Source organism: Schistocerca nitens, chromosome 4, assembly GCF_023898315.1.
Source record: "Schistocerca nitens isolate TAMUIC-IGC-003100 chromosome 4, iqSchNite1.1, whole genome shotgun sequence".
NCBI classification, from domain to species: Eukaryota; Metazoa; Arthropoda; class Insecta; order Orthoptera; family Acrididae; genus Schistocerca; species Schistocerca nitens.
This window is the reverse complement of record NC_064617.1, coordinates 428,575,893-428,864,250: the sequence shown is the minus strand read 5'-3', so window position 1 is coordinate 428,864,250 and position 288,358 is coordinate 428,575,893. Positions and strand designations below refer to the sequence as shown.

The 288,358-nt window shown below is 40.7% G+C and overlaps 1 protein-coding gene and 2 non-coding genes across 4 annotated transcripts; 2 read left to right on the top strand and 1 right to left on the bottom strand.

The window, feature by feature from the left end:
- The first annotated feature begins 51,870 nt into the window (after positions 1–51,870).
- On the top strand, positions 51,871–286,447 carry LOC126253153 (coronin-7). 2 transcript variants are annotated; one of them, XM_049954311.1, is made up of 19 exons: positions 51,871–52,470; positions 52,888–53,036; positions 82,533–82,719; positions 82,936–83,150; positions 83,225–83,307; positions 109,386–109,641; positions 138,555–138,707; positions 145,638–146,147; positions 149,140–149,905; positions 175,986–176,099; positions 182,304–182,474; positions 212,527–212,756; positions 217,588–217,778; positions 217,906–218,044; positions 222,720–222,926; positions 234,540–234,675; positions 249,513–249,652; positions 266,624–266,707; positions 285,820–286,447. In XM_049954311.1, exons 1-19 carry the CDS (start codon positions 52,311–52,313, stop codon positions 285,826–285,828), a joined length of 3,900 nt encoding a protein of 1,299 aa, XP_049810268.1. In that variant the 5' UTR covers positions 51,871–52,310; the 3' UTR covers positions 285,829–286,447. The 2 variants fall into 2 exon arrangements, with proteins under 2 accessions (XP_049810268.1, XP_049810267.1); XM_049954310.1 differs by lacking the exon at positions 285,820–286,447 and adding an exon at positions 267,947–268,011.
- On the bottom strand, positions 270,926–271,000 carry Trnat-ugu (transfer RNA threonine (anticodon UGU)). The gene has a single exon. It is a non-coding gene; the product is annotated as a tRNA-Thr (tRNA).
- Positions 271,185–271,259, top strand: Trnat-ugu (transfer RNA threonine (anticodon UGU)). The gene has a single exon. It is a non-coding gene; the product is annotated as a tRNA-Thr (tRNA).
- Positions 286,448–288,358: the final 1,911 nt, after the last annotated feature.

The window sequence follows — 288,358 nt, the reverse complement described above, 5'->3', positions numbered from 1 at the left end:
CATTCAGAGTCTGGTCCAGTCCCGGAAAGTATCCTGTCACAAGTGGGGCACTTTTGTGGTTCTTCTGTGGGGGATTCGGGGTTTGAGGGGATGAGGAAGTGGCTCTGGTTATTTGCTTCTGTACCAGGCCGGGAGGGTAGTTGCGGGATGCGAAAGCTGTTGTCAGGTTGTTGGTGTAATGTTTCAGGGATTCCGGACTGGAGCAGATTCGTTTGCCACGAAGACCTAGGCTGTAGGGAAGGGACCGTTTGATGTGGAATGGGTGGCAGCTGTCATAATGGAGGTACTGTTGCTTGTTGGTGGGTTTGATGTGGACGGACGTGTGAAGTTGGCCATTGGACAGGTGGAGGTCAACGTCAAGGAAAGTGGCATGGGATTTGGAGTAGGACCAGGTGAATCTGATGGAACCAAAGGAGTTGAGGTTGGAGAGGAAATTCTGGAGTTCTTCTTCACTGTGAGTCCAGATCATGAAGATGTCATCAATAAATCTGTACCAAACTTTGGGTTGGCAGACCTGGGTAACCAAGAAGGCTTCCTCTAAGCGACCCATGAATAGGTTGGCGTACGAGGGGGCCATCCTGGTACCCATGGCTGTTCCCTTTAATTGTTGGTATGTCTGGCCTTCAAAAGTGAAGAAGTTGTGGGTCAGGATGAAGCTGGCTAAGGTAATGAGGAAAGAGGTTTTAGGTAGGGTGGCAGGTGATCGGCGTGAAAGGAAATGCTCCATCGCAGCGAGGCCCTGGACGTGCGGAATATTTGTGTATAAGGAAGTGGCATCAATGGTTACAAGGATGGTTTCCGGGGGTAACAGATTGGGTAAGGATTCCAGGCGTTCAAGGAAGTGGTTGGTGTCTTTGATGAAGGATGGGAGCTGCATGTAATGGGTTGAAGGTGTTGATCTACGTAGGCAGAGATACGTTCTGTGGGGGCTTGGTAGATCATAGTAACGGTCAGATAAAAATTACTATTGGCACAGAGTACATAAATATAATTCCAGAATGAGATTTTCACTCTGCAGCGGAGTGTGCGCTGATATGAAACTTCCTGGCACATTAAAACTGTGTGCCCGACCGAGACTCGAACTCGGGACCTTTGCCTTTCACGGGCAAGTGCTCTACCAACTGAGCTACTGGAGCACGACTCACGCCCGGTCCTCACAGCTTCACTTCTGCCAGTATAACTTTACAGAAGCTCTCCTGCGAACCTTGCAGGAGAGCTTCTGTAAAGTTTGGAAGGTAGGAGACGAGATACTAGCAGAAGTGAAGCTGTAAGGACCGGGCGTGAGTCGTGCTTCGGTAGCTCAGTTGGTAGAGCACTTACCCGCGAAAGGCAAAGGTCCCGAGTTCGAGTCTCGGTCGGGCACACAGTTTTAATCTGCCAGGAAGTTTCATAAATATAATTGTTTAGTATGAAGCTATTCCAGGTATTCTTTTACACTATAATAGCAGTTGGTCATTAAAAATTTGAATACTGCTTCTTTAAATGAAGACAATTTTTTTATTTCTTTTATCTTTACCGGTAGTTTGCTATACAATCTGCTTCCTTGTATGTTTGTTTGTTTCTGCGCCAAAGCCTTGTTAACTCTTTTTATATGAATGTCATTGCACTTTCTTGTGTCGTAAGTATGTAGATCCGAGTTGGATTGGAAATTGTTAATATTTCTTTTTACATTAATTACACTTTTCTGTATATAGAGGCCCGGTAGGGGTAGAATATTCAGCTGTTTAAATAATTGCTTTGAAGGAGTTAGCCTTGAACTGTTGGTAATTATTCTAACAGCTCGTTTCTGTAGAGTGAAGATGGTTTTGAGATTTTTCTTACTATGACCCCAGAAGGTGAGGCCATAGGTAATAGCAGAATGTATATAAGCAAAGTAAACAGCTCTGCTACATTCCCTACTACATACAAAGCAAATAACACGTAAAGCAAAGCAAGCAGCGCTTAACTTATGCGAGAGATACAGGATATGGGATTTCCAGTCTAAATTTTCGTCTATATGTACACCTAAGAATTTTGTGGTAGCAACTCTCACAACTTCTTTATTTTGTATTCTGAGATCTAGATCAGAGTGTGACTTTGCTTTCCTGTAATGGATATAATTAGTTTTAGAGATATTTATGGTTAATTTGTTCACTTCAAACCAATTTTGCAAATATTCTATAACTCTGGTTGCAGATGTTGGCAATACCCGGTTTATGTCAGTTACTACAATGTTTGTGTCATCCGCAAACAGGGTTATATGAGTACCATTTACTGGAATCTTGATATCATTTATGTAAAGAAGAAATAGGAGAGGTCCTAGAACACTCCCCTGCGGTACCCCAATTGGCACAGTCTGAATATCCGATCTGTAAACAATACTTTGGTTTTTACTGTTTGTTGTTGCAATTTCTACTACCTGTTTCCTATTATGGAGATATGACTGAAACCACTTTTTGGCTACTCCTCGTATACCGACATATTCTAATTTGTCTAGCAGGATATCATGTTGGACAGTATCAAATGCCTTTGAGAGGTCCAAATTTATTCCTATTGTACTGTTGTTCTTATCTAGCCTCGTTACAATATTTTCAGTGAATTGGGTGATGGCTGACTCTGTACTCATTCCTTTGCGAAAGCCGTGTTGGTTTACAGACAATAGATTGAATTTCTCGAGGTAATTTGTAATTCTGTTTTTCATGACTGTCTCTATTACTTTTGAAAATACCGATAATAAAGCTATTGGTCTATAGTTTCCCACTTCATGTATATACAATGGTTTTATACAATGGTTTTACTTTTGCAATTTTTAATCGTTGTGGAAAGACACCTTCTGAAAATGATATGTTTATGATGTGTGAGAGTGGGTCTGATATGACACTAGCACATCTCATCATGACTGAGCAAGGTATCTCGTCAATCCCTGAGGACATTTTATTCTTCATTGTTTTTATTATTCGATTAACTTCCAATTTGTTCGTGGGAGGTAGCAATAATGAATTAACACTTTGTTCTTCTGGGATTGATGTTCTACTAATCTTAGAACAATTTTTACTCAGATTGATTGGACTATTTATGAAGTAGTCATTAATGTAATTTGCTAAAGTAAGATTTCTGACTAGCACACCTTGATCATCTTTTAAAACAAAGTCATCTGGATTTCTAACATTTTTGCTTGGGCCTATTTCTTTTTTTACAACATTCCATATAGCTTTCGATTTGTTTGCTGACCCAGCAATTACACTGTCATTGTGCATTGTCTTGGCTTTTTTGATCACCTTCCTGTAAATTTTCTTGTATGTCTTAACATAATCTGTGAAGTGTTCATCTTTGTTATCTTTTTTGAGTTGACTGATATGTTTTAGTGTTTGACTAGATACTCTAATAGCAGGTGTTATCCACTGGCTTGTGTTCCTAGGCATGACATTGATCTTTGTGAGCTTTTTTGGGAAACACATCTCAAATAGGGACATGAATGTACTAGAAAAAGCATTGAAAGATTCCTCGGTTGTTGTTTGTGCAAAGACATCTTCCCAGGTTTCATTAGCTAACAACTGGATGAAAGTATTCACTTTTTTCTGTATAGAAGTGCCTTTTGTATCCCCACTTATATTTTACTGCCTTGGGGATAGAGTAATTTATGTATGTTAATAGTGTATTGTGATCCGAAAGACCTAAGTTTACGTTTAGTGGCTCAGTGATACCATTCTCCATATTTGTTTTGTGAAAATATTGTCTAAAAGAGAAGATGACAGTTCTGTTATTCTGGCGGCACCTGTAAAGAGTGGTTTCATGTGGAAGCTGCTGAGTATACTCAAAAGCTCCCTTTTTTCATCACTTTCAATTAACAGGTTAATATTAAAATCTCCACACAAAAATAATTTCACTTCATTACTATAAAAAGTGTTTAATGCTGTTTCTATTTTTTTGAAGAATATGTTTTTGTCACCCAGTGGAGATCTATATATTGTAATGACAACTAGTTTTTCACTCTCACTGTACATTTCAGTGCTCCGCAATGAACATAGCTTTCATGTACATACCAAATAAGTGTGTCAATAAATCATTCTGACTATCATAAATTCCACTTGTCACTGTCTGGCCTATTTTTCCAAAAAAAGGGACACCTTGAAAACATTACAGTAAAGTCTCACTTTTTCTTTTTCCTTCATACAAATATAGCTTTTTACTAGTTTCCAATTTCAATCCTGATTTTGATTCTGCCTCATGTCCTTACAAATCTAAGTTATCTCCTTCTCTTCTTTAATTCCTGTCATAAACATAATTTTGAAATTTCTTTTACTGTCTCCTCTATTATTCTTACTCTCAACCAACCCCCTCCCCCAAGTGGTAATGTACACAATGGTTTCTTGCCCTAACAGATAATTCCTGAATTTGAAAAATGCCAATTGAATAGCCAATAGTCCCTTTTCCATAACTGTGTAATTTTTTTTATGCTTCTGTAAAGTCCTACTTGTAAAAGCAACTGAGCTGTGCTTTACTTTCCATCTACAGATTTTTCTTGAAATAAATGAGCCTGAATCACACTATAACTGCTATCACACATTCTACAAAAAAGGGTAGAGCAAGCTCAGGTCTGTGTAAGATTGTTCTGTCACAAAGTTGTTTCTTCATCCCGTAAAAGGCTTGCTGACAATTTTCAAACCAAATTGAAATACTGTTTTTAAGAAAATTATTTGAACATGGTGCATTAAGAGCTTGTGTCTTTACATATTTCCTGTAGAAGTTAATTAACTCAAAATATGACTTTTAATTTTCTTTTATTTCTAGGTTTAGTGGATTCTGCTATGACCAATATTTTCTCTTCATCAGGCAAAATTCCCTCCTCTGTTTTGCAGTGTCCCAGAGACTGTAGTTTAGTCACAGTGAACTTACACGTTTCAGATTTTAAGATCATTCCCTCTTTTCTTAATTTCTGTCCTACTTCTCTCGATATATTCAAATGTTCCTTACAACTTCACCCATTTACAAGTATATCATCTATGTATACCGTGAATTTTTTTAACAGTCGCTTCCCTGACACGTAATCCAAAATGAGTTCAGCAACAGACACATTTAACCCAAAGGTACTACACAATATGGGAAACATCTCCCACCAATCTCTGCATTTCCTAGAATCTGGTTCAAGAGAAATTTGATGATAACCAGAAGAAAGGTCAATATTTGACATTACCACATGCTTCCAAATTTATTTAGAAGCTTGTATATATTCTCTAGATGGTCTGTTTATCTCTACAAATATTTATTTAACTGTATGGAATTAAGTTCAATTCTTACCTCCCATCTCTTTTTTCCATGATAAACAAAGGATTATTGTACTCACTACAACACTTTTCTATGATACTGCAGCTCTTCATTTTCTGTAGTTCCGTTTGAAGAGCTCCTCTTTTTGAATTTGGAATACACTAAGATTTTATGAAAAACGGCTCAAGAGGTTTCAAGTTAACTCTTTCAGATCCTCTGGCTGCCATTGTGTACATTAACTTTTACTGCAATAGAAGTATTTTTTCTCAGTGGAAAGCTGAGATATACATTTTTGAATGTTCAACCTTTTCATCATGTGCAAGTGCTGCCAGCTATTGCGCGTCACTATGAAAACATCAGCAATTCAACATAGCAGTGTGCAGCAGCTGGTGACAACCAGAGTACATGGATGAGGCTGATTCACTATATTCCACTGTGTAATTGAATATTGTTATTGTTATTTTGCATGCTAATTACTGAAAGATCATTCTACTATTTATTGCAATAGAGAATATTTCATAATTAGTTATTTTAGTCCATAAAAAGAAGCCATGTGTACAAAATAGTTTTGAAAACGGGTACATAGTTTTGTATGAATCTTGTATCTAAAATCATTAAAAATTATGTAAGAGCATTACCAGGTAAAAAACCTGTTCCTTCTTCCAGAAAAAATTCTGGTCTAGGTTTCTCATTAAACACGTCTTCTTATTTGAATAAAAGTTCTTTCAATACCCTTTTTTGGTCTTGGTTTAGATTACTAGCATCATTAACTTTTGAAGTTACCAATTCATAATACCCATCCTTGTCTTGTTCCTCATGACTACTGTATTCTTCGTCAATTACAAAGCTCCTGTCATAAAAAGCAATCCCTTTTATCTGACTGGCTTCACCACTGCAATTTAACATTGTTTCATTTACCCAGTAATCTCACTCTTTGGTTCTAAAATAACTTTTTCAGTTCCCAATTAAAACACACCTATGCTAACAGTCCGATCAGTCTCCAAAATTAAATCTATATAAAACTAAGGAATGACAAGACAGTAGTGTCAAACGAGTACACCATAACTTTCAAACTCTAGGCTTACTTGAAACTTAACTATTTTACACTGCCTCCTAGTAGCTCCCTTAATCTTGACACCAGCAATAGGTAATTTAATAAAATTCTTACTGTATTTAGTAATGTCTCTCATTTTCTCAGAAATTCGACAGATTGCATTGTCAGCATCTACTAAACAGTTCCCTTCCCAGTTATTAGTTTTAACAAAGATTAAGGACTCCCCTGTAATTCCCCTTCATCTCTACCTTCTTTTTCAAATAAAAATCATTTTTCTACTTTTTCACTGCTAATGCCATCCTCGCCTTGATTATTATCTTATTCATTATAAGGAATGGTTGCAAATCTCCTACAGGCATATTAAGTTCCTCTAAATTACCCTCGTTTTTCTCTTTCCACCAGATTGGATTGGACCCCCTCCCCCCTCTTTTCTCAACAACATTAACATTGTTAACCATATTTTTTTAATGCTCACAATCAACTTTTAAAATTTCATCATCAATGCAAGTTAATCTGACCTCCTCCTTTACTATCAGTGTTTTTCTGATTTCCAACTGCAACATCTGGTCCTCTTGTGCCACACTATCATATACATCACCCCCAGTGAGTCAGCATACATACTTACATCATCATTTCCCTTCAAAACATTATCTTATATCTCCACATAAATCCTCCCATCTGACTCTTCATTAAAAATCATATCACTTCTCAAACAACCATCAATGCCATCTATAATATATTCACTTACAACATCACAAAATATCTCAGTATTACTTTTACAAATCATAGAAAATGTCTCCTCTGCCTCATAAATCATAGAATCATTATCAGCCTCCTCATCCTCACAAATCATAGACTCATTAGCAACCTCCTCAGCTGCAGTGCTACAATTAACACTCTCTGTCTCCCCTTTTTAGCACAAGATTGCCAGACTTACTAGTTTCATCAGAACAAACTGATTCACTCACTCTTTCCATACTTTCATTTCTCATCAGATAATTTATACCATAAAGATCAAAGTTGTCATCATCATTGACACTTTCACCCCCCCCCCTCCCCATGAATTCTTACTATTCTTTGACTATATGGTTTATAAAAGTATCTGCATCTAATCGACATTTTTATCTTTCCTCAGTTTTTAAATCTCTCATATTCTATTCATCAAGCTTCACTGCTCTACAAAATTTTCTATTAGAACATTCTGTGCCCACATGGTAAGTTCTCTTATAACTGAATCTGTGGGATCTCACATTGCGTTCTCTAATCATATAGTGTCTTGCCTAATACCAACAATTTTTCTCTCACCCAAAACTGATAAGAAATTGTTAAGATGACCCCCCTCCCCTCTCAGGAATTTATCTACAGATTCGTTTGGTCTATACACAGGTCCCCTCGCAACTCTGCTTCGAAGTCTCCTTTTCAAGATGCCAATTTGAGTGAGTTCATCATATGGTTTCTTTAAATGAATTAATCTCCTAAGTTGTTTTTCACAAAATGCCTTCCTCTCCTCTTTAACCCGTAACTATTATGGTCATTCACAGGAACACAATTACTATGAAGGTGTTTCACAGACCGCATTTTTCTATTTTATATATCAAACCAGAATTTGGCTGAATATATATAGTTTCTTGACTTCCAGTCATTCATTACACTTCTTAGAGGTGGCTTTTGTAGAAATTTGATTTTTTTTTAAACACTGCGGTATTTTAAACGCTTCGACAATTAAAACAAAGCGAAATCTGGAGTATATTTTTATTTTATGAGTTATGAAAATAATATCAAATAGTTAGCTCTCTACTCACAGATAGATTTTCATCAGAGGGATTATATTACAAATTGACAATATAACTAGTTGGAAAAATCCGACATGACTTACGATAAATTGTGTGCGAAGTCAGCTTTCAGTTTACGACTCACTTTGCAGTGTAGAGCGAATATTTCAGTCCATAAGTCTATGAATGGAGAAACTTTGCCACAATTTTACTTCTAAAATTACAAGTAAAAACTAAATACTTGTTCTCATGTGCCACTGAATCATACTTTAGTCAATTTCCACCTGCAAACACTTCACGCAGACCTTCCTGAAACACTCCAAACAAATCGGAACACCACGCTGTTGACATGGATACTTTCTCTGTCTCGTGATGACTGGATGCTGTGTGATGTCCTTAGGTTAGTTACGTTTAAGTAGTTCTAAGTTCTAGGGGATTGATGACCTTAGATGCTAAGTCCCATAGTGCTCAGAGCCATTTGAACCATTTGACATGGATACCTTGTTTTCCTCTTCAGACGAGAAGGGCAAAAGGTGCACGTTTTTCGATTTTCGAATTCTTCTTTCGGTGTCTGAGGCTCATCTTGCAAGTGAAGACATCTGTCTCACATAACACATGTTGCACAGAAGGCCCAGCTTTCCCCGCCATGGAGAAACAGTAGCATGCAATAAAAACGCGGCACGCAAACACTATGGTATGTCTGTGAGACCTCTCAAGGCTAATAATTACGAAACAAAGAGCAGCAACAATGCAAGAATGCTGGCACGTGTAGCTTGACAGCCAATAGGAAGGTACATGGAAGAGTCCATTTGGCTTTGCAGGGGTGTGAGAAATATCTCGACACAAAAATTAGTAGCGGTCTGAGAGACGGTCAATAGTAGTTAAGGGTTAAATGACCCATTAAAAAATTCACTCTTTTGCTTGCTGTTTCAGACCAAAATTTATTTAAAAACACCTTTCAAATTCATCATAAGATATTTCTGTATTAATATGTTGGTTTTCCCATGATAGCATCTTCCCATCCAAAAACTTCTTTACAAATTTAATTTTTGAATTATCAGTCATACCACTAACAAAGTTGTACCTACATTGGTGTAAAAAATCAACAGCATTAATTTTACTGTCATCTGTAAATTACTTAATTCATATGTTACACCACAAGCAAACACAGTCATTGCTAAAGGTTTTGCCTACAAAATTTTCCTGCAAATCAGTAAATTTCTTGTTCATATTATTCATTTGGCTACTGCATGCATCTTTGTATACTGGTAATTACAAGTTTTTCTACATTAATTATAAGGGGCATTCAAATGAAACCTGGTCACTAGTGTAAAGTAACGTTAATGATTTTGTTAACTCAAAAATGTAGTTACGGTATACACTAAACACATATTCAAAAATAGTCACCAAAAGTGTTGGCACATTTATCCCATTGCGACACTAGCCAGTCGATTCCATCCTTGATGAAGCTAGTAGGTTGCTGTCGGATCCAGGCCTGGACCCAGTCACACACTATGTCATTCACTGCAAATCGATAAGCTTGTTTTAGGGGTTCAGACACATGAAAGTCACATGGTGAAAGATCGGGACTGTACAGTGAATGTTCCAGTATTTCCCACCAAAATTGCTGCAATGTCATCTTCACCACATTGGCCATGTGTGGAGGATAACGTCATTGGACAATTTGCCTCAGCTTTTCAACTTGATGGCTCGTCTAAGGTTCTGTAAAGTGGCTTAATAATGCTGGGCATTGATGGTGGTTTCCCCTTCCAGGAACTAGACAAGCATTGGGCCCTTGTGGTCAAAACAAAAGGACACCATGACCTAACCAGAACTGGTGTCCACAGCCTTTGATTTCTTTGGAGGTGGTGAAACCGCATGTTCCCACTGCTTCCTCTGACGCTTGCTTCCCAGTTCAAAATGGTTGCATCATGTTTCATCACCTGTGACAATACACAACAGAAAGCTGTATTCCTCCTCATGATAATGTTGCAGATGACTCAAAGACAGTGCCATTCGAGTATTGCACAGTTTGGCAGTCAGTTGGAGGTGAACCCACTGCGCACAGATTTGTCATAAGTTCAAGTGTTGATGCAGTATGGTGTGGGCAGTGCCCATGCTAATACCCAGTGGCCGATGGATCTTGTCCACGGTGATTTTGCGGTTGTCCAAGACTAAAACATTCACCTCTGCAACCATTTACAGTGTGATAACACAATGAGCCTGTCCAGGGTGAGCATCATCTTCCAGTGACTCATGCCCCTCAAGGAATCGCTTGCGCCATTCCAAAACACTTGAATGACTCAGACTGTACTCACTGTACACATCCTTCATCCGTCGGTACCTTTCACAGCCTCTAACTCCCTGTGTAGCCAAAAATAGAATCACTCCTCGTTGTTCCTACTTACTCGCCTGCATGTTCGGTAGTGGATGATAACTTGTGTGACCGACCACATTATTTTTGGCATGAAAACACACTGGCGCTATGCAACATGAAATGGTGCACACGCATCAGTCTCTCTACTAATAGATGGCGCCACCATACCCACAGTTACGTGGGCCACCTTATGTGTAAGTCAAAGGAAGATGCACTGACCAAGTTTCATTTGAATGAACCTCATATTTTGGAGTCTAAATCCGATACTCTGTTGTTACAATGGTCTTCTAATTTCTTGCATTTGAATTCTAAGTCTAAGTTGTTGTTATTTATTATGTTTTTCCATACATCACAACTATATCTACATTTTCCTGAATGATCTTCAAACTGTGTTCAGTCCAATCAATTTCCACATTGAGGTCTGTTTTAAGAGTGCCAACTTTGGTTTCCGCAGATCTGACTCAACCATCAATCTGTTATAGATCTGTTTTTACCCGATTTGCAAGCTTTGATATCTCCTCTTTGTTTTTTGTTATTCTTGCATCCTGTTTTCCAATTTTGTTTTAAGGTCATTCAAAATATTGTTTGTTTCATAATTTGAGCACCTAAGGTATGAGTTAAAGTATTGCGTTTTATGGCAATTCTGCTGCCTGTAGTATTAGTTAAAGTATTAAATGTATCATCTAATAAGCTTGACAGTAATTCTACAATTCCACTGTTTGAGCCTGCAGCTTCAGTTTCACCAAAACCAAGGAATGATGAACAAGCACTCAAATTAACACTTACTATTGCTTAACTGTCACAAATCTGGTCTTGTACTATGGCACTGTGTACTTTGATTTTACTTTCATTACTGGTAATGCTCCTGTTTAAACTTGCAACATTATCTACTATGTGATCCTGATTTTCTACAGGTACAATTTCTTGTTACTATTGCTAACCATATTGATAAACAAACAGTTCTAAACTTTTTGAATGAGAATTTCACTCTTCTCAATATTCTACGATTCTAGATTTTCACAGGCAATTTCTACCATGGAGAAAAAAAGGAATAAACAATCCAAGTATGTATCTCAATTTTCCATGACAACATAGTTCTGTGCCACAAACATTACTTTTTTTTCTATTTTGCATCCACTTTCTAGCTATTGTCTATTTACTCTCCTTTTTGTGTCAATATGTAATCCATTTCATATGTCCATGCTAATGCTTTCTTTTAAATTTCCCATAGTATCAACATACATCATTGCAACCTGAAACTCAAAATTCTATTATCAAAACCTATTAGCAGGGCAGCTGTAATCCCACAATTCTCCACCATATTTGAAATGCCGTAGAGTCTAACAGTTAATGGCAGTTGCTCATCTTCATTTCTCGACATTCTCTGATGCTGCAGTGGCTGTAAAAGAATTTGCGAGTATAGGCTCCACCAAAATTTGCTGCAGCTTTCTGAGTTCTTGACAGTATAGCCAATGATTTGGTAGTGCCAAGAGAAATTTCGAAGAAAATAAAGTTGGCATGGTGTTTCTCTTTCAGAATTATTTTTGTATTGCATAATACAAAACTGAGACCTGGAGGCCAATTCACCAATGCTTCTTACATATTGTTTTAACAGTCACTAGTAACATTGTCCATTATTACAAATGGAAAATTTATCAATTAAAATAAAAAACTTGCTGGTGTGTACAGACTGATATGATGGAATAATATATTAATTCATTCCTCTCATATTGCAACATGAAATTTTACACCACTTTTAACTTCCAGTATTGAAATTCCTAAACTCAGTTCATCAACAATGTTGTTTTATATAAAGTTTCTTATACCATGAAGATTATTAGCTGGAAAATATTCCTAACATGAAACTTCCTGGCAGATTAAAACTGTGTGCCGGACCGAGACTCGAACTCGAGACCTTTGCTTTTCTCGGGCAAGTGCTCTACCAACTGAGCTATCCAAGCACGACTCACGCCCCATCCCCACAGCTTTACTTCTGTCAGTACCTTGTCTCCTACCTTCCAAACTTGACAGAATCTCTCCTGCGAAGCTTGCAGAACTAGCACTCCTGAAAGAAAGGATATTGGGGAGACATGGCTTAGCCACAGCCTGCGGGATGTTTCCAGAATGAGGTTTTCACTCTGCAGCGGAGTGGGCGCTGAGACTCGAACTTAAAATTGATTGGGGTGAGATATTACATAAATGGTGAAGTATTCTGGAAGGGTGGGGGGGTGGGGGTGGGTGGGGGGGGGGGGGAGAGAGAGAGAGAGAGAGAGAGAGAGAGAGAGAGAGAGAGAGAGAGAGAGAGAGAGAGGAATGGAGGGAAGGATGGCTTGTAGCTGTGAGAGAGAGGCAGCAAGCATATGCGATGGAGAAGTGGTACTGGTGGTCTTACTCTAGCCAGGCAGAGGGAGTTACATGTGGTTCACAATGATGTGGGGGAGTGGACTGAGAGGGGAGCTAGGAGAGAGTAAAAGGGAGATAGCAGTGTGGAGGGTGTGAGTGTAGAGTGTCTGAAGTGGAGACGGGGGACAATTTCCAGCTGTGTAATACAGAGAATCTGATTTTTGGAGATAGGGAATCCATGTGGCATAGGCTGTGGAGTTGAGCATATTGCACTCAGCTGTTTGATCATCATGTTTACAACAACTGTGCTGCAGCTTCTGCCCAGTCATTTATGTGGGCTTGACCATCAACCATCTGTCCACCAAAAGGAATGGCCACAGCCAAACAGTGACCAACAGCAGAGTTCACTGCTGAAATATGCTCACTATTTTTATATACTTGAATTTAGCATATTTTGTGACAGTACTACTTTTCCGTGGATGTTTATAAGATGATATTTGACTTTTTTGTGTTGGCTTCAGTCGTCTAGTGAAAGTATGATTCCATAATGCTGTTTCGTCGGCTGTGAAAATGTCCTGGTTCAATGCATTTGCCTCATTTTTGGTGCTTCAAATACCATTTTTCCGAATGTGCTTCCTTCTTGATGTTTATATAAAAAAGTAGTAGAATAACTCATTTTTGCTGGTCACTTGCAAATTATTATAACGGGGACCTGTACATTGTTCCACCGTCACACACCGAGTGTTCACTGTCGACTGACTACGGTCAAAGAGAACTCCAGCGTCAAAGACATTTCACACAACACATAAGCTTCCACTTGTTACCAGTCTCTTTGATATTATTTGTCACATCTACTAATATTAATCAATATGCTGACACTCTTGAACATAAAAGCAAATTAGCATAAAATAAGGCAAATTACAATTCACAAAAAATATTCTGACAAAAATATAAGAAAACATTTACAACCTCCCTCATTAGATTTGGTATCGACAAATCTGGTAGAAAATAACACACCTCCCAGATCCATCACACCACCCAGTGGCAGAGCACACAGCCAAGTCAAAACTCCACAACTTCAGTGACTGCTTCACATTCTATGCTATTTGATACCTTCTCTTCCTGCCTCCCATCCTTACCTCCCTCCCCATACACCTCGCAATACCAAACTGTTTCTATGGGAATTGCATTTAACTCACTCTACACTTACACTCATTGCTCTGCAGTCTCCCTATTCCTCAGACTATCTCCCCCTCTCAGTCCACTGTCCACATTGTTGTCAACCACATGAAACTCTCTCTCCTTGTGCCAGAGAGAGCTCACTGGTACCATATTCTTATCTTTGTGTGCTTGGTGCCTCTCCCTCCCAGCTGCCAGCCACTCTCTTCCCCAACTCTCCCTCTGCCTCCCCCTCCTCTCTCCCACTGTTCCCTCCACCCAGTACAGGACCTCATACAAGTCAAGATTTAAGGCTAGGCAATGTGTCTCTATGTGTGTTCTGTACTAGTTTGCTCTGAAGAAGGACATTGGTGAAAGCTTAGCATCATTTCCAGTCAGTAGGTGCCTATTGACTACTCAACACCTCAACTATTCAGTGAATTGCTTCCTTTAGTCCTGCCAAGAATTTTCCATTATCATATTTATTTTTTTATTATCCTGTAATATATGAACAGTGTTGTTTGTCTTACTAATAACAGGAATTTTCAGTTAGTGAATTAAGTTAGCCAGATAATTTCTACTGAGAGCAGCCAGTGAGGTTTCTTGAATTGGTAGGAAGTCCTAATTCCTTGCTTTGCATTGTATGGGAACTTATTGAAGACCTTTATGCCAGAGTACATAACTCCACTCTGAACCCTGGGCAAGGCTGCAGTCTTAAATGTAAATTATTTTTGCACCTTTTATTGTGATTGGACATACAACAGTTCACTTGAAATAGATTTTTAGCAGCTGCAACTAATTCCATTAAGGAATAAGTTTAATGGGAACTGAGTGTAAAAATTTCAAGATCCTTAAAGATCCCACTTTCTGCAAGATTTCTAGTAATCTACTTTACACAATATTCTTACTCTTCACTTATTGATAACTATTTTCTTTACTTTGAGTTAACTGCCATAGAAAATAATTCGATATTACTACAGGGAGAGAAAATATGAAAAATAATCCAACACCCTAGCCTTTATGTCAATACAGAGAGAGATACTTCAGAGTGCAAACATCCCGATCTGATCTTCTTGATTGTTTTGCCTTTATACTGACTCCAGAACAGAATCAGATTATTATCCAAAAGGACTTCAACAAATTTTACACACAATGTTTCAGTTAGAGTATGGCCATTAATGTCCACTCCTAACACTACCATGTTTGTTTTGCTTGTCAGGAATTGCAAAATATGAGGCATTGTGATATTCAGACATATTATAATATTACTGAAATGAAATGAAATGATCGTATGGCATTGTTGTCCGGGAGGCCCCATTCGGGGGAGTTCGGCCGCTATATTGCAAGTCCTTTTTAGTTGACGCCACTTCAGTGACTTGCGAGTCAATGACGATGATGAAAGACACACACAACACCCAGTCCCCTGCCGGGAATCGAACCCGGGCCCCCTGCGTGGCAGGCGGTAACGCTACGACTACGCTATGGAAGCGGACCAATATTACTGTAGGCCTGTCTAACTATCATCTGGGCTGTGTATGGTAAGGCAGAGTTTGGACTCTTGATTAGTATGCTTGCATAATTATTAACACTTTAAAGTCGTTAGAAGATAATTTGTGTAAGATAATAACTAGAGCAGTGTCAATATTGAACTTGGTGGGAGCTGAAATGCTATGCTCTCCCATTCTGAGATTAGTTTTATTCCTGTAACACTGTCTGTCAGTGTTAGCCTCTGCTTTCTGTTGTGGAAAACAAAAGAGTTGGTATTGTTGACAGAGGGGTGTTCAATTTCCTTACCTGTTGGGTCCTATTCAGTTTGTAATTGTATGCATATAGTCACACAATACTTCCTGTGCACTTGAAGAAAATCTCTGCCATCACAAACAGTGCTATGTTAGAGGGGTGTCATTCTTAAGAGCTTTCTTTGTACTACAGTCTTGTGCAAAAAAAAAAGGAGTTCATAACTCCAGTATAACATTGTACAATTCTCTTCAAAAAATTGAAAATGTTTTAGAAGCATTAAGGCCATTACTCTAGAGAAAACTTCACATAAAATTGGAATGCTACATATTCAATGGTAAGTTAGGCTACAGCTTTATTATTGGAAATCCAATGACATTGGGTTGGTTTGAGCAGTCTGTCCCTCATAGTCCTTAAGGGGATACGGAATCACCTATCCCCGCAATGTTAATATATGCCTACTATAGGGAACATTTTCTCACAAACTACTGGAGACAGAGAGGTAAAAATTTTACTGTATGTGCATTCATATGTTACAACAATACTGAAACAACAGTTTATTGTCAAAGTATTTTCTTACAGAGATATTGTACATTTATTTTTAAGTAAATTTTTTCCATCGCTTTTTACTAGACTATCACCCCTAAGTCTTTTGTAAATCAAGTAATTAAAAAATCGTTGTTTCAGTATGTAATAGGGACCTATGTCACTACGTCATAAAAATTTCAGACTTCTAGGTTGACCAGTACCTGAGATAATGTTCCTAGATGAAGTAAAAAGTAAACTTACGGGAAACGGAGAAAGAAGATTAAAACATTCCTGATCCGTAGCTAATACCCCCTTCACAGTCTTCATAATCATCTTCAAGTCTTCTTTTGGCACCCCTCTGCACCTGTCTTGCTTTTTTCACTAATGTCTTGATTATATTATCAGCATGCCTTAGTCTGTGCTGATCTAAAAAGAACATAGCACGTACCGTACGGGAACCAACACACATACCCAACTTTTGAAGGACCTGGCATTTAGTTATATTTCCAAGATTGAAGGTTGCCACAGCATCATACACACCAAAATGTAGTGTATTAATTCCGACAAACACTGTTTTTGGGAGACGATGCCATATCACACTATTCAAGCACTCGTTGGGGTTCTGCGTTTTTCCGTGAAGACATTTCATCAGAAGACTTCTGTCAGCCAGATCTCTGAAAATGGGCTTTATTTCTGCCATGATGGCTGATGGTAGACTGTGGTGGTGAATGTATTTCTCTCCTGTTGTTAGTCCCCTATTGTATTTACACCAGCTGTTTTCACCTTTGGGGCACAAACCATGTTGTGGATGCTCATCCGTGGATGCGGTGTGGAAATATAAAGCCCATATAGCTCTCCTCATTTCTTCAAGATTGCCTGTATTTTGCCTGATTGCAAGGCCATAGCAGTTCTGAATGTGGTCTATTATGGAATCAGTCAATCTTCCTCTGCCATCCAAGGTTTTCCCATCATCTAGTTTTTTCCCTTTCATAACTGATTTTAACCTTCTCAGCCTGGCACCCATTCTCTTCTGCACATGTCCTATACATTCAAGTTTGCTTATATTTACACTGTTCCCATATGGTTTGCTTTCCAAAACTTCTTTGAATGCTTTAGAGTCACCATCTCCCGGATATTTGACATAGCGAACATTATACCACTGTGAAGAGCGATGAAAAATTTTCTTCACCCCAGCAACCTCCATGCCACCACTACTACCATAATAATTAGCAATACAGTCATCACTGTGTTCATTTTTCAGCCTGCCTGTGCACCTACAGTATTTAGACATTATTGCAACATCAATAACCTTGCCAGTATCAACACTAGTTGCTGTTACAACACCATTGTTGGAGGTGTGGCCCCTTTTCTGCCACGTGCCATCAAACGCCACTGTGAGGTCACGACTGCCGTCATTTTCTTCCACTGCTTCTTCCACAGCAACCTGCATTGACTTCTGTGCTACATCTTCAACTGCAGATCCTAGTACATAATTGTAAGCTTCAAACTTTGAAGGTGCACTTGGAAGATTTAGAACACCACATAGCATATCACCAGCTGCTTTGCCCTTACCAATTGCTCGCAATCCATAAACTAACCTAATATTTACACTATAAAGTTCAGTTTTCTTGTATCCATTATTTACAGTTACTGAAACCGAACTTGGAAACTTACAGCTGTATTTACAAACACTGCATATTAAATTAAACTGGGCAGCCAGGCCAACATGGGATTCTACTTTCAGAGAAACGTTTCCATGACATTTTTTGCAGCACAAACTGTTTTCAAGAGCTTCACACAATATATTCGTATCAATGAGTTCAAAAACTTCATTCCCTCTATCAAGTAAATTATATTTCTCTTCCAAATCTCTTAGTTTTTTATGAGAAGCACTGTTTTCATTTGGTGTAAGTTCGTTCGGCAAATCAGTAATAAGTGGATTCACATTTTCCAACAGTGATGATGATGAACTGCTTTGCTTTGCTAATGAATCATTATTTCTTTTCTTTTGCCAGTTCACACGCTTTTTAAATACTTTTGCTTTAGCTCTAGGCATTTTCACTGCGAAAAATGAAGCACTAAATACGAAATAACTCAACAACAACTACTTTCTTATATCACACTGTTTACAAAACAGTCCCGCCACAAAGTCAAAGAGTAACTTGAGGAAACCAGAGAGAAACATTTTCGGGCAACTAGTGTATAAATAGTCGCTGGAAACCGGGATATTTGAATTCATGTCACTTTAAAGGTACTGCCAAAAAGTTCATGGTCAGCCACGAGAGACGTGTATAACTAAAGCGCAATACCCGATCTCACAAATATATAAAAATAAAATAGTTATAATTGTAGTAGAGCTATGTATGATACGTCATTTTAAAGAGGAAACATGGCAGAATATAATACGCCAATAAAAAAAAATTCGATTTTTTAACCCAAAATCCGATTCCGTATCCCCTTAACAATTGGCAATACAGATCTTCCGTAACAGAGTGTAACAATTTAAGATGTTTGCCCTTTCTGAATGCTGTGTTTGCACAATGCTTTAACTTGTCTGAGTTCTTGATTCATTCCATGTATGCATTATAAAGTTTTAGGAACACTACTGTCTGCATACAAGACACATACACAAATTATTGGTATGATTATATTCACTTTTATTACACACAGCCAAAAGTCATGATGCAAACACATTAGCAACCTCCACTAAATTGTGGAGCATGGGGGATGAATGGAAATTTGAACATGATCATGCAGCCAGCTCATGTGTGGATGGTTGGGCATGATGGGCATGTAACTATATAGGTGACACAGCTGGTTCTGGGGAGTGGAGGTCGAAGATGGACTATTGATAGGTGACAGTCGGGGAGGAAAGTGAGTTAGTGGTTCCCTTGGTGTCGGCATGATACCTTTGAAAGTTGATTGTAAAACCCAGATGAGCTTAATCCACTTCATGGAAACTTTAGTGCACTTGGTGTTTTGGATGATGTCAATCATATGTTCCCCTTGCTATAGAACCAGGAAAGGTCCAGAGTATGGAGGTTGAAGCAATGAGCAGATGAGACCCATGCACACTATGATGAAGTGAGAGAATTCTGCTATGGTCTTTGCATGAAAACTGTGTGAGATTTGTGGAACAATGCAGGGAGATGATGCATCCATGTTATGTGGTTCCGCAGTTGTTGTACCACATGAGGAGACTATAACTCATCTAGCGTGGGGGTGAGGAAGTCTGCAGAGATGTGAAGGGGCTTGTCATAGACCAGCTGTGTTGACGAGGAACTGAGGTCCATTTTCAAGGTGTTTACAGTTCTAACAGAACCAGTGGCAATGCTCGAGTCCGAGCATCATTGTGACACATTAGTGCAGCCTTTAAAGTGTGCTGCCATCTCTCAGCCTTCCCATTGTGTGCTGGGTGTAGCTTGTGGTATTATGGCAATGGAAACAATGCAATTCTGATAGTCCATTGAAAAGTTGGACTCAAACTATTTCCCTTTGCCTGCAATGACTTGGAGAGGGCAGCCAAAATGTGCCAACCAGATCTCAATAAGAGTTCTGGTGGTTGTCTCAGTGGATATATGTCCTTAATCAGAATAGCCTCTGCCCAGTGCATGCATATGTCCACCACCATGAATGTATATTTGTAGCCTTCAAATGGGGCTAGATCAATGTGATCATGCCCAAAACTCATTGTTGATGCTGGAAAATGTTCCACATCTGCGTGCACATGATATCCGATCTTGCTGTCACTTTATGCATGTGTGAGCCAGGCGCAGGCCTGACTGAAGGTCATATGAACTAATCTAAGTCATCTATTTGACTGTGGCTTAGAATCGGGGATGTGCCAAGTTTTGGACGCTGTCAAAAGCCGTCTGTCGAGATCGAGGCATGTTGTAAGATATTGGTTTATTTCTAGATATATCACACTATATACTTGCTGTGCCACCAGGTGCATCCAACAGTTGGAGTCATAGTTTGGTGGTGGAGCCATTCAGTAACAGTTGAAGATGCTGATCCAGAGCCTTAACAGTGGCAAGGTCACTGGAGTTCAAAACAGGTGTTGGCCACTAATATGAGAGATGTAGTCAGCTATGATGTTATTGGCAACATTAATGTAGCGGATATCCATTGTAAATTGGCAGATGTATTCAATATGTCTGTATTGGTGTGGACAGCACTTGTTGCTGGTGGTGCCATGAATGTGGCAGACATCTATTGCAAACTAATAGACCTATTTGATGTGTCTGAAAATGGCATTGAGAGCACTTGTCACTGATCTTTTCGAATGCTGACATGATGGACTTCTGGTCAGTGTAAATGGTAACAACTGGAGCCGTGACAAAGAGGAAATTAAAACACTCTCATGGATCATTAAATGCTCCCTGTCATATGCACTCCAACATATCTGGCTGGGTTGCAGTTTTTGGTATTATATTTTGCAGTAAATCTTCTCATTCTCAAAGCATACTTTTGGCTCAGAAATGGGCAGTTCATGCAATAAGTGGCGTAAGTTCTCAAACCTCTTGTCAACTCCTCTTCACTAGTCTGGGTATTCTGACATTGACCTCTCAATATGTATATTCTTTACTGTCATTTCCTGTTAACAATATCAGCTTATTCACAGAATTAGCAGCTTTCATTCAGTTAATACTAGGCAGAAATTCAATCTGCATTAGGATTGTACTTCCTTGACTCTTGTGCAGAAAGTTGTGCATCCATTTACAATAAGCTTCCACAAGAATTCAAAGTTTTAGCAGCAACACACTTTCAAATCGAAGTTGAAGAGTTTTCTTATGGGTCACGCCTACTATTATGTCGAGGACTTCCCTGAGAAATGAAGCTGATTCCTTTGTTATGTTGTTGATTGCATTTACACAAGCTTATGGCTTTTTTTTGTTCATAAACAGTATATTTTATCTGTTATTACTTCTATGTTGTAATTTCGTGTGCTGACACATTTCATGACCTTGGAGATTTGCTCCTCAATTTGGTCCCATGAAACTAAACGAGTAAAATGAAAAAATAAATTCAGAGGCTGCCAAGTCCATTCACTTTTTGGTGTATGGGCTGTACTAACAGTTTATTGGCCAGGGTAAACAATTATAGCTAAGCACACCCCAGGAGCAGGATGGGCAATTGCCATAGCATTTGTCACGCTTTCTTGCAAGTTCTTTAAAGTTCTGGTGTTCATCAGAGGGGGCACTTTCCTGTCAGTGTGTCTATGAGAGGCATTTATGTTGTAGCAGTTCCTGGGAGGCAGTGTAGGTAAAAATTAATAATGCCAAGGAAACATCTCAGTTGTTGATAATTCTGCTGCCACAGAAGGGCACAAAAAGTATATAACTTCCTAGGTAATGGTGTGATGCCATGTGCTGACAATTTATAGCCATGGAGGGTTACTACAGGGTCATTGATGACACACCTGTCGTTCCTGAGCATAATCCTGCAGTCATGTAACCACTGTCACACCACCTTTGCATGATGTTCGTGTAACTGTGCAGCTTTAGAAAATACTATCATATCATCAAGGTAACCAAAGAAAAATGGAAGGCCCTTTGAACTCCGCAAAAAATTCTGCGCCACAATTTTAAGTCTGAGAGGCATAATTAACCCATTAGCGCCGGAATTTATTTTTTAGTGATTCTTTTTAAAAAATTGCGTTATTATGTCTGTAAAAGGCATAAATTACACAACAGAGTTGTTTCGATGAAAGTCATTACCGCCATTAGCGAGATATTTGATGTTGCCTTATGGCAACGCTAGGCGCTTTCACTACCTAAATTTATATGGACTACAACTTCAACTAAAATAAGTAGGTTATTGAAATTTCTTATTACATATACAACTTTTGTGCAGATTTATTATTCAGTCTTCTTCATACAATTGATACTTTTATAACACAGTACAATTAATAATCAAAAATCAAACCTTGAACTCAGCATTATTTTACATGAAATGGAATAAAACAGTCAATACACAATCCCACATTACACTTTGAACATATTGTTCTCACAATAGATTTACAGTCCTTGCGCGCACACCTTTTTTTCTTCTTTCCTTCTGTGTGCTGGACGAGGTGGTCAGTCTTATCAAACCTAAGTGAATCTGATATGCGGCTGTCGGAACATGTCCTTGATGCAGATGGTCTCCCGGCTCCTTTTGGTAAAGCTTGGTGTCTTTGCAAGTACACTGTTGCTACTTCTCTCTTGAAATCAAGCTGAGAAATAGTTTGGTTTCTCGCTTTATTATACAAAACCCAACAGCTTTGTATGGAGACATCTAACATCCATCTAAAGAGACACAAGTACCATTTCTTGTTTCTTATTGCAATGCGATAGCATGCTAGATTCTAATCCATCTGATCGGTACCTCCCATATATGTCTTCTATTTGGCTACCAGTTTTGGTGTTGGAATCATTATATTTTGTACTTTTAGTTGCGAGAATCTCTTGACTTGGCGAACTTCTTGTGCACTACATGAAGAAGAGATCATTGTGACAACTGAGTTGTCCAGCCACGGCACATACAATAATCCATCATTCTTCTCTATTAATATCTGTGGGCTCAACAAACACATCACCTTCAATATCGTCATTATAAAGAATCTCCAGTGCCTTAGCAAGCGAGAAACCTCTTCTAAAAAAGGGAAAATTTGTCCTTTTACTGAGTACAAGTGCCTAGCGTTGCCATATGGCAACACCGACGTTCAAACGGCCTAAATGAACGTAATTTATTTCACAGCAAGCAGTAACCTCCAAAGAATATATATTTGAGTATTTAAAGCACAACCATACTAAAAAACCAAATTATATATCGTAAGTTACTGTGTAAAACATACTTACTCGAACTTATACTACATTTTTCTTCGTCATTCAGCAAACGACGACTTCCAACACTGCTTACGCCAACTTCCAACACTGCTTACGCCACAGAATTTAAATGTATTGTTAAAACTGTTGCATTGTAGTGAGCTTTACAGTCTTTTGAAATGGAATATAGTGCTGCCAACACTCTCGCTTCATTGATGTCGTGGAATCAATGATTTTAGAAAAGTGCTACAAACGTTACCATATGGCAACGCATGGCGCTAATGGGTTAAGAACTGAAACAATCCAAAAGGCAGTATCATTACAGTTTTAAGTATGTCACTGCTTGGCACTGGAATCTGATTATATGATTTTCAGCAACTTAACACTCAAAATAGCTGTACCCGTCAGAGCACTGGTAAAATCCTGGACGTTTGGTACTGGATATCTAATCCAGTATTGTTCAGGTGTTCACCATACAATAATCACTGCAATGACATCATGAACCATCCTTCCTGCACATTAGATGGAATGGTGAGAACCAGTGACTGTCTATGTGACTCTGTCCTGAAGCATCTCATTGAAAATAATTTTGGTCTCATGTAGCGGTTCCAGTGCAATCTAACGGGCATGTAACAAAAGAGGCAGACCAAGGGTGGTATGGATTTTGCACTGCTTTATGTGTGGCCATGCCCTGTGGCTTCATGGTGTGCTTCGTTTCCAAGGCTACCTTTGTAAAAGAGGCAAAGTCGCTCTATGAAGGTGTTTTATGCATCTCAAAAGTTTCTTGGGCTGCTTCTAGTTCACATTCTGTGCCTTCAGAGTATCTTATAATGCACTGTTTTCTCTGGCAGAGTTCTCGAAAATATCTTCAAACTATTTCTTTACCATTTCACTCTCAAACAGTGCACAATAAAAATGAACACTTAAATCTCTCCACGTGAGCTCCAGTTTCTCTTATTTTGTTACAATGATCATGTCTCCCTATGTAGGTGGGTGCCAACAAAATATTTTCACACTTGGAGGGGAAAATTAGTGATTAAAATGCCATGAGAAGATTCTGACGCAATGAAAAATGCCTTTCTTTTAATGAATGACATCCCACTTTGCTTATCATATACAACGCACTCCCTCTTCTTTTTCATGATAATACAAAATAACTGCCATTTTTCTATCTCTTCTGATGTCCTCCATCAGTACTGACACAGATCCCAGACTGCACAGCAGTACTCCAGAAGACAATGGACTAGTGTAGCATATGCAGCCTCTTTATGATCTGCTGCATCTTCTAAGCATTCTGCCACTAAATCACAGTCTTTGGTTTGCTTTCCCCACAACATTATCTATGTGATCATTTCAGTCTTAGTTATTTATAACTGTAATCCCTAAGTATTTAAGGATTCACTGCCTTTAGATTTGTGTGATGTATCATGTACCAGAAATTTAGCTGATTCCTTTTAGTGCTCATGGATGACTTCACACTTTCCCTTATTTAGAGTTAGCTGCCACTTTTCACACCATACAGGATTCTTGTCTAAATAATTCTGCAATTGGTTTTGATCATCTGATGACTTTATGAGATGGTAAATGACAGCATCATCTGCAAACAATCTAAGAACTGGCTCAGTTATCTCCTAAACTTTTTATCTACATTAGGAACAGCAAAGGCCCTATAACACTTCCTTGGGCAATGCCAGATGTCACTTCTGTTTTACTCAATGACTTTCCATCAATTGCTATGAACTTTGACCTTTCTGACTGTAAATAACAAATCTAGTCACACAACAGATGTGGTACTCCATAGGCACACAATTGGATTAGAAGTCACACATGAGGAATGGTGTCAAAAGCCTTCTGGGAAACTAAAAGTATGGGATCAGTTTGAGATCCCCTATTGACAACACTCATTACTTGTGTGAATAAAAAGCTAGTTGCATTTCACAAGAATAATATTTTCTGACTCCATGTAGATTATTTATCAATAAATCATTTTCTTCAAAGTAGCTAATGCATATAATCTGAACACAGTATGTGTTCCAAAATCCTATTGCAAATCAACATTTTGTAATGTAATATGTAATATTAGCAAATTATTCCTGTAATATGTAATATAAGCTAATTATTCCTGTGAACTGTGCCACTGTCCAGTCTTTAGGTACAGACCTTTCGTTGAGTTAGCAGTTATATATGATTGCAAAGTATGACACTCTTGTGCAGTGTACTCTGAAAAGGATGTAACTGCTATACAATTTGAACTTAGCCTTGCCTTCATTAAGTGTTTTAAGCCACTTCACTACACTGTGTATATCTATTTCCATGTTACTCATCTTGGCAGTTGTTCTTGATTCAAATGGAATATTTACTTTGTCTTCTTTGGGTAGCACTATCATCAGAAACGGCCATTGCTCTATCACAGCATGAAGTTACTGATTGTGTTTTGCTTATGGTGTACTTTATATACAACCAGAATCTCTCTGGATTTTCTGCCAGATTTCAAGACAGTTTAATTGTGCAAACTATTAAACATCTCACACTGAAGTTCATACTGAATGTCAAGCTTCTGTAAAACTTCATTTATTTTGGATATTTTGTGCTCTTTTAAATTTGGCATGCTTTTTTTCATTGCTTCTGCAACTCAGTAGCATCTCTTATTAATTTATTTGGTTTATATCTCTCGATTGCCATTGCTATTATTTCTTTGAATGTAAACCACATCTAGTTCACGCTTACATTGTCAGACTGGAAGGAATGGATTCTGTTGCATAGGAATGCGTCAAGCAAATTTTTATCTGCTTTTCTATGAACACATATATGTTATGTTTATTTTTGGTGGATTTGAATGTTATGGTATTCAGTCCTCCAACAACAACCTTGTGGTCACTGAACCCTGTATCCATCAGGATGCTCCCTATTTGTTCAGGATTACTTTTTACTACAGGTATAGTTTTGCATCCATTTACACTTTGATGGGTCTTGAACAAATTGTTCAAAATAAGTTTCTGAGATAGCATTCAGTGCGATTTTGGACAACGTTTTATGCCTATCACAGACTTCAGACATGTATTTCAGAGAACATATTGAGGGTAGATTTAAGTCGCCATAAACTGTAAGATTGGGTACCTATTTGAGATAATACTCATATTTTGTTTGAACTGTTCAGCAACTGTATCATCTGAGTTGGGAGGCCAATAAAAGGAAGCAATTACTAATAACCAAACTAATTCAAAGAACTATCTACTTCAATTTCACCACAAGGTAAAGTACTCCTGACAGCAATAAATACTTCACCACTAGTTGTATTTATTCTATCCTTTCTAAACACCTCTAGGTCCTTTGTAAAACTTTTGACTGAACTTGTCACCGGCTTTGGCCTGCTTTCAGTACCTATGTATAAAGATTTCACCTTCAATGCTTTCCATTAGCACTAGGAGCTGTGGTTCTTTTCCAACTCAGCTATGGCAATTTACATTTACAGTATCAATTGTTGTTAGGCCTAACCTCATCCTGTGTTTACCCTGCACCCTTTTAGACTGATGTCTTTTCTGTTGTTTCCTGAGACCATCTAAGCTAAAAGAACTGCCCAGTCCCCTCCATGCAGCCCCCGTTACCCATGTAGCCATTTCTTGTGTATAGTGTATCCCTGACCTATTAAGCAGAAACAGAGAGAACCTTTCCCCCATCAGAAGTGACAACATTGTTCGTACTGACATGAGACACCACCTACAGAGGGCTGCACCCTTGCTTCTTATGGCATCTGGAAGCACCCATTTCACACATGGGATGACTCCTCCCGATATGCACACGGAGCGCACACTGGATTTCTTCTCCTCCTTGGCTGTCATTTCCTTAGTGGGCCTCATTATACACCTAATGTAGGAGCCTTCAACTACCAGTAAACCCATCCTGTGTGACTGTTTAGATTTTGCAGATTCAGAGTCTTCCTCTGAAACATGGCAAAGTGACTGCATCTGGCTCATCATGCCTATTTAAAACAGACAGTGCCTGAAACCTGTTGGTCAGGCAAACCAGAGATATCTTTCATTTGTGCCCCCCCCCCCCCCCTCTCCACTCCACACCCTCGCAGGAAGTTTTTCACTGACTGCTACACCTTGGAAAGACGTCGCACTGAACCACAGGTGTGGGGTCAACCTCAGTGCGGGCTGTACTTCAATCAGAAGACATGGGACCTTTCAGATGTCCCTTGGATACACACACTTGGCCCCCCACCATGATGCCCAATTGCAAAAGCCTCAAGCCATGTGACAGAGGCCAGCACTGCCTGGAGCTCTGAATGAAGGGTCACCAACAACACAGCATTCGCAGTCCCTATCCATTCTGAAAATGGCGGATATACTTTAGCCGCTTGTTAACTCACGCAATCATGCCAGACAAAAACACAAACATGCAAGAAATTTAAGAGTTTTAATTAAATAGTACACAGGAAACTCTAAATTAGTTATTTCCTATTGGAAGCTGTGTCAATTCCCAAACGAAATGGTGCGCTTCAATGCATTGCTATAGGGACAGAAGCTCAACTGAAGAGAGTAACAACAGTAACTGCCTTTTTTTTAAAAAAAAAAAAAATAAAAAAAAATAAAAAAAAAAAAAAAAAAAGCCTGTCACGATGCAAACAGTGGTACTATGCACTATACAGTCATTAAAGTAGTTTCATGCTAGACTGGTGCACGATCATCTTCACTATTATGGAGCTCAGATACCAAGTTGCAATGGTAGGACTCCCATTGGCCTCTTTCATCATCTGATACAGAAGTAAGATGGTGTCTGGTATAGTAGGACTAATGAATCGCTCCATGAAAATTAATTGTGTAGTGTCTATAAAGTGTGTATTATGTAGTGAAATAGTACGTAAAGGAATAAAAATTTGTTCTACATTGCAAAAGTGGTACCACACAGAATGTTTTGGTGTTATTAACTTAAATAATCCAAGTTGTGAGTGCGGGGTAACAACGTGTAACGGCCGACAGACTGCAGCCAAAATGTTTGCCGACGGACAAGACGAAAGTGTATTATGTTCTCTACAGCGTGATGTGGAAATGTGCGAACAGTATACAAATCTACTTAAGAAAATGATGAGAAGCCTTCTTAGCAACTCGGATAGTATTAACGATGATAACAATTAATATGTTACACCTAATCCAGTGCATCGTAAACAGTGTGAAAACATGCTTCACACAGCAATAAACATACGTATCAGTGCACTTGAGGCAGGTGTGAATACAGGTAAAACCACTTACGGGGAAGAATATGTTATGTCTAGTGCTGTGTGTCGAAAACAGTGTAAAAATATGTTTCATACAGCTGTAAACACAGCGATAAATACGCAGAGTGAAATAACTACAGGCAGGCCTACCGGTACTGTAAACCACACAAAGGAACATGCACAAATTAATACAGTGTTACATTCGCAAATTTCTTAATCAAATGTGTGTATATATTCTGACAGCCACGGACGTGGTCTTGCTGAAATATTACGTGATAATTATCGTGTAAATGCAACTGCCATTGTAAAACCGAGGGCACCTATGTCTGAAATCACAACAAACATAAAAGTCGGAAATCGCCCCAGCACAACTCGGTGTACAATTATAATAGGTGGAGCTAATGATGTCTACAAGAATGAACTTTACAAATCCACTAACAATTTGAAAGAAATTTTGAGCTTTGCTATAACACCTGTAATTGTCGTTGGTATTCCCCATAGACACGATCTTATGACTACTTCTACTGTAAATAAAGAAATCATTAAGGCTAACAGACAGTTCAAGAAGATATGCAAAGCATTCCAGAACTCACATTTCACGAGTCTAGATTCACTGGAGAGAGAACATTATACCCAATATGGCCTGCATTTAAACAACAGGGGAAAGATTCTATTAGAACAAAAAATCCGAGACTTCCTTTGTTCACTAGGTAGATGCAAGAAAAGTGAGCCCATTATTCTTCCACCTCCAGTAACCCAGTCTACAGCATTGTGTGTAGGACAACAATCACCATCTTCAACAGGAGCAGATCAGTCTACACTGCTGGCAGCTTCAACAGCAGTACCTACTAAGGAAAGTGAGCCCTTTATTCTTCTGCCTCCAGTACCCCAGTCTACAGCATCTTCTCCAGTACTACAATCACCGTCTTCAGTAGAAGCAGATCAACTTACATCACTGACAGGTTCAACAACAGTACCAACTAAACCAGCAGAAGCAAACCACCCACCCCTTAAGCAAAAGAAGAGTGTCACCACCAGGCCATCTCAAAGATTTTTTATTGGAGGCAGGCAGCAATCAGCCAATGCGGTGAGCACTGCAACAGATGCTAAGCATTAAAAATTAGTAGTTTTGTATCAAAATGTACAGGGTATAATTAGTAAGATTCCAGAATTAGAAGTACTATTGCTTGATGAACTAAAGGATGTTTCAGTTTTATGTGTATGTGAACATTGGCTAAAAGAAAATCAAGCTTTTACTGCCAGAATAACAGGATATGAAATGGTTAGTAGCTTCTGTAGAGAAACCTTTAAAGGGGGAGGAACATGCATTTATGTCAGACAAGGAATTGAATGTAAAGAAATCAAGTTCAGTAAGATAAAAAACATTGAAAAACTATTTTAATATTGCGTTTGCAAACTTACAGACCTTAAAATAATTATTGTGTGTGTATACCGTTCCCCATCAGGCAGTTTTATGGAATTTTTGGACAGTGTTGAAAGTCTTTTTAGTGAGTTAAGACATTCTACAGAAAGCATTATTGTACTTGAAGATATCAATGTCAACTTTAAAATCAACTGTTTAAATGTTACAAAACTGACCAATGTCTTTTGTTCGCATAATTTAGCACCAACTATCTTTGAATACACTAGACATGGAAAGAACTCTGAAACAATAACAGGCCAAATATTTCTTGACTTACATAAACTAGACAATGTTGTAGAAGTGATTGACACTGGATTCTCTGATCATAAAACACTAAAACTTAGTATAAATAATGTACTCTGTAAAACCTATAGGCCAAGTGAAAAACACATCCACAGGAGATGTATTAATGAGGACAACATTAGGATTTTTAATTCCTTGTTAAAAAATACAAGTTGGGATCTAGATAAACATGATAGTATAGATATGAAGTTTGAGTCATTTCTAGCTGATTACAAACATAACTTTGAAATTGCTTTTCCCCTTAAGAAAATGAAAGTAAAAGGCAAAATTAACACATGGATAACACAGGGCACAAGAAAATCTGGAGAGCAACTCAGAATGTTAAGTAAGTCAGCAAGGCAAAATCCTGCTCTGAAACAACGTGTTAAGTGTTATAGGAAATTATACAAGAAAGTAATTACTGCAGCAAAAAAGTTAAATAATGATTCATATATCAGTAGAAATAATGGCAACAAAAAAATGAAATCAGTTTGGAAAGTGATCAATAGTAACTTAGGAAGAAGCAAAGTAAGAAACAACATTGTTATTAAAACTGAGGACAAAACTATAAATGATCCATTACAAATTGCCAATATATTCAACTGTCATTTTACAAGTGTAGTTCAAAACCTCATACAAACCCAAAGTATTACAGACATCAGTCATAACATCACATTGAATCCCAAAACTATGTTTTTGTATCCTGTAACAGTACATGAGGTAGAGAATGCCATCAGCAACTAAAAAATAAATTATCCTGTGGCACCGATGGCATTCCAGACAAAAGCATTAAACACAGCAGATATATTACTCCTCTTCTTGTAGTTATAATTAATGCATCTTTCAGTACTGGCACTTTCCCTAGAAAGCTGAAACAATCAATTATAAAACCATTATACAAAAACGGGGATCATTATGATGTAAAAAACTACAGGCCTTTATCAATGTTATCTTGTTTTTCAAAAATTATAGAAAGAGTAATGTATGGAAGACTCTCTACGTACCTAAAAATAAGTGGAATATTGGTCAATGAACAAAATGGCTTTCGAAAGAGTAGATCAACTGAAACAGCTACATACAACTTTCTAAAACTTGTCCTAAATTCCATTGATAATAATGAAGTAAATTGTGGGGTCTTTTTAGATTTATCAAAGGCCTTTGACGTTATTGATCATAAACTACTGCTCGAAAAACTTAGTTGCTATGGAGTCCGTGGTACTGCTCATGCATGGTTTAAGTCATATTTATCTGGCAGATGCCAGAAAGTAGAAATAGTTCATGATGGAAAGTCATACTTTTCTGGTTATAAGGAAGTTAGTTATGGGGTGCCCCAAGGTTCGGTGTTGGGACCCCTGTTGTTCTTGATCTTTATAAATGACTTGCCAAACTATTTAACACAAGCTGATTGTGTACTTTTTGCTGATGATACGAGTCGCTTTATTAAAGCTCAGAATGAGACTTACCTTAACAGGAAAATTGAAACAACAACAGTTGAAGCAAGTAAATGGTTCAGGGACAACAGTTTATTTGTGAATGAGAAAAAAACATTATGGATGAATTACAGACATGTTTCAAATAATGTGAAGCCCAATATAACTGTGAAGCTAGGTCAACAGAATATACTACAAACGCCAAATACAAAATTCTTAGGAATTTGGTTAGATGAGCATCTAAAGTGGGACAAGCATATAGATGTGCTCAATAAAAAGTTAAGTAAATGTTGTTATGTATTTAGAATGCTCAAAAATTGCTGCAGTGATCAAACAGTACTGTGTACATATTATGCATACCTAGTCTTTTGCGATATGGTGTCATATTTTGGGGCAATTCAAGTCAGGCAAAATGCTCTTTTATTATTCAAAAACAAGCGATAAGGATCATAAAAGGAGCTGCACCTAGAGATCCATGTAGGGAATTTTTCAAGTAATATAAAATCATGACTCTTCCATCCATTTACATCTATGAAAGTATATGCTTTCTGAAGTCTCACCCCCAGTTTTCTTCTTTAAACGGTGAGTTCCATGACTATACAACAAGACAGAGTAATGAATTTCACAGAGAAGTGCATAAGAAAGCCCAGTACAACAAGAGTGCAATATACCACCCGAAAATTCTCTATAGTGTTCTTCCCTTAAAAATTAAAAGGATTCAGAAGCTGAGCAGTTTTAAAAGTGAACTCAAAAGAATGTTAATTAGTAATAGTTTTTACAGTGTTAGTGAATACATGAATTCTTCAGAAAGATAGCGTGCCTTCACCTATCTTATAAGTCACTCATATACAAACTTGTGTCATGGGGTAGACTCTTTTATGTACACACAAAAATTAATTAATTTGTTAATATAGAGTGTTATAATCATTGTTTCTTGTTGCTGTCCATTATAAACAGAATATATGTAACTTATTTGTGTCCTATATTGTTACAAATTTATATCATGTAAGTTATAATTGTTTTGCCCATATATTTAATTCAGATTGTTCACTGATATTTTTCACATAATATGTTGTTATTCATATTTTTTTTCTGTATGTAACATATGACAAATCCCATATCATTGTACATGATAAAACGGGTGCTCAATAAATCAAATCAAATCAAATCAAATCAAGTAGTCTACCCTGTGAGTGGTGAGGGTTGTCAAATGACTCTTTAGACAGGGAATAGTGTGAGCACTGACAGAATGTATCAGGCACATATTCTGCAAATTCACAGTCAAAGTGGCTTGTGTGAGGAAATCTGCATCCAAAATTGGTTGAGCTATGTCATTTTACTCAAATGTCACCTTTCAGTGATCAGCAAGTCTGACATCAGACTCCAAAGTCTTGCGACCATTTAAGGGATCATACTGGCTTCTTAGGCATCAGAGGAATACATGGCCAGCAGTGGGCAGATGTCCAATCCTATTTCTATTAAAAACACTAAACCTGAAGCAGAGTCAGTGGCAAACAACCTCTGTGATATAGTAGAGTGTATTCGTGCTGGAGATGACTGTGTCAGTGTCACACTGCAGCTGGCAGCCAACTGAGTAGTCCTACATGACTTGTGGATCATAAGAGCATTGACAGTTTCTCTACAGTAGGCACTGTAGATGGAAGTCATGATCTGTTGCACCCAAACAAGATCACATTTGGTGTCTGTGTGCAAATATGGTTTTGTGCACTGGCCAAGGCAACTACAAGACTGGGCACAAAGGCTTGGTGTGTATGCATGCTATCTGCAGCCATGGTTTGTACTTCAGAGATCCTCATGTATGGTCATCAGGTGTAGGCACCATTGCAGTCAAGCATCGACTTGTTGGATGGCCTGGCATGGATTGGCTGTCTTCAGTAGGAATGATGGTTGTCGGCATATCCGCCATGGCAAGTGAGTTGAGCATAGTGTGCTTTCTATCAGCAACTTGGAGCAGCTGTTGTAATGCCTGTCCTTCATGAGCAATTAAGGTTAGCTGAACTTATACCAACAGCTGTTGCCACATGTATAGTAGCAAAGTGTCCAAATTTGAGAGCATTGTAGGCATGTTGGAGAGGGGAGTGTAAGATACTATGAAGGTTGTTCAAACAGAATCTGACATTTTTTATTGTTGAAACCTACAATGGTATCAGGGGGTGTGCACTGTCCATGTTAGTACGTGTATGTATTCTTGAGTTTCTTCATGACTGTGGAAACCAACAGTCACTTCCCAGCTGTTGACAAGAGAACACATGTAAGTGGTAGTCATCAGATTTTGTGTTGTGGGCAAAATGATAGAAAAAGTGGAACAAAATTATTGCATCAAATTTTGTGTTGAGCTTTGCAGTTCTCAAGTTGAAATAACACAAAATATTCAAGTGTATGGGGATGAAGCAATGGGTACCATACAGATAAAGGAGTGGTACAATCACTTCATAGCTGCCTGCTCATCAGTGAAGAGTGAAGCATCATCAGGCAGGCCCTCAATACCCACATATGAGGTTGTTATTGTCACATAAGGACCATGGTAATGCAAGACAGACAAATTATGATCAGAGCACTCAACAAGGTTAAAATTAGCATTGAATCCATTCCCTCCAAGTTAATGGAACATTTGGACCTCAGGAGGATTTTAGCAAAATTTTTGCCAAAGTCTCTAACAACTGAGCAGAAGCAACTTTGGAGATCACACAGGACACACTGGGAACTGGGAACAGTAATCCCAACTTTCTTAACACAGCGATCACTTGTAAAGAGTCCTGGGTTTATGGGTATGACCCAGAAACAAAATTCCAGTCACCACAGTGGGAGAATCCACCATTCCTGAGATCCAAAAAAGTGGGGCAGGTCTGCAGAGATGTGAAAGTCATTCTGACCATCTTTTTTTACTCCAGTGGCATCGGGGGGGTGGCATCATCTATCATGAGTATGCCCTAGAAACTACTGATGTCAATAAGGAGTACTACCAAAAGATCCTGCATCACCTTTGTCAAGCAGTGAGATGCAAACAGCCAGAATTTGGGGGGGGGGGGGGGGGGGGCAGCAAATAGTAAGCACCTTCACTAATTCACCCACTCATTGTTCTCAATTAATTAAGAGTTTTTTGGCTTATCAGCCCCCCTACACCCCTGATGTAGCACCAAGTAACTTCAGGTTTTTCCCTTAACTGAAAAAGACTTCAAAAGGGACCACACTTCAGAACAAGGACGACATTACGGAGAATTTGATGGAGCACCTGTGCACCTCACCAAAAGAGTCTTTCCAGTGTTGCTTCCAGCAGTGGTGGGAGAGATGTGTAGAAGCTGAAGGATACTACTTTGAAAGTGACTAGTGTCAAACAGTTGTATCTGAATAAAGATTGATTATCCACAAGAACACAGTTTCTTTTTCAGGATCATCAATTATATAGGGACACTACTGTGTACATATAAAACACATACACAAATGATCAGTATGGTAATATTTACTCTTATTACACACCCCTAAAAATCCTAATGGGAGGGAACACATTAGAAAGATAATCAGAACAGAAAGATCCAAGAGCATAAAAAGTTAAAGAAACGCAGGACTTTTCACAATCGATTAGTCAATAATGTCACTCCCACAGGGCTGTAGTAGATATCATTCCTATACACACATTTCAGTGTTTCAACCACTTGGTTTGTTACAATTAATTAGAAGAAAGAACCCGCACATCTGCCAGAATGGAAGAAATTAATCCAATTAATGAAGCATGAGAATAATGTCGTTTACCTACTATAAACTTTCTACCTCTTTTATTTTAGCTAAGTTAACTCTTACAGTAATATGATAAAAGAAACACACATTTGAGAGTTTGTTGTTGCAAGCTCTGACAAACAACTACAGTGGAAAGTGCTTAGATTGTGTACGTTTTTCAGATTTATTTCTGAAAGATTGTAATTATCACAAGTACAATATCTTCACATGAAATGTAACATTTAAAGGTATTAGGGATTGCTTTAACAACAGTTTCTCCCATTATTAGAGTACAAGAACAAAATAAAATATCACTCATATTATACTTGGTTTGATATGCAATGTAAGCAGTAACTAAATAGAATACATTACTTAATATCATGCAGATTGTTTCAACAAGTTCAGTGTGAGCTGGAGTACAAAGCATTCATAATTCATGTAACAACTACACTGAGGTAAATTACTGATGTGTTTATTTAGGGATGGGATGGTGAAATTCAGTGACTCGAGTACAATGAAAATTCCTCAAGCTAGATTACTTGATAGTTGACAATTTACAGGTTGTAGCTGGTTTTCTCATTGTCATACCTGAAACACACACACACACACACACACACACACACACACACACACACAGACTTTGTGGTATCAATAGGTAATACCGACCATGATCAACACCATCTCTGGACGCTGATTGCTCTGCCGAGCCTCCATGTTAGTTTTTAGTTCTGTTTTGTATCGCAAGCTGTGTACACATATATGACTTAGTGCAAAATATATCTCTATGTGGAATTTAATGGGGATAGTTATTGCATTCAACCGATAATCATATCCTGTTCCCATACTGGTGACCCTGTAGTTTCTACGTCTTCTGTGACGGATGTTGTAAATCAACAGGTTATGAGCATGACACCATGGCTACCTCACCCAATGCTTTGTTTGAAGATTTGGTAGCACAACAACAATCGCCGGACATCTTGATTCCTTCGCCAATGACCAGTTCTACATTAATTCACAGTGATTCGCGATCTCCAGCCATGTTAACTTCAAACTTTGTCACTTTACAAAGGTCGAGTGCTACGCCGCTAACACAAACAATGGGCTTGGGTTTCGTGTTGCTGGACTGTACTCTCCAAAATGTTAGTGTGAAGTGAATAATATTCAGAAATGTGTACCTATAGCGATCAATTGTATAATGCTCAAATTGATCTTCTTTCGAACTCATACTTTGACTCTCAACAGACCGCAACAACAGTTAGTGTCGTGCCATGTGCAGCACCGCCATTATTGCAAAATGCACCCGGCCACTATCAACTGCGACCTGTTCCAGTTTTGCCTCACTGGCAAACTAATCAAGAACATTTTAGTGCACACAATTCTCCATGCTCACTTAAGAAGAACTTAAACTTTGGTCATATGAGTTACCGACCCCCCCCCCCCCTCCCCCTTGCAGGGGGTCCCGGTTTCGGTCACTCAGCCGCTCACCTCTCCCACAGCACCGCCTGTGTCTGCCGTGCTGGCCTTCCACTTTATGTCCAGGTTGAGTCAATTCAATTCAGTACCTTAATCTCTGGTCCAGTTTATGGGATCCCCGCACGTATTGCACAACCACACATTCCCACAGTACCGACCGTGCCAGCTGCGTCATGTTTTCGGACAATGCAACCCGCCATTGCTACGGACTTGCTTGCCAGTAACACACCTATGCCTACTGTGCCGGTCTGCTATACGGCCTCTCCTACCACGGACCAGCCGGTGTGCCAAGGGACACCGAAGCCACCTTCGTCCCCTCCCCCTGGTCGTCTGCCGAAGCTGCCTCCTTTATGTGAGGACAACCCTGTATCATGGTTTGTGCTTGTTGAGCATCTTTTCGAGTTGCATCATGTGTCCGACGACAACTCTAAATTCCTGTGACTCCACACGCACCTCCATGATCATTCAGACTTTATTTGCGATCTACTCCTGCCTCCACTGAAGTATGAGTTCGCAAAGAAAATGATCATGGACGACTCACCACAAGAACTAATCATCAAGATCTTGTACGAGGAACGCCTGGGGGACCGAACTCCATCACAACTCTGGCACCGCCTTCGGTTGCTCGTGAGTGAGCATACAATGCCGGATGTCACTCTGTGGGCAGTATGGTCCGCAAAATTGCCTACTGACCTACAGATCCACCTCTTACCGCACTCCTTCAAGTCAATCGGCTCTCATCTCCGCATCGCAGACCAGCTGTATGCATTGCAACCAGCTCATCACTCACCGCTGGTCGGCACAACTGCTCCTGTTTACCGGCCGTCTGCTGGCAGAGGCAGAGCTCGCTCCACATCCGCACTTTCTACATCGCCTAGCAGTATCCACTTGCTCTCTCCACTGTCTGAACATTCCAGGATCACCCACGCACCATACATGCCAGAACAATTCGACAAGAACAAGCCTCCTCCGCTGCCACAGTCACCACCACCACCACCACCACAATCAGTCCAGCCAAGCAGTTGTTTATACGTGACTGACATTTTGTCACGGCTCATTTTCCATTTTCCTAGTTGACACTGGTGCTGACGTGTCTATCATACCTACATCAATGGCTCCCCCCCATCTGTCAATACATCAACGTTACAAACCTCAGGCTCTGTCAAAGTTACGGTGCATCTATCTCCTTCTCTGTGTTTTCCGTGGACTTTCTAGATTGCCGACCTTGATGAACCAATTCTCGGTATGGATTTTTTGTCTCATTACAAACTCTCTCCAAACACGGTTCAAGGCTTGGTGCTACACCATCCCACGGAGGCAGAGTGGGAGTGACTGGTGGCAGGTCCACCTCATAGTCGGTTAACCAGCAGGGGCGGATGATGTGTTGACCAACCCAAGAGCAGGCATGTGGAAAAAAAATGGCTCTGAGTACTATGGGACTCAACTGCTGTGGTCATAAGTCCCCTAGAACTTAGAACTACTTAAACCTAACTAACCTAAGGACAGCACACAACACCCAGCCATCACGAGGCAGAGAAAATCCCTGACCCCACCGTGAATCGAACCCGGGCGTGGGAAGCGAGAACGCTACCGCACGACCACGAGATGCGGGCGGGTGTGTGGAACGGCCTGGGGCGTGGTGCAGGCATGTCTGCCCCATATGCAAATCAAGCCGTCTGACGAGATGAACATGCATATTTCTGACAGGTCACACTCGCGGGGGAGGGACAAGCTATGCATCACAGTGACATTTAACTGCTTGTTGGATGGCGAGCCCGCAGTGTCTGTTAGGAGCACAACCAAACGGTCATCGAAGGTGACGATCGACACGTCGTCCACGTGGTGTGGTGGCACACTGCAGCAGAGGTTGAATGTAGGAGAGCGAGTCTCCACAGACCGTGAAGTGGCGGCGAAACCCGCACATGGGGTGGATGGCGACGTGCCTGGAAAACCTGCGAATGGTGACGACAAATCATGGGTTGGAGAAAACAGCATCGTGGGATGAGAGAAAGCATTTTCAGGTTCCGCGGCGGAAGAGAGGGTCCGACAGATGGCAGAGGGGTGTCGCATTCCACGAAAGCAGGTTTGAGCCTGTGCAATGAAACAGTTTGAGGACGATCTTTAACCATATGTCGAACATTGTCTTGCCCTGCCGGAGTACTTTAAAGGGGCCAAGTTAGGGTGATTGCAGGGAATGTCTAATGGAATCATCCCTGAGCATAATATGGGAGCAAGTGTTGAGTGCAGTTGGCACACTTTAAGTGTCCAGTGGGGAATAGCTGATAGGTGGGTGTAGCTGTGCATGTTTGAAGTGAGTGCACATATGACTAATGAAATCTGGGGAGGGGGGAAAATCCTTGGAGGCTTGAGGCAGGATAAGTTCCCCTGGTAGGACTGGGTTCTCCCCGAAAACGAATTCAGAGATGGTTCCATGTAAGTCTGGTTTAAAAGTCAAATGGAGACCGAGTAACACCCATGGAAGCGCCTCAGACCAGAGGCAGTCATGGCACGTGAGGGCAGTTTTGAGGGTGCGGTGTCACTGTTCAACTAACCCGTTGCTTTGCAGGTGATAGGCGGTTGTACGAATATTTTTAATGCCGAAGATGTTACATAAAATGGTGAACAGGGCAGACTCAAACTGCCGACCTTGGGTGGTGGTGGTGGTGGTGGTGGTGGTGGTGGTCGGGCAACCGAACCTGGTAATCCATGAGGAGACAAAACTCTTGGCCACAGTTTCAGCAGTGATGTTGGGTAAAGGAACAGCTTCCACCCAGCGAGACATGTGGTTGATTGTGGAAAGAATATATCTGTGGCCCTCTGACAGTGGTAGTGGACCAATAAGGTCGATATGTACATGACGAAATCTTCCTTGCGGAATTTCGAACTTGCCTAGTGGAGGGGAAGTATGACGGCCGATTTTGTTGTGTTGGCAGGAGACGCAACTGCGTGCTCAGGTCTGACAGTCCCGTTTAATATTTTTCCAAATGAAACACTTGGATACAAGCCGTGTGGTGGCACAGATGCCAGCGTGAGCGAGGTTATGCTAGGCGTCGAAGGCTTGCCAGTGCAATGTAGGCGGGAGCAACGGCCACAGGATGCTGGTAGAAGAATCACACCACACCTCGTCCAAAACGCCGGGGAACTTGGCTTTGGTAAACACAAGAGATGAAACTTCCTGGCAGATTAAAACTGTGTGCCGGACCAAGACACGAACTCGGGACCTTTGCCTTTCATGGGCAACTGCTCTACCAACTGAGCTACCCAAGCACGACTCACAACCCATCCTCACAGCTTTAATTCTGCCAGTACCTTGTCTCCTACCTTCCAAACTTCACAGAAGCTCTCCTGCATACCTTGCAGAAATAGCACTCCTGGAAGACAGGATACTGTGGAGACATGGCTTAGCGACAGCCTGGGGGATGTTTCTCATTCTCAACACAAGAGATGTTTGAGGATCTGTGAGGAGAGCTTGAGATTCCTCGTCAGAGTCATGGAGAGCAGCCAGGTTGGATAAGTTGATGATGTGTGAGACAGTATTGATCCGCAAGAAAAAAATCAGCGGGGATGTTCTCTATGCCTTTGATGTAGCGAATGTCTGTTGGTGAATTGAAAGACTAAATCAAATTGGCCGAAACGCTGAGGGGGTGGGTCCTTGGGACAGTTGCAGAAAGCGTCTGCTAGTGGTTTGTGATCAGTAAGGATGAAGAAAGAACGGCCCTCGACGTCGGGGTGAAAGTGTTTTGACGGCTTCATAGACCGCCAGAAGTTCCCTATCAAAGGCAGAATATTTCTTCTGAGCTGTAGACAGTTTTTTAGAGAAGACATGAAGGGGAGAAACCATGTTGCCTTTGCGTTGCTGTAGTACTGCTCCCACCACGATGTCACTGGCGTCCGTAGTGATGAACAACTCGGCCGATGGGTCAGGCTCACGGCGTGAGCTAAGGAAGTTTTTAGAGCCTTGAAGGCCTCCAGCATAGGTTCAGTCCAGCGAACTGGTTTAAGGCCTGAAGTCTGTTTGCCCGACAGCGAATCTGTCAGCGGGGCCTGCACGGCGGCGGCAGAAGGCAGATGCCAATGGTAGTAATTTATTGTACCCAAGAAACCTCGGAGTTCTTTGTAAGTAGCCGGAGGTGGCAGTAATGCGATGGCCTGCACACGGGATTTGGGAGGCTGTATTCCATCTGTGGAGACAGTGTAACCCAAAAATGTGACAGAAGACTGGCGCAATTGACATTTGTCCTTGTTGACCTCGACGCCGTTGGAGTTCAAGGTCTGGAGGACATTGGATAAATGATTTTGTGTTCCTCAGCCGAGTTGCTGAAAATGAGCACGTCATGCAGATAAGCAAAGCAAACTCGAACTGAGCCGATGAAACACTGCCATGTTTGTGCTGTGTTGATAGGTTGTATCGACTGCGATTAACACCATCTTTGGACTCAGATTGCTCTGCCGAGCATCCATGTTAGTTTTTAGTTCTGTTCTATATCGCAAGCTGTGTACACATATATAACTTACTGCAAAATGTATCTCTACGTGAAATTTAATGGGGATAGTTATTGCATTCAACTGATAATCGTATCCCGTTCCCATAACTTTGATTATAATTCTTTTTCAATTAATTGGTTTAAATGTAACTTTTTAATTTCTAACATTTTGCCGCATCATTTTTATCATTGCATTTTTTTTATTTGCTCTTATTTTTCTTCCTTATCATTCTTTTTTTCATTTTAAATCTGTTTGTGTCACCTATAATCTGCAACCAAGTGCCAACCAGGACTGCTTATTGGTTGTAGTGGAGAATCCTGTGCAGCCAGGGATAGTGAGGATAGATTCACGTCACCAATGAAGGCTAGAAATCACACTTTGCTCTTACCACTAAAACTGAAATTTTGCTGCAGAGTATGGCTATGGAAACTAATATATTATGAAATTTTTCTGTCTTGTGTTTATTCATAGAGGTTAGCCATAAACACCATGAACAAAGAAATGGCAAATTTAGATCAGATGCAGTTTGTTGAGCGCAATTTTCTTGGATACATCATGAGGATGTGGTTAGATTAGTACTCGAGTTTAAAATTCAGGGCTACAAAACCCATCATCTGATGCAGTTCAGTTGTTGGTCACCTAAAATCAGCTGTTAACATAGCATTTCCCATTTCCATCATATCTCGAAGCAGCTGTTTCCAGCAATGCTCCATGTTACACATTAACAGCATTTTTAAAGTGACCTGCCACGTTTGTGTATCATTTATAGCCAAGCAGTATCTGGCAGTGGAAGTGGCAACACTGTTGTGGCAAATGACAGATGTCAACTATCAAGTAATTTTAATAAGGCTATAGTTATCAAGCAATTCTTGTGAAGTTCATGAGAAATGGCGTGGCAGTGTGTGTCACTGCATGCTAGTTGATTGAAAGTTGCGCCGGGGTTGTTATTTGAAGTCTATGCTGACAATACACATTGGCTTGCTGTGTTTGTAACTTTTATATCTCAGGCTTCATTCAAATGAAGTTGTGGTTCATATCAGTATGGATGCATGAAAACAAAAGTCAGGGTCATGGGGCTGGCAATACTTTATGGAGGATGGAGATAACATTTGTTACAAGATTTCAAGGATTTAGTCAAAGACAGGGTGTGGGGATCCAGACTCTCCTATCATCCAAACGCAATTACACAGAACCTGGTTGCCCTATAATTAAATACTAAAATATTTTGATCATGCAGGATATGCAGTATTGATCGTGAACAAGTCCACTGATCAGTTCAGTTCTTACTTACAGCTGAATTTAATGTAAGATGTTCTGGTGTTTATTGTTATTGTGCTGTTATGATAACTGTTAATTATCAATAAATTTGTAACAAACAAGCTGAAGGAAACCAATTTTGATTCATATACCAGCATTACACTAAGTGAAAAATTTGTACATACTACTATAACACACTATTTACCCCTCTGTAGAACTCTGGGGTTGCAATATTTTAGTATTTCACAAGGCAGCAGAATAGTAAACATCAATAGGAATAATATTAAATTAAAATCAGTGTGTCCAAATAGATTTGGACTTGCCTGTGTTGCCCAAAAATTGTGTCAATCAACAAATTATTGCCCAAACAGCAACGATTGCATTTCTATGAAAAAATTGTTCAAAATTCTATTATTAGTAGCTCAAATGGCAAAATATCGCACAATGTGGTCACGTGGGTGGTACTCAATTATTACAACTAGTTACGATTCAGAACGATGGGGAAGAGTTTGTGCAGGGTGAAAGGGGTATGTGATGACAGCACATTGTATATTTCATTTATTTCTCAAAGAGTTTTTCAGCAGGCTGCTTGGATTCATCAGAATCGACTGCATCCTGTATCCCTCCCCTTTGCTCCTTCATCTAAAATCTAATTATGTCATTGTAATACTATAGTAATTGAGTCTAGAATTGTGTGTGCTATTAAACCTTAAAATATGCATGCATTATGTGCAATCAAATGACTTAACATGCACAAGTAAAGGAAAAACATGAAATATCATAATTCCATCTTTTGTTGTGATGCATTTTATTTTATTTTTAAAAAACCTAAAACAACCAGATTTTCCAAATTTTTCCATCCACCAGGGGAGCTCTGCACATTGAGGCACTGAGTTGAGTTGTGAATCTGTGGATTTGAGAGGTGAATTGGTTCAAATCCATATGCTGGCAACCTTGACAATGGTTTTCTGTGGTTTCTTCCCCATTTTCAATTTAGGCTAAAGCTGGGACTGGTCCCTTACTATGGGCTGCTGCCAGTTCCTTCCAAATTCCATTCTCCCCTAACAAGATCCAATTCCCTAGAAGATGTAGCCTCTATGCTTAAATGAAAAGAGGTATGTCAAAGGTGAGCCGAACATTTATTTGGAGACTCCCGACACTAAAAGCCATATGATATTAGGCTTATGCGTTTATCTGTCAGGACATTCTGTAATGCAGAAAATGATCTTTATACATTGCAAGAAATGAAAGATGTACACTTGGGGAAATGAGGAAATTTGGGATAACATAAGGTGGAATAATTCTAGATTCCTTGCATTTTCACAACCAGAAATTGTTCTAGTTCTCTGCCGAACACAACAATATCAGATCTGTTCATCCCAACAGCCCTGTCGATAATAATGACGGTGACCCAAACAATTTGGACTCGCCCATACCTGATCACTTCCTCACTCAAATCCAGACTGAAAGAAGAAGAATGTAAAATGGCCTTAGAGGGCGAAGGGAGTTTAGAGCATGACTGCTTTCTAGTGGTTTGCCAAAAGATGGTATTCCTAAGTAATGAGATTATATCTCAGCTTGGTGAAAACTCCCAGAGCATGGATGAATAAATTGGTTTATCCTTCTTCATGAAAATTCTATATTTTAAGGATCCTCCAGAAACATCTATAGCCTGGAATATCATTGAATGGAGTAGAAATGTCTTCAGTGATGAACCCATCTTCGAAACATGCCCCCATGAACAGAAAAGATGTGTCTGGAGATGCCCTGGATGGCAGTGGAATACCAAACTGACCATCACCTGCCATGTGGCCTGACAACCAGGAGTGATGGTCTGGGTAGCAATTTCCTTTCATAGCAGGACCACTTTGGTTGTCATTCATGACACCCTTACAACACAGCAGTTCATCGATGATATTCTATGCCTCATTTTGTTGCCCTTCACGATAAACCATCCTGGGCTTATATTTCAGCAAGATAATGACCACCTGCACCTATTTGTCTTTGTGCTTGCCAAACTCTACTTGGCCAGCAAGGTCGCCAGATCTCTCCCCAATTGAGAAAGTTTGGAGCATTTGGACAGGGCTCTCCAGCCATCTCAGGATTTTGACATTCTAACATACCAATTGTACAAAAATTAGCATGATATCCTTCAGGAGGATGTCCAACAACTCTGTCAATTAATGCCAAGCCGAACAACTGCTTGCATAAAGGCTATAGAAGGACCAACGCAATACCGACTTGCTCAATTAGTGAAGCTGTTCCTCTTGAATACATTTTCTGAAACTATGATAATTTTTTTGCACATGTACATCACATCTACTGATTTCCGTCTCATTATGATAGTTCCTGCGTAGTGGGCCTTTTCTTCTTAGAGGATGTTTTCAGCTAAATTGGGTAACTACGTTTATAGTTCGCCTGTTGCTGTCACGTCAACCTTTTGATACATGAGACATCCGCATAACGATTTGAGTGACTTAGCTATATACTAACTGTTTTTTAAATATAGTTAAAAATATCCAAATAATTATTTTTATTCAGTCTTTTGTTTAGTAGCTTTTATTGTTTTTCAGGTGATGTATTATTATCTTCAAACTGCAATGGTTCACAGTTGTAGAAACAATGATAAAAAAATATTTTTTGTTACTTTTGTAGTAGTACTTATGTTGATTTCGGGAAAGGTTATTTAATTCTTGGTCAGACTATTTAATTTTAAAGTTGTTTTGTGTAATATTTGGAAAACACATGTAATTCTGAAATAATTACAGAGGAAGACTTCTACAGACCGTCATTTCATACTATGTATCTGTTCTACTGTGAAATGTCTTATTCGTAATATCCTTGGAACAGTGAGTCCAACAGTCACAACTCTAACGTATTGGTAAATAATCATCATATAAACAACAACCTATGTTTCCAGAATGAGATTTTCACTTTGCAGCGGAGTGTGCGCTAATATGAAAGTTCCTGGCAGATTAAAACTGTGTGCTCGACCGAGACTCGAACTCGGGACCTTTGCCTTTCGCGGGCAAGTGCTCTACCAACTGAGCTACGGAAGCACAACCTATGTTGTCTATCTTAGAGGAGCTTATTTGCATTGAAGACGTATTTCAGTTTATTAGATAATAGAGTAAAGTTATCACATTGCCAAATAAAGAAATATTTAAGCACACAGTTGGGTATTTCATACATATACACTGATGAGCCAACACATTATGACCGCATGATTAATAGCTTGTTTGTCCATCTTTGAAACGAAATACTTCACTGATTCTGCATATTGGGGATTCGACAGTTTGTTGGGAGGTATGTGACATTAGATGTCTACACACAGATCAGGTAATTCGCGTAAATAACATACTGCTGATTTGGATACTTGGTATCGGCGTGCAATTGCACCCCAGATGGGTTCCGTAGGATTTACATCAGGCAGACTTGGTCACCAAGACATCAACATGAGTTCACTATAATGCTCCCTCAAACCACTGTAGCATGGTTCTGGCTCAGAGAAGACATTTATACTGCTGAAAGATGACATCAACTTCGGGGAAGACATCAAGCATGAAGGGATGCAGGTGGTTTGCAGCTGTTAGCATGTCTTCCATTACTACCATAGGTCCCATGCAAGTGCAGGAAAACTTTTCCCATAGCATAATACTGTTCCCACCAGCCTACGTACATGGTGCACTGCACATTTTGAGCCGCTATTCACCTTGATGATGGCGTTTGTAGAGATGACCATTGACCTAGTGTAGCAAAAATGTGCTTCACCTGAAGAGCTGACATGTTTCCGTCGATCTACAGTCGATTCCCGACGGTCCTGTTCCTATTGCAGTCATAATTGATGATGTTGTTGGGTCAACATGTGAACATGGAGGGGTGGTCTGCTGTGTTCAACACTGTATGATGAATGGTGTGCTCCGAAACACTTGTGCGTGCACCAGCATTGTCCTCTTTCGACAGAGATGCCACAGATCACCATCTGTTGTACTTTACGGAGCAGACAAGCCTTCAAATCCAAAGTTCTGTGAAAAGTCATGGACCTCCAACCATTTGGTGCCTAGTAATAGATTCACTGTCGTAACTGTTTCCATAGATGCTCATGACGACAGCAAGTGACCATTCAACCAGCTTCGCTGTTTTCGAGACTCTCGTTCACAGGTTCTGTGTAATAAGAGTCTGCCCTTTGCCAAAATCTCTTTTCCCTATTTACAGCCCTTATCACTAAGGTGAACCCCCGTCTGTGCCTGCTCCACTTACATACTTCATACTTTTATTACTGCATCACATGCCCACAACACCGCCAGGCGGCATCCAACTTCGCAGTAGGTAGTGGCCATAATGTTTTGGCTTATCAGTGTGTGTGTGTGTGGGGGGGGGGGGGGCTGATTAGATGTCTTAAATTATGCAATTTCTCAAGCAATGAAACATCGACGCCCGTGGATACAGAGGCTCATTCTTGTAACAATGTGAGTGTGGCAAAACACAGAGTTTGTGTGTTTTCCATTCAGATCGCACAAAAAGGGAATTCCGTGCCCGCAGCAGTCCTCCAAAGTCGGATTTTTAAATCAGTCTCAAATAACATACAATCAAAACTATCCAAGCTTTTGCACGCTACAATATGTGATTTTGTTGGACTAGTTTTCGAGTAACACTTATATCCTTGCAGGAGCACTGATCTAAATCTTATGTTTTGCTTTGTAGAACCAAGTCAACAACGAGAACTAGATGCAGTGCTTGTGGCCATGATCACAGATTTTCAATCACTCCGATTGGAGTAGAGTACACTGGTTTTAGATGTTTTGTTGCACTGTTGGGCCCAAAATATGCGATACCAGATCGATATATATATATATATATATATATATATATATATATATATATATATATATATATATATATATATATATATCAGAGCGAGAGTGTACACGTGGAACTGAAAGACTTCTTTAATAACCGAAATTTGAACCTCGCTAAATTATGAGGCATATATGAAGATATCTGGTCACTTCATTAACAGTAATTGGTGCTTGGAAGCCTCAGCTCTCGAGACATTCCGTTTCTCAGATAAGCACACAGCACGAAATTCGGAACATTGAAAACAATGTTGTGAACATCACAGCTGACAATTCCAATAACATGACCGCAGCCGTACAATTTAACCACATAATTATGCTACAGGTGTGTTGCAATGCACACACTACCAATTCAGTTGTGGAAAATTCTTTGAAAAAGAACGGTGACTTTTGCATTGTGCGGGAAAACGTCAGAAAAAACTGTTAGTTATTTTAAAACACGTTGCAACACTAACGAACAGCTCTATGAGATCCAGGAGATAATGTAGAAACATGAAAATTCAAGAAACACAAACTTGACGGAACTGTACGTTTTATACGCTACAACGCCTACTGGATCAAACAGAATACATTGCATTCCGTTTTATCATCTTTGTGTTCAGATAGTCACAGTTAACGAATGGCGAATTGGCAACACGTGAAATCTCAACTGAAACTATACCTGTTTCGAAAGCTATTCCAATAATCAGCTAATCTTAATCGTATGCGAAAAATTGTGGGCTACCACGACGTGTGGGATTAATACAGAGTATAAGGGGTTGCTACCGTGCTCGGCCCAAGATTCGATACTTTGCCTTTAACAAATCTCATTCATTTAAACAATGTCGCTGCAAGACTAGTTGCAGAATGTACACACGTGATAGGGACCTCAAGATCTATTCATTTGCCCGCCAATTAGCCACGAGTACCATTTCGAACAAAAAGGCTGTACCTTAGGGCTTTGATCAATAAAGAAGCTCCCGACAAAAATATGTCAAACGGCCGTGATAGTGTAGATCCGGAGTTCCAACATTATTTTGAAGAACCGTACATACACGCGTGCAGAATCCTATACAGTTCTGGAAGGAAAAGAAGAACAGTTACCCAGGTCTAGGTGTCGTGGCAGAAAAATATCGCCCGATACATACAACTCTGGTCCCAGTGAGAAAAAAAATTCAAAAACAAGCAGTCTAAAAGCTAAATGGTATAAAATTATATTTCTAAACAAAAATCCATATGTAAATGTACATAAGCAGTTTCTGGATATAATAGATTATAGTATTTCTATTTAATTTAAGTATATATAGGTGCAGAATGCATAAGTTTTTTATAAAAAGTTTTTGTTTCGCGCGTCTTCTGAGACACTACTTCAGTAAAAATTAATGAATTCCTTGCACGTACGGAAGACAACGACTACGACTGCTGCGGCTCTTTGCTTCGCTGTAAAGTAAATTCGCGGTCTCTCAAGAGTGCGCAGCGTTGACGAAAGTTTTCCGGAGACAACTATATCATAAATTCTCGACAATTTGCCTTTACCGTAGCACTTATTCCTCGAGCGGTATCATGATCTACACTCCTGGAAATGGAAAAAAGAACACATTGACACCGGTGTGTCAGACCCACCATACTTGCTCCGGACACTGCGAGAGGGCTGTACAAGCAATGATCACACGCACGGCACAGCGGACACACCAGGAACCGCGGCGTTGGCCGTCGAATGGCGCTAGCTGCGCAGCATTTGTGCACCGCCGCCGTCAGTGTCAGCCAGTTTGCCGTGGCATACGGAGCTCCATCGCAGTCTTTAACACTGGTAGCATGCCGCGACAGCGTGGACGTGAACCGTATGTGCAGTTGACGAACTTCGAGCGAGGGCGTATAGTGGGCATGCGGGAGGCCGGGTGGACGTACCGCCGAATTGCTCAACACGTGGGGCGTGAGGTCTCCACAGTACATCGATGTTGTCGCCAGTGGTCGGCGGAAGGTGCACGTGCCCGTCGACCTGGGACCGGACCGCAGCGACGCACGGATGCACGCCAAGACCGTAGGATCCTACGCAGTGCCGTAGGGGACCGCACCGCCACTTCCCAGCAAATTAGGGACACTGTTGCTCCTGGGGTATCGGCGAGGACCATTCGCAACCGTCTCCATGAAGCTGGGCTACGGTCCAGCACACCGTTAGGCCGTCTTCCGCTCACGCCCCAACATCGTGCAGCCCGCCTCGAGTGGTGTCGCGACAGGCGTGAATGGAGGGACGAATGGAGACGTGTCGCTTCTGCCTTGGTGCCAATGATGGTCGTATGCGTGTTTGGCGCCGTGCAGGTGAGCGCCACAATCAGGACTGCATACGACCGAGGCACACAGGGCCAACACCCGGCATCATGGTGTGGGGAGCGATCTCCTACACTGGCCGTACACCACTGGTGATCGTCGAGGGGACACTGAATAGTGCACGGTACATCCAAACCGTCATCGAACCCATCGTTCTACCATTCCTAGACCGGCAAGGGAACTTGCTGTTCCAACAGGACAATGCACGTCCGCATGTATCCCGTGCCACCCAACGTGCTCTAGAAGGTGTAAGTCAACTACCCTGGCCAGCAAGATCTCCGGATCTGTCCCCCATTGAGCATGTTTGGGACTGGATGAAGTGTCGTCTCACGCGGTCTGCACGTCCAGCACGAACGCTGGTCCAACTGAGGCGCCAGGTGGAAATGGCATGGCAAGCCGTTCCACAGGACTACATCCAGCATCTCTACGATCGTCTCCATGGGAGAATAGCAGCCTGCATTGCTGAGAAAGGTGGATATACACTGTACTAGTGCCGACATTGTGCATGCTCTGTTGCCTGTGTCTATGTGCCTGTGGTTCTGTCAGTGTGATCATGTGATGTATCTGACCCCAGGAATGTGTCAATAAAGTTTCCCCTTCCTGGGACAATGAATTCACGGTGTTCTTATTTCAATTTCCAGGAGTGTATATGTACGTTTATCGCGACCGTTTTTGTTTCCCAACAATGTTCATACTTTGTATTCAAACCCAACCTCTGAATCACATCTATGAAACATTACGAAGACAGGTCATCCATAAGCATAGACTTGCACTTCTCAACATTTTAATTTTATTCACTAGTAGCAATACTTCACGAATGCTGAGTATACACACCAGTTACACCATGAAGTTGTTGGCCACGGGCTGTTCTTGACAGAAGCATGCATACAGTGTATTGCTTGAACCTAAACAAAATAAAAAGAAATCTCTGTACCTCACTGAGGCAATAACTGGCCTGTTTCCGTAGCGTGGTTAAGACAACTGTGCTTAACTCCTCTGCACAGTGACATGTACTATACAAACTGATCCAAAATATGCAGTTCTCTCACTCTACAACAATAACTGAGCGTGATATTGCAGATAGTTGTCAAGTTAATAACAGGAATATATACTTTTATTTATAGTCAATGATATTTCCTAATAAATCTTGCTAATCAGTTATCTTGTTAACAAATTATTATGAGTATTTAGGCTTCGGTACAAACGAATGGAAATTATTAAGCCTTTATGGCGCACTAACTCGGATAATGAGGGACACCAAGTACACTTTTCCATCAGCACTTTATTGCGCCAAAATTGCAATTATTCTTGGATAAAGACAATTTTGCAAGACTATGTCATATTTATGAATTTACACGCCCGGGTTCCCGGGTTCGATTCCCGGCGGGGTCAGGGATTTTCTCTGCCTCGTGATGGCTGGGTGTTGTGTGCTGTCCTTAGGTTAGTTAGGTTTAAGTAGTTCTAAGTTCTAGGGGACTTATGACCACAGCAGTTGAGTCCCATAGTGCTCAGAGCCATTTATGAATTTATATTGTATTTATGAATTTATATCGGAATGTATGAAATTACACCGGAATAAAAATAAAATACTCTCACGGAAGAACACTGTTCAAAACTCCAACTGAATGTGCTGCAGTAATGAAATGAAACGCGAAACAAGAAGTGCAAGCTGTGCGCATACGCGTGGTTTGAAGTTTTGATGAAAATCCTAGAACTCGTTCGGCCAGCAGTCAGCCGTCCGTGACAAATTCTGAATCATTGCTCCAAAACAGGTGTTCAGAAATAGTTGTATTCGAAAGCACTGTTGCATGCCGTCTGCAATTGTTTTGGTCTGCTGCTCGATCAAACCGAATCCTATCGATTCATTTGTTGTCTACATCAGCTATATTCAAGGACAATAGATAAACCAATTTTGTGTTCTGTGCTTCAGGCTGTGGGAAACAATTTTATAGAGCCATTATAATCTCCTAGAAGAGATTTCTGAATGACAAGCTCCTTCTGCTCAATAGATGAATTCTTAGATATGAAGTAGTAATTGAAAAAAAAATGTATATATCGTGTAAAGAAAACTTTCGTTAAACTAACACGCTCCACAACATTACGAAATGTCTTTTTCATTATCTATGAAACAAGTATTAATGCAATGTAATGTCAGAAGATCTATTGACATAATGCTCAAAAAATCTTACTAGTACTTTGCATCATTGTTATTCTTAGTAATTTTCTCTGAGTGAAATTGTTTACTATACATCTTCCACGAAACTTGATCATTCGAACGAAATTTTTAGTCTTCAAACACGTCTAGCCGCCTTTTGACTTCCCCAAGACTCGCTGCTCAACTCAAAGCCTCAAACAAACCCTGTGTCTATGCAACTACGTGATTCGGGAACCCGAAAACTCCAAAGCATTAGAGCGTAAATAGTTACATAGCTGTAATTCACAGACTGAAAATTAATATTTATATTTATAGATGCACTTCGAGTTATAACACGATATGCTGTCATAAATGCTCACGCAATATGGTACACTGACATCTGTCATCAGACGCTATCTGAAAACAAGGTGGCGACGTTCTGTGCGGAGTGGGCGGATATAAACATTCCAGTTGTCTGAGGCCTAGGGTCGACAATATCTCCCAATAATAAATGTAAATAAGGTTGATTGACTGTTAGATTAAATTATCCCAGGAAAAAATGTCAAAATTTGTGTACTGATTGAATAAACCTGTCGTGCGGTTCATGTGTTAACAGCTCCGTAACTTGCTACCAGTGAGTGTGTGAGTCATTGTATGCGCGCAAGTTTAATAAATTTAATAGAGTAAAATGGCTTGGCGTTTTAAGGCTTCCAAATATAAAAATGCGGCGCCCATAGTACCGAAACCTGAGGCATGCATACGTGACATATTTGTGGGTTCATATCAAACGTATGGGAATAATATTACTGCTTCCGCCACTTTTATGGCATTTAACGTCGATCACAATGGTAAGTGTGCAGCTAGTTTGTTCTTTATTTAAAATACAACGTGGTAGAGTGTGAAATTTACTCTTGTTTAAACAACGTCATTAAAACTTCAAAATTAATTACACTGGCTGGTGTTGACAAACCCGTTTATATAAATGAATGTATAGATATATTTGCAACACTAGGAACTTTAAAGAACAGTCAAAACGTCGCAGAAGTTAACTACAAATTCAGAATAATGCATCAGTTCCATATTTTGTTGCATATATTTCCATTTAATCAATTTCAGACTTGCCCATAGTGTTGGCTTTATAAAAACTTCTTTATTTTTGTTTTTTATTCATAATCACCTGTTAAAACTAGAAGCATATGTAAATATGTATTGCATGGTAGGTTACATGCATTTTATTGGTCACTTACTTGTTTTCCTTCTTGCAGGCTCAAGTCTTGCTGTTCTTCCGATTGATGATTGTGGACGTAAGAGCAAGACCATGCCCTTGCTCCATGCACATAGTGACACTGTTACAGACATGGACTTTTCACCATTCCATGACAGTATTTTAGCAACAGGATCGCAAGACTGCCTTGTACGAATTTTCACTCTTGATTTTCAATCTTGATAAGTTGGTAACAGATTTATTTGTTAAGCAAAAACATACTCTCTCTCTCTCTCTCTCTCTCTCTCTCTCTCTCTCTGTGTGTGTGTGTGTGTGTGTGTGTGTGTGTGTGTGTGATAAAGGCCTGATTGGCTGAAAGCTTTGTTTTGACAGACAGTCTTCTTGTTGCCAAAATAATATTGAACATGGCTGTGAATCAACAACTGTATAAATCTAAAGAGATTGTAAAAATCAGCCAACCATTTGCAATAGAAAGGTTTATTAGCCCTTGACCTAAATTTTGATAGTCCTAAAAATAAAAACGCCCTCTCCTTCTGAAGAAGATATTTTTAGAAGTATTGAAACCTATGTCAGGTGCTGATAAAACTGTGTTTTGCAACTGGTTGGCTGATTTTTTTTTTTTCAATCTCATTAGATTTCAACCTCTTCTTTTTGTTGTTCCTTTCTGTGACTAACCATCTCCAGGTGAGTAGCAACTATACTTTTCATGGTACTGTTAGTATTTCATCCTTTGTTTACTTGTAATTAATTATTAAATTATGATTTCCATTGAATAAAATTGGGATATTAAAGTTTCAATGGGTTAGTAGCAATGTAATGTTTTCTCTCTTTAGTGTTGTAACATTACCTTGTAAGACTTGTGTGGTGTTCATTTTATTGACACACACACACACACACACACACACACACACACACACGTGTATCAGAGTTTATTTTTCAATGGAGCATAAAATCAACATATCTGCATACTAGCTGATGGACCATAGAAGAACTTATATAAGCCTTTACGGCTGCCTTTATTCCCCATTTTTAAACAGGGCCATGGGTTCCTTGAGGCAGAGCCTATGTGTATATAATAATAATATAGCCTGTGAGCAATGTAGTAATGCTGCTGACCTTTTCAGAGTATGTAAATAAAAAAGATGTCTAATAGCTATTAAAGAAAGTTAAAATGATGACCAAGTAAATTATTATGTTAGAGCTGTTCATTGGCGTGTAGAAGGTAGTACTTGTACACACAGGCAAAGAAAAGACTATTTTTTTTACTGTGGTTTAGCTGCCAGGAGGATATTATTAATACTGTAATTGTTTTGAAAGTGTTATTATTAGATTTAGTAATAGTAACTGTAGACTATGAGTATAATGAAATTATAGTGCCGCTTTTGTGTCAAGAAATGCTGATTGGTTTTTAGCTGTGATTTTTTGCCTACTATAATGTGATATTGGAGGACCAGTGGATAGAGCACTAAACACTAGCCCTGGAAACCCTGGGCTCAATCGGAGATAGTGGTGAGGATTCATCATCATTCCAGCCCTCCCCCTCCAAGGTTATCCACAGGTCCACTCACACCCAAACCTCCATAAGTCAGATACTCAGATAGGTACTAAACATTTTATGTTGATAGAGTATCAACCAAAACACCGATTTAGTTTGTGCTGTGTGCTGTTGTCCAGTAGAACACACATAAACAGTAATTAAAAGTAACGCTACAACTTCAGAGCACAGAAAACCATATCTGTGAGTAATTGTTTTGTAGATCTCGTGTGGGTAAGTTAGTAGAGCATGTGGTTGTTGTACTAAAGGTCCTGTGTCCAAATGCCACGGATGACAATTATTTTTAAATGTTTATGCATGAAACTGTTATATGGGAGGACATATTCCTGGCATATAAAAGGAGTTCGTAGCAATATTCTTTTGGCAGCCTGCTTTTGCTTGGGTAGTTCAAAGTTGCAACCCTATAGAGTACATTTGTATAGATAGATGTTGCGTTTGTACTCTATAAGCAATAATTTGTAGAAAGTTCTGGTAGAATGCAAGTACTTTACTATGGCCTTACATGGCACTGGCTGGATGCACAATGCAGATCCTATATTTCAGAAAGAAGACTGTGTGGGGGGTGCTACTTTGGGTAGGGCAGGTAGGGTTCGAGAAAGGGGGATGGCAGGGAGAGGGGTTGGGGGTGGGTGGCTAGCAGCTCTGAGGGAGGCAACTGATTTGCCAGCTAGGATTGCAGGAGGGAGAGGTGGCAGGTGCATGGGTGGGGCATGATGCACAGGTATCAGAGCTAGTGGGGAGTGCTGCACACTGACGGTGACGTGGGGAAGTTAATTCAGTGGCAGTGATAGGATGAAGAATGAGGAAACAGTTGGGTGGGGAGTGTGGGGGCAGAGGGTTATTGGAGACTGATCAGGATAGTTACAGGAATGGAGGATGTGTTACAAGAATAACTCCCATCTCTGCAGTTCAGAGAAGATAGTGGTGGAGTGAAGAATTCAGAGGGCCCAAGTTGTGAAGCAGCCATCGAAACTGAGCATGTTATGCATAGCCTCATGTTGTGCCATGGGTGACCAACTTTGTTCTTGGCAACAAAAATGCTGAATGAAGACCAGTTTGGGTTCAGGAGCGATTTGGATTCAGGAACGATTAGGAACAAGAGAGGCATTTCTGTCACTGAATCTTCTCATTGAAAAGCAATTCTTCTTCTTCTTTCTCTTTCTGAAACATTTTTGCTTATGCAGGCCATTCACAGAGCATCTTCCAAGCTTCTCTTTTCTTGTACAGTCTATCATTTAGCATCTCCTCCCACTACAGTCCTCTTTGGCTCACATCATCCTTTACTTGGTCTCTCGATCTTAAGCTGTATTCTGTTCAGATCTTTCGTTATCCAAGTCCTTCATTTTGATTCATAGTTCAAAATTGGTAGATAATATGACTTGCATTTTCTTATCTTTGCGTTGGCTGTTATTTTCCAGTTTGTAATTATGTCCTATACACAACAATAAAATTTTGAACAATTTTCTATTCTCTCCGAAATTTCATCCTTGATGTTTCCTTTATTGATTAACTACTTCCTAGATACTTGAAAGCATCTGCTTCTTTAATAATATTTCCATTGAAACTTACATCCTTAATCTTTTTTACTTTTTTATTGCTGATTTTCATTACTTCACTTTTTGTTGAGCTTACCTCCATGCCTGCTTCTTCAGTTCCTGTACTCTCTGCCATGTATCTAGTTGCTCCCCCAATTTCTGCTCATTTTCTTCCCAAGTCATCACATCTGCTTGTGCTATGATTTTCATGCCATCTGCTGTTGACTTTTGCTTGACTTTCCTTCTGATGTTGTCCATGACTATATTGAAAAACACTGGTGAGAGCACACTTTCGTTCCTCTGTCCCTTATAAACCATTCTGATTTTTTGCCATCTATTATAACACAATTCAGGTACTTTTTTTACATGTTCCTTTTGACAATTCCAGTCTATTCACACCTACCCATATTTCTTACATTCTAACAGTGTAAAAACCCTTTTTTACGTCTTTGAATGCAGCTGTGCTGTCTTTACCAAATTCTATTTCTTTTTGCAATCTGTCTGGCTGCAAATATGGCATCTATAGTTGATCTTCCAGTTCGAAGTCCTTGCCGTTCTTCTCTTAGTTGTAGTTCCCTATTATTCCTGATTTTCTGTTGTAAAATTATCTTTTCATAAATCTTCATGCTGTGGTACAGTAGTACTATTCCTTTGTAATCCTCACAGAGTGATATGTTACCACTCTAAAAGATATTTACAATAATTGCCTTTGTCCAATCATCAGGAATTTTTCCATACACCCATAATATCATCATCATCATCATTTTATACAGCCACTGAATTCCAATAGGTCCTCCAACTTCTAACATTTCCACTGTGATGTCTTCTACTCCAGGAGCTTTGCTATTTTTCATTTCTGATAAAGATTTCTCTATATCCCACATTTGCAGATCTTCTATTTTTGTTTCCTCTGTAATGGTGATATTTATTTCGTCTCTCTATGTCTCGTCACATGTGTTTTTCATCCTGTCCTTCATATAGTTTTTGGAAGTATTCTTTCCATACTTTCAAAACTTAATCATCCCACACAGGTTTACCTTCTTCGCTGATGACTTTTGAAGTATTTCTTTTTTCTTCTTTTTGCCCTCAGGGGCTCAGCATTTGTTTGCTGAATACGGGCTTGGTGAGTGTTCCTGAGCTGGGGACTGGTAAGCACCGTAAATCCTCTTATCACCATAAGCTCTGGGCGTGCTCCAGCGACCACTGTGCAGCATGGCAGTGGAACACTGTGTGTCACAGGGCTTGGGGCTCTTGGCTTGACTGCCCAGATCGAGAGTGGGTAAAAAGTCTATAAAAAAAACCCTCAATGTCAAGGTGTGCTGCGCACTGATGAGATGCGTGGCTTATAAAGTGGAACAGCCATTAGCAGGTAACCTCCGGGGAACCTGCCGCACCTCGCTTACATAAGGTTTACCTAGGTATGTGGGGCTCTGTCTAAGTGGACTTTTATTTCCGTAGCTCCTTGTGTGACTGGCATGGATCCTTCAAAATCATCTCTTCCTCCTCCTAACAGAAATGGTGGGCCGCTGGTAGGTGCCAACAGCCAAGCAAAGAGGAGGGCTCATGTAACCAGTCCTCCAGACTTGGGGATTATGCAGACTCATTCAGTATCAAGTAACAGAATACATGCTGGTGGCCAGAATTTGTTTCTTATGATTAAATGGAAAGAGGGGAAGTTTGAGAGTGTTTCATATTTTTACATTCAGAAAGTTTTAGAGGGAATCACTGTAAGCTTAAAATCTGTCAAGTGCTTGCAAAGCAAGATACTGTTGATAGAAACATCTAATTCCTAACAAGTGAAGAACATCCAGAAAGCTCAATGCCTCAGGGAGTATGCAATAGAAAGCAAACTGCACAACCCCTTCAACTACAGCAAACGTGTTGTGACTTGCATGGATCTGGGTGACATTCCATGAGAAGAACTGAAAGCTGAGTGGTTCCAGGAAGGCATTGTTCAGGTACAGAACATGACAACATGGGTGGATGGCAATATTGTGAAATCAGGCTCATCTGTACTGATTTCCAGCAGCACGAAACTTCCAGAGCACTTTAAGTCTTGTTTCCTTCGCCTTGGCATGTCGCCTTATTTTCCCAACCCAATGCACTGTTTTACATGTCAGCACTTTGGGCATACAACCTTAGGTTGTTAAGGAGGAGCCACTTGCGGCAGATGTGGTAAGGCCACCCATGAAGGTGTTGGTTGTTCACCTCCTCCAAAGTGCGTAACCCGCTCTGGGTATCACCCTTTGTGGAGTAGGGACTGCAGTGTCTTCCTTGAAGAAAGAAAGATACCAGGAGATCAAAACAGCTAACCATATCTTATATGATGAGGCCAAAAACATGTATAAGGCCATGCAGCCCCCAAAGTTTGCTACCTCCCTTGCATCTGTTTCTAAACAGCCAGTACAGAAGACCGATGTTGCCACACAAATGGAGGTTGGTCATGTCACCACTAATGCCTGCATTTGCCAGAGCACTTGTGCAGCTGCAGTTGCTTCAAAGCTTACACTACCACCCAGAACAACAGACAAGGCCATGGTCACTAACACTATGGAGCTCCCTGCTCCTCCAAAGATTCAGTCTGGTCCAGTAACCAGAGCTACCACTACCACTGCCACAGTTGTGGCTTTGAAGCCTACCGAGGCAAAAAATCAAAGGCCAGGTGTCCATCACTGCCAGAGCATGGAAGTAAACAGTCTTAAGAATGCCGACATCATCCTGTCGGACACACCTCTTGACTCTTCGTTAGGGCTAATGGACCTTGATGTTGGATTGTGGCAAACTTCTCTTCCCAAGACTGAACCCCCACCCATTATGGGCTCCCCTCCCTGGTCGAACAATGGGGTGAAAATGCAACCCCACTATACAGTGGAATATTAATAGGTTCAGAACTTATGTGGGGAAACTGAAACTGCTAGCACAGGAAAGCCCCCTGTGCCTGTCTATATAAAAAGTACATTTTAAGGCCGCTGATGCACCTATGCTGAAAGGATGACTTGACTGGCGACAGAGCTAAGGGAGGGGTTGCTGTGTTTGTAAATAACATGCATCACTCTTCTGCTCTCCCCGTGACTACTGACCTGCAAGCATCTACATCTACATGACTACTCTGCAATTCACATTTAAGTGCTTGGCAGAGGGTTCATCGAACCACAATCATACTATCTCTCTACCTTTCTGTTCGAGCTCTGATTTCTCTTATTTTATTTTGATGATCATTCCTACCTATGTAGGTTGGGCTCAACAAAATATTTTCACATTCGGAGGAGAAAGTTGGTGACTGAAATTTCCTAAATAGATCTCGCTGCGCCGAAAAACGTCTTTGCTTTAATGACTCCATCCCAACTCGCGTATAATATCTGCCACACTCTCTCCCATATTACGTGATAATACAAAACGAGCTGCCCTTTTTTGCACCCTTTCGATGTCCTCTGTCAATACCACCCGGTAAGGATCCCACACCGCGCAGCAATATTCTAACAGAGGACGAACGAGTGTAGTGTAAGCTGTCTCTTTAGTGGACTTGTTGCATCTTCTAAGTGTCCTGCCAATGAAACACAACCTTTGGCTCACCTTCCCCACAATATTATCTATTTGGTCTTTCCAACTGAAGTTGTTCGTAATTTTAACACCCAGGTACTTAGTTGAATTGACAGCCTTGAGAATTGTACTATTTATCGAGTAATCAAATTCCAACAGATTTCTTTTGGAACTCATGTGGATCACCTCACACTTTTCGTTATTTAGTGTCAACTGCCACCTGCCACACCATACAGCAATCTTTTCTAAATTGCTTTGCTACTGATACTGGTCTTTGGATGACTTTACTAAACAGTAAATTACAGCATCATCTGCGAACAGCCTAAGAGAACTGCTCAGATTGTCACCCAGCTCATTTATATAGATCAGGAACAGCAGAGGTCCCAGGATGCTTCCCTGGGGAACACCTGATATCACTTCAGGGTTACTCAATGATTTGCCGTCTATTACTATGAACTGCGACCTTCCTGACAGGAAATCGTGAATCCAGTCGCACAACTGAGACGATACCCCATAGGCCTGCAGCTTGGTTAGAAGTCGCTTGTGAGGAACGGTGTCAAAAGCTTTCCGGAAATCTAGAAATACGGAATCAACTTGAGATCTCCTGTCGATAGTGGCCATTACTTCGTGCGAATAAAGAGATAGCTGCGTCACACAAGAACGATGTTTTCTGAAACCATGCTGATTACGTATCAATAGATTGTTCCCTTTGAGGTGATTCATAATGTTTGAATACAGTATATGCTCCAAAACCCTACTGCAAACTGATGTCAATGACATAGGTCTGTAGTTCGATGGATTACTCCTACTACCCTTCTTAAACACTGGTGCGACCTGCGCAATTTTCCAATCTGTAGGTACAGATCTATCGGTGAGCGAGCGGTTGTATATGATTGCTAAGTAGGGAGCTATTGTATCAGCTTAATCTGAAAGGAACCTAATCGGTATACAATCTGTACCTGAAGAGTTGCCCGTATCAAGCGATTTGAGTTGCTTTGCAACCCCTAAGGTATCTACTTCTAAGAAACTCATGCTAGCAGCTGTTCGTGTTTCAAATTCTGGAATATTCCATTCGTCTTCCCTGGTGAAGGAATCTCGGAAAACTGCGTTCAATAACTCCGCTTCAGTGGCACAGTCATCGGTAACAGTACCACCGGCACTGCGCAGCGAAGGTATTGACTGCGTCTTGCCGCTTGTGTACTTTACATACGACCAGAATTTCTTCGGATTTTCTACCAAATTTCGAGACAATGTTTTGTTGTGGAACCTATTAAAGGCATCTCGCATTGAAGTCCGTGCCAAATTTCGCGCGTCTGTAAATTTTAGCCAATCTTCGGGATTTCGCATTCTTATGAACTTTGCATGCTTTTTCCGTTGCCTCTGCAACAGCGTTCGGACCTGTTTTGTGTATCATGGGGGATCAGTTCCATCTCTTACCAATTTATGAGGTATGAATCTCTCACTTGCTGTTGCTACTATATCTTTGAATTTGAGCCACATCTCGTCTACATTTGCATAGTCAGTTCGGAAGGAATGGAGATTGTCACTTAGGAAGGCTTCTAGTGACACTTTATCCGCTTTTTTAAATAAAATTATTTTGCGTTTGTTTCTGGTGGATTTGGAAGAAACTGTATTGAGCCTAACTACAACGACCTTGTGATCACTGATCCCTGTATCAGTCATGATGCTCTCTATTAGCTCTGGGTTGTTTGTGGCTAAGAGGTCAAGTGTGTTTTCTCAACCATTTACAATTCGTGTGGGTTCGTGGACTAACTGCTCGAAATAATTTTTGGAGAAAGCATTTAGGACAATTTCGGAAGATGTTTTCTGCCTACCACCAATTTTGAACAAGTATTTTTGCCAACATATCGAGGGAAGGTTGAAGTCCCCAGCAGTTGCTGTAGAAATTCATGTATGTTGGAGGATCACAGTTTGCTCACTGAATCAATCTCGGGAAGATTCAATAGACTTGGAGACCTCTCATAGATTTTATGGAACAACTCCCATGATCATTTCTCGTGCTAGGAGACTTCAGTGCCCTTTGTGCCATGCGGGGCTTGATCACTACTTGCCCACTGGGTCGGGTTTTGGGAAGCCTTATGACGTCTCACAAGTAGTGCATCCTCAACACAGGTACTCACACTGATTTCTGTACTGCTACTGGGTCATTACCAGCTACTGACCCCTATTTTTGCTCTCCAGCTCCCACATACTGCTCATTGGGAGGTCATTGACGACCTTCATTCTAGTGACTTCCCACTTTGCGTCCACCTACTGGATGGAACATTGTCTGAAGATAAGCCACCAAAATGGATGGTGAGCAGGGCTGGCTGAATGCTGTTCAGCCAGCTAGCTGTATTTGAATGCCGCGACAGTGTCCAGGAATGGGTGGACCACATCACATTAATGATCCATCATGCCGCTGACCTATAAATTCCAAAGTCCTCAGGTCATCTGATGAGGCAACCTGTACCTAGGTGGACAGATGAGTGCCATTCACGCATCTGGGACAGGCTTGTGGCTCTTTGACGGCTAAAATGCACTCGGCAGCAGACAACCTCACAGCCTTTTGAGTCTTGAGAGCCGAGGCTCAACACAATTAAAGAGAGCAAGAACACAATTAAAGAGAGCAAGAAAAGGTAATGGCAAATGTTCCTGGACTCTGTCAATTGTTCTACAAAAGTATGGGAAGCCATCTGGAGAATTTCTGGTAAACACAGTTGTTTACCAATGGCAGCAGTGCTGAAACAGGTGTCTCTAAACAACAACGGAGACATCGCTTAGGCGATGGCAGAGCATTTTGCAGCAACTGCAGCCAGGATCCAATGTATTGCCACCAACATATGACTGCAGAGAGGGGCAAGTTGGACATCAGATCCCACAATTCTGAGTCTTAAACTGCCCTTTCTTCACATTGGAGCTGGATTTGGCACTGTCTAAGACTCGTGATACTGCTTGTGGTCTTGACCAAATCTGGTACTGTATGCTATGACATTTGCCAGCAGCATCAAAGAAAATCCTCCTCAAACATTTTAATCTTATATGGCAGACAGGCAACTTTCCAACTCATGGAGAGAGGCAATTCTGATACCTCTCCTCAAACCCGGTAAGGAGCACACATCTGGTAGTTACCAGAGCGTCACTGTAATGACCTGTGTAGAAAAGACCCTGGAGCACATGGTTAACTGTAGCTTGGTCTCTTTCCTGGACACCAGGCAACTCCTTAGCTGCTCTCAGTGTGGATGCCAGAGATTTCAGTCCACTGTTGACAACCTGCTCCTCCTAAAGGTAGCTATTCAGCAGACTTTCTTATGTAAACATCACTGTCTTGGTATATTCTTCGATATCAGTAAGGCGTGTGACACTACTTGGAGACACAATATTCTGGTGCAACTCCTTCAGTGGGGCTTTCATGATCATCTCCCAATTTTCATATGATCCTTCCTGTCTAATCGCAGTTTTAGGTCTCGATTTGGTAATGTGCTGTCGGATTGTTTTGAGCAGGAGAATAGTGTTCCACAGGACAGTGTTTTAAGTGTCACCCTCTTTGCCATAGCCATAAACAGTATTGTGTCTATGGTAAGGAGTCCTGTACAATGCTCCCTGTTTGTGGATGATTTTGCTGTTTTCTGCTCTTCTTCCAATGTTGCAACAGTGACCCACCAGTTGCAACTTACGGTGCGTGGGTTATAGGAGGGGAGTTCAAAGACGGGTTTTCAGTTTTCTGCAGATAAGTGCTGTGTGTGTGTGTGTGTGTGTGTGTGTGTGTGTGTGTGTGTGTGTGTGTGTATAGTTTTCTGCAGATAAGTGCTGTGTGTGTGTGTGTGTGTGTGTTTTCTCAGATTGTGTTCTCAAGGTCCAACAGCCTCGAAACTTAACTGTCTTCAGTGCAGAATTAAATGCATTTTGCAGGCACTGGAGCTGATGAGATGTCAAATGCAAAATTTCTTCTCTGTTCAGATTCTCTTGAGTGCTCTTCAACTTCTACAATGTTCGTACCCAGCAGATAAAGTAGTCCAGAATTTCCAGATTGCCCTCCTCCAACTACAATGGCTGAGGATGGAGGTGTCTTTTTACTGGGTACCAGGACACATGAGTGTTGTGGTGAATGAAAGGGTGGATCTAGCAGCCAAGGAGGCATGTTGTGATCCTCAGTTATTTCAGTGTGCCATACACTACATGCTGTTACCTTGCTGTTAAGGTACAAAGTCTTGTGTTGATGGGAGGATGAGTGGTTGGAAGTGAGAGACAGTAAGCTCCGTCTCATAAAGCTCACAATGTGGCCATGGTATACCCCCTTCCAACCATGTTGATTGGACAAAGACCTCCTTCCTCATCTTTGCAAAGCCCCAGCCCTATGACACATGGCATCTTGCTCTGTCACAACAACCCTTCAATGTGTGGTGCTAGTCATTCCAATCCCGGGAGCGGAAAGACTTACCTTAGGGGGAAAAAGGGACAGGTATACACTCGCTCGCGCGTGCGCGCGCCCACACACACATATCCATCCGCACATATACAGACACAGGCAGACATATGTCTACCAGCAGTTTCTTGTTTGGTAAGTCACAGCATCTTTGTTAGGGAAACATGCCACGTAGGAAAAATATATCTAAAAACAAAGATGAAGTGACTTACCAAACGAAAGCACTGGCGGGTTGATAGACACACATATGTGTGCTTGTGTCTGTATATGTGCGGATGGGTATGTGTGTGTGTGCAAGTGTATACCTGCCCCTTTTTCCCCCTAAGGTAAGTCTTTCCGCTCCCGGGATTGGAATGGCTCCTTACCCTCTCCCTTAAAACCCACATCCTTTCGTCTTTCCTTCTCCTTCCTTCTTTCCTGATGAAGCAACTGTGGGTTGCGAAAGCTTGAATTTTGTGTGTGTGTGTGTGTGTGTGTGTGTGTGTGTGTGTGTGTGTGTTTGTGTTTGTTAGTTAGTGTCTCTGTCAACATACCAACACTTTCGTTTGGTAAGTTACATCATCTTCGTTTATGAATATAATAGAGGGAAACATTCCACATGATATAAAAACAAAGATGATGTGACTTATCAAACGAAAGCACTGGCACGTCGATAGACACACAAACAAACACAAACATACACACAAAATTCTAGCTTTCGCAACCAACGGTTGCTTCGTCAGGAAAGAGGGAAGGAGAGGGAAAGACGAAAGGATGTGGGTTTTAAGGGAGAGGGTAAGGAGTCATTCCAATCCCGGGAGCGGAAAGACTTACCTTAGGGGGAAAAAAGGATGGGTAGACACTCACGCGCACACACACACACATATCCATCCACACATATACAGACACAAGCAGTGTCTGTATATGTGTGGATGGATATATATGTGTGTGTGTGTGTGTGTGTGTGTGTGTGTGTGTGTGTGTGTGCGCGAGTGTATACCCGTCCTTTTTTCCCCCTAAGGTAAGTCTTTCCGCTCCCGGGATTGGAATGGCTCCTTACCCTCTCCCTTAAAATCCACATCCTTTCGTCTTTCCCTCTCCTTCCCTCTTTCCTGACGAAGCAACCGTTGGTTGCGAAAGCTAGAATTTTGTGTGTAGGTTTGTGTTTTTTTGTGTGTCTATCGACCTGCCAGCACTTTCGTTCGGTAAGTCACATCATCTTTATATATATATATATATATATATATATATATATATATATATATATCATCATCAGCCAATTCAATCATTATATGATGTGACATCTTCGAGCTGTGGATTCAGGTAGGCTTTCAGAAGTCTTCTCCAAGTGGGACGGTCTTGGGCAGTTCTCTGCCAGGTGTTACCTCCGATCTTCTTGATGTCTTTGTCCCATCTGTCTGGTGGTCTTCCTCTAGGCCTCTGGTGCTCTCTCAGACTCCACTCCAGTACTAACTTCGTCCATCTGTTGTCTTTTCTTCTTGCAACGTGGCCAGCCCACTGCCATTTCAAGGAACCTACTCTCTCTAAGATGTCATTAACCTTCGTCACAGACCGGATGTCATCTGCCCTTTTCCTGTCCTTTCTTGTATAGCCCAGCATTGATCTCTCCATGGCTCTCTGTGCTGTCCTAAGTTTCCCTTTTGTGAATGAGTTCAGTGTCCATGTTTCGCAGCCATACGTCATCACAGGAAGAATGCATTGATCAAATACTGCTTTCTTCAGATTTACTGGCATTTTTGATCTGAATACTTTTGAATTCTTCCCAAATGCTTGCCAGCCAAGCTTGATGCGTCGATAGATTTCTGGCCTTATGTCTCCCTTCATATTTATAATCTGGCCAAGGTAGACATATTCACTGGCCTCTTCTAGTAGACTGTCCTTGACTTTCACATCTCCATCTGGGACCCATTTGTTGGATATTACTTTTGTTTTGGAAAGGTTCATGTTCAAGCCAACCAGCTGACATTCCGATGCAAGATCTGTAACTAAGTTTTAGAGCTCTGAGAAGTCTTTGGCCAGTAAGGCAATATCATCAGCAAATCTCAAGTTGGTAAGCCTTCTTCCATTAATTCTAATTCCCTTACCTTCCCAGCTCAGCTTTAACATAGCCATTTCCAATACAGCAGAGAACAGTTTTGGGGAGATGGGATCGCCTTGCTTGACACCCCTCATGATGCGGAATTCTTGAGTTGATTTGCCAATGTTAATATAAGCTGAAGAATTCTCGTAGATTTTCCTGAGCACTTCAATGTATGCTGCTCCCACTCTTTGCTCACTCAAAGCTTGGAGGACAGCTACATGGCTAACGGAGTCAAATGCCTTTTCAAAGTCAACAAAGGCAATGTAGAGAGGCAGTTGGTATTCATTTGCTCTGCTTATCACTTCACTAACAGTCAGAATGTGGTCAATAGTGCTAAAATTGCTTCGGAATCCAGCTTGTTCTATAGGTTGGGGTGAGCTAATTTGGTTTAGCAAGATCTTTGTGAAAATTTTGTACAAAATTGAGAGCAAGCTGATAGGACGGTAGTTTTTAATATTGTGAATACTTCCTTTCTTGTGTATCAAAATAATCTTAGCCTTGTTCCACGATAGTGGGATTGAAGCATAGTGCAGGCAGGAAGTAAATACTTTTGCCAAGTGACTTATTGTTACCTCTCCTGCCAGTTTGAGGATGTCAACGCTGAGCTCATCATCACCCGGCACTGTTCCCTTCTTCATGCTATCTAGAGCACACTTGACTTCCGATGGGAGTATATCTGGAACACTAGGTATATCATTTAAATTAGATACACTCAAATTTTCCTCTGGATTGCTATACAAATTGCTATAAAAGTCTCTGATGAACTTCAAAACCGCCTCCTTTTCAGTGATTCGACTGTCATTTCCATCGAGTGCGATAATCTGCTTTTTACCGATTGTGAGTTTGCGTTTGGCTGATTTTAAACTTGTCTTGTTCTCCAAGCTTGCTCGTAAGGTGTCTTCAGTGAATTTCTGTATGTCAGTTTTCATTTCTCTTCGCACTGCCTTACATAGTTCGTAATAAGCAACCATGTCACAATCGGTTTGGATTTTCATTTCTCTTCTCTGTTGTAAAAGGGTTTCAGTTTGGGCACTGAATTTCTTTGGTTGTTTATTTTTTTGGCATAGGCCACCGACTTCTTGTGCCCTTGAAACAATCATTTCCGCCAAATCACAATCTTTAGTTACGTGGAACTTGCTTTGGAGGACTTCTTGGAATTTCGAGGAATGTTCTTCCAGGTTTTTGAGGTTGATTACCCTTCTCTTCCCTTTCATAAGTTTACTCCTTTCAATTCTTACATTGAGTTCGACCCTTGCTCTCACAAGACGGTGATCACTGCCAGTGTTGAACTGATTTAGCACTGATACGTCTTTTACAATCTGCGGAATATTTGACAGAATAAAGTCTATCTCATTTTTGACACTGAAATTTGGGCTCCTCCAAGTCCATTTTCGGTCAGGGTGCTTCTTAAAGAATGTATTCATGATGGACATACTGGTATACTCAGCGAACTGGACTAATCTCTCACCTCTATCGTTTCGGTCGTCAATCCCATACTTGCCCACCACTGTGTCGCCTTGTTTCTTAGTGCCAACTTTTGCATTGAAATCGCCAATGACCATCTGGAAGTGACAATCACTACTTTTTTTTACAGGTATTATCCAGACTTTCATAAAAGGATTCAATTTCTTCGTCAGGGTGACTTGAGGTGGGAGCGTACACCTGAACAATCTGTATTTTATACCTATTCGACACCTTCAGGACCATTCGAGCTGTCCTGCTGGAAGTTCCTTCTAAGACAGATACTCTATCAGCAAAATTTTTGTTGATTAAGAACCCAACTCCATTGAGTTTTCCTTCTGGGTCGCCACAAAAGTAAAACAAGTTGCCAAAGCGCAAACGGAGACAGTCTTCCCCTTTTCGGCGTACTTCGCTTAAACCAGCAATACTCCAGTTGAATTTTGTAAGCTCTTTCTCGATCTCTTCTAGTCTGTCGTTGCCTATTAGAGAGCGACAGTTATATGTACAGACTTGAAGAGTCTGTATCTTCTTCTCAGCACCACTTAGTGTTTGGGACATCAAAGTTGCTCCCACCTGGAGATCCGAATGTGGGGCTATTACTCCGGAAAATTTAACATTGTCACACAACATAACTCGAAGGTGAGAAGCATAATTGCCACGCTTGCTTCAGAACGGATTGGCGATATAAATTCCAGGCCGCCCCTGACATGGGGTACAAACGCCTTTGGTAGGCCGCTCCACTAGAGTACAGACGCCACCACGCTGCTAGTACCGAGCGAGGTGGCGCTGTGGTTAGACACTGGACTCGCATTCGGGAGGACGACGGTTCAATCCCGTGTCCGGCCATCTTGATTTAGGTTTTCCGTGATTTCCCTAAATCGCTCCAGGCAAATGCCGGGATGGTTCCTTTCAAAGGGCACAGCCGACTTCCTTCCCCGCTCTTCCCTAAACCGATGAGACCGATGACCTCGCTGTCTGTTCTCCTTCCCCAAACCAACCAACCAACCAACCACGCTGCTAGTTTTGGTCCACCCCGGGTATTTCATTTCCCCGGTGCCACCCATATCTGGGAGGCTTTCCCCTATCCGCCACCTGGGGAGGCGCCCGATGGGGGACTAGCAACCCCACACGGGATATATATGTCGATAGAAACACAAACACACACACTAAATTCAAGCTTTCGCAACAAACTGTTGCCTCATCAGGAAAGAGGGAAGGAGAGGGAAAGATGAAAGGATGTGGGTTTTAAGGGAGAGGGTAAGGAGTCATTCCAATCCCGGGAGCGGAAAGACTTACCTTAGGGGGAAAAAAGGACAGGTATACACTTGCGCGCGCGCACACACACACACACACACACACACACACACACACACACACACACACATATCCATGTGCACATACATACTACATACATACTACTCAACAAACAATTTATTTGTGAAGCTGTAATGAAGGTGAAAGAAATGAAAGAAGACACAGATTTGGAACTATCAGATTTTGTGGCGTCTGTTGCTACTCTTCAAGATGTGATTGACATCATTGATGATATGGAGTGTCAGCAAATTAAGGAAAAAATTGAAGAAATACTTCCACTGTTGAGGGCAGAGAGGGATTGGAATGACTCCTTACCCTCTCCCTTAAAACCCACATCCTTTCGTCTTTCCCTCTCCTTCCCTCTTTCCTGACGAAGCAACTGTTGGTTGCGAAAGCTAGAAAGTCACATCATCTGTGTATATATATAAAAGTGGTCAGCCAGTCATATTTCCCTGTGCCCCTCCCCCCCTCCCCCTTTTTTTTACTTCTGCTTTAATTCCTATCTTAAGGCTTGTGAGATGAGTGATTGTGTGAGTGAGGTGGGAGTGAATGAATACTTGTCGTTGTATATACCTGCTCTTTACTGTGTATCAACAGCTTCAGTCATTTTATCCACATTCGTTTCTTTTAATATGTGTAAGGACACGATGACCTCAGTATTGAGCATTCGTAAGCTCCAAACACACACAATGCTTTCTTCTGTTACCTAATATGCAGTGTAATATCTTCTTGTCACCTTTATAATTCTCTTCTATTTCTTTTATGAATTTTATCCAAAAGATTTTCCTAGGCAATAGTATCATTTTCCTTGCTGCTCTGCTTAGTCTTTTCCATTTGTCTGTATTACATTCTGTTCTGTTTTTTAATCTTTACCTCTATGTGTTATTCTTCTTCTTGGCTGCTGCTGCAATTCTCTGATTCCCCCATTGAGTTTCTTTGTGTTTGACTTTTGTTGATTTCCTTCCACAAGTTTCTTCCGTAGCCTTGACTGGGACCTGTTTGAACCTCCTCCATTCTGCTCTCATCTCTACGTAGCTTTGTTTTAATCTTCTCCCTGTCTATCACTTGGGTTTCTCTATCTTTCAGGTTCCAGAATTTGATTTTTACCTGTCTTTTTTTTCCTCGTGTGTATCTTTTCTGAATTTCTTCAGTGTCCTTGCCAGTACTATGTGGTCTCTGTCGAGATTAGTGCTTGGTATCACTTTCACTTCTGTCAGGCATCTTGTGATTTCATCAGTTGTTATTATACAGTATATTATGGATTTCTGTTCTAAGTCACAACTACATTGGTAAACTTGTGACTTGTTTCCTTATACCATCCACCACCAGTTATCCATTTATTTCCCAGGCATTTATCTAGTATTACCTCACCTTCTTCCTCATTTCTGTGATCGTCTCCTTGGCTTCCTATGGCTGTTTATGTCCTTTTCTTTCATTTCCAACTCTAGCATCAAAGTGTCCTGTATCACTGTCTTGTTAGATGTTACAACATTTCCAGTTTAGTTATAAACTCTTCCTTCTCATCTGTTTCTCATCCTGTCTGAGGAGCATAAACCTGGACTACATCAAGAATATTTCCATCTATCATTATCTTAAAATTTGAATTATTCTGTCAGTTACATTTTTCACATTAAGTAATTTGTTCACCGGTTCCTCAGCTACTATTAGTGCGATACTATTTCTTCTTTTGTCTCTTCCTGACCATCACACCTTATATCCTGCTTCCAGCATCTTACTGCCAGTCCCTTTCCTTCATACCTCCCTTAGTCCCATTATCGGTATGTTCCTTTCTGTCATTATCCATTTGATATCCGGTATTCTTGCATCCTTTTCTAAGGGTACAACATTAATTGTCCTAATTGTTATACATTTGTTGGGAAAAATCTGTCTTTCATTGGGACCATGTTGACCATCATATCTAGCAGATCTGTTCAAAGGTTTTGATCCAAGGCTCATTTGACTGTTGAAAGCAAATGGATTACCCACTACTGGTTTGCTGTCCCTATCATAGCTTTGCCAGAGCTCTTGTGGCCAAAACTTTTCGAGGTTTCTGTTGGGCCTTCACAGCTATTGTAGTGGTCTCGGAGGCGCACACAGTTCCCATTATACTTGGCCCCTACTGGTATTCCCATACTTCATGCTGTTGCCCATCTCCCATGACAAGGATGAGGGGTTTGACTTTTGGGAGAGGAAAGGAGTTACAATAAATAAACTTACATTGCCTTTGTAAACCTGGAAAAGGGTTTTGATAACATTAGCTGACTCTGTTCTTAGCACTGAACAAAACAGCTGTAAAATACAAAGACGTGCAGAAGTGCTCAGCTTCTACAAGAACAAAGTAACTGTGATTAGAAATTTTTATGAGAGACAAGAAGCAAAAATTAGAAAAAGACTGTTCCAAATAAAGCTTTTGGCCCATAAGGCCTTCGTCAAAAATGCAAAAATAGATTTCTCTCTCTCTCTCTCTCTCTCTCTCTCTCTCTCTCTCTCTCTCTCATGCACGCATGCACGTTCACGCAAATGCAACTCACACACATGCACGCTCACAAAAACGCAACTCACACACACATGACTGCAGTCTAAGGAAACTGTAGCCACACTGCGAGCAGCAGTTCCAGTGCATGAAGGGAGTGGCGACTGGGTGGGGGTAAGGAGGAGGCTGGGGTGGGGAGGCGGAGGAATAGTAGGGTAGGGGTGGCGGACCGTGCAGTGCTGCTAGGGAGTGCACAAGGATGAGGTGGAGAGGGTAGGGCAGCTATGTGCAGTCGGGAGACAGTGGGGAGGGGAGGGGTGGGGAGAGGGGGTAGCGGAAAAGGAGAGAAGTAAAAAGACTTGATCCGATGGTGGAATGAGGGCTGTATAGAGTTGGAATGGGAACAGGGAGGCTGGATGGGTGAGGATTTCCCACCTGTGCAATTCAAAAAAGCTGGTGTTGGTGGGAATGATCCATATGGCACAGGCTGTGAAGCAGTCATTCAAATGAGGGATGTCATGTTTGGCAGTGTGCTAAGTAACTGGGTGGTCCACTTGTTTCTTGGCCACAGTTTGTCGGTGGCCATTCATGCGGACAGACAGCTTGTTGGTTATCATGCCCACATCGAATGCAGCACATTGGTTGCAGCTTAGCTTGTAAATCAAATGACTGGTCTCACAGGTAGCCCTGCATTTGATGGGACACGTGATATTTGTGATTGAACTGGAGTAGGTGGCTAGGCTGTATGGAACGGGTGGCAGCTGTCAAAATGGGGGTATTGCTGGAGGTCAAGGTACAGCTATGGGCACCTGTTTGATGCCATCCTATGCCAACCTGTTCATGGGCCATCTAGAGGAATCCTTCCTATACACCCAGAATTCTAAACCCTTCACCTGGTTCAGATTCATTGATGACATCTTTGCAATCTGGATTGAGGGTGAGGACACCCTATCCGCTTTCCTCCAGAACCTCAACAACTTCTCCCCCATTTGCATCTCTGGGTGAAGTACAAAAAGCCACCTTCCTAGATGCTGACCTCCACCTCAAAGATGACAACATCAGTACCTCTGTCCAAATCAAACCTATTAACCACCAGCAATACCTCCACTTCGACAGCTGCCACCCATTCCATACCAGGAAGCCCCTTCCCTACAGCCTAGCCCCCATGTTTGTCGCATCTGCAGTGACGAGCGGTCTCTCCCAAAATATACTGAAGGTCTCACTGAAGCCTTCAAAAATTGTAATTATCCTCCCAGCCTTGTACAAAAACAAATCTTCTGTGCCTTATCTTTCCAGTCTCCCACCACCTCTCAAAGTCCCACTGTCCAGCCACAGAGGAGCATTCCCCTCGTAATTCAGTATATCCCAGGACTGAAGCAACTAAATTACATTCTCCACCAGGGTTTAGACTCCATCTCATCGTGCCCTGAAATGGAAAAATGTCCTGCCCACTATCCTTCCCACGCCTCCCACAATGATATTCCGCCGTCTGCTGAACCTACTCAATATACTTCATCTCTACACAACCCACAACCCCTGCTCCCAACCCCTTAGCTCATGGCTCATACCTCTGTAATAGACCTAGATGCAAGACCTGTTCCATACATCCTCCCACCGCCACCTACTCCAGTCTGATCACAAACATCACCTATCCCATCAAAGGCAGGGCTACCTGTGAAACCAGTCACGTGATCTACAAGCTAAGCTGCAACCACTGTGCTGCATTCCACGTGGGCATGATAACCAACAAGCTTTCTGTCCACATGAATGTTCACTGACAAACTGGCCAAGAAACAAGTGGACCACCCAGTTGCTGAGCATGCTGCCAAACAGGACATCCTTCATTTCAATGACTGCTTCATGGCCTGTGCCGTATGGATCGTTCCCACCAACACCAGCTATTTTGAATTGCACAGGTGGGAACTTTCCCTGTAATGTACGAGGTGCATTCAAGTTCTAAGGCCTCCGATTTTTTTCCTAATTAACTACTCACCCAAAATCGATGAAACTGGCGTCACTTCTCGACGTAATCGCCATGCAGACGTACACATTTTTCACAACGCTGACGCCATGATTCCATGGCAGCGGCGAAGGCTTCTTTAGGAGTCTGTTTTGACCACTGGAAAATCGCTGAGGCAATAGCAGCACGGCTGGTGAATGTGCGGCCACGGAGAGTGTCTTTCATTGTTGGAAAAAGCCAAAAGTCACTAGAAGCCAGGTCAGGTGAGTAGGGAGCATGAGGAATCACTTCAAAGTTGTTATCACGAAGAAACTGTTGCGTAACGTTAGCTCGATGTGCTGGTGCATTGTCTTGGTGAAACAGCACACGCGCAGCCCTACCTGGACGTTTTTGTTGCAGTGCAGGAAGGAATTTGTTCTTCAAAACATTTTCGTAGGATGCACCTGTTACCGTAGTGCCCTTTGGAACGCAATGGGTAAGGATTATGCCCTCGCTGTCCCAGAACATGGACACCATCATTTTTTCAGCACGGGCGGTTACCCAAAATTTTTTTGGTGGCGGTGAATCTGTGTGCTTCCATTGAGCTGACTGGCGCGTTGTTTCTGGATTGATAAATGGCATCCACATCTCACCCATTGTCACAACCGACGAAAAGAAAGTCCCATTCATGCTGTCATGCGCGTCAACATTGCTTGGCATCATGCCACACAGGCAGCCATGTGGTCGTCCGTCAGCTTTCGTGGCACCCACCTGGATGACACTTTACACATTTTCAGGTCGTCATGCAGGATTGTGTGCACAGAACCCACAGAAATGCCAACTCTGGAGGTGATCTGTTCAACAGTCATTCGGCGATCCCCCAAAACAATTCTCTCCACTTTCTCGATCATGTCGTCAGATCGGCTTGTGCGAGCCCAAGGTTGTTTCAGTTTGTTGTCACACGATGTTCTGCCTTCATTAAACTGTCGCACCCATGAACACACTTTCGACACAACCATAACTCCATCACCACATGTCTCCTTCAACTGTCGATGAATTTCAATTGGTTTCACACCACGCAAATTCAGAAAACGAATGAGTGCACGCTGTTCAAGTAAGGAAAACGTCGCCATTTTAAGTATTTAAAACAGTTCTCATTCTCGCCGCTGGCGGTAAAATTCCATCTGCCGTACGGTGCTGCCATCTCTGGGACGTATTGACAATGAACGCGGCCTCATTTTAAAACAATGCGCATGTTTCTATCTCTTTCCAGTCTGGAGAAAAAAAATCGGAGGCCTTAGAACTTGAATGCACCTCGTATCCTGTGTTCCTGTAACTCTCCTGGCCTCAACCTTCATTAGTCATTATCCTCACCTATCCAGCCTCCCTGTTCCCATTCCAACTCTATACAGCCCTCATTCCACCATCGCACCCAGTCTTTTTACTTCTCTCCTTTTTCGCTACCCCCTCTCCCCACCTCTCCCCTGCCCTACTATTCCTCTGCCTCCCCCCCCCCCCCCCCCCCAGCATCCTCCTTACCCCCACCAAGCCATGCACTGGTACTGCTGCTCGCAGTGTGGCTACAGTTGCCTTAGACTGCAGTCGTGTGTGTGTGTGTGTGTGTGTGTGTGTGTGTGTGTGTGTGTGTGTGTGTGTTTTTTTTTTTTTTTTTGATGAAAGCCTTATGGGCTGAAAGCTTTTCTTGGAACAGTTTTTGTTGTGCCTATCTGCAACACAGTATCTCCACTAGGTGGTGAGTGGCAACTTTCCTTTTCATAATATTGTTACATTCTATCCTGGATTTTACATTCTTTAAAAATTAGAAAAGACATGACAAAAAATGCACTCTCTTTCCTCTTATATTCATTGCTTACATCCAGGATGCTGTAGACCAAGTTCATGAAATAACTGAGGTTGTGATCAAAATTAATGAACAGAAGATATACACACTGCATTCTGCAGAGGTTATTGCTGTGCTGAGGGAGCCAAAAGGTGATCTAGAGAAGGTTCTTAGTACAATGGAAAGGATTTACTATAATCAGTATCATGTGAGAATAAACAAGAGGAGGAGTGAAGTGATGGTATGCAGTTCTGAGGAAGAATATGAACCTCTGAAGAATGAGAATTGAAAGCTAGGAGTTATAAATGATAGAGAAATTTAAACAACTTAAATAAACATTTTTGGAACAGCGATCAAAAAATTTTTTAAAAATTTTTCCTTTTAAAATTCAGTCTTGATCACACCACATATGCTACAAGAACATAGGTGACCGGTTTCGGTCATATCACATGACCATCATCAGACCTGTAATTTAATTTAGAAAGTAATAGAAACCTTACTAGACTGACAATAAAATATGACAAAATGCTTATAAGGATAAAATTCAATAAGACTTGTTATACCCATGGCATCCTTCGAAGATGGTAGGTGGAGCACTCTTCTCAGCTGCTGTGATGTCAACTGGTGCCAGCAAGTGACAGGCATACGCTTAAATATGAAGATGCTCTGCCTACCTCTTCTCCCTCTACCTCACGTCAACCAATCAGTGTAAAATGGGTTAACATAATCGCCAAAACATAAAAAAATAAGAGTTCAATAATAACATAAAAATAGTTATGTATAAAATATCTCTTTACAACCAAGGTACTACTTAAATATTGTATAAAATATCAATTAAAAGCTTTAAAATAACTGTGGAGACGATGTATACTCAGAGTGCCCTCTATGGGCTAAGGTGGTACTACCACAATGGTTTCAAAGTAAACAATGTCGTGAAGGTCTTTGGCATTGCGGCATCATATCGATATGTGAGTTGTGACTCGGCTGCATTATAGAGATGAACCGTCAGTGCTTCTCAATGAACAGTTGGATTTTCGTGAAAAACATTTTTATGATCTCTTTGACAAAATTCTATGAACACGTATGTACTCTTTTGTTCAGAAAATCATAGGACCCAGTTGTATCCATGGCAGAAATGTACCTTAGAACAGGACGTAAATATTTATATCACAATCTCAAACTTCCAACTAGAAATATTAGGAAATATGACTCCATTTTTAATAAATCAGTTTTATGACATTATAAAAAGTGTAGCACTCTGCAGCTGATTATTCCATTATTACATATATCACCAGTGGCAAATAAAGTTAATATAAGACAGACAAACCGAATCTAACATAGGTGTAGACTTGCAGTTGAGTCACAACTCACATATCGATATGATGCCGCAATGCCAAAGACCTTCACAACATTGTTGACTTTGATGAAACCATTATGGTAGTACCACCTTAGCCCATAGAGGGCACACTGAGTGTACTTCGTCTGTACAGTTATTTTAACTCTTTTAATTGATATTTTATGCAATATTTAAGTAGTACCTTGGTTGTAAAGAGATATTTTATACATAACTATTTTTATGTTATTATTGTACTCTTTTTTACGTTTTGACGATTATGTGAACCTGTTTTTCACTGACTGTTTGACGTGAGATAGAGGGAGAAGAGGTAGGCGGAGCATCTTCATATTTAAGCGTATGCCCGTCACTTGCTGGCACCAGTTGACATCACAGCAGCTGAGAAGAGTGCTCCACCTACCATCTTCGAAGGATGCCATGGGTATAACAAGTCTTATTGAATTTTATCCTTATAAGCATTTTGTCATATTTTATTGTCAATCTAGTAAGGTTTCTATTACTTTCTAAATTAAATTACAGGTCTGATGATGGTCATGTGATATGACTGAAACTGGTCACCTATGTTCTTGTAGCATACGTGGTGCGATCAAAACTGAATTTTAAAAAGAAAAAAAATTTATAGAGAAATTTACCTATTTGGGAAGCAGGATTTCAAGAGATTGTGAAGATAAGAAGATATTGTGAGCAGGACAAAGCAGGCCAAAACTGCACTTAATTTTAGAAAGCACTTTCCAGCAAGAATAACAGTCTGGAAATAAGGAAATGAATCACCGAAGTGGTTTCGTGGAGTGACTGTGTATGAGTGGGAAACTTGGACAGTAAGAACGCAAGAGAGGAGAAAACTAGAAGCCCTAGAGATTTGGTGCTATAGGAGGAGGTGATATGAAAAGTACAGGAAACCAGAGCTCTCTGAAGGCACATCCAGACAAGAAAAGACAAACCTATAAGACACATTTCAAGCTTCAATAACATCATTTTAACAATGGAACATGCTGTTGAGGGAAGAAATTGCCGGGTTTGACCAAGAATTTAATACATGCAACACATTATGAGAGTTATGTGGGATATGCTATATGCTATGTGCGTATGTGGAATTGAAGTGGAAGGCAGAGAGAAGAATGTAATGGCATACTGCAGCAAACCAACCTCAGCATTGCACTGGAGGAGGAGGAGGAGGAGGAGGATGTGCCTAGGTGGTATGTAGATAGTTGTTTTTTTCCTCACTGCATTTGTGAGTGGAACAGAAAAGGAAATGACAAGTAGTGGTACAGGGTACCCTCCACCATGCATCATATGATGGCTTGCAGAGCATGTATGTAGATGTAGGAAATTGGCCACTGTGCCTGAGAAAACGTGTTCATGACCTTATTCTGTTAGAAGAGCTTTGCACCTCAGTGCATATGACAAGAAAATTTGGCACTGCAGAAAGTTCACTCTCTGCCAGTGACCTTTCATTCTCCACTCCTGCTAATGCAGATACTACACAGTGAGAAATGGTCTTTGACTTGTATTCAAATGACATCTGGATTTACCTCTTATACAGAGCTGTTGCCAAAAGGAACCTATCTTGTTCTTGTTGGATGCTCTTCTGAGCATACTGGATGTTATACAGCCAGCTGGCTGTTTTTGTACATGATAATCTTGTTCAGGACTGGGTGGATCACATTACAAGTGTGGTACACTAAGCCAATGACACATCTATCCCTAAATCGACTGCAGTTACACACAAGATAAGATTTCTCCCCCACACGCGAAAGCTGACTTCTTCATTGTTTAGTGCCAAGAGGACTGCATCAGTACAGCATTCAAGGAAACCTTCAAAAGCTTACATTCTTTACAGTCACTAACTTATCACTAAGAATGTAAATGTCAGTGAGAAAGCATAACCAGCAACAATTCTAGTGATATTCAATCATATCTCATCAAAATATTGACATGGTGCAAAGTTTGAAATATGACAATTTCAGACTGCCAATTTATGCTTCCCTCTGATTAGCAATTGCAATTTTCACTCTTAATTCACTGCAGATTTTTTGAACAGCTGGCAATGAGTTACTCATCTTTGAAGTGTCGTAATAAATATGACGAATAATGGGAAGATAACTATCACATCATCAGTCTGTGATGTGAGACAATGTGAAAAAATCAAACATTTCTAACCAGTAGTTTCCTTGTAATCATTTGAGAATGAAACTGTGAATTCAAAATATGTGGTGTTTTATTTTTTATGTCACAACTAAAACATTTTCTGAAAAACTACTTCACTGATTTCAGCATCTTTGCCTTGCTTCCATATACAGGATTGCCACAAGTTCTGGAAATCAGGTAATTTCAAACATGTCAGGGAAATTCGGAAAAAAAGCCACTGGAAAAATCTCATTTTTGTCTCGTCGTGCTCCGTCACTGGCAGGGCGCAGCTGAGTACGTTTGCTGCTTCCCTACTCACTCATTCTTACTACTTCTTCTCTTCCTATCACTCACCTCAGCTTGCAGTCAGTGCTGCCACCACTTCTTGCTGCTAGTCTAGCAGGTGCCAGTGAGAGGCAGGGAGGCATGAGGAGTGGTTTGTTTGCATATGATTCTCAGAGACTGTAGATGCCACAGCCAGATACGGCAGTCATGTGTGCATGAGCTGTGTCTGAGTGATTGTGTGAATGTGTGTGTCCTCTCTTTTTCGGACAAAAACTTGGGCTGAAAATTTTGTTGTGAGTGTGTGATTGTCTTTTCTACCTGCCTGTCTGTGGCTCAGCAATAATCTTTACAGTGAGTTGCTACCTATCCTCATTAGTATTGATTCTCTGAGTATTTGCGCAAGTTATCTGTTGCATGGATGATCACTGGGGTCTTGTTTCATCAACATGGTGTCTGTGACACGTGAATAGCTGGTCACGCAAATGGAATTTCTGTGACAGGGCCAAAACACAGATCGGGCCTGCCGATCTGAAGCACATCATTTCCCACTGATATGGAGGCCCTGCCTGTCAGATTTAGTCTCACCAATCTGTCCGCAGGATGGGTCTGTTTGTGTGTAGCGTAACACAGCAGATTTTCATGGTTTTATCCATGGACCCAGGACAGATGTGCTCCTCGGCAGGCCAGAGGCCGTGGGCGATGGATTTCAGGAATTGTGACCATCTCACTGCAAGTACATTGTATAGTGCCGTGTTTTGTAGATATATTATTTATTGTAGTACATTTTGGCACTTCAAAAGTAATTTATATCTTAGAAAGTGTGGACGATAAGAAGAAGAAAATCGTGGCAGTCGCTGGCAGTTTGTACGCTAGGTACTCATATATTTTTCAGAAGAAAAATCGCACAATATCTGTAAGATAATAGACTTAACACAGTGGATTATAACTGACAATAATGAACATAGTAGAACCAACATTTTATTGATGGTCAGCTGTAGTGATTGTTTACACAACTCTTCCCTGTGTTTTACACTTCTTTCAAGAGGCATTCTTTTGTTCTGTGGCTGTTTCTGAAATCAGTAACGGTTTTTTAAATCTGCCTTGTGACTCCAAGGAAATTTGTATTTTTGTCATCAAATGCATTTCGTTTTATTGAAATAAAAAACAGCAGTGGTCTGAATTAACTTGCATACCATTTGGCTTGCTTCTCCATCTAAAAACAGTTCATTACAAAAGATGTTGATGTTATCCTTAAGATTTTTGCTCACATGGGGGGGGGGGGGGGGAGAAAGAAAGACATTCTTACAATTTTTGTCAACTTATGTCTTTCTTACCTTTGAGATCTCAAAATTTGTCAGGGAAAAATGTCTGAAAATCAGGTAAATATCAGGGAATTTCACTTGGGGAAACTTGATTCCTGTCTTCATTGACTCAAACATAGATGTGGGTAGCATTCTTTGTGTGGCATGATGTAGTAGTCCACCATATAGAGCCCATGTGAAAGAACTGTGGTGATGAGTCTTAACAATGCATGACAGGACATACTAAGCTTCACAAGAGGAGTGTTGTAACAACAGTTAAACTTGAACATCTTGTATGTTATTTCTTATTTTTTCTTTTATTTGTGCCACCTCTGCCAGCCTTCACACACACACACACACACACACACACACACCACACAAACAAAATTTGGATAGGACATTATATTGGTTGTAAACATATTACTTACATCACGGTGTGCTCCCATCATTGCTATAAGATGTCTTTCCAAACACCAATTCATTTCAATGTGGAACACACAATGTTCATGCCTCCACCAATTTTCCAGCTCTCTGAAATTTATTTACTTGTAACTCCACACAGTGACCAGCAAACAAAATACGCCACAAAAGTTGTCCACCTTAGAATATTTAAAGCTGTCCATGCAATGCTGAGCTGGATTTCTATTTCAAGAATAAAAAAGATTGTAAGATTCAGTTAAAAAATGGACACTCCAGGTAGGAATATCAACATTGTAGGAAAGGGTAGATTGCTACTTACTGTAAAGGAAACATGTTAAGTTGCAGACAGGCACAATCAAGACACATACATAGTGTGTGTGGCCACAGTCTTCATCAGAAAAAGAGGAACACATAAGCAAGCACACCTCATGCACTCATGGCCACCAACTCCTCCGGCCCAAGATGCTGGAGTTGGTGGTCATGTGTGCGTGAGGTGTGCTTGTTTGTGTGTGTGTATGAATGGTGTGTGTTTTTTTTTCTTGGTGATAAAGGCTATGGCCAAAAACTTTATGTAAGTGTCTTTTAATTGTGCTTGCCTGCAACTTAATATGTCTCCTTTATGGTAAGTAGAAATCTATCTTTTCCTACATTGTCGATAAGATTCAGTTAAGTGGATAAATAATGGGAAACTGTGGTTTATCTGTAATAGGGATTAGGTGTAAAGTACTCTGTAGCCTGTGTTGCCATTCATTTAAAGTATGTAGATTCCATATCAAGCAACATTAGTAACCACTGCTAGCTTTGCATATAGATCAGGCAATAGAAGGCTGAGAAAGCTTGTAGACTGCTCGAAATGACAGGCAAGGAAACTACCAATGAACTATGAGAGTGAAAGAGGCATCATGATATGTATTTTGGCATTTAGAGAGGGACAGTGTTGTTATTGAGGGACCATGTGGTAAAATCACTAATTTACATTCAGCCTTTAAGAACATGATGTTATTTTGAAAATGACACTAAATGAAAGTTTACAGATGTAGTGACAGGCGTACAAAGCACATGCTTGTTCCTATGTTAACATTGAGGGACACTGACTTTCTGGTCTTATATTTCAAATAATAATACTCCGGTTCTGGAACTGATTTCTGAGCTTACAAATGTTTTTTACTTTACCTAGCTTAGTTTCCATTTTTACACCACAGCAGGGGCAGTTGTCACAAGTTAGTTTATATATATCAAATTTAGTTTGTTTAGTCCTGTGGAATCAACGTAACTGGGAAAAATGAATTATGTGTCCAAAAAAAGTTATTTGTGCACCAAGATTTAAGTTATGGATGCTAATTATATTAGGTGATCTTATGATGTAACGAATCCCTAATATACCAACATGTTCAGTGCTTGGTTGTTGTTTTGTTTTCTTCTGTCTTGCCACTGCTACACAATGAACCTCACAATGCAACAATCAATCATTAAAAGTATGTACAATGTGATGATGAGTCTCTAGGTGACTTGAAACCACTCAAGATATAATAAAAATGAACCACCACAAAAAGTGAGTTATTACCATTCTGTCTGAACACCTTTCAACATAACATCTTCAGTTGCGATCTCCTAAATGTTTGGGGTTGTAATCCCCTTTCATTGAAGCCTTGTAGTAGTTCCTTCATGTTTTGTTTATTGTTGGCTCACATATTTTGGTTTCATAACAGCAGCTAATTTTTATACTATGCTCACTTAATTTTTTCTCTGTGGCTTTGATTCATCTCATTCATTCACAGGGTTGTATAAGCACTGCAAGTAAAAAAAAAAATCTTCTGTGTCATGAATGGCTACACATTTAGTCAGTGCAGCATAATTATCTATTTCATATTATTGATTGTAATTCATCTTTGATTAGTTAAAATAATCTGACATGAAATTTCTAAGTTTTCCACCTGTCATTGTAGTAAGTTGAATTATCTTCTCTTATTGTAACTGTTTATTTTTTCTATTAAAAGTGGTATTGAGTGATTATGACTTTCACCTCTTCCATCAGGTGAAAATATGGCAGATTCCAGAAAATGGGCTGGAAGAGAATCTCACAAACTCGGAGTGCACGTTTTCACACAAACAGCGCCGTGTGGAAACAGTCTGTTTTCATCCAGTAGCAGATTGTCTCTTGACAAGCACATCATTCACCACTCTTACCTTGTGGGATATCCTTGCAGAGAGAGAACTGTTCTGTAAGTATGCTTGCAATATTATCTTGCTTCGTTCTCTTATGAAACTGTAAGGAAAGCTTGTTTGTGTCAACATCTGTACCCTCATAGTTTGCTCTTTATTTTCTTCCTAATGTTTCTATAAAAGTCTTTCATTTCTTGAATTATGAGTCACATTTTATTACTTGTGACAAAGTGTTTAAATATAGTTCAATCTATTCTGTTATTTCTTTTGTACAGCAAATGCAGACCATTGTGATGTAATCCAGTCTGTAAGTTGGAAAAAAGATGGAATACTCTTAGCTACATCCTGCAAGGACAAACAGGTGCGGGTTGTCGACCCACGGGCTTCTGTACCCATCAGTCAGTCAGCCAACAGCCATCAGAGCATCAAAGACTCTAGAATTGTTTGGTTAGGTGATTCTAATAGAATACTTACCACTGGCTTTGATTCGGTAAGCTATTTATTCTACAGTCAGTATTTGCCTTATGCGGTTGACAGTATTTCACATCATTCATTACTTTTTAGGGCCGACAAAGAGAAGTTTACATAAGAGACTTGAGAAATTTTGAAGAAATTGAAAAAAGTTTGGTTCTGGACAGTTCAACAGGGTATGTAGCATTTACTTTTATTGCTATATGAACCTCCCTGCATATTGCATGTTCTTGTTTCCTTTTCATTATATTTGTGTCCAACAATAGTACCTTATATGAATAGAGGGATCATCCAGTTACTATTTTTACAGCGTTCTTCTGATACTATACTATAGTATAGGATATAGTTAGGGGAAATCACATAGCACAAAATTGCACATCTGAAGTGATTTTCTTTAAGATAATATGTCACACATCTCTTTAAAAAATTATTTGCATACTTCTTAAAATCAGGCTCAGAAATGAAACCCATTCTGTCTGATGTTTTGCCCATCACACTTAGACTATCTGTAAACACTGTTCGGCCTCTTACATTGGTATGACTACCACCAAGTTATCAATTAGGATGAATGGACTTAGATAGATGGTGTATACTGCCAACACACAATATTCTGTTGCAGAACATATTCTACAACATTACAGTCATGACCTCAGTGCCTGTTTCACCATACATGCCATCTGGATTCTTCACCCAGACACTAATTTCTCAGAACTCTGCAGATGGGAACTGCCATTACAACATGTCCTTGTTCTCACCACCCACCTGGCCTTAATTTCCATTAATTTCTTCAGTTGAAACATTTCTTCTCAGTAGTTATTTCTTTCTTCATGCCCTTTTACTTTTCCATATCTTTATTTTCTGACCTCTCTCCTCCCACCTCTACCACATACAGTGCACTTATTTTTCTGCTATTGTTAATTCTTGTTTTAAGTTTTGTCACTAATGTGTCTCTTGTATATTACTCTTATCTTCAACCTTTAAGCTCACAGGTTTTCATATCTTGTCTGGGGCACTCCCCAATAACCATTGTTTCCTTCTCGTTCTCAGTCAGTTGGTCCTCGTCGTCGGTAAGTCATCCCTGACTCAGGGTTCTGGGTGACCCTTCTTAAACCTCACCTTTCCGTATCCATCACCCCTGTTCCTTTTCATTCTGTGAGAAGAAGGAGCCACTGGTTCTGAAAATGTGCACATTTCTTTAACCTTCGTATGGGTTTTCTACTGCCACTGCTTGGTGATGTATCCAGTTACATTATATAGATTTTCATTAAGTCAGTGTGATCATTATGGATTTGTAATAATTCTAATTAGTTCTATAGCAATAGTTTTTTGAACTCGGAAATATACTTGGGAATTTTAAAAATAAAGAAAGAAGTCTGTGAGTGTCAGTATTCCAGAACAACAGCTGGAGAAAGTCTTTAGATAAGATATTTTGACATTGTAGTCTTTAGACTTCACCACTACATTTTCCTTTTCTCTCATTCATGTCTCCCATGAAATGAGGTGGTGCAGGGGCTAATATACTGTACATATGTGCACGAGTAATGAGTTTCAGCTCCCAATCCAACCATTCAGATTTAGATGATTTACATCTACATCTACATCTACATCTACATCTATACTCCGCGAGCCACCTTACGGTGTGTGGCGGAGGGTACTTATTGTACCACTATCTGATCCCCCCTTCCCTGTTCCATTCACGAATTGTGCGTGGGAAGAACGACTGCTTGTAAGTCTCCGTATTTGCTCTAATTTTTCGGATCTTTTCGTTGTGATCATTACGCGAGATATATGTGGGCGGTAGTAATATGTTGCCCATCTCTTCCCGGAATGTGCTCTCTCGTAATTTCGATAATAAACCTCTCCGTATTGCGTAACGCCTTTCTTGAAGTGTCCGCCACTGGAGCTTGTTCAGCATCTCCGTAACGCTCTCGCGCTGACTAAATGTCCCCGTGACGAATCGCGCTGCTTTTCGCTGGATCATGCCTATCTCTTCTATCAATCCAACCTGGTAAGGGTCCCATACTGATGAGCAATACTCAAGAATCGGACGAACAAGCGTTTTGTAAGCTACTTCTTTCGTCGATGAGTCACATTTTCTTATAATTCTTCCTATGAATCTCAACCTGGCGCCTGCTTTTCCCACTATTTGTTTTATGTGATCATTCCACTTCAGATCGCTCCGGATAGTAACTCCTAAGTATTTTACGGTCGTTACCGCTTCTAATGATTTACCACCTATGGCATAATCGTACTGGAATGGATTTCTGCCCCTATGTATGCGCATTATATTACATTTATCTACGTTTAGGGAAAGCTGCCAGCTGTCGCACCATTCATTAATCCTCTGCAGGTCTTCCTGGAGTACGTACAAGTCTTCTGATGTTGCTACTTTCTTGTAGACAACCGTGTCATCTGCAAATAGCCTCACGGAGCTACCGATGTTGTCAACTAAGTCATTTATGTATATTGTAAACAATAAAGGTCCTATCACGCTTCCTTGCGGTACTCCCGAAATTACCTCTACATCTGCAGATTTTGAACCGTTAAGAATGACATGTTGTGTTCTTTCTTCTAGGAAATCCTGAATCCAATCACAAACCTGGTCTGATATTCCGTAAGCTCGTATTTTTTTCACTAAACGTAAGTACGGAACCGTATCAAATGCCTTCCTGAAGTCCAGGAATACGGCATCAATCTGCTCGCCAGTGTCTACGGCACTGTGAATTTCTTGGGCAAATAGGGCGAGCTGAGTTTCACATGATCTCTGTTTGCGGAATCCATGTTGGTTATGATGAAGGAGATTTGTATTATCTAAGAATGTCATAATACGAGAACACAAAACATGTTCCATTATTCTACAACAGATTGACGTAAGCGAAATAGGCCTATAATTATTCGCATCTGATTTATGACCCTTCTTGAAAATGGGAACGACCTGGGCTTTCTTCCAGTCGCTAGGTACTTTACGTTCTTCCAGAGATCTACGATAAATTGCTGATAGAAAGGGGGCAAGTTCTTTAGCATAATCACTGTAGAATCTTATGGGTATCTCGTCTGGTCCGGATGCTTTTCCGCTACTAAGTGATAGCAGTTGTTTTTCAATTCCGATATCGTTTATTTCAATATTTTCCATTTTGGCGTCCGTGCGACGGCTGAAGTCAGGGACCGTGTTACGATTTTCCGCAGTGAAACAGTTTCGGAACACTGAATTCAGTATTTCTGCCTTTCTTTGGTCGTCCTCTGTTTCGGTGCCATTGTGGTCAACGAGTGACTGAATAGGGGATTTAGATCCGCTTACCGATTTTACATATGACCAAAACTTTTTAGGGTTCTTGTTTAGATTGTTTGCCAATGTTTTATGTTCGAATTCGTTGAATGCTTCTCTCATTGCTCTCTTTACGCTCTTTTTCGCTTCGTTCAGCTTTTCCTTATCAGCTATGATTCGACTACTCTTAAACCTATGATGAAGCTTTCTTTGTTTCCGTAGTACCTTTCGTACATGATTGTTATACCACGGTGGATCTTTCCCCTCGCTTTGGACCTTAGTCGGTACGAATTTATCTAAGGCGTACTGGACGATGTTTCTGAATTTTTTCCATTTTTGTTCCACATCCTCTTCCTCAGAAATGAACGTTTGATGGTGGTCACTCAGATATTCTGCGATTTGTGCCCTATCACTCTTGTTAAGCAAATATATTTTCCTTCCTTTCTTGGCATTTCTTATTACACTTGTAGTCATTGATGCAACCACTGACTTATGATCACTGATACCCTCTTCTACATTCACGGAGTCGAAAAGTTCCGGTCTATTTGTTGCTATGAGGTCTAAAACGTTAGCTTCACGAGTTGGTTCTCTAACTATCTGCTCGAAGTAATTCTCGGACAAGGCAGTCAGGATAATGTCACAAGAGTCTCTGTCCCTGGCTCCAGTTCTGATTGTGTGACTATCCCATTCTATACCTGGTAGATTGAAGTCTCCCCCTATTACAATAGTATGATCACGAAACTTCTTCACGACGTTCTGCAGGTTCTCTCTGAGGCGCTCAACTACTACGGTTGCTGATGCAGGTGGTCTATAGAAGCATCCAACTATCATATCTGACCCACCTTTGATACTTAACTTAACCCAGATTATTTCACATTCGCATTCGCTAATAACTTCACTGGATATTATTGAATTCTTTACTGCTATAAATACTCCTCCACCATTGGCGTTTATCCTATCCTTGCGGTATATATTCCATTCTGTGTCTAGGATTTCGTTACTGTTCACTTCCGGTTTTAACCAACTTTCCGTTCCTAATACTATATGCGCACTATTTCCTTCAATAAGAGATACTAATTCAGGAACCTTGCCCTGGATACTCCTGCAGTTTACCAATATTACGTTAACTTTTCCTGTTTTTGGTCTCTGAGGACGGACGTTCTTTATCAACGATGATAATGTTCTCTCTGGTAAGCCGTCAGGTATTTTATCGTTTCGCCCAAGGGGGGGTCCCTCTAACCTAAAAAACCCCCGTGTGCACGCCACACGTACTCTGCTACCCTAGTAGCTGCTTCCGGTGTGTAGTGCACGCCTGACCTGTCTAGGGGGGCCCTACAGTTCTCCACCCAATAACGGAGGTCGATGAATTTGCAACCATTATAGTCGCAGAGTCGTCTGAGCCTCTGGTTTAGACCCTCCACATGGCTCCAAACCAGAGGACCGCGATCGACTCTGGGCACTATGCTGCAGATATTAAGCTCGGCTTGCACTCCGCGTGCGATGCTGGTTGTCTTCACCAAATCAGCCAGCCGCCGGAAGGAACCAAGGATGGCCTCAGAACCCAAGCGGCAGGCGTCATTCGTTCCGACATGTGCTACTATCTGCAGCCGGTCACACCCAGTGCGTTCAATAGCTGCCGGAAGGGCCTCCTCCACATTACGGACGAGACCCCCCGGCAAGCACACCGAGTGCACACTGGCATTCTTCCCCGACCTACCCGCTATTTTCCTGAGGGGCTCCATAACCCGCCTAACGTTGGAGCTCCCTATAACTAATAGACCCGCCCTCTGTGACTGTCGGGACCTTGCCGGAGAATCGGCCACTGGCCCAACAGGCGAGGCATCCTGTGGTGGCTCGGAAACGATGTCATCACCACTAGGAAGCACCCCGTACCTATTGGAAAGGGGTAAGGCAGCTGCCACGCGGCCAGATCCCACCTTCGCCTTTCGGCCAGGCACGCGCGAGCCCACCACTGTCCGCCATTCACCCTGGAGTGATGGCTGACCGGTAAGATGCTCACTGCCGGAAGACGCAGCGACATCAGGGGTTCCATGTGATTCCAAGGCCACCGAAGTAGGCATAGGTCTCACCACAGTTGCCCCAACGCCACTACGAGCCGACGCCTGCGCCTCGAGCTCGATGAGCCTAACAGACAAAGCCTCCACCTGCCCCCGAAGAGTGGCCAATTCTCCTTGCGTCCGCTCACAACAACCACAGTCCCTACACATGACTATGTTTACCCTACTCTATACGGTGACAAATTCCCAAGATAATCTTCTGATGAGCTACTCTGATAATCAAGAAACACTCACTGAAATACGAGACGCGAAAACTACGCTAGGTTTTCCCAGAAAAACTATTTAAAGGCTAAGCGCAGCAAATAAGTACAAAAACGCTTTATACAAACAGTACTCGCTGCTGCTGGTGCTCTCGCTCTGGCTGTCACTAGACAACTGCTAAATCACTTTAATATGGGTGTGATTTCTTCAAGCAGTGAGCAGTTAATTTCATCACTCCTGTCAAATTGAGCTAGTCATTGAATTCTATTGACTTTCTTGTGAATGAGACTTTAAATCCTACCTCCCTTTTTCGATAAAGATTGAGAGCTCAAACTTTGATTGGGTTTATCAGATTATAGCCCCAGTCACTGGTTTTTATAGATCATCATTTTCTTTAACTTCATTACACATTTACTGACTGTCACTCTTTCTGCGTAAAATGTGAATTATCACAAATTTCTCACTTCAAAGGTTTTATACATTCATTAAGTAGATGCATTGGCATATACAAGTGCAGGTTGAGCCACTGTAGAATGCTTGTGTACTCCACTTTCACAGAATTTATCACACTGTAGTAATATGAAAATTGCCCTTGTAAGTAATGTGTGTGTTTTTAGTTAGACTACTTCCTGATAGTATTAGAAGCTCTCCATGAAACATTTGTAATTTTGTGCTAAAATATTTCAGGAAAGTTAATAGACACTCTCATTGAGTAGCTTGAAAGTTTTGTGGAATTCCATGTTAGTCACATGTTTTGCAATTTTAGCTTTATCTTCAAATGAAGATTTTTTTTTTCATGCTTATGATTTTCACTAGTCTTTTTGAATGAATATACCTTTTAACTAATTTTGCATATTGATAACAGCCGTATTTTAAAAATCAGAAATTAACATTGTTAGCTACAACAGACAGAAGACGTGCTTTTTTGGTACTGCACAGTTTAGCGATTTTGATCAAGATAAACTCACGCTGCAGTGACTACTTTGGCAAGCCAGTGTAGAAGTATGCACAGAACCAGCTAAGTTAAAAATATGTACAATACACTCATTTATTTATATATAAAAGCCACCTTAGGAATTTTCCTTTGTGTGAGACTGCATGTACAAGATCACGTGCCAGTTTAAAGTTCTAGATTCAAAAATTTTACTGTTTGCATTGTTTCTGCATATCTATCATTGATTGTATTAAAAACCCATTTGTATTGTGATACATTGTGAAATTTTGAACATTGTGAGTGCTACGATTAACTTGTACTCTTATTCTTAATTGTAGGCATAAACTTTATTGTGCTCTTTTAAAATTTCAGAGAACAGTACGCCTATACTTGTTCAGAACAATTGTTCTCTTATATCACTGTATCATGTGATAAATAGGATATTTTGAGAAATTTCAGATGCGTAATTTATTTCATAGCAAATCGGCATTTGTGGTTTACAGTTCTGTGAAAGACTACGTCTTCCATGAACTTTATCGTGCGTTTTTGAAAATTTTATGAAGCTTCCTTTGTTCTTTGCAGAATCTATGAGCATTTTGTTGAGAAGGTCGAGAAGAGTAGCCTTACACTTGGAATTTCAATGAAGCTCACAATTTGTAGTATTGTCCCCAGAACTGATCATGGCCCATTTGTTCTGATTCAGGTTGAAGGACGAAACCAGAGACTTTGAAAGTTCTGTGACAAGCTAGGCTGTGACTTCCAGGACTTGTGCCATAGGGTTGAGAGCTGTAGGTTACTCTTAAATTGGTCAGGTGTGCACTACACATCAGAGGCTGCTACTCAAGTAGCGGACTGTGTGTGAGATGGACAAAAGGGTTTTTTAGATCAGGCAACTCTATCCAATCCAGATAACAATATCTGCAGGAAATCCAGAAGTATCAGGGTAAGATCAAAAGAAACGCCACCAACAGGTGAGAGTATTAAAATCCTAATGGTAAACTGCTGAAGCATTCGCAACAAAGTGCCGGAGTTTGAAGTGCTCATGAAAAGCAGTGAAGCTCGCATAATATTAGATTCAGAAAGAGTTGGTTGAAACCTGAAATTGATAGCAGTGATATTTTTGGGGAAAATTTAAGTGTATATCAAAAGGATGGACAAATGGGAAATGGAGGTGCTGTATGTCGCAGTAGACAAGAAACTCAAATCCACTGAGGTAGAAATTGAAGCTGCATGTGAGATTGATTGGCCAAGATTCAGTTAGTCATAAAATGATAATTGGATCCTTCTATCGCCCACCAGACTCATCTCCTGATGTAACCGAAGACTTTAGGGAAAACCTCATTTCACTTGTACATAAGTTCCCCTAACATATTGTAGTCATAGGTGGAGACTTGAATCATCCAACAGTTAACTGGGAAAATTAGTTTTGTTAGCAGTGGGCATGATAAGACATCCTGTGAAACTTTATTAAATGTCTTCTCTGAAAACTACCTAGAACAGATTGTTAAGAGCTCCACTCATGATGGAAATATATTGGATGTAATGGCAGCAAATAGACCTGATTTCTTTGAGGATGTCCACATCAAAACTTATATCAATGACCATGATGCAGTTATGGGAGCAGTGATTACCAAAGTACAGAAGACTACTAAAACAAGCAGAAAGATATATATGTGGTCAGTAAACTAGATAAAAAATCATTAGTGTCTTATCTCAGTGAGGAACTTGAAACTTTTAGCACAGGGCAGGAGCATGTAGAGGAACTCTGGCTTAAGTTCAAAAGAATAGTTGACCCTGCACTGGATGGATATGTACCCAGTAGAACAGTTCATAATGGGAGGGAACTCCGTGGTACACATTCACTGTAAAGAAACTTCTAAAGAGCAGTAATAACTGTGTAACCGATGTAAAACAAAGCGTATTGCTACAGAGAGAGAGAGAGAGAGAGAGAGAGAGAGAGAGATCCTGAATGAAACATGTTTGACTGTCAAGAGAGCAACGCATTTTGCCTTCAGTGACTACCGTAACAGAAATTGTCAAGTGTGTTTTCACAGAGCCCAAAGAAAGGCTGTTCGTTGCACCAAAGCTAGTGTCCAGTCCCTAGTGAATGAGACAGGAACTGAAATTGAGGCTAGCAAAGCAAAAGCTGAAATACTGAGCCCCATTTTCAAATGTTCCTTTACAAAGAAAAATCCAGGAAAATTGCTCCAATTTAATCCTTGTACCACTGAAAAGATGAGTGAAAGAAGTATTAGTGTCAGTGGTGTTGAGAAACGGTTGAAACTGTTAAAACTGAACGAAGCTCCAGGGCCTGATGGAATCCCTGTCAGATTCTATACTGAATTCGTGGCTGAGGGAGCCCATCTTCTAACTATAAAGTGTCATAGATCCATCAAACAAAAAATTGTGCTCAGTTCTTGGAAGAATGCACAGATCCACCCATCTACAAGAAGGGTGGTAGAAGTGATCCACAAAACTACCGTCCAATATCCGTGACATCAATTTGTTGCAGAATCTTAGAACATATTCTGTGCTCAAACATAACAAAGTATCTTGAACAGACTGACCTCCTCAGTGCCAACCAGCATGAATTTCAAAAACATTGATCATGTGAAACCCAACTCCCAATTTTCTCACATGACATACTGAAAGCTTTGGATCAAGGCTGTCAGGTAGATGCTGTATTCCTTGATTAATGAAAAGCATTTGATGCAGTGCCACACCTATACACCTATGCTTATTGTCACAAGTACAATCACATGGGATATCAAGTGAGATTTGTGACTGGATTGAGGACTTTTTGGTAGGGAGGACACTGCAGGTTATTTTGGATGGAGAGTCATTGTCAAATGTAGAAGTAATTTTGGGTGTGCCCCAAGGAAGTGTGCTGGGACCCTTGCTGTTCATGTTGCTTATTAATGACCTTGCAAACAATATTAATAGTGAAATCAGGCTTTTTGCAGCTGATGCAGTTATCTATACTGCAGTACTCTCTGAGAGAAGCTGCATAAATATTCAGTCAGATCTTGATATGATTTCAAAGTGATCTAAAGATTGACAACTTGCTTTAAACGTTCTGAAATGTAAAATTGTGCACTTCACAAAATGACAAAACATAGTATCCTGTGAGTGTAATATCAGTGAGTCACTGTTTGAATTTGGTAGCTCATGGAATGATCACATAGGTTCAGTCATGGGTAAAGCAGGTTGTAGACTTTGGTTTATTGGTAGAATAATGGGGAAGTGCAACCAATCTACAAAGGAGACCGCTTACAAATCACTGTTGCGACCAGTTCTAGAATATTGCTCAAGTGTGTGGGACCTGTACTAGATAGGACTAACGGGAGATATTGAACATCTACAGAGAAGGGCAGTACGAATAGTCATAGGTTTGTTTAATCTGTGGTAAGAGTGCCACAGAGATAGTGAATGACCTGAACTGGAAGGCTATAGAAGAGAGACGTAAACTACCTGGAAAGTCTGCTACCAAAGTTTCAAGAAATGGCTTTAAATGATTACTCTAAGAATACACTATAATCCCATATGTGTTGCTCACATATGCATCATGAGGATAAGATTAGAATAATTGCTGCATGCACAGAGGTATTCAGTCAATAATTCTTCCCACACTCCGTACTTGAATGGAACAGGAAGACACTGGTACAATGGGACGTATCCTCTACCATGCACCTCACAGTGGTTTGCAGAGTACAGATGTAGACGTAGATGTAGATATTTAATGCTCAAGACATCAAAATAAATACATAAGTTATTTTTCATTTTTCTCCAATGAACAAATCTGAGTCTCAGTGTCTCACTCTCTACCTTGGGTTGCTTTCTTTTATTTAAATTAAATTGTTTGGCACTGAATTATACCAGAGATTGGCTTGGTCATATTGTGGTGACGTGTTCACATGTTGCACATGGCTAATTAATGCAGTTACATTTTTAGTCTTTTGTTTTCTTTATGAACAGTGACAGAAAGCGCAGGCCACAAGCCAAATTTTAAATGAATTGCTGTGTGCTAGATAGACAAACAAAAACTAGTGTTGCTATATTTGGATTATTTTGCAGAGCAAGATGTTTAGGTGCACACATTCTCAAGGATCTCACTGGGCCATAGCATGACAATCACATGAATGAATCTGAAGTGTGAATGAGTGTTCATGTTTCTAACCTTCCTGAACTGAAGAAGAATGATACTCTGAAAGTCTTGTCCAGTAGTTGCTGGTACTTTCTTTTTGCTTTCCATCATTCAAATCTATTTCTTAGTAATTGTTTGTAATTCATATATGGCTTTCCATTATTGCAATAACTTTGTTTTATTTGCGTCATCTTGTACAACACAATTTTGAAACAAAGATGGCTTCCATCTGTGTTTACTCCTGAATTTCTTTTCTGTTAAACTCTTGCCATGCTTGTTGATTTCAGTACATTATGCCTATCCCATTCCATGCATATTATTTGAAATTATCATTGTAAAGTCGCACTGTTTTAACATTAGCATTTGTGTGTGTGCAGTTCTTTTCTTTCCCTCCTGAAACTGGTCAGTGATTTTATTCAATGAATTTGTATGGTTTTGATGTATTTTAGAGTCCTACACCTGAGCAGCATAGCTCCATCACATTATTTTTGTAAAAAAATTGCAGCTTTAATAAATAAGTAAATAAACAATGGAAAATTCGGGATGGAATAATGACAATATTATGAAAAGGATAAATGGCTACCCACCACATAGTGGAGATGCTGATTCGCAGAAAGGCACAACAAAAAGACTGCTAAAAAAAGTAAGCTTATAGTCAAAAGGCCATGTTCAGAATTAGAAATCATACACACATACATTCACGCAAAAGCAACTCACACACATGACCACAGTCTCTGGCTGACAAGGACAGACTTGAGCTACAGTGCATGATAAGAGAAGCAATCTGGCTGGTGGGAGTAAGGAGGAGGCTGGGGCAGGGACAGGGAGGGATAGTAGGGTAGGGGTGAGGGATGGTGAAGTGCTGCTTATGGGAGCACACAGGGATGAGGTGAGGAGAGGGTAGGGCGGCAAGGTGCAATTGAGATTGTAGATGGAGGGTGACGGGGGAGGGGGTTTGAAAAATAGAGAAGGAAGAAGACTGTTGGTGCATTGGAATAGAAGGCTGCATGGGAATAGAGAAGAGCATAGGTGGGTGAGAGACAGTACTAATGCAGGTTGGGGCCAGAAGGATTATGGGAATATAGGATATACTGCAGGTAGAGTTTCCACCTGTGCCATTCAGAAAAGCTGGTGTTGGTAGGAAGGATCCAGATGAGAGAAACTATGAAGCAGTCATTGAAATGAAGTCTGTTGTGTTGGGCAGAATGCTCAGCAGTTGGGTGGTCCAGCTGTTTCTTGGCCATTTGTGCAGATAGACAGCTTGTTGATTGTCATGTCCGCATAGAATGAAGCATAGTGATTGCAGTTTAGCTTGTAGATCACATGACTAGTTTCACAGGCAGCTCTGACTTTGATGGGATAGCCGTGCTCGTTACCTGACTGGATTAGGTGGTGGTGGCAGGATATACAAGACAGGTCTTGCATCTAGGTGTATTACAGGGATATGAACCATGAGGCAAGGGGTTAGGAGCAGGGGGTCATGTAAGGACGGATGAAGATACTGAATAGGTTCAGTAGGTAGCAGAGTACCACTATGGGAGGGGTGGGAAGCATAGTGGATAGGACATTCTCATTTCAGGGCAGACAAGATGTAGTGGAAACCATGGGGGAGATTGTGATTCAATTGCTCCATTCGTGGGTGGTAATGAGTCATGAGGGGAATGCTTCTCTGTGGCTAGACAGTGGGACTTTGAAGAGATAAGACATTGGAGATCTGTTGCTGTAAAAGGTTGGGAGAGTAAATATGGTCTGTGAAAGCCTCAATGAGACCCTTAGTATGTTTTGACAGGATCTGCGCACCCTACAGATGCAACTGCCACGGGTAGGTAGGCTGTGTGGAATGGACTTGTTGGTATGGAATGGATGGCAGCTATTGAAATGGAGGTGTTGCTGGTGGTGGGTAGGTTTGACATGGACAGAGGTACAGATGTAGCCATATTTGAGGTGGTCAACATTTGAGGAGGCATTAGTAGTGACAAGCAGGACATCATGTGGTAAAGGAACAGGAACTGTGGAGAGTCAGTGGAGAAAATGGTTGGTGTTTTATAGTAGAACGTGTTGTGGGTATTAGGCTGAAGGTGTTGGTCTACAGGAGCAGAAATTCTCTCTGCGGAGGCACAGCAACTGGCAACAATGATGTGTACTGGGTGCTTGGATCTACGTATTTTGGGAAGCATGTAGAAGGTAGAAGATTGGGAGTGAAAGAGTTGAGGAGAGAGATGGACTCCAGGTAGAGGAGCTTGGATGGGCCTATGGATTTGAGGAGATACTGCTGGATTTATAGAATTGGGTCATTGTGGCAAAGTTTGTAGGTGAACGAATCTGTCAACTGGCGGAGTCCTTCTGACAGGTAATATTTGTGATTCAAAACAACATTGTAAGGTTAGCTCGCGTGTTGAGGTTTTTGGGGGATGATGGTGAGGCAAGGTTTGATATTAATAAAATTCTGGAAAGTTAACAGGGCCATGATTAAGGAACAGTGGGGGAGGATCATGGTTAAATGGAGGAGTGAACTGAGTCAGGCTCACCAGTCAGACTCAATGAAAGACCAATGTTGAACCTTGCCTGACTCAGTTCTCTCTTCCATCCAACTGTCATCCACCCCTATGACCTCCTAATCTTTCCCAGTTAACTTCTCAGAATTTCTTAACCTTGAACCCTGCCTCACCATCCTTTCCCAAATCCCTCAACATGCAAGCTTACCTTAATCTGCAGAAAGGACTGCAAGCCACCACCTAAAACTGATCCCAGTCTCTCCTCAAATCCTTGGGCCCATCCCAGCACCTCTCCCCTATCTCTCTCCTCACTTCTACCACTCCTCACACTTGTATATTCTACATGCTTCCTAAAGTACATAAACCCAACCACCCAATGCACACAATTATGACCATTTACTGTCCCCCACTGAGAGAATCTCTGCTCTAGTAGATCAGCACCTTCAGCCTATTACCCACAATCCATCCTACTATCTGAAAGATACCAACCGTTTTCTCCACCGACTCTCCACAGTTTCTTTTCCTTTACCACACAATGTTCTGCTTGTCACTATTGATGCCATCTCCCTTTTCACCAGTGTCCCCAGTGCCCATGATCTTGGCGCTATTGAACACAAACTTTGGCCCTGCATTCCAAGTGTACAACCTCCTTCCTGATCACCATCACTGACTACATTCTCACGTACAATTACTTCTCTTTTGATGGTATCGCTTATGAACAAATCCGGGGTATAACACTCAACACCTGTGCGGCACCATCCTGTGCCAACCTATTTGTGGGCCATCTAGAGGAATCATTCCTAACCCCTCAGAATTCCAAACCCCCGCCTGCTTCAGATTCATTGATAACATCTTCATGACCTGGATCAAAGGAGAGGACACTCTATCCACATTCCTCAACACCTTCTCCCTCATTTGCTTCCCCTGATCATACTCGACCCAACAAGCTGCCTTCCTTGATGTTGACCTCGATTTCAAACATAGCTATATATGCACCTATCTCCATATCAAACCTACCAACCACCAGCAATACCTCCACTTCAACAGCCGCCACCCATTCCATACAAAGGAATCCCTTCCATACAACCTAGCCACCCATGGCAGTTGCATCTGCAGCAATGAGCACTCCCTCTTGAAATATACCAAGGGTCTCATTAAGGCATTCATAGACCTTGTACAAAAACAGATCTCCCATGCCTTATCTCTCCAGTTACCCTCTGCCTGCCTGTCCCACTGTCCGGCCACAGAGGAGCATTCTCCTCATGATTCATTACAACTCAGGAATGGAGAACCTGAATCGTATTCTCTGCCAGGGTTTCGACTACATCTCGTCATGCCCTTAAATGAGGAATATTCTATCCACTATGTTTTCCACCACTCTCACAGTGGTATTCTGTAGCCCAGAGAACTTACACAATATCCTCATCCATCCTTACTCAGTCCTTGTTCCAAGCTCTTGCTTAAAGGCTCATATACCTGTAATAAGCGTAGATGCAAGATCTGTCCCGTGCATCCTGCATCCTGCTGCCAATGCCAATGCTGCTGCTGCTGCTGCTGCTGCTGCTGCTACCACCACCACCACCACCACCACCACCACCACCACCACCACCATCACCATACCCTACTCCAGTCCAGTCATGAAGGCATGACAGCCAACAAGCTGTATGTCTGCATGAATGGGCACCAAAAATTTGTGGCCAACAAAGAACTGCACCACCCAGTTGCTGAGCATACTGCCCAACACAACAGTCCTCATTTCAGTGACTGCTTCACAACCTGTGCTATCTGGATCCTTCCTACCAACACTAGCTTTTCTGAATTGCGCAAGTTGGAACTCTACTTGCAATATATCATATGTTTCTGTAACCCTCCTGGCCTCAATGTTCAGCAGTCTCTGTCTTTCACCCATCTGCCCCTTTCCGTATTCCCATCCCAGTGCTACACAGCCTTCCATTCTAATGCACCCACAGCTTTTTTACTTCTTTTCCAGCCCCCCCCCCCCCCCCCCCCCCCAGCTCTGTTCTCCATCTGACCTACCAACTGCACTTAGTTGCCCTACCCTCTCCACACCTTGCCCTGTATTCTCCCATAAGCAGCAACTTACCATCCCCCAGCCCTACCCTACTATCCCTCCCTCTCCCCACTCCAGCATCCTCCTTACCCCCACCATGCAGGTTGATTCTCCCATCATGCGCTGTAGCTTTCAGTCTGGCGCAGTTGCTGACAATCTGGCCTCGGCAGCCAGAGACAGTGGTCAAGTGCATGAATTGTGTGTGTTTGTGTGTGTGTGTGTGTGTGTGTGTGTGTGTTTTGTCTAATTCAGAAGAAGGCCTTTTGACTGAAAGATTACTTGTTTAGCTGTTCTTTTGTTGTGCCTGTCTGTGACTCAGAAATTATTTTTGGTTTTTTCCTCCAGCAATCCTCCATGGATTTATGTTTCTATGACCATCCTGTTACTAAGAAGCACAGCTCAAGACTAGTGCTATGGGATAGTGTCCATAATAGTTACTTTCACCAGCATTACCAACTCACGAAGATTAAACTTTTCATTGTTTCTTGCCATGTAACATTGGAACTGGTGTTTTTAAAAAAAAGACAGAATTTGCTTTTAACATCCTTATTTGCTCATTGTTGTACATTTTAAGCACTATCACCCCAAGTAGTGCCCTCCACTGATTGTATACCATTCTTAATGTTTCTTCCATTTTTGGAAAACCTCCTGCAACACTCGTTCTCAGATGATGCACACATCTCTTGTCACATTGTCCTATATCTCTCCTATGGAGGTGATGTCCTTTCAGAGTGATTTTAAGTTTGGGACACAGCGAAATGTCTGCTGTGGCTGGGTCCAGGGTATAGGGTGGATGGAGCACGACAGGAATCTGATGTTTTGCCAGATAGTGGCAGGCAAGTAATGGGTGTGAGCTGGCATGTCATCGTGATGCAACATCCGAGTGTACTTTTTCCACACTCCAGGTCTCTTCCTGCACATGGCATCCCTTAGACATGCTGATATTCTCTGATAGACTTCCTTGTTTATCATCCCACAGGTGGTACCTTTTTCCTGATGGACAATGCCTTTTCTGCCAAAAAGGATCCTTGAGCTTTGACTGACACATGCATGGTATTTTTCGGATGAGGAGATGCTTTGTCCACCCTTGGCGATGACTGCTCATTTATTTCAACATCACAGCCTTAAACACATCTCATCTTTTGGTATGATGTTCTTCAGGAAGTTTTCTTTGCTATTCACAGTGGCAAGCAGTTTCTGGCTGATTTCAACATGGGGCTGTTTCTGATTGTCAGTCAACAATCACAGCCCAAATTTTACATTGACACAATGTGTCAAAATATAACGACAAAAATAATCAATTTTATAAAACCTATGTTGTTGTTGTTGTTGTTGTTGTTGTGGTCTTCAGTCCTGAGACTGGTTTGATGCAGCTCTCCATGCTACCCTATCCTGTGCAAGCTCCTTCATCTCCCAGTACCTACTGCAACCTACATCCTTCTGAATCTGCTTAGTGTATTCATCTCTTGGTCTCCCTCTACGATTTTTACCCTCCATGCTGCCCTGCAATGCTAAATTTGTGATCCCTTGATGCCTCGGAACATGTCCTACGAACCGATCCCTTCTTCTTGTCAAGTTGTGCCACAAACTCCTCTTCTCCCCAATTCTATTCAATACCTCCTCATTAGTTATGTGATCTACCAATCTAACCTTAAGCACCCTTCTGTAGCACCACATTTCGAAAGCTTCTATTCTCTTTTTGTCTAAACTATTTATCGTCCACGTTTCACTTCCATACATGGCTACACTCCATACAAATACTTTCAGAAAAGACTTTCTGACATTTAATCTATACTCGATGTTAACAAAACCTATAAGGTTTTACATATGAAAGCTTTCGGAGCCAGTGGCTCCTTCTTCTAGCAGAAGGGCTGAAAGGGAAGAAAGAGAGGTGAAGGGAAAGATAGGTTTAAGGGGTAGAGTTCAGGAAAGTTACCCAGAACACTGGGTCAGGGGAGATTTACTGGACAGCATGAGAAGGAAAGATTGATTGTTGGGAAATGCCTAAAACAAATGTATGTTGAGGCATCACACAGCTGCCATAGACCTTCACTAACATAATCCTCTTGGTTAAGTAGCACAGTGGTAGATCCATTGTCTGCTGGAGTCATCACCTTTAGGGAACACAGCCTGGAGTTCAGCAGAGGACAGGTTAGGGTCATGTTATACGGAAATGAGAAAGGATTGTGAAGCAATGCTGGATGTGAGGAATTCTCGGAAGGCTTGTAAGGGATGGTTTTGAGGTAGTGGTGTTTTATCAAGTTGGGATCGTGGTCAGAACTGTTGAAGGCAGGATTCAGTGTCAGCTTTGCTGTTGGAAAGGTTTTGGGATTGGCTTGCAAAGTGATATTTTCAGTTGACATTACATTTGAAAGAAACTAGGTCCTTCACCAAAGCAGTGTGATTAAATGCAGATTTAGAGGTGAAAGTGAGATCCTTGGATAATACAGGTAATTCAGGAGAGGAGAGTGCTTTGAAAGAGAGGTTTAGAACACAGTACTGTTGTGACTGATTCTTGTTTTTTTTTTAGTTGTTATTAGTCTGGGAGGCAGTAGCGAAGGCTGGAGGATGTTAAGGAGGTTAGCCAAGCTCAGTCTGTAGGAGATGGTGTGGCTGTTTAGGGAGTTGCAGAGGGACAGGAAGGGAAACACAACTGTTGAGATATTTTAGGAGAAGGTGGGATAGCTTTTTGAGGTGAAGTATGGCATGTTGCTGAAATCTGAAGTTGGTTTGGTGGATGATACTATCCAAGGAAACATGAGGGGCAGGAAACTGCAGGATTTTGTTGAAAGAGAGAAGTCTGGTGGAGATTGGTGTATTTGAATCTATAAAAGAGCGCAGTGTAGAGTAGCATTACATCCGTAAACAGGGACTTTCAGTGTTAGGCCTTTGGGAGCAACTCCAAGGACAAGCAGGTTTCAAGAAACACAATGTGGAACCATAGTTTTGATAGTGCAAAAGCATATTTTCGAAAAGAACAGATGTAAATATGTGATGGGATACATCATGGCAAGAGGGGCTGATTTGGAGTGTTAAAAATCGTGGTACTGACAAAAAAGAGAAGCAGACGATAGAAGAAGATAGAAAAACAGAAGAAAAGCAAGGAAAAATATGGAAAAATTGTACGAAAATCACGATAACAGACAATGGTTAACAAGTGGTAGTGAGTGGGTGAGAATTTCTCTACAGAGAAGTGGCCTATATGATAGAAAAGAATGAGCGGAAAAGAAAAAATTAGTGGGGAAACTCGTGGAAAGAGACAAAATTTTAAAAATTGGGGAAACAGAAAGGGAAAATCATAGAAGAAAATATAAACTGCTTCGCTTGACAAAGTAATGTAAGAGATGACAATAAAAGTTCATCACAGCAGTTTGTTGGAAACAAACATGTGAAAACATAAAAGAATAACACACAAACAAGGTAAGTGGAGGGTGGGAGAGAAAATAGCTGTCAAATTTGCAAATAAATTGGTGAAAGATGATCAGGAGAACGCACTGTGCTGTAGTGAAGCATAAACAAATTGTCATATGAAATTTTTTAAATAACGATGGACCCATCTACATGCACATAAATCAATACTAGAAAATGTGTAGGAGTGAAGTGTTGATTAATCTGGATGATACAGATAAGTAAATGAACGGAGTGTACAGAAGGTAGGAAACAGATGACAGTGTGATCAAGACAGGTGACAACAATGATTTACAAGAAGGTTATATAAGAAGGGATGATGACCACATGGGCTAATATAACAATGAAGATAACCATTTTTTGACAATCTAATGTAATTGGATAGATAAAAAAATCTACTCACCATGCGGTGGCAGAACACACACACACACACACACACACACACACACACACACACACACAAGTATGTTTGAAGCTAGTGGCTCCTTCTTCTGGCACAGAAAGATTGATGGGGAAGGAAGAGCTTTAGGAAAAGGGGTAGCATTAGGAAAATTCACCCAAATTCTACCCCTTCTCCTAAATCTCTCCTTCCCTCTCCTTCACCGCTTTTCCTTCTTATTCAACACTTCTACCAAAAGGAGCTGCCACTGGCACGAAAGCTTGTGTACATAAAACTTCCACTGCCACTTGGTGAGAAGATATTTCTTCTATCCACTTACAGTGTCAAAAGATTGTTACTCAAAATTTCAAGGCATGATCTTATACTGATGCCTACTTCATCACCAGCTGTATGAAAACGTAAAATGGCAAGTATCATTAAACACAGTGCAAACTCTTGACATGGTCATTATTAATCTTTGTGGAAGGTTGTCAAAGTTTTGGATCCTTACCGACCCAGGTCTCTTCCTGCACATGGCATCCCTTAGACATGCTGATATTCTCTGATAGACTTCCTTGTTTATCATCCCACAGGTCTCTTCCTGCACATGGCATCCCTTAGACATGCTGATTTTCTCTGATAGACTTCCTTGTTTATCATCCCACAGGTGGTACCTTTTTCCAGATGGACCCAGGAAAAAGGTACCACCTGTGGGATGATAAACAGGGAAGTCTATCAGAGAATATCAGCATGTCTAAGGGATGCCATGTGCAGGCTCCTTCTTCTGGCACAGAAAGATTGATGGGGAAGGAAGAGCTTTAGGAAAAGGGGTAGCATTAGGAAAATTCACCCAAATTCTACCCCTTCTCCTAAATCTCTCCTTCCCTCTCCTTCACCGCTTTTCCTTCTTATTCAACACTTCTACCAAAAGGAGCTGCCACTGGCACGAAAGCTTGTGTACATAAAACTTCCACTGCCACTTGGTGAGAAGATATTTCTTCTATCCACTTACAGTGTCAAAAGATTGTTACTCAAAATTTCAAGGCATGATCTTATACTGATGCCTACTTCATCACCAGCTGTATGAAAACGTAAAATGGCAAGTATCATTAAACACAGTGCAAACTCTTGACATGGTCATTATTAATCTTTGTGGAAGGTTGTCAAAGTTTTGGATCCTTACCGACCCATATTTTTGTGTGTTCAGAACCTTTCAATCACTCATAGCACTGTGTGCAACTTGTAATGTCTCCCCCCCTCCCCCCCCCCCCCCCCAAACACACACACACACACACACACACACACACAGAGTTCCTTAAGCTGTTTCATTGTCACTTAATAATCTCCTGAAAAGCTGTGGTCATACTCACTTTAGTGGCTGTAGGTTGGCAACTAATGGTCACAGTAAAATAAGGCTAATGGCAATTTGTTGTTTATACCTGCCACTAGGAGCACTGAGTAACTTCAGCACACTTGCTTTACCAGTTGACGTGATGTTTTAAAGGATCTATTTTTTTATTTTATTTGTTATTTTTTTATACTGCACTTTCAAAGTTCATTAGGACTGAAATGAGCATGGAATGGAGGGAAACCTGATCATACTGCACCCTTTTGTCATAGCCAGTTCATTGAACTGGTAGCATGGAGTTTGGTAGTATGGGTTTTTTGGCTTATACAGCTTTACAAGTTCCGTTAATACTACCTTCTTCGTGCCTGTTTCAGTTTTCTCCAAATGAATATTTCTCTGTACCCTGAAAAATATCCTCTTTCTTCCAGTGCATTGTTGGAGCTTTATCTAGCACTATAATCTGATATGGCAGATCGTTCATTACTATAGTAGAATCTGGTTCTTTTTTATCGATGCTTTACTACACTATGACATGAGGTGAAATGAACAAAGAAGTGACTGAAGCTCAGCAGCATATGCTACTGCTCACTTATGTTGCGGCAACAGGGCACTAAGAGGGTATACTGCTTATCACACAATACCTTTCTATTCTATAATCCATCAGTCGACTTTTCCACCTAGGCTGCAATTTTTCTGAACCTTGAAATAAACAGATATATAGTTTATTACCAGTTTAACTATTCCTTCATGCCTTAGAATGTGTTCTATTATTGTAGCCCTTTCAATCAAGGTGTGCCATGAGGCTCTTTTCTTCCCAAATTGATTCGATACATCTTCATTAGTTGTCCAGTCTACCCTTCTAATCTTCAGCATTCTTCTGTATCACCACATTTCAATAGCTTTCATTCTTTTCTTGTCTGAATTTCTTTTATGTAGAAGGCTACACTCCAGACACATAATTTTAGAATATACTTCCCAACATACTTCTCTTTCCAGAAAAGCTTTCATTGCTAGTGCCAGACTGCATTTTATATCCTGTGTACTTCTGCCACCGTCAGTTATTTTGCTACCCGAATAGCGAAACTCATCTACTAATTTCTGTCTAATTTCCTAATCAAACAATGGAAACTCTAGGTAGCAATGTCAACAATATATCAACAATGTAGGGAGAAAATCCCCTTATTGTCACCTCTTGTTATTTCATCCTGAGCTAATTCTTTTTCCAAATTGTTTTGGTTTGCTTTACTGTTTGCTCAGTGCACAGATTGAATAATGTGGATGACAGGCTACAATGTGGTGTCTTTCCCTTCTCTGTTAGTGACCTCCTTTTCATATCTGTCAACTCTTAGAACTGCTGTGTGGTCTGTAAAAGTTGACAAGTTTTAGGTAACTTTTCACTCCCTGGCATTGTAATGTCATTGAGGTTAATATGCAACAGGTGTACTCAAGTCAACATTGTCAGAAGCCTTTTCTAAATCAACATATGCCATAAGTGTAGATTCATCTTTCTGCAGTGTATCTTCTACGTTAATTTGTAGGATCAGTATTGCCTCACGTGTTCATACATTTCTGTGGAATGCAAATTGATACTCCATCAGGCTGGCTTCTACCAAGTTTTTTCTTCCTTCTCTAGAAAATTTGCATTGGTGTTTGCAACCGTGACATGAAATTGATGGTTTAGTGATACTTGTACCAGTAAGCATCTGTCTTCTTTGGCACTGTGGTTATTGCGAGGGCAAGTCATTTTTATCTACAATTCAGTTATATTTTTGTTTATTTTGGTTGTACTGTAGTTTTACGTTGATCACACATGCTTTGTATATTTGTTGTTATATCTTTGCTATTTTCAAGCTACTAGGTTAGTTTCATTATTGCTACCGGGCTGTTAATCATGGCTGCACCGCTGTCTATTTGCACCAAAGAATAGCAATGTTCAGTGATCTTTTTTTTGTGGTCGGAAGGCGTATCAGGGGCTGAAATTCATCGAAGACTTTCAGTAGAGTATGGGAACAGTGTTTTACCACAACTGAGTGTATACGAATGGATTGAAAAATTCCAAAATGGTCGCACAAATGCTATGCACGATGAAGGAGCCGGACGACTGTTTACCACCACAAATGAAGAAACGATTGAGCGCTCACGTGAAATGATTCTCTTAGACAGATGATGAATTATTGACGAAGTGGCACATCATCTGCAAATTAGTCACCATTCTGCCTATGAAATCATCCACAACAGACTTGGGTTTCATAAAGTTTGTGCACGATGGGTCCCAAAACAACTCGTACAGTTGCATGAACAAATGCATCTGGTCATTTGTAAAAAAACATTTGGATCGCTATGGTAACGAAGGGGACAACTTCTTAGACAGGATCATTACTGGTGATGAAACATGGATCCATCATTACAAGCCAGAGAGTAAACAGCAGAGTATGGAATGGAAACATCCAAATTCCCCATGCAAGAAGTAGTTCAAGACCCAACTGTCTGCAGGAAAACTGATGCTTATGGTTTTTTGGGATGCACAGGGTCCAGTACTGGAACATTATGGGGAAAGGGCACAACAGTAGTGAGTTTACATTACAGTGAGATGCTTACTGCCAGGCCAAAGCCTGCAGTTCAAAGCAAACACCAAAGATTGCTGTCAAAAGGTGTTTTGTTGTTGCACGACAATGCCCGTCCACATACTGCTACCCACACTGCTGAAACACTCCAGAAACTCAAACTTGAAGTACTGGATCATCCTCCATAAAGTCATGACCTTGCCCCTTCTGACTATCACTTGTTTGGTCCACTCAAACAGGCATTAAGGGGCTGTTGATTTGTCTCGGGCGAAGTAGTGAAAGAAGTTTTGCATTCCTGGTTTGCAACTCAACCGAGAACCTTCTTTTATGAGGGCATCAGGAAGCTTGTAAAACGATGGACTAGGTTTGTTGAAATGCAAGGAGACTATGTCGAAAAATGATGTTCTTGTAAGTTTCCTATTTGATTACAATAAAATTTTATAACCACATTGCAGATAATAATTGACTTACCCGTGTACATTCTTCTTGAAGTCGGCAGGTATTTCAGCTGTCTCAAATATCTCACTTACCAGCTGGAACAGTTTTGTCGGGTTTGATTTTTCTGATACTAAAAGTTGTGATGGAATGTCACCTACTTCAGATGCCTTTTTTTAAAATTAGATCTTGCAGTGCTTAATCAAATTTTTCTCGTAGTATCTCACCCGGCATATCATCTTCTTCCAGTTGCTCTTTCCATTCTACAAAATTGTCTTCAAGTTTCTTTCCTTCTTGTAGCTTTTCTGTATATTCCTACCACTTTTTCTTTCCTTATTTGCTTATGATTGGGTACCCATATGAGGTCAAGAAGTTCATACAGTTGCTTCCCGTTTTGCCAAAGGTTTTCTTATATGCAACAAGTACCTTTTCTGTAATCATGCTTGCGTCTACAGTTCTGCGTCTCTGCCATTCCTTTCACAATCTCTGTCGACCTCATTTTTAGACATCTGTATTCTGTTAAAGGTGTGATTCTGGGTGTGCAGCCAAGTTGTTAATCATGATAAATCATATTAGTATTCTCTTTTGCTTACTTTGTGTTATTGCAGTTCTGTATTTTCTCTTGTCAATTAAGTAATTTTTTTTGCCTGTTTGTTTTGTTACTGCCTTCACTATTTCATATCTCAAAGCTTATATTGTATTCTTGCCTTTGAAACTGTCAACAGCCAGTGGCTCCTTCAATCTATCTAGATTCCATCTGCTTAATTTCTTACCTTTCTGCAATGTCTTCAGTTTAAATCTGCTGTTCGTAGCTAACAAATTATGGGCAGAAGCCACAGCTACCTCCAAAAATATTTGCAGTTTAAAATCTTGTTTCAGAATCTGTCTTACTGTTAATAATCTACCTGAAACCACCTGGTGTCTCCAGGTCTCTTCTACATACAGAAGAGAAGGTGAAGTCATGATTCTTAAACAATGGGGACAAAAGTTTGATATGGTAAATTTGTGCTCTGTGCAAAATTATTTCAGGTTCAGGTCATAGAAGTGAGGCAGCTTCTCCTTTCATTCATTTCCTCGTCTCCATGTCATACTATTTTTCAATTTCTTCCTTTCCCAAATACTGTATTCCACTCAGTCCTCCTGTATGTCCCCATTCACAATGTTATCCTCAGAACACAATTTTTGAACGAATAAATATGTGTATGATTGAGTGGTATATGATACATAGGTTATTGATGCACTTCCAGGTATGAAATGTGAAAAGAAGAATAATAAGGCTGAAAAACCATACAAAGAGAAATGTTTTAAGTATTTGAATCTGTGATGCCACTGTTTTGTTTTGAAAAATGCCAGCATAGACTACTGGTCATATGAAATTAATTGGGAAGTAGCATGTTGTCAAAAGGTGTCATCTGAAATTTTGACTGAAGAATGAAACTGGTAAAAGGGCTTAGCTGCACTATAGTAGGTGGGGGTTAGTGGTGCTTCTGCAGTCAGTGGGCTTTGGTTTGCTAAGTATGTAGGTCCACTAACAACTTTTGTAATGGAAGTTGACTCTGAAAACTGCACACATCATTGAAAGAAAAACTTGTTTAAAATCACTGCTGTAGGCGCAGATCTGTTAACTGTCATAGTATTGTGACGAAAAAAATACTTTTTACTCTGCCAGTAAAAATGTTTCTCTTCTTTAATTTTATAAAACTTATTGATCAGAAACTATGTGTTATTATTGATAGCCATGATTCCTCTTTCCTTATTATCAAAGATTAAGGGTTAATCATTTGATTACTAGCAGAAAGAGAAAAAGGAATTATGTTCATGACGTGAGCTCAGGAAAGAATCAGCATAATCAGTGGTTGCTGATTTGCTGCTAACAGGGTGATTCATGACCTTGAATCAGTGTTTCAGTACCTGTAATGGTGTGTGCAACAATTTTTATGACATTGAACTTTGTGTAACAAATTTAGAATGAATGCCCGTTCTATGACTGACTATATGATAATCAAACAATGGAAAATCCAGGGTGGAATGTAACAATTTATTGTGAAAAGGAAAGTTGCCACTCACCATATAACAGAGAAGCTGAGTTGCAGATAGGCATGAGTTGCAGATAGGCACAACAAAAAGACTGTCACAAATAATAGCCTTCGGCCGATAAGGCCTTCGTCAAAATTAGATGACAAACACACACACTCACGCAAATGCATGTGATATGCGTTTAAGACTGCTGTAATAGTAGCCAGTCAGTGGTATCATTGTATTAGCATTGTCAAGCATAAATCATCGCTCACCTTCACAAAAGCTGTAAAAATGTTTGGAAGTCAATTGTAGGACAAGGAATCATGACAATATTGAATGAAAGTATCTTTTCTCTCAAGATTGTATTATTAGTCTAAGGAATACAAAACTACATTGTCATCACCTTACATAATAGTTGTCATGGCAGGAGAAACATGAAAAAGTGTGTGTTACAGGAATCTACGTTTTTTTCTATCACTTGTTTCTTTTAAACAAAATCCAAATGAGTATCCAGAGTGTGCACACTTTACAAGTGTTCATAACTCTTGTGCACTCATGAGGCTGTACTACGTAATGAATGTAACTATGAAGCAAAGGCTTGTAGTAATTGAGAGCAAAATGGCCATGGTAAGTACACTCACAATCAACCAATGATTTCTGGTACATATGGGTCAGCTGCAGGTTGAAGTAAATATTTTTAAGAGTAAGGGATTGTTCTAAAAAAAAAAAAAAAAAAAAAAAAAGAGTGCTATTAGTGTTGAGGTACTAGATACATTGAAATTAGAGAAACTGAATGGATCATATTACTATATAAGAAATTAACACTTAGAGCTGCACTGTTGGTTCTTATCTTTATACTGTAGCTATGAGTGGGTTGTTAAATAATGAAAAAAAAAGTTCTATATTTTTACAGGGTCCTGATACCTCTGTACGATCCTGATACTGGGATGTTATTCTTAGCTGGGAAAGGAGACACAACAATTGCTTATATGGAGGTGACAGACAAGGAGCCATATCTGGTTGAAGGCATTAGGCACAATGGTGATCAGACAAAGGGTGCGTGCCTTGTTCCCAAGCGAGCCCTTGCTGTCATGCAGGCTGAAGTGAACCGTGTACTTCAGCTGACGTCATCATCTGTCATACCAATTATGTACCAGGTGCCTCGCAAGGTATGCTTGTCTCACAGTTCTAGTGTAGCAATACACAAAGCACAGATTATCAGCCTAGCAGTTATTATATAAAAACTTCAGAGTCAGTTAATCACATTTACTTTTTCACTCACAGACAATGTTGAAACCACATGGTGGAGTGAATTAAGGATTTTGTTGTGTAGACTGATTTGAATCTGTCACAATGCAGAACACTGTCTATCACTGTTTTTGTGTTTTGAGAACATCGCTGAAGAATGTTTTCTTTATTTGAAAAGAATTTGGCTGATTGCTGTACATTTTTAAACAATTAGTCACATGATAATGTTCTGTGTTTTTAGGTCAGTGTGTGTTACATTTTACTATGTGATAATTCACTTCTATCAGTTGCCAGCAAATGGTATCAAACTATCACAGGCTGTAACTTCTGTTAGTAGACTGATGCAGTTGCCACCAATTTGTATTTATGCATTATGCCTAAGTGTTGTTAACTTTTGTTTTACTTAAACTGAGCAGCAAAGGTTTCATGTAATACCGCCACCAGCAAAATAGTTACTTTTAAATGCTATTACATTCTTTTAATTAATCGATGGGTGCTGCCATAGTGTGTATCAAAGGCAACTCAAAGCTTCAAGTCGCACTGTTGCTAATCGAAATTGCAACACCAAGAAGGTATCAAATTAGCAAGAGGTGTACTACATGCTGGGATATGGAAATCATGAGCATTTAGGAGTAATGCCATCTGCATTTTGTTTATAGGCAAAGAATATGCAGCGAATTTTCCCTTTAGAAATCGCATTTCGATCTTGATTCTTGTGTAGGATGAATGTTATGCCTCTTGTAAGAAGGTGAAACATCTACCCCTATGAGTCACTGTGGTCTCTATTTCCATCTCTTGTTTGTGGTGGTCAGGATCCCATGAGTATCATTGACTTACAGAACTGATGGGTCCAGTAGGGCCATACTCAAATCCTTGAAGGATCTTAATGGCTCTGTGTGACTAGTGCAAGATCACACAGTTGTGTCGCACACATTGAGTCAAGTGGTGGGTCTTGGGTGCAGCTAGACATCTATCCACACAGATAGTGTGATTAGCTCTGGAGAACCACATACTGTCAGCATTGTCGTCATTGTTATAGTTTCCCTTGCTGCGGCAGTAGAGGCATTCTAACACTGGTATGCTCAGTGAGAACACTGGACACAAGAATAGCACCACATTGACGTTTCAGATGAGTCCAAGTACTGCTACAGCATCATAATTGATGTATCCATGTATGGAGGCTCTGAGGAGAACATGATGCTAGATTGCATTCATCGTCATATAGGCTTAGCACTTGTGGTGGTGGTATGGGGTGCTGTTTGGTACACAGCATGAACACTTTTGATTTGCACTCGCATTCGGGAGGACGATGGTTCAATCCCGTCTCCGGCCATCCTGATTTAGGTTTTCCGTGATTTCCCTAAATCGTTTCAGGCAAATGCCGGGATGGTTCCTTTGAAAGGGCACGGCCGATTTCCTTCCCAATCCTTCCCTAACCCGAGCTTGCGCTTCGTCTCTAATGACCTCGTTGTCGACGGGACGTTAAACACTAACCACCACCACCACTTTTGATTTGCATAGCTTGCAATTTTTACATTTGTTACATTTCCGAAGTGTTAAGGCTGATGGCGGTGCCCTGTCGTAAAGGTCTCATTTTATCTTTTAGCGAGATAATGCAAGATCTCACAAAGTCAGTGCTGTCCTGACCGACTTTGATAGAGAGAGTATTCAACTGTTGACCTGGCCAGCATGTTTTCTCCAGATTTCTCACACATTGAAAAAGAAATGGTCATGGGTTGCCACCACTCACTGTTCACTATGAAAGAACTCTGACATAGAGGAAACAACATGCAACATTGTACCCATATCTGTCATCCATGCTCAGTTCAATCTGATGACCAGCTGATGTAACACTATTGTTCCTGGTTGAGATGGCAGCTCCTTGTACTAAATTTTGATCACCAAATCAGCCAAAAATCTAATTATGTACTCTTCCTACTATACTCTATGAGGACTGTACCAAAAGTAAGGTTCCCAATGAGCTACAGCCTCGAGTGAAGGTGCTAGGCTAAATCCGACAACAGTGCCATGTGCAGTGGTTCCCCCACCCTCGAGTTCGCCCTTCTGCGATTTGCTACGTTGCTCACTGTTGGCTCAGCAGACATCAGAGATGGAAGTGTTGATCACCGCTCCCACCAAGTCCAAGGTTTGAGCAGTAATCCGGTTTCTCCACGCAAGGAAGTTACCGCCCTTGGAGATTCATCAGCAGCTGACTGAGGTTTATGATGAAGAGTGCACGTCCATTCAGCACATCTGCAATTGGTGCAGGGCTTTTGCTGAGATTCGCACAGAAGTTCACAATGAAGAATGGAGTGGAAGACCACTGGGTTTGGATGCGATTGTCCAGAAGGTCAACAGTGAGCTGCTCAAAGATCGGAGGGTCACTGTCCGTGAATGTGTTGAACGCATTCCTGAAGCTTCCCACAGCACAATTGAAAGAACTTTTAACAGAAACATGGGGTTATTGCAAGGTGTGTGCTCACTGTGTCTCCCAGATGCTGATTGATGGACACAAGGAGCAACGCCTCGACTGTGCTCACTTCAACGATGTGAGGGAGGGAGGCAACAAGGAGTTGTTGGACTCTATCATCACTGGAATGAAACTTGGGTGTTTCATTCCCCCCCCCCCCCCCCCCCCCCAAAAAAAAAAAAAAAAAAAAATCTTGTCAGTGGCGTCACTCCGGTTCACTGCCACCAAAGAAGCTCAAACAAACGCATTCGGCAAGAAAGGTTATGGCGACTTTGTTTTGGGATCAGAAGGGGGTACTTCTCATTGATTTCATGCAACCTGGGATGACAATAAACTCAAGACAGATATTGTGAAACACTGACCCAACTCTGGCGAGCAATCCAGGATCGCCAGAGAGGATGACTGACAGAGGGAGTAGTGCTTCTTCATGACAACGCTCGACCCCACACCACTCATCAAACACAGGAGTTTTTGTAGAAATTTGGGTGGACTGTTATGCCCCATCCCCCATACAGCCCGGATTTAGCCTCCGCTAATGCTTCAAGAGCGACAATGAAGTCCGAGCAGAGGTCACAAGCTTCCTCAACTGGTTGGTGGGAGGCTTCTTCAACTTAGGAATACAAAAGCTGGCGCACCATCTTCAAAAGTGTGTCGAAAAAATGGAGACTATGTTGAAAAATAGACAAAAGTGTAAGCTTTTCAATGATGTATGAATTAATAACAATAAACATTGTTTTCTATTAGTAAAAAATATAGGAACCTTACTTTTTGTACAACCATAGTATATGCACAATAAGTAAAATTTTGTTTAATACCTTTGCTGGTGTTCCCCTCAAGTGGCTCATGACTCTTTCATGAGTATGTGTGTCGCAAGCATTGCAACACCTAGTTCCTTTCTTGTGCTGTAGTTTCTCATCTCCAACTATCCTTCTTTCTCTTATGTACTTTCTCATATGTACTTTCTCATGAGATCAGCCTTTGATGTTGACCTGACTAACCACAAGGCTCTGCTTTCCTTTCTTTGACACATTCATTCATTTTTGGTCCTCTTTCAGAGTTTGACCTTCGTTCTCAAAACTGTTGCTTTAGTGTAGCGATTGGGGAGAACATCTTAAATAACACCTACTGCATGCAGTGTTAAAGATAATTAATGCACAATAACAATATATGCTTAAAAGCCAATGCAGTAGCCAGTCCGACATGGTAGGGTCATTATGCATCCTTTCAGTAGAGCCCGCTGACAGGACACCACTGTTGTATGAGTTGCTGGTTCCCCATGCATGCCAAGGAGCAGATGCCTATCATCCTGGAGCATCAGGACTCCCAGGTGCGACTATTGTGCCAGATGACTTTTGCTGTGATTGGATGGCGCTTTTTGGGAGCGCCTTTGATTGAAGTGGGTAGCATGAGTACAGATGTTTCACACATGAAATGTGTCAAATTGAAACAAAACAATGGCCATTCTGATCTGGCCGTCTCATCAGATACGTCTAGAAATTTCAATACAGGCAGTTTGTTTAAAACTGCTTTTCCTATTCTAGATACCCTATGGGAAAAGGGACAAGCCAGACGATTAAGAGTGAAACAATTTCTCCAATAGCTAGTATGTAATCAAACTAAAGGAGATACTTTCACGGTGGCAAAATCATTATTTTTTTGTGGAACACATTGAAGATACATTTGGAGAAAGTGAGTCGTTGAGACAAATGTGCAATGGATCACTGCTGATTAAAGCCTCCTCTACTGCACAATCTAAAGCTTTTCAGATGTATGAACGACCATCCAGATCACAAGGATGTAAAAAAAAAAAAAAAAAAAAAAAAAAAAAAAAAAAAAAAAAAAAACACCCCTCTCAATTTCAAGGTGTGCACACAAATGAGAGGCATGGCTTTTGAGGTGCATCAGTAGTTAGTGGGTAATGTTTGGGGAAATTGCTGCCCATCAGTTATATAGGACTTATGATGCAGATAAGTGGGGCTCTGTCTGAGTGGACCCTTATTTCTCTAGCTGACTGAGATGGAACCCTTGAACTCAAGCTTCTCAACTCCCAGCATGATGGGTCTACCACCCGGGGGTACTTACATCCACTTATCCAAATGAATGAAGGAGTTAGTTTTCCTGATAATCAGATTATATCTAGTAACAGGGCTCAGCCAATTGTAAATCAGAATGTGTTTGTAATGATCAATGGGAAGGAGGGGCATTTGAAAAAGTGATCCCCTTCTATAAATGCTTAGAAGGGCTTACTAATGTCTTAAAAGTGTGTTAAGTGGTTACAAAATGATTCCTTATTTGTTGAGACTTGCAGAGCAAAGCAAGCAGAACTAACTCAAAAAAATTAAATGATTATAACATAATTATTGAGTTGCATAAGTCCCTTCAACTCAAACAAGGGTGTATTCATTTTCCATGATATTAGGGATATTGAAATTGCATAGCTTAAACTAGAAAGGGCATACCGTGGAATAGTGGATGTGTAACAAAAGACATGAAAGAATAATGGAGAAATTGAGATCTCTGCCACCTTCAGTGTGACCTTCAGTACTCCAACGCTGCCTGAACATATTATGGCAGGGTCCCTCTGGCTTAGAGGAAGGCCTTATCTTCCTAACCCTAAGCATGCTACAAATGCCAACATTGAGCCATACAACACTGAGTTGCGGAGGTGAAGTGACCTGTGGGAAGTGTGGAAAAGCAGCCCATGAAGCTAGGACTGACTGCCTGCCTCAAGAAATCTGCATCAACTACTCTGGGAGCCACCCAGTGTGGAGCCAAGACTGCCCTGTCTTTGCTGAGAAATGCAAAATTCAGGAAATAAAAGTGACCAAGTGGATCCCCTATGTAGGAGCCAAAAAAAAGAGTTTAAGGCTGCACATGCCGTATTGTTTGCTACCATGGTAGAGAAACATGTTTCTAAGATCAATCCCTTGATGCAAATGGTGTCCAGCATACCATTATCCATCACCAGCACTGGTACTTTCACATGTACATGCCAAAGCAAAGTGAGCAAAAACATAGTAATCCAGATGGCTATGACAAAAGAGACCTGCAACATTTCCCAGTGTGCATTGAGAAGGCACCCCAAAAGTGGAGCGCCCTTAAACACCCCCTTTCCCCATCATCCTTGAAGAGAATAGAAATAGGGAAAAAGTCACAACATTCAGGTCAAAAGCTGTCCGTTGTGCCATCAGACATCATATTGGCACACCTGACTCATGAGGAGGACATCACAGGGATTTCAATGCCTCATCACCAAAACCAGATAGCCCCTCCATCTCCCCCCCCCCCCCCCAACCCCTCTACAAGTGCCTTGCCTTACCACCCTGACACAAAGATAGGAGTAAATCAAAAGTACACCACAAAAATGACTCCCGTATTCTAGTGGAATGTGAATGGATGCAGGACTCATCGGGAGAAATTGAGACTCATCTTATAGGATGGACCATTTTGCGTCTGTCTCCAAAAGACTGATTTTAAACAGACCAATGTGTCTGTACTTGGATGCTGTCTTCTCTACAGAAAATATGACCTTATTGGTGACAGAGTGAAAGGTGGGGTAGCAGTGTTCCTCAAGCACACATTCCATTCTTCACCTGTGCCCTTAACCACAGTGTTGCACATGGTGTCTGTTCAGATAGTGGCCCATGTTGCCGTCGTGGTGTGCTCTGTGTACCTATGAACCCAGGAGCCAGTTGACTATGGGATCTCTGCACATTTTCCTGATAAACTACCCCATCCCTTTTTCCTTTTAGGAGACGTCTTTGCACACAGTGAGCTATGGGGATCTAACCCCATTTACCTCAGAGGTTGGACTACAGACATCACATTGATGAAAATGGGTCAAGCTATGCATTTTACCACCACTTCAGGTTCTTCTATGGCCTTCTGCTCACCTGCCCTTGCAGACACTGCTCAATGGGGAGTGAGTGACAACTTTCGTGGTTGTGACCACTATCCATCTGGATCCATCTGCATGATGGAGCAGATCCCAAAAGGGGGTTGCTGAGGTGGCTGCTGTATAGAGGCTGTTTCCAAGCAGTGTGACAGCATCCAGGACAGGTTTGATCACATTACAGCAGTGAACACCTAGGAGGCAACCTGTCCTTTGGAGGAATGGTGTGTGTCATTCTGCAATCAGGATCAGGAGGGTGGCTATTCGAAGATTCAGTTGGCATCCTACAGATGCAAATTGTGCAGCCTTTGGAGAGGTATGGGCAAAGGCAAGGAGAATAATCCAAGAGAGTAAGCAGAGGTCTTGGAAAGAGTTCCTGAACTCCATCAGTAGGTTCACATCTGCAAGTAAAGTGGAACTCAAGACTGCCAATAACAGCTGTACAGGTGCAGGGTTCTCCTAACATCACTGAGAGACATTGTTCAGACAATGGCTCAATCATATAAGACTATTATGGTTGATTCTAGCCAGGATCGACCTTTCCATCACTACTGGGAGACACAGGAAAAGGTTGATTTTGATTTCTCTTCCACCTACATTGAAGAATACAACAAGCCTTTTTCTCTGTGGGAGTTGGGTTCTGCATCGTCAGTAGCTTGTGATGCTACTCCTGGCCACAATCTGTCATACAGCATGTTGAAAGAATTGGATCTGTGGTCAGTGGAAGGCCTCTTTCTTTCTTTCTTTCTTTCTTTCTTCCTTCCTTCCAGCTCTTTAATGAAATCTGGATGACAGGAGTCTTTCTAAACTTCTAGAAAGAATCTATTTTAATCTCAGTTTTAAAACCAGTAATTATCATAGCATTAGTCTGACAAGCTGCATGGGAAAGGCACTGGAGCATATGGTCAACTACCACCTAGTGTGGGTTCTCAAAACTAGACCCCTCCTGTTTGCTCTCAGAGCGAGTTCAGGAGGTATCACTCCACACTCAATAACCGGAACCTGCTTGAAGCAGCAAATCAGCAAACTTTACCCTGTAAGCATTGTCTTATTGGTGCTCTATTCAATTTAGAAAAGGCATATGATATTACCTGGAGGCTTAATATTTTGTTACAACTCTATCAGTGGGTGTTCTGTGGTTGTCTATCCACTTTCATACAGTCCTTCCTCTTGGACAGGTATTTTACATACCAGGCTGAGAATGTCCCATCTGACTGTTTTAAGCAGAAGAAGGGTGTCCCGTGAAGGTTGTTTCTAAGTTTCACGGTATGCACCTTCGCGATCAACGCTATTACGTCCACAGTGTGGCATCCGTACTGTGTTCCTTGTCTGTGGATGACTCTATGTCTTTTGTATGTCCTTCATCATTGCAACAGCTAATCAGCAATTGCATTTGACAGTCAGGTGGATTGAGGAATTTCTAACACCACACCTTTTAAATTCTCTTTGGAGGGAACTGTTGATTTTAATCACTCTCACTCTCTCTTTTTAATTAACCAATTTTAAAACTGGAAGTACTGTTCTCACTTTTAAGGGAAAGGTAAAGTATCTGGGCCTCACTTTTGATGAGAACCTAATTTCATTGCCACACCTTAAAGAACTAAAACTGAGATGTCTCAAGGCTTTAAACATCATTAAATGAGTCATTCATAGGTCTTCGGGAGCAGACAGAGCACATCTACTCCAATTTTATAAGGCCTTTGTGTCACCCTCGCTTGAATACAAATTCCAGGCTTATAGATCAGCAAGGCCTTCATGTCGTGAAATGCTGGATGTGGTTCACTACGAGGTCATTATGCTCTCGATGGAGGCTTATTGTTCAAGTCCAGTAGCTAGCCTGCGTGCAGAAGCTGATGAACCTCTGTCATTTGTTCAACATCTCATGGTAAGCCAAGCAGGCTATGTCCATTCCAAAATCACTAGCAACCATGTACATAGCACAGCCACCACAGAAATGACTGTTCTGTCACCATCCATGGACAACGACGCCATTTGGGTTCAAATGGCTCTGAGCACTATGGGACTTAACATCTGAGGTCATCAGTCCCCTAGACTTAGAACTACTTAAACCTAACTAACCTAAGGACATCACACACATCCATGCCGAGGCAGGATATGAACCTGCGACCATAGCAGCAGCGTGGTTCCTGAGTGAAGTGCCGTTTGGGATCTGTGCAAGGGAGAGCCTTGAATTACTACAAGTGGGGGGCATGAAGATTGAAATCCAGGGGTGGATAGGGGATCCCTGTGGCTACTAGAGGCCCAGGTGACTTTTCCAATTGACTTTTACAGGAAGAATTGTACACCAGACTATATTTTTAAAATTAAATTTAATAAGATTTTACATTGCCACCAAGATTTTATTACTGTTTACATGGATGGGTCTAAGCGGGTGAATTTTAACAGCTGCTCTGTCATGTTCCCTGATATTGTCCTCAGGATAGGGCTTCTAGAGCAGTTTTGAGTTTATTACATGGAATTGTTAGCTATATCGAGGGCACTAGAGCAGATGAGATGGCATCATGGCAAGAAATTCCTCATCTGCTCAGATTCCCTCAATGCCCTTCTCGCTGTTGGTCACATGTACCCAGAAGATTGGATGCTGCAAACAGTGCAGGACACTCTCCTCTTGCAAAAGCAGGACAAGGAAATAATTTTCTGCTGGGTCCCAGGGCACATAGGGATTCGGGGAAATGAACTTGCTGATGCAGCTGCCAAGGAAGCTTGCTCGCTTCCATCTTCTGCTCATGGTTCAGTGCTTGCAGACTGTAACCTCACTTGTGACCAAGAAGACCTTGTGTTGGTGAGAGGCCCAGTGGCTGGAAGTGAGGAATAATAAGTTACATTCCATAAAACCTTGTGTGTGACTGTGGCGTACCTCCTTCCAACCATAAAGAGCTGAAGTAGCCCTTATACTGCTTAAGAGTGGGTCATTGCCCATCAATGCATGGCTCTCACTTACATTACAAGGTGTCACCAGTGTGTCACAGATGTGGGGCACATTTTAATTGAATGTGTTTTATACGACGAGCTGAGGGCTGATCTGACCTGTCCTCTATTTTACTGACAATTAGGTGAGTGTGGTTTGTGTTGTAAGACTTTTTTTGATGTCCAGAATTCTCCCCAAAATACTGAGTGAGAGATTTTAGCATCAAGAGTGACTCAGTTACCCATTAGTTCTAATTAGTCATCCAGCCACAGTCACCTGTCCCCTTTTTAATCGTGTCTGTACTGGTATTTTATCCTTGACTTTATTTAGTAGTTCTGCTGTGTTTTGTCTGACTTTTATTGAGGGCTATCGTGGTGCTTACCGTGGTTTGTGAATGCAACTTGGTTTTCCAATTATTTTTATTATTATTATTGTTATTATTATTATTATTATTATTATTTTAATATATTTTCACAACACCCATCTGTATATCATTTATGCTGTTGTGCTGCTGACCTTGCTGTTTAGTGCCTTCATCCATAAATCACTGCCACCTTCATCTTTATGCTTTAGACAGATGAGGAGCAATTGGCTAATTTCAAACCGTGAGGCATACACATTGTGCAGCGCGTACAAGAAGGTCCCAAGGATAACCAAACAGATATGGGCACTTCAGCCTTTGAAGGAAATATTGTCCCAGAAAAAACTAGTCAATGTGTTCAGATATGATGTGAAACCTTACATCCCACCACACACGAGGTGTTCTTATTGTTTCTGCTTTGGTTATATGACATCCATCTGTAGATGATCATTCCATGGAGGTAGTCCTAGTGAACAACAGTCTTTATGTGTCAGTTGTGTGGAACACTTCCCTCCAATTGACTGTGTGCAGTCTTCAAGAAAGAAAAGAAGATCCAAGAATATAAATCTATTGAACACCTGTCATATACTGACGCACAAATAGAACATAAATCCCACATCCTGTTGACGTGACAACAAATTATGTGAAAGTCACAGCTACAACCCCCTCTTCCTTACCTCATTGCTTTCCAAACTGTATCTCTTATCACCCGCTTCTCTTGTGGCTCCCACAGCACCATCTCCTGGAACCACCTCCTGCACTCTGCCGCAGAAGCAGTATCCTCCTGTAGTGTCTGCCGGTGAGTGTGTTCCCTGGCAGGACCCATCTCCCTGAAAATGTACAGATCAGAGGCCCAACACCAACCATTGGCTGAAGGAGCTACAGCCTGTGGATTCCAAGGCTGCTCTCTTTTCATCTGTCCCCATGCCCATCATGGATAGGCCCTTGCCTGAATCTCAGCCATCAAAAGTAGTGGAGGGGGAGGAGGAGGAGGAGGAGGAGGAGGAGAAGGAGAAGGAGAAGGAGAAGGAAAATAAAAATAAAAAGAAGATCATCCAGACAGGCTACCCTGGTTTTCCCCAGAGGAACCAGATTTCCTCATCTGGACAGGCTACTCTGGTGACCCAGGAGGCACCAGATTCCCCCCCCCCCCCCTCCCTCCATCCCATGCGCGCATGTGCGCGTGCTCACACACACACACACACACACACACACACACACACACACAGTCCGATTCTGAAGTAATGTTCATTCTGTCACTGTACATTATATACTCTGCCAGCCACCCTGTGGGTGCATGGTATTGGGGCAGGTTTGTTGATGTGGTTCCATTTCCACTGGTGACGGTGATTCACAGTAGTAACTGGTTCTCCTGGTCCGCTCATGCCTAACGTTGACCGCCATACTCTGATCACTCAATGGAACTGTGATTGATATTACTGTCACCTGCTGGAACTACAAAACTGTATATCCTCCTCTTCTGCAATTTGCACTGCTCTACAAGAAATATGCTTCACTGATGGTAATTCCCCCAATGCTCTTAGGTTATTGGTCATTCTGTTGTAACTGTGCTGGTTTAGAGAGGACATCTGTGAGTGGATTCACCTCATGCCACATTTGAAGCAATAGCAGTGTGGGCGAAGATGACTGCAGTGATCAGCATTTGTAATGTTTATTTACCTCCAAGCAGACCACTTACTAACATTAAGTTGACTATTTTAATCTGACAACTATCCCCCTTTTCCTCCTCCTAGGAAACTTCAGTGCACACCTTCGCCTTTGGGGGGAGGACCACTTTGTGTGGTAAGGGCCTTCTAATTGACCAACTTCTTACTGACAAAGTCCTGTTGCCCTTTAATGCTGATAGTGCTACCCACTTAGTGCTGTCTATGGCACCCTTTCAGCTGACTACCATAAAGTCTTTTCCTCCAGTCTCATGGCTTTGCTGCATTGGTCACCATGTGGCAATCTTTTTGATAGTGACCACTTTTGCTGACCCTGTCGCTTCTGTGCCACTGCCTGATGGACCTGTGAAACATGGGTGCTTCATAGAGCGAACTGGATTTTCTGTCAAATGTTTTCACATTTTCAAATAAGGACTACCATCAGCTGTGGAATGAAATGACAACAATGAAAATTTGCGTCAGGCTGGGACTCGAACCAAGATTTCCCTCTTATTGTGAGCTGTGCCATTTGGCTATCCATGCACAACTCATGGCCTGACCCAGACATCCATAGGTCATCAACCATGCATCTTTGTATTGTAATCAGAATACTACAGGCGCTGCAATATTGGATTTTCTATGTCTCTGCTTGTACCTTTGCCCCATCTCTGTCAGACTGCATCGACAAGGTTGTGCAATTCATCTCTGATGTGATCACCCTTGCTGCTGGAACTGCCATTCACCTCCATTGCTGGCCAGTTCATTATGAACCAAGACATTGCCATAGATGTTCAGGAATGCTGAAGAGCCCAGCAATGTTTTGAGTGACTTGCTTCACAGACCACCTGTCTCACTTAAGTGACTTCATGCTATAGGCTCACTATCTAATTAAATGCATTAAAAAGAAATACTTAGAGCATGCACCTACTCTATGGGAATGTATTTTTCTTCATCCCAATTGTGGAAAAGCTACATAGCTGTCTGGGCTGCCAAAGACCTGCAACTGCTTCAGTTCTTTTCTTGCAAGGTGGTCTCTGCTGATTCACCTATGCTTGGTGAACACCTTGCAACCCACTTTCCGAAGGTGTCTGCATCCTTTTCTTATGTGGCTGCTTTCTGACAATTTCAAGACCTCTCTGTCTTCTTCACTCCTCTCGTGTCAAATTATATAATGGAATTTTCACTTACAGGGAACTGTTTCATATTCTTGCTTCATCTCATGATATGGCCCCAGATCCTGATTCCATTCACAAGTAGATGACCCAACATTTGAATAATATCCAATGGGTCGACTTCCTCAGGGTCTTCGCCCACATTTGACCTCACAGTGTCTTCTCTGTGCAAAGGTGAGATAGTATCAACATCCTTATCCTTCAACCAGGTAAAAACCAATGCCTGTCAACAGTGACTGGCTAGTTAGTCTCACTGACATGCTCTGCAAACTGCTTGAATGGATGTTTATCCACCAGTTCTGCTGGGTTTTCAAATCTCGGGGCCTTTTGTCCCTATATCAGTGTGGTTTTCACAGGGACAGTCCTCAGTCAGCCATCTGGTTAGGTTGGAACCAGCAATCTGACAGGCTTCTTCTAAACACCAACAAATATTGCCTCTTTTTGACGTACACAGGTCATATGACACTGCCTGGTACCATCACATTTTACTTATTTTCCATGACTGAGGGTTTCGAGGCTAATCTTTATTCATCAGTTTTTATCCAACCAGTTGTTCCGGGTTAGAATTTGTGCTACATGCAGCTCTCCAGGAGTCCAAGAGAACGGTGCCTACAGGGGTCCATGCGGAGAATTGTACTCTTCTTTATCACCATCAATGAGCTGGTGAGCTCTCTTGGGCCACTGGGTATCAATGCACAGTATGTCGATGAAACTGGGGTCTCGAATTTCTGTCATCGCACCGTGGTCCACCCTGACTAGAACTCTACTTCAGTATGCAACACTTAGACATGGTTGCAGAGTCCTGATTTCAGTGACACCTGTTTGACAAAAAGCTGGCTTGGCTGCCCTATATTCATCAATTAAACCGTAGCCACGTGCAGAAGCTTAACGCTCTCTGCTTCCTTGTCCACATGTCTTGGGGTGTGGATCGCGCTACTCTTCTCCATATTTACTGGGCTCAGGACTAATCCCACTAGGTCTGTGATTGTTAGGTTTACAGCTTGGCTGCATCTTCAGCTTTACAATTTGTAGGCACAGTCCATTGTCATGGAGTCTGACCGGTCACTGCTGCCTTCTGGACTAGTTATGTAGACACTCTCCGTGCTGAAGCTGGGAATCTTCCCTCTTCAGTTCTGACAGTACTAAGTCCTGGCCTTCTATGCAATTTCCATTCAAAAATTTACTCGTGATATGACATATACTATTATTTTTATATACAAGGGACATCATGCCCCTGGCATTTGCCCTCAGGTTGGGTTACCAGTTGCAATACGCTTTGCAGCCTTCTGCCAGGTCCTTCATCTCTCTTCCTTGGAATGTACTCCATGTGTTTTCCTGTGCAACCCCACCCCCTCTCCTCCCCCCTCCATTGATTTGTGCCCAGGCTACAGATTATGACCAACCTATTTCTAGATTCTAAAGGCTCTCACCCTCATGGCTTTTTGGTGTCTGTTCTTTTCAGTTCTTCAGGAGTTTCAGGGTGCTACCATTTTTTTACACTGACAGCTTTAAAACTGTGGTTAAGAGGGGATAACCTTTTACACCTCTTGCTAGTCAGGAATTACGCTGAAGCTGATAGCTATTTTATTAAATGGGCGTCCCATGACTACTTTTTAATATATAATACCAGACTGACCCATAGTTTTATTTTATGTAATGAGCCACCCATACATAGAGGTTGTGGAGCCTTGTAAGTTGCTGCTCATCTCCTAGTCAAATAATAGTGGTTTTTATTCACAGATATAATGTTTTTTAACTACCTTTATTGTGGGGGTGTGGTGGCTGAGGCTGGAGGTCTCTCCTGCCTCATGTTGCTTCAGGGGGACACTCAACCCTGCTTCCTTTGCCCATTGCCTCTGTCATCCCTCCTTTCCTCTGTTTTAATTGCTTTAAGAAGCGATTTGCCACTTTTTTTCCTGCTGCATTCTGTTATCTGTTTTGGAGTAGCACTCCTTAAATAGTGGTTGCTCTCCTCCCACCCCCCTTTAATCCTTTGCATCCAATCGATTGGCAGTGTGACAGCTGTGTCTGGGCCTACTCCTTCTGCGTGCAGAGCCCTGGGGACACCCACCTGCTACCTTAACTGTTTCTCTCATCTTGTTTTATTACATTACATTTTTAGCCTTTTCACTTTTACTGCTATGGATCTCTCACCTAGAAAACTAGAAGGCATTCTTTACTCTGTAGTTGTCTTCGTCCTTAATCAACTTGGTCAGTATCGGATGTCACTGCGATTTCTCTTGCCATGGTTTAGCCCTGGGAGATCACTCATCTGCTCTAACCTACTGATCCAGTAGGAGGGGACGGTAACCAGGATTCGGTACATGCAAAATGTTGTTAGACCCGTACTTTTGCCATTCTTGGAACAGAAAGGTGCTGTGTTGATCCAACATCTTAATGTTCACCAACATACTGACTGTGGAACTTAACGTGCTCTGCTAGACGTGCAGCAACTTCCCTGGCAAGTGTGATCTCTGGCATGCTGGTCAGGGAAGTTGCTGCACATTGTCTCCAGTTGAGCATGTGTTGTGTATGATGGGGCGAGAAGTGACTCATGCAACTTATCAACCAACAACTCTTACAGAACTGTATGAACAGGTTGAGCAGGCATGGCACAACGTATTCCAGGACATTAGTAACAAGCTGTGCGATCAACTGGATGTCAGAGTTAGAGCCGGCATTGCTGTCTATGGAGGTTACACCATGTACTAATATGGGTGTTTCAACATGGTTCAGAACCTAGCACCTCAGAACTGCTTGTACTACTGATTTTTAAATATAATCATTTCATGTACTCAATGTGCAGCATTGAAACAACAAATCTTGAATGGATTGGAAACCTTTAAAAGGACACACACACACACACACACACACACACACACACACAAACAAGGATTTATTATTTAAAAAAAAAATCCGAAGAACTTGTGCTTCTTAGCAGAGTACGTTAACAAATAAAAAATATCTATCCAACCATACATTGACTGTGCCATTACTGAAGTGGAGGATTAGAGAATGAATGCTGCAATTCTTTATTGTTACATTGTCTTACAGTAAAAGAGTGTGTCACTACCAATACAGTTAATGCAGGAGTAGCTCTGATAGTGAATAAGAAAATAGGAGTGACGGTAAGATTCTATAAAGAATAGTGAACACTTTATACACTGAAGGACCAAAGAAACTGGTATAGGCATGCATTTTCAAATACAGCAGTATGTACACAGACAGAATAAGGCACTGCAGTTGGCAACCCCTATATAACACAACAAATTTCCGTCACAGTTGTTAGGTTGGGTACTGCTCTACAATGGCAGATTATCAAGATTTAAGTGTGTTTGAACATGGTGTTATAGTCGTCACATGAGCTATGGGACACAGCATATCCGAGGTAGAGGTGATGTGGGGATTTTCCTGTATATCAAGAATCTGTATATACCAAATATCTGACATCACTGCAGCCGGAAAAAGATCCTGCAAGAAAGGGACCAACGATCACTGAAGAGAATCGCCGAAAAGTGACAAGAGCTGCACTTCCACAAATTGCTGCAGATTTCAATGCTGGGCCATTAACAGGTGTCAGCATGTGAACCATTCAATGAAACATCATTGGTATGGGCTTTTGGAGCTGAAGGCCCGCTCATGTACCATTGATGACTGCACAACACAAAGCTTTATGCCTCATCTGGGCCCTTCAACACTGACATTGGACCGTTGATGACTGGAAACATGTTGCCTGGTCGGATTAGTCTCATTTCAAATTGTATCGAGCGGATGGATGTGTACAGGTATGGAGACAACCTCACGAGTCCATGGACCTTGCATGTCAGCAGGGAAGTGTTCAAGCTGGGGGAGGCTCTGTGATGGTGTGGGGTGTGTGCAGTTGGCTTGACATGGGACCCCTGATATGAATAGATTCTGACAGGTGACATGTACATAAGCATCCTGTCTGATCACTTGCACCCATTAATGTCCATTGTGCATTCCGATGGACTTGGGCAATTCCAGCAGGACAATGTGACACCCACACAGAGTGGCTCCAGGAACACTCTTCTGAGTTTAAACACTTCCGCTGCCCACTAAACTCCCTAGACATGAACATTGTTGATCACATCTGGGATGCCTTGCCATGTGCTGTTCAGTAAAGATCTCCACCCCCTTGTACTCTTACGGATTTATGGACAGCCCTGCAGGATTCATGGTGTCAGTTCCATCCAGCACTACTTTGGACATTAATTGAATCAATGCCATGTCACATTGCAGCACTTCTGCATGCTCGCGGGGACCCTACGTGATATTTGGAAGCTGTACCAGTTTCTTTGGCTCTTCAATGTAGTTGCCAAGGTAGACACAAAGCTAACGCTCACCACAATAGTCAAGTTTATATACCAAGTAGCTCACATTTTAATGAAGAGATTAAAGATTGTATGATGAAATAGAATAAATTATTCATAATTCATCTACATCTACATCTGCGTCTATATGGCTACTCTGCAAATCACACTTACATGTCCGGCAGAGGGTTCATCAAACCATCTCCACAATAATTCTTTCTTATTCAACACTCGAAAAGCACACAGAAAGAATGGACACCTACATCTTTCTGTGTGAGATCTGATTTCCCTTACTTTATTATGATGATCATTTCTGCCTATGTAGATTAGGGTCAACAAAATATTTTCACATTCAGAGGAGAAAGTTGCCGACTGAAATTTCGTGGGCAGATCCCACCACAATGAGAAACATGTTTGTTTTAATGATGTCCACCCCAAATCGTGTATCTTGTCCTTGATACTCTTTCCCCAATTTCTCAGTAATACAAAATATGCTGTCCTCCTTTGAACTTTGTTAATTTACTGTATTAATCCTATTTGGTAATGATCCAACACCATGCAGCAATACACCAAAAGAAAATGGACAAGCATAGTGCAGACAGTCTCTTTAGTAAATCTGATGCATCATCTAAGTGTTCTGCCAATAAAACGCAGTCTTTGGTTCGCCTTCCCAACAACATTTTGTATATGTTCTTTCTAATTTAAGTTGTTCTTAATTATATTTCATAGGTACTTAGTTGAATTTACGTTCTTTAAATTTGATTATTTATTGTGTAACCAAAGTTTAACAGTTTCCTTTTAGCACTTATGTGGATGACCTCACACCTTTCATTATTTTGGGTCAGTTGCCACTTTTCACATCATACAGATGTTTTTTCTAAATTGTTTTGCAATTTATTTTGATCTTTTCTTGACTTTACTGGACAATAAATGATAGCATCATCTCCAAACAACATAAGAGCGATGCTCAGATTAGATTAGAGTAGATTCAGTTTTCATGAAAAGGTGAGCTTTGTCAGGAGATTGTCAAACTAGGTGAATACACTACAGTAAACTGGAACAGCTAATATTTACAGAATTAATATGCTGTCAGAATGAAACGTTGTTATGCACTATTAATAAAGTAATCATACACAAAATACCTAATCTTGACTGTTGTAACAAATTGCTGTCAGAACTGAAATCTAAGAGACATTTTTACTTAAGCCGGCCTAACAGTCTCTGTTAAGATATTTGTCTATAGAGTAGAAGGAGTTCCCTATCAAGAAGTCTTTCAAACTCTGTTTAAACTATGCTTTATGTGAAGCCAAGTTTCTAATGGTTGCTATCAATTGATTGAAAATGTGTGTTCCTGAATATTGGACCCCTTTTTGGACCAAGGTAAGTGATTTTAGGTCTTTATGTAGATTGTTCTGATTCCTAGTATTGATACTATGCATTGAGATGGTGGTTGGAAATAGAGATATATTACTTGTAACAAATTTCATTGGATAAATATACTGAGAAGCAGTGGTTAGAATGCAAAGTTCCTTGAACAGTTTTCTACATGATGTTCTTGAATTTACACCACAAATGGTCCTTAATACACAGTTTTGCATACTAAAAACTTTTGCTTGGTTTGATGAGTTACTCCAGAATATGATCCCGTATGACATAATAGAATGAAAGTAAGCAAAGGATGTAGTTTTTTTTATATTTATACTTCCTGCATCTGACTTCATTCTCACTGCAAATACAGACTTGTTTAGGCACTTAAGCAATTTTGTGGTATGCCCCCCCAACTGAATTTATTATCGATTTGTAATCCCAGAAATTTAACACTGTCAACCTCTTCAATCTGTATGTCTTCATACGTCATACATGTGCTGGAAGGAAATTTCTTACAGGTTCTGAACTGCATATAGTGGGTTTTTTCAAATTTTAATGACAGTGAATTACCAGTAAACCATTTATTAATGTCAGTGAAAATTTGATTAGCAGCTGTTTCTAAATCTTTACTTGACTTGCAACTTATTGCAATGTTCGTATCATATGCAAACAAAACAAACTTAGCATCTGGCAATGTAACAGACCAGAGGTCATTAATGTACACAAGAAAAAGGAGTGGACCCAAGATGGAACCTTGAAGAGCACCAGATCACCACATGTAATTAATTCCCAATCAGATGAAGACTGACTGCTTACTGCACAGGTATTTCACAATGATACCCTTTGTTTCCTGTTAGTTAGATAAGACTCAAACCATTTTGCAGCACTGCCAGTGACACCATAATATTCTAATTTACTTGAGAGAATGGTTTGGTTCACACAGTCAAAGGCTTTTGACAGACTACAGAAAATGCCAGTACCCTCTAATTTATTATCTGATGAATTAAGTACATTCTCACTGTAAGTGTAAGTAGCTTTCTCAATATCAGAACCCTTAAGAAATCCAAACTGTGCCTTCGACAATATATTATTTGCAGTCAGATGCTTTAGGAGATGCTTTAACATAACCTTTTCAAATATTTTTGAGAAAGCTGGCAGAAGTGAAATTGGTTGATAGTTTGATGGTATGTCTTTATCCCCCCTCTTGTAATGAGGCTTAAATTAGCATATGTTAGCCTTTCTGGAAATGTTCCGCTGATAAGAGATTGATTACACAAATAACTTGAGATAGAACTCAATTTGCATGACCATTCTTTGATTAAATTCATTGATATGTTATCATACCCACTAGAATACTTCTTTGGGAGACGTGTCATTTTCATTTCACTGAAGTCATTTTTAAAGACTGGTCTCAAATACTCTATTGCACTGTTCTCTGAACCTAATAACCCCAAGCCGTCAGTAACAGAAATGAAGTACTTGTTTAAGAGGTTTGCAACACTACATGCACTTGTTACCAAAGTCTCATTTATTTTTAGAGCTATCTGTTCTGCTTCCCTTTTAGCCCCATCTGTCTCCGTCTTCAGTATATCCCATACTGTTTTTATTTTGTCACCCGATGTAATTATCTTTTTCTCATAATAAAGCCGGCCGCGGTGGTCTAGCGGTTCTAGGCGCGCAGTCCGGAACTGCGCAACTGCTACGGTTGCAGGTTCGAATCCTGCCTCGGGCATGGATGTGTGTGATGTCCTTAGGTTAGTTAAGTTTAAGTAGTTCTAAGTAGTTCTAAGTTCTGGGGGACTGATGACCACAGATGTTAAGTTCCATAGTGCTCAGAGCCATTTCTCATAATAAAACTACTTTGATTTCAGAATTACTTGCTTCAGTATTTTGCAGTATTCTTTGTAATGTATTGCAATGCTAACATCAGAGCTGTTTCTAGATAGCAGATACAGTCTCCTTTTTGTCCCATATGATATCTTTATTCCTTGTGTAATCCATGGTTTATTTTTTGACTTCTGTGTGATTTGAGTTACCTTTAGGGGAAAACAATTTTCAAAAGTGGCTGTAACTTTATTAATAAATGCTTTGTATTTTCCATTTGAGGCACCGCGCAGGGTAGCTGCATGGTCTGAGGCATCTTGTCATGGTCCGCACGCTCCCCCTGTCAGAAGTTTGAGTCCTCCCTCAGGCATGAATGTATGTGTTGTCCTTAGTGTAAGGTAGTTTAAGTTACATTAAGTAGTGTGTAAGCTTAGGGGCTGATGATGTCAGCAGTTTGGTCCTGTAAGACCTTACCACAAATTTCCAAAATTGCATTTGATTCAGAAGTATTGTAAACATCTATCCAGTTCATGTCTTTGAGCAGTTTCTTGAATTTCTCAATTTTTAGCTTATTTATTACCCTCCTGTACTCAGACTTAATAGATTTTTTTATCCTGACTAGTTTCAACATTTAACGCAAGATGCTGCATGTCGTGATCAGATAGCTCATCTTCTATTGGATTGGTGATATGACTTTTTTCCCTAGGTTTGTTTACAAAGATATTGTCAATAGCAATCTCAGAGCATTTACATATCCTAGTTGCAAAGTTCACAGAAGAACTAAATTGAATGATAGTGTTACTGACTGCAATAATTGTACGCTGACAGAGCTTTTCAATAAATCCACTTTAAAATCACTATCAACCACTATTTCCTAGGTGTTTTTTTGTGAGATGGGACAACAGAGCTTCCAGATTTTTTATGAAGATGTTAAAATTTCCTGAAGGTTTTCTGTATATACTTACTATTACAGAGGACTTATCATGAAATACAACTTCTGTTACACAAGCTGCTCTGAGCAAAATTGATTAATACCAATATTCTTGAAATCAAAACAGTTTCTGACAAATGTGGCAACTCCTCCTTTCTCCATATTTTCTCTGCAGAACTAAGAAGCTAACTTGAATCTTGCAACATTTAACATGTCTATACCAGTGGTCACATGATGTTCAGAGAGGCAGAGTATATCAACTGATTTGCTCAACTCTACTTCTTCAACACAAATAAGCAATTCATTAAGCTTACCCCTCAGTCTCCGATTAGTCTGATGTAATAAGGCTACTGATTTTGTGCACTGGCGGCTGAATTACAACTGGATGAACCTAATTTTCCTGTCAATATTTGGGTACCTCCAGCTTCAATCAGAAGCTGTTAGCAAGAGTTGTGTGCATTAAAATTTGCTTTCTGGCTGCAGGTGAATGTCATTTTCAGCCTGTCTCGGAACATATTTTGTTTCCACCCTCTCTAACTTAAAAAAAACTACTGTTCTGTCACTTGTAACAACTGATACTATACCACTTGTCACAGCACGCACCTCCCCCCCCCCCCCCCCCTTCCCCTTAAGTTATTTGCACAGAAAATTTTCCCTTCCCTTTCTTGTTGGTGTGAAGGCCATGCCTAGTATAGTCCCACCTGCTGATAGTCAACAGGAACCACACTGATACGAGACCCCGTACCTGATTCAAGCACATGTTCCACCTCTAAATTAACTCTCGTAACAGAAGAGTTGAGGCGCCGGCCGGAGTGGCCGAGCGGTTCTAGGCACTACAGTCTGTAACTGCGCGACCGCTACAGTCGCAGGTTTGAATCCTGCCTCGGGCATGGATGTGTGTGATGTCCTTAGGTTAGTTAGGTTTAAGTTGTTCTAAGTTCTAGGGGACTGATGACCACAGCAGTTAAGTCCCATAGTGCTCAGAACCATTTTTTCTAAATGAGGCCAGTCATGGTGCCTCAGAACAGACACAAGTCCAACACTAGTATGTCTCGTTGCTGAAGCTATCTGTACCAGATCACTCTCAGTTGAATAATTAGGGTTCCTATCTATGCTGTTGCCTGCCCCACCCACTATTACCAGTGTCTTCCTTTGTGAAGTCTTTGCAAAATGAATCTACATCCTCTATCACCTGACCCAGACTTGCACTAGGTTTAAAACAACTTGTGACCTGGTAACCTGACCCTAGTTCATCCTGCAACAGTCAACCAACACCTCTACCATGTGAACTACCTAACAACAAAACTTTCTTCTTTTTCACAGTTTTTCTGACTTCTTACTTTTCAAACACTTTCTTAAAGTTTGTCGTGTCCTTTCTTCTCCAAAATATACTTGTAGCTCATCAGTTTCCAACTGTGACGACAGATCAAACCTATTTTCCACATTGACAACAAAACTGTCTGAGAAAGACCTATTCCTATTTCTTCTATGACCAGTTGTCACTTCCCACCTCTCTTTTCCCTTCTCCCCCCTTAATCTTTACAGATCTTGTTTAGTTTTATCTAGTTCCGCCTGAAGGGCAGCAATCTTCTCCTGTTCCACTATCTCCATACCTCTACAGCAAATCCTCAACAACTAATGAGCCTTGTTTATTTCCCCAATTCCCACGCCACTGCAGTCACCCACATGAAAGAAACTGCAACGACCCTCACACCACTCCCTGGAACTAACAATCCTACTTCTCACTCATGGCAAACAAATTTTAGCTTTAGTCTAAGTTAAAACAAGAATAACTTCCTAGACTACTCAGTTAATATATTAAATTTCTTAGTAAGTTTAGGCCTAAAGTTCGGATACTAATTAAAAACTTCCGGAGAAAGCCTGTATTGTTTACGTGGCAAAAAAAAAAGCAAACAAAGAACTGAGCCTACATTATTTAAACTTTTCATTTATTTCTCAACTTTTCACTTCAGTTACTTACAAGAGAATCAAATAGACAGCATATAAGAATAAACTAACAACACAAACTTTACTTTATTGAAATAATCATGTAACTTACAGTATATGACACTGTAAACAAATCCTAGTCAGACTGTCTCCTAAATCATTTACATAAATAAGAAAGCACAAAGGGCTGGTAACACTACCTTGGGGAATGCCATAAATCACTTCTGTATTCTCAATGACTTTCCATCAGTTATTATATACTGTAACCTCTCTGACAGGAAATCATGAACCCAGTCACATAACTGAGATGATATTCCATAAGCACACAAGTTGATTACAAGCAGCTTGTCAGGTACGATGTCAAAAGCTTTCTGGAAATCTAGAAATACAAAATCAATAGCACTCAACACTTTGTACGAGTAAAGAGCTAGTTGTGTTTCACAATAGCAATGTTTTCTGAATCCATGTTGACTGTGTAAATAGATCATTCTTTTTGAAGTAAGTCATAATGTTCAAACACAGTTTATGTTCCAAAATACTGTTGCGTATTGACATTAATGATGTTGTTGTTGTTGTTGTGGTCTTCAGTCCTGAGACTGGTTTGATGCAGCTCTCCATGCTACTCTACCCTGTGCAAGCTTCTTCATCTCCCAGTACCTACTGCAACCTACATCCTTCTGAATCTGCTTAGTGTATTCATCTCTTGGTCTCCCTCTACGATTTTTACCCTCCACGCCGCCCTCCAATACTAAATTGGTGATCCCTTGATGCCTCAGAACATGTCCTACCAACCGATCCCTTCTTCTGGTCAAGTTGTGCCACAAACTTCTCTTCTCCCCAATCCTATTCAATACTTCCTCATTAGTTATGTGATCTACCCATCTAATCTTCAGCATTCTTCTGTAGCACCACATTTCGAAAGCTTCTATTCTCATCTTGTCCAAACTATTTATCATCCATGTTTCACTTCCATCCATGGCTACACTCCATACAAATACTTTCAGAAATGACTTCCTGACACTTAAATCTATACTCGATGTTAACAAATTTCTCTTCTTCAGAAACGCTTTCCTTGCCATTACCAGTCTACATTTTATATCCTCTCTACTTCAACCATCATCAGTTATTTTGCTCCCCAAATAGCAAAACTCCTTTACTACTTTAAGTGTCTCATTTCCTAATCTAATTCCCTCAGCATCACCCGACTTAAAGCGACTACATTCCATTATCGTCGTTTTGCTTTTGTTGATGTTCATGTTATATCCTCCTTTCAAGACGCTATCCATTCCATTCAACTGCTCTTCCAAGTCCTTTGCTGTCTCTGACAGAATTACAATGTCATCGGCGAACCTCAAAATTTTTATTTCTCCTCCACGGATTTTAATGCCTACTCCGAACTTTTCTTTTGTTTCCTACACTGCTTGCTCAATATACAGATTGAATAACATCGGGGAGAGGCTACAACCCTGTCTTACTCCCTTCCCAACAACTGCTTCCCTTTCATGTCCCTCGACTCTTATAACTGCCATCTGGTTTCTGTACAAATTGTAAGTAGCCTTTCGCTCCCTGTATTTTACCCCTGCCACCTTTAGAATTTGAAAGAGAGTATTCCAGTCAACATTGTCAAAAGCTTTCTCTAAGTCTACAAATGCTAGAAACGTAGGTTTGCCTTTCCTTAATCTTTCTTCCATCATTTCTACGGAATCCAAACTGATCTTCCCTGAGGTCGCCTTCTACCAGTTTTTCCATTCGCCTGTAAAGAATAAGCATTAGTATTTTGCAGCTGTGACTTATTAAACTGATAGTTCGGTAATTTTCACATCTGTCAACACCTGCTTTCTTTGGGATTGGAATTATTATATTCTTCTTGAAGTCTGAGGGCATTTCGCCTGTCTCATACATCTTGCTCACCAGATGGTAGAGTTTTGTCAGGACTGGCTCTCCCAAGGCCATCAGTAGTTCCAATGGAATGTTGTCTACTCCGGGGGCCTTGTTTCGACTCAGGTCTTTCAGTGCTCTGTCAAACTCTTCACGCAGTATCGTATCTCCCATTTCATCTTCATCTACATCCTCTTCCATTTCCATAATATTGTCCTCAAGTACATCGCCCTTGTATAGACCCTCTATATACTCCTTCCACGTTTCTGCTTTCCCTTCTTTGCTTAGAACTGGGTTTCCATCTGAGCTCTTGATGTTCATGCAAGTGGTTCTCTTATCTCCAAAGGTCTCTTTAATTTTCCTGTAGGCGGTATCTATCTTACCCCTAGTGAGATAAGCCTCTACATCCTTACATTTGTCCTCTAGCCATCCCTGCTTAGCCAGTTTGCACTTCCTGTTGATCTCATTTTTGAGACGTTTGTATTCCTTTCTGCCTGCTTCATTTACTGCATTTTTATATTTTCTCCTTTCATCAATTAAATTCAATATTTCTTCTGTTACCCAAGGATTTCTACTAGCCCACGTCTTTTTACCTACTTGATCCTCTGCTGCCTTCACTACTTCATCCCTCAAAGCTACTCATTCTTCTTCTACTGTATTTCTTTCCCCCATTCCTGTCAATTGTTCCCTTATGCTCTCCCTGAAACTCTGTACAACCTCTGGTTCTTTCAGTTTATCCAGGTCCCATCTCCTTAAGTTCCCACCTTTTTGCAGGTTCTTCAGTTTTAATCTACAGGTCATAACCAATGGATTGTGGTCAGAGTCCACATCAGCCCCTGGAAATGTCTTACAATTTAAAACCTGGTTCCTAAATCTCTCTCTTACCATTATATAATCTATCTGATACCTTTTAGTAACTTCAGGGTTCTTCCATGTATACAACCTTCTTTCATGATTCTTAAACGAAGTGTTAGCTATGATTAAGTTGTGCTCTGTGCAAAATTCTTCCAGGCGGCTTCCTCTTTCATTTCTTAGCCCCAATCCATATTCACCTACTACGTTTCCTTCTTTCCCTTTTTCTACTACCGAATTCCAGTCACCCATGACTATTAAACTTTCGTCACCCTTCACTATCTGAATAATTTCTTTTATTTAATCATACATTTCTTCAATTTCTTAGTCCTCTGCAGAGTTAGTTAGCATATAAACTTGTACTACTGTAGTAGGTGTGGGCTTTGTATCTATCTTGGCAACAATAATGCGTTCACTATGCTGTTTGTAGTAGCTTACCCACATTCCTATTTTCCTATTCATTATTAAACCTACTCCTGCATTACCCCTATTTGATTTTGTATTTACAAGCCTGTAGTCACCTGACAGAAGTCTTGTTCCTCCTGCGACCGAACTTCACTAATTCCCACTATATCTAACTTTAACCTATCCATTTCCCTTTTTAAATTTTCTAACCTACCTGCCCGATTAAGTGATCTGACATTCCACGCTCCGATCCATAGAATGCCAGTTTTCTTTCTCCTGATAACGACATCCTCTTGAGTAGTCCCCGCCCGGAGATCCGAATGGGAGACTATTTTACCTCCGGAATATTTTACCCAAGAGGACGCCATCATCATTTAATCATACAGTAAAGTTGCATGCCCTCGGGAAAAATTACGGCCGTAGTTTCCCCTTGCTTTCAGCCGTTCGCAGAACCAGCACAGCAAGACCGTTTTGGTTATTGTTACAAGGCCAGATCAGTCAATCATCCAGACTGTTGCCCTTGCAACTACTGAAAAGGCTGCTGCCCCTCTTCAGGAACCACACGTTTGTCTGGCCTCTCAACAGATACCCCTCCGTTGTGGTTGCACATACGGTACGGCTATCTGTATCGCTGAGGCACGCAAGCCTCCCCACCAACGACAAGGTCCATGGTTCATGGGGGATATTGGCCTATAATTTAGTGGATTACTCCTATTGCATTTCTTGAATAATGGTGTGACCTGTGCAACTTTTCAGTCTTTGTGTATGCATCTTTCATTGAGTGAGTGGTTGTATATGATTGTTAAGTGTGGAGCTATTTTATCAGCATAATCTGAAAGGAATCTAATTTGTATATAGTCTGGACTAGACGATTTGCTTTTATTAAGTGACGCAAAAAATTTTAATTGTGACGGCTGGGGGACACACATTCAACAGCAGGAAAAGCGAGAGAAGGAAAAATAGAACATGGACTGGGGGCAAGGTATGAAATAGGAAGCCACCTGCTAGAATTTTTCACAGAGCATGAGTTATGATTTAATCTCGGAATCATATAACAGCACCAGTTACCACATTTATTTTTGATTACCATGGCCAGTTTTGGGCACCAAGGCAACTTTTCAGTTGTTACATGATTATCACTGTGGGAGTATGCAGGCTTGTCTGTGTACTTCCATGATGAAAGAGTAGCAGACATTCAAGTTTTAAAGAGCCATTTACATAGGTTAAGAAAAGGAGGGGACCCAGTGCCAAACTTTCCCAATTCTTAGTTTCATTTCATTTCTCTGATGCAGTTCATCAATGTGTCCCTTGGTGTTTTGTTATAGAGGTAACACTCTGCCCATTCTACATCTACATTTATACTCCACAAGCATCCAACGGTATGTGGCGGAGGGCACTTTACGTGCCACTGTCATTACCTCCCTTTCCTGTTCCAGTCGCGTATGGTTCGCGGGAAGAACAACTGCCAGAAAGCCTCCGTCCGCTCTCGAATCTCTTTAATTTTACATTCATAATCTCCTCGGGAGGTATAAGTAGGGGGAAGCAATATATTCAATACCTCATCCAGAAACGCACCCTCTCGAAACCTGGACAGCAAGCTACACCGCGATGCAGAGCGCCTCTCTTGCAGAGTCTGCCACTTGAGTTTGCTAAACATCTCCGTTATGCTATCACGCTTACCAAATAACCGTGTGACGAAATGCGCTGCTCTTCTTTGGATCTTCTCTATCTCCTCCGTCAACCTGACCTGGTACAGATCCCACACTGATGAGCAACACTCAATTATAGGTCGAAGAAGTGTTTTGTAAGCCACCTCCTTTGTTGATGGACTACAGTTTCTAAGGACTCTCCCAATGAATCTCAGCCTGGCACCCGCTTTACCAACAATTAATTTTATATGATCATTCCACTTCAAATCGTTCCGTACACATACTCCCAGATATTTTACAGAAGTAACAGCTACCAGTGTTTGTTCCGCGTCATATAATCATACAATAAAGGATCCTTCTTGCTATATATTCGCAATACATTACATTTGTCTATGTTAAGGGTCAGTTGCCACTCCCTGTACCAAGTGCTTATCCACTGCAGATCTTCCTGCATTTCACTGCAATTTTCTAGTGCTGCAACTTCTCTGTATACTACAGCGTCAAGGACGATACTGTTTTAGTTTGCCAAGTACAGTTTTGTTCTTAAACCAAAGGCTTTGGTGCAGTCGCCAACAGAAGGAAGAGTCAAAAAACATAAAAAAAACATATTACTTCCTCCCACCTGCCCTGCAAAATAATCACACTGAGAAAGTCAAAGAAATTAGAACTCTTATGAAATTTTACAAACAGTAATTATGTCCATACAACATTCGGGCAATTGTGATAAAATGAAGAAAAATTTGGCCTCAGACTGAAATGTGCAAATTGTCTTTTTTTCCTGTATACCACAGCAAAGATAATTTTTAAGGAGGTGGGGGAGGGGTGGGGGAACTAATGATAGTAGTTCACAAAATACCCTACTCCACAGAACATATTGGGACTTGGGAAGTGTGTGTGCAGATAAATTATCTAATCTAAAATTAAAAGTAATGAGCTTTCATATTATTAGGCAAGTCGTCGCTGTACAAAAATTCAACTGTTCTGTTGTTCTTAGATGGCAGTGCATCTCTGTATTACATAAGTTACTCAATCTCCAAACATAATTGAAAGGTTTTGTTTAACTTTATTGCTATGTTATTTCTGTGTCATGTTTACTTCTGAAAATTAAAAAGAACTTGTGTAATTTGTGTGCAGTTCTTTAATCATTATATTCGTTTGCAGTCATATAGAGATTTTCATGGGGACCTCTTCCCAGAGACTGCGGGAAATGTTGCACCAATTTCTGCGAGTCAGTGGAGTAGCGGGATCAATGCTGAAGTGGCACGTGTTAGCCTTGATCCAGCAAAGAGGCACCTAGTAGAAACTGGTTCGCAGGTAAGACTGTCTTATTCTTCTAGAAGTTTAGAAACTATTTGGGACTGTGGATGCTGTGCAAATTGAAATATTTTAAGACCTGCATTTCGTGAAATATGTACAATAGTATTAGGAGGTTCAGATGTTACCCCCCCCCCCGTGTGTGTGTGTGTGTGTGTGTGTGTGTGTGTGTGTGTGTGTGTGTGTGTGCGCGCACGCGCGCACTTATGAAAGAGAGAGAGAGAGAGAGAGAGAGAGAGAGAGATTGATTGTGTGAATTTTAGTTAAATTTGTTGATTTTGTATATTTGTAATTTTAGGCAGTTATTAGTTTTGTTAAACTTTTCTATTTAAAACCACTTATGCCATAAGATAGATGACTTCAAATGATATTTCTGTTCACCAGTGTAGAAATGTGGACTTTACCAGAAAGTTTGCTTTGTATCGATTTAAAATAACTCTATTGTGAGGCTTGCTCTTTTCTCCTTTCTTTGTAATTTTTCCTGCAGACATGTCACTAGTGATGAGCCAAAACATTATGAACCTGCTAATAGTCTGTTAATCCACCTTTGGAATGCAATGCAGTAGTGATTCTGCATGGCATGAATTCAAGAAGTTTGTGGAAGATTTTGAGAGACATGTGGCACCAAATGTCTATGCACAAGTCATGCAATTCCTGTAAAGTACGTAGCAGTAGTTTGGGGACATAAAACTGGTGTCCAACAGTGATCCAGATGTGTTTTATTTTGAGCAGGTCAGAAAAATTTGTTGGCCAAGGCACAAGACACCAATGTGAGTTCACTAAAATAGACTGCTCAAACCACTGTAGCACAATTTTGATCTTGTGACATGAGCATTTAGTCTGATGGAAAATGCTATCACTGCTGAGGAAGACATCATGCATAAAGGGACGCATTTGGTCTGCAATAATGTTCATATATTCCACAGCTGTCAAGGCTAACACAGGTCTCACAGAATCCCATGTGAATGTCCCCTATGGGATTACACTACCCCCACCAGCCTGAGTCCATTGCATGGTGCCTATTTCAAGCAGCTTTTTGCCTGGATGACAGCATATCTAGACACGCCCACTGACTTGGTGTTAAAACAAATGTAATTCATCCAACAAGGCAACACATTTCCAATGATCCAACATCCTCTCATGATGATTCTGCATGCACTGCATTCGTAATTGACAGTGTCATTGGTTCAATGTGGAAACACTTGTGGGGGTCTTGTGCAACAGATACCCATTTTCAGCATTGTGCATTGAATGGTGTGCTCCAAAACTCTTGTGCCTGAGTCGGCATTGTACTATTTCTTCTGATCTGCATCAGATTATCACTTGTTCTGCTTTAAACAGCAAGCTAGCCTCTGAACACCACGTTCCGTAACAAGACATGGATGTCAAACGCCCTGTTGACTTATCGTGGTTTCACCATCCTTCAGCCGCTTTTCATAGATGCTCATGACAGATGCATAGGAACAGTTAACCAACTGTGTCATTTCTGAGGTGCTTATTCCCAGCTACCAAACCAGTACAATCTGTTCTTTGTCTGTGGATTTCCCCACTTGTGGCCCATACCATTACGATTCCTATTTCCCTCCTACAATGATTCCTATGTGTATATTCATGTCTCTTGCTCCACTTCCATTCTTTTCTTACTGTGTCACATGTCCAAAGTGCCCCTAGATGGCATTCAATCCCGCAATGGGCAGTGGTCAGAATGTTTTGGCCCTTTCTCTCTCTCTCTCTCTCTCTCTCTCTCTCTCTCTCTCTCTCTCTCTCTCAAGGCTTCATGTTAGTAGCTTTTTCCCCCCCTCCTCACACTAGGTATTACCCACATCATGCAGGTTATGCTAAAAGTAGTTTCATAACTTGAATTCTTGACCATGCGGAAATTAAAGCTTTAACTTCATATATGCAAAATAAAGTTTTATTTTAGCATAGTTATCGTACTCTTTTCACCTATTAAACACATTTTTGTAAATGAATGCGTTAATCATATATTTGATTTTAATTATAAATTAAAATAATTCTGATTATTCCTGTAACAGAAATTCCAGGCTGAAAACAGTGAGCAAAGATGTTGAAAGGCAAATTGTGAGCTGTAGCTAATTCTTAATGATTCGTAAGTGGTTTGTACCCACAAGACAATACAGAGACTTCAGTAGCTTTGGGCTCCCACTCTTTTTCTATTGTCAGCACAGTGTTTCACACGTGTGTGTGTGTGTGTGTGTGTGTGTGTGTGTGTGTGCGCGCGCGCGCGCGCGTGTCTTTACAGTAAAAAAAAAAAAAAAAAAAAAAAAAAAAAAAAAAAAAAAAAAAAAAAAAACAATAGCTGAAGAACTAGTTATGTCATCTACATGGTACATGTACACATAATAAATTGGGCTAATTTGAAGTAGACCAGTAGATTTTTCTCATTACTATCACTTTTTTTCTCCTGTGCAGTGCAGTCCAGCCATAGAAGAATCTGCAGTTGATAAAACTAAAATATAATTGCAAGGGCTATTGTTTATTCTGGCATAAACAGCCCAGCCAATGTCTTAGAGAAACTTTTGAGACCACTGAAATTACAAATTACACTTAACATAAACCACTAAAAACTTATATTGGTAGAAAGTTTAGTAGGCAGCATACCACTGTTTGGAAGAAAAGCATGAGATATTGTTTCTGTAAATGCTTTAATTCTGCGATAAGCAGTTGTATGGTGTAATGACCTCAGCAAGAGGATGTACTTGTTGAGGCCAAGATCATAATAGCAGTATGCAAAAGTTGTCTTCCAAATACCCCAGAACGTTTTTGCAATGAGTAGTTACAGTTCCAAGAGCCTAAGATTCTTCATGAAACCAATTTTATAAATAATGTAACTGGAGCAATGATAGTTCAATATTTGAGAACCTGAATCTGTTCCTAATGGTAATTAATTTCTCTCAAAACATACACCGTTAAGATCCTCTGATTTGTTATAAGGGAAACACATCAAGTTGAAAAAGAAACATAAGCATCAAACTAAACACTAAAAATTAAGTAGATGAAAAGAAAATGCAAAAAACTGAAAAGATGACATTAGATTACAGGCATGCACATAAGATCATGGTCTGGTTAATCAGTAGAAAAATTTATTTGACAACAAACTAAAACATACACAAACATCATATATGAACAAAACAAAAATGCAATTACAATTAATAATACTTAAAGACACCCACAGCATTGATAATTGCTTGGCATCTCCAAGGCATGCTTAAAACCAAGTCTTCCATGTATTCATGTGGAAGACCTCCACATGTGTTGAATGTATGTTGACAGCCATTTCAAAGTGAAGATTTTTTTTTCCTTGCAGCTTCTTTTTTATGTAAGACCATACGTTCTCAGTAGGATTAGCATGAGGCAACCTAGAGGATCAATTCAGTACCTATACACCATTCTCCTTTTTCCAGTCACTGCAAAGCCTGCAGCAGTGCTTCAGGTCATTGTACTCGTGCTGTACCTAACCTTCATTATGGTGATGAGCCATCATTTGGCAGCTGGTATAAAACATCTTTAATAAATTTGTAAAATCTTCTGCACATTTAAATTGTTGGTATACATTTGCAAATCTTGGTAAAAAATTCAAAATAAACTAATGCTTTACGGACATTGCATGAAGGGTGAAGGTTTCCTCTATGGGCTGTGGAAGAACAAAGGCAGTATCTTTTACAGTCTGTGTGTAATGCCAACAGCGCACTTACCTAACAGACTGAAAATGTATTTTTTGATCAAACTCTAAAACTGTATTCCATAAATTATTCTGTGAAGTGAGTTCCCCTAAAGATTATGGCCTACATATTAACTCAAAGTAACTGTGATACGCTACTTTTCTCATTCTCATGTGAATAGCACCAGATAAAATACATATTGTGAAAGCTAAGCTATTCAGTTAGTTTGATGTGAAGTTTAAATAGACCTTGAAATTTAATCCTTGCACTTGGATCTTCTGTGCATTCACCATGCGAAGCAGTATGTAACAGTTAAGGATTTTTGTGCTGTTTTAATGCTATATTTCTGTGCCCTGAATCTTGCTGAATTCAAATAATAACTTCATTTTTGTGTGCAGTTCCTATAGTGAAGACATTTTAATATTGTATTAAAATTAAAGAAAGAGTTGAAACAACACTACTTGCTCATTTCAGCATAGATCTAAGTAGCAGGTCATTACTTCCTCTTGCCTCTTTGATAACAGCTTTTGTTTTTAAAAATAGTGTGCACGCACACACACACACACACACACACACACACACACACACACACACACACAAAAAGGTTTCTACCACTTACATCCCTACAAATCTTTGTAAATAAAACCTACTGTTGGCTAACATTCAGTATTGTGTTGCTCCATCCCATGCACTGTAACATGCTTTGATCTTCCATGGCAAGCTGTTGATGCATTGGTGCCCAAGCCCATCCCACTGTTTGATGGCGGACCGTTGGAGGGCATGCAATGGTGTGAGGGAGCTTCCTTTGATGACACACTGGAAATTTCAACTGGTGTTCAATCAGGTGCATGTCAGTATATAGTACAGGCCATTCCATTTCATTGATTCTGGCCTTTTCGTAGATGATGTTTGTGAGGTGAGAGTAGTGTGATCTTGCATTATCCTGTTCAGAAATGAACCTTTCACCAAAATGTTGATATTAGTGCTGGATAATAGGTCGGAGTATCTGTCTTGATACTTTAATTCTTCAAGAGCCTTTCTAACGATGAGAGGCACACATGAAACATAATCTACCCACCTCCCTGCTAAACCCACACAATTGTGTGCCTAAGACTTGCCTTGGTATCTCGCCACTACTATGCAGATATTCACTGTTTGGTGTCTCACGAAAGCAGCTGAGTGCTTAAATGATGTTACTGGCATATATGTAAATTTAGCAGACTAATGCCAATGCTGATGACACCTGTTCATGATGTAATGTGACCATGCGCACACATTCTGAACTTCAAAGATTCTTTGACGCATGTGGTAAGATGAAATGCAGTTACTGTTTCAAATATGCACCATAATATTTAATCATGATTTTTTGTTTTTGTTTTGTTCTTACATTCTGTACATTCAAATATTAGAGTGGTTGGGTTGCATAGAGGAAGTTAAATTTGCTGCCATATTATATGTCACCTCTATTTGGCAAGCATATAGGCATTTATATTCCACCCTCAGTTTTCCCTCACCATATGAATCATTTTTAAATCATTTCCATTTTTTTCAAGTGGTCCTGTTGGAGAACATTCCAGTTTATACAGACTTTTACAACATTGGGGGTGCATTGGCACTATTATTCATACCTAATGGTGGCATGTTGCTTTTCGCTAGTACTGAAAGGAATTCAACATGGTAAACTCATCTCTCACATTTGTTTACAGCATCCATTAAATTCAGTACATTTATACACATACACTGCATAGTGCAGCACAGTATACAGGTTTCTATGCAACACTAACAGATGGTGTACAAGTCTCTTATTCCCCAACATGTTCCCCACTCTGGTCTATCTCAAGAGGAGGGACGGGGCAGTGACCAGTTGGACCTATTGACAGATCTTCATGCTACGCAGCTACCAGATAATAACGCATCATGTTGTGTTATCTCTGCTATGCTGCACCTCTTGGACCACTGCTCTCTTCCACATGGGCCATGGTTTATATCCTCCGAAAGTAGTATGACTTCTCCAGTTCCTGGTTTTCTTCTTGAGGCACATCCCTTCTCTTCATGGTAGTTTCTTAGCAGCAGGAAGTATTCGTTTTTCCACCTGTACTAAATGGCCCCATTACCCTTCTGTCTTAGCTGAAACTTCTTGGAAAGATCCTTCCTAGTTGCTGGTTCTGGCCTATGTGGAATGGTTATTAGTTTGCTATCATTTAGGATGTGGGCTCTCATGAATGTTGTATCAATCTCTCTCCTCGAGTGATGGGTCTTGAGTTTATTGTGGCTTCTATTACTGTCAAAATGGTGTTTAGCTCTCTTCATCCACCTAAGAGTGACCAAACGCTTCCTCGAGCAGTGCTTGATGCAGTCTAGCATGCATTCCCAACAGCTGCAGTGTCTTAAATACTAATGAAAAACATAACTGCCCTGTGCCAAAAAATAGACTTGTGTGATGAACAAGAAGAAGTGGTGTTATACAATTATACTTATTTGTATGGTTCAAGCTGAAACACACACACACACACACACACACACACACGACTGCTCTCTACAGCTACTCAGGCCCAACTGTTAGACGATGAGAGTGTACTGCTGGATAGTGGTTATTTAGTTAAACTTTGTATAGCAAACTGTGGCCACTTAAGTAGTTGGGTGTGCCTCCTTATTTGAAGTCGTTGTCTGAGTTCCTCCAGTACATTATTTGTAATGTTCTGTCAGATGGGCTGAAATAATGTCATCTTAAGAACACACATGTGGCAGTGGGGCCTCTGACAACCTTACACATGGGACACTAGCTTGCCAGGGCTTGAAGAATTTGGAAATACACATGAACAGTGGTATATCACAGCAGAATTGCTCTCACAACCACATTATCCCTGGCTCTAACACTTCTGAGTTTCAGTTCCAGGGTCATCAGGACCATTATTTACTTATAATTGTGTTTAATGACATTGCTAAATTTTTACTTACATTTCTTTGGTCAGTGCAACATTTTTCATGTACCCTTCCTTTTTTTCATATTATGAAATTTATGTTGTAATCATGACAAGGTTTCTTCTAATTTTGTTCAGTATATCAGGACTTGCATTATTAAAACAAATCATTCCTGTGCTCTGATACATTGTACTCTGTAGAAGATAGTCTGTTTAATTGTAGTTACTAAGTCATATTAAACTTCAATTGGAGACAAATAACTGGTGCCTTGCAATGGGCTATCTTAAAGTCTGATGTCAATGGTTACTGAGAATTTTACTCCCAGGTGAACAGCAGTACCCTTTCTGAAATGCGAAAACACCTTCATCTAAAGCAGTATGTGACAAGCTCACCACAGCTACAGCAGCAGAACAAGAAACAACAACTGAGTTATAGATCAAATGCAACAAAGGAAGAAGAGACAAAGAGCACACAGCAGAATGGAGAGACGACTCATGACCATCAGAATGGAACAGTTACAGTTGTCCGCAGCACGGCTGCAATTCCTGGACCTGTCCCACCAAAGCCACTGCCCAGATCATCACGTCAGAGCTCATTGACAGAAGCTGACGAACCAATAGTTGCAGCAGTACCTGCCCCGAGGCCAGTTGCAAGGCCTCGAATGGGTACCACTTGCCCCTCCAGTGTATCAAGTCAGGCTGCTGTGCCATCCCAGCAGCCTCAAGCATCTCAAGAATCTGTACAACCACAGATTTCTCCAGTTGGCACTGTTCCTCCTCCAGCTAGTGTCGTCACTCCAGTGAACCCCCTGATGCTCAGCTCAGGGGGCTACAAGGTCAGAAGCACACTTAGTACAGCCTGTTCAGTATTGGGGACTAACAGTGATTTTCTTAGTTCCTGTGTTTGCTTCTCTGTTAATATTTTGAGCTTTGACTTTGGTTCATATTGTAACACTTGTGTAGCGTAGGTAGTTTGCTGCTATATACAGTTGCCTTTTGTTGTCAAAGGAAGTTTGTTATATGTTGCAAACTTTCAATAGATAAAGTGATTGTTTCCATGAGCTGTTTTTGTTGCAGTACTCGTTTGGTTATGTATATTGCTGTTACTTAGTAATAAAAGCTTGGCAGTGTCAACTGTGTGCTTGTATGTTTTGTTTGCATATATTTATATGTATTTAAAAAAATAATTATATGATTTTAGTCTTGTTTTGTTTCCCCCTTTTGCTAAGATTCATTAGTAGTATAGTTGTTTGCTTTTTTGTTTGTAATTGACAACAAGGATCTAACTGCTTTTATTCCTAATAACTCTAATAAAGATATGCAATTTATCAAGTAACTGATTTCTTGTCACACTGCAGTAATGTGTGGATATTTATTAAACATACAGAAATATAGTGGAATAATTTTTGTGGTGTTCTTGAATTGTAAAATTTTCAAAAAGATATTTTTATAACAGATGAATTTTTTGTGATAATAATGGTACTTTAATTTGTGGGCATGCTGCACACATCCTAAATGCACAGTTGTGTGTTTTTTGTATCATTTACGAAATACTGACTCTAGATGAGATACATGCACCTTTAGTTATCTAACATCTGCCAGAACATTGATTACAATTAAGAATAATTTCAGTTTTTTTATATTATTCCTTTGCTTTCCATATATATATATATATATATATATATATATATATATATATATATATATATATAAAAAGAAAGATGATGAGACTTACCAAACAAAAGCGCTGGCAGGTCGATAGACACACAAACAAACACAAATATACACACAAAATTCAAGCTTTCGCAACAAACTGTTGCCTCATCAGGAAAGAGGGAAGGAGAGGGAAAGACGAAAGGATGTGGGTTTTAAGGGAGAGGGTAAGGAGTCATTCCAATCCCGGGAGCGGAAAGACTTACCTTAGGTGGAAAAAAGGACAGGTATACACTCGCACACACACACATATCCATCCACACATACAGACACAAGCAGACATATTTAAATATGTCTGCTTGTGTCTGTATGTGTGGATGGATATGTGTGTGTGTGCGAGTGTATACCTGTCCTTTTTTCCACCTAAGGTAAGTCTTTCCGCTCCCGGGATTGGAATGACTCCTTACCCTCTCCCTTAAAACCCACATCCTTTCGTCTTTCCCTCTCCTTCCCTCTTTCCTGATGAGGCAACAGTTTGTTGCGAAAGCTTGAATTTTGTGTGTATATTTGTGTTTGTTTGTGTGTCTATCGACCTGCCAGCGCTTTTGTTTGGTAAGTCTCATCATCTTTCTTTTTAGATATATTTTTTCCACGTGGAATGTTTCCCTCTGTTATATATATATATATATATATATATACAATCGATTTTGACATTGAAGATGTAGTTTCATTAATGAAAGGTAAATCCTATGAAAATATATATAAAGCTATCACAGGAGTCAAAAAACTCCTGTAGGTTTACACCAAAATTAGGTTGTAGTCACCTACATCATAATTCAGATTATTTTGATGTTTATTAATGTTATATGAATACTTACAAAACTGTGTCAGAACTGATGCCACAGTATTTTCTTGATTTTTGTTGCTTGTATAGTAGTGTGACAAATTTCTTTTCCTTATTTTTTCTGTTGTCTGTTGGAAAGATACGGAAAAGCACATGGTGATAAACTGTAAAGATACTTTCTTGCAAATGTAATTTCTGGAGGAAAAAAAAAAAAAAAAAAAAAAGAATTCAGCAGTATGAAGGGCAAAGTTTTCAAGTAGTAAAGTTACAGAGGCTGTTTGCACTGCAGCAGTTGCTTCTGAAGGACTACACGTTTTTTTAATTCGAAGATTTTGGATGCAAGATGTGCATCAGACAATCCAACATGTTGAACTGTTTTGCTTCAAAGATAGTGTGATGGTTCTTTATCATTATTTGGCAGTTTGGTTGGTTTCAAAGTATTAGATAAAATTATTCATCTTTACGTCATTTTGAATGTTTATTATTTCCCTATCTATACTTGTACAATAAAAACTGCCCATTGAAATTTCATATTATCATCATACAGAATTTACACAAGAGAATTATTTTAATGTAACAACTTGTCTGCAGATAGAAATGAAAGTTTGTCTCTAAGAATGAGTGTCAGGAATATAATATAGAGTGGTCGAAGTACCAATTTACTTTATTGACGTGATTGTATGTTCCCAGTTTATTACTTTTGATATTACTACAAAGGACCACTAGAAACACAAAAATATCCATATTTATCGATAAGAGATATCGGTGTCATTCAGATTTATTGTTTTCAGTGTGGTATATAACCACAGACATAATTCATCAAGCAGCTTATATTATTTCTTTACAAGTGAAGTAAAGGTTGCAGTTACCATGACCTACCTATCATTTGCTATTCTGTACATAATGTTAGGAACAGAAGATTCATCAATTATTTGATCAACTAAAAGGGTGTACCACATTACTCAGGATTTCTGAGACGATAGTTATTATTATTCAACTTGGCCGTGTCTTAATCATTATTACTGAACTAATTTGCTGTGGTGTAATTCATGGTATATTCAACAGTAAATTCAAAAACAAGAGTTGAAATAACTAATGTTAGCAGTTACATTTCCCAGAGGCAGCACTTACTTGAGTTTTAATTAAATGACTTGATGCTTGTCAGTACACACATTTATGATGTGCAAAAAACACAAAAATACAGAAATTTTATTTGAATTGTACAATTTATTTTAAAATTCTCCGTCTGCTAACTGATTGTGATTACTGTTTTGTTTTATTGTGCCTCCATAAATAAGACTTTATACTGATACATATCTCATCTTTTGCAGCCTCGGCTTGGTCCTAAACCATTTACACCACCTAAATTAAACTTTGGTGTGGGAAGTGGAGATGCAGAACTAAAAATAACAACAGATTTCTCATTTGATAAAGTATTTTCTGTCCCATCTGTCCCCGCTGCGGAGGTCAATGGAGCTGTGGCAGCAAGGGAAGAAAACAGCAATGATGTGTACACAGACGACAGTGTGCCAGAAACATATACAGAAACGTTCCCTGTAGATTGCCAAGAAAGTGATAAAAATGAAGTATGTGCTGTGGTTGGAGATCAAGACATAAGTCCCACCACAGAAGATGAACTTCCATCTTCACCAAACAGTAAAGCAAAAACACCAAGCACAGCAGAGAGAAGAAAGGTTTTTGAGAAAAGGATAAGTTCAATGACTACTGAACAAGATTCTGGATCTGGGACTGTGGAAACTCTGCAATCACCAAAGGGCGATGAGTGCATTGAAGATAAACTTGAAGATTTTGAGAGGGCTTCATTGCAACGAACAAGTATTGCAGAACGTCGGCGACTGTATGAAAACCGTTCTGTTTCTGTTCAAGAGACAAGTATTGCAGATAAGCGCAGTCCCACAACTCTTAGTCCTACACCTCTGAGGCGGCGTGATTCACTTAAATCACAAAAACCTATCTTAGAAGAGGATAAACCTCAAAGAAAATTGACAGAGCAGCCAACAAGTAAAACACCCCCAATGGAAAGGAAACAGGAGCCTGTAACAACACCAACACCGAAGAGAACATCGACTGTTTTTGGTATGTATCACCTACAATGTGTTAGTATTACACACTGTAAATATAACAGTTTCATATTATGAAGTAAATATATCCTCCTCCTCCCCAACCCATTTCAACAAAGTAGGTATCAGTTTTATTTGTACTCCTACTCTCTTCTTCTCTGCAATGCTTGATGTTTGTGTAAGAAAGATGAATAAATGTTACATTGCATTATGTTTTGCCTTCCATTTTAAACTGAAGTTGGCCGGGTGAGTTAGTTCTCAGGTTAAAGAAAAACCTAAATATTCTGCCTCCAGTGAGGAAGCACTGAGTCGTCAAGAGGTGTGTGCTTCCACATTGGGGTGAGGAATAAAGTCTAATGGGGTTGATAGAGGGAGCAAGGGGGTGGGAAGTGGGAAGAGATGTTGGGCAGGATAGCTGATGGCCCAGAGGAAGGCAGTGAGTGGATGGGATAAGAATGTGAGAGGGAGGGGCAGCAGGTGCATGAGACAGGAATGTGACACCTGAGCACTAGAGCCAGTGGGATTGTGGTGCATACAATGACGTGGACATGGAGTAATGGATTGAGATGGGGCAGCAGGACAGAGGAAGGGGAGACTTTAGGTAAAGTGTGTAGGTACTGCGGTTAGCAGAAATTGAGATTAGGAGGATTATAGAAGCTAATGTATTGTTGCAAGGATAACTTTCTTCTGTGTAGTTCACATAAGCTGGTGCTAAGGGAAAGGGGGGGGGGGAGGGGGGAAGAAGGGAAGTTTCTGGATGGAATGTGTTGTGAAGTAGCCATGACACTCAATCATACTGTGCTCAGCAGTGCATTCCACCACTTTTCATATGGTATCTGATTTACTTTAATACTGTTTCTAGTAAGGGAGGTTCTGGCAGAATGTAAATAATTTTGGAGTAAAGGAGACAACTCACTGAATAGTGGTAGCATTGAGTCATCAACTCTGCTCTTGGCCTTAGTTTGGTGATGGCCATTCATTCTGGTGACCAGCTGGTTGGTGGTCACGTCCACATAAAATGCTGTGCAGAAATTTCAGCAGAGCTGGTATTCGATGTGGCTGCTGTCACAAGTGGCCCTGTCTCTGATGGGATAGGATAAGCCAGTGACCAGACTAGAGTAGGATATGCTGGGAGCCTCCACAGTGATATGGATCCTGTGGCAAGGGGCTGGAAATGAAAGTGACATAGGGATGGAGCAGGATGATGTGTATGTTGGGTGGATGAGGTAATACCACTTTAGGAGGGATGGGAAGGATTATGGGTAAGATGTTCCTCATCCTAGGGCACGATGATAGTCAAAGCCATGGTGAGGACATGCTTCAATTGTTCAAGTGTGGGATGATACTGGATAATGAGGGGGAAGCTCTTTTGCAGCTATTTCTTTGGATTGGTGGGAGGATTAGTGATGTGTCAGGATACGGCACAGGAGATCTGTTCGGGGAGTAGGTTCCAGGGAGACATTCTGCACACTGGACAAGAAAATTTCTGTCACTGCCAATATGCCATCCACGAGTGGCCAGGCTATGTGGTGCGATTTTTTTGTGTGAAAGGGATGTCAGTTGTCAGAATGCAGGTACTGTTGATGGCTAGTGGGCTTGATATGGACGGACGTATAGATGTAGCCATCAGGGAAGTGGAGGTCAGTGTCCAAGAATGTGGCTGTGGAACACCAAGTGAAGCAGATGGGAGACAAGGTGTTGGGGCTGTGGAGTAATGAGGATAGGGTTTTTTGGCATTTGTTTCAGGTCATGAAGATCATCAGTGATCCTAACCAGCAGGGGGTTTGGGGCGTTTGGGAGATTAGGAAGATTTTCTGTAGATGGAACAGAAATAAGCCGACATAAGAGGGTGCCATGTTGGTGCCCATAGCCGTGCCATGGGTGTGAGGATTTAATTGGTTAGACTGGTTAGAGGTGTAAGGAATGAGGTAGTGGGTTTTGAGGAGGTCACAGGGAGAGGCAGCATTCAGTAGATGTTGGTGTATAATGAGGGAGCATCAATAGTGACAAGTAGGGATCCTTATGGTAATGGGGTTGAAATGTTAGAGAGTTGGTGAAGAAAGTGGTTTGTATCTTTAATAGAAGCTGGGCTACGAGAAATTGATTGGGGTGTTGGTCAACAAGAGTAGAGATTTTTTAGTGTATGCACAGCAACCAGAATCAATTAGGCATCTGGGATTGTTTTGTTTATGGATTATGGGAAACTTGTAGAAGGTGGGCGTGCAGAAGATCATTGGGGTGAGGAGGAAAACGGATTCAGGAAAATTACTTGATGACCCTGAGGATTTGAGTAGGGATTGGAGATTATTTTGTACATATGGGATAGGATCACTATGGCAGACTCGCAGGTTTGTCAGACATTTGGTAGAGACCCTCTGTTAAGTAGTCACTATGATACGTCACGGCATTAGTGGGGCCTTTGTCTGTGAGGAGGAGGAGGATGATTAAAGCAGAATCTGTCATTAGTTAATTAATTGCTGTTCTTTGTTCTGTTGAGATGTTTATGTTCTTGGGAAGAAAACTGGGGAAGGATGGTGAGGCAAAGTTGGAGGCGGAGTTCGTGACAACTACGGGTGGGGGAAAAGCTGTTCTTCTCATTGTCCAGGAGGACATTCTGTTCTCCCACAGGGTTGTGGTAGTATGATGGGTTGGTGAGGGCTACAGGAGTCCATCAGAGTAAAAACATGGCTCCAGCAGGACTGAAGGCATGCATTTAAATTCTTTATTGTTCCAGAAAGCTTAGTGCAGCTATAGGTGCGCCCTTGTCCTGCAGTGCAGCCTGGCATCAATCCATGATGTTCATGTTCTATGACATGGTCAGTCATCAATCTCATAGCCTATGGCGGGAAGTGTTTTTGTGAGATGGTAGTACATGCTACACCCAGCACAGGCTGAGCACGGAGCAACCTTGCATAGTAAGGCATTCCACAGCATTGGTGTGTCATATGAAAATAGTAACTGTTCTCGAAAGAACAGACACCACTGATGACCGTGCAGCTTCTCTAGAATAAATGATAATTAATTGAAACCCTCAGCTGCTGACAGGTGTTATTGACATACCCTGATGGGGACAGCTGAAAGTGTGTGCCCCGATCGGGACTCGAGCCTGGGATCTCCTGCTTACATGGCAGACGCTGTATCCATCTGAGCCACCGAGGACACAGATGAACAGAGCGACTGCAGGGATTTATCCCTTACACGCTTCCTGTGAGACCCACATTCCCAACTGTCCACAATCTACGTACGTAATGTTCCTAATAGATACTTTGCCCATCCACTCATTTTCAACTGTCCCCATCAAGGTATGTCAACTCCACCTGTCGGCAGCTGAGGATTTCAATTAATTTTCATTTATTCCAGAGAAGCTGTTCGGTCATCAATGGTATCTGTTCTTTCTAGAACAGTTATTGTCTATATATATAGTTAAATGGCTACCTTTGCCATTGACCTTTGTCTGTGCAAATGTGCACAGGTTGCCCAAACTATTACATGAATTGTCACCTTAGTGAGTGCTAGTAACAAGTGGAAGGGCAAAATATCTATTAGGAACATTACATATGTAGATTGTGGACAGTTGGGAATGTGGTTCTCACAGGAAGCATGCAAGGGATAAATCCCTGCAGTCGCTCTGTTCATCTGTGTCCTCGGTGGCTTGGATGGATAGAGCATCTGCCTTGTAAGCAGAAGATCCAGAGTTCGAGTCCCAATTGGGGCACACATTTTCAACTGTCCCCATCGAGGTATGTCAACAACACCTGTCGGCAGCTGAGGGTTTCAATTAATTATCATTTATTGCTGTGTCAAATGCTGATATGCCTGCCTTGTGTTGTTGCACTGCTAATGAGGCATCCAAGTACGGGTTGTACCGGTTGGCACTGGCAGGCACCCAGCAGCTTGGAAGCTGAGCTCAGCCGCAAGTTTGGTTTGCTGGCAGTTGACCCATTGTCATATGATGGAGATATGCAGGTGCAAACCCTAGACCTGCTTCTGCCTGGCGGAGGCCCAGCAAGAAGTTATGGAGCAGCCTCACAATAGAAGCCAACGCAGCAGTGTTTGATAATTGATGAGTCATGAATTTGGCTAATGATCAAAGAACAGATGATTTGCCTCTCTATATATCTATTATTTATACACGTCAATGTGGGTTTGTTGGGGTGTTGTGGCTGCTGAGTCACATCTGCTGCCTATAGAGGTGGTAGTGCCAGGATCCCAACCGGCAGGCAAACGGCGATGCCCAGTGAATGCAGTGACAGAAAACTGAGTAAGAACCTTGCTGCAAGTGGTCCACGTTATTGCAATGAGCCCATCTGTGTCTTTACAGAAGTAAGGAATTCCTGGGAGGAGTGGTTGGGTGAGTGCTGGGGGGGGGGGGGGGGGGGAGGAGGAGGCAGTGTTCATGATTGAAAGGTGGTATGAACTGGGAGAGGCAAGGTTCAATGTTGCGTTTAGATTGGAGGGACTGGTAGCAGATAAGTATTTCCACTGTAGGGATTAGGAGGAGGAGAGTAGGTCTTTGAGGATTTCAGCATCATTGGACGTTTTAATTGGTGAGGTGTTTGGAAAGGACTGAATCTTCTGTAGGATTAAGGTTTCTGAGGAATAGGTTGATAACAGTATATTGTGTTTGTTTATGTTCTGGATTTTGTGGAGTGTTGGGGGAGAGTTTTAGAGGATGTGTCAGATGGGAAAGGTCAGCTAGGCTGATTCTGGATACTATTGAGGGATTAAGAAGGGCGTTCTCTAGTGGTTAAGATAGGTGTTATTGGGTAGTGTTGTTTCTAGGTGAGAGTGAAATGTCAGCAAATTTGATAATTTTTGGAGTAGGTATCTGAAGTGCTATTGTTGATGTTGGAAGGCAAGGGTTTCAATTTAGGACATATGGTGTAGGTAGTTGTTACTCAGTGATAATAGTATCTTGTTGAAGGAGCAGAGGTGGTTCTGGGATGCCTGTGAAGTGGAGATTTGTTTATGTAGTAACAGATTTGTGAGTTGTAGCAATTGGCAGATTCTAAAGATTTGATCATTGTACAAAGACGGTTGGGATCCAGAGAACGAAATACTTGTGGTTAGGCATGGGATTCCGTAGTTACATAATATTTGAGGAATATGTTGTAAGACTGTATTTTACCCAAGGGTAGGCCTACTTTTCTGAACTTAGACAGATAAATGAAGCAGAGTCCATTTGTGATTGGTGGCGCAGGGGTTCTTGAAATAGATGTGGAAAATGAATAAAAGTAATCATTGGATGATTTTAAAGGGAAGAATGAATAACATGGTGCAACTTTGAGAAATGAAAATGCCACAAAAGTTGTGCTGCGAATCATAGGAAAGTTTGTTACACAAGAATATTTGTTCACACATTAACTATTGTTGCGCATGGGGAGTAACAGAGATGAGACATAAAATTTGGACAAAAGCATTGTGTGATGAGGGGTGAGTCGATTATTGCTTGGAGTATATTTAACTGTGATCTAGCTTATGGGTGGTTTGGGGTATGTTTGCTCTACATCAGAGTGGCTGTAACTGGTGCTACTGGGTGTTGCAAAACTCACACACAACCATGTTGGTCACAAGTGGTGGTGGTGGTGGTGGTGGTGGTGGTGGTGGTGGTGTGTGTGTGTGTGTGTGTGTAACAGTGGCTTCCTTCCATCCTAAACCACATGCTGTTCATCCTTTTATACTGTCTTGTACTTTATCTCTGCTTTGTCTCTCTTGTGTTGTCCATCCTATCTTTTCCTGTGTTTTCCAGAGGGGAAGGAAAGTTGAAAGAGGCAGGTAGATGATAGAGAGTAACAGAAATTGAGGCTTGGGAGTTTTTGAGACTGAAGGATGTGATGGATTTAGAGATGTTAATGTTTAAGGGACTATTAACAACCATTTATCTTGTGCATTTGTCAGCCTGAGTGTGGTTTCCACACAGTTTCCCATACTACGTTAGACAAATGCTGGGGTGGTTTCCAATCTCTGCCTCAGAAAATATGAAACACAAACAGTTAAAATACAGTAATACACCAAACGAAGTTTATAGATTCAGAGATAGCGAAAAAGGCTTCCATATTTCTGTGTGTCTCAGGGAATTGGAATCTTGACTTGACCGCCAAGGTCACAAGGATGGCAAGAAACATCTATAAAAAAGGCCTCAATCTCAAGGTGTGCTGTGTACCAATGAGATGCATGACTGTTGAGGTGGAACAGTCATTAGCAGGCAACCTCTGGGGAACCTGCTGCACACAGTTGTATAAGGGTTACCTAGTCATGCAGGGCTCTGACTAGGTGAACTTCTATTTCCATGGCTGCTTGTGGGACCATCATGGAACCATAAAAATTCTCTCTTCCTCCTCCTCCTCCTCCTCCCAATAGAATGGATGGGCTGCTAGTAGGTACCAGCACCCAATCAAACAAGGGTGCTCATGTAACCTGTCCTCCAATCTCAGGAATATTACAGAATTCTAGCACCTGCAGGAACAGAAAGCAAATTGCTAATCATAATGTGTTTTTATTAGTTAAAGGGAAAGAGGGAAGCTTTGAAAAAGTCTCAGCTTTGTACATTCAAAAGGCTTTAGAGGGTACTGCAACTACATTAAAAATCTGTTAGGCAGTTTTGATATGGGACACTTTTGGTTGAAACCTCAAGTTCCCGACAAGTGAAAAGCCTGTAGAAACTCAAAAGGCTTGGGAAATACGCCACAGAAACTGAGCTCCACATTACACTGAACTACAGCAAAGGTGATGTGACATGAAGGAAGATGGTGGACATCCCCAAAGACAACCTGGAAGTTTAATGGACTCCAGAAGGCATTGTAGACACACAGAATATTATGAAAAGGTGGTAGGTGATCTGATAAAATCTGACTCATTCATCCTCACTTTAAATAACATGAAACTCCCATAGTGTATCAAGGCAGGTTTTTTTTCTTAAATATTTGGCCCTATGTCCCCATCCCAGTGTGCTGTTTTAAATACCAGTGCTTTGGGCACACCACTGTTGGGTGTAAGGGAGAAGACACTCATGGTATATGTGGTAATGCTCCCCATGAAGAAGTCGGATGGCCATCACCTCTGAAGTGTGTCAATTGCTCTGGGAATCACCCTGTCTGGAGGAGTGACTGCAATGTCTTCCTTGGAGAAAGGAAGATACAAGAGATCAAAATAACAAAACACACTCCTTATGGTGAGGCAGGAATGTCTAGAAAATCATGTAGCGCTTATGTTTGCTAGCTCCTTTGCTTCGGTTGTCAAACAGCTGGTTCAGAAAATCGATGCTACTACACAAATGAAGGTTGCTAATGTCAGCACTAGTACCTTTATTTGTCAATGCACTTGTGCTGCTGCAGTTACTTCAAAGTCCACTCCTCCTCCCAGAACATCAGACAAGGCCAACATTGTGGAGTGCCCCATGCTACCAAAGATTCCGTCTGGCCTACTATCCAGTGCTGCCACTACACTGCCATGATTGTGGCTCTAAAGCCTCTCCTGGTGGAAACATCAAAGTCGAGGAGCCAGAATCAACCACTGACAGTGACAGGAAGTAAACAGGCTGTTAATATTGTTATCATCCTCTCTGACGTCTCTCTCAAATCTTCATCAGAACTGATGGTCCTGTATTTCAGACTGGGGCAATCATCTCACCCCAAGACTGAGCCTTCACCCACTGTGGACTCCACTCCCTGGTAGAAAGTCAGGGTGAAAGTGGTACAATCATGATAGATCCCCCCACCCCCTCCTCACCTAAGGGGCTCACTGCTCTTTGGCAGGTTTGTGCTTGTCTACAACGGAACCCCAGCCTTTGCGGTAACTTTGATCTTCCATGCTGCATGCCTGTCCTGTCGCTATTCTTTTTCCCTGCCTTGGGGAACACGTCTGGGGTGTTTTTGAACATGTGTTCTGCGTTTTCAGCAGCTGATACCAGGAAAGTCTCTCCACTTTTTCTTCTTCCTCCCTGTACACTGCTGAAGGTTGGCCGATGTGTCTCACATGTAACAGGTGACTGAGTGATGCATAATTTCCAGCCCTGGGTCAACAGGTAGGTTTTGCATGTACCTTGGTACAGGCCAGGCCCAGGGAGGGGTGATTGCTTGAGCTCCTACCTTCCTGAATTGCCGATTGGTCCCTCTGTTAAGTGTTTCGGGAGGTGTGACCTGAGGTATGAACAGTCACCTAAGGCGGGTGCACCCCCTCTAGGGGTGGGGGTGGGGGTGGGGGGTGGACAAGTTTAAGAAGGAGCACGCCATCGGAGACTGTCTCAATTGCAATGGTGACCATGCTGCCTCCTCCCGAGATTGTCCCATGTATCTCGATGAGCAGGCTGTCCAGGAGATAGGGTGGAGGAAAAAAGTGCCCTACTCAGTCGCTTGCAAGTTGTTGGCTAGTTGGAAGCCTGTTCTACCATCAGTCACATGCAGTACTGTTCTTGCTACATCTCCATAAAGGACTTGGCCATGCAGACACATGACCTCAAATTCAGTGCCATTGTTGTAAAATTACCCAGTGTCATGGCAGCACCCTCATCTTTTTGTCCAGTATGCAATAGCCACCAAACTTCACCTCACAGGGTGAAGTCACATGCTACACAACTGGCAGTATGGAAAGGACAGAAGGAATACTCTTGTAAAGACTTATTACTTCGCTCCAGCCAACGAACATCCGAGTCTTCCTCTGCCAAACAGAAAGGCTCCCAGAAATCAAACAAAATCAAATGGTCTTCTCCTTTGCCGACTTGGAGATGCTCTTCAATTGTGTTGCCACAAAATACCCTTGGCTGGCTGACCTCCATGTCGCTAGTGCGAACTGCCAACTGGTTTTCTGCCCTGGACTTTGCAGACAGACAGAAGGAGAATGCTGACAGCTCTGTAGATCTCATGGAGCAGGATCCTCCAATATCTGCGCTCTGTAGTAGTAAGTCTCCGAAGGCTGGCACTTGGCAGCCAACAAGATGATACCCCTTCATTTCTTCCCCCCTCTTTCCTCATCATGACTCTCCTCTGATGGAATGTTAGGGATTTTCGATCTTATAAAGAGGACTTATGGCTGCTCTTGGAAGCACAGCGTCCACTTATTCTCTGTCTCCAGGCAACAAAATTGTGTCCTCATGACCGCTTTGAGCTCTCACATTTCTTCCCAGTCTGCATTGACTCAAGGACAGCATTCCATCTCGTAGGGGAGTCATGCTGCTCATCCAGGATGATGTTCATAATCAACCCATCTCCCTGACCACCTGGGTTCAAACTTTTGCAGTCCACATTTTATTCCTCATTTGACCTTTTCCCTTTGTACCGTTTAATCCCTCCGTCGTTCGGTGTCACCAGGGCAGACTTCCTCTTAGGGGTTCTCCCAGAACCTGTCTGAGACGTACCCTCTTGGCTGACCTCAATCAACTTAACCTTATCTGCCTTAATACAGGAGCACCCACATTCCTCTGACCCCACGCACACCTATTCCCAATTGGACCTCTCATTCTGCACTGCCGAGCTTGTCCATTATCTCGAGTGGTCCATTCTCTCTGGCATATACTCGAGCGACCATTTCGCGTGTGCTATCTATTTGCTGACTCCTACCCCACCTATCGTGCACACCCAAACGGCAGCTTTCGAAGGCTGACTGGAGGCTTTTCTCCTCCCTGGTGACCTTCAGCAAACAACATTTCCCCAGTTGTGATGACCAGGTCGAATATCATACAAAGGTTATCATTACTGTCATAGAATATTCCATTCCTCACACTTCCTCTTTACCGCACCATGTCCCAGTTCCTTGATGGACTGAGGCATGCCGCAACACAATTTGTGTTCGGAGACGTGCTATGCACACTTTTAACCATCATCCTAGAATGGCAAACTGAGTTGTGTGCGTCGTGTCGTTGCGTTCTTTGGGATGGCCAAAAAGCTAGCAAGGCTTCCTTTACTAGTTTTTTTTAAAAGTTTCACTGCCTCACTCGTCGTGTGGGCCAACCTCTAAAGGCTCTCTGAGACCAAGGTCCATTCCCCAATTTCCAGCCTGAGAGTAGCAGATAATGTTGTAGTGGACCCTATTGCTACCTCCAACACCTTGGGTCACTATTTTGTGGAGATTTTAAGCTCCACCCACTATCACCCACCCTTCCTCCATCGGAAATGAGTGGAGGCGGCTAGGGCGATACCCTTCTTTTCTCAGAATCATGGGTGCTAAAATGCTGCCTTTACCACGAGGGAGCAAATCATGTTCTCATTTCATTCTGATCTTCCACACTAGGGCCAGACGATGTTCACATTCAGATGCTGCAGAACCTTTCTCTTGCTGGCAAGCTTTTTCTCCTTCATAGGTACAGTCGCATCGGGGTGAAGGGCATGTTTCCCTGATGCTGGCGTGAAGCCACTGTCATACTCATACCTAAGCTCAGCTGTATCTGCAAGAAGATGGAATGTCTGATTCATGCCTGGCTGGTAGAGTGGCTCGAGTCTCACAGTTTACTAACCACTGTAAAGTGTGGATTTTGAGTGTGCTGTTCTGCAGTTGACCATCTTGTCACTTTGTCAACCCATGTCATGATTGGTTTTGTGTGGAAATACCAGACTCTGGCCATGTTTTTCGATTTGGAGAAGCCTACTATGACCCCTGTTGGAGAACTGATAGCTTCTGTACTTTCTACACACAGGGCTTCCATGGCTGTATGCCCTGATTCCTTCAAGAATTTTTAAAAGACCGAGTTTTCAAGGAACTTGTGGGTTCTGCCTTGTCGGACACCTTTATCCAGGAAAATAGGAGCCTCGGGTTTGTGTCTTGAGCATCGTCCTCTTTGCTATAACCATTAAACTTATTATGGCCTGTCTCTCACCGGGCATCTCCAGCTCGCTTTTTGTTGACGATTTTGCGATTCGTAGCAGTTCTCAATGGACTTTTCTCCTTGAGTGGCATCTTCAGTGATGTCTCGATCATCTTTATTCATAGAGCGTAAACAGTGGCTTTCGCTTTTCCACTGACAAAACTGTTTGTATGAATTTAAGGTGGTGCAATTGGTTTCTTCCACTGACTTTAGATCTTGAGCTTGTTGCTCTTCCGTTCATTGAAACTACAAAATTCCTGGGGCTCATGTGTGATAGGAAACTTTGTTCATCCTCCCACATGTTTTATGTGGCTGCCTGCTATATGCTGTCCCTCAATGACCCACATGTCCTCAGCGGCAGTTTCTTGGGAATGGATCGGACCACCGTCCTCAGTTTGCACCGGTCCTTTGTCCATTTGAAACTGGACTATGGGTGTTTCATTTATGCATCTGTACATTTATGCTTCTTACACCATCTCAATACTGTCCACCATTGTGGCATCCGTTGGCCACTGGCACCTTTTACACTAACCCAGTTGAGAGTCTGTCTACAGAAGCTGCCGAACTGCCACTGTCATACCACTGTGACTTCCTCCTCAGCAGAAACACATGCCGTTTGTCTGCCATGCCTGGCCACCCATCCTATGCCTCCTTCTTTGATGACTCCTTTGACCACCAGCATGGGCTGCGTTCCTCTTCTGTTACCTCCTGAAGTTTGCTTTCGGCTCTTGCTCTGGCAGCTTAACTTCACACTACCTGCCACTTTCCTGGTGGGTGTGAACCCTTCACCACCTTGGCTTCATGCAACATCCCGTGTTCACCTTGGACTTAATTTGTGTCCTAAGGGCCCTACTCCAGCTTTGCTCTATCACCACAAGTTTCATGACCTTCGCTTGGGACTTCACAATAGTATCTTAGAGTACACCGATGGCTCTCAGACTGACTGTGGTGTCAGGTGTGCCTTCGTCATTGGCACCAATAATTTTCAGTATCGGCTTCCGGAACACTGTTCAGTATTTACAGCAGAGTTCTTCGCTCTGTATCAGACCATGCAGTACATCTGGCAACACGTGCTTTTCAATTGTGTCATCTGCTCAAACTCTCTCTGTGCCCTTCAGAGCCCCTGTTTGCTGTACACCATCCACCCCTTAATGCAACGGGTCCAGGAAAGCTGTCACTTGCCCAGTCTTGATGGAGCCACTGTGATGTTTATGTGGGTTCCTGGTCATGTCTGTCTGATAGGAAACGAGGCCACTGACGCTACTGCCAAGGTTGCAGTCCTTGTATCTCGGCCTGTTATTTCTTCCATTCCCTCTGATTATCTCTGGTTTGCTGTCGGTCAGCAGGTGGTGTCACTTGGGCATCACCACTTGTCCATCTTTCATGGGAACAAGCTCCTGGGAAATAAGCCTCTCTCACCATCTTGCCTTACCTACTCTCGCCGTGGGCACTGTCTTTTCACACATCGCTGTTTTTTAAGTGGTGCTCCCCCACTACTTTGTGCTCATTGCCATCACCTTTGACAATTCACCATTTCCCGACAGAGTGCCCTTTTTTCAACCACGTATGTTCTCATTTATGTTTTTGCCATCCTAGTTATTGACTGTTTTAGCGAACGACGCGCGGGCTGTCAACTGCATTTTATTATTTATCCATCATAGCAATATGGTGAAGGACATTTAATCTTTGAGTTCAGGACCTCCGTTTCTCTGTGGTGTATTTTATGGACCATTCTCAAAGTCGCTGTTTTTAATTGTCTTTCCTTCCATGGAATGGGCTTAACGTGTAGTCATTTTTAACTCCTTTTTTTGTTTTTGTGTTCTACGGTTCTGACATGGGTGCGTATGATCCTAGTCATTCTTGTGCCATAAAACAAAACAAAACAAAACAAAACAAACTCATGATAGATGGCACCCACACTACAGTGGAACATTAATGGGTTCATAACAAATGTAGAGGAACTGGAACTCGTGGCAGAGGAATGCCCCTATGCCTTTTAAAGTGTCTGATGTCCCTGAGCTATGGGGCTTTCTCTTCATTGTAATGATGGGCTGACAGTCACACACACACACACACACACACACACACACACACACACACACACACCACTCCTTTGCGCTCTCCATGGTTACTGACCTGCAAGTAGTCACAGTTGGAAGTTCATGCCTGTCTTGGGACCACTGTCTGGTGGCTATATTTACCTCCTCAAATGCAATTGACTCTTAGGCTCTAACAGATCTTACAGAAAAACTCCCCTGACCATTTCTCCTACTATTGGACTTGAATGCCCCTTCATACATTGTGGGGCTCATCTGTACTTGCCCTCGAGATCCGGTTTTGGAGACACTCATGATGTCTCATGCCCACTCATTTCTGTGCTGCTAATGGGTTATTCTCAGCCATCAACTTCTCTTTCTGCTCTCTAGCTCTTGCAGACTCTGATCCTCTGTTCAGTGGAAAGTCACTGACGACCTTTATTCCAGGGGCCACTTCCCACTCCGCATTCACCTGCCAGTCAGAGCTCTCCCTGAAAGGACTTGGCCACCTTGGATGATCAGCAGAGCGGGGGGACGTTGTTCAGCCAGCTGGCTGTGTCTGAATGCCCTGGCCATATCCAAAAGTGGTTGGAACTCATTACATGAGTGATCTACCATGCTGCTTTCTTGTCATGGCAAGTGTTCCTGGACTCCAGCAATCATTCCAGTTGTTCTGTAACAGTATGGGAAGCCATAATAAGGATTTTGGGTAAAGGCAATTAATTACCTGTAGCAGCATTGTTGAGACGGGTGTCTCCAAACAACACCCAGAGACATTGCTCAGATAATGGTAGAGCATTTTCCAATGACTATTGCCAACACTAGCCAGGATCCAGCATTCCGTTGCTGCTGTGTGACTGTAGAGACGTGCTTTTGGATTTCAGATTCAAAAATTCTGAGTCTTACCACTGACCATTCTCCATGTGGGAGCTGGATTCCGGCACTGTCTGACACTCATGATATGGCACCTGGTCACGACCAAATTTGATACAGCATGCAGCAGCACTTGCAGACGGTGTCCAAGGAAATCCTCTTATAATGTTTTAATTGGATTTTGCTGACAGACCAATTCCCTGACTCATGACGGGAATCAATTTTGATCCCTCTCCTCAAACCAGGAAAGAGTGTAATGTGTCCCAGTAGCTGTTGGAGCATCACCTTAATGAGCTGTGTGGAAAGATCCGTCATGTCAGCCATCATCTGGCTTGGCTAATAGAGACCAGGCAGCTCCTAAGCCACTCTCAGTAGGGATGCAAAAGATGTTGCTCAACTGTTGACAACTTGACCATGCCAGTGGTGGATATCCAGCAGGCTTTCCTTCTTAACAAGCATTGCTTAGGAGTGTTGTTTTGACATCAGTAAGGCATACAACACAGTATTCTCAGTCAACTACAAGCCAATGTGGCTTTCATGGCCATCTCCCCATCTTCACTCAGCCCTTCCTTTCCAGATGCCTTTTTTAGGTACAGAGCAGTTACATGCTGTCAGATAGTTTCATACAGTGCAAAGTTTTAAGTGTTACTCTCTTTGACATAGCCATTAACACTGCCGTGTCCACAGTACAGAGTTATGTCCGATGCTCCTTATGTGTGGGTGATTTTGTGGTCTTCTTCTCTTCCTGCAATACCATAACAGCGAGTCGTCAGTTGCAGCCTCAAGTGAAGAAGTTGGAGGATTGGGCCACAAAGACTAGTTTTACATTTCCTGCAGAAAGATGTGTGTGTGCGTTCATTTTAATTGTTCTTTTCATATTTTTAATTCCCCTTATGTGCATATATGGGACACCACTCCTCCTTTTAGACTCAGTGAGATTTCTGGGCCTTATTTTTGACTCAAAAAGTCATGGTTACCACACCTCACCACATCTCAAGGACTTAAAGGCAAGGGCCCAGAAGGCACTGAATGTATTGAAGTGTGTTAACCGCATGTCCTGGGTAGTGGACAGGCAGTGTCTGGTTCAGTTTTAAATGGCTTTTGTGTGATTGTGGCTGGACTATGGATGCACATTGTTTGGGTCAGCGAGGCCTTCTTACCTGATGATAATTGACACTGTACTCCATGAGGGCATCAGGCTGGCCATGGGCACTTGCAAGACCAGCCCTATACACAGTCTCTGTTCTGATGGTGATGAACCACCACTTACCACCTGGTGGCAGCTTCTTTTGTTGTATCAGGTGTATGCGTTCCTCACTATTCTCAATTCACCAGCATACCATACCATTGCTCATCTGGCTATCGAACACCACTTCACGAATTATCCATGGGCAATGAGAACATTTGGGATCTGCACGAAGTTTGTATTGGAGTCCCTGGGTGTGGGGCATGTACAGGCTCATATCAAGGGTTTTAATTGCTGCCACCATCGTTACTGCAGAGGCCCAGAGTATTTTAGATTTAGTGGAGTAGAGGAGAGATTGCACTCACACTTCTGCTTTTAATACAATGTTTTCTGACATCTTAAATGAACACAAATACTGTGTAGCTGTATTCACAGATGGAGTGTCCATTGGTGCTCTGTTGTTATCCTGAATCGCGACCTTGATATTCGGTTACCTCCATATTCTCTGTATTCAGTCATAAATTATCCATGTCCTTCAGGCTGCTGGAGCAGATGAGATGTGCCATACTTACTAAATTCCTCATCTGTTCTGACTCTCTCAGTGCCCTTCAGTCTCTGCAATGCTTGTATTCAGCCACTAAAGTAGTGCAGGATATCCAGGACGCCCTTCTCCACTTACGAAGGCAGGGAAGGAGGTGTCTTTCTACTGGGTGCCAGGGCACAGGGTATTGCAGAGAACAGAAGACCTGACATAGCAGCCAAGGAGGCGTGATGTGATCCTCAGTCAGTGTGCCGTGCCATGCAGATTTATCGTCTTGCTGTGGGGTACAGAGCCAAGAGTCGATGGGAAGATGAACAGCTGGAAGTGACAGACCATAAGCTCTGTCTAGCACACAACATGACCATGATGTACTTCCTTCCAGCCATGCAGATGAGATGAGATACTCCTTACTCTTCGCATAGGCCACAGCCCTATGACACATGGCTTCTTGCTCTAACAAGGAAAACCTCCAGTGTGAGATGTTTGTGGCTTAAAGATCACTGTGCCTCACGTTTTATTACATGGTATTTCATTTTTACACCAGCTGACAGTGGCAGATTTGCTGACGGATCTGCTCTCTATTTTAAGTCACATTCAAATGAATGTAGTGAGAGTTTTAAGGTTTTGTGATTTGTCAAACTTTTTTCCTAAAATTTTAGGGAGATGTTCTTAATGTGTTAACAGACTGATTGGCTTGTCCATGTTTTTTATAAGTGGACAGCCAGTCTCATTTCCCTGTATCATCCATTTAGCTCCGCTGTCATTTTCTTGTGTTTTAATCGCAGATATAGCACCTTTCACCCTTTCTCTGTTGTCGTACGGGGTGTGAGATAGGTTGGGTGGGTCAACTTGAGTGAGGTGGGGCTGAGTGAACGATTGTCATTTTATAGGTTTCCTCTGCACTGTGTGATGACAATTTTAGCCATTTTAAACACATTCATTTCCTTTAATACATTTAAGGTTACTGATAACCTCACTGTTGAGAACCCTTAAGCTACAAACCACACACACATTTCCTTTAATATGTGTAAAGTTACTGATAACATCGCTGTTGAGCACCCTTAAGCTACAAACCACCCAACCACACACACACACACACACACACACACACACACACACACAAGAACACCATTGTATTTGTATTCTGTTGGTTATAATGTCATGCTGAAACTACAATCAAGTCCAAATCTGAAGGCAAGGGTCATCAATAAAATGCAGCACTTGGCAATGGAAGCATGTTTATTACTGATGCCACCACACACTCAGAAAAGAAGTGACCCCCTGGAAGGAGAGTGCAACTATTTATAAAAACTTCAAGTATTCCAGAATGCTGGTATTTATGCAGACATGGAATATTCCAGAATATATAAACATATGATCTCTCAATACCTTACCAGGTATTGTATGCTGTTGTGGTCTTCAGTCTGGAGACTGGTTTGATGCAGCTCTCCATGATACTCTATCATGTGCAAGCTTCTTCATCTCCGAGTAACTACTGCAGACTACATCCTTCTGAATCTACTTAGTGTATTCATCTCTTGGTCTCACTCTATGATTTTTACCCTCCACACTTCCCTCCAATACTAATTTGGTGATCTCTTGGTGCCTCAGAACGTATCCTACCAACCGATCCCTTCTAGTCAAGTTGTGCCACAAATTCCTCTTCTCCCCAATTCTATTCAGTAACTCTTTGTTGGTTACATGATCTACCTATCTAATCTTCAGCATTCTTCTGTAGTGCCACATTTCGAAAGCTTCTATTCTCTTCTTTTCTAAACTGTTTATCAACCATATTTCACATCCATACATGGCTACACTCCATACAAATACTTTTAGAAAAGACTTCCTGACAATTAAATCTATACTCGATGTTAACAAACTTCTCTCCTTCAGAAACGCTTTTGCTAGTCTACATTTTATATCCTCTCTACTTCAACTATCATCAGTTATTTTGCTCCCCAAATAGCAAAACTGGTCTCTTACTTTAAGCGTCTCATTTCCTAATCTGATTATCTCAGCATCACCTGATTTAATTAGACTACATTCCATTATCCTCATTTTGCTTTTGTTGATGTTCATCTTACATCCTCCTTTCAATACATTATCCGTTCTGTTCATCTGCTCTTCCAGGTCCTTTGTTGTCTCTAACAGAATCAGAATGTCATCGGCAAACCTCAAAGTTTTTATTTCTTCTCCATGGATTTTAATTCCTGCTCCAAATTTCTCTTTTGTTTCCTTTACTGCTTGCTCAATATACAGATTGAATACATTGGGGAGAGGCTACAACACTGTCTCACTTCCTTCCCAGCCACTGCTTCCCTTCCATGCCCCTCGACTTTTATAACTGCAGTCTGGTTTCTGTACTAATTGTAAATAGCGTTTTGCTCCCTGTATTTTACCCCTGCCACCTGCAGAATTTGAAAGGGAATATTCCAGTCAGCATTATCAAAAACTTTCTCTAAGTCTACAAATCCTAGAAACACGGATTTCGCTATCCTTAATCTGTCTTCCAAGATAAGTTGTAGGGTCAATATTGCCTTACGTTTTCCAACATTTCTACAGAATCCAAACTGATCTTCCCTGGGGTCAGCTTCTACCAGGTTTCCATTCGTCAGTGAAGAATTCATGTTAGTATTTTGCAGCCATGACTTATTAAACTGGTAGTTCGGTAATTTTCTCACCTGTCAATATCTACTTTCTTTGGGATTGGAATTATTATATTCATCTTGATGTCTGAGGATATTTAACCTATCTCATACATCTTGCTCACCAGATAGTACAGATAGTAGAATTTTGTCATGGCTGGCTCTCCTAAGGCTATCAATAGTTCTAATGGATTGTGTCTATTCTTGGGACCTTTTTTTTCCCTTAGGTGTTTTAGTGCTCAGTCAAATTCTTCACGCAGTATCATATCTCCCATTTCATCATCATCTACATCCTCTTCTATTTCCATAATATTGCCCTCAAGTACATTGCCCTTGTGTAGGCTCTCTATATACTCCTTCCACCTTTCTGCTTTCCCTTCTTTGCTTCGAACTGGTTTTCCATCTGAACTCTTGATATTTATACAAGCGGTTCTCTTTTTTCCAAAGGTATTTTTAATTTTCCTATAGGCAGTATCTATCTTACCCCTAGTGATGTATGCCTCTATATCCTTACATTTGTCCTCTAGCCATCGTTGCTTAGCCACATTGCACTTCCTGGTGATCTCATTTTTGAGACGTTTGTATTGTTCGCACCTGCTTCATTTACCGCTTTTTTTATATTTTTTCCTTTCATCAATTAAATTCAATATCTCTTCTGTTACCCAAGGATTTCTACTAGTCCTAGTCTTTTTACCTACTTGATCTTCTGCTGCCATCATTATTTCATCTCTCAAAGCTACCCATTCTTTTTCAACTGTGTTTCATTCCCCTGTTCCTGTCAATCATTCCACAATGCTCTCTCTGAAACCCTCTGCAACCTCTAGTTCTTTCAGTTTATGCAGGTCCCATCTCCTTAAATTCCCACGTTTTTGCAGTTTCTTCAGTTTTAGCCTATAGTTCCTAACCAATAGATTGTGGTCAGAGTCCACATCTGCCTGTGGAAATGTCTTACAATTTAAAATGTGGTTCCTAAATCTCTGTCTTACCATTATATAATCTGTGTGAAACCTTCCAGTGTCTCCATGCCTCTTCCATGTTGTTGTTGTTGTTGTTGTTGTCTTCAGTCCTGAGACTGGTTTGATGCAGCTCTCCATGCTACTCTATCCTGTGCAAGCTTCTTCATCTCCCAGTACCTACTGCAACCTACATCCTTCTGAACCTGCTTAGTGTATTCATCTCTTGGTCTCCCTCTACGATTTTTACCCTCCACGCTGCCCTCCAATGCTAAATTTGTGATCCCTTGATGCCTCAAAACATGTCCTACCAACCGATCCCTTCTTCTAGTCAAGTTGTGCCACAGACTTCTCTTCTCCCCAATCCTATTCAATACCTCCTCATTAGTTACGTGATCTACCCACCTTATCTTCAGCATTCTTCAGTAGCACCACATTTTGAAAGCTTCTATTCTCTTCTTGTCTGAACTATTTATCGTCCACGTTTCACTTCCATAAATGGCTACACTCCATACAAATACTTTCAGAAACGACTTCCTGACACTTAAATCTATACTCGATGTTAACAAATTTCTCTTCTTCAGAAGCGATTTCCTTGCCATTGCCAGTCTACATTTTATATCCTCTCTACTTCGACCATCATCAGTTATTTTACTCCCTAAATAGCAAAACTCCTTTACTACTTTAAGTGTCTCATTTCCTAATCTAATCCCCTCAGCATCACCCGATTTAATTTGACTACATTCCAATATCCTCGTTTTGCTTTTGTTGATGTTCATCTTATATCCTCCTTTCAAGACACTGTTCATTCCGTTCAACTGCTCTTCCAAGTCCTTTGCTGTCTCTGACAGAATTACAATGTCATCGTCGAACCTCAAAGTTTTTACTTCTTCTCCATGAATTTTAATACCTACTCCGAATTTTTCTTTTGTTTCCTTTACTGCTTGCTCAATATACAGATTGAATAACATCAGGGAGGGGCTACAACCCTGTCTCACTCCCTTCCCAACCACTGCTTCCCTTTCATGCCCCTCGACTCTTATAACTGCCATCTGGTTTCTGTACAAATTGTAAATAGCCTTTCGCTCCCTGTATTTTACCCCTGCCACCTTCAGAATTTGAAAGAGAGTATTCCAGTTAACGTTGTCAAAAGCTTTCTCTAAGTCTACAAATGCTAGAAACGTAGGTTTGCCTTTTCTTAATCTTTCTTCTAAGATAAGTCGTAAGGTTAGTATTGCCTCACGTGTTCCAACATTTCTACGGAATCCAAACTGATCTTCCCCGAGGTCCGCTTCTACCAGTTTTTCCATTCGTCTGTAAAGAATTCGCGTTAGTATTTTGCAGCTGTGACTTATTAAACTGATAGTTCGGTAATTTTCACATCTGTCAACACCTGCTTTCTTTGGTATTGGAATTATTATATTCCTCTTGAAGTCTGTGGGTATTTCGCCTGTCTCATACATCTTGCTCACCAGATGGTAGAGTTTTGTCATGACTGGCTCTCCCAAGGCCATCAGTAATTCTAATGGAATATTGTCTACTCCCGGGGCCTTGTTTCGACTCAGGTCCTTCAGTGCTCTGTCAAACTCTTCACGCAGTATCTTATCTCCCATTTCATCTTCATCTACATCCTCTTCCATTTCCATAATACTGTCCTCAAGTGCATCGCCCTTGTATAAACCCTCTATATACTCCTTCCACCTTTCTGCCTTCCCTTCTTTGCTTAGAACTGGGTTGCCATCTGAGCTCTTGATATTCATACAAGTGGTTCTCTTCTCTCCAAAGGTCTCTTTAATTTTCCTGTAGGCAGTATCTATCTTACCCCTAGTGAGACAAGCCTCTACATTCTTACATTTGTCCTCTAGCCATCCCTGCTTAGCCATTTTGCACTTTCTGTCGATCTCATTTTTGAGACGTTTGTATTCCCTTTTGCCTGCTTCATTTACTGCATTTTTATATTTTCTCCTTTCATCAATTAAATTCAATATTTCTTCTGTTACCCAAGGATTTCTATTAGCCCTCGTCTTTTTACCTACTTGATCATCTGCTGCCTTCACTACTTCATCCCTCAGAGCTACCCATTCTTCTTCTACTGTATTTCTTTCCCCCATTCCTGTCAATTGTTCCCTTATGCTCTCCCTGAAACTCTCTACAACCTCTGGTTCTTTCAGTTTATCCAGGTCCCATCTCCTTAAATTCCCACCTTTTTGCAGTTTCTTCAGTTTCAATCTGCAGTTCATAACCAATAGATTGTGGTCAGAATCAACATCTGCCCCAGGAAATGTCTTACAATTTAAAACCTGGTTCCTAAATCTCTGTCTTACCATTATATAATCTATCTGATACCTATTAGTATCTCCAGGATTCTTCCAGGTATACAACCTTCTTTTATGATTCTTGAACCAAGTGTTAGCTATGATTAAGTTATGCTCTGTGCAAAATTCTACAAGGTGGCTTCCTCTTTCATTGCTTCCCCCCAATCCATATTCACCTACTATGTTTCCTTCTCTCCCTTTTCCTACTGACGAATTCCAGTCACCCATGACTATTAAATTTTCGTCTCCCTTCACTACCTGAATAATTTTTTTTATCTCGTCATACATTTCATCAATTTCTTCATCATCTGCAGAGCTAGTTGGCATATAAACTTGTACTACTGTAGTAGGCATGGGCTTTGTGTCTATCTTGGCCACAATAATGCGTTCACTATGCTGTTTGTAGTAGCTAACCCGCACTCCTATTTTTTTATTCATTATTAAACCTACTCCTGCATTACCCCTATTTGATTTTGTATTTATAACCCTGTAATCACCTGACCAAAAGTCTTGTTCCTCCTGCCACCGAACTTCACTAATTCCCACTATATCTAACTTTAACCTATCCATTTCCCTTTTTAAATTTTCTAACCTACCTGCCCGATTAAGGGATCTGACATTCCACGCTCCGATCCGTAGAATGCCAGTTTTCTTTCTCCTGATAACGACGTCCTCTTGAGTAGTCCCCGCCCGGAGATCCGAATGGGGGACTATTTTACCTCTGGAATATTTTACCCAAGATGACGCCATCATCATTTAATCATACAGTAAAGCTGCATGTCCTCGGGAAAAATTACGGCTGTAGTTTCCCCTTGCTTTCAGCCGTTCGTAGTACCAGCACAGCAAGGCCGTTTTGGTTAATGTTACAAGGTCAGATCAGTCAATCATCCAGACTGTTGCCCCTGCAACTACTGAAAAGGCTGCTGCCCCTCTTCAGGAACCACATGTTTGTCTGGCCTCTCAACAGATACCCCTCCGTTGTGGTTGCACCTACGGCCATCTGTATCGCTGAGGCACGCAAGCCTCCCCACCAACGGCAATGTCCATGTATACATCCTTTTTTCAAGATTCTGAAACCAAGTGTTAGGTGTGATTTCGTTATGCTCTGTGCAAAAATCTACCAGGCGGCTTCCTCTTTCATTCCCTACCCCCATTCCATATTCACTTATTACTTTCCCCTCTCTTCGTTTCCCTACTATCAGTGACTATTAACTTTTGTCTTCCTTAACCATCTGAATAATTTCTTTCATCACATCTCGCATACCTTTAGTCTCTTCACCATCTACGGAGCTAGTTGGCATATAAACTTGTACTACTATGGTAGGCGTGAGCTTCACATCTATCTTGCTACAATAATGCATTCACTATGCTGTTCGCAGTAGCTTATCAGTGCTCCAATTTTTTATTCATTGTTAGACCTATCCCTGCATTACCCCCATTTGATTTTGTATTTTTAACTCTGTATTCACCTGACCAGAAGTCTTGTTCCTCCTGCCATCCGAACTTCACTAGTTTCCACTATTTCTAACATTAACATATACATTCCCGTTTTTAAATTTTCTAACCAACCTGCCTGATTAAGGAATCTAACATTCCACGCTCCTATCTGTAGAACACCAGTTTTCTTTCTCCTGATAACAGTGTGAAATTACAAGTACTAAATAACAAATAATAGCAGAAGGTCAGATTTTAAGTGGCAACCTGCAGTACGCCAGGCTGCAATGTTAACTGCTGCACTACACTGCATGCTCCACAGCTTTTTGACAATATTTGTATACTCAGTACAACTCTGCTGTCCCTTTCAAGTTAATTAATATGAAAATACCTAAATCACATATTTCTGCATTTGTGTCTGTGTTGTTACTTAGTAATAATCAGATGTTCTTGTCGGTGCAAAACTATCTAATAGGTGGCTCATGGATTTGAAACTATTTGTGACTTTCACAGAATTATTCTAAGAGAAAGTTTGCTGGAAAAAGAGATTTTAAGCCAAAATAAGTAAATAAATGTGCACTTTTCCATCTGCTTCTATTATATTTTACAGCTCTTGTGTATGAATATTGATGAGAATTATCCACTGTTCCTCAAGGAAAGTACTATGTTATTATCTACGCATTTGATAATATGTATTACGTCCATTTCTGGAACATTTTGAATCTGTCTGAATACAGTCAGTACAAACTGAGTTGTTTGTGATGGGTAGTCATAAAGCTTTAATTATCACCTTCATAAAATAAAATTAAGTAATTGATTTTTATATTTTTTTGCAGATGTGTATCAGCAGTTCTGATACACACTGAGATTACTGCACCACAATACTGTAGAATGCTGCTAGAGGAGCCAAAACAAAATGACACAGTCCATTGATAAAATATTTTTCAGTACTTTATCTTCTGCATTTGAAGGGAAATAAAGTTGCTGTTGCAGCTAAGTAACTGCTGTGTACACGGAAGTGTACAGTTATAGTGTGCCATCATATGGCACTGATTAGGTGCACAGACATTTCCAGTGTGGTCTAACAAGTTCAAATGTTGAAGAATCAAATGTCGGATAAACTCTCTGTGAAGAATTGGGAATTGTACGAGAAGTGTTACTTGATGACTGGCATATCAAAATTGAGGTGATAGTGGGAAAAGTTAAATCTCTTAAAGATCAGTTTTCAGCATCTTGCATGACATTTTGAAAATGACAGAGCCGCCACTTACCAGTTCCAAAACTGCTCACACACAATGAAAAGTCCTGCTGAACTGAGGTAGTAGCCAATCCAGATGTCTTCTTTAGTCTCCTATTTTCCATGTATGAATATTGGGTTTCACCTGACTATGAGACAAAGGAACAAAGCAAGCATGAAAACAGGTGAATTTACAACCACCTGAAAAAGGTGAAGATTCAACCATCAGGTAGTGTGGTGACGCTGTGTGCCTTTTTGGTGCTAAAACATTATGCATGTAAAAGACAAGCATTAACAGGAGAATACTACTCATACTTGAATCTGAAGACAAGGTTATGGAAGCCCATCAAGACTGAGCATCATGGGAAGTCGTCTGACAGGTGTTTTTATCCTCAATAATTGTATCCCCAATAATTCCCCAGCTCATTCTGCACAGGACACACATAAATATGCTGCTCCTTTTGACTATCAAATTTTGTTCAGTGTTCTGAAATAGTTGGTGAGCCATTTCATGTGGCATTACTAAGGCGAATTGCTCTGGTGGTTTTTTAGGATCATTGCTAAATTTTTCAATTAGTTTCCATGCCCTTATACTGTTTTGAATCATATCTGTATCAGCTAAAAGATTTGATCAATATTTCCCTTCTGCATTCTGCTGTATATTTCCTCAGTTCTTCACCTGTTTGAATGGTGTCTTCAGAAAGTGGGTATCTTTCATATTTACCTTGAAAGTCTTAAGTAGTCTGTCTTGATTGAGGGTGGATATATATTGTGTTCTGCACACACAAGGTATGTTCTTTCGAGAGATTTTTTCCTCTACAAATGTGAAAGCCTATTTGGAGTCACTTAACATTTTGCAACTTCATTGTCCATTTCTTTTGAGAAACTTTCCCAGCACAAATATCTGAAGTTAAATCGTTGTTTACGGGCAACTTCTTCTAGGTTGATAATTGTAACTGTTGTCTGTGTTATTAGAATTGTGCTGTATTTTTGGTGTTGGTTCCTCAGCTTTTTTTTACCACATGTTAAGCTGCTTGTGAACTAATGAAAATATTCATCCAGTTACAGCACTCCACATGGAAAAGATTGCTCAACTTTGGATAGTGTTTGAGTTTCATGATTTCCTTTTCCACCCACCTTTTCAGCTCTTCACCATTATTGTCTGTAGTTTCATAGCCTCAGCTTGTGCTTCTGCTGTTGAAATTTCCCAATACAGTCTTGATAATCTTAGAGTTGAATTGCCTAGGATTAATGAAGTTGAAGTCTGCATTAGATGTTATGTAGACTGTTATTGTGCAGGTATGTAATTCTGCTGTCATTAATTCCCCTTGCGTGTCAGACTTTCAGACTTAATATTGATCGCGACCTTACAAACTCATTTCAACTTTACTTTAGAGTATGCCTAATTAGTGATTCATTTATGGGCAATTAATTTACAGAGACACCTTCAGTGTATCATCACTAATTGATTAATTTTGTAAGGACATGAATTTGTAACATAACTTTAATTTTTTTAATGTGTCAGTCCTTGTATATACATAACATTTTTACAGAGACACCTTCAGTGTATCATCACTAATTGACTATATACATAACATTTTTTGTCTTAATGGCAGATCATATCTGTAATTTAGGTCATTATTAAAGAGTTGATCATTTCTGATTAAACTTACCAGTGTAAAGACAGTTCAAGGTCAAGAAATCATACATTAATGTGCCATCACAGTTTGCTCCTTTAGTAATGTGATCAATCTAGATTCTGTTTTGTTAAACCTTGCATTGCATACCAATATGGCACTCTGTATTACCATCCTACATCTCCTGTACGTTCTCAGTGTATGGTATTGAAGTGAACAACTGATATTACTTTTTATATGTCTTTTATGGCTAATATTACTGTTTATATGTCTTTTATGGCTTCCAGTACTGTCCTTTGGCAATTTTAATGTATTTCACTGGCAAAACTGAAGAAAATAGCTTATTTGTGTATTCTGAAAAGCTACAGTAACCCAGCAGATGTTTATGAAATGTATTATGTGAATTAGGTTAATAGTTTGTGCTGTGTATGTTTCCTTTTTCAGGCCGTGTATCAAAATTCCGGCATTTGAAAGGCACCCCTTTGCACAAGTCAACACACATTGAGAACATACGCAATGTCAGCAGACAGATTTCTGGTGAATGTGATGGATTTCATGGTATGTGTTGGCATGCAAAAATACTGTTAATCTTTTTCATTTGTTTCTCTTCTATGACATAATTGGTTTTTACATGATGGTGATCAAAACAAGTCGGGAAGCCCAATGTCATTTGACATTTACTGCACTATTAAGAACTGTTTTAATCAATTGTCTGTCACATTTTCATTCAGTGAATAGTTTTCTGGCTTTTACGACACAGTTCATGAGCGATACATAACTATGTGGAGAAATAATTGTTTGAAACAACAATTGATCTTCCATGAGCAAAGTCAGAACAGTTGAGGATGTGTAGAGAATAGAAAATTTAATTGTTGTAAACCATTAGAGTCTGTTACTTCCACTTTTTTCTCCTTAATGCACTGCTGAGAATAAATTTTACATCTGTCCAGCACCTATCTCTGCATTTAACTTTCTCTTTTTCCCATCTTCCCATTTTTCATGCTGGAGGGCCATTTTGAAAATTCATGAATCCAGAGATTGGTCCCCTTTTTTTGTTAACATGTGTGGCGGCCCACTTCAGTTTTCTTTCTCTGTTAATTGAAAATAGACATTTCTTTTCTGTTTCATACATAGTTAACATTGAGTTTTAACTTGTATTTTGAATTACATAAACTAACACTGATTTAACTCTGACAACCATTGGTCTGTTACCTTCTGAACTCACTCAAGTTCTGTGTGTTTGTAATGTAGACTGTACATGCATGTTTGATACTAGGCACTATAGTATTATATGAAAGTGATAGTGATCCCATTGTGCATTAAATTATGCACTGATCAAGAATATGATATGAACAGCAAAAGTTTTGTCACATTTGATAGACACCAGTCCGAAACATAGCAAAAGGCTCTAAATAGCTGTGACGAGCTCATGCACAAAGTACAAAAAACTTTGCTGCAAGGAATCTTTTCATCTCAGCTCTCAAGACCCATGGTATGTAACACACATTATTTATTTCTGTTGGGAGCCTATTGAAATTGGAATCTGTAAAATTTAGAAACTTTTATTTATTTATTTTTTTACAACAGAATCAAACAATGGAAACACTAGGTTGGAGTATCTACATTATTAGGTGAAAGGTAGATTGCTACCCACCATGACACATTGAGTTGCAGACAGGCACTTACAGTACACATTTTGCTTTTGGCGAAAAGAGAATATGCACACTTTCACCCAAACAAGCACACGTTAAGCACATATGCCCACTATCTCCTGCAACTTGAACCAGAAACACAGGTGAATAAATATTAACAATTCTATGTTTCTTACTCATTGAGACTATGTTATTAACTGCATATTTCATTAAGTAATATGTTTATTGCCCAGGATTACAATTCTTATTCTTGAACCATCACGAGTAGCCCATGTATCAACACAATGGATATTTCTGATTACTCTTACTCCAGTGTAAGAATATTGTTTTAGGATGCACTTGTACGTTATTATCTTTTAAAGTTTTTTAATCTATTCTTTTTATGAATAAAAGTTTTCTATCTTCATTTCATTTCCCTTCATGTTGTGAGAGTAACGCTTTCACACATGGAAGTTTCTACTAAGTACTACCTCATTGATGGCGATTGTATCAGTGATGCTTACAGTGACTATATTATGAAAGTGATAGATTGCTATTCACAATATAATGAAGATTTTGAGTTGCAGACATGCACAACAAAAAGACTGCTAAATATGTAAACTTTCGGCCAGAAGACCTTCTTATGAAATAGGGAACATATGCACAAACACCTTCATGCAAATGCAGCTCACAAACATATGACCACTGTCTCTGGCTGTCGAGACCAGACTGTGAGCAACTGATTTGGGGGGGGGGGGGGGGTCTTTATCTCTCACTGTGCATGGAATGAGGAATGTCCTACCTGCTGTGCCCCCACCCCTCCTACAGTGGTATTCTGCCACCCACCAAACCTACGTAAAATCCTTTTCCATCCCTACACAGCCCCTGCTCCCAACCCATTGCCTCATGGCTCATATCCCTGTAATGGACCTCGATGTGGTCACAAGCGTCACCTATCCCGTCAAAGGCAGGGCTACACCTGAAACCAGTCATGTGATCTGCAAGCTAAACTACAACCACTGCTTCGTTCTATGAAGGCATGACAGTCAACAAGGTGCCTGTCCGCTGGAATGGCCAATAAACAGCTGGACCATCCAGTTACTGACCATGCTGTCCAACGAAATGTTCTTCATTTTAATGACTGCTTCACAGCCTGTGCCTTCTGGATTCTTCCTACCAACACACTCCCTGCAATATATGCTAAGTTCCTGTGACCCTCCTGCCCTCAACTTTCATTAGTCATTGCCCTTCAGCTGCCTGTCCCCTTCCCTGTTTCCATTCCAACACTACACAGCCTTCTCATCCACAAGCACACCCACAGCCTTTTTAATTCTGTCTTTTTCCAGTCCCCAACCCTCATCCACACTGCCGTTTAGACTTTCGATTGCACCAAGCTGCTCTACCCTCTCTCAACCTTGTCCCTTTAAACTCCGACAAGCAGCTCATTACCATTCCCCACGCCTTCCATACTGTCCCTGCCCCTCCCCGCCTTGTTATTACTCCACCATCCAGACTGCTTCCCCCATCATGCGCAGTTGCTGACAATCTGGCGTCAGCAGCCAGAGATAGTGGTCACTTATGTGTGAGTTGCATTTGCATGAATGTGTGTGTGTGTTCTGTGTGCATGTTGTCTATTTCATAAGAAGTCTTTCTGGCCAATAGCTTACATGTTTAGTAGTCTATTTGTTGCAACTGTCTGTGACTCAACGTCTCTGTTATATGGTGAGTAGCGATCTATCCTTTCCATAATACAGTCATTATTCCAGTTGGGATTTTCCATTGTTTGAGACATACAATGAATGTATAAATTCATCACCAACAGTTCAGTAGTTTACATTTTGTATCCAATAAAATAATTTTCCTACATTTTATTTGAATAATTCAGATATTTCTGACTGCTTTTAAAGTTGTGAAACTATATGAACCACTAAAAACACTGGGATTTTAATGTGCATATTATGCCATGTTTTTAGCGTGAGAAGGAAAAGTGACTGCTTCTCTGAGTTTGTATCCACAATCTTAAATGTTAGAAGTCGTGTGATCCTTAAAGCCAGCTGCCCCAACTATATTCAATTACATAATATTCTTTAGTAGTCTAATAATTCCTTGATGTTCATTGTATGCAGTAAAGCCACATTTATTGTCTCTTCAACACCAATTGAGTTGATACAAGTGGTTATTCTAAAGCTGCGTATGATTTCTAAAATCACTAGTGTTTGTTGGCAGTAGTGCCAACATGGTTCAGGAATTGATGTGCACGTGAGATATCAGATTTTAAGTACTAATTATAGAAAAGTGGTATAGGAAGTTCTGGCAGAATGTAAATAATTTAGAAGTGAAGGTAATAACTCACCGAATGCGTTGTGTTGTCGGCAGGCATGTGCACCCCCTTCTCCCCCCCAATATCCACCCTCTCCCTCCCCCCATATCCACCCTCTCCCTCCCCCCATATCCACCCTCTCCCTCCCCTCCCTCCCCCTCCCCGCATCTCCGCCCTCTCCCTCCCCCTTTCTGCCCCTCTCCCTGCCTCCCCCTTCTGCCCCTCTCCTTCCCTCCCCCTTCTTCCCCTCTCTCCCCCTTCTACCCCTCTCCCTCCCTCCCCCTTCTGCCCCTCTCTCCCCCTTCTACCCCTCTCCCTCCCTCCCCCTTCTGCCCCTCTCCCCCTCCCCCTTCTGCCCCTCTCCCCTCCCCCTCCCCTTCCCCTTCTTTCCCTCTCACCCCTCCCCCCTTCTTTCCCTCTCACCCCTCCCCCCTTCTGCCCCTCTCCCCCTCCCCCATTCTGCCCCTCTCCCTCCCTCCCCTACTGCCCCTCTCCCTCCCTCCCCTACTGCCCCTCTCCCTCCCTCCCTCCCTCCCTCCCTCCCTCCCCCTTCTGCCCCTCTCCCTCCCTCCCTCCTTCTGCCCCTCTCCCTTCTGACCCTCTCCCTCCCTTCCCCTTCTGCCCCTCCCCATTCTGACCCTCTCCCTCCCTCCCCCTTCTGCCCCTCTCACTCACTCAATCCCTCCCTCCCTCCCTCCCTCCCTCCCCCCCCCTAATGCCCCGCTCCCTCCCTCCCCCTACTGCCCCTCCCCCTACAGCCCCTCACCCTCCTTTCCCTACTGCCCCTCACCCTACCTCCCCCTACTGCCCCTCACCCTACCTCCCCCTACTGCCCCTCTCCCTCCCTCCCCCTACTGCCCCTCTCCCTCCCTCCCCCTACTGCCCCTCTCCCTCCCTCCCCCTACTGCCCCTCTCCCTCCCTCCCCCTACTGCCCCTCTCCCTCCCTCCCCCTACTGCCCCTCTCCCTCCCTCCCCCTACTGCCCCTCTCCCTCCCTCCCTCCCCCCTTCTACACCTCTCACTCCCCCTTCTACCCCTCTCCCTACCTACCTCCCCCCTTCAGCCCCTCTCCCTACCTCCCCCCTTCTGCCCCTCTCCCTCCTTCGCCCTTCTGCCCCTCTCCCTCTCCTCCACCCCCTCCCTCCACTCCACTCTCTCCCTCCCCTCCACCCTCTCCCTCCCCTCCACCACCCTCCCCTCCACCTCTCTCCCTCTCCTTCACCTCCTTCCCTCCCCACTACCACCCTCCCTCCCTCCCAACTATCACCCTCCCTCACTCCCCACTACCACCCTCCCTCACTCCCCACTACCACCCTCCCTCCCTCCCTCCCAACTATCACCCTCCCCCCCCCCACTACCAACCTGCCTCCCCTCTGCCTCTCTCCCCTCTACCTCCCTCCCTCCCCTCTACCTCCCTCCCCTCTACCTCCCACCCTCCCCTCTACCTCCCTCCCCTCTGCCTCCCTCCCTCCCCTCTACCTCCCTCCCTCCCCTCTACCTCCCTCCCTCCCCTCTACCTCCCTCCCTCCCCTCTACCTCCCTCCCTCCCCCTCCCTCCCCCTCCCTCCCTCCCTCCCTCCCTCCCTCTCTCCCTCCCTCCCTCCCTCCCTCCCTCCCCCGCTCCCTCCCTCCCCTCTCCCTCTCTCCCTCCCTCTCTCCCTCCCTCCCCCTCTCCCTCCCTCTCCCTCCCTCCCTCTCCCCCTCTCCCTCCCTCTCTCTCCCTCCCTCCCTCCCTCTCTCTCCCTCCCTCTCTCTCCCTCCCTCCCTCTCCCTCCCTCCCTCTCTCTCCCTCCCTCCCTCTCCCCCTCCCTCCCTCTCCCCCTCTCCCTCCCTCTCTCTCCCTCCCTCCCTCTCTCTCCCTCCCTCCCTCTCCCCCTCTCCCTCCCTCCCTCTCTCTCCCTCCCTCCCTCTCCCCCTCTCCCTCCCTCCCTCTCCCCCTCCCCTCCCTCTCCCCCTCCCTCCCTCTCTCCCTCCCTCCCTCTCCCCCCCTCCCTCCCTCTCTCCCTCCCTCCCTCTCCCCCTCTCCCTCCCTCCCTCTCCCCCTCTCCCTCCCTCTCCCCCTCTCCCTCCCTCTCCCCCTCTCCCTCCCTCCCTCTCCCCCTCCCTCTCCCCCTCCATCTCCCCTCCATCTCCCCTCCCTCCCCCTCCCTCTCCCCTCCCTCTCCCCTCCCCTCCCCTCCCTCTCCCCTCCCTCTCCCCTCCCTCCCTCCCCCTCCCTCCCCCTCCCTCTCCCCTCCCTCTCCCCTCCTCCCTCCCCCCTCCCCCTCCCTCCCCCTCCCTCCCTCTCCCTCCCTCTCCCTCCCACCCCCTCCCCCCTCCCACCTCCCACCCTCTCCCTCCCACCCCCTCCCCCTCCCACCCTCTCCCTCCCTCTCCCTCCCACCCCCTCCCCCTCCCACCCTCTCCCTCCCTCCCCCTCCCACCCTCTCCCTCCCTCTCCCTCCCTCCCCCTCCCACCCTCTCCCTCCCTCCCCCTCCCTCTCCCTCCCTCCCTCCCCCTCCCTCCCTCTCCCTCTCCCTCTCCCTCCCTCCCTCTCCCTCTCCCTCCCTCCCCCTCCCTCCCTCTCCCTCTCCCTCCATCCCCCTCCCTCCCCCTCCCCCTCCCTCCCTCTCCCTCCCTCCCCCTCCCTCCCTCTCCCTCCTCACACACACACACACACACACACACACACTGTGCCAACTGAATATACAGTTGTGGCACGTGCCTCTTGAAAACTCAACATTTCCAATGTGGGGTGAATTACTACCTTCAGTCTTAAATTAATCGTAGAAAATAATATTTAGATAATTTAACAGTCAAGTTTATTTCAGCAAACTCTGAACGTGTTGCTGTACCACTCAGTGGACCTGGTGGCAAGATAGCGGTGTTCGAAATAAGCAGAACCGGCAAGCTGCCAGATGGTGTAATTCCTACACTTGTACAGGGAACAAATGTAATGGACTTTGCTTGGGATCCATTTGATTCCAGCAGATTGGCAGTTGGTGAGTTATAGATAAAATGTAGCTGTTACAGAATTTTAGTTTCTGATTTTGAGTGAAAGAGGTATCGAATAATAAGTAAAGTACATATACTGTGCATCCATCTTACAGGAACAGTTCTCCAGATAGCAAAGAAGTTTCAGATGGACCATCATTCAAATTGTTTCTCAATATTTTGTGCACTTCTAATCACAGCATTTTAGTACACATTTTATAAGCTCTGCATTGTTTTATCTTAAACTTGCTGTTAACGCTCTGTTCTAACTTAGTGGATAATTTCTAAAACTGCCAGTGTCAGTTGCAAATAGTGCCAAAGTGCTTAAGAGATTTATTTACTCCTAAGATGCCAGACCATAGTTCTGGCATTTGCAAGCTAGGGCATGCATGCATGTATATAGAATAAATGAATAAATAAATCTATGGAAGACAATTAGGAGAACAACTGCCTCTTTGTTAACACTTAATGTGTTATTAATGAATTGTTAAGTTGGTAATGGCGGGAACAACGAAAAGAAAAAATTATAGCTCTCAGAAAGTACATCGCAGATTATTGGCAATATTTGCTACAATCAATGTATGGAACTAGATCGTTGCAGTGGAAGGAGAACAATACAAAACGAGGAAAAGAACTGGCAGCTGTTAAAACATGCTCCACATGCCAGTCATCAGTTCATTGCGTTTTTTACTTTTATAGACATTGCTCTTCAAATAATTCTAGAAGCTGTGCGTAATAACATGGGGTTTGGAGCACAGACTTGTCTTTCTTTGTAAAATTCTCGCCAATTACTGGAAGTGGTGGTGTATGTTGCAAAGCGTGATGATAAATACCATAGACTTTGCAGTTGCTACACAATTAAATTTGCCTGAAAGGCTACCTCCTCAATATTTTTGTTTACATGCCACACTGTTCATGGTAATGTTGCCATTTCTTTTCTAATGGTGGTTTCAGTGTCATCCTACAATGAAGATGAATGCAGACCTTGGCAGAACAGTTGCTACGTTTAGTTCCTGAAACTCTCGTGCAGTATCTTGTTGAGGAATGTACTCATCCATGACTCTCATGCATAGAGATTATGTCTTCTTCCTTGGACACTCCTCTGTTCCCTCACAGTGCTGCATAAGCAAAGTGCTAGTATACTTGACAGGCATGTATTACTAAATGCCAGCCCAACTCCATTAGCACAGTGGAATACATTTTGTTTGTGGATAGCCTAGACCTTTGGTGGCACATTGAGAGTACATAGAGTTTTACATGGCAGAGCAATTATAGTAGATGTTGAAAGACATTATTATTTTATACAGTAGGGTACTTTTGCTATGCAACTTCCATGGACCTAAATGCATTTCAGCAATGGGATGTAATGTGTTGCACTAGAAGTTAAAAGCAGAACACCGTGAAATTTTTGTCAAGTATGAGCGAATGTCAGCTTGAGAAGTTGACACCATCTTCAACTTGGCAAGGTGGCACCAACACTCAACATGTAGAGACAACATTACAGAATTCTGCAACACATTGACAGGGTTGCTTGATGTCATGTCAAATTGGGATCATGAGGACTGTTTAAAAAAAAAAAAATATCCAAGGCTGTTACAGAGTTGATTATGCTGGCCAATTTTATTGTGATATTAGGATGTTTACCTTACATATCTAAATTAATTCTGGGCCTGTGTCATACTTTACATCAACTACCTAGAATGTGTAGCTTTCAGCAGACATTTTTTTCGTTCTTAATTATGTGACTTGAGCAAAAAATAGAGGTCATGAAAATGATTAACCTCCACTAATTTGATCAGATGAGAATTTTTGCAAACAATCACTATGATACACAGAGTATGACAAACACTTTTACATATTTTTGGGAGGTGATTGCTTACACCAAAAGAATAAAAAGCCTACAATGTGTGAAAGGCCTTCATCTTTTATTAAAGAAGTTATTTTTTAATTTTTAATTTTTTATTTTTTATTTTAGGATTCAACCCTGAGGTTAGTTTGCAGCAGAATGCCATTCCTCTCTTCTGTCTGCCTTCCTCTTCATTTCCACGTATGTGTTACATTCCAACATCATGATCTGTTGCATGTATGATATCCTTGGTCGCCCCCGCCGATTCCTTCCCTCAATAGCTCCTTCTGCTATTGTTCCAGTGATGTTGTTGTGTCATAGGATGTGCCTTACAAGTTTCTCTCTTCTTGTTTGGATGTGCCTTCACAGAGATCTAGTTTCCTGTACTCTTCTAAGCACCTCTTCAATTGTTACTTTCTCTCTCCAGCTGATCATCATCCTTCTATAGCACCACATCTCCAGGACCTCTAGCCGTCTTCTCTCATCTCTTCCAGTTGTCCAAGTTTCACATTTGTATAGGGCCACACTCCAAATGAAACCTTTCATGATACGTTTCCTTATTTTCAGACTGATGTTGTTGCTGGTGAGTAAGTTCCTTCTCCGATTAAATGCAATTTTGGCCTCTTGTCTTCTGCTCACAATTTCTTTCCGGCTTCTACCATCCCTTGTGATTTTGCTTCCCAGGTAAGTAAATGCCTCTATCACTTCCAGCTCCTCTCTTCCAATTCTTATTCTCAGAGGTTCATATTCAGCTCCTGTACTGCATACCAACACTTTAGTCTTTTTCTTGTTTATTCTCATTCCATACTGATTGCATATAATTTTTTCCGTTGTTCTAAGGTCTTCCTCTAGATCTTCTTTTGTCTCCATGACTATAGCAATATCATTTGCAGAACATAGCATGTCTGTCTTCTGCCCATTAATTTTGATCCCCACCTGCGCAGTTTCTCAAACTTGGTCTGCAGCTTCCTGGATGTAAGCATTCAATATAAGAGGAGAGAGAGCACATCCTTGTCTTACCCCTTTTCTAATATTTGCTTCTTGTTCCTGGTGATGGTTCGTAATCACTGCCACCTTATTCTTATAGAAACTGAGTATCACACGGATGTCTTTGTACTTTATTCCACTTTTACTCAGCACTCTGAACATCTCTTGCAGATAATGTTATCAAATGCCTTTTCCATGTCTACAAAGGCAATATAAGTTGGTTAATTTTTCTGTAATTGCTTTTCAATAACGAGTCTCAGTTCCAGAATCTCCTCTCTTGTTCCCAATCCCCTTCTGAAACCAAGCTGATCTTCACCCAGCATATCCTCCAACTTCTCTTCAATTCTCTTCAGAACTACTTTTATGATAATGTTTTATGCATGTGGTATTAGGCTTAGAGTTTGGTACTGTTAACATTTTGTAGCTGCTGCCTTCTTTGGTATAGGAACAATGATACATTTCTGGAAGTCTGTCGTTATCTCTCCTGTGTTATAGATGGACCTAATATGTTTAAGCAGCATCATTTTCATGCTGTCACCAGCATTCTTTATTAGTTCTGCTTTGTTGTCCCGTAGTTCTTTTAGAGCTCTCTCAATTCTTCTTGCAGAATGTCATCTCCCTTGTCATCTTGGTCTACTTGCTCTTCTCTTCCTATTACTTCCTCCAAAAGAGGTGTTCCGGCATACAACTCCTCTATGTATTCTTTCCATCTCTTCACCATGTCTTCACCAAACAGCATATTTTCTATTGTGCCTGAGAGTGTTGTTCTACGTTTGTCAAAAAAACTGATTTACTGTTCTGTAGGCTAAATCAGTTCTTCCGTTTTGTGTATTTTCTTCCACTTCCCTGCAAATTCTTCAAGAAAATTTTCTTTTGCTGTCCTAGCTTCTCTATTAACAAAATTCCTTAGTCTTCTGTATTCAGCTTTTCCTTGTTCATCGGTTGCATTTTTGTATAATCTCCTGTTTTCTATTAGCTCAATAATATCTGCTGTAATCCATTTTCTCTTGTTTTTGGGTTCAGTTCTTCCAACTATATTTTCTGCTGTTTTGTATATACCAGATTTAATTTGATCCCAGTCTTCATTTACTTCACCATGTTGAAAATTTTTAGCTAAGTTGTCTGTTTCATGAGCATAGCACTTTGACAGTCCCTCAGTTTTCAGTTTTTCTAGTTCCCATTTAAGTTTTACTGGCTTCTTCTTCAAACATTTGAATCTCAGTGAACTTTTCATCAGGACCAGGTTATGATCACTGCCTATGTCTACAGAGGGATAGCTCCTGCAATCTTTTATCTGGTTCCTAAAACATGCTTTCACTAGAATGTAATCAATCTGTTGTCTCCTCAGGTCTCCAGAGACCTTCCATGTGTATCTTCTTCATTTGTGATGTTGGAAAAGTGTGTTTGCAACAACTGATTTGTGCTTCGAGCAGAACTCGATTAGTCGATCCCCTCTTTCATTTCTTCTTCCAAGTCCATATTTGCCAACAATTCCTTCCTCCACTTCTTCACCCACAATTGCGTCCCAGTCCCCCATGGCAATCAGGTTTTCATCTCCCTTAACATTTCTCATTTCATTACTTATTTCTTCGTATATTTCGTCAATGACTGCATCTTCTTCTTTGGATATTGGTATGTATATTTGTATTATCACAGTGTCCTTTGCTTTAGTTTCAAGTTTGACTAGTATTATTCGAGAGCTATATTGCACCTATCCCTTGACACATGAGCCATAGTTTTTCCTCAAAATTATTCCAACTCCTCATGTTCCTGGTCTATAACTTAAACGAGAATGAGGATAGAAACAACAGGGTAGCAGGTTATGGAGCAAACAATTTGTGAAAGTTATCCCATGGTCAGAGACCAGCAGGTGAAAGGCCTTGTACGTGTTTGAGATGATCAAAGCACATAATCTGACATGAATTACCCACCATGTCACACTAAGAGGTGTGTCACATGCTACAGCGGACTTTTGGATCTTCCTCAACAACTTGCAAAATGTGTCCTTCCTGGTCAAATTATTAAGAAAAGTATAGACTGCTACTCACTGTAAAGATGACCCACTGAGTTGCAGACAGGCACAATGAAATCACTTTTACACATTATGCAGGATGTATACAATCCGGGACAACTGGGAGATTCGGGAAAAACCCGGGAATTTTTTCATCCGGGAGAAAACTGGGAAAAACCTGGTAATTTTTTAGAATTCTGGGAATTTTTCATTGTTTTAGTTTCCAGTTAAATTTTTGTAATTTTGCATGTTAAGAACCGATTCTTCAATGAAGTATATTACTGTATCCCACTACTGCAGAATAATACTTCAACAATAAAACATAAACGAGAGAAAAAAATGAAAATAACTTAAATTGCAAAGGAAATGCGTCATATGCAACTATGACACACAGTGCTCATGCAAGCGTCTGCCAACAGCAAAATGTGTCAAAGTCTTTAGGAAGACTATACATTGTTTCATAACAACAAATTGCCTCCGATGAGTGTGAAGTCCCAACTGTTTACATTAGATTCGTTTTAGCAGTTATGAGTTGGCTCATGACATGTGCAGTTGAGTCACATTTGAGCAGTAGATTCTCCCTCTTCTGGCTACAGGAATGGGGCTATTGGCTGTGCAAGCAGTCGCAGCAAGCAGCTAGATGCTACCGAAAAACGGGGGCGCCAAATTCATATTCTTAAGGGGGGGGGGGGGGAACTTGTTTCACAAAGCGCCTAGCATCCTGTGCACGTCTGTCTTATCAATTATTCATATGATTTCGAAACTCTCCCCTGTTGCTTTTTGAACATTTTTGAACTCATTTTAAGTTGATTTCTGAATGAATCATAAGTTGATTTTGAAAGCGTGCATAGTGTACATGATGTCTCAGTCAGGAAAATCCTCGTCACATCTAGAAATAAACTTTCCGCAGACAAAAGGGGACAGGGCTATACAAGCTGAGCAGAGTAAAGCCAAACAGATGAATGCCAATCGCTGTCTGGTTATGTGGTTGATTGGGTTTGCGAATGATCAGTGTTGTTATAATTACTAGCGAAATCCATAGATTCATACTACCAGAATGGAAATAAACGATTGACAGGAATAACAGGTGAGAAATATTACTTACTATCTTGTCAGTGTTCCCAAGAACATGAAATTTTGACAAATTTTTGGCCTGGTCGCTACACTAGTAAGGACCAGTTGTACAGTCCCTGGCTAGCAGCCGCTTAAGTTCTATTCTGGAAGTAACGTGGAAAATGTGTAGTACGAACACGTAATAACGCCTAACCGGAAAACAATCTTGGGATAACTAAACCTGTGATTCTGGCAGGGTTAGTGAAGTTAATCACTGAACAAATTTTGACAATGGCAGGAATAGCTGCAGAATTGGTGATGACAAGATTGTTTGTTAGAACAAGGATGGAGAAGAAACGGAGACATCACACAAATTGTGGAAGAATAAGACGATTACAAATTTATATAAAAATTTCTTAATTCTACTATTCGATCTCATGCTTGAGAAGCTGGTGCGTATGAATGAAATGTGAAACTATTTCCCAACATAAAGCTTTTTCCTTTTAGTAGGCCTAATAGGCATTTGATATTGGCACTTTGTGAATTATATTCTCTCGTGTTATAAAAATGGCCATTTGTGTCAAAACATTCTCGTTTATTTGGTGTGTCTTACAAAATTGCTCCAATATTAGGAAGACGTACTTGTTTTATCTAGCAGACAGTGACAAAATAGACTTAATCAGATCAAGAAACCACACCAGTCTTGGGTATTATTTGTGTTAACAGCTTTTTCAGTATTAGATAACAACATTTCGATTTTTCATGTAGCAAAACATTTGACGAGCTTTGATGAGGTAATATATTCTTTCGCAGAAAGGAAAGCACGCCATGTAAAGCTGTAGCAAGATTAGAAAGTAAAAATGCGAGGAGCTAAGGATTGAAGAAATGTGTACTCTCTTGCTTGTCTCTTTTTCTTTATTGGTTTTATGTATCCTATATTTAATATTATGTCACACAAAACAGTAAGTTATTAGCCAATTGTCAATAAAGAGTGCAGATTTTCTGAAGAGTTCTTGTTCTTCCGATTACAAAAAGTCCTATCCGCTATTAATTGCGAGTTTTTTTTTTTTTTTTTTTTAAAAAAAAAAGAGGGACAGGCTGTCAAACTGGCCAACTGGGAGCAGGAGAGGCACCACAGGACATTTTAATTTCCAATATCCTGTGTAGGTTTGATGGCATCCATTACAAAATATACACGTTTCAATTCCACAGAGTGAAATACAGTGACGTGCGATAGAAGAATGGTTTATGAAGAGGCGTTGCACTGCACTGTGGCACACTTAAGACCAAATAACATGTCTTACATTTCTTCGAACACATATGTTTTATGTTTCAGACTTTTCGGAAAGATGTGCACTACAAGATGAAAATCTTTTTGAAAATTTGATCTTTTTTTTTAGTATTGACCCAGTTCGAAAATATCATAGATCCGAGGCTGATGCGCAGAGCAGTCTGAGTTATAGTGGATAGTCTCCAACAGACCCATGTTTACATGTTGCGATTTTGCTGTTTCCTCTTCGTTTACTCTCATGTGGAATGAAAACAAAACAGATATCTGTGGCCGGGAGCTATCAAATGAATTAAAATACATTCACATAATTACGGAAGGCTAAAATATGTCATTAGTTTCAGATTTTATTTTATTTCCACCTTTCTGACTGTCAAGCATTTATCGCCTTGCAGAACAATGAAGTTATTTTTGTCTGTTTGCTAAAGAAATTTGACTTTTAGTAACCTTTTCCGCATAGGCAGTCAATGTATTTGAAACGAAATGTTTAATTCCACAGTACTGGCTAGTTTCAACTGTTCGCTGCATTTCAAGTGCACGTTTTCATCCACTAGCACCTATGGCATTATACCATAATATAGAACCAAACCAACCTCCGACAACTCTCTAAGACCAAGATCCATTCCCTCATTTCCGGCCTCACAGTAGCAGATGATGTTATTGTGAACCCCATTGCTATCTCCAACACACCGTTTTGCGGAAGTTTCGAGCTCTTCCCACTATCACTCTGCCTTCCTCCATCGGACACAAGTGGAGGAGGCTTGGGCAATACCCTTCTCTTCTCTGAATCATGAGTGCTACAATTCCTCCTTTACTATGAGGGAGCTCGATCATGTTCCCAGTTCATCCTGATCTTGCACCCCAGGGTCAGACGCCATCCACATTCAGATGTTGCAACACCTTTCTCTTGTGGGCAAGCACTTTCTGCTTAACACATACAACCGCATCTGGGCAGAGGGCACATTTCCCAGACGCAGGCATGAAGGCACTGTCATACCCATACCCAAGCCTGGTAAGGACTAAAACATTCCTTCTAGCTACCGCCCCATCTCTCTTACCAGCTGTGTTTGCAAGGTGTTGGAATGTATGATTCATGCCCGGCTGGTATGGTGGCTCGAGTCTCACAATTTACTGATGAATTCACAGTGTGGATTATGAGTGCGGCATTCTGCAATTGAATCGCTTCTTGCAGAAACCACCTAAGTACGCTTATCCAGGATGTTGGGAAATTAAAAAAAACTGTGTAGCATTGTAAGTTGAAGTCTGATCCCCTTCTAATATATTTGAATGAAACTTGAAGGTGCTGGAAATGTGTACAAAACACAAAATAATTTTAAAGAAATGTACTATGCTATAAACAATTTTTTTAAATATTGCACTTAGGTTGTTTCTGAAATAAACCACTTTTCTTATTAATTTCTGTAGCAATAATACAGAATCAGATAGGCAAATTGAGTAATCTTTGCATGTTTTAAGATGAAAGATTAAGTAAATAACACCATTCTATTTATAAAAATGCAACAGGCACACATTAGTGAACCACAAAATACAAATTTGTACAGTAAATGCTTTTCTGGCTTTATTGAACCTCTGGCATGTCCTCGTCAGTTTCTTTCTCGGTTGTTGGCCATTGAATGAAGCTGTCATAAAATTCTTCATAACCAACAGTGTAGTCCATTAATTTTATCAGTTTCTTTTTGTTGATTGGAACCTAAAACCAAAAATTATGTTGTGCAAAACCCAGTAACTGTTTGTAGTGCTACACAATATTGTTTTTACTTGGTCACTAATTAGATATCCAACTAATAACATTACTGTAATCAGTGTACCTTTCCCAAAGGATAGGCCTTCTCAGAAGGTAGTTCAGGTGGGCTGTCAGTTTTCAATAGAGTGAAAGTAGATGAAAATCCTCCAATAAATGGCTTTTCCACAACTTTTCTGTGAGTATCTTTAGAGTACAGGAACTGTTTGTAACTAGATACCTTGAATGACTCCTTATGTTCTCTTGGTACATCCCTGCCTGATGTTTCATTAGAGTTTGTAGTTTTCTTGTACAGTGTAGACCACCAACATTTAAAACTTAAAACGTCATCCGAGGTAAGATGATAAACGGAAAAACGTCCGGACGCACTTGCCTTAAACGTGAGCTCAGAATGCTGATGTGGACTATAAATTCTGTCCACCTTCCCCAAGAGCTGTTTAATACTTCCAAAATCCCTGTTACATGGCGAAAAAGTGTGTCCATGGACTGGAAAGTGATGCGTAATCGTCTCAAACTGACCTCTGGCACAGTGATTCAATAAGAATCGCACAATTGTGTGATTCTTATTTTGGCCCGTTGGCCCATCACAAAACAATATGAGGTGCTTGACATTAGATGGAATTTCAGTGTCAAAGTAATGTAGCAGCATAGAACAATTGGTTTTTAAGTCTTGTACTGAAAAACATTTAACCAGAGCTATCTCATATAAAATACCTCCTGTACAGGTACATGAGGCGAAGACAGGTTTTGCATGAAGTCAAATGCCAATGTCACAGTGTCTTCGTCTTTGTTCTGGGACACTTCTTTCATAGCTGAATAATATTTTTTTGGATCTTCTGTTATGAAAAACCATTTCAGCTGCTACATTCTGCTTAGAGTTTTTACTCAGAGCTTTGTATTTCAGTTTTACAGATAATCTTTCACACGTTGCACAAACGTCAACTTGTGGCCGACCAAACAAATATGAGAAGTTCTCTTTGAAGTATTTGTAGTAGAAACTATACTTAACTCTGTCTTGTAGATCAGGGTTGTCTAGAATGAACATATTGTAGATTTTTACATCATCAAATTGTGCTTCAAGGTATTTTTTGGGTTTGCCTCCATAATGGCTTACTTTCACATCAAATTTCTCAAACTGTTTATGAATGCATACACAAATTTCACCTGGAACACAGTTCCCACTTCTTGACTTCCCCCTCCTGTCCACTGGGCTCTTATTAAGGACAGAACATTTATTGATTCTGTTAATTCTGTTGTCTGAAATGCCAAAAACTTGCAAGAAAACATTTCTACATACTGGATTTAGAATACCATTCCATTTATAAGAGTGTGATTTTTTTGTTGTTAAGTAATTCATCAATAGACATGTCAACATTTTCTTGACTCTCATCTTGACCTTGTTCCTCTACGTTAGGGTTTTCACACTTACGTTTTACTCGCATGACCTCAACCAATGTTTGCAATTAGTTGTCTTGTGTGTTTTTACTCTCCAAAGAATAAAAGTTATTCCAGAGTGCCTGTATAGATTCTTCAGTAAATTTTGAATTACATTTATAGCTACACTTACAGTTTACAATGTTCAGTGGAGCTTTATGGGTGACTTCTTTCTCTTTTTGGGACACATACCTCAGTCCTTGCTTTCTAGCTTTTCGGACAACGTTCTGCTTGTATTTTTCTTCATATCTCACTCCATGTGTACGCTTAGGATTAGGTTCATCATCTGAACTGTCAGACATGGTTTAAGAACTGCACACTACTTAATAATCACCAAATACACCTATATTTCCACTACAGACACACACTCAATCACTCCGTGTTCAACACATAACAACAACAACAGACTCAGTAAAAACAAAAGAAGGGTCACGAAACACTTAATCTTAACAGGGCTACCAACCATCGTGAGTGGAGGATTGAATTTACTGCAGAAAGAACCTAAGTGACGGTGTTTGGGTTCTTTCTGAAATAAAAACATTATTTACACATCTGCGTAATAGCGATCCTTGCATGGAACATTGGCTGTTTCTGCAATAAAAGATGTATTTATCTCCAAATTGTAACATCACATCAAAATCTCCATTTTGTTAAAAGTGCCACTTAGGTGGTTTCTGAAATAAACAATTCAATTAACCATCTTGTTACTTTGTCCACCCATGTCATGAATGGTTTTCTGTGGAAATCCCAGGCTGTGGCCATGTTTTTCTATGTGGAGAAGGCCTATGACACCTGCTGGAGAACTGGTATCTTCCGTAATCTTTACATGTGGGGCTTCCGTGGCTGCCTGCCCTATTTCCTTAAGGTATTTTTAAAAGATTGAGTTTTCAAGGTGCATGTGGGTTCTGCCTTGTTGGACACCTTTATCCAGGAAAATGGGTGCCTCAGGGTTGTGTCCTGAGCATAATCCTCTTTACCATCACCATTAACCTTATTATGGCCTGTCTCCTACCAGGCATCTGTGACTCCCTTTTTGTTGACGATTTTGCCATCTATTGCAGTTCTCCATGGACCTGTCTCACTGAGTGGTATCTTCAGCAATGTCTTGATTGTCTTTACTCCTGGAGCGTCGACAGTGGCTCTCGCTTTTCCACTGACAAAACTGTGTGTGTGAATTTCTGGAGACGCAAGTGGTTTCACCCACGAGCTCTACATCGTGGGCCTGTTGCCCTTCCGTTTGTTGAAACTATGAAATTCCTGGGGCTCATGCTCAATAGGAAACACTCTTGGTCCTCTCATGTATCTTACCTGGCAGCCCACTGTATGTGGTTCCTCATTGTCCTCAATGGTACTTCCTGGGGTGCCGATCAAACCTCCCTCCTCCGTTTGTAGCGGTCCCTTGTCTGTTCAAAACTCGACTATGGGTGCTTTGTTTATGTGTCTGCACACCCATCCCTCTTACGCCATCTCAACACTATCCACCATCGTGGCATCCATTTGGCATGGGTGCCTTTTACACCAGCCCGGTTGAGAGTCTGTATGCTGAAGCTACCACTGTCCTACCACCGTGACTTTCTCCTCAGCAGGTATACATGCTGTTTGTGTAAAATGCATGGCCACCCATCCTGTGCCTCTTTCTTTGATGATTCCTTTGATCGTCAGTATGGGGCTCGTCCTTCTTTTCTGTTACCTCATGGAGTCCACTTTCGGCACTTGCTGCAGCGGCTTAACTTCACACTACCTGCACCTTTCCCAGTGGGTGTGAACCCTTCACCACCTTGGCTTCGCAAAGCGGCCCATGTTAATCTTGGCCTTTATTTGCTTCCTAAGGACACTTCTCCAGCCTTCGTCTATCGCCTTCAGTTTCACGATCTTCACATGGAACTTCGCAATAGTACCTTTGTATGCACTGATGGCTCACGGACTGACCGTGGGGTCAGGTGTGCCTTTGTCATTGGCAATCGTGTCTTTCAGTATCGGCTTCTGGCACACTCCTCAGTATTTACATCCAAGCTCTTTGCCTCTTATCAGGCCACAGAGTACATCCGGTGACACAGCCTTTTCAATTGTGTCCTCTGCTCAGACTTACTCAGTGCCCTTCAAAGTCTGTGCGATGTTCACCGCTCATCCCTTAGTGCAGCGGGTCCAGGAAAACTGTCGACTGCTCACTCTTGGTGGAGCCAGTGTGATGTTTCTTTGGGTTCCTGGTCTTGTCAGTCTGCCAGGAAACAAGGCTGCTGATGCTGCTGCCAAAGCTGCAGTCCTCGTACTTCAGTCCGCGAGTACCTATATTCCCTCCAGTGATCTCTGTGTTGCTGTCGGTCAGGAGGTGGTGGTGTCCCTTTGGTATCACCAATGGTCCTCCCTTCATGGGAATAAGCTCCAGCTTATTAAGCCTCTACTAGTGGCTTGGGCAACCTCCAGTCAGCTCTCCCGCTGGGAGGAGGTTATTTTAACTCTGCTATATCTTGGGCGCTGCCTTCTTAGCCATCATCATTTGTTAAGTGGCACTACCCCACCACTTTGTACACATTGTGCTCAAGTTTTAACTGTCCGCCACTTCATGATGGAATGTCCATTTTTTAACTTTTACATTCCCGTTTGGGTTTGCCGTCTGGGTTTTAGCAAATGATGTGTGGACTGTCGAGCGTCTTACTTTTCATCCACCAAAGCAATATGGTGAAGGCCATTTAATTTTTAGTTTTTGACTTCTATTTCTGTATGGTGTCGTTTTTAGCCCTTTTTCCATGTGCCTCTTTTTAGCTGTCTTCTATTATGTTAGTTGGTACTTACGTATAGTCGGTTTTTAACTCCTCTCTGTCATGGTGTTCTATAGTTCTGACTTGGGCACGTATGACCCCAGTTGTTTTTGCACTCTAAAGCAAAACAAGAGAAAAAAACCAGCAGAAATTGAACAAATTCAGAGCTCTGCTGCACAACAAATTGTTATAACCTTTGCAGAAAGTTGTACAGGGATACTCAGGAAAAATATATAGGAATATTTGGTAAAATTAGAGTGATGTTTGCTAAAGAGGTATTTTAAGTACATATAGAGAACTGGTAGTCAAGGGAAGTAAACTGCAATAAACTATGATAAAATACAGTAAACTCTGTCTGAATGGGTCTTGGAAGGCCCATTAGTAGTGACCAACTGCCATGTCATCCTTATCCCCAAAGGCATCATTGGATGCAGATATGGAGGCATGTGGAGTCAGCACAGTGCTCTCCTGGCCATTGTGTTTTCTTGACCTGAAGCCGTTACTTCCCAATCAAGTAGCTCCTCAGTTGGCCTCACAAGCACTGACTACAGCCTGTTTGCGAACAGCCCACAGCGGATCCAGACAGTTGCTCATCCATGTCCTATCAGCACCCGACAGTGCTTAAGGAAAAAGAGACTAGTGATCTGATGGGAACTGATGTATCCACGATGACAAGGCTGTTGGCAATCAAGAGAAATAGTAGTCAATATTTATGCTGCCTCCGTTTGTCTCTCAAATAATAACAATTGAAATGTGAGATTACGATGTCAGTTTTCTCTTGCTACATACACAAATGTAATTGAACAAAATGTTTCTAATATTGATATGGAGTACAATCCACTATGCACTGTATTGGCTTGAAGAGTGTATATGTAGATGATTGTGATGCTCCCATCATTGACTGGTAAATGGAGTAATAGGATTGAGATGTTATGTAACCATTTTGATACAATGTGGCTATCATCCATCATGATATTTACTAAATTTCAATATACCATGTGGTAGTTCTCATCACAAGAAAAGACTGAAAGTTGTGGAAATAATAGAAAAAACTATGCCATGGGGCACAATTTCTTTACAAGGGCAGGGCAATGTGACTGACGTTGAGCATGAGCAAAGCTGAAATTTCACCAGCACTTAACTGAATTTTCAGTTGTTGCTTGGTAGAATGTAACAAAAATATTAAATTGTAAAAACTCTGAGAATGTTCTGTGAAATGGTGCCTGGTGACACCTAATGATGGCCTAAACTGCTGAAAGTCTGTGTCTAAATAAATGATACTTTGCAGTGTTTCTTGTTTAATATCCATCTTACATTCTTCAGATTTAGACTTTGCAATGTTTCTGTAAGGAAATTACAGCATACATTTTGGATGGTTCATATGAAAGGGACATGGCTGATTTCATATCCAGTATTCATCCAATCCAAGGTTGTGCTCAGGCTGTAAGTGTGTCCCTTGCCTGTGTATAAATCAGCATCAGATCACACTGGGAGTGGATCAGTGACATCAATCATTAATTGTCTGTGCTGAATGTTGAGCTTTATAACCTTGAGTGTGCTGCAGACAGAAACAGGGCTGTGGTTACATCTACTAATATCAGAAATTAATATGTTTTTGCTGAGCTCACACCTATTATAGAAATATATTTTGTGCTTCCTGTCTTCTTGTTCTTTTTTATGTTATTTGCTTTGTTTTCATTGCTCAAAGTTCTGGTATTTTTCCTACAAGAAATGAAATATCTGAAATCAAAAAAGTACTTATATTTTACAATACCTGGACAAAGGAAAATAGATTCATTAAGTCATCAGCAGGCACCCAAAAAAGAATGAAAACTTAGACAAATCCCCCTCTCCTCTCTCCTCTCTCCTCTCTCCTCTCTCCTCTCTCTCTCTATCTCTATCTCTATCTCTATCTCTATCTCTCTCTCTCTCTCTCTGCATTCCTGGGAGTGCATGTTCAGCCAGCACAATGTAGCTGCACAGTGTACACGCGCATATAGAAAACCAGATATAAAAGATAAAGTAAAAAAAAGGCACCATTTACTGTGTTCTAAATATGGTTTGATGTGTCTACAATTTTCTTGGTAAAATAAATGGTAAATTTATATATTTTGAAATATTTAGACACTACCTCTACCATTCTTTCGGTTCTCAGGAATGTAGAGGATTTACCATACAGCCTTTGACAAGAACATCCACAATGAATTTTGCTTTAGTCATTAATAAACTCTATTATTATTGCTTGTTCCTTCTCATTATTGTATTTGATTTTTTTACAAATATGGCTCTTGTAATGTTACTTTCACTGATCATGCCTCAAAATGCACAGCACACAGTTGTCTCAGCACAAGCAGTTTTGGTGTTGATGTGTAAACAAAAGCAACACCTCATAACAGGCAAGACTTGGTACATATCCAGAATTCCAGCGGTGTTGCAGTAGACCCAGTCAAATGAGACAAGAAATTAGCCCATGCAGAAGGGGCTTAATGACCTCATTCTCTATGTAGGTGTATTTTTATAGCTGCAACCAGTCACATAATGTGAGTAGTGAGGCAATAAACATACAGTTAGACTTAATCATGGTCATGGGCAAACAAGGGTCATTATTGCTCACAGTAGACCTCATCATCAGCGAGAATATGTATATCCTTCCTTGCTTGCTTGCTTGCTTCCTTCATTCTTTCCAGACAAGAAAACACTGATCACTTGTGCACTACTACTGTTGTTTGTAACTGCAGTCAAGGAAGTGAATGTTCAATATGCTTAGTGATGTATTATGTGTTTACCTACTCTTTTGCTGGATGTAACAGCACCAGTATGTGTTCTCTAAGGTTTTCTTGGTATGATTGATTAGTGACATGCTACCAGGTGTTCTACCAAATTATTGTTTTTGTTTTATGCACAATATTTCAATGACTGACCTAGCCATCTTCTTCAGGTGTTGTGAGTTTTGTTTGTTGTGTGTACTTTCTGTCTGGGCTCCAACCAGACTGTGAACTGCCATTGGTCTCATGCCACAGTTTATAGCGGAGTTCAATTTAAGAAGGTCAGCAAACTGAGAAGTCAATGTTTCTTTTGGGGAGCTTATCCAAACTGCGTACATTGTGGAACATCATCTCCCCTTACAACACCTGTAAGATCAGCATTAATCAGACACGCTGAGAAAACATTAGAAAACACACCGCTTCTCTCCACAGGAGGAAATGCTCCACAGTGTATACAAAATGGTTTAGCTCTGCCGAAAGAAAGGTTGATTTCTCAGTATGTCGTCCTTTGTAAATCAAACTCGATTATAAATAGCGGAGCGAGGCCAAAAATAGTTCAGTCTGGTTGGAGTCAAAGGCAGCAAGTACACATAACATCAAAGATCACAGCATCTGAAAAATGACATTATCAAACTAAAATAGGGGTAAATTATAATGTCACTGGTGTTTGTTGCAGGATTCTAGTGTGAGTAGTTACAAGGTGTCATATATTGAAAATTGCATTGATTGACTGTTGTCACTTCTTGGTAGTATTTTTTTCTACATTATGAGTGAAACACACACAACACTGGGGTAATATTCTGCAATATTTATTATTTGTGCAGTGAAATTTTGTTGGATCAACGATTTTAAAGTAGTGCATGTGCAGAGTATCTCCATTTCCAGAGATGAAAAATGTTAATGTTAGGAATGAAACAAGTGGGATTATTCCAGTGTAAATGTGATGTAAGATTATTTAACTAAGACAAAATATATGACACATTAACTAATGAACTATAGACCTATTACAACATTTGTCCATAGAACAACATAGTTGAACAATAAACTTTCATTACGTATTCCAAAAATGTGGCTGAACAAAATAATCTTGTCTTTAATATATCCTAAATTATGAATACATAAGGTGTAATAGTGATATTAAGCAGGTGAGTGAAACAGCTGTGATTATACAAAGTAAAATTTTTTAACACAATGAGAAAAATTATAGTAACTGAAATGAAAGAAATAGAGCATATGAGTAAGACGGGTAATTTATAATATGGCTTGGATGGGATTATGAGTGGTATCTGCAGTTAGAAGTAGTAAGGGAACTGTGTCTGGTCATTCAGTATTAAGCTTGGGCTGATGGACATGTGTTTATTGATGTCCATTCTTTCAAGATAGTTCATCTTCCTTCCTTTGTGGATGTGATGAAATACTTCATGTCCCCCAGCAGGTCTAGGTGTTAGAATAGGCCCGAAGTATTCCTGCCTGTCGTAAGAGGCGACTAAAAGGAGTCCCACACGTTTCAGCCTTTAGGTGACGGTACCCTGCAGGGTTTGGATTCCATTTTTCAAAATTTTCCCAAAGAGCAAGCCAATTGGGGAAGGGTGCCTTACATGGTGCATAGTGTCCATCATGCACTGAGACCTCTTGCATCCTTCGGTGACGTGGATCTGCATTTCCGCTCATTCTCCAGCTGTTGGGCAAGGTCACCCAACTGGGTGCATTTTCCTTCATCCTCTATGCAGTATAGCTTTCTGTGCTGTCAACGATAATGGACTTCTTAGCTTGTTTGTACCTGATATCCAGCATGGTAGCCTGTCCGTTGTGGTGGAGCTGCTATATGTACCCTGTTGGTTGTAGCCCCCTGACCACACAGGGGTCACTCTGCTGATGCCTGCACCGTTAACTCCCCATGTATGCCAAGGAGTAGATGCCCATCACCCTGGGGCATTGGGACTTCTAGCAATGGCCATCCTAGCAATGGCCATCCTGCCAGGTGGCCTTTGCTGTGGCTGGGTGGTGCCCGTGGGAGAGGCCCCCTGGACGGAGTGGTTGGCATCTGGCATCAGAGTAGATGTCACGCCATGAAGCGTAGTACGTCGTCTCTTGTAGGTGGTCAAACACCAGCAGTCTCTAAGTGATCAAAGTCTAACTTCAATGCTAAGAAATACAACCCCAAATCGTCCCCCCCCCCCCCCCCCCCCACACACACACACACCATGGGAGGAATGCCAGCCAGGCTAAGGTTGACAGCAAAACTTATTCACTCTGGTACCTCGTATGTACAAGAGTTGATGGGGAATCTTTCTTGTCAAAGAAACATGTTTTTTGTGGAGCATTTATGGGACAAGTTTCGGGAGGTGGATGGCTTGTCCAAAATGTGGTCAGGGTCGGTCTTGATCAAAGCAGCATCCTCTGCCCAGTCACGGGCATTACTCGCCTGTGACAAGCTGGGGGATAGTTCTGTTTCCATCATGCCCCATAAGAGCTTAAATATGGTCCAGGATATCATATTTCATAGGGACTTTCTTTTGCAGTCTGACAATGAGCGGCGTGCCAATTTACAGCAGCAAGGTGTCCGTTTTGTCTGGCGCGTCCACCGGGGTCCGGAGGATAATCAGATTGCCACCGGAGCCTTCATCTTGACCTTAGAGGGTGACACAGTACCCGAGAAGGTCAAAGTGATGGTCTACCACTGTGACGTGAAGTCGTGTATCTCTCCTCCAATGCGGTGCTTTAAGTGCTGGAAGTTCGGCCATATGTCTTCCCACTGTACTTCCAGTGTCATCTGTCGGGATTGTGGACATCCTTCACATCCCAATACTCCCTGTGCCCCACCTCCCATCTGTGTCAACTGCAGAGAGCACCATTCACCTTGCTTGCCAGACTGCAGGATTCTCTAGATAGAAAGAAAAATAATGGAATACAAGACCCGGGACTGACTGACCTACACTGAGGCTAAGAGAAAACTAAGACAATGGTTCTACCATCTTCCATTCTGCCACCTGCAATTGGCTCTCAGAGCCATTAGACTCCACTTGCCCCCTTGATGATGGGGGCACTTCCCTCCCTGTTGTTCCTGCACAACCTACTTCAGGAGCAACACCCCCCCCCCCCCCCCCAACCATCGAAGACATCAGTCCCCACTTAACAGCCGGAAAAGTGTAAGTCGTCTTCAGCTCCTCTCACCAAGAAGGGATCCCTTGGGCCACTCCCTTGCCAGGTTCCTACCAGTGGCAAAGCTGAGACCCACCAGTGGCTGAAGCAACTACTGGTAGCTGGTTGTAGGGCTTCAAGGTCCTCCTCAGTGCCTGAGACTGTATCAGTGAAGCCTTTTCAGCCCAACAAACTTAAGGAGCAGTGAGAGAAACCTGAAAAGAAAAAGACCCCCAAGAGCCAAGGCACCCACACCACCACTACCTACAAGCTCTGTGTCTGAGGATGAGGTGAAGATTCTGGCATCCACTGAGGACCTAGATCTCACTGGGCTCTCAGACACAATGGATTTCGATCGCACAGGTACTCATCTGGTGGCAGCAGGTGACCCTGAGGCATAGACTGCCTCAGTGAGTGTTTAATGTATTCCCAGTCTCACGATCACATAATCCTCCAGTGGAATTGCGGCAGTTTTTTCCACCATCTGGCTGAGCTACGGCGACTGTTAAGCTTTACACCTGCTTTCTGCATTGCCCTCCAGGAAACCTGGCTCCCGGCAATGTGGACCCCTGCCCTCCGAGACAATAAGGTATATTACGGGAACCATAGCAGCTATAATAGAGCATCAGGTGGAGTTTGCGTCTATGTCCTGAACTCGGTATGTAGTGAACCTGTGCCCCTTCAAATGGTTCAAATGGCTCTGAGCACTATGGGACTCAACTGCTGAGGTCATTAGTCCCCTAGAACTTAGAACTAGTGAAACCTAACTAACCTAAGGACATCACAAACATCCATGCCCGAGGCAGGATTCGAACCTGCGACCGTAGTGGTCTTGCGGTTCCAGACTGCAGCGCCTTTAACCGCACGGCCACTTCGGCCGGCTGTGCCCCTTCAAACCCCTCTTGAAGCTGTTTATTTTTTTTTAATTAATTAATTTATTTATTTATTGTTCCGTGGGACCAAATTAAGGAGAAGTCTCCATGGTCATGGAACGAGTCAATACATGAAATTATAACACAATAGTAGAAAAAGATAAAATGAAATATAAGTAACATACTCAGGCGACAATTCGTAAGTTTAAATAAAGAAAATCAACAATGTAACACTGGAATTTGCTTAATTTTTCAGCTCTTCCAGGAGCTCCTCGACAGAATAGGATGACAATGATGCAGGAAATAACTGTCTGCAATGTATATCTTCCTCCAGATTGTGCAGTACCCCTGAACGTTTTGCCTGCACTGATTGATCAACTCCCTAAACCTTTCCTGCTTTTGGGAGATTTTAACGTGCGTAACCCCTTGTGGGGTGGTGCCATGCTTACTGGGCGAGGTAGGGAGGTCGAAAATTTACTGTCACAACTCAACCTCTGTCTGTTAAATATAGGTTCCCCCACACATTTCAGTGTGGCACATAACACATATTTGACCATTGATCTCTCAGTTTGCAGCCCTGGCCTTCTCCCATCTATCCACAGAAGAGCACATGATGACCTGTGTGGTAGTGACCACTTCCCCATCTCCCTGTCACTCCCCCGGCGTCATACCCATGGACGCCTACCCAAATGGGCTTTAAACAAGACAGACTGGAAAGCCTTCATCTCTGCTGTCTGTGCCGAATCTCCCCCCAAATGGTGCCATCAATGTTGTCGTTGAGCAGGTCACTACAATGATTGTTTCTGCAGTGGAAAATGAGATTCCTCGTTCCTTGGGGTGCCCTGGCGAAAGACAGTCCCTTGGTGGGTGCCGGAAGTTGCTGACACTATTAAAGAGCATCGGCGAACTATACAGCGACATAAGTGGCACCCTGCCCTAGAGCACCTAATAGCCTATAAGTGGCTCTGTACCCGCATTTGCCAGCTTATAAAATGACGGAAACAGGAGTGTTGGGAGAGGTACTTGTTGACCATTGGGTGCCATACATCACCTTCCCAAGTCTGGACGAAGATCAGATGTCTTTTTGGGTACCAGGCCCCAACACGTGTCCCTGGCATTAACATCAATGTTATGTTATCTACCGACACAAATGTAATTGCCAAGCGCTTTGCTGAGCACAATGCTTGAGCCTCTGCATTGGAGAACTACCTCCCAGCCTTTCACACCCTCAAACAACAGATGGAAAGAAAAGTCCTCTCGTTCACTACATGCCACAGTGAACCCTATAACGTCCCATTTACAGAGTGAGAGCTCCTCAGCACCCTTGCACATTGCCCCGACGCAGCTCCTGGGCCAGATCAGGTCCACAATCAAATGACTACAAACGACATCTCCTCATCATCTTAACCGGATCTGGTGCGATGGCGTCTTTCCATCACAATGGTGAGAGAGAACCATCACTCCGGTGCTCAAACCTCGTCAAAACCCGCTTGATGTGGATAGCTACTGGCCCATCAGCCTCACCAACCTTCTTTGTAAGCTGCTGGATGTATGGTGTATCAGCAGTTGGGTTGGGTCCTGGAGTCATGTGGCCTACTGGCTCCATGTCATGGCGGCTTCTGCCAGTGTTGCTCTACCACTGATAATAGTGTTTCCCCCAAGTCTGCCATCTGAATAGCCTTTTCCAGATGCCAACATCTGGTTGCCATCTTTTTTGACTTACATAAAGCGTAGGCGACATCATATCCTTGCCACATTGTATGAGTGGGGTCTCTTGGACCTGCTCCTGATTTTTATCCAAAACTTCCTGTCGATCCATATTTTCCATGTCCAAGTCGGTGTCTCTCATAGTTCCCCCCCCCCTCCCCCCCCCCATATTCAGGAGAATGGCATTCCGCAGGGCTCTGTATTGAATGTGTCTCTATTTTTAGCGGCTATTAATGGTCTAGCAGCAGCTGTAGGGCTGTCGGTCTCACCTTCTCTGTATGCAGATGACTTCTGCATTTCGTACTGCTGCTCCAGTACTGTTGTTGCTGAGCAGTGCCTACAGGGAGCCATTCACAAGGTGCAGTCAGGGGCTCTATCCCAGGACTTCCAGTTTTCAGCCACAAAATCGTGTGTCGTGCATTTCTGTCGGCATCACACCATTCATCCAGAACCAAAACTTTACCTTAATAGCGATCCACTCGCTGTAGTGGAGACAGATCGACTCTTAGGACTTGTTTTTGATGCATGATTGATTTTGCTACCTCACCTTTATCAGCTTAAGTGGAAGTGCTGGCAGCACCTCAATGCCCTCTGCTGCCTGAGCAACATCAACAGGGGTGCAGATCGCTCTACGCTGTTGCTGTTCTACTGAGCCCTTGTTCAATCCTGCCTTCACTATAGGAGTCTGGTTTACGGTTCGGCGGTACCCTCAGCATTGCGTTTACTTGATCCAATGCACCACTGTGGCATTCGCATAGCGACGGGAGTGTTTAGAATGAGTCCAGTGACTGGTGTCCTGGTGGAGGATGGAGTCCCTCCATTGAAGGTTAGGCGTGCACAACTGCTCACCAGTTACATCGCACACATTCGTAGTTCTCCTGAACATCTGAATTACCATTTCCTTTTCCCAACCACGGCGGTCCATCTCCTGCATTGGCGGCCCAAGTCAGGGTTTACGATTGCAGTTCACGTCCAGTCCCTTCTGTCTGAACTGGAGTCCTTCCCATTACCACCTCTCCTTGAGGTCCATTCACTTACACCTCCATGGTGTACACCTAGGCCGCAGATTCTTCTGGACCTTTTGCATGGCCCTAAGGACTCCGTTAACCTTGTGGCTCTCTGCTGTCACTTCCTGTCGATTCTCAACATGTACCGGAGCCATGAAGTGATTTACACTGACGACTCGATGGCTGATGGTCACGTAGGCTTTGCGTATGTTCATGGAGGACATATTGAACAGCACTCCTTGCCAGATGGCTGCAGTGTTTTCACTGCACACCTGGCGGCCACATCTTGTGCTCTTGAGCATGTCCGCTCATGCCCTGGCAAGTCATTTCTCCTGTGTACTGATTCCTTTAGCAGCCTACAAGCTATCGACCAGTGCAGTCCCATTGTTCAGTGGTGTTTGTATGGACCCCAGGACATGTCGCAATCCCAGGCTACAAACCTGCTGACAGGCTGGCCAAACAGGCTACGCGGAAACTGCTTCTGGAGATGGGCATCTCCGAAACTGACCTGTGTTATGTCTTATGCCACAGGGTTTTTCGGCTTTGGGAGACGGAATGGCATAACAGTATGCACAACAAACTGCATGTCATTAAGGAGACTACAAATGTGTGGAAGTCTTCCATGGGGTCCTCTCACAGGGAATCAGTTGTCCTCTGCTGGCTTCGCATTGGCCATTTGTGGCTAATGCATGGTTACCTCCTCCGTCGCGAAGACCCACCTTGGTGTCACTGTATCTCACAAATGACGGTCATCCACCTCTTGCTGGACTGCCCACTTTTAGTGCTCTGCAGTGGACTTTTAACTTTCCCAGCACCCTGCCTTCAGTGTTGGGTGCAATGCCTCAACAGCAGCTGTAGTTTTTCGTTTTATTCATGAGGGTGGGTTTTATCTGATCTAAGTTTTAGTGCATGTCCTTTGTCCCTCGGTGTCCTCCACCCTAGTGCTTTTTGTTGGTCTCTTCTACATGTTTCTTGTGTCTCTCTGTGGTTTTCTTTTCCGATGTTGTCCAGTTTAGTGTTTGTTGCCCTTGTGTCATTCTTGTGGTTTTCTCCTCCTTCCAGCTATGTTTTGTATGTCTCGATTATTTTACTCCCACCCTTGTGGAATTATTTTAATCAGAGCAAGGGACCAATGACCTAGCTGTTTGGTCCCCCCATCCCGCCCCCCCAACCCCCTATCTTCCCCCCTTCCCCCCCCCCCCCCCCCCAACCCCATCCTCTTTTAAACCAACCAATACTTCATGTTTCACCTTGTAAGTATGGCTTTCGTTTAGCAGCTAGTGTGCAAAAGTAGAGTCACCTTTTCTAAGTTTCCAAATGATGTGGTGTTTCTTCAAGTGGATACATATTGCCCTGACAGACTGACCTGTATAGAATTTGTCACAGTTAAAAGTAATTTTAATATTCCACTCTTTTTCAAAATGGAGTCCTGTCTTGACCAGTGGACAAAAAGTGTCCAGTAGTATTGTGCTCATAAAATGATATTTTACATTACTGAATTAAGGTTGTTTGGCTACATCCAGTTAGACTTTTCAAGTACGGAACTGTGCACCATATTTTGCATTCTTGAGGTAGCGGATCAGGGACAGGGTGAAGAAGGGAGTGCTCATGTTGTTTCTGGTTTTTGCGCATTATGGAGTCCACTAATTTAGGATGACAGCCATTGTTCGATGCTATTTTTTAATGGCATTTAATTCCGTTTTGAAGTTGTCTTCACTCATGGGGATGGATATTAGGCGATGTATCATAGGATGAAAGGCAGCATGGTTATGGGTACCGGTTGTTGAGAATTGGCCATTATTACTGTATCTGTGATGGTAGTTTTCACAAATCTTGAAAGTATGAATACAGTCACTGATGTCTATGGTTAGATCTAAATAATGTATGCAATACCCAAACTCTGTTGTGCATAGTGTATGATTGTTTTTAGAATTTAGCTGCTGAAGGAATTTTTGAAGTTGTCTGGTGGTACCTGTCCATAAACACAACACATCATCAACATACCTAAAGCAGTATCCAACCTTGGAAATGTGTGGATTATTTTCGAAAAACTTTGTTTCAAAATTGTCCATGGAGATTTCAACAAGGACTGGACTGAGGGGGAAGTGGGGGGGATCTCATAGCTAGACCATCCAAAATGTTTGTACATCCTATCATTGAAATGGAAATAATTTTTTGTTAGACAAGTTCTGTAGCTAACCTTATGTCATCCATGACAATTAGTTTGACTCCTGATTTATATGGTAAGTCTGTGAGAATGAGAATGTTTAGGCACTTGTCAACATGTATGTTAGTGAGTAAGTTGTTAACATCAAAAGAAACAAGCTTGGTGCTAAGAGGGATTCTCATGCCTTTATTTTGTTCACTAAGTCAACTGAATTAAGGATGCCATGACTGTGTGTGAACTTGGTTTTGATCTTGATCAGGTTAATTTTTAACATGGAGCTGAGAAGGCTGAGACCATGGGATGGATTGAGATATTATCTTCATGGAATTTAGGGAGGCCATAAACTCTGGAAGCTATAAGATTACTTTTACAGTGTTTGATAACACTTCTAATTTTATCATTATAGGATTGTCTGGGGTGTTTCAGTATCTGTTGGAAGTTGGTGGCTCTTAGGAAATCATCCACTTTGTGAACATAGTCACATTTGTTCATTAGAAAACAGTATTTCCTTCGTCTGACCAGATTGCTATAATATTATTGTCAATCATTTTGTTCTTGAAATTGTTTAATACTTGCTGTTTCTTAGTTGGTGGGACACTGGAAATGAGGTTAGATACTACCAGTTCATGGGATATGAGATGTTTAGTGGAGGTGTCCTCGCCTAATGCAAATTCTATGTCTATTTTTATTATTTTCAGTTGTTTTTTGGAGATTTTTGTGCTGAACCGTATTTGAAGCTTTTTCTCAGTACATTGAGTTCTTCGTTGGTACTGAATGACCAGACACAGTTCCTTTTCTCACCAGTTCTAACTGCAGACAGCACTCACAGGCCATGTTGTAATTATCCCTATTACTCACATGCTTCATTTCCTTCACTATTCCTTCCTATTTCACGATAATTTCTCACGTTGTGATAAAAAAAAAATTATTTTGTATAGTCACGACTACTTTACTCACCTGCTTAATATCACTATTATATATTGGTTGTTGTTGTTGTTGTTGTTGTGTTGGTTTTCAGTCCAGAGACTTGTTTGATGGAGCTCTACATTCTACTCTGTCCTGTATAAGCTTCATCTCAAAGCAACTACTGCACCCTACATTCTTTTGAATCTGCTTAGTATATTCATCTCTTGGTCTCCCTCTACGATTTTTACCCTCCACGCTGCCCTCCAAGACTAAATTGGTGATCCCTTGATGCCCAGAATGTGTCCTACCAACCGTTCCCTTCTAGTCAAGTTGTGCCACAAATTCCTCTTCTCCACAATTCTATTCAGTACTTCTTTGTTAGTTACATGATCTACTCATCTAAACTTCAGCATTCTTCTGTAGCACCACATTTCGAAAGCTTCTATTCTCTTCTTGTCTAAACTGTTTATCATCCATATTTCACACCCATACATGGCTACACTCTGTACAAATACTTTTAGAAAAGACTTCCTGACAATTAAATCTAGACTCAATGTGAACAAATTTCGCTTCCTCAGAAACACTTTTCTTGCCATTGCCAGTGTCCATTTTATATCCTCTCTACTTCAACTATCATCAGTTATTTTGCTCCCCAAATAGCAAAACTTGTCTTTTACTTTAAGTGTCTCATTTCCTAATCTAATTCTTTCAGCATCACCTGATTTAATTAGACTACATTCCATTAACCTCATATTCCATTATCCCCATTTTGCTTTTGTTGATATTACATCCTCCTTTCAACACACTGGCCATTCCGTTCAACTGCTCTTCCAAGGCCTTTGCTGTCTCTGACAATTACTATATCATCGGCAAACTGCAATGTTTTTATTTCTTCTCCATGGATTTTAATTCCTACTCCAAAATTTTCTTTTGTGTCCTTTGCTGCTTGCTCAATATACAGATTGAATAACATCGGGGTTAGGCTACAACACTATCTCACTCCTTCCAAACCACTGCTACCCTTTCATGTCCCTCGACTCTTTACAACTGCGATCTGGTTTTTGCACAAGTTGTGCATAGCCTTTCGTTCCTTGTATTTTACCCCTGCCACCTTCAGAATTTCAAAGGGAGCATTCCAATCAACATTGTCAAAAGCCTTTTCTAATTCTACAAATGCTAGAAACATTGGTTTGCCTTTCCTTAATATGTCTTCTCAGATAAGTCACAGGGTCAGTATTGCCTCATGTGTTCCAATATTTCTGCGAAATCTGAACTGATCTTCCCCCAAGTTGGTTTCTACCAGTAAAGAATTCACGTCAGTATTTTGTAGCCGTGACTTAGTAAGCTGATAGCTCGGTGATTTCCACACCTGTCAACACTTCCTTTCTTTGGGATTGGAATTACTATATTCATCTTGAAGTCTTAGGGTATTTCGCCTGACTCATACATCTTGCTCACCAGATGGTAGAGTTATGTCAGGGATGGCTCTCCCAAGGCTATGAGTAGTTCTAATGGAATGTTATCTACTCCTGGGGCCTTCTTTCACTTTAGGTCTTTCAGTGCTCTGTCAAATTCTTCACACATTACCGTATCTCCCCTTTCATCTTCATCTACGTCCTCTTCCATTTCCATAATATTGCCCTCAAGTACATCGCCCTTGTATAGGCTCTCTATATACTCCTTCCAGCTTTCTGCTTTCCCTTCTCTGCTTAGAACTGGTTTTCATCTGAGCTCTTGATATTCATACAAGTGGTTCTCTCTTTTCCAAAGGTCTCTTTAATTTTCCTGTAGGCAGTATCTATATTACTCCTAGTGATATATGCCTCTACATCCTTACATTTGTCCTCTAGCCATCCCTGCGTAACCATTTTGCACTTCCTGTTGATCTCATTTTTGAGACGTTTGTATTGCTTTGCACCTGCTTCATCTACTGCATTTTTATATTTTCTCCTTTTATTGATTAAATTCAATACTACTTCTGTTATCCAAGGATTTCTACTAGCCCTTGTCTTTTTACCTATTTGATCCTCTGTTGCCTTCACTATTTCAGCTTTCAAAGCTACCCGTTCTTTTTCAACTGTATTTCATTCCCCTGTTCCTGTCAATCGTTCCCTAATGCTCTCTCTGAGACTCTCTACAACCTCTAGTTCTTTCAGTTTATCCAGGTCCCATCTCCTTAAATTCCCTCGTTTTTGCAGTTTCTTCAGTTTTAAACTATAGTTCATAACCAATAGATTCTGGTCAGGGTTCACATCTGCCTGTGGAAATGTCTTACAATTTAAAACGTGGTTCCTAAATCTCTTTCTTACCATTATATAATCTATCTGAAAACTTCTATTGTCTCCAGGCCTGTTCCACGTATACAACCTTCTCTCATGATTTTTAAATCAAGTGTTGGTTATGATGAAGTTACGCTCTGTGCAAAATTCTACTAGAGGGGGGCTTCCTCTTTCATTCCTTACCCCATTCCATATTCACGTACCGCTTTTCCTTCTCTTTCTTTTCCTATTATTGAATTCCAGTCCCCCATAACTATGATATCTTATCTGTTTGTAATTTAGGATCTATTAAAGTCAAGATTATTTTGTACAGCCACATCTGTGGACTATGTCACTAAAGTTTATTGTTCAATTATGTTCTTCTATGTTCAAGTCTTATAATATGTCTGTAGTTCATTAGTTAATGTCCCATATTTTATCTTAGTTCAATAATTGTACGTCACATTTACACTAAAATAATAATCTCTGGAAATGGAGATACCCTGCACATGCACTAGTTTAAATCTTTGATCCAACAAAATTTCACTGCACCATATACTTATCTTTTTACTTCATGATGGCATAATAGTCAAAAACTGGTTCATGTGACAAATAATAAATATTGTAAAATATTACACCAGTGTTGTGTGTGTTTTATTCATAATGTATTTTGAAAAAGTTCCCATGCCGAAAATTGTGCACTACCTGTGTAGCACACATTAAAGAACAACATAAGTGCAATGCTAGTTATGATGGATTCTGACCAGTAACAAGACAACTTATTTTCACAGGTTGTGTTCAAAATGACCACTTGCAATGTGAATACATGCTTCCAGTCAGATACAGAGTGACTATTGCACACATGCCAGCATTTCAGCAGAGATGTCTGTACAGGCTGCAGTAATGCATCATTGCATATCATCAGTTGTAATTGGTATGTCTTTTTAGACAGCATATTTCAGCTTTCCCCACAGCAAAAAGTCTACTGATGTGAAGTCTGGGTAATGAGCTGGCCAGGATGAAGGTGCTATTTGTCCAATCCAATAATTTGAAAACAATTCATATGGCCATGCTGTAGTACTTCGTGCACTGTGAGCTGGACGGTCATCGTGGTGGTAACACAGGTTCCCCCTAGCCCGCAGAGGAACACCTTGTAGCATTTGTGGAAGATGGTCTGTTAGGAGGGTGCGATACTTGTAGACGTTCGTTGTTTCATCTTTGAAACACGGGCGTATGAGCTGACGTTCACTATCCCACACCGTACATTTACGTTGTCTAGGTGTTACACTAATACTTTCATGTAACTGGTTGAAGAGGTTGAAAAATAATTGCCAAGATGATTGATGTCTCTTTTGGTATCTTTTTGCATACACCATACAAGAATGAACTGCATTCTTCCTACACTCTCCATACACCATATGCATCTCAGCTTATTCTACATTAGTAAATCCCATTGTCTACTCATGACCTGCCGCTTTGACTGTCATACAGTAATGGACTAGCAAGTTGCAGTGCAGTCAATGAAAACACAGGCACACTGTAAACAATCAAAACAACATTGTACCTAGCAACTACGCGTGTTGAATGGCACAAGCAAATGTCAATGTGGAAACTTTTCAAAATACTACATCTCATAAACAACTTGCACTAGAATCCTTCAACAAACACCACTGACATTCTAATTCACCCCACTTTCAGTTTGTTAATGTGAAAGGAATAAAGTTAAGAAATAATTGAAAATTCCTCTAAAAGTTCTTTACACAACTGAATGCATACATAGATAAACCGTGTCGGATGGTTCCACAGGAGGCAAAAAAAGGCTTTGCGCATGTTTTAATTAAAGTTATACCCCCACCCCTCCCCACCCCACCCACCCTGTGTGGAACACTGATTTTTGGTTCCCTTTACATTACATACCGTTAAGCTGTAGCATGTCTGGAAATGTTTAATGAGTCCATTTTCTCTTATATATCTGTATTTTAATGTGTTCATTTCTTGAGTTTGTAGAACATTATTTTGATGATATTCATTCTAAAAGCTACATACCACTTCCAACTTAAATTATGTTGTATACAGAATGAAACATTTGAATTTCAGCTTGTGATGATGGAACCATAAGATTGTGGTTGGTACCTGAAGGAGGCCTCCCAGAGCCAACGAATACTCCTGATCAGATATTAGCTGGTCATTCAGAGAAGATATACTTCATTAAGTTCCATCCTTTGGCAAAAGATATTCTGGCTTCTGGCTCTTATGACATGACAATTCGGATCTGGGATCTAGCAACACAGTGTGAAAAGATTGTACTTCTTGGACACACGGACCAGGTAAGCTCATTAGCCAGGTCTCGTACTGGAACTATATATAAAACGAAGTTTTTGAATTAATCCATGTAGAATAAAAATTGCCTGGAATGCTTTCAGTAAACTAAACAGGATTTTTTAAACAGAGCCTCCAGTGTATCTGAAAAGGGAAGTCTACACTTTGCGTATGTGACCAGGTTTGAAAGCAGTGAGACTTGAACTTTTAATGTGAAAAACTCTTCAGTATCTGAGGATTACTCCACAAGCACTTTAGGTACACATTCTGAGTGTTACTAGGAGGGACAGGGGGATGAATCAATCGAGAAACAGATGAGTGGGAGATGCGAACATGACTGTAATGAGGAGGAGGAGGCGGAGGAGGAGGTGGTGATGGTGGTGTCACAAAGTGATGCAGAAACAAAACTGCCATTAATTATAGACAGAAACCACATGACTTGCGAAGAAAGAGTATAGACGGACACCAGATTGAGGGTATACAGGTTTATTTTACATGAACAGTGACTTTGATGTTATCAGATAATGCCAAGCTTGCCTTGTCGGTCCTTTGTTATCTCGTAACATCACTGTTCATATTCGTGTAATTACCACAGTTGAGTGCTGATGTATTAACCTTTTGTCCTTACACAAAAAATATGGTTGCATGTAAGTGCTGCATGTTTACAGGTAAATGAAAGGCATTAACAATTACGTAAAAAAAAAGTACTTTGCCCTGTTATTGTCCATAAAATGAACTTTACAAATGAATACTATAAATAATTTTCAATAGTTATTGTCTCCGTAATACTATACAAACACACTGCTTGACAAAAAAAAGTGAAGTACTCAGAAGGGAAAAAGGAAACAAAATGAAAGTTTATGGGTTGAGAGGGTATGTGATGTCATTTCAGTGATTACAGAATCAAGTGAACTTTAGAAACAATTTGGCAGCATGAGCCCACTTATCAGTACGACATTGCACTCGCTCTGACCCAGATGCATGCACTGATGCTGTTGGGGAGAGTATCACAAAGTGGTTGTATCCTCTCCAGAGGCAACTGTTGTATCTGGTCCTCGATATCCTGGAGACTGACTCTGTAACATGGTTGAAATCCAAGTTGGTCACTAACATCTTCTATCAGGGACAGATTCAAGGATCTTGCTGGCCATGAGTGTACCTCAATATCACATAGACAGTTCGTGGAGACACATGCTCTGTGTGAACAAACATTGTGCTGCTGGAATATGGCACCACAATAATCTTACACGAGAGGTAACACACAAGGATGCAGGATGTCCATGCTATACAGGTGTGCCATCAAAGTTCCCTCAGTCACTACTCGATATGACCTAACCACAGTTCATCATTAAACACAATGTGATGCCATTCATCAGCAGTATGTGCTTCCCTGTCATGGCACCAATCCAAACACAGCTGTCTGCATTTTGGTGTTACTGGTAGCCTATGCATGGGATGGTAGTTTTCTAGTCCAACTGCTCTTAGTCTCTTAACATTGGTGTGTGGTGACTCAATGTTACAGGGAGTCTTGTTCTCTGATGGCAGGCATAGATGGGAAGGGGGTTATGATGTGCTTAGTGCACACCTCTCTTGTTGTGGTCACACATGGTTGACAGGAACCTTGACAAATATGCCTGCCCTCTTATTTTCATACAGTCCAACATTGAGCCACTGTGACTCCTAAATGTGCCACAAATTTGGATATTGCATGATTCGACCTTCTGTCCAAATGGAGACCCATAGCGAAGTCTCTTTCAAATGCTGTCAGGTGCTGATAATGCTGTCTCACATGAGTATGTGATACCTTTGTGTCCTTCACAGTGATTCCTTAACATCCGACACTTTTCACACCCCTTATGTTCCTTACCAGGCCTGGTAACAATGCTACACATGAACACCATTAAAGCATTCTGGTGGCCTTTTAATATGTCACAGAGAATTGCAACTCGAGAATCATTTACATGCCAGTGGTGTGTGCATGTCTGAAGTTATATTGGCATTTGGCCATGTCTCCTGAGTGCTTTACTGCTTTTGTTATACATGGGGTGATCCATTTGAGATGTGACAAAAATATAATGTTATATTTATTAAGTTAATGCATACATCTCTGAGCAATTTTCAACAATGTACGTGAAACTGATGGGAGTTAACAATGGGTGACCATGCTCCAGGAGGCAAGCCAACAGCGCATGCTGTTCGCAGCACAAACTCAAGATGTCGCAAACACGTTATGTAGATGTGGAAAAAGTTAGTGCAGTCAATGTGTCTCGATTAAGTGAAAATGGTAATTATGCTACAAAAATGCACTCAATGTGTCCTATGGCTTGAGAAATTTTCACGTGTCGTAGAGACCTAGCGAGCTTTCATATAATGGTACAATGTTATTGGCCCATTTGTTTTGCAGAGGGTACTGTTCTTGCTCTCAGTTACCTTGAAATGCTTGAGCAGGATGTGGACTCCAAATTGCAGCAAGACGAGATACTGGGCACTTGTATATATCAACAGGCTGGTGCTCCACCACATTGGACTCTAAGCACTAAGCACATCATAACCCCCTTCCCATCTATAACTGCCATCAGAGAACCACATATTCAATGATTGCTGGTGTGGCTGCAGTGGACCTATCCCGTGGCTTGCTAGTAGCCCCTGTCTAGCTCTTACAGATTTTTTTGTGTGCGGCTGTGTCATGTTAACAGTGTATGCATGAAGACCACAGAATCTGGCCAACCTACAGAGGCAGATTACATCAGACTTTCAGGAAATCAGAAATGCTGTATGTCATATGGTGCAACATGGATATCACATATGATATGTGTTGATTCGCAGTGGCAGAAATGTTTAGTGCTAAAATGCTGCAAATTTCAGACGCAATCTCCAGACTCTGATACACACATACAAATTTCAGACACAATCTCCAGACTCTGATACACATAAATGTGTTGTTAACAAGTGATAAATTTGCATTTCTTGTATATAGTGTTTTACTTTACTGACATCTCTAGCATATTACTCATATACACTGAAGAGCCAAAGAAACTGGTACACCTGCCTAATATAATGTAGGGCCCCTAGAGCACACAGAAGTGCCGCAACATGACATGGCAGGGACTCAAATAATGTCTGAAGTAGTGATGGAAGGAATTGACACCATGAATCCTGCAGGGCTGTCTATATATCCATAAGAGTATAAGGGGGTGGAGATATCTTCTGAAAACTGTGTTGCAAGGCATCCCAGATATGCTCAATAATGTTCATGTCTTGGTGGCCAGTGGAAGTGTTTAAACTTGGAAGAGTGTTCCTGGAGCCACTCTGTAGCAATTCTGGACATGTGCGGTGTCGCATTGTCGTGCTGGAATGGCCAAGTCTGTTGGAATGCACAGTGGACATGAATGGATGCAGGTTATCAGTCCAGGATGCTTACATACCTGTCACTTGCCAGAGTTGTATCTAGACGTATAGGGGTCCTGTATCACTCCAACTGTACATGCCCCACACAATTACAGAGCCTCCACCAGCTTCAACAGTCCTCTACTGCCATGCAGGGTCCATGGATTCATAAGGTTGTCTCCATAACTGTACACGTCCATCCACTCGATGCAATTTGAAATGAGATTCGTCGGACCAGGCAACATGTTTCCAGTCATCAACAGTCCAATTTTAGTGTCGATGGACCCAGGCAAGGTGTAAAGCTTTGTGTCGTGCAGTCATTAAGGATACACAAGTGGGCCTTTGGCTCCGAAAGCCCATATTGATGATGTTTCATTGAATGGTTCACACACTGACTCTTGGTGATGGCCCAGCATTGAAACATGCAGCAATTTGCGGAAGGGTTGCACTTCTGTCTCAGTGAATGATTCTCTCCAGTCATCATTGGTCCCATTCTTGCAGGATCTTTTTCTGGACGCAGCAATGTCAGAGATTTGATGGTTTTCTGATATTCACGGCACACTCGTGAAATGGTCGTAAGAGAAAATCCCAACTTCATCGCTACCTCGGAGATGCTGTGTCCCATTGTTCACAAAACGACTATAACCCCATGTTCAGTCTCACTTAAATCTTGATAACATGCCATTGTAGCAGCAGTAACCAATCTAACACCTGCGCCAGATACTTGTCTTATATAGGCGTTGCCAGGTGCAGTGCTGTATTCTGACCATTTACATATATATCTCTCTCTCTATTTGAGTACTCATGCCTATACCAGTTTCTCATTTGATTTGTAATGGGGAAAATAAACCAACACTGTCTTTTGACACTGGGTATAGCATGAAAGGTGTTATCAACAATGTTTGTATGGGCTGTCTCCAGCTATACATTGCAAAAACAAAACCACAAATGTCTGCGGAAACACCAGAGAAAACGTGCCTGACAATGCTTAGGAGGGACACACTTTAAAATAAAGTTAGTTACTTTGTGTGCTGGTTCTGTTGCTCTCCCTCACAAAATGCAGGAAGAAATTAAAATTTGTCAAAAGAGAGAGCGCAATTTATATCTCAAAATTACATGAAATTACTATGAACTGAAAGAGTGAAGGTGTCTTATTCTTTTTACAAATCTGTTATTTTTGTGGAAACAGTTAAATAAGGGCTTGTGAATATTGATTAGACATTTTAAATTCAGTTGTTATCAGAGCTGCAAAATGCACGAGTAGAAATTAACTATTCAGAATCAGCATTTGTCATCTAATGTGAGAGATAAGAGGTCTATCCTAATTCATTCCATCTCTGAATTTCCATTGTTTAGTTTCATAAATGTATGTACTAAACTAATGAACTGTGAGTTTGCTGCATTTCAGCCTTTGCTAAACTGAAATGAATATGTTTTGATTGTGTGGAACAGATGTTCTGCTTTGCGTGGAGTCCTTGTGGGGCATACTGTGCAACAGCTTGCAAGGATGGCAAGCTAAGAGTGTATGAACCCAGAGTGGATGTCCAACCCATCCGAGAAGGAAAGGGTCCAGTAGGTTCCAGAGGAGCAAGAATTGTTTGGGCCCTGGATGGACAGTTCCTTGTTGTTACAGGATTTGACAAGTTCGTAGAACTTCTGCTAATCTATTTAGGAAACAGTGTTCTCAATTAATTTGTTCTCTTTGAGCTTGGATACATTAGTTGAAATTAATGTAACTGACTGTACTTTCATTTCATCATCTTTTTGCAGGGTTTCTGAAAGACAGATACAGATTTTTAAGGCAGACAGTCTGAATTCGCCTCTGAATACAGTTGGTTTGGATGTTTCTCCAGCTATACTCATTCCATTTTATGATGAAGATAGTTCTACTCTTTTTGTTACGGGGAAGGTAGTGTATCGACATTTTTAAAACTGTAATTTGAAGTGTGTTTACATTGCGATTATTATCTATGCAGATCTCATTAGTTCTGAGCATGCTGGTTATAAAAGTACCGCAATATGAACAGTCAGCAATGAAACTATAAAGAAGACTGTTTTTCTCTCTGTTATTTCGTTTAGCTGAAATTAGTATTAAATCTACTTCACTCTGATACAGAAATGTACAGATTTTGCATGTGTGATTATACTGATGTTACAGTAAACTGCCAGTCTAGGTTTTGTTAAACAACAGCATGTGTCCCCTCTCATCATCAGAGAAATTCACTTTCCATTCTGCTTGTTGTTGCTCCTACTTCCTGCATTATGAGTAGGCACACAGACTTTTTCTTTGTATGATGTGCAAGAATGAACATAGCATACAACCTAAAATTACTTCAGCTAGCCAGTGAAGGTAAAGAAATGAACTTACTCAAAGAAATTGAAATTTATTATCTGAAATGTGCATCCCCAAATGACATTCTAAATTATCAGAGCTACCCAACAAAATGTTTGTAAAAAACTTCAATAATTTCCTTATAGAACCATACACCAAACACAGCCCATGGAAAATAAAATACAGTAACAACCATACATTTCTGTTTATGTATATAGTAGCTCTGAGCCACATAAGTCTATTGTTCTGCATTTATTCATTCTATATGTCACTCCAGTATGTCAAATTTATTAACTGTGCATGAAATATGTAACATTCAATATTTTACAAGAAAGGCACTGTACTATTTTCTGATATTCAGCACTATTACATTGTAGGTAATCATTCATAGCACTCAGTACATTGCATGCTAAGAAGTTTTAATTTTTAGACTTTTAGAAGTTTAAATTAAAAGTATTTAATGAGTACATCCATCAACTTCAGCAGTACAGGGCTATTTAAAAGGAAGGAACTGATTTCAAACATTTATCGCTTCCAAACTACAAAAGATAAAAACACAATTCCAGTGTTCCTGGAAAGAGAAAAGCCCAAATTTTTGTGCATCCAGTGTGAGCACCATGAGTTACATGACAAATATCAAAATGGTGGCTCATTTCCTGCCACACATGAAGCAGCTGGTCTCTCATTATCAAATTCACAGCTTCACCAATGTGATGCTGCAGACTTTTGAGAGTGTCATGCATAGGGGGGATAAAAACACAGTCTTTTACGTAACCTCACAGATAAGTCACAAGGTGTGAGGTCTGGAGACCAGGGAGACCACCAGCGATGAAGTTCATCTTCGCTCCTCCTCTTACAATCCAGCATCCTGGAATGATGTCATTCAGGTAAACTCATTCAGGTAGCACTGAACATGCTTACAGAAATGAGCCACTGTTTTGATATTTGTCATGCAACACTTGGTGGTCACATTGAATGCATAACGTTGGAGTGATGTTTGTATCTTTTGTAGTTTGGAAGCAATAAATGTTTGAAATCTGTTCCTTTTGTAAGCAAAGTGTAACTTTTACTGTAGACATAATTTTCTGATACAAACAGACATGTCACAGAGAAAAAGTGTTTGTGATACTCTTATAAAGGCAGAAAATATGAGCAACAACAAACAGAATATAAATTAAGTGCATTTAACGCTTAATATATGTATATGCTTAGTATATGTATATTTATGCTTAGTATATGTATATTTATGCTTAGTATAGATAAACAACATTGTTACTTTGAACAGGGCAACTGCAACATCCAAATTGCAAAGCATTAATTGAAGATCTGACTATGTAGTATGCCAATTGAAGATGGGTGAAAGCCCAAAACATCTATTAGTATAGATAAAAAAGGTAGGAAAAGACAAATTGCTACTTACTGTAAAGAAGACAAGTCAAGTTGCAGACAGGCTTTTGGCCACAGCCTTCGTCAGTAAAGAGACACAGACACACTCAACATTCACACACAAACAAGCAATTACACCTCACGCATGCACGACAGCCAACTCCAGCATCTCAGGCTGGAATGCCGGCTTGTGTGTGTGTGTGTGTGTGTGTGTGTGTGTGTGTGTGTGTGTGTGTGTGTTTTTCTGTCTATCTCTGTTTACTGATAAAGGCTGTGTCCAAAAGCTATAAGCGAGCATCTTTTAATTGTGCCTGTGTGCAACTTCAATTGTCTTCTTTACAGTAGTAATCTGTCTTTTCCTACATTGTTGATATTTGTACATGGAGTTTCCATTGTTTGATTAGTATAGATACAAATACATAAAGTGGCGGGTTGCTGTATACCTTAAAGTAAAACAATCAATTACTGTAAAATAAAAACAAAACACTAATCAAAATAAAGGCACTCTGTTCAAAACTACACAGTCTTTACACAACTGTAAAATCAAAAATCCACTGCATGGTAACATTAAGTAGAATATTATTCAAACTCATGCGTTGTAATATCGTTGGCTCCTACTTGGCACACTGTCCACATGTCAGGTGAGACATTGCTGCTCACCCATCTCTGTCATTGACAGTGAGGCCCATGAAATCATCCAAAGGTTGAGGAAAGTTCCTGTGAAACTGCAAATTTCAATTGGTCTCAAGTGTACTCTGTTGTGTTTTTGTCAGTAAATACATCAGACCATTTGATTCCTGTATCCCAGAGGGAGGTGTTCACAAGGTGGGTACAGTGTGCTTATGTATTATCACCATGAGAGATGAATTTTAACCAAACTTTTGGCTACGGGGCTGCACAATATGTTGGAGGTTTCTGTCTTAATGCTGCACAGCCCTCAAAACACCTTCTGTAGTGATGAGAGGTATGACCCACCTTCCTGCTAAACGTAAGAGACAGAACCCCTGAGACATGGCAGTGATACCTGGCTGCCTCAACAAACTTCTGTGGTGATCATCAGGTGTCAGACAAACCCTGCACTTGTTGGTGAAAAGAGCCTAATGTTCAGGTTCAATTCCAGGTGTTCCCATGTCCATCTTCTTCATGCACCATGGGTCTGGGGCGACATTGCTGGTGGGGGTTGTATTGTTGGTTGCAATGTACGCCTAAGACCAAATTGCCTACATGAATATAATTGTGTACTATATGGGTCATCACAGCCCTTTCAGTTGCCTCCAATGAAAGCCAGCACACAATTCTGTTGCATTGTACTCAATGTACCGAGGGAGCATAATTTGGAGGTAGAAGCCATCAGCTTTTAGGGTTGACCATGGGGCATCCGTATGACGCAGAAATTCAATATTATCAGCTTCATGACAGTGGCAGAATCTTTGAATGTGATGTACGCAAGTTCAGACTGGAACTCCTTCGTCGAGAATCCTTCTTGCTGTTAGGTTATGATGCACACATGATATAAGTTTAAAATCACCCTTGGTTGCATATTGACAGTGTGTTTGTAGTATATAGGGTGATTCAGCTGCCCCTACCAACCTGTTTTGTGCAAGCTGCACTATGTCTGTATCAGGAACAATATTCAGACAGCTGATGGCCACGTAATCAATGCAAGTTTCCTTTTGGAGCTTCGGACGACTGTTAGCAAATGGAAATGTATTGTAAAAAATACAAGTGCGGATTGGCCCTGAGTTAAAAAGTATTTTTGAATCAAGATGTTACTTATCCTACTGTCACCAATCTTTCTGTGTGCAATTAGTGGTATAGTCATACAGGTTTTGGATGTCTCTGTAAATTTATTCCATTTATAATACTTAATCTTTTGTAAATGGTTCAGAAATGTTGCCTTATAAAGTTTTTCACTATTGGAAACAATGAAGTTAACAGGAGATATCAAAATGGGAAGTATGGAAGTAACAACTTCCTGGTATATAACCCAATGAAAAGATTAATATAGTGGGTGATTGTGCTGCCCCTACCAATGTCTTTTGATGAAATGCCACATGACAGAACAGTGTTGTTGGGCAGTTTGCTCTGGAGATGTGAAGCATATTTTCAGAATGTTGCAGAATAACAGGCAAAGTATACAAAGACATCTTAGACCTATTGTACAAATTTTGTTTGTGACATTACTGTAGCACATTAATATGGCAAGCCATATATTGAGCTTTTCATTGGGTTATATACTGGAAAGTTATTCCATGCTTCCCATTTTGATACCTTCTATTAATTTAGCTGTTTCCAATGGTGAAACACACTTAATAAGGCAATGTTCTTGAATCGTTTATGAAAGGTGAAGTACTGTAAATGGAAAAGCTTACAGAGACATCCAAGCACTGTATGACTATATCACAGATTACACAAGGAAAGATTTGAGACACTTGGATAAGTATGGTAGAAATAAGATATATCTACTCCAGATAAACCATGTAACTCATGGCCTGCCCTTACCTGTGTTTTTTACAGTACGATTCCATTTGCTAACAGTCATCCAAAGCTCTGAGAGGGAACATAGAGACATAAATTATGTTTGGATACCATTCCCAATTGCATTAAACAGACCAGTAGGGGCAGTGAATTGTCCTTTATAAGTCACATTCTTCCATATTTCCTTTGCCCAGCAGTCTTCTTGCTTTCAGTAAATAATATTCTGGAAATTTCATAGAAATCTGTAGCAACTTATGTGCAAAATAGTGTGTTTTCTTTCATAACTTCAAATAGTTTCCTGTCTTAAAAAAGTTTTGTCGATCAAAATTTTGTGCATTTCTTGAATACTTCACCCTTACTTCTGTTTTTCTTTTATTTTTTGAAATAGGGTGATTCTACAATTTATGCATTTGAGGTAACAGAAGAGGCACCATACTTGTGTCCTCTTAGTCACCATCGCTGTAACTCGTTGCATCAGGGCCTCTCATTCCTACCTAAGAATGTATGTGATGTGAGCAGTGTTGAGTTTGCTCGAGCTATGAGGCTCACAAATAACACCATAGAGCCTCTGTCCTTCACTGTTCCAAGGCTGAAGGTATGTTGTTGCCTTATACATAATCATTAACATATACTACTTAATTGAGAAATATATGTTGCTGGAATCAAGTTACTAAAGATACACTTGATGCCTAGCAAGTGAAAAAACAAATCTGTTTATCAACAGCGTTATTTTTCAAGAGAAGATGGAATGCTCATTTGCTAACACTAATGTTTATAATACAGTGTGGTATAAAAAAATTAATTCAAAGATTGCTAATTTATGAACCTGGTGATCTTGTTTGAGAGTTACTATATTTTTTCAGCCTACGTAGGATTTTTATTATTGTACCTCGATTAGAACTTTATGCACCATTCTGTAGGTTTGTTGGCCCTAACTGAATCCTTTAACATATTCTTTACTTGACAGAAGAAATTTTCAGATGAAAAATTTTGACAACTACACTAAGTTCACGAAGAAGAAGTGACCAGAGTTCAGAGAGCAATGGCCTGAATGTACTCGCTTGATCTCCTAAATTTCCCAATTACTTTTGTTGACTTTGAACTAAAAACTGTGTGATAAAGAAAAAGTAATTCGTTGTGTGTTGTGGTCTTCAATCCAGAGACTGGTTTGATGCAGCCCTCCATGAGTAATTCATTTTGGTAAATAAAATAGGATGGTAATGGGGGGGTAGAGTTCTGGCATCTGTTGGCTGATTTTTTTTAGCACTGCACTATACTCAAAAGCAGGTTGGAGGATGAAATCAAGGGAAAGATGTGAAGATATGAGAGGATGAGGCAATTTTAATGGTCTTGCATAGATCATGTTTTTAGCCTTAATGAAAAGGCGTATTCTAAGAGTGAGGAAGTACACTTAATATTTGTGGTTACATAAAGTGTATGACTCTGTACCCATGAACACTCGGTGGGTAGCAATGGAGTATATAGGTATAAAAATGCAGCAAATATCCCTTATTTGGAGAATATACTAGCAATCATACACAGTAGAAGTATGAACTAAGTTGAGTGAGCCATTCCAAACATAGACAGGGCTGTAGTATACCGCTGACCCTGTTGAAACTGTGTATTTGTAATTGTGCAGAGGTATGGGAATTCCTTTCCAGCTGGGAGCTATCCACTCATTATTTTTGGCTAAAGATCAAGTATTGATAGCACAGAGTAGGGAGGATATCTAGTCAGTGATAAAAAAGTTAATATATGCATTTGACAAAGGTGGGTGTAAAATATAGATGAAAAAAACAATAGTTTTCATTGGGAGGAAATGTAAGGGATTTAGTACTGACACAAGTAAGTATTAAAAGCAGTAAAACAGGTTAATTACTGAGGATCAATTATCTCTACCTCGGGAAGCTGTGAAGTAGATCTAAAAAGCAGGATCCAGCAGGCAAGAGAAGCAATGAAGATGCCAAATGGAGTTAGTGGAGCAGGGCAATGTCAAAGGAAACACAGAAGAAGATTTTGAAAACAGTAGTTGATAGAATACCAACATGTGGTGCAGAAGGATGGACCCTAGAGGAGCAGCAGAGAAGTTCAGTCTATAGGCAGTAGAGTTGGATGGAATAAGGAGGGCAGCCAAGGCATCCTGAACAGAGAGAAGAAGAAATGAGAAAATTAGGGAGATAACAGATATGGAACAACAACTTGTGCAGAGAATGGAGAAAAGAGCTAAACAGTGGTATGGCCATGTACAGCGAATGAAGTAAGGACTGTGGCCACGTGCTGTCCTGCAGTGGTCACTGTTGAGTAGGAGGAGGAGGAACCTTGGATGGCCATGAATAACACAGAGGTTGGGAATAATGGTGAAGGGAGGTCTGAAAGAGGAGGACTGTAATGATCATGCATGCTTGCAATTGGGAATACAGGGCAACTGCTGAAGAGTGGAGAAGCCCTTAAAAGTAGAAGTAAATAAGTAAAAACAATTTGAATATACACTGACAGAAAAAAATTCTAGTGCCAAAAAGGAGCTGTGCGCCATAAACAAAAGTTGATAAGCGTGTTTCTACCTCGGAAAGACGATGTCTATTAAAATTTCACGCTAGTCACATAAGAGTGGCACTAGTAGTGCCACTATGAGGATGCAAAGTAGGTTTAGCTTAAATACACACTGTAACAATCATGAGGTCTAGTTGCCTTTGAGATTGGATATGGTGTGTTGATGTTGGTGAAGAAAGGCTTTGTCAACAGCTTACTGAGTTTGAATGAGGTCATGTAATAGGGCTATGAGAAGCTGGATATCCTTCTGCAGTATTGCAGAAATACTTACCAGGAATGGAGCCACTGTACATGACTGCTGGCAGAGGTCACGAAAAGGTACGGTCACAAGAAGACTGGCCTCTAGACGACCACATGACACTGCTGAGGGGAAAGACCTTAATGTTCAGCATATGGCTCTGGTGCATTGTACTGTACCTGCAGTAATAATTCAAGCAGCAGTTGGCACCACAATGACACAACAAACTGTTACAAATTGGTTACTTCAAGGACAGCTCTGAGCCAGATGTCCCATAGTATGCATTCCACCAACCCCAAAAATACTGCCATTTGTGGCTTCAGTGGTGTCAAGTGAGAGCTCATTGGAGCGCAGAGTGGAGGTCTGTTGTGGTGAAAGCTTGTGCTGCCTCAGGGCCGGTGATGGCTGTTTGTTGGTTAGCTGGAGGCTGGTTGAGGGCCTGCAACCAACCTGCCTGTGTGCTAGACACACTTGACCTACCCCTGGAGTTATGGCCTGGGGTGTGATTTTGTATGACAGCAGGAGCAGTCTCCTGACTATCCCATGCACTGTGACTGAAAATTTGTTCATCAATCTGGTGACTTCACCTGTTGTGGTGCCATTCATGAACAGCATTCCATGGCATGTTTTCCAACTGTATAATGTTCACCTACATGCTGCTGTTGCAACCCAACATCTTCTACTGTTTGTTGACGTGTTGGCTCAGCCAGCTCGATTACCAGATTCATCTCCATTCGAGCATGTGTAGACATCATTGGACAACAACTCCAGCATCCTCCACAAACAGCATTAGGCTTCCCTGAATTGACCAATGAAGTGCAACAGGCGTAGAACTCCAGCCCACAAACTGACGACTGCCACCTGTACACACAATGCATGTTTGTTTGCATGTTTGCATTCAACATTCTAGCAGTTACACTGGTTATTAATGTACCAGCATTTCACATTTGTGACAGCTTATCTCACGCCCGTATTAAGCTGTGATCTTGCAATGTAAATCGCTTAAATATATTACCTAGACAGAGGTATTCCCAAAATGTCATTACTGTACATTTACTATTTTTTGGTATTGTCATTTTTTCCATTAATATAAAAATAGTGTGAATAAATAGTGCTGGTTAAGAATTAATTAAGTTAGTACCGGATATACTTTTTCTTCTTATTCTGCTACCACTACTGCCACCACCAATAATAATAATAATAATAATGACGACAATTATGATAATGGCAGATAAGGAAAGTATCTATAGATGTACAAAAGTGACCTTTTCTGATCTAGCAAGTTCTGAGGGAGGGAAATTTGGATAGAATGCACCAGCTAAGAGCACTGGGAAATGAAGATGATGTGGTTAGAAAGAGGGTTTCATGGGGGAATGAGTTCATACAGGAACAAAGGGAGACAGTATTGCTGCTTTAGTAGATACATTATTAACTGTCTTTTAAAGCTGGAGATGTTATTCCAGAATAAGGTTCCTGACACTGAAAAGGATTTTGAGTCAGTGGCTGAGTGACGGAGTGGGACGAACGATTTTGCTCTGTTTTGAAGACTTTCTCTGCTGTGTTGTTCAGACATAGCTTAGGAGAGATTTGAGGATCAGTGTAAATTGGTAAGGCAGTGGAGGAGACAGAATGGGTTGAAATTTCTGCATTCATCTGTGCATAGCATAGATATATGTGCAGATGATGGTGAAATGTGATCAAAGAGTGGAATGTCACAGATGCAAGGGTTGGACAAAAATATGAAAACATGTTGAGAAATGCATGCCACAACATAAATGCAGATGGTAGTCAGACCTGCAGGTTGTGCTGTTGAATTTGGCCACGAATGGTGGCACCTATCCTTGATACATTGCAAGTGTCAGTTGTAGTCACAACAGTGTTTTGTGTGGTTGTGAGTACATTATGTCAGAGGTAAGTGAATTTAAATGTGGACAAATGGTTGGTGCTCATACGATGGGTGATTCCCTAACCAAGGTATCTGATGATGTGTTTGGTTTTCAAGAGGCACTGTACTGAAATTTATACCATGTACAGGAACAGCAGAAAAACATCATCTGCTAAGTCACAATGTAGACAAAAGTGTGTGTTGGGTGATCATGATGGACAGTCATTGAAGAGGATTGTTATAAAAAATAAGAGGATGGCAGTGGCAAAAGTCACTGCAAAACTGAATGTCACACTTGCAAACCCTGACAGCACCAAAAGAAGACACAAAGGGAGCTCTATAAGCAGGGGATTGCAGGGTAAGCTAAAATTCCAAAATCAGTCATCAGAGATGCAAATGCCTGTAACAGGAAACTGAGGTGCTGAAGTCATAAAACCTGTAACATGCAGCAATGGAAGAATGTCATTTGGCTGAATGAGTCTTGTTTCACACTGTTACCTACTTCTGCCTGAGTTTATGTCCCAAAAGTGAAATGTGTTGGGGGTTTGGCGATGATTTGGGCAGCCATAATGTGGTATTCCATGGATCCCATGGTTACTCTGCAAGGTTGCATTACTGCCAAGCAGTATGAGCCCATTTTGGTTGATTAGGTCCGTCCCATGGTACAGTATTTTTTCCCCAATGGTGATGCTGTGCTCCAAGGTAGCAGGACCCCTGTGCACACAGCTTTCATCATCCAGGACTGGTTTTATGAGCACGAGGATGAAGTTTCACATCTCCCCATGCCACCACAGTCACAAGATCTCAATATCATTGAGCCTTTGTGCTCTACTTTGGAGAGAATTGTGAGTGATAGCTATCATCCTCCATTGTCATTTCCTGAACTTGACAATATTTTGCAGGAAGAATGGTATAAGATTCCCTTGAAACCTGTACAGGATCTGTATTTGTCAATTCCAAGATAATTGGAAGCTCTTTTGAAAGCCAGCAGTTTCCCTGCACTGTATTAGGCTTGAAGTTGTGTTGTGTTTTTGATGTTTCCATATTTTTGCCCATCCCCTGTATATCGAACACAGACATTCATAACCAGCTCGGGGCATCCTTAAACTCTCCTGAGACAGACTTTTCAGGACTGAAAGTATAAGTATTTTTACAAGTTTCTTTTCCTAGCCAAAATGGGAAGAGCTTTTTATAGTTTTGTAGGACATGAGGAGGCGCCAGTGTCTTCTTGCATGTTGTAACTATGTGCTCTGACGAGATTATATTTTCATCTGTTATTACTACAAAACTTTTTGCTGAGGGAGATAAATTGATAGTTGTCTCATTTATGATTAAAGCTGGTAGGGATTCCTGATATCTCTGGTAACAAGCCTTGAAAGACCAACTGGGACTGGTTGAGGTTTGGTTGCTATATAGTGTGCCTATTTTGACAGTGCACACAGGTCTGTATTAAAATTCTCCATAGCTGTTGTAATGTTTATTGGTTTTGCACTTAGATACAACTGAAGGTCATGAGCATACATGTGATATTTATAGTAGGATGAAACTGATGATATGTCTTTGACATTCAACGGAAATGCTACAGAACTTAATACTGAACACTGGGTGACACCTGGTGTCAACTGTCTCCACTGTGACTTTATATTCAGATGTGACATATTGCTGGTGAGACATTAGGAACAAGGAAAACCATTGCAGTGCATTTGGTGAGAAAATTAGGCTGCTAAGATTGACAAGTAAAATATTGAAGTCAACAGTGTCAAAGAGTTTGCTGAAATCTAAGAAGCACACAATAGTCACCTCTCCTCTGTCTATGGCAATCTTCAGGAGAACAGTTACCTGTATTAAGGCTGATGATGTGCTACCCTGTTTATGGAAACCTGATTGGTATTCATTTAGTAGGAAAATTGGAAATTTGTGGTAAGGACTGTGGGACCAAACTGCTGAGGTCATTGGTCCCTAAGCTTATGCTCTACTTAACCTAACTTAAGAGGGAGAACTCGAACCTCCAATGGGGGAAGCCATGGAAGCGTGACAAGATGCCTCGAACCGCACGGCTACCCCGCGCAGCTCATCTAGGAGGTTTTTTGTAATTAAGTAGTCAGTTAGATGGCTGTGAATTATATTTTCTAAGGCCTTGGACATTGACAAAAGAATGCAAGTAAGTCAATTCAGAGGGTGTTCTCAGGGAAAATGCTTGTTGTTAAGGAGTAGTTGAAGATCCTCACTAGAAATATTAGAGCTGTTTATGAGAAATCTTTATTCATTGCTAAGCAGCCCATCAGATAAGAGGAAATATTTAATAATTTGTGGCTGTTTCAATGTAAATTCCTTGTATTCAGATTGAAAAAATGAGTTGTATGTAATTGGCTGCTACAATGTGATTTCAATAACAAATTTTCCAAGTTGAGTACAGCAAGGTGGTAGAAGCCTGATCATCATAACACTTTCATCAGGCCAAGAAATATCACATTTATCTCATTGTTAATGCACTATTCATGATGGTTAAAATGAGCAATGCAGCTTTTTACAGCTCGGAGAAATATTCAGGTCAAAAGTGAGGATTCGTATTGATTCTAGGATACAGTCTTTTAAGAATAAGATACAATAAATAAAAAACCTGAGCAATATATGCACATGGATAATGGAACTTGTTAAAATATCTTGTCCTCAGGAAAGGAAAATATGCATGTATTTTCTAGTACAAATAAAGCTCCTTTATTAGATGTGTTCTACAATTATTACTGCAATATTTTAAGAAACTTAATAAGATGCTCAGAAACATACAAACATAGCAAAAAAAACTTTTATTACATTTGTGAAGCTTAGTATTTCTTTTAATTTACAAGTAACAGAATATTTGGAGCCAGATTGCAAGATGTAGGCACTCATCAATGTTAAGTGGTGGAACTGTGACCTTTCTGTGTTTTGTATTCTTTCTAAGGTTGAAATAAGTCTCTAGCAGTAAAGAATTTGACACAGGTATATGTTATAGATATGATCTTAGTTGCATTTCTGCATAGCTTGGGAAATTCTTCCACATTTGTGTCAAAAGACCATTGTAATGAGTTGATAGTGCTTTAATATACGTCCTCTAGTTCAGTTGAGTTTTCTAAACCAGAGGTACAGTATTTGTTACAACTAGAGTGACAAACAATTTCTTTCTATGCTATTCAGTTTTCTAAATTGTCTCAAAGCCCTGGCAGTGTTACAAAATGTTTTGTTGGTAAATCCTTAAAAAAATTGTCCTTGTGTAATTGTAGCATTGGAAAACATTCAAAAATGTTATGTTAAATTTAGCAAGCTGTTTTTAATAAACAAAGTTTATCGCCAGATGCATTAATCTTATCACACCTATTAATGATCAATATATACTTTCTTAAACCAATTGAGGTGCCGCAGTACTTAGCACAATGAACTTGCATTCAGGAGGATGGCAGCTGAAATTCACATCCAGCCATCCAGATATAGGTGTTCTCTGGTTTTCCTAAATTGCTTATCGCAAATGCTGAAATGATTCCTCTGAATTTCTTTCCCCAACTTTCCCTAATCTGTTCTTGCACTCTCTCTCTCCAATGATCTCATTGTCAATAGGACATAAAAGTCTAATCTTTCTTCCTTCCTTCCTTTCTTCTTTCTTTATTTCTTTCTTAAGTGCCTTGTTAAATTTGCAAAAAAGGTTAAGTCTATATTATTCTGTGCAGCCTGTGTCTTTGCTTTCATATCCATAGAGATGGCATTTATTCTCAAGCACAAAGAACTCGGCATTTGTTAAACCAACAAACCATGCTTTGGTAGGCTATGTCAGCATTTGCTGCTTCCATGTCTTGCAAAAACGCATTAAACTAGTGGTAAACAACACCATAGCACCATACACAATTCCGTCAGTCAGGACATAACAAAGTTGCCCAGTGGTCAGCCTACCATGTAGTATAGAAGGTGTTTACTTTAGTTGGTAAATTTTTCACTAGCAATATGAGCAGTATAAAGACAAATATATTCATTTTTACTCAATTTAAGCCACTTTACATTTCAGTCATCTATAAATGGGCAGCATGGGCTCATATGCAAACAAATCATATGCAGGGTGTCCCAAAGAAAAAAAAATATATTCACTTATGTATTGTGCGGGGAGGCACTCTTATTGATTTTCAAGAAAGAACTTGTATCCAGAAACACATAGCTTAGGCACTGGAGAGCATAAAAGTCTGAGTTGGGTGTGCATACCACATTACATCAGTAAACCCAACATGAGTAGCACTGTCTACATTACAATCGGGCTTTGAACTGCGTACCTCCTATTTTAATGCAGAGCATACATTGGCTGTTCTAAGCTTCCTGCACATGCGCCAGTACATGCAGTTGTACTTCAATCACTCTGTGTGCACTCGAGCAATAAGCTCTTATGCTGATTTTGCAGATGTGCCATACACCATACTCTTCATGTTACCCCTCATAAAATAGTTGAGAGATGTCAGATCTGGCAACTGTGCTGACCATGGAACTGGTCCACCTCTACCAATCCATCGATTGGGATATGCGACATTGAAGCGATTCTGCACATTGAAATTGAAGTGTGCTGGAACTCCATCATGTTGCAGTCATATGTTCATCTGAACATTTAGTGGCACTACATCCAATAAGGTAGGCAAAACATCTCTAATACATGTGTGGTAGATCGATCCTGTTGGTCTGTTTGACAGTAGAGAAGGCCCAGTGATAAGGCCCTCAATTATCCCAGTCCAGATGTTAATACTGATCCCTGATCCTGTGTTGGTGATTTTGAATCACCTGCGCATGCAGATTTTCATCTACGCAAGTATGCATATTGTGTAAGTTTAATATGCCATCTCTAGTAAACATGCATACATCTGTGAATAGCACTAAGCTCAGGAACCATGGCTGGAGTATGCATTGTTGTAAATACCACTGCACAAACTGTACCTGTTGTGAGTAGTCTGTCTCCCGTGATGCCTGGACTATCTGTAGATGGTACGGATGGAGCCGGCATTCATGAACAACATGTCTCACAGCACTTTTACATGTCTGCAGCACCTGTGCCATCTGCTGAGTGCTGGTGGCTGGGTCCTCTTTGAACATTGTCGGCATGTCCATCTCCAGCTGTAGTGTTTGAGCCAAGCATGTATGACCCCCATCACATTTCGCACCTACCAGAGGACAGGCAGTAAACTGGGGATAGTATTCACAAGAACCAAGCTCAAAATGCTATTACTTCACTGTACAATGGGCATACATCAGGCAGAAAATACCTTTGTGCAACTTTCCAGTTTCTCTGAAGCGTCTTTCGATCGCGAACTTGGAATGATGTGGCGTACATCTGTTTGGAAAATGTTCCACATACAATCTTGCAGTAGCTCTCCCATTGCAGTTGCTTTGCCATTTGCAAGCACCATGTTTGTCATTTCCGCAGCTGTGTATTGGTGCATGTTGCACTGCAGTGGCAGATCACACATGGTCCTCAGTAGGATGCACACAAGGGCTGTGTGGAGGAATGTAGTGCATGCACAGGAACGTTGTTAGGCTCAGGTCATCCATCTGCAGAACACAGATGGCTTAAGGGTTGCATACCTTCTGTATTTGGACACCAAAATAAATCAGGACAAACCACCACAACTGTTTGTTCTCAGACTTCAAGGATTTGCAGCGTCAAAGCTGTTTGTTTCAGTGTATGGGTTCCTTCTTGAAAACTGATCAGTTTGGCTTCCCACACAACATACTATATGTTGTCAGGGTTGTTGTTGTTGTTTTTGTGGGGGGGGGGGGGGGGGCTGACACTTATACATGGGCCTTAAACTAACTGTCTCTGCATGATTCTGATATAAATCACTCAAACAACATATGGAACATAAAATCAACTAACTACACACATGATAACATATAATTATATGATTCCGGCATTAAATGTTGGATAGTTTCCATAAAATTGGTATGTGAAGATACTCATTGCGATGTTTTGAGGGCTTGGTGAGCCTGTATCATTATATTGTGTGGTCAGGATGATAATACAATATGCCATAAGGTAAATTGCTTCTTGGAGAAAAAGACCAGTGGTAGTGGTTTTTTAAATGTTTATCCAAACGATTGTGGAATGGTTCAGAGCCTTTGTGCAATTATATCAATATGCCCAGCTTTCCTTAATGAATTTTGTCTTGTCTCGTGTCATCTAAAGCCTCAAAGGACCTGTACAGAAACCTCTCTTCCCATATTCTGTGCTTTGTTTCTTCAATTAATAATTGATTTTGAGAAACTACATAACAGAAAACACAACTGCCACAATTTTGGATGTGTTAAAATACAGTACAATCTGTATTACAGACTGATCTTGAGTCACTTTGTCATTTCACACTCATTGGTGTATGCCATCCTCATAAGAATAGTACTTTTTCCATTGAAAAATAAATATCTAACAGTTGGATTGCTGTCATTGCCCATGATGAATGTTGCTATTTAAATAACAACTGGTAACTTATTTTCTCATCGAGAAAATTAATATGAGAATGTGACAACCTATCTCTCACAATTTGAAGGTCTGGTGACTGCACTATTTCTAGAGCTCCCTTTCTCAAAATGTACCCCATACAGATTGTAAAATTTAAACTTCTGTCATTTTAATGGAATCGAAAATGTTGTATTGTCAAAAATTTCCTACCTCCTATTAACATAGTATACCAACATGAAATAATAAACAGGTAGAAAAATCAAAGTTCTTAGGTGTGCAAATTGATGAAATCTTACAGTGGAAAAACTTGAAACATTTATGTTTACCTATTTTTGTCGTAAGAATAATGGTCAATTTTGGAGCTAGGGAAGTCAGTAATTTAACGTATTTTGCTTTTTCATTGGCTGATGTCTTGCTGAATAACATCCTGGAAAAAACCTCACTTAGGCAGAAAATATTCATTGCACAAAAGAAAGTTATTGAAAATATGAGATGGGTTTACACACATACATCTTGCAGGCTTCTCTTTAATCAGCTAAAATATTAACCACAGTCCCACAGGACATTCATCCACTTATAAAATTTGTTATCAACAATCATTCTGAGTTTGAGAGTTACATATATTCACAAAGTGCATTTCAAGAAGGAAAAACAAATTGTGTCACCCTTTAATTAAACTAACTAGCCACAGGAAGCGGTGAAAGATGTGACTATAAAAGTCTTTAAAAATGTGCCCAGCCAAATAAAAGAAGTGTTTTCAAATGTAGATTAAAGGTGTTTCTCATTAACAAGTCCATCTGTACCATACAAGAGTTCTTGACTAGAATTACTCAGTAATTTTTGTAGACAGAATTTGTAAATCATAATAACATTAATCATGGATGTGATCAGTGGAACAAGTATTTGAGATGACCACATTTTTTGGCATAACATTTCTGTCCTCCTTTGCCCTTTCAATTTTTTACTGCTGCATGATACAGTTTCCCCCCTGTGTTTAGGCCTTTTCTGTCTTTGTCTCTATTATGTGATCTGTAAAACTGCATATAAAAATCTGGAGTCTTTAATCAATTTTCAGAGTGAATTATTTCAAGATGACCTGTTTCCTCCAACAAAAGTAACATGGAAACCAACCATGACCAGCACTGAATGGTTGGGAGGATTCAACAAAACTCCATCTCGGTTAAGTCTCAAGCCACAAGGAATGGAAAGCTGTGAGTATCAGTCAAATTTTCTATATTTTATTGCATAAACAGTGTAAATGCGGTGCCTCTTTATACAGTTGCCTTGTGCCATTTTAATACACGTTAAAATATTGCTTCATGATGATACACATGTAAGTAAGCATGTGTCTGAGTGACTATAGGTATTATGATGGTTTTTCCTTTATAATACTGAACTTGGAAAATCTGAATACCTGAGTATTGTGTCAATTTGACAGAATATCACGGCAGTTCATTCTGGATACAAAATCACACTGCGTTCCAATAACAAATTGTATGGCATCTGTGCTAGAGCATCTGTGCCACGTGGATCTTTCTTATTAATAAATGCTCTTCGGTTTGTGGAGCCCTAAGCAGGCAAAAATTATTGTGAAACTGTTGTAATTACCCTGCACAACTACATTTATTTCCAACAAAATGACTGATTTCAGTCATCGGTCATCTTCAGATCATAAAATACAGGCCATGGTTCAATCTCGCCACTGCAAAAAAACTATGTTGTTAATAAATGTGGTTCGGCATTGGAGGGATTGAAACACAGCCTGCATTTTATGATCAGAGGATGGCTAATTCTGGCCAAAGCTGGTTTGTTAGAAATAAGTGAGATTGTGCTGGATAATTAAATTATTTTTGAAACAATTAATCACTGTGGTGTACTACTTGACAGAAATGTTGTTTCCTGACCATTGTTTTACCTATGCAGTATTGACATAAAATGCTGACTATAAAGAAATGTAATGATAATTCAATCAATACCTTAAGCTGTCAACAGGCATTGATATACATTAACGGGGACAGTTGAAAATGTGTGCCCCGTCTGGGATCGAACCTGGGATCACCTGCTTACATGGCAGATACTCTATCCATCTGAGCCACCAAGGGCACAGAGGATAGTGCGACTGCAGGGATTTATCCCTTGGATGCTCCCCGTGAGACCCACATTCCCAACTTAATGTCCACATACTACATTCGTAGTGCCCCTGCCCACTACACTCATTACTCGTGGCAGACAATCTTACTGAGTCCCGTAAGAGTTCGGGCAATGTGTGTGCATCCGCTCAGAAGAAAGAGGTCAATGGCTGGTTAGCCTTAACTATATGGAGATGGAATCTGATCTTCTGGATCTCCTTGTAAAGAAATGTGGTTTCCAATCATGAAGGCTGGGAGCTAAAGTTAATTAATCACTTCAAACACAATGTAAATTAAGTAAAAATAGAGAGTTTACAGGAAACTTGCTTTTTTTTCTTTTTTTTTCCCCCATTGAGTTTGTAGAATATCTTTTTGTGTCTCTGAAACCAATTTAAAAATAAAATAAAATAGGCTTTGTAGTGCAAAGTGAGAAATTACTTTGGATGGGGTCTCATGTTTAGTATTAAAACATAAGTAGTGACCGTGTCCAAACTGAAACAAGCACTAATTACTCTGGTAGTGGAAAGTCCATTGTGGATGTAAATCTACATCATTACTGAGCAATTTACACTTAAGTGCTTGGGGTAGGGTTGTTTCTACCAAGTGCTTGGGGTAGGGTTGTTCATACCAGCTTCAGACTATTTCTTTACCATGCCACCCTGTAACGGTGTGGGGAAAAATGAATACTTAAATATTTTTGTATGAGCTGTGATTTATCTTGTTTTATTATGATCATTATGTCTCCCTATCTAAGTTGGTGACAATAAAATATTTTCACATTCCTCAGAGAAAGTTGGTGGTTGAAATTTCATGAAAATATCTCACAACAACAAAAAATACCTTCATTTTAATAACTGCCACACCAACTGTCTTATCATATCTGTGACACACTCTCTCTTGTTTCATGACAATAAAAAACAAACTGCACTTCTTTGGACATTTCAATATCTGCCATCAATCCCATCTGGTAAGGATCCCATTAACACACAGCAGTACTCTAGTAGAGGACCTACAAGCATAGTGTAGGCAGTCTCTTTAGTAGACATGTTGCAACTTATAAGGGATCCACCAATAAAATGTAACATTTGGTTTGTCTTCTCCACAACATGATTCATGTGATCATTCCAATTTAAGTTGTTTGTAATTGTAATTCCTAGGTATTTAGTTGAACTGACACCCTTTAAATTTGTGTGATTTATCATGTAACCAGAATTTAATGGATTTCTGTATGTGATCGTGTATAGCCTCGCTCTTTTCATGATTCAGAGAAAATTACCACTTTTCACACCACACACACATTATTTTAATCATTTTGCAATTGGTTTTGATCTGATGACTTTACTAGATGGTAAATGACAGTATCATCTGCATACAATCGTAAGAGGGCTGCTCAGATTGTCTCCAAAATCATTTGTGTAGATTAGGAACAGCTGAGGGCCTATAACACTACCTTGGGGAATTCCGGGCATCACTTCTGTTTTATGCAATTATTTTCCATCAATTACTATTTATAGTGGCCTTTCTGACAGTTAGTCACAAATCCAGTCGCACTGCTAAAGCAATACTCATAGAAACACAACTTGATTAGAAGTATCTTGCGGGGAGCAGTGTCAGAAGCCCTCCAGAAATGTAGAAATATGAAATCAATTTGAGATCCCTGTCGATAGCACTCATTACTTCTCATGAATAAAGAGCTAGTGTCAACAGTTGTGGAGAGGATAGATTACTACTCACTGTAAAGATGACACTTAGGGTTGTCATTTTTATGGTGAGAACTGTTGATATCCCAGCGTGGACTTTTCACTGTTTAGAGAGCTAGTGTGTTTCACAAGAACAATATTGTCTGGATATGTGGTGAGATGTGTCAATAGACTGGTTTCTTCAGGGTATTCATAGTGTTCGAACATGGTATATGTTCCACAGTCCTATTGCAAATTGACATCAGTGATACAGGTCTGTAATTCCTCCTATTTGGTTCCTTGAATACTGATGTAACCTTTGCTACTTCCCAGGCTTTTGGTATGGATCTTTCATCAAGCGAGTGGTTATATATGATTGCTAAGTATGGAGCTGTTGTATCAGCATACTCTGAAAGAACACTAATTTGAATACTATCTGGACTGGAAAACTTGCCAGTATTCATCATCTTCGGTGAAAGAATTTTAGGAAACCAAGTTTAATAATCCCACTTTAGTGACACTGTCATTGGTAATATTGTCTTGTAGAAGAAGGTATAATTAGAATAATGACAAACATTAACTTCACTTAACGAAGGTTTATTCAGCACTTGCACATACAAGAGTGTGGAGCGAACTGCCTCCGGCCAGAACACATATTGTATATATACAGTTACAGAACATTGCAGTACAATGATTCTTGACATTTCTGGGTATTTCTAGAATGTACTCGAATCGAATATAGAAATTAAAATTTTACAGTTCAGGTTTTGAACTCACGACCTTCCATGCAACAGTCTAGTATCTTACCCACTACACCACGGTGACTGTGCTACCCAGCCTCTTCTGCGACATTGCTCCCTCCTTAAGAGAACAGTGTCTCAGTGTTATGTCCTCCTAGTCTGGGAATGAGTCATTGGTCCTGCATACTTCGACTCCCGATGACTGATGTTCACCCTGGTGGTGATATTATTAGAACTTTCTTTGCCGCTACACTCTTCGTCACTTTTCCGCTTGCTGCCTGTTGCTGGAGCTTCGAATTTACCCTGGGTTGCAGGATCCTTATAGGGCTTCATTCGAAGGATGTGGACCGTATCTCTGATCTTTTGTCATCTTGTGTTGGGGTCAAATCTTCAACTCCATAAGTAACATCAGACAAGTATTTTAAAACCTTATAAGGTCCAAAGTAGCGCCTGATCAGCTTCTCAGAGAGACCAACCTTCCGAACAGGAGTGAAGATCCAGATGAGGTCATCAGGCTGGTAGACAACATACCTTTGGCAATCGTTTTCTTGTGCCTGCAGCGTGTGGAGTCAAGCTAACTGCCAGAGCTTCCTCAGCTCTGGTTGACACCTGGCTGATGTAGTCATCATCCACGTCATCAGGATGTAACAGAAACCACAGTGTCCATCGTTGTTGTCGCCGCATGCCCATGCACCAGGAAAAATGGCATAAATCTTGTGGTGTCTTGTTTAGCAGTGTTGTAGGCAAACGTCGCAAAAGGTAGCACCTCATCCCAGTTGCTCTGCTCAACACTGACAAACATTGATAGCATGTCGGCCAAGGTCTTATTAAGGTGTTCAGTAAGCCCACTAGTTTGCGGATGGTAGGCAGTCATCATGTGATGAGTAATGTTGCACCGATGGTTTATCTCTGTCACAAGATTAGATTGAAAAACTTTCCCTCAATCCGTAATTAACAACCTTGGGGCACCGTGTTTTAATACAATGTCTTCCACGATGAATTTGGCTACCTTGAATGCTTCGGCTGTTTTCACGGCTTTTGAAATGGCGTAACGTGTCAGATAATCAGTGCAAACAATAATCCATCTATTGCCACTAGCAGACGTTGGAAATTGTCTGAGGAGGTCAATCCCAACACGCTGGAAAGGTGTTTCAGCTGGTGGAATTGGTAGGAGTTGGCCAGATGGTTTCTGAAGAACTGCCTTTCTCCTCTGGCACTCTCGACAGTGCGACACATAGTGATGGACACTCCTAAATAAACCTGGCCAGAAAAATCTCATGTGGATCCTATTATATGTCTTAATAAATCCTAAATGTCTAGCCTCAGGTATGTCATGGAATTTCTGTAGAACATCTAAGCGCATGTGTTTAGGAATCACTGGTAGCCACCTCTTTCCAAACAGATCAAAGTTTTTCTTGCAAAGTAATCCATTAACTACTTTAAATTGTCCTTTCACACCCTCTGGCCAATTTAAGACAAGCATAATTTGAGATATCTTGGTGTCCTTCTTCTACTCGGCAGAGAGATCCCGGAGTGCAGCAAGACAGTCACAATCTTCATGAAAGTCTTGATGGTCTCGCACAGGGTTTTGTGAGAGACAATCGGCATCTTCGTGTTTTCTTCCACTTTTGTACACTATTGTAATGTCATACATTGTCCACCTGGCGAGTTGTTCTGTTGGACCCTTAAGACCTGTCAACCAACAAAGTGAATGATGGTCTGTAACAACTGTGAATGGCCTTCCTTAGAGATACTGTCAAAATTTGCACATGGTCCAGATCACAGCAAGACATTCTCTTTCTGTAGTTGAATTGGTTTCTCTCGGCTTTTGTAAGTGTCCTAGAAGCACCTTCTCTTTTCCATCCATCCAAAATTTTCACCAGAACAGCATTGATCCCATACCCACTAGCATCTGTGTGTAGTTCTATAGATGCGCTCTATCATACAGAGCAAGTACAGGATCACTTGTCAAAGCTTTTCACAGCACATCGAAAGAATCTTGTTGAGCACCACCCCAGATAAATTCAGCACTGGCTTTAACAACTCTTGGAGTGGTCTTGCTTTGATACAAAAGTCTTTGATAAAATGATGGTAATAAGAACATAATCCGAGGAAGCTTCTCACATCTCTAATACTTTCAGGAATAGGAAATTCTGTTATAGGTCTATCCTTTTCTGGGTCTGGCCGCACACCTTCGTTTGACACCAGGTGTCCAAGCATTTTGATTTCTTTTGCTCCAAAGAGACACTTTCTTGGATTAAGTTTCTGTCTTTTTACTTGTTCATCAAATATCTCTGAGAACACTACAATGTCATCTAAATAACAAAAATGCATTGTCCACTTCAGGTGACTTACAAGATTATCCATCATCCATTCAAAAGCTGCTGGTGCATTACACAAATCAAATGGCATTACCTTAAACTAATACAGGGCCTCTGGGGTGATGAATGCAGTTTTCTCACAATCAGCCTTATCTACTTCGATTTGCCAGTATCCCGAGTACATGTCAATGGTTGAGAAAAACTTAGCCCCCTTCAGACAATCTAGTGTATTGTCAGTTTGTGGAACGGGGTAAATGTCCTTTTTAGTTATTTTATTAAGCTTCCTGTAATCAACACAAAAGTGCCAACTGCCATCTGTCTTCCTGAAGAGAACCACTAGTGACGACCATGGGCTCTACGAAGGCTAAATGATGTCGTTCTTCATCATTTTCTCCACCTTGTTGCGAATTATTCGACATTCCATTGCTGACACACTGTATGCTCTCTGGCTTATTGGTTGATGGTCTCCAGTGCTACTCCAGTGCTTCACCATCAATTTGTCTGATTTGCTCTTCACCTGTGGATTGAAGCATTCAGAGAACTCTTGAAGAATGGCAAGTAGCTTCTTCTGTTGTTCCTTAGTGAGATCTGGTGATAGTCGAGCTAGAAGATCTTGTGTAGTAGTGGTAGTGACAATTTTGCCCACAGACTCGGCAGGAGAGGTTTCTGTGACACTCAGCTGTTTGGCAATTAACGGCTCAGCGTTTGCTACCCGCATGTGTCTTCGAAGGGTCTGCAGTTCTCGGTGACAGTTAACTTTCCACAATTCACCGAATCCATTCTTAAATGAGATGACAGAGGCTGGGATGACCAAGTTATTCTTCAGTGGTATGCTTCTCTTACATTCCACTACAAGATCCATCGGTTGATGCATGGCATGACATGTTACAGTTACCTTTCTAATGCTGACTGCAGGAATGATCACTTCATCCAGCACACATAGTCTCCACGTGCTTGGATACCCATCTTCCCGTCCACAGTATCTCATCTCATCTAGCATAATCTTCGAGCAACCACAATTTATAATTGCCTGAGGAGCTTTCAAAAAGTCCGATCCAAGAATGACGTCATGACGACACTCTTGTAAAACGATAAATTCTAAGGGCTGTGTATGGCCACTTATACCCACGCGAATGACACATCTTCCTGTAAGTTTTACATATTTCCCATTAGCCACCTACAGCAGAGATGTTTTGTTGTTGACGAATACGGTTTCCTGCAACTGGCCATGGTACTTCTCTGAAATGACTGAATATGAAGCTCCAGACTGAATATGAAGCTCCAGAGCCCACAAGAGCTTGAGCTAGTCGGCCATCCATGAGGATATTGACCTAGTTTCCTATCATTTTTGTAGTAATCGATGGTGGAGGATTTTTCTCTTGCGGCCTCACCTCCAAGGAAGGCCGCACCCTTTAATTTTCCAGGTTGCGATGGCTATGTGATTGGCTGGAGCTTCTAAATGGCAATGGAGACCTTGATTGGCATCTTGGGGAGCATCCTCTCCAGCACCTATCTTGCGGCGATGGTGATCTATGTCATCCTACACCCACATCTTCTTGTTCCTCTTCATAATCCCGGAGTTGGCGTCGGCTAAGATCGGTCTGCTGTCTTCTGCCATGGGTGTCATCAAATAACCGCCACCTTTCTTGACAACAGCACGCAACATATGCCTGTCAGCCACAGTGGAAACATACTGGATGGTTATTCTGGGTTCTCCAAGCATCAGTCTTCCTTGGTGCCTAAACAGGTTCCACATGCGGCATTGTAGGAATGTAACTTTGCCTGGGTCTCGACTTTTTCACCGTTTTAAAGGGAAATGAAGGACGAGAGATTGGGTTCAATGTTTGTTCCACTTCCTCCCGTATGACCTCTTGAAGTATCTTGATTTTTTGCTCGCCGTGCAATCCAAGTGCCTTCTGAACTTCCTCTCTTGCTATCTGACAAAGGTGAAATCAGGTCCCTCCTCCGTCAAGTGCATTGATACGACATTTGGAAGCCGTTCAAACTTCTTGCATGTAATTCTTTTTTGATGCTTTGTCTTGATATACTGGCACAATTTTATGAAGTCATCTGCTGTCGAAACCTCCTTCAGGAGTACGGCTTGATACATGTCCTCAGCTACACCCTTCCTGAGTTGTGCAACCGTATCTTCCTTCTTTGTTCTAGGATCCACTATTTTACACAGCTCCAAGACATCTTGAATGTAGGATGCTGTAGTTTCTCCTGGACGCTGTGCCCTGCACTTTAATTTATCTTCAGCCTAGCACTTCTGTCATTGTGTGTTGCCGAATACTTGCTCAGTTCCACCTGGAATACTTCCCAGTTTGTGAACTTCTCCTCGATGTTCTCATACCATTGCTTGACAGTGCCCTCCTGCAGTACGCCAGGCAGTGATGTTAACTGCTGCACTACGATGTCCTCCTGAGTAGTTCCTGCCCACAGATCTGAATGGGAGACTATTTCATCTCTGGAATATTTTATCCAAGAGGACGTCATCATCATTTAACCATACAGTAAAGCTGCATGCTCTCGGGAAAAATTACGGCTGTAATGTCCCTTTGCTTTCAGCTGTTCGCAGTACCAGCACAGCAAGGCTGTTTTGGTTAATGTTACAAGGCCAGATTAGTCAATAATCCAGACTGTTGCCCCTGCAACTACTGAAAAGGCTCCTGCCCCTTTTCAGTAACCACACGTTTGTCTGGCATCTCAACAGATACCCCTCCATTGTGGTTGCACCTACGGTACAGCTGTCTGTATCGCTGAGGCATGCAAGCCTCCCCAGCAGCGGCAAGGTCCATGTTTCAGGGGGGAATATGAGTTTAAGAATTGCCATTTCTAAATCTTTGTCAACACAGAAATTGTTCCCCCATAGCACTTTTTCTATGGTGGTTATGAAATTATGTTTTGTTGAGTAGATGGCACCACCACCACCACCACCACCACCACCACCAGCACCACCACCACCACCATCTTTATTGTGTGTTCTGCAGTAGAAGGTAGCTAGGTTGTAGCCTTCTAATTTGCAATATTGAATGTTGTTCACTGTTTTCTGGTGTTCTGTAACAATTACTACATGTGGAGATAGTCCTGTGATAAATGATTCAAAAGCATCTATTTTGTTTCCTAAACCATGTACATTAGATTACAATGCAAATATCATAAATTATTCTCATGTGGACTGAAGTCTGTTTGAGGCACATATGAAACACACAAACTTGCATTTGGTGTTGCCGTGGTGGAAGGTTTTATCATCCTAAAAAAAACATTGTCCTTGTCCTACCGATGTATTGTTTTACTGACCTGGCATTTCATAGTTGATTCTCCGTAGTATTCATTGTTGACCAGTTTGATCCAATGAGCTATTACACAGTTCATGATCACAGCATAAAGATACCTAAAAACAAACAGATTGCAGCAATGAAATATTGTGTTTACATTCATTATGACTGTCATATTGTGTTCCAGTTAGTTTCCACTTTCAACAGCAGTGTGTATTGTCTGTATTTGCCATTAATTTCTGCTGTTTATGTCAAGTGAGTCCGTTAATAAGCATAAACTTGATAAAACAAAAGTTCAACAAGAAGTTCTGAAGAGCTTGAGGGAATCTGTAATTTTTTTTTTTTGTCATAACACAAACAATTTTTTGGGTATTGTATCTCCAGTTCTTCAAGGAGACTTGTAATCCTTGTAGTGCAAGAGATTCTGAAAGTTAAAACAAGAATCAGCAAGGTTAATTTCAAGTTAGGTCCTACTTATTTACTGTTCAAGAAAACATTGCACCATTGGTAGTAGCAGCAACTTTACTCTTCCATAGATCACTTTTACAAGGATGTTGGACATCTCTTGCTATTACAGTTTAAGAACAATGAAAATAAAGTAATCCATATGTACAGGCCTTTATGTACTTATAGTTGGACAAGGATGGGACAGATATTCTGTTGTGGCTTTGGAATGAAGGCTCTTGTAGAAATGCTGGATAGCAGTAGTCCAAGACGAGATCACCCCTATACAGAAATCATGGGCCATCTAGAGGAATCATTCCCAACCACTCAGGGTGACACACTATCCGCATTCCTCCAGATTCTCAACACCTACAACAAGCCACCTCAAGGATGAATGCATCAGTACCTACATCCACATCAAACTACCAACTGCCAACAAAACCTCCACTTCAACAGCTGCCACCCATTATGTTCAAAGAAGTCTCTGTCACACAGCATAGCCACCCGAGGTCATCACATCTGTAGCAGTCTCCCTCCAAATATGCCAAAGGTCTCACCGAGGCCTCCACAAACAAAAATTACCATCCCTACCTCATCCTCTAACAGATCTCTCATGCCTTCTCTCTCCTACCCTCTCCCACATAGCCACTGTATGGCCATGGAGGAGCAATCCTCTGATGACTGTAACATACAGGATCAGAGAAATGGAATCAGATTCTCCTCCAGAGTTTTGACTACCTCTCCTTGTGCCCTGAAATGAGGAATATCCTCTCTGCCCATCTGTTGCCTTATTCTGCCACCCACTGAACCTACGCAATATCCTTTCCATCCCTATTCTGCCCATACTCCCAATATCTTGCCATGTGGTTACCCTTCAACAGACATAGATGCTAGACCTGTGCCATACATCCCCCCAATATCATCTACTCCAATCCTGTCATAGGCATCTCCTAGCCTATCAGAGGCAAGGCTACATGTGAAAGCAACCATGTGATCTACAGACTAAGCTGCAACCACTGTGCTGCTTTCTACAGAGGCATCACATCTAATAGGCTATCTATCCACATGAATGGCCAATACCAGACTGTGACCAAGAGACAGCTGGACCACCCAGTTGCTCAACATGGTGCCCAACATGATGTGCTTTACTTCAATTACTGCTTCACTACCTGTACCATCCGGATTCTTCCTACTAACAATATCTTTCTGAACTGTGCAGGTGGGAACTCTCCCAACAATGTATCCTTCCATTCATTTCTATAACCCTCTTACCTTAACCTTTACTATTCCTGACCTCCACCTATCTATCACCTTGCCTGCTCCCATTCCTGTGCTACTCAGACTTCTATACCACCAAGGCCCATACTTATCTTTTCCCCTTCTCCGTTTCTGTCCTCTCCCTCCCCCCATTCCTCTCCCCAGCACAGCCTTCTGATTCTGCTTCCTGTCCCCGCCTCCTACCCTGCTATCCCTCCCCCTCCCTGCCCCATGCCTCCTCCTTATCTCTACTACCACACCAAAGATTGCTGCTCACTTCAGACACAGTCTGCAGTTGGACCCCAGTGCCCAGAGACAGTGGCCATGGCTTGTGTGAATGTGTTTGTGTTTTCTATTTTGTAAGAAGGAATTTTTTGTCTGAAAGCTTAAAAGCTTAGCAGTCTTTTTTGTTGTGTCTGTATCTCAAGGTCTCCTCTGCATGCTGAGTAAAAATATGTCATTTTCATTTTGTTATTAATGGAATGTGCAATATATACATACAACCTGTCACATGGGTTACATGATAAAATCTGTTACATAGTTTGTTAGAGGTCAGAAAACATAAGCCTGGGTGAACAAAATCGATAACATAATGGTGACACATCAGTCATGTAATTAGATGTGATCATAAACAGTGAGAATTGCCAGATCTTTCATATATTTTTGATGTTAATAAGCAATATATACGTATTCACACTCATTGACTGTCAATAAGATTTATTATGCTTCTTCTTTTTAATAAAAAGAATTATATGTTCACTCTGTTTCTGCCTGATGCACCCATCTAATGATTTTATTGTCTTTCTCAAATCCCTAGTAGGATTTTTGAGTGCTTCAGCAGTTTTCTACCAATCATATTTATTTTCCTTCAGCATTTGTGTTGTATCTCTCTTGGATTTCAGAAGCACATCTGATATGCATATTCTTTTAGCAGTTTTCTGTACTCCTAGTGCTGAGGAGAAGAGGATGCAAACTTCCTTTGGTAGTTCACTAAATGCTGATAAGCAGTTGTACATGAGCAAACACAAGCAACTGTGAAATAAATATGAATAAATTCATGCATCTGCATGAAGAATTCCCATTTGCTATTGCATGTTCACATTTATTTGCTTCATTGTATAGGGAGCTTGTAAAGAACTGAGAATCGTGAAAAAAGTGAGGCCATTGTACTTGAAGACCAGCGTATTACAATCAAGGCATCAGTTCAAAAAGTGAAAAGCAGTCGGGGGATCCATTTACTCAAAATCTTGAGCATGACAAAGATTACAATCTATTGGTTTCGTGAATAGTCCTACTCATTCTAAAAGTCCTCCAGACTGAGGCAGCAGTGGAAATGTTGCAGTCCTGTCAAGACAATTCAGATGAGTTTTTTGGCCACCTAATCACAATGAACAAGTTTTGGGGTGTATCACTAAGGTCCCAAGACAATGGAGCAAAGCAAGAAGTGAAAACATGTGGATTTACCACCAATAAAGGAAAAAAGAGAACCCAACCATTATTAGGCTTTTTTGTGATAATTAAAACATCATACATGGATTGTGGTGCACTTTGGAATTAATTGCAAAAGGTGACTATTGGGAGGGCATAAGTGGAGTTGGTTCTGTATCAGGAGGGAACCTCACAGTTTGCTCCTTGTCAGTTTTCCACGAAAGGATGGTAGTGACCTGTGGTTGCCGGTAGATGCAGTGAAAGAAGATTCAGAATTAGTTCTTTATTTCCATAAAAATATAGGTAGTATCTCGACTCACAGTTGACATCATCTGTCAATGCCTACTGTGGAGGATTTGTATTGTAAGTGGCCTTCAGCCTGCTCAAGGCAGCTGACACCCCACACTTCATTCTACCCAGCTGCTGCTCTGGCAGTTCGCCACTTCTGGTGGCTCCAGCACTGGCTGTACCATGACACCGCGGCAGTGAGTGACGGTGGTGTGTGTATTGAACTTACACAGACTGACTTGAAAGGTGCGATGCCCACTCACCGCCCTTATTCGTCATCCGTTGTACTGCAGTGATGGTTGCCGTGAGCTGTGAAGTTTGATGATATTGGTCTGCCATCCAGGTAGGTCCTATTCAGTCTGCTAGAATGTCAGGAACGTTGGTGTCCTGATCCTGGTGGGAAAGAAAGACTGTGTACTTGGTGGCAACCAGTCAAGGAATATTTTAGGGAATTGGTTTAAAACAGTTTATTTCAAAGACCCAGTGAAATCTTTACAAGTTTTCTCCCAGAGAAACTTACGCTGTGCCCACATGACATAAGGTGCCTGTCTTTCAGAATCGAGGCAGTTCTGTCCAATTAAAGCTGCTGACAAGAGATGCCCTGAGACTGCTGAAGCTGCTACCGAATTCATGCCATTGGTTTTAGCGAATAGCATGTGTGGGATACAGGTCACGTGTGTGGACATGGAGTGTTCTGCAGTGTGAAACACCATTGTCTCTCTCTCTCTTGTAGCCCAGACCTCGAGCAGAACAGACATCGTTTTGGAAGGCAGAGCCTCTGGCTCTGCTTTTCATGACCGGCCACCAACGTAAGTTAACATGAACCACTTCCCCTTCTGTTGCCCATTTCAATTAATTGTGCAACCTCCTAGACTGGCCTAAACCTGGTAATTTATGCCCCTGTGGGTGTCTGTTGTACACCGTACATTAAAATATATCCTCTTTATTGTACCTAATTTCCTGTTTTGTCATTTAATGGCAGCCCTGGATGCCCACTCTCAAGTCCTGATCTCTTGACCTCCTGCACATTGTCCTCACGAGGCATATTTAACAACCTTCTCCCCCCTTCCCTGTGCCTGTATACATTAACATTGGTGCCAGGGATCATATACACTAACATTGGTGTCAGAAGTGGGATCACATACTTTAACAACTTCCAGGTCTTCCCGCCTGTGAAAGAGTCAGACTGTAGTTGTTGAACTTGGCAACTGGTTATTATGGCAAGGTAGCTGTCTCTTCCAGTAGTGACTGTTGTTGTCTGTAGCATGCGGGAAATCTATAACAGGCTTGCACCAGATGTCACTTCACTGCAGTATGAGAATCGAGTGCATACCCCATGGACCATCTGCCCAATTGCCTTACAAGCTAAACTTCTGGGGTATTTATGGAGCAAAGTAGTGGCTAATGTTTACCTGATGTCATTCGTCATGACCAGATAGGGCTTGCTATTGTGAAGGTATCAGCGGTTTTCCTTCTGCCGTGATTACTTGTTGAATTTGTTATAGTATGGAACTGGTTTGTAAAAGTTCTTGGTACCATTCGTTGCCTTCAGCTTAGCCTTTCTTTCATCACATAATGAAGCCCTGTTTCGCTGCTCTGATCTACTACAGTCTACTGAAGTCTGCTTCCTGCTCACCAGAAATGCTGATGTGTTTTGCCTTGACCCTTTCTCGGTGGTGAAATGTTTTCATTTCAGCTGCCTTGTGTCTACATAGCCAAAATCTAGTGAGATAGCTTCACTATGGGACTTTGAAAATTTTACCTGTTTTACTACCCTATACAAGGTTGGCTTGCAATAGAATGATGCCCATCATCTGGATCTGGACTCAGAGGATTGTTCCAGGGACAGGTAGAAAAGGTTGACATGATCGACCTTGCCCACTGAACTTCAGTGAAGCCACCACCTGCAGCCTTGTTGCCAGAACTCATCTTGGGCACCTTGTTCTGAGTCTATTTGAAGTGGTTGAACTAGAGACTTTGAAGGTTCAGTGATGAGCTCAGCTGTGATTTTTTAGACTTGCACCATAGTGTTGAGAATTATGTGATTCTAAATGGCATAGGAGTTCACTACACAACAGAGGCTACCCAGGTAGTTAACTGTGAGTGAATTTGCAGACCATTGTTTTCCAGGCAAAGCGACTCTCCCACACACCTACCTGTCTGTTCCCAGTAACTGTCACCTATCTAAAGATGTCTTGCTTCTCCGTGTTTTTAAAATATTCGAATTTGAAGCTTAACTTCTGGAGTGATGGAAAACACAGAAGCAGAAAGTGGGTTGAAGAAGCTTGTTCAAGTATACCTATACTACTTAGAGAATCATAGTGATGATGTAGAAAAATGGACAGAAAGTAAATGTCTCTAAATTACTTGATCGACTTTTTTGTAATTGTTTCTGGACAGATGAAATTGAATGAAACCTGTCATATATATTCCAAAGTATTAACCAGTTGTATTGAAGCATTGAAAGTTCAAATTATTTTTCAGTGTCAGAAACACAAGGTTGTCAAGACAAACAAAATACTTCATCTCAAGGAAAGACAATATCTAGTCTTGTCCAGCAGCCATTCAACAGGTTGGCATGGAATGCTGAGATGTCGGATGCTACCAAAGAAACACAAGAGCAGGTAACAGTTGCTCTATTGTACACACCAGTTTATTTGTGTGAATAGCTAGAAGTAAAATATAATCAGCAATTATTTATATCTAACATAAATAAGAAAACAGCAGCTTTCCTGCTAATTTTATATTGTTAAATTTAACCTGAGTAAGCACAAATAGTTTATAGGAGTTTGGCAATATTTTAATTATGAATGCAGTTTCCAAAAGTGTGTTGTCTCTTTCAGTTAATATCTGTACTTGCTCTGCATCCATGAAAATTCTCCTTCCTGGTGGGATCAAAGGAATAAAATAGTTATGGAAGGAGTAAAGTTAAGAACTCCCTGTATTGTTGAAGACACTTGAGTGGGTGATACGAACATAAGCAAATCTGAAACTGATGTTAAGTTTTGGCATGATCTCCTCCTCAGAAGTAAACAGTGTGTTTGTATGTGCACCCCCCCCCCCCCCCACCACACACACACACACACACACACACACACACACACACACACACACGCGCGCGCGCACACGCACACACACACAGAGCGAGCCAGAAACAAGTGGCACTGCAGCTCACCAGGGCTGAATGAATGAATTACAGAGTGAGCAAACAAATAATTTTTTCAGTAACTTCATGAAATGCTGTGTGCATTACATGGTTTCTTAGTTCAGTTACATATAGTGTAGCAAAATATAAAGGTACACCTGCATTACGCTGCAGTGATTTTCTCGTGCCTGTGTTTTGAACACCTAAAGTATTAGGTAATATATGAGAGTTTCAGGGAACGAAAATATGACAAAATTAGCATTTAGATATCCCCGGACATCTTAAATTTGTGTGTGCTTGATTGAAGAATGTAAATTTAAAAGACCATTTCATTTTAATGAGGTGGAGTGTGGCTTATGGCATGTTCAATTTTTATATATTCATACTTCAAAACAGCTTCCTGGGTATCGTGGAGATTATAAGGATGAGTATACTTGTTCCCTTTAAATGGCATTCACAGGTTGTGTAGGAAACACAATAGTGTGTATGTGATCTAACCAATGCAATTTTATCAGTGTAACCTTTTGTTAATTCAGGAGAGTCCTAAATGGGAGAAAATTAGTGGAAGAAGTGAAGGTAACCTGTCTTTTGTCTTTTGGACTATTGAGACAATGAGTTGTTGACAGGCACATAAATAAGATTGGAATTGTCACTTAAGTTTTGGAAAATGATTGTTTGAAACTTATGTGTTGGTTGCAGTCTATTTATGAGCTTATGACATGAGACCTTTGATGTTAATGAGCTGAAACATCGGCAGTAAGACAGTTATAGTGTGGCCCTCTGCAGAGTCAGTCCCAAAAACGTAATACAAACAGTCACAGAATTAATACAAATAGTGAATGGGGTTAATGCTAATAATTCTGAAGAACTCCAGGATTGCAAGAGAACAGAAGATAGAACATTCGTTGATTTTTTTTTATTATTTTTATTTTTTATTTTTTTAATCCAAAAATATGATTGCCATCTACCAATAAAGGAAGTTGCATACCAAACTTTTCATTGTTTCATTTTTAATATATTTTGTAAGTATCAAGCATTAGCAAGAGTAGAAGGGCTGCAGATAAGAGAGACTACAAGAAAAGTATTGTGCTTTACAGGATAAGAAATCCTATACTGAACTACACTTAAGACAGTTTCATGCCAGTGAACGAAAGAAATCGTCCTTTCACTTTCTGTTTGTGAGTGCAATAAGAAAGCGTCCAAATTATTTAAACAGTTGATAAATTGTGTCATGGAAGGCGTGGTAGTTTGTAGAGATTAAATAGATATGTAAAAGGATTTCTCATGATAATGATTCCAATGTCCTTGGGAACATATTCCTGACAAGATAAATCTGATAGTTTGTGCTCAATAGCATTGACAGTTTATGCATGAATTCAACACCAAACACAATGAATCATAATATCAAAGAGAGACACAACTAATATTGGAAAATTGTTACTCTATTTATTACAGTCACAGTTGCCCTTTAATCTAGGTGGTTATGAGTTTTGACCGCTATGGGCAGTCTTTCCAGCTTATTTACATTCTTACACAGCGACTTTGATGCCATGTACACCCGTCTCAAAATTAAAATTTTAGACAGCCATATATGGTAGGAAAGTTGACACGTATTAATGTAACTAAGCTGTAAACATCTGAATATGGTCCATACATGCTGGAACTAGTAATTGCCTAGATTAAATTTCAACAAAGACTGTAATAAATAATCAGTTGACTGATTGTTCCATTTAGTTGATGTGAATCAATTGTTCTTAATAAAAACTTAGGAAAAGCCTCAAATAAAATGCTGAAATTTCTTGAAAATAAATGAAATTAAGACATAAGTAATGAAGATCAGTAGAATCAGCGACCAGCAGAACCTAAACTTTAAAGATCGAGGATAGATAGTGAAAGTTATGGTTGATGTCTGATATATTGAAAGAAAGACCACATCCCCATTTACAAACAGATGCTATAACTCTAACCTTGATGCCAACATCTTGCTGTACACATTTCAGGTTCATTCTTCAGCCTCCAATACCGCATAGTTTCATATTTAGCAATGTGTGTGCAGCAGGTGCTTTGTTCCAGCAGTTACCCAATCTCCACTTGGATTAACTTCCATTGTACATTAATACCTCCTTTTGCTCTCCCTCCTCTGCTTCACTCATTTTCTTCTTCTCACTCACAGCTACTTGTTTCTCACAATCCTTGTCACGCTTTCCATGCAGATACTGTTGTCTTTTGTTTTTCCTTTTCATTCTCCACTATTTACTTATCTATTCATCAATCACTGCATATCATAGTCTTATTGACATTTACCCCTCCCCCCCCCCCTCTCTCTCTCTCTCTCTCTCTCTCTCTCTCTCTCTCTCTCTCTCTCTCTCTCTCTCTTAACCCGATATTGTCACCTGCTGACTTCAACTTCCCAGATTTTAAATACCGTCTTTTTGCTTGCTTTGCAGCTGTGGTTTCTCTCTCTTTCAATTTTTATTGTTTCTGGGTTGCATGTGTGTATTTCTAGCCTATGCCTTAAATATTTCCTCCTTCTCCCAACACCTTCTTGTTTTTGTATAATGAAAGAATAATTAATTATGTAAGGCAATATTTATGTTGTTTTGTGCTGTTGTCTATAGTCATCAAGTATTTGGTAAGTACACATTTCTTCATGTAGTGAAAAATAACTGATACGTGTCACTAAGTTGAAATTCCAATTATTTTATACTGGTTTTACACATTTTAAAATGTGTAGCTTGGGGCATGCATATACAATTTGATGATGGGCTTTAAGAATAACTCGTAATTTTTTAACCATATGGGAAGGAGTGTCGTACATCACAGTATAGTGAACATCTTTAAGATTGAGTGTTATGCATGTTTTAAAAGCAATAGAACTGCATTGAAAGCAGATTGTTAATCAAGTCAAACCTCATAAGACTGTCAATATCTGAAAGCAATGTGCTAAATGAAAACTTCAATAATAGCACTCAACTTTGGAGTGAAAGAAACTTAAATTCAACGTAGTGGCACTTAGCTTGTATTTATTGGCTGTATTAATACAGAACCTTGTCCTTTCCCAAGCCTGCTTGTTACAGGATTGCTTTACATATTTTCTGTATTTGTTCAGTTGCCATTTCAAGTTTGAGATTAATTTCGTAAAGGTATAGTATGTGTCATATAAAGCTAAATTGATACTCTAGTTTTAAAAGATGAAACTGTACATTTTTGTGTTGCTATATGTCTTCCAGATAAACATAGCTGTTTAATAATGCATGTTTACTATGACTTGAATCAGAAGAGAGTCACATTATTCTATTCTGTAAGTTGTGTGCCTTATTAAGGACTTTATAAGTTTCTAATCCAATAACTTGTGTATGCATTTTTTAAATTAATGTTTGTATAACTTTTCTGTATTTGAATTCAATGCTGTGAGGGATGTGATGTTATTTTCTGGTATCACATTTCAGATATGTTTTTAGTTAGCAACACAAAGGTATCATACATTCACAACAATATCATGCTGTAGTTAATTATATAAAAGAGAAAATTCAATTGAGGGAACTTAAATTATGAGACAGAATTGCCAGCCAGTACATATGTTCAGGAGGTGAAATTAACTTTAAGGAGGAAAGAAGAAGATGAAGAAAGAGAGGCATCCTTAAGGAATTATCCGAACAGGACAAAAACCGTTAGATATGATATAGATGTACAGACAAATAAGTGATTACAATGCTGCCTGGTCCCCTCCCTCAACCATCCAACCAAGTCATTACAATTTCAGAAAAATTGGATTATTTATTTGAGAGAAAATCTTCAAAAATTGAACAAGTCAATTATGTATTGGTCCACCTCTGGCAGGGGTCAATAGAGTTGTTGAATGTCCTCTTGAGGGATATCATGCAAATTCTGTCCAACTAGTGCATTAGATTGTCAAAATTTGCAAGCTGGTTGTAGGGCCCTGCCCATAATGGTCCCAACAATAAACCTCGGTGTTTCCAGACAGTTTTCACTGGTGATCAGGGCTCAGTTCAAAGTGGAACTCATCACTGAAGACAATTCTACCCCAGTCAATTAGACTCCAGGCTGAAGAATGTTTGGAGATGTCTTGGACAGACCTGACTGTTGCCCAGCATACAGCCCAGTAACCAGGAGTGCTGGTCTGGGGTGCCATTTCTTTTCATTGCAGTACCCTTTCTGTTCTCATCTGCACTGACCGCAGTGGCCGTGCGGTTCTAGGCACTCCAGTCCGGAGCCGCGCTGCTGCTACGGTCGCAGGTTCGAATCCTGCCTCGGGCATGGGTGTGTGTGATGTCCTTAGGTTAGTTAGGTTTAAGTAGTTCTAAGTTCTAGGGGACTGATGACCACAGCAGTTGAGTCCCATAGTGCTCAGAGCCATTTGTTGTCATCTGCAGCACCATTACAGCTTAGGGATAACCTTTAAAATGGGAAGGAGAATTACATGTTAAAAGTTCAACTAGATAATTGCCAGGCTTTATTATGGGCAACAAAATATTCCTGTAACATATTGTAGTGTGTGCTCCAGTGATGACATAGGAAACTTTTAGGAGTTGGAAACTAGGAAAAGCATTCCAGTATGCAAATGCCTTGGTTAAAAGTTTTGCACTAGTAGGAATAACTCTGCTAAATCTGTGGCTTTCCATCATATAAGATTTGTAGTGTACATGCGAATGGAAATACCCTAACAGTGTAATAGTCTCGCATCTTCTACCATGTTGCTTGCCACAACCATAGTCTCATTTTTGAGAGATACATTGTCAGAACTGTCAGAAGATGACACATTTAACCTATTGGTTGCAAAATGTTCTTGCTACAAGTCAGGCTGTGCACTACATGATTATCACCTAATGCATGTATCAGCACTAAGTAGCCCGCATTTGGGTTTCTACCTGGGTTGGGGTTACCTGAATGGCCTCCTCGCCCTGTGCCAAATATTACTAGATGCTTTCTGTGGTGTCTCATTCTGTTGCTGTAAGGTTTGTCATCCTGGGGATGAATGTTATTCTATGTGTAAATATTAGTTTCTGACTTCAAGGCTTCTCTGCGAATTCTTGGTCTATACTCATAGCAGTGAAGGAAGACACAGAGGGCACACTTAAATTTGTCAGCAGCAACTGGTGGGTGACAAAAATGACAAGTCAACTCATCAGTATCAGCCAAAGGCTTAATGTACATATTTGTTAAATGTAATACAGTTCAACATTTTTATTTTAGTGTGGAAAATAATCTGACTGGGCCAGCAGATGATAGTGTTTTTATGTCTGCGCTCTGAAATTCCTTAAGTCAAACTGACAATTTCAGCTTTCCCTTCATTCCTGATTTTATGTAAAGTATACAATATCAGCATATAAGTACCTTGAAAAGAGTAGCAGTTACTTCATAATTCTATTTAATTGCAAGTGTTGCTTGCTTATGCCATTTGTTCCAAATGAGTGCCATAGTAACTAGTTTCTTTAAGTAGTTTAATGTGCTTGTAGCATGTTGATATGTGTTGTAGATGACTTGCATGATTTTGCTCTATACATTTCCTTTTGCAGTGACTGAACATTGCGTAGATGAAGTAGAACCTCAAACTGTATATTACTCAAAGCTACTATGATTTCTACTAAGTAAGAAATATATATTCATAATCAGAAATATATATTAACAATATTTGAGACAGATGTGGTATGTGTGCTTATTAGCCACTAAAACTGAATGTTTGCCTAAAGCTGGCAAAAGCATATATGTAAAAAATAAGGGTGAGGCCGTAACATTCAAAATTTTGTAAATACTTTCAGGAGAAATGATACAACATGAATGGAAAGAGACAGGCTGGATAAATGCAAGCATATAGCTAGGATAATCAAATCTATTCTTTGTACATGGGTACTTCACCTTCACAAACCGTTAACAAATATTGTAATTGTTCAACATTGAATTTCAGTATTTCACTTACCAACCACTTGGCATTTCCTGCCCCAGTCTCTCTCTGTTTGCGAACACCAGACTTGTTTTGTTCCTCTGATCAACCTTATTTAAACAAAAATTTTATTTTTTATGGCTGTACTTTTGTACATTCATTGGATTGTAGATTCTGTTCTGATTCACAATTATAAACAACATATTACCTGTTTGGGCTTGAAGGCAGGTGACATAGAAGTCAAAATTTTCTGTAGTTGTGGAAGCCAATGGTATTTCTCTTGGTTTGCAAATTTGTAATTCTGTTCTTTCAGACGTACCAAAAGAATTGTTGCAGCTTCACATTCACTATAGCAACTTCTCACACATTAAGGATTCTCTAGTTTATTGGCATCCTAGGCATAAACTCATTTAAATCAGCCCCTACCATTCATTGTTTCCTAGCCAGTGTGTCTACGACCCACGACAACCGGGAGATCAGGGAAAAACCCGGGAATTTTTTCATCCGGGGAGAAAACCGGGAACAACCCGGCAATTTTCTTGAATTCCGGGAATTTTTCATTGTTTTTGTTCTCAGTTAAATTTTTGTAATTTTAACTGGTAAGAACCAATACTCTAACAAAGGATATTACTGTATCCTGCTGCTGTAGAATAATACTGCAGCAATAAAACATGAATGAGAGAAAAAACTGAAATAAAACTAAAATTGCAAAGGAAATTCGCCATATACAGCAACAAAACACAGTGCTCATACAAGCGTCTGCCAACAGCAAAATGTGTCAAAGGCTTTAGGAAGACTATGCAATGCTACGTAACAACAAATTGCCTCCGATGAGCATGACGTCACAACTTTTAACATTAGATTTGTTTTAGCAGTTACGAGTGGGATCGTGCACGTGTGCAGTCGAGTAGTATCTTCTTTCGCTTCTGTGTAAGCAGTCGCAAAAAAAAAAAAGTGGGGGGGGGGGTGGCGGATAGGTGCTACCGGGAAAAATTTTATTGGCGCGCCCTAACTGCCAGATTGCGCAGCAGCACTGGATCTAGGAGTGGAGGGGAGGCAAATTAATATTCTTGAGGAAAAAACATTGTTTCACAAAGCGCCTGTCAGTGGACTCCTCGTCACATCTAGAAATAAACTTTCCTGCGGACAAAAGCGGCTATACGAGCTGAGCAGAGTATAGCCGAACGAAAGAAAGCCAACCACTGTCTGATTATGTGATTGATTGGGTTTGCAAATGATGAGCGTTGTTATGATTACCAGCGAAATCCATAGATTCAGACTGCCAGAGTGCGAATAAACGACTAACAGGAATAACAAGTATTACCTTCTCGGTGTATCCAGGAAAATGAAATTTTGACAGAAAATTTTTGGCCAGATCGCTATACCAGCAAGGTCCATTTGTACATTCTCCGGCTAGCAGCCGCTTTAAGGTCCATTCTGGAAGTAGCGCGGAAACACATTGTACAGGCACGTAACAATGCCTAACCAGAGAATAATTCCGGTATAACTAAACTGGTGATTCTGGCAGAGTTAGTAAAATAACCGGCGAATAAGCTTTGACATTGGCAGGAATAGATACAGAATTAGTGATGACAACATTGTTTGTTAGAACGAGGAAGGAGAAGAAACGGTGACACTGCTTAAATTATGGAAGAATATGACGATTCCAAATTTATATAAAAATTTCGCACTACTACTTTTCGATCTCATGCTTGAGAAACTGGAGTGTATGGATGAAGTGTAAAACTATTTCCTAACCTAAAGCTTTTTGCTTGTAGTAGGCCTGATAGGCATTTGATATTGGTACTTTGTGAATTATAATCTGCCGTGTTATAAAAATGACCATTTCTGCCAAAACAGTCTCGTATATCTGACGTGTGTTAAAATTGCTGCAGTGTTATAAAGGCCTATTTTGTTTTATCTCGCAGACAGTGACAAAATACAGGTAATCAGGTCGAGAAACCACACCAGTCTGGGACCTATTTGTAATTACAGCTTTTTCAGTATTAGACAACGACATTTCGATTTTTCATGTAGCAAAATGTTTGATGAACTTTGATGAGGTAATAGATCCTTTCGCAGAAAGGAAAGCACGCCATGTAAAGCTGTAGCAAGAACAGAGAGAAAAAGTTCTAGGAGCTAAGGATTGAAGAAATGTGCACTGTTTTGCTTCTCTCTTCTCTTTACTGGTTTTATGTATCCTGTACTTAATTTTATGTGACACAAAGCAGCAAGTTGTTAGCTAATACGGAATAAAGAATGCAAATTTTCTGAAGAGTTTTTTTTTTTTTTTTTCTTTGAAAAAAAGAGGGGCAGGATGTCAAACCGGCCGACTGGAAGCAGAGGAGGCACCATAGGAAATTTTAATTTCGACTGCCCTGAATATAGTTTGATGGCATCCAGTACAAAACATACACGTTTCAATTCCACAGACCGAAATACAGTGACGTGCGCTAGAAGAATGCCGTGTGAAGAGGTGTGGCGATGCACTTTGGCATTACGTTATTAGTTTCAGATTTTATTTTATTTTATTTCCACCTTTCTGACATTGAAGCATTAATTGCCATTCAGAACAATGAAGTTATTTTTATAGGTTTTCTGAAGAAATTTTCTTTTATTAATCTTTTCCACTGAGGCAGTCAATATATTTGAAACAAAGGGTTTAGTTCCAAACTATTGGCCAGTTTCAATTGTTCAGTGCATTTTAAGTGAACGTTTTCATCTTCTAGCACGTATGGCATTATGCCATAACAAAGAACCAGACATGAGATAACAAAGTACTGGTACCCAAGGAAATTTACATCCTGAAACCACATTGAAAAGCTTAATATCAGGTCGATGCCTACTTCACTGGGAATCTGAGACTCATTTAAAAATCAGCTCTTTGATGATGAGCCATTTAGAAGAATTTATAGACCAAAGGATCACACTTTTATGTCGTTATTAAAAAATTTACTGGCACATTTGTGTGATATATCTTAAAATGTAATATGTGCATAAAAGACCAACATTATATGTGAAAGCTTAGCTTCTCTTGCAGCGTATTGGCCTTAGAGACCAATATTATATGTGAAAGCTTTGTTTTTCTTTTAGCAACATCATATATATTAATTTAAACCATTAACTTTTCCTGTTCGTGTGTTCGCGTTACTTAACAGTGATGTTGCTATTGGCTGACTACACCACGTGTCCGAAGCTCTGAATATCCGCTGTCATCGGCTGGCGAGGTCACGTGACCTGAGCTATGACTGGCTTACAAATACACATCGCAATCTCAATTTCAATGCTTTGGAAAGTAACATGCGATGTTTGGTGGAATTGGAATTTATACTTTCGTAATACGAAAATATGCAGCGTACATGTTACTGCACATCAAACATCTTTCCAAAAGGTGTTTTTTTCCCCAGAGTTTCGTTTTCTAAAGCGCTGGGAAATTCTACGCCCATTCTATCATAACCATTCAAAGGATTGATAAGTTATACAGTTCCGAGAGGAAATATACTATCAATTAACAGGGAAAAACTATGTTTCCACCTGGGAGATTGTGTATTTTTAACTGGGAAATCCGGGAATTTTTTTTCCTTGTCCGCGTATACACCCTGCTAGCCCTAGCATAACAACATTCTGCCAAAATAGAACCATTGTACTCTTGTTGATTACCATGTTTCAAATAGCAATTACAACAAGATTGTAACTTCCTGAAATTACTGAACAGTTTATGTCACAGGGAATGGTAATTTTGGCTTAAGTGGCCAGATCGTAAGGATACTACAAATGTTAAACCTCATTTCAAGGTGTGCTAGGTGCTGTTAGGGTGAATGATGGTTGAGGCAAAACCATTGTTCTGGGCATCTGCTGCACCCCAGTTGTAATGAGGCTTATCCCCCCTAATCTGCTTTCCCCACTCTGCTCATAGCTGATGGCTCATAGGTTAGTTATCGAGCTTACTAATTCTAACGAAGAAACTACCAGTGGATCAACTATACCATCAGCAGCGTACACAGACAACCAACCGACTTACCTAACGATTCTTGGAGGCTAGTCCATTAAAAACTAAAAGAAAAAAATAATAAAAGAAAAATAAAGAAAATCATAATAGACCCTTTATTGAATCACAAAAGTCTTTTTTGCTATGAAAAAAGCAGGTGGCTCCTTTGAAAAGGTTTCACTGTTCTATATAGCTTTGTAATGTATTGCTGGTAGATTCAGATATGTGAAATAATTTATGAATGGTAGATTACTAATAGAAATGTCTCGTTTCTCTCCTAGCAGAGCAGATGCAAAACATTGATAACCTTGGTGACTACCCCAATTTTAACAGAACTTAACAACATCCTGAATTTCAGCAAGTATCTCGTTCCCTGTATAGATCTGAAGTAAACTGAGCTCTAAGAAGTGGAGGGGGAATGAGAAAAACAAGACTGTAATAGAAGAAATAAATATCATGGGTAGATGGCAAATTATACCTATACTTAATTCACCAAAGTTTCAAGAATGTATCAAGATTGGTTTCCGTTGGCTTAAGGTAGTATCCAATGTGCTCTACCCTTCACATGGTTTAAATGCTTGTTTTATGGATGCACCAAATTTACATAAATCAACAGGATTTGAAAAACTGAATCAGAGCCATCAGACCACACAAAATTGATTCTATGTGGTGAACCAAAAGGAGACCCTCCAGGAGGTTGCATAGATGAATAGGTCAGCCAGTGGAAACCTGCAAGCCTTTAAAATCAACCACCAACAGCCACTGATTCTTCTGCTCATTGTGAGGATAAAGACAAAGAAAAACCAAACCACTGAAATGCCTTCCATAGTATAATGAAACATAAATGAGTACATGAAACATTCTTGATAAACATCGTACATGAAATCCATATAATGTTTCATACTTGTGACAGTATCCTCCCTTTTCATTAATAAAACTGAGTGCAAAAGGAGTAAATGAATTTGGCAGATGAATATGATGCAGTGGTACCCCTCCCACCAGAGAGTACCTTGATGCCAATGATAATATGTAGAATAATGTCTTGGTTGTTTGGAATTTGGTCTCTATAAGAATCAGTAGCATTTCTGGTGAAGACAATAATGGATATTGTTGAAAGGTCAGAATATTGTACAGATTTATGGGTCATGTTCGTGAAATAAGGCCCCCAATTTTTTAATTTTTTTCCTTCCACATAGAAAACACTTTTATTGGCAATGAATGTTACATTGACTGGAAGGGTACACTTCCACCTATTTTTATATTCAGTGCAGCACTAGACAAAAGCTGATTGCCTTGTTTGTATTAGTCGGGTGTGTCACTGATCTTCCTAGCATCTCTGCTCAACTATTCTGATAGTCTGCCTAGCGTACGAATGCCACATTCACGTGGAATGTGATACGCAGACCTAATCCTCTTTAATGGTAAAAAGCATACTTTTTATCTTAGTTGAAGGGTGCAAAACACACTGGATGGATGTTTCTGTAGGAGGCTGCTGATTTTTCTGGATATTAGGCCAGCATAAAGCAGATAAGCAGTTTTTGGCTTCTATTGCTCGGTCTCAGTCTCGGCTTCTTTCTCAGGTATCATTGCCTGTTAAGTTATCATCTGAGCATCCATTCCTTCAGAACACTATTCATAGGTAGTATAATTCTGCAGTGAGGCTCTCCTTGTCTGAAATGTAAGAGCCCTGTGGTCCAGAGCCTTTAGCATTGAATTTCTGTGTGATGAATGAATGGTGGTGGATCAAGTAGTGGAGATTGAAGTCTGTGTTCTTGGGTTTTCTTTACCTAGAAATCCATTTGTTCTCCTAACTGACTCAACAAGGAAAGTTAGTTGCCCTCTTTGTTAAGATTCAGCATGAACTTTATATTATGATGGATAGAGTTTGAATGTTCCAGCAAATTTTGAAGCTTTCCCTCTTCAAGTGGCCTCATGACAAATGTATTGTCCATGTGCTGATAGAAACACATTTGTTTCAACTTGGTGGATTCTAGAGCCTTTGCTTCAAAGTGTTCCATTCATCATGATGGATGATAAGAGTGTCAGTACCTGGACGACACATTTGTGGTGTGGCAAAATGGATTGAAGAGCTTCAAGAGTTCCTAGAACATTTAAACTCTTATCTATCGCAATATGAAATTCACAATAGAACTTGTGATAGTTAAGAGAAGAATGAACGTATCCCTATGTCACAGCGTATATAGAAAACATACGCAAACTGACCTCTATCTCCATGCCTCAAGCCATCAGCATCTGTCACAAAGAAATTTAGTGCTAAAAATTGTGCTACATAGAACTTGAACAATTTCATACAATGATAGCCTTACCAAAGAATTAAAACACCTATAAATAATGTTATGGAGGAATGGGTACTCAGATCATTAATCTGAACAGGCAATAGAGTAAAAATCAAGAATGCCAGAGAAGAAGGTTGATACTGAGACTAGGAAAAGAAGCCAAAAATCATTTACATACATAATGTGCAAGCCACTGTATGGTGTGTTGAGGATGGTAATTTGTAAATCTGCTAGTCATTCCTTTCCTCTTCCATATGTAAATAGAGCTAGAGAAAAATGACTTTCTACATGTGCCAGAAAGAACCCTAACTTCTCTTATCTCATCTCCATGGTCTTAAACAAAATGAATGTTAGCAGCAGTATAATCATTCTGCAGTCAGCTTCAAATGTGGGTTCTTTTAAATTTTCTCAATAGTGTTTTGCAAGAAGAATGTTGTCTTTCCTCCAGGGATTCATGAAGCATCTCCATAATACTTGCTTGTTGATTGAACCTGCCACTAACAAATCTAGCAACCTGCTTCTATGTTGCTTTGATGTCTCTCTTTAATCTGACATTGTGGGGATCCCAAACATTTGATCAGTCCTCAAGAATGGGTTGAACTAGTGTTCTGTATATAGTCTCCTTTATACTTGAGCTACATTTTGCTAAAATTGTCCCAAAAAACCTTATGCTGGCCCAGGCTCTGGAAAGAGTGATAGCCTTCCACAGAAACATGGTATCCAGTGTATTTTGCTTCCTTCAACTAAGATAAAAAGTATTCTTTGTAATGTTAAAGGTGATTAGATATCTGAAAGCCAGGTGTGTATCGTATTCCATGCAAATGTGGCATTTCTTAGTGAGGGGGAAACTATTAGAACAGTGTAGGAGAAATGCAAGAAACATCAGCATACACATGACTACAACAATGAAGCAAATCAGCTTTCATGAAGCACTGCCTTGAATATAATTCTGAAATGAAATACCGGGTAACATTGGAGCAGTGCAGTGGTACAAATGCAAAGTTTCTAGGACAGCATAAATAAGAAGTCAATCAAAATAAAGACATCAGAAAACCTAATAAACAGGGATGGAGGTTTCAATTTAAATAACACTTGGGTCCCAGTGCTCAATTTATTAAAATCTCAGCTGCCATCATATCCACCAGAGCAGAAAACGCTGAGAAAATTTGTGTTTCATGGAATATCAGTGCGAGGTCTGAAAAACAAATGAACATGAAAGGATATTGTGTGTGTTGTCCATCGAATACAGCTATAAATAGTGGAGAGAGATCAACTCTTGTTGGAATCCAGGCAGTGAGTACACATAATAGCAAAACTCACAGAACCTAATGAAAATGGCTGTGTTGTCATCAAAATATTGTGCATAAAATGGAAACATAGCTCACACACACACACACACACACACACACACACACACACACACACACAGTGTCATTTCCCTCATATTCCATCTGTGAATGGAATGGGAAGGAAGTGTGGTGCCGTCTGCCGCTACTTGATAGTAAGTTTTGGATTATAGCTGTAGATGTAGATGTGACAAGTGTGTAAAATGTTTTCTTCGTCCCCACGTGCCTTTGTGGCATACCATACCATACCATACACACCACTGCTCGCCCAGCCATGGAGAAACATTTTAATAATTTGTGATTCTTCAGTTTCTCCCCACATATTTCTTGTTTGAGCAGTCCTCGGGTGTGCTGCCGGTCCATAGTATCCAGCGGGCACAAAATTTATGCGATCAGGCATGTCATCATCGTCTGGTGTGCTGACGAACTGAGCTCCTGATGGCAGGCGGCCATCTTAAATCCCCTCCCCCTGCGAGGCATTCTCTCTGCAGTCCACACCTGCGGCCACGCATCGGCGGTTGCTGAGATGCTGGCGACGGTGTCTGTGGTGGCGTCAGTGTAATTGCCTCGTCTGCTCTGGTTGCCCGTTCGTTTTCTTTGCTGGGTGTCTTTTTAATTAGACTCAATGCTGGTTCCCATGCCGTGCTGAGGTTATAGCTGCAGTCTCAGATGGGGCATGGGAACCAGCATCGAGTCTAATTAAAAAGCTGCTCAGCAAAGAAAACGAATGGGAACCAGTGCTGATTAGGCAATTACACTGATGCCACCACAGATGCCGATGCCAGCATCTCAGCGACTGTCGACACGCGGCCGTGTGCGCAGACCATAGAGAGAATGCTTCGCAGGGGGAGGGGATTTAAGACAGCCACCCGCCCTCAGAAGCTCAGTTTGTCAGTGCACCAGACAATGGCGACATGTCTGATAGCCGAAATATTGTGCCCGTTGGACACCATGGACCAGCAGTACACCTGTGGACTTTTCAAGCAGTTTTAATAATTATTTATCATCAGTATGGCCTCTTTCATACAAAGCACTGTTTCTTTTTAGAAATAGATGTAGCAAACATTGTTTTATGCTGTGTTTGCCATAAATTAGCACCTTGACTTCATAAGAAGTCCAGATTTTTTTTTTTTTTTAAGTTCGTGTCTTTTGATTTTTAGATTTTTATTTTATAATATTTAAGTGAGCACCTCAGTTTTAACTGTTGTATACATTAAAATCCTTCAGAGTTAACCACTGTATCATCATACAAAATACTTAAAATATCAGAATGTATATACTATACAATACAAATAAAAAAATAATCAATTTGTTGACTGATCCCACCCACACATTACTACGAGTGACCTGATGGTGAATGAACTTAAGATGATGCATTCCTTAGTGAAAACGTCTTAGAATTAATCATGAATTAGCCAAGGGATTCACTTCCAAAGCCCTGTTGTCACCAAAACTCTATGGAACACCTAAGATTTATAAGCAAACCTGCCACTTCAGGCTTATACCAGTAGGACTGACTCAATCACAATCTGAAAAATTATCTGACCAGAGAATTACATCACTTTGTGGATGCAAATGCCCCCCCCCCCCCCCCCACACACACACACGTAGATGTAAGTAAATGGTTGTTGTGAACAAATGGATGGATTGGGAGGGATTCTTTTCCAGTAGCAGCAGAAAATCTTTGTCCAAGCTCTTGATCAAACTCTGTCAAGATCTGCACAATTTGCCCATGCTACTGGCTGTAATATATGAATGACACATTCACCATCTGGCTGCATGGAGAAGCAGCACTACAAAAGTTCCATTGGAATCTCGGCAACTTGCCCAAGAACTTTCAGTTTTCCCAGGAATGAGAAAAGAGTGGTATAAATCCATTTCTGGAAATGAAGGACTGGATCTCCCAATGGCAAATGGAAACCAATGCAGACCAGCTGATACCTACATCCAAATCAAACTATCATATAAAGTTCAGAACAGTTACATCATGTGCATGCTTGGTGTATGAACCCACCTGATTGGTAATGTGAGCAACATCAAATAGGAACTGAGAGTCACTTGCCATCTTCTCAGCCAGCAGATATAACAGCAAAATAATAAAAATGGCCATGGTGTCCAACAGGAAGCAAGACATACAGAATTAAATAAGAGAACAACTACTGGTGATACACTTATATTTTGTTGAGGTCTTCACCAAACACTTAGGCTAGGTTATTAATCAACTTTTCAGAATGGCCACAAATCCAGAATTTGGTTGGATCCACTAAGGATGCTGTAAAAGCCTTCAAACTACAAGCATGTATGAGATACATTGTGTGGTGCCACCTAAATAGGGGAAACTGGGAAGCCTGTTAACAACAACATAGCAGAAATTAACATTGTGTTCAATTGGGAGACTGCAACAGATTGTCAATAGTACATACTGTCATGTGGTCAGCCTATAACATTCCAAGACATCTGCATGTTTGCTGTGGACGTGCCCAAGCAAAACAAGAAAGGCAACAGAAATTGTGAATGAGCCTAACATCAACAGAGAGGATTGCTATAGGCTTCTGATGTCCTTTTGTCTCTAACTGAGAAGTTTTCATTTCACATATTAAAGGAACTTAAAAAACATGGAATATTCTATATCAATTGGTCTTTTTAAATCTTGCATGTCTCCTCTTCTGTCTCAAATATTCTTAATAAATATGTGTTCCAGGTGCATGTCTTTCAGGGGGCAGCTTCATTACTTTGTAGTTAATGTATCTCACTTGTAATTGGTAGTTTTCTTATTATTTGATCTCTTGAGATATTACGGAACTTGCTTTGAACATTTTCTTTGCATGATTGGAATTGACATATTACTATCTAAAGTTTCATGCTCTTATGTCAGTCTCACTATCAGTATAGATATTTAAGTGGTGTGTGGTATTAGATACAACGAGCTGTGAGCAGCCGCATGGAGGTTAACTTGAAGCTGGAACAAGATGACATGGAGGGAGTGGATGACCGTGAATGGGTGAGTTGAAATGTTTAGAAAATATAAAATGTAAATGCAGTAAATCACAGTGTAAAGAAAAAAATCAGAAACACTTTTATTGTAATTGAGAGAGATCAATATTGTTCTTCCTGAGGAACCTATGAATGATTGATAGAACACATGGAGCAGGCTTTATGGTTCAGGTTTTGTAAATTCTGGTGCTCTTCTTTTCAACTTGATCTATTGAATATATGATGTAGCAATGCCAAAATGAGCAGTGAGATACAGTAGTGAAAGAGAACAACACAAAATAAAATTTTAAAAAACTATAGGAATGAACAGTAAAAGTCTGAGGCAACATAATTGGAGACGAGGCTGAGACAACCCACATGGGAAAAGCACATGTGTAAAAACAATAAGAAAGAAGTGGATTGTGGGATGCAGATAGTTCTGCTTATGAGCATTGTTTAATAATTAAGTAACCTTAAGTTGAAGTTTTGTAACACATTTCTTGTTCTTTTTCTGAGGGTTGACATGAATCATGTTCTGCATTGTTTCATTTCTTATTCTGTCCTTTCTCATGTTGTCCAAAATCCCTCATAGAAAGTGTCTCTCTCTTGCTTGTATTCTACTCAGCTCTTCCTTTATTCAGGTTGAACATTCTGATCCCTAGGTCAAAGATGATAGATAATGTGATTTTTGTATAATGATCTTTGCTTTAGCAGGTATTTTCCAATTCCTAATTATGTCTGTACAAAATAATAAAATTTCTGGGCAATTTTCTGTCCTGTTCAAAATTTCTTGTTTGATATTTCCTTTCCTCGTCAACTTAATTCTTAGATACATGAAAGTGTCTACATCTTTAATAATTTTCCCATTACAACTTACAGCCTTCATTTTTCCATGTCCCCTGCTGATTTTCAGTATCTCACACTTTGTTAACATTATTTCCATGCCTGCCTCTTCAGCTATCATATGTCAGATATGAGTTGTTCTTCAAATTTTTGCTCATTGTCTTCTCATATCATCAAGTGTGATATGCTATGATTTTCATATCATTTGCTGTTGACCCTTGGCAAGTTTTCTTTCTGATGTCCATGACTACAAGTCGGGATGGTGGCCACAGGCCACATTAATATTACTGTCCAATGTTGCCTAAAGCTAAGGCCATAACAGCAGGCATTTGGCAGTCTAGTTTCTACATAAAGTGCAGTGCTAAAGACTTCGTCTTTGTTTGGAGTTTGACTGACAACTATTGTTACTGCTTTCATTGGATAGGTATGCACCGTCTAAGACTGGCTGTTCCATCTTGAATGCCTGCCTGCCCCTACAGAGGTAGTCAGGGATGACCAACCACTTTAGCTCAGACAGTAAGGGAGCCATGTCATAACTAACACAGTCATACTGCCATGGCCGAGTGCCAGTTGGCTCACATGCTGGCAGAAGTTGGTGCAGTAGTTCATCCTGATGGGTAACTTATTCTGCTTGCGCCCGCCACAGGTATGTGACAGGCGGTTACTGGTGCCCACGCCCCTTGCACCCACACTGCTTTTAATGATCATTCCAGTAAGTAATTTCACCCTATTGGGAAACTGATAGTCTGTAATAAATTATAATTTGGCAGTGAATTATGTGCTGAAGGAAATATCACCACATGTTTAATCTGTTCAGGAAGTATCATACTGAGAATAATTATTAATCTGTGACTCAAACTACATATAAAATGACAGGGCCATTTATACTGGACATTGTGGTAATATTTTTTCAGTTTTTTTAGAAATGCATTACAAGAAACATTTGCTTCCCTTACTAGCCACACAGATTAAGGTTATGAAAGGAAGACACTATAATTTTGTGAGAAGTAGTGATTGTAAAAAATATCATGACAATTTGGTTTGATGTGTATTGGCATGTTCATTGTAAGGTAATACTGATGCTAACAAGACCAGTATAGAAGAGTAATAGACATTGAAATACACTTGTAAAAAATATTATGACAATTTGGTTTGATGTGTATTGGCATGTTCATTGTAAGGTAATACTGATGCTAACAATAGCAGTATAGAAGAGTAATAGCCATTGAAATATACTTGAAAACACTTCTGATGTAAGAGATTACTAAAAATGTATTTTAGAGGTCATGATGACATTTCTGTAAGAGAGAATGAAGTTTGTGGAGGAAATGAGGCTTTTGTTAAGTGAGAACATTTTATGCTGGTGCATATAATAGGCCATCACTAAATTATTTAATAGAAGGCATGATTGTGTCTTGAGATATAACTGGTGAAATTGATAAAGTAGATGTGCAATTTAAATTTGAACATTAATTAAAGGTCAAAGCTGTGCATCTACATTGATCATGTGAAAGGGTAAAGATAAACCACTCCTAAGTTTACATATAGGGAAGATGGTCCTAGTTTTACCCTCGTAATTTTCTGTTATCATCCTGTTCCAAATAGTGACTAAGATTCCCCCATCCTCAGGTGACCATACGGCATTTCTCTGTGTCAACTTCTAACAGCTTTGGGTGACTACATACCTGTATTATTGCTTTCTTACTTGTTAGACTATGAGAATCTGTTTACTTATGATAATTATAAAACAGGAGCTACTATTATCTCTGCTCAAAGTGTTCTATTGATCATTTATGGCTTCATCATTAAGAGGACTGAACATCTCTTTTGCTACAAATATAAAAAAAAATTAGACACTGAACTAAATAAAGTCCAAAACTGAAAAGTAAAAGGTAAATGTTTCATTAGAGCGTCACACAGTTTCCTTTCTAAAAAGCTGTTAGTGTTGTTTTTCACAGTGATATGTAGTCGTCACCTATTTGTGCAAGTTTTCTTCTAGAACATGTATCAACCTTACACATTGATTTGTATCCTGTTCTGTAGCTGAACAATAATTGGATTGCAGTTTTTTATCTGTATTCCTATTGTAGTTGGTGATGGGAATTCCACCATAATAATCGTTGACATTGTCCTGCAAATTTATATCAACAAATAGGTTTTTAGTTTACACCTGTATTCTTGATGTCTGACTTTCTTCTAACCATTCCCAGCCTGAAAATCATATTTACAGAATTTCCAATCTACATGTTAGAAGAAGGTACTTACTTCAGCTGCTTTGAATTTACAATAAATAGAACTCAGATTTGTATCATCTTTCCAGTAATCTTCAATAAGATTCAAGCTTTGTTTAATCAGTACATTTGGAAGTTTGACATCTACAGAAGATAGAAAAGTTATGTTCTCTCATCTCTTCCTCATGCAGCACATTCTTAACAATTTGGTTTTCAAGAATAACATCATTGAATAAAACTAATGAATCTGTTTGCAAATGTGAAAGAAAACTTTCTAATGTTCTAATGAGAGGCCTCATTAAGAAAGTTCATAAATGGGATTATATTAAAAATGTATCCCAAAGGGTACCGTGTTTGCCAGTGTAAAGAAGCACTTTTTTCCTTCAAAAATAGATCCAAAAACTGGATGTGTCTTATACACCATTAGCAACTTAAGGTAGGTACCTATAAGCTCCATTTCTTAAAAATTCCAATGTTGTGACTTGAAGCATTTCATTGTCAGCTTCATTGTGAATTTTGAGCATTCCAGTTATATAGTGTTCAGTGGACGCACATGCACATCGTTAACGGTTTTTATTTTGTTTGTACAATTTTCAGTTATTGTTGTGTTTAGTGTGGAGTTCAATTTGTGTTGAACCTATATTGTGGTTTTATTTGCAACCATGGTTGAAAAATAGCACTCCTATACTATTGCATTTAAGCTGCAGGTGACTTTATATGCTAAAGTGCATGGAAATGATGCAGCATAAATCCATCTTTAACTGAAAAAACAGTAAGAACTTGGTGGAATCAGGAAGATGTTCTAAATAAAGCACCTTGCAGTAAACATAAAATAAGAAGTGGATCTGTTAAATGCCCAAACATGATGCAGAACTCAATACTTGGATTTTAGAGAACAGACATGCAGGAATTTCAGTTTCTACAAAAATGGTCATTTATCAAGCAAAAGCGTTATCTAAAACTAAGAGATTCCTGAATTTTTTTATTTTTTTTATTTTTTTATTTTTTTATTTTATTTTTTTAAAACTATATATGACGGTAGTATCTGTTCCCGAAAGAACGGTTACCGTCAGTGACCATGCAGCTTTGCTAGAAATCAAATGATAATTAAATGGACACCCTAGCTGCAAGCAGGCGTTGATACACTTCATTGGGGACATGTTGAAAATGTGTGCCCCGACCGGGACTCGAACCCGGGATCTCCTGCTTACATGGCAGATGCTCTATCCATCTGAGCCACCGTGGGCACAGAGGATAGTGCATCTGCAGGGACTTATCCCTTGCATGCTCCCCGTGAGATCCACATTCCCAACATGTCCACAACACTACATTCGTAGTGCGCCTAATAGATAGTGTTGTGGACATGTTGGGAATGTGGATCTCACGGGGAGCATGCAAGGGATAAGTCCCTGCAGATGCACTATCCTCTGTGCCCACGGTGGCTCAGATGGATAGAGCATCTGCCATGTAAGCAGGAGATCCCGGGTTCGAGTCCCGGTCGGGGCACACATTTTCAACATGTACCCAATTAAGTGTATCAACGCCTGCTTGCAGCTAGGGTGTCCATTTAATTATCATTAGATTCCTGAATTCACTGGGTCAACATCATGGCGGTCAAGATTTATAAAGACATATTGGATTTATATGTGAATAAAGACAATAACATCACAGAAGATGCCACCTGAGTATGAGGAACAAATTTCGATTTGTCATTAATGCAAGGAAAAGAGAAAGTGCAAACTTTACAAATTGGAAATGTGGACAAGATTCTACTAACCTTTTATGTGCCTTGTAACAGAACTGTGGTTTCCAAGGCCCAAAAAGTGTTACTGTTAAAACTTCAGGGCATGGAAAGACTCACTACACAGTCATTTTATGCTGCTGTGCTGATGGGACAAAATTGCCACCACTCTTGATTTTTAAAAGAATGATGTTTCCTAAGGAACAATTACTGAAAAGAGTAATTGTCTATGTATGCAATAATTAATGGATGGATGGATGGATGGGATGGATGGATGGATGAAGGAATGAGATTATGGGTAGATAAATTTGGTCTAGATGACCTGAAGGCCTAGTGAAGAAGCCTGCCATGTTAGTATGGGATCAGTTTCATTCTCAGAGAATAGATGATGTTAAACGTAGACTAAATGAACTGAAGACTCAGTTAGCTGTAATTCCAGGGGGACTAACTAGTTTACTTCAATCATTTGATGTATATATCAAACAGTGGAACAGATGGATGCAATCTACAGGTTTTGAAACCATACTTTCAGGAAGGAGGAAGAGAACTAGCATTTCTCAAGTTGGTGAGTGGGTCAAAGCTTCATGGGACTCTTATAAATGCTGAAACAGTGATTAAATTGTTTGAGAAGTGTGGAATCAGTAAAGCACTGAATAGTATAAAGGCTAATTTATTGTATGCGGATTCAGATTCTGACATGGCAGCTCCAGGCATTTCTTCCTTCAATCCTGAGGATGAATTTTGCAGATCTGAGGATGAATATTAAAAGATGATCACTTTTTCCTACTTACATTGCATAGATATTTGATGTACCTGCACATGTGTTGTAGTTGTTTTGCAGTAGATGCGTTAAGTGAGAAATTTTTTCCCTAAGAAGTCTTAAAAAGTGAGGTGCATCTCTTATGCTGGTGCATCTTATAAGCTGGCAAATATGGTAATCAGATACAGGTAGCTGGTAAAACATCACCATCTGATGGGCAATAATAAGTCACCACCCCTCCACCCAACAGTCAGTTTTGGACAAAAAACGTGAATATGCACTGGTGCACAAGACTAAACAGTTACCATCTCAGCCAATGTATGATATTGGCAGATAAGAAAGATGAAAGATTTTGCAATAGGAGCTTAGAATATACAAACACTGTAGAAACATTTAAAAATGAAAGAAATAGCTGAAGAGGTCATGAAGTTAAATACAATACACACCACTACAAGAAGTGAGATAGCAAGGACAAGGATAGATAAATATTCCTCAATACTCTCTTATGCGTAGTGATGCATAAAGAAGAAAAGTCAATCTGGAACTGGCGTTATAATAACAAAAATGATGAGGACCTGTGTATTGATATTTGAAGCTATAAACAAAAGGCTTGTCAGATTGAGAATAAAAGGTAAATCTGGGAATATGACAATAACAACAGCATACTCACCAACAGGACAAACAGGAGGAAGAAGAACAGGACAGTTTTATGAGAACATTGAATGCCCCTGTAGTAAAGTACCAAAATGTGACATACTGTTAATTTTGGGAGACTTGTAACATTGGGCTCAGTGGCTGCAGAGGAATATTATTAGGCAGGTACAACCTGAAAATGAACCTATGCTATGTCAGTTTCCTGCTAGAAATAATATACTCATTAAGAGTACCAATTTTCCACATGAAATGAGACATCTTGGGACATGAAACTTGAATGTTGATGGAGTAGTTAACCAAACTGATCGTGTTTTAGTAAAAGCACATCATGCCTTGTCAATCACAGATGTACTGAGCTGCAGGGATCCAGTTTACTATGAAGACTACTATGCTGTAAAAGCTGCAGTGAGAGAGAAGTTGCGTATGATAAATAATTACAGAACAGAAAAAAGAGTAAATTGTGACATAGAATAACTAAATCATGTGTAAACCGTAAAAATGACCAAATAAAATTAAGAAATACTACAAGAGATGATGAGGAAATGGTAAGAGACCAAGACAAGTGGAACATGACCCAGAAAGCAGTAAAATAGGTACCAGAAAACAAAGTACTTGGGATTAAAAGAAAAGAAATAAACAAACAATCTGATGACAAGTGTAGACTAGGGACAGAGGATAGAATTATGGTAAGACTGACTATGTTACAGAGAAAAAGAAAATATACAGAGGTACGAGGGGATACCCAAAAAAACCCGGAATAACACTGCCGTGGACGGAGCTTGTGTACCATGCATTTCTGCCGCTAGGCATTTGGCATTTACAGTGCAATTCATTGCTGCCTGTTTTGTCAAACAGGCTTGTTCTGTTCATGTGCAGTGATTGTTTTTGCTAGCACTGTTTTTTTTTAAATGATGGCAACTTTGAGTGAACAACATGCAGCTATGAAATTTTGTTTTCTGTATGGTAAAAATGTTGCTGAAATTGTTTCAGTGTTGAAAACAGCTTACCAAGATCATGCTATGGGTAAAAGTCAAAAGTATAAGTGGTTTGCTCTATTTAAAAATGTGACATGTCAATTGGTGACAACCTCATTCAGGATGTCCATCACCTGCCTGAATCAGTGAAAATATTGAAAACATTCCAGAGCTTGCGCTCACAGACCATCAACAGCCAGTTGATCAATTGTCAGAGATTAGTATGTAATATTGGAGCTCAGTTCAGTGAATTTTAGTGGAAGACTTGGAAATGAAAAGGGTTACTGCCAAGTTTGTTCCTTGGTTCAAGTTGAAACATATTGTGCTTTGAAACAACAGCTTGAAACTGATCCAAATTTTCTGTCAAAGGTTATTACTGGTGATGAGTTGTGGTGCTGTGATTATGATCCAGAAACAAAGCAACAGTCAAGCGAAAGATATCATTCTCATCCCGTCCAAAAAAACAGTCAAGTCAAATCAAACATCAAAACAATGCTGATTTGCTTTTTTGATGTCAAGGGTGTAGTTCATTCAGAGTTTGTTGCTCCAGGTCAGACCATCAATCAAACCTTTCATTTCGATGTTTCAGGAAGATTGCGCAACAGTGTTCATGAAAGCAGACCCAATTTGTGGTAGACAGGAGACTGGTGCTTCCACCATGGCAAAGCACATGCGCACACACGCATCTCTGTTAGACAGTTTTTGACTAAAAATGGCAGGATTCCGCTGTCCCACGCACCTTATGTGCCTGACCTGGCTCCGTGGTTTTTTTTTTTTTTTTTTATTTTTGGGCTGGAAAGGACACCGATTTGACAACATTGAAGGAGTCAAGGAAGAAAATGAGGGAATATCTGTCGGCCATTTCTAAAGATGACTACAAAAAGTTTTTTGAATAGTGGAAGCACCAGTGGGACACATGTGTTAGTTGTAATGGAGAGTATTTTGAAGAAGATAAGGTTGTTGTGTGAACAATTTGAAAATATATAGCCTTTAATAAGTAATTCCAGTTTTTTGGGGTCCCCTTGACTATAAAGAATTAAGATCAAATGCCTATAAGATATGAAAGAAAAAGAAGAAAAGAATACTGGAAAGCAAAATTTCAAGAGCTAGAACTAAAGTAACAAAATGAAATCTTGGGAAAATTCTATAATACAGTGGGGCACACAAAGAAAAAACTTCACCGTATATTAAATTTATGTGAAAATATAAATGGTGGGATAATTTGAGATGGACAAAAATATTGCAGAAATGGGCAGAATATTTGAAAACAGTACTGAATATCAATTCAAATCATGTATTGAGATCCAAAGGAACACAAGGACAATATAGAGCCAGGAGAAGAGAAGAGAAGAGAAGAGAAGAGAAGAGAAGCAAAATGATCGATGGGACAAGAGGTGGAGTCAGTAATATACTGATTGAAAATAGCCATACACCTATCATAAATTGAATGGTGTGAGAACTTATATGGTGGTCAACACACAATACAGAACAATTATAAAGCCCATGAAATAATTTCGAAAATTGGTACAGATAAATGACCAAGAATGATGTAACAAATGATACAGTATGTGTAAGACAAACTCTCAGAGCTTTTTTGTAACATTTGTAAATATTTTCCATGTCCATTATTTGCCACACAGCACACATCTGATGAGTAGTCTAATTCTCCCCATACCCAATCGATCATGTGAGGAGTGACAATAAAAAACAATGACAACCTGTCTGTGAGGTTCTGCTTTAGATGTGGAATATAACTGCCATTCTTCATGCATTCCTGCCCCCACTTCCCCCCCCCCTCCCCCCCTCGCACAGGTGGACCTCGAGGAATTACTTCCAGTGACAGTGGTTGCCAACTGAGTAGCTCCAGGTCAGTGGTCACATGATACATCCAGCAACATCTCATTCAGGTAATCTCAAATGCAATTGTGAAAATGTCGAGGGGCACCACCTAGTTGAAACATAAAATTCCTGCAATCAGTTTCAAGTTGTGGCTTGAGCCACTGTTGCAGCTTGTTGATATATGTAATAATTTTGACAGTTCTCTCAGCAAAAAAAGGGTCTATAGATTGTCTTGTAGGACTCAGCATAGAACATGTTAACTTCCTCGGAATCCTGGACAAGTTTGAAATTTGAATGAGGATTATGTCTCCATATGTGTATGTTGCATTGGTTGATCTTCCCCAAAAGATGAAAAATGACTTCATTACTGAAGATAAATTTCCTTGGAAAGTTGTCATTTTCAAGAAGGTTTTCCATATCACTGCCGATGGTGCAATTTGTGGTCATGGCCTGTGGCTTCCAGAAGCTTAAATATGTACAGCTTCACTCTTAATTGCTTACAAAGGATTTTTCACACTGTTGTCTGAGAGTGTTTGACTCTGCACTAGCTTGGTAAGTAGGCTTTGTGGGACCTCACAACATTTCACCTCTTATATAGTGTGCTGTCTGTTGAGACATGCTCAGTCAACCCTAGCATTTGCATCACACAGTCAATCATGCTCCTTGAATTTCTTGTACCAGTTCTCTGGGCTGTTGTAAACTTGTGTTATCTTGTGAAACTTGCCACAGAAAGTTTGTTGAACACTTACAGATGATTAACAACAGGCAAGGTCTAGTATGCAGTGTGTTACTCCTCCTATTCTGGCATCGTTTTCAGCAACTATGGTTGGTGGCACCCCTGTCTGCAGTTTTCCAAAGTAACTAGTTGGCACCATGTTAAAAAAACTTTGAGAGTTTGTCATTCACTAATGCATCATTTGTTACATTACGTTTAGCTATTTACCCATACAATTAAAAAAAAATGTCACATGGACTTTATAATTACCTTGTAGATAAGAAAATTCAGTAACAAATAATGTTTGGGAAAATGAAAGTGTGCGAGTGGATTGTCAAACTGGAACAATATGTTGTCTGAATGAAAAAGAAGAAAAGTTATCAAGTGAGAACTATGGAGGCATAACATCATTGAATAAAGTCTACAAGGTATTAACAAGGATTTTGACTGAAAAGAAAAAGGAGGGGCTGTGAAAATATTTTCAGAGCGTACCAGTGCTTTTTTCGATTACATAGAGGCACTTTTGTCACTAGACAAATAATGGAAAAAAATGAAGAATATGACAAAGATCTCAACTTCCTGTTTGTTGATTTTAAATAGGCGTTTGAGAGTGTTAACAGAACAGAATCACATACGCAGTGGCAGATACAGAAAAACCTCAAGGAGGGGGTGCTAAAGATATCTTGAGCTACCTTTACTTTTACTGTAATAAAAAATAATCGTCACATGCAAAGTTTAAGAAAGTTTTATTTAAACTGATTATACACATATACAAGACAATGCCATCTTGTGATATAAAAAAGTTAAGATTGTGGTTCTCTTCCTTAAATGATGAATCCTATGTACCTATTTTCTTCCTGGCAAATTGGTTAATTACATTGTCAATAGGACAATCAATGTCAGGGTGAGTGTTCAAAAGAGCTAAGGCATTAAGTTGATCCCTATGTGCCAGACAGAAACGCATAAAGTACGAAGACGCAGACGTGCGCGCTACATAGAAAAGTACAACTACGCGATAACTCAATTCAGTTGAGTTGACTGATGAAAGAAATGAACGAATAGCATGCGGGCTGACTGGTGGGGGCAACGCTAGGGCGGGGGGGAAGGGTGCATGCTCCGTGCCCCCCTCCCCCCATATATGCCTGCCACTGCACTTAAGGCACTAAAAGAACTGTGCATCTGTAACAAATTAAGAATATTAGTTAACAATGAAAGACACAAAGGCAAAAGTAAAGCTAAATAACAAAATGATCAAGTATTTTTTCTTCAGGCTTGGGACCAGAGTGATGATCTCTTTACAGTTCCATAACTGGGCATTTTGAAGTGTCAGTACAAAATACGGACAAAATAGGATCAGTTATGTGTATATGCAAATGATATTGCAAGTGTGGCAAGAGAGATAAATACCCTTAATCAAATATATGTAATAATTGAAGCAGGAGGAAAAAATTGGACCTTGTATATGTGAAAATATATGATGATGTCAATTTCTAGGGCCAGAAGACCACTACATGACTTGAAGTCCTCTAACAAATGTTTGAAAGTGTCTGCTGCTTCATTTACGTAGGTGTCCTTTTAGCCAGCAGTATTAATGTGAGAAAATATATTAATAGAAATAATGCAAGCAGAAAACAGAGCCTATTTTGCACACTTATTCTCTAATTACAGTGACAAGAAAGGTAAAAGTGTACTATTCATTTGTATAACAAGTTGTCGTGTATGGATCAGATGTATGGACAGTAACGGAAGTGGATAAACAACCTGTGAACATTTGAATGAAAAATACCGTCTTAAATCTGTGGACAGAGTGTGGAAAATAATATATGACAATGAATTACAGCAACCTATACAAGGTAAGGATGTTGTTAAATTTATCAAATCTCAAAGATGTGGTGGTTAAGACATTGGGAGGTGATGTCAGATGACAGGACACCAAAGAGAACCATGAAAAGGACATTAAAGTCCACCAGCAAGAAGGTCCTACCAAGATGGAGGATGGAAAATATGTTAGTTGACATTACCAAGATGGAGAAGGTGTTGAGCAGTCTATAGACACACAAACAGGACTGAAATGTTGCTGACCTTCAGAAAATGCCCTTCTCCATCGATTTATATCTTTTTATTCTTTTAACCAGTTCTGAAGCTGGATGAGAAAATCAGAAAACAGAGATGTATGGATGTTAACAGTAGAGGAGGAAAAGGGTTCCAGGGCCAGAGAGGGAGATCATCATTATGACAACACCATAAAAATACAAATTTTATGACCTTTGAGCTTTTGTGATATGCTGAACATAATTTTTTCAAAGGAAAAGAAAGCACGGGTATTAAACTAAAAGAAAGAAAGAGAAATAGGGATGGTCACAGTAGAAGAGTAGCTTTACCAGAAACCTGTATGGTTTGTTTTTCATCAGTTTTCAAGTCTGCCCCTGGCTCACTCAGTCTGCAGGGCCAGGACAATGCAGTCTGGAACAGTGTACAGAGAGAGAGAGAGAGAGAGAGTTTTGGGAAGGAGGGAGGTGGGGGGGGGAGGGAGGTGGGGGGGAGGGGGGGCAGTGAGTGAACTGGTTAAAAGAATAAAAAGATATAAATCGATGGAGAAGGGCATTTTCTGAAGGTCAGCAACATTTCAGTCCTGTTTGTGTGTCTATAGACTGCTCAACGCCTTCTCCAATTGGTGAATGGTTACATTCACTCCTTCCATTATTTTTAAAGTGCAATAGTAAAGGTGTGGTTATTTGTCTTTTTTATCTCCATGTCCCCACACTTGTAGGTAATTTCTTTGTTGTGCTATACCATGTTGTTGTGTTGTTGTTGTGGTCTTCAGTCCTGAGACTGGTTTGATGCAGCTCTCCATGCTACTCTATCCTGTGCAAGCTTCTTCATCTCCCAGTACCTACTGCAACCTACATCCTTCTGAATCTGCTTGGTGTATTCATCTCTTGGCCTCCCTCTACGATTTTTACCCTCCACGCTGCCCTCCAATGCTAAATTTGTGATCCCTTGATGCCTCAGAACATGTCCTACCAACCGATCCCTTCTTCTGGTCAAGTTGTGCCACAAACTTCTCTTCTCCCCAATCCTATTCAATACTTCCTCATTAGTTATGTGATCTACCCATCTAATCTTCAGCATTCTTCTGTAGCACCACATTTCGAAAGCTTCTATTCTCTTCTTGTCCAAACTATTTATCGTCCATGTTTCACTTCCATACATGCCTACACTCCATACAAATACTTTCAGAAATGACTTCCTGACACCTAAATCTATACTCGATGTTAACAAATTTCTCTTCTTCAGAAACGCTTTCCTTGCCATTGCCAGTCTACATTTTATATCCTCTCTACTTCAACTATCATCAGTTATTTTGCTCCCCAAATAGCAAAACTCCTTTACTACTTTAAGTGTCTCATTTCCTAATCTAATTCCCTCAGCATCACCCGACTTAATTCGACTACATTCCATTATCCTCGTTTTGATTTTGTTGTTGTTCATGTTATATCCTCCTTTCAAGATGCTATCCATTCCATTCAACTGCTCTTCCAAGTCCTTTGCTGTCTCTGACAGAATTACAATGTCATCGGCGAACCTCAAAGTTTTTACTTCTTCTCCATGGATTTTAATACCTACTCCGAACTTTTCTTTTGTTTCCTTCACTGCTTGCTCAATATACAGATTGAATAACATCGGGGAGAGGCTACAACCCTGTCTCACTCCTTTCCCAACCACTGCTTCTCTTTCATGCCCCTTGACTCTTATAACTGCCATCTGGTTTCTGTACAAATTGTAAATAGCCTTTCGCTCCCTGTATTTTACCCCTACCACCTTCTGAATTTGAAAGAGAGTATTCCAGTTAACATTGTCAAAAGCTTGCTCTAAGTCTACAAATGCTAGAAACGTAGGTTTGCCTTTTCTTAATCTTTCTTCTAAGATAAGTCGTAAGGTTAGTATTGCCTCACGTGTTCCAACATTTCTACGGAATCCAAACTGATCTTCCCCGAGGTCCGCTTCTACCAGTTTTTCCATTCGTCTGTAAAGAATTCGCATTAGTATTTTGCAGCTGTGACTTATTAAACTGATAGTTCGGTAATTTTCACATCTGTCAACACCTGCTTTCTTTGGGATTGGAATTATTATATTCTTATACCATACCCATTGTTATCTGACCTACTGAACTTTGAAAAAAATGTGTTGCAGTTATGTCCATGCATGCATTGACACTTCTAGCATTATTACCAACTCTCTAGCAATACTCTCACCCTTCTCTGTGGAAGATGCTTCAATAGAGGCATTGTGAATCACTGAGAGTTTTACTATTTTTATTATGAGAGTGCATGTTCCAGAAGAGGCATGCAACATTCACTGCCCATCACAGGACTGAACGACACCTGGTGGCATTGTGAGCATGTTATGTGATAAGGAAAGTATATAAGTGGAGCAGAGATGAATGGAGACTCATTTAAATACAATAAAGGCCACAAATGGGGTAATCGAGGCAGCACATTGAGAAAGCTATTGACATAAGTTACTTTGCAAAGGGCAGATCGTTATTGTCCAGCACCTGGGAACAAGCATCGTGGAGACAGCCAAGCTGGGTGGCTGTTCACATAGTACTATCAAGAGCATTTATGGAAAATGAATGATGGAGAGTGAAAAAATTAATGGATGACAGGATGTGGGATGTCCAAGCCTTATTACAAAACATGGAAATAGGAGGCGTGCCCACTCTGTAAAGCAGGATGGGCAGCGATCTGTGGCAGATCTGATGACAGAGTACAATCCTAGAGCAGGTGCAGATGTTCAGAGCATACACTTTAGTGCACATTGTTAAACATGTGGCTCTGCAACAGATAACCTCTACAAGTTCCTATAATAACACTACCAGTAAAGATTTTAATGGGCGTTGGGTCATGAAGATTGGGCTGCGGCTCAGTGGAAACATGCTGTCTGGTCAGATGAATGATGTTTCTTGTTACATCAAGTAAATGGTTGTGTTGGGATACACTCTCATCCAGCCTGCTTGAGACATCGACCACCCAACATTTAAAGCCTGGTGGAGGCAATATTAGTGTGTTAGTAATTGAAGGCACCATGACAGTTGTGCACTATGTGAATATTACTGTGGGCCTTAAGCCTCCTGCATCCCTTCATGCTTGATGTCTTCTGCAACATCTATGGCAATTTCCAGCTGTATAATTGTCTGTTTCACAAGGTCAGAATCATGCAAAAGTGTTTCAAGGAGCATGATAGTCATGAAGTCACACTGACGTCTTGGCCTTCAAATTCACGTGATCTGAACTTGATGGAAACCTTTATATATATATAGCCTGCCACGACTAACTAACTGTCTTGTGCCATCTTCATTTCAGAGTAGCAGTTGTACCCAATGTCCTCAATTATTTTTTTTGTTTTATTCCAATCTCTCCAAAAGCCAAACTGATAATCATCTAACACATCCTCAGTTTTCTTTTGCAATCTTTTGTATGTTATTTTTATTAGCAACTTTGATGCATAAGATATTAAAGTGGTTGTATGATAGCTCTCACATTTATCTGCCTCTACCATCTTCAGGATTGTGTCCACGATATTTTCCTTAAAAGTGTGGTGGCATGTCTCCGGTCTCACAGATTCTGTATACCAACTTGAATAGTGGTTTGGTTTCCATTTTAAAATTTCTGAAAGAAAGTTACCTATGCCTTTTGCCTTGTTTGATCTGAAGTCTTCCAATGTTAGGTTAAACTCTGGCCCTAATACTGTATCCCTTCTGTCTTCCACTTTGTCTCCATCTCTTCTATAATGTCAATCATTTTTCAGTTTCTTCGCATTTTTACTTCAACCATTTTGCGTTAGCTTCCCTGTGTTTCTTATTAATTTCATTTTTAAGTGACCAATATCGCTGTGTTCCTGTCTTATTCCAGACAGTTTTGTGTTTCTGTGTTATGTCAACCAACTGATGTTTTTCGTCTGTAAACAAAGATTCATTTGTAGTACCTTCTTTTTTTGCATATTTATATCTCCAACTTCCTTTAATCACCATTTCTTGGAGACGTTCTTTTCTCTTCGATTGAAACACCTATTGTGATGTATTCATTATTATAGTATCTACAGCCTTAGAGAATTTCAAGCACACCTAGTCATTCCTCAGCATTTCAGTATCTGACTTCCTTCTTCATTGATCCTTCCAGATGATTCTCTTATACTTTAACCTACTCTTCATCAGTAGTAAATTGTGATCTGAATCTATGTGTACTTCTGAGTACACCTTACACGTTACCCATTTTTGGCAACTCTACCTTACCAGGATGTAATCCAACAGGAATCTTCCATGTCTCCTGGCTTTTTCCAAGTATACCTCCTTCTCTTCTGATTTTTGAACTGTGTATTCACTATTACTAGCTGAAATTTACAGCAGAACTCAATTAGTCTTTTTCCTCTCTCATACCTAATACTGTCCCCATTTTTCTTCTATCCTCCCCCCCCACCCCCACCCCCCTACTTACTGCAGTGTTCCAGTCCCCTCATGATTATCTCCTTTTACATGTTGTATTACCCATGTAGTTAGATCTTGGTCATCTAATGATTCATAATATCCCTAATTTTGTAAGCTTCTGAAGATGACAGATTAATATATTGAAATATCCTTAAATAATTCCTTTTAAGGAACAAGTATTTAGACAAACGGCTGAAGGCCTTACTTAAGTAAAATTAAAATATCGTCTCGGCTAAAGGCTCAAATAACATTTCAGATCAGCAAAGGAAATTCTTTAAAGGCAAGCATTTATCAATTTTGGCTAAAAGCCATATTGGGGAAAATTTCAATTAATTCCTCAGCTGAAAGCCCAATAATATTTCAACATAATAAAAAGCAACCTTTAAAGACAAACATTTAGACAGTACAACAAAAAACCATCTTAAGACAACTTGAAATATCTTGATGGCTGAAGGCCCAAACAATTATTCAAAATAATTAAAGACTAACCCTAAGATAAGCATTTACACAGTATGGCTGAAGGCCATATTAAGAATTCAAGATAAGTAAAGAGAAACCTTACCGACAGGAATTTAAACATTACAGCTGAAAGCCACAAATTTTAAAACAAATGTGGCTGAAGGCCTAAATACAGAGCAAACAAGAATTTTAAATAGAACATGGCTGAAGGCCAAATCTTAAAATACTTCTCATAAGGTTCGGCTGAGGGCCATATACTGAACATAGAATAGACAAAATTAATACACGACTGAAGGCCTGGCACAGTACTTGCGACAAAAGAAAATCACAATCATAACAACAGAACAGTGGTGCTCAGAAGTGTTCCAAGGGTCGGCCCGGGAAAGAAACTTTTACAACAGTTTAGGTGAGACAGGCAGCCAAGCGTAACACTAAATAATCGGGTGGCAGCACAACCTAGGGATGGCTGACGAACCAACCAACAACCTAATCGATTCCCTTCCACCCGACCAATGGCACGACAACCAAAAATTTCAGTGAGGACGAAGATCCCAGCAGCACTATGTCTTGACAATTGGCGTGTAAACACAGTCAAGGCACAATAACCACTCAAAGACAAAAACGAAAAACACCAAAGCTGTTGAACTACACGCCGTGCCGGACAGCATCAAGACAGCGAGGAAACACACACTCGCTGCTCTGTCCCAACCGACCGACAGCCTACTCCAGTACGCAGACAACATTCATAACTGCTCAGTGGAAATCACAGAAGCTACACACAGTTTCATGTAAACACATGCACCAAAAACTCTGACAATCCAAAAACCAATCACTGTGGAACAACAAGGAGAAATCACAAGTCGACACACACAGAGTTTCCATAAGCGGTCGGTGACCAACTACATGTCGTCTGATGAGACGACCGACCGAACGACCAAGCAACATTGTCCCCACTCAAGTTACATGTGTTGGAAATGGTCGAGCGAGTCATGGCTGTCCGGAGCTCACTGCAGCTCCATCCTGGCTCCCTTGATGTCTGTTTAGAACTCAGAGACACGGTGACCTGGGCACACTGGCTCGGACCCAACCATGCAGAGGTAACTCTTGCCCATTGGCAACAACACCTCTGCACAAGGAAGGAATTGACCCACATCGGGCAAGATGACCAACTGACGAAGCCCAAGCCCAGAAACGGTCAAAAGACCAAATACAGGTCGCCCAATGAGACGATCAACTGAATGACCAACCAGCAGTCGTTCCCACTCAAATATCCTTCCATCGGACAGTTCATGTGTGTCACCAGCGGTTGGCGAGTACTGGCTGCCCGCACCTCACTGGCACTCCGTCCCAACTGAACCCCGACAGAGGACAACCCAGAAATACTAGCGGTCGCTCCAGAGATAGTACATCAGTGCACTTATCGATAAGTGCCACTGCTGCCACTCACGGGCAAGCAATCAGTAACTTGGTGACGCCAGTAAAACGAATAAGAAACGAGGTGACGGTACTGTGAAGACAAGATGACAAGCAATGAATGACATTGAACACGAGCTGTGCACGGCTCAAAAATATCTGTGCAACCAGTGACTGAAATTTTATTCTGAACTCTATTATTATTCATACAGGATCTTGTGTACAAAATCTAGCATACGACATTTCAAAGTCCAAACTTCATAAAGCTTGTCATACAAACCTTGTCCAATTTTGAAGAGATTAAATCTGGAAACAATTGGGAAGTGTAACTATAATTGTTGGTAACTTTGTTAAGATTGAAGAGCAGTGGATCATCAAAATCAGGACTGAACTAACTGGGGAATTTAAGAACTCACAGGTAAAAGGACTGAAATTTGGATCAGGGAGGTCTCTCATGATTTAACTTACTTTAAGTCAATAAATACTGTTCCTGATTGTTTTCACGAATTGATGCTTATCAGTCATATTTCAGTGTCACTTTTATGGTGATGCAATAGAAAATGAGATCCCCATATTGCTTATTCAGAAATAAATACAGTTTTATGAATGTATTTTTATTTGGTTAACATGTGAATTAAATTGGCTGTACAGTTGCAACTGTGTTCACATAACAAAATATATTTCACAAGTAAGGTGGGTGAGCAGTTGTAGCCAACATTATAAACTAAGAATCCCAATAAATAACACACTATTACTGAAAATCAAAATAGTGTGTTAAGAACTGTTGTTATAAGAAAATAGCATCTAGAACTTGGATTGACATGTAATACTTCCAGCATGAGTTTTCATTTGAAGTGTCGATAATAGTAACATTAAACATTTTTGTGCTAACTCTGAATGATCAAACTAAAGTAAGAAAATAAATTTTTATGGTACTCCTTTCATAACATGGATGCAGCTTGAATATTCTGTAAATCAATTGGTAACTTACTAACAGGACACTTTTTACTAATTTTGCTTACAGGAGGACTGAAATGATAGCACTGAATCATCAAGACTACACAATCTACATAGGGACCACACCAATTTTTATGGATCTTTTTAATTCCACTGCTGCAGCATTGGAAGAACCAGGGTCATTTTAAAACTGAAAGCACACAATTCTCACTTTCAGTGAATTCACTGCCACAGTATGAAAAGTCTCTTATAACAACTAATTTCCAGCTCTTCTGTGAGATTTGTCTCTGCTGACTGAATTAATATATGGGTCAAGTTCTGCTCTGTCACCAGTTAATGCTTTTTGAATTTTCAGATTGACATTCTTATACAGTCCAGGCTCTTAAAATGTCTACGACAGCCCACGCGCAAAGTGTAATAAAAGAAACAAAAAATGTAAAATGCTTGTAAACGTTGTTAATAACGACTGAGGATATTGAGGGCTGTCACACTTTTATTTGTTAACTCGGCAGCGTGGCCCGTCTTAATTGACAATTAGCCCAAGCATAATGTTAGATACATTTTAACTGAACTGCCTGTTTTATATATATATATATATATTTAAAATATTTATGATATGTGTATTTATAGTGAACAGTACTAAGAATATGAACTATTCTTAATATGCAGTATCCAAGATTGTTTTCTGTTCTCGATTAGAACAAATTCACTCAGTGTCATATTAATTTTTTTTTATTTTTTTTTTTTTGCATGTCCATATTCAAAAGGCACTGTTGTGTCTTCATGTATTTTGTTTAAAATGATCTGGTTGTCATATTTTATGTAGTAAGTTTACAAATGCGGGGTAAGATAAGTTCAAACCCCTTTCAGCAGTATACAACTGTGTTAAAAACCATATTATTTTAAAGCTCTCCCTCTCCCTCTCTGCCTCCCTCCCCCTCTCTGCCTCCCTCCCCCCGCTCCCCCCCCCCCCCCCGTCCCCCTCGCCCCACCCATCCCACTCCTCCTCCGTGTGCGTGCGCACGCGCGCACATGTGTGTATGTGGTTTTGTTTGTGTGTTTGTTACTTCCTTTATAGAGGCCTCCATCTCTTGAGCTTCACTGAACATTTCTTTTCCTTTGTACTGTTTGCCAACTTTTAGGATACACAAATCAGTATGGATGACTAGATACTAAGCTACAGTAGAATTCTCATCTTTTTGCTTATAATCTTGTTAGAAATTCTTGAGCAAAAGTAATTAGGTTCAAATGGTTCAAGAAAGTTCACTTAACACTGCATATCGTAAAAGCTACTACTTTAAGTGAATATATAGCAAAAAGAGTGGCATGCTACCAGTCAAACTGTAAATGCCAATATGAAAAGTATAATTACAGGTGATAAAATTGTCATACTAAGATGAATTTCTTAGCATAATGCTAAAGTAGACAGACATGACCTAGTGGCCACCTAGCCTTGAGTTTCTGGAGTTCATTAACAAGCAGCTAAGAACAGAAAGTGATAAATGTTTTGAAACTTGTCATGAAGAGACAGAAGGATAGGAAATAGCTAGAGAGATGCTTGAATGATTCTCAGACATAATATCAGATGATGTGATCCATGACATTCTGCCTGTGAACCATTCGAGGTGGTGGAATAGTTAAAGCATTGTGATTATAAGTACATGTTATCTGAATGTATAGGAATGAACTGAAAGGGCCAGCAAGGACAAAAATAGGGATTTTTTTTGTGGGTGGGTGGGGGAATGGATTGCAGGAACATGAATGAGGAAATCTTGTAGAAAAACTTGAGAGGAAATGGTAAAGAGCTTCCGAAGTTAATATTCAAGAACTTAGTGATATGAGGAAGAGAGAGAGAAATAGATCATCTGTCTCTTGCTCATTCTGATGAGTGATGGAGCCTTCTGTCTTACACAGCTGTATTGAAGCATCAAAAATTTGAAACCTCTTCTGTACATCCTATGACCTATATTCTGTTCTGATCCATATTCAGAATTTGGATTTTGACATACACTTCTGAGTCTCTCACTTTACCCATTAGTCCACCTACAGATAATCTGTACATTTACTTTATTTTTCAATCTTCAGTAATGAGAAAGAACTTCTTTCTTCCAAAATCCCAAAGCAGTGTCAGATTTTTCATGCATTTTTAATTATTATAATAAATTTGAGGCAATGGCACTATGAAAATTTTTGCTGTTTCCGATTATGTAAACAACGGTACAAAATAAAAATACTTCAGATTTTGTTCATATCATTAAAAAGGAAATCAGTGCTCACAAACTCCAGGGACCCATTGATGAATTGTAAATATTTTCAAAGAAAACCTCATCTTTTATGATTCAACAATCAAATTAAGGAACCCTCTGTACTGAAAGGTAACAAATACAGCTTCTGGCAGTCACATAATGGCCATTAGACTACAGTCTTGATTAATGACAAGGCAATAGTAATTCATATTATGCATTTTCATATTAACTAGGATCTGATAGTTTTAAAATTATATTTTGAGGAGTAAGGCGAGAGAGAACATGTCACTTAAGTGGAGAATGATTGAGAGAGAGGTGGCGGCAGGGGGGGGGGGAGGCAAGGGGGGATGAAATTCAGTG

Excerpts from the sequence above, each read along its gene's own strand:
- LOC126253153 (XM_049954310.1), top strand. The coding sequence starts at position 52,311 with ATGGCTTGGCGTTTTAAGGCTTCCAAATATAAAAATGCGGCGCCCATA. Across the intron at positions 53,037-82,532 it reads CAGGATCGCAAGACTGCCTT|GTGAAAATATGGCAGATTCC; the intron begins GTACGAATTTTC and ends CTCTTCCATCAG. Across the intron at positions 83,308-109,385 it reads GTTCTGGACAGTTCAACAGG|GGTCCTGATACCTCTGTACG; the intron begins GTATGTAGCATT and ends ATATTTTTACAG.